Raw genomic sequence first — 243,793 nt, forward strand, 5'->3', positions numbered from 1 at the left:
TCCGTGTATGCTTAATTTCTAGTTGGTTCTTTATCATAACATCGAGGGTCTCATTAGATTTCTTGAGGAACTCAATAACTTTATCGGCGGCTTCTAGACAGTTCTTGAGAGACCCTAAAAGTGTGGTTCTGAACTCAATATCCTCCATTGACAGTTTTGTCTTGTTTCTTTGTCTCCGCATTTTTTATGTTTTCTTGGTGCACCCCCTAGTGGTCTTTGTGCGCAGTCTTGTTGTAGTTAAGCCTTGATTGTTGTAGTTAATACTAGGGGGATTTGACCTCCAGGCCAACTGGCTATGAGAATCAGCTGTGTCTGCAGTGGGAAAACTTCTGTCCTCTAGGGAGGTGCTAATCTAGCCTTTGCCTGAGGCTATCTGGAAAATGGCTCTGTGCAGGGCTTGGGTGGGGCGGGTCGCACGGGATCAACAGAGCAGGTGGAGGGAGCAGTTATGACTGCTCTCAGTCCCGTCCCCAGAGGCTCTGCCTCTCAGAGTCCCAGCAACCGCTGCAAACTTCGGAGAGAAAGCTGCCCTTGCGTTCCGACCGATGCCAGACAGTCCCACTTCTCCTGTTTGAGTCTGGGTCCCTAGAGACTCGCCCAGAACTGGAGCTCAGAATCTGAGACTCCCTCCCGATTGAAAACAACAACCACGCCCTCCGCCGCCAGCCCGCTCCGCGGAGGTACGCACCTTTGTATTTTCTGTCCTGCGCCTCCTCTGAGTCTCGTATGCTGTTCTCTTTCCTTCTAGTTGAAGAATTTCCCCTCAGCCAGTCTTCCTGTGGTTCTGGGCTATGTCTGTTCCATCTTTTAGTTGTATTTTTGAAGTGGTTGTTCGAGGCAGCTAACTCCGGTGTTTACCTATGCCGCCATCTTGGTTTCTCTCCATTAGTTAGTGTTTATCCCTAGCTTTACCTAGCCACTTAAACTCTGTTTCTTCTTTGATGTTTAGTCACAAAAATTTTTTAAAAGACCAAGTTTGGTGCTATGCCTTGCTGTTCTGGAATATAAGACGTAATTTGGGAGTAAAGAAAAACTATTGACCACTTGCAGAGTGAAGCCACCCTTATCTTTAATTATCTTTACTTATTCTTGTTAAAGTTCGCCTCTTTTTCAGTATTTAACTTTTACTTTTTAGGTACGGAGAGGGAGCCACAAACTAATTTCAAAATATCAAAATGCACAAGGGCTGTGTATATGAGTGCATGCTTGTGTATTTGAATTTGTCAGAGTTGCATTAATCATATTAAGACCTGTTTGTGTTTTGGTTATTACAGGTTTTTTCTTTTTCACATGGCGTACAAATGTGTTAATTGTAAATGTACTGAGTTATTTTATAGCAATAAAAGAATTAATGGAACTTATGCTTCCAAATAGGATAGAGCAACAGGGACAACATTTGCTTTTCTTCTTTTTTTGTTTTTTTCTTGTGGTTTTTTTTTTTTTTTTTGCTTTTCTTCTTAACCTAAAACTGGACAATATATATATGAAACGATGCCTTTCAACACTGGACAAAAACAATGTAGGACTGTCATTCCTGATAGAAGGAAATGAATAAGGTGAGCCTTATAATTGCCCCAGCTTAATGTCTGGAGGCATTTTCCAAGCCATGGCTCAGGGAAATGAAACCCAATAAGAGCTCAGAGTTGTCAGTGAATGAGGAGAGATCAATGTTCTGCGAGACCAAGGTAGTTAAATTTGTAAGGCAGGAGCCAGCTGCACAGAGAGAGCCCTAGAGATTCACAGAAGGCTCTCCTGAACGCTTTGGCTGAGAAGAAACTACTTACTCATGGCTTGGGAAAGGCCTATCAGAAAGCTGTAAACCAAATAATTCCTGTGGTTCAGACAGAGGTGGTAACAGTTTGTGTTCCCACCAGCCTGAATGGAACAACTTCTAATACACAGGCATTGGATAAACATCACCTTAATAGTGGAGATAACTTACACTTAGATGATAGACTGCTCTAAACACATGCTAACAAAGCTTTAAAAACAAGCTTGTGAGGATTAAGTGAATTCTAAGTAATTTAACTGTGTCTGAGAACAATTCCTATATTATTTCAAGGGATACAACAAAATATGGCACCCATCAGTGTAAAATCCACAGTGTTCATCAGTCAATCAAAAATTACTAGGCATGCAAAGAAGCAGGAAGATATGACCCATAGCAGAAGAAATTTTCAATCAATAGAAACAGACTCATAAATGACAGAGATGATTAAGGAGATAAGAACATCAAAGAGCTATTATAAATATTTCTTTATCTGCTCAAGAAGGTAAAGGAAAACATGAACATGGTGCAAAGAGAAATTAGAGATATTTTAAAAGATCTACATGAAACTTCTAGAGATTAGATATAGACTATCTGAAATAAAAATTATACTCCATGTGATTAAGAACAAATTAGACGCCACAGAGAAGATAAGTAAACATAAAGATGTAATAATACACAAAATGAGGATGAACAGAGGGAAAAACCAGAAAATAACGAGCAGACTGTCATATGACATAAAGGACAGTATCTATTGAGTGTTCTGAATACATGGAAACACTGTAAACATGAGTCTGAGAATATGGAGCGAAGCACAGAAAACTGAAGAATCAATGGCTGAGAGATTTCCAAAGTTCATTAAAATTATAAACCCATGGATCACAGAACATCAACAAACCCCAAGCAAAAGAAACACAAAGAAAACCACTCCACAGCATATCAAAATTGCCTTGCTTCAATGTCCTGATGAAGACAAAGATCTTGAAGGCTGCCTAAGAGAGAAATAAAAAGAAAACACAGGGAAACAAAGATAAGAAGGACAACAGAAATTTGCCAGAAACTATGCAAACCAAAAGACATGAAACAACATCTTTAAAGTACTGGAAGGAAAAAAAGGCAAACAAACAAAACTTACCAACCTAAGACTGATACTCAGTGAAAATTTTCAAAATGAAAGCGAGACGAAGACATTTGCAAGCAAATAAAAGCCAAGAAAATTCATTGCAAGCATGCCTAACACTACAAAAAAGGTCAAAATAAGAACAAAAGAAAAATAATACCAGATGGAAACTTGGATCGGGACAAAGAATAAAGATCCCCAGAAAGGGTTAAAAGATGAAAAATTACAGCAAGCATTTTTCTCCTATTTTAAATCTCTTTAAAAGAATATTTACTATTTAGAGCAAAAATAATGGTGTATTGTGAAGTGAAGATATAATATATGTAGAAATAAGAAATACGATAAATACAGCACAAAGGAAGAGACAAAATGGAAGAATACTATTGTAAGTTTATTATGTGGCAAGCAGTATAATATTATTTTCATAAATGCTGTGCTAAGTTTAAAAACATGTGTATAGTTGATCCTCTGAGAAACCATTAAAAAATAGCTGAAGCTAATAAACAAATATGAAGATAAAATGGAATGCTAAAAATAATTAATACAAAAGAATGCAGGAGAAGAGGGGGTGTGGGGGAAGAACAGGAAACAAATGGGACAAATAGAAAACAAATAGTAAAAGGGTAGATTAAAACCCAACTTGGCCATCCTACTTCTTGGTATTTCCTCAAATTAAATGAAACATATGTTTGCACAAAAACTTATAACCAAGTTTAGAAACTTTTATTTTTTAAAATCTTTTTGTTGAAAGTATTATATATGTCCCCTTTTTTCCCCATTGACCCCTTATAGCCCACCACTGCCTCCCACCCCATATAAACTTTTTATAAGTTTATGTAAGCTATAAATTACTGAAATATCTGTCAACTACTGAATGAGTAAGTAAAATCTGCTATCTATAATAATAAAAGCATAATATGCTAATTAGGCCAGATGACCGAACAGTGGAACGACCGTCCGGATGACCTTCTGGATGAAGCCAGGACTGCGAGGGCCGAGGCAGGTGGGGCTGCAAGTGCTGAGCACCATGCATGAATTTTGTGCATCAGGCCTCTAGTATTCATATAATAAAATACCTATACATCTGAAATGACATGGATGAATCTCAAAAGTATTATGCAAAGGGAATGAAGCCATCCAGGAAAAACTACATACTATATTATTCCATTTATAAAAATTTCTAGAAAAGACAAAACTACAGCAAAAGAAAGCAGGTCCATGGTCAAGGAGAGAATGGACTACAGAGGGGCAATGAAGGAACTTTCTATATCTTGATTGTGATTGTGGTTATACAACTGTATAGATTTGTAAGACTTGTTGAATTGTACATTTAAAATTACCCCCAATGAAGCTGACATTACATGAATTAATGATTTGACAATCACATTTTAAAAATAGCAAGTTGATCTTATAAATGAGCTAGTGAATGCCCTTGAAATAAGACCCCAGTGTGGAGAGAAGGATAACTCATTGGAAGAATGTGAAGGGAAAAGATCAGTAGAATGGCCCATGTTCCAAGAATCCTGGGACTGAGTGTATTAATAGAGATCCTAATCCCTTCTCCATAGGAGCCTATTAAAATATGCCTGGGAGCTTTAGCTACTCTCTTAAACAGAAAGAGTGACTTCATGACAGCTAGTATGCTAACTGATTTCATGTGGAAAGCATCAGGTAATATGGCAAGTCGGGATATACTTGTATTTGCTACCCAGTCCACAGAGCAAACAAACAGGGCTCGTTTAGCTAATTGAGGCCATTTGGTTTGGTCTTGAGCAGTCACTGGATTAGGACAAATGGCAAATGCTTTTGAGATAGATAGGCATAAACCATTTTAGAGCCGGAGGCAGGGCATATCATACTACAAATGCAGCAGCATAAGGCATCACTGGGGAAAGAAAGCAAACTTTAAACTAAGAAACAAGTTGATATTAGTGCCAAATGTAAAGCTAGAAGGGGGATCTGAAGATGCACCTGTTGGCTGCTAAACCTAATTAAAGGTTTTAGAGGTTGGATAGATTTATAGCAGGTAAATTCAGTTCACTTTTTCTTCTACCTGTTTACTATATAACCTCTAATTTAACGAATTACTTCTTATTAACTTATTGGTATATTAAAATTTTTTTACAATAAAAGTAATATACAAACAAGATTTTTTAAAAAGCTTTGAACAAGCACAGGAATGTATAAAAAAGAAAACTGAAAGCATCTCTTCCCAATACCCTTGTCTATTTTCTTTTAGAAACATGTTACATTAAAAAGTCTCCAGACTTTTGAATAAATGTGATCTTTATGATGTAGTGCCTAAGATTTGGAGAATTCTTATTTCTAATTCTTATACATATTTATATCGTCAAGCATCACTCTGATTTTCCTTTAAAAACTTTTGCTCTCCCATTTCCCTTGACCTCTCTTCACATCTCAGTAAATAGCACCCTCATTCATTCATATGCTCATGGCAAAATGTTGGAATAAGTCTTGTTTCCTCTTTTTTAAAAAAAAAAAGATATTAAACTCCATATCTAAGTTGCCAGCAAATATTTTCAGATCCACTCCCAAAGTATTTATAATATTCCACAACTTCTAAACATATCTACTCATATCTACTACTGTTGTGCCTAGATTCAAGCTATCCTCCCTCTCCTAATGATTTCCCTGATTCACTTTTACCTTTAAAAGTCTGTGTTTGTGGAATTATGTCCTCTTCTAATTACTTTCTGGAAACTGGAATGAAATCCAGACTTTTTCATGGGTTACAAAGCCTGACATCTGGCCTTTGGCTACTTCTCTGATCTCATATCAGGCATCTCTCCCTCAAGTTCTTTTTACTCCTGCAAAACTTGCCTCCTTGCTGTTCTGAAAGCAAAGTGAATGCATTTACTTCTCAAGATCTGTTTTTATTTTTTGCTTTTTATTCTACATGAAATGTTCTTTCTCAGTTATTGGTGTGGAACACAGTAGACTGCTTAAATGTTACCTCCTCAAAAAGCTCTTGCCCTAATATATCACCCAATCCATCACACCATTTCTCACAGTCCCTTTATCCTGCTTTGTCAGTCTTTACAGCATTTATCACCACTTGAAAATAATGTCTTTACCTATTTTATTGCCTATCAGACACGCTAAAACATTAACTCCGTGAGGGCACAAACTTAGTGTATTTATCTCAATAGTTACTGCCCTTAGAACACTGTCCTTAGAACAGTGCCTGTCATGGAGCATGCACTCAATAAATATTTTCTGAATGAACGAATGAACTTTCAGCATCGTTAGCTATCTAGATAGTTTAATGAAGTGCTTCCCACTTCATTTAACTGTGATCACCCAGCGCAGCCCAACTGGAAATATCTGTTATTTTTCTCCATCAGAGATATAAAGAAAGAGTTAACCAAAAATAACTGAAGTTCAGCACTGATTTTTAATATATTATCAATAATTTAACACATTAGACTGGGTGATTAATTATAAGTTAGACTCTTTGCCTCAAAGTAGATAAAGAAAAAATAAGGAAAATACTATTAATTTTTGTATATTTCAGAAACTATTGATGTATTCTTTTTAGATGCACAATCTCTCATTCCTCGGGAAATCTCAACAGATGTCTCCCAGGGGAAGGTTGGGTTCATAAGCGATAATCACATTCCTTTGCTCCAGACATTATGGCGGATTTCACAATTCTTCAGGGCTGCTGTGTTCTCTAGTCAGCTGGATCGCTCTGATGCAGCTGGCTCTGGAACACTGCCAAAGCCATGGACACCTTCAAAGGCCTTCGTAAAATTGCAGGGTGAAACCTTGTTCTCTGAGAGCTTGTGTTCTTCATGATAGAGATGATGATTTTTCTTAACTTTGAACAGCATTGTTAATAGATGGTTTTAATCTATTTATATGTACAGGAATAACTATATAATTAAAAAAGGAAAACTTTAAACACTTCTTATGTTCCCCAATTAAACCAATGAGATATGCGATTCAAAACTTATTAACAGCTTTCACAGAAAATAAAAGGTAAATTTACTCAAAGAGTAGTGGAGTGGTGGAGTTACCATGAAAAGTTCTTAGCAATGTTATTTTGAAGAACAGAAAAAAATTCCATTAGAAAAAACCGTCAATTTTGGCCAAATAAATAGTTATTTTCCACTATATAGAAGGTGACCTCTCTTTCAATAAGATTCTACTGTTCTTATGTCAAGGTATTTCATGGTTTATAGAGATCAAGTAGTGGGTACCACTTGGAACTCTTGGGCAGGCCTCAAAATAAGGAATTATTCTGAAGGAAAAAGAGTTTAGTTTAGTTGATCCATGATTGTATTTTTTATTGTTTATTTAAGGACCTATGGGCAAATATGAAAATGGCTTCCTCCTCTATGTGAGTAAATGCAATTACTCTCTCTACTAATTTTATAAACCAATCGTCACTGAGTTTTGAAAAAAATCATGACCTTAAATCATGATTCAATATAAAGATTTTTCAATTAAGTCAACATGTATTTATGGAGTACCCACCTACTTATATAGCAGATACCCTTTCAAGCCTTGTAGAGATTACATTTTGTGGGGAACAAGATTTATCTGAGCCCTGCTTAAAAGGGCTTAGTTGCATAACTACCTAAAGAATTTCTGTAAAAATACCATCAACTAGCTTATTTTCTAGCAGAGCCTCTGAAAAATAGCAGTGCGACTTCAATATAATGTGCAGATATAGCATAATAAAGTGATTCAATGATATCATCTCTTGCTTAATAGTCTTAACCCCCTACAACAGATTTCAGAAAATAAAGGCTGAATAATATGAACGTTGCAGATCTTACTGAAGACTGTGATAATAAAGAATCAAGAATATGAGATAAGCCTCTTCACAAAATGCATTATTAGTAAGAGAGTAACTTTAGAGACAAAGTTATAGCTTCTCAGCCTATAAAATATTTATGGGAGACCCCTGGGTTCCTAACCAAGATCATTTCAAATTAAACAGAAATAATATTTTCAAAACCATTTTTCAAAAATGATATAGGCACTATCTTCCTGAAGGGAATGCTGGTGTTCCAGAAATTACAGATTTTGACATACCTTGATATATTACTATTAAAAAATATACAGCACTTTCCTTGGTTGCATGGGGCCTTCTTGGCTCTTCCCTCTAACTTCTTGTGCTATTATTTCTGTTTTTCTTGGTACTCTTAGGAAAAAACAAAATAAATAAATAAATAAAAGCAAAAATATTATTTGTCTCTTTGAACCCATGGAAATTCGGATATCATTTTAAATAGCTATGTAGGTAACACATGGACATGGAAATAAAAAGTTTGAAATATTTTCATTTAACCCATAGACATAAAAGCCAAAACGTTATAATCAGGATCTGTTAAGCAGGAATCAAAGTGAAAGAATCTGACACTGAATTTTGACACTGAATTGTTTTTGTAAAAGTGGGGGTTTCCCTTTCCCACTTCTCCCAGTGTTGGTATAACATTAATTAATAAAAATCAGAAGAGATTACTCTTTAGGGAAAAAATGACATAAGATTTTCCTTGCGTTTTTTTTATTTCCTAAATTTCTGTAGCAACCAAATGTCAACCACTAACCAGGTAACCTTGGACAAGTTACTTAACCCTTCTAAACTTCAGTGTCCTCACTGCAGTGTGATTTAAAATTGTAGCCACCTCATAGGGTTGTTGTGAGAATATGCATGTAAATCACCTAACCTAGTACACTGTACGCAGTAGGCACACAATAAGGAGAGCCATTATTATTTGTGATTCTTCTTAAGCCAGATAAGCAAAAACTTACGCGGTCATCCTGAGAAATGTATCTATTTAACTATTAAATAAATAATTGTTGAACACCTAATATGGGCCAATCACTGTGGTAGGTGCTGGGGATATGTTAGTGAACACGGTAAACAAATTCTGCCCTTTTGGTGCTTCTGGTCTGGAAGGCAACAGTGACATTCAACAATACAGGGTGGGGCAACAGTAGGTTTGCAGTTGTGAGTACTCAAAATACAGTTTATTCTTGTATTATTATTTATTAATTATTGTATTATTTTCCATATGAGCAACTGTGAACGTACTGTTGCCCCACCCTGTAATTTACTCAAATTACTATATAATTACTATCATAACAAGGACTAGGAGGGAAAAGTGCAGGTGCTATGAAAGTATAAATACAGTGTGTGGGGGTGGATACCTTACTCTGAAGTCACAGAAGCCTGCCCTGGGGACATGACATTTAAACTGAGATCCAGAGTCAACAAGACACATTTGTAGAAGTGGCACTAAGGGAATATAGTGAAGTTAAGTCAAATGTATAAATAAAACCACAAAAATTCTCATTTCGAAGACTCTTTTTCTTAAAGATGATAGAAGAAAATGTTCTAAGGGATCATACCCTTTGAAATTGTTATTATAAATCATTACTAGATTATTAGAATAAATATGAAAATTAAGGAAATTTTGTTTAGCAAAATACATTTAAATGGATCAATTTGTTCCAAACTCAGGTGTTGTATATTTTAAAAGCTAGAATTTAAAAAAATTAATCTTACTTAACTTTGGGTTTCCAAGATGTGACTTACAACATGGAAATGGATAAGGTTTTACTTGCTTTAGGGAGTTTTTTATTTGTTTGTATTTTTAGGCATCGTGAAGTGGAAAGAACATTGAATCTGACGTCAGGAGGTCTGGGTTCTATTTCTGACTTTTATTCACTCACTGGGGAGCCATAGGCAAGGCATTTAGACTACAGCTTCCTCTGTTGTAAAAGGGGACATTGCTTATAAATCCCTGCATTACAGAAGCTTAGCAGAGGAGTGCTGTTAACTCAGGAGATGACGTGATGGGTCAAAGGGTTCCTGAAACTTCATTATTCTTTCACCTAAACATCTGCTTGCTCCTCTTTCTGCCTTTATGACAGTAAAGGAACAGGAGTCTCATTACTTTAAGATTGAAAGGGAAGGCAGAGAAAAAAAAAGAAAAAATGAACAGCTTTTGGTAACAGAAATAGAACAAATAACTAATAGGAGCCAAAGTTAACTTGAGCATAAAAAGTTCATGTTGAGCCGAAACCGGTTTGGCTCAGTGGATAGAGCGTCGGCCTGCGGACTGAAGGGTCCCAGGTTCGATTCCGGTCAAGGGCATGTACCTGGGTTGCGGGCACATCCCCAGTGGGGGATGTGCATGAGGCAGCTGATCGATGTTTCTCTCTCATCGATGTTTCCAACTCTTTATCTCTCTCCCTTCCTCTCTGTAAAAAATCAATAAAATATATTTAAAAAAAAAAAAAGTTCATGTTGAAAACTGAATATTTATCACTGCAGGACATGTGAGTCTTTTATCTGCAGAGTGCTGCTTGGGGTCCTGTTGCCATAAACAACCACACTACTATGAGAACCAACCCAACTGTTCTTCTCAGAATTTCTCCTTCTCGGTCTCCCTCCTCCCCCTCCCCCCCCCCTCCTCCTCCTCCTTCTCCTCTTCTTTCTTCTTCTGGAGACATATGTCTCCTTCTCACACCCAGAAACTGACAAGAGGACTAATTCACTCTTCTTTCTAAAGAACATTCTGCCTTCTCCTGTTCTATACTTTCTTTTTCAAATTCTTTGTCCTTTCTTCTTTGTGTTCCTTATCTTCTCTCTTGTATTCTTTCCCCCTACTTTTTACTTCCTTTCTATTGCTTCATCCCAAAATAACACAATAATTAGTTAGCCCTTAGTAACTGCACTAGCTGGTTTGGCTTAGTGGTTGGAGTGTCCACCTGTGGACTGAAAGCTCATGGTTTCAATTTTGGTCAAGGGCATGTACCTGGATTGCAGGTTCAATCCCTGGCCTGGGTTGGGGCTCAAGCAGGAGGCAACAAATTGATGTGTTTCTCTCACATTGATGTTTCTCTCTCTCTCTGTCTCTCTCACTCCTTTCAACTCTAAAAATCAATGGAAAAAATAACCTTGGGTGAGGGTTAACAAACAAATACACACACACACACACACACACACACACACACACACACACACACACACACTCTTAGTAATCAAAGCAGAGGTGCATATCAATAAAAGTCTGAAAAATTATTATCAGTTGTTATAATTCCATAGTATAATAAACTTGTCAACAAATTATATTTAAAGGTCATTCCTCATGTCACCCAGTTCTAATTGCAAGGTTCCATTTACAAGAAAGTCATATGTCACCACTCACAATGTGGCACTTACTGGTTTTCAAGGAAAAATGTGAAGAATGGAAAGCATTGTATTTATGCTCAATGAGTAGGCCATCTGAGCTAAAGCTATTATGTTCTTATGTTGTCAGATAATTTTATTGTAATTTTACAGCTGAGGTCTTCAAAGAAATCACTTGTCAATCCATAATTGTTGCAATTAATAGATGAGTAAATAAAAACAGGTAAATAAATCCGAAGGAAACAAATAAATTGTATTAGCTTTTGTGGAACTAATGAGGGAATTTAAAAAATATTTTTATTGAATTCAGAAAGGAAGGGAGAGGGAGAGAGAGACAGAAACATCAATGATGAGAGAGAATCATTGCCTGTCTCCTGCATGCCTCCCACTGGGGTCCAGCCCGAAACCTAGACAAGTGCCCTGACCAAGAACCAAACCTTGAACTCCTGGTTCACAGGTTGATGCTCAACCACTGAGCAACACCGGCCGGACATGGAATTTTTCAAAAACTTTGAAACTGAAAGTAAATTGTTTTGATAAAGTGATTTATACCCAACATTATATTTGCATATAAAATAACTAAGTATCATTATTTCAGAGATGTTACTAATACCTAAACGCTACAGCAAGGAAATTCCTTAGCATCCCACTATTTATCACTGTAAAGTCTACTGGTCAACTGTCTTGGAACAAACTAACAGAGGAGAAAACTGCTCTTTACAAACCCCAGAATCAGAATGTGTTGGCAATCTTCAAGGGTACAATGGGTTTTCCGTTAGTTTCTAGTAACTTTATTATTATCAAGAGTCAACTGCCCTCCAATATAACTCTTTTGGTTGAAAATAATTTTTAAGAATTCATATCAGTAGACAGGCAGTTTGATTAAGTCAACTTCTTAATGATTGGCTAGGGTTGGGTTAAAAAGGAAGCCACTTAGAACAAATGAAGGAAATCATGAAACGTCTGGCTCTGTTGACTAAAGCGTCTCATTTACTCCTCTGTTACTTAGTAAGAGAGTGAGCTAATGAAACAAATTTTAATTCTATAATCTGAGAACTCTTGAAATTGTTGCAATCCTTTGATAAAGAAAAGCTAACAGTAATAATATATTGGTAGCAGGTGCATGGTGCACAAAGAAGAAAGACTGTTTTATTAATCTTACAGAGAAACAAATTTTAAAAGAATCAACAAGCTTGTAAAAAGATGGAAAAAAGTATTCTGATATTCTAGTTGAAAATCTAAGTGAGAACTCTTACTTTTTAGAAGTCCTCCCACAGAGATTGGGTTATAGGCTAGTCTTTCTTAACAAACCCAGGAAAAAAAGTCAAAGTCCTTTCTCTGAAAGCTGTAAAAACAGGAAAAATCTGTACACAATTTGTTTTGCCAGTATTCAAGTCTACATGTCCTGTGGGGTGGTAGATAGCACATCCAGGAGTCAATAGTTTCTAAGTAGACTGCTTAGAAACTTCAGCAAGGGACTTAGGAGTTTTCCCCAAATGGAAGACAGTAATTTAAAATGGTACTCAGGTAGGTAAACTATAATCTTAGAAAGTATACATCTTCATGTGAAGTGTTTTAGAAATAGAAAAAAAAAGGAGTTAAGGAACTTTAACAAGAAAGAGTTTGAAAGTGAGTCCTTATTAGTGCTCTCCAACGCTGGTGTGGGGGAGGTGTGTTAGGAGCACCCTTAGTCACCTACTAAATAAAGTAAGCACCCAACAAAGGAAGGGCCACCTTAATATCCCAATAGGGTGAGGTTCTCCTTAACTTTATCCCCCTCTTTAGACTCTGGTTCTATTCTTAATAAGCAAACTTCTAACCTAAATTTTATTTTTCTATTAGACTTTTTCCAGAAATAAAATGAACTGAACATTCCAGATTGCTTTCTTTGTTATGAATTAACAATAACTTCTGGGTTTTCCATTAGCTTCTAGCAAGCTTTATTGTTAGCATGAATGCGTCTCCAAGAGTCTGTCTATTCTGTAGTTGAAATAATAAAAGTGGTTTTCTGAACATTCTCAGTTTTAATTGATGGAATCCTCATAAAAATGTATTTGCCCTGAGAGTTTCTATCTGAAAAATACACACACAAAACAGCAAAGTTCCCAACTGCTTTCTTTCTCTCTTACCATATCTTTTAAAAAATATACATTTTTATTGATTTCAGAGAGTAAGGGAGAGGGAGAGAGAGATAGAAACATCAATGATGAGAATCATTGATCCGCCGCCTCCTGCACGCCCCGCACTGGGGATGAGCCCCCAACCCAGGTATGTGCCCTGACCAGGAATTGAACCATGACTTCCTGGGTCATAGGTCAATGACCAACCACTGAGCCAAGCTGGCCAGGCTCTTACTATATCCCTAAAGGCAACATGGATGAACAAAAGCCCATACCCCATATAACCTGAAAAATAGTTTGTGAAGTCATGCCATATATAAAATTTATCTTTGTTTAAAACCAGCGGTTCTCAACCTGTGGGTCGCGACCCCTTTGGGGTGGAACAACCCTTTCACAGGGGTGACCTAAGACCATCGGAAAACACATATATAATTACATATTGTTTTTGTGATTAATCACTATGCTTTAATTATGTTCAATTTGTAACAATGAAATTGGGGGTCACCACAACATGAGAAACTGTATTAAAGGGTCGTGGCATTAGGAACGTTGAGAACCACTGGTTTAAAACTATGCATAAAACTTGAAAATTATATTAATGATGGTAATTGTTGAGACTGGGTGATGGATGCATTGGGAGTTCATTACATTATTCTTTCTCTTTTGCGAACGGTTGAAAATTCTACAATAAAAGGCAAAACAAAAAGCAAACAAAAAGACAAGTCAGGAGATTTAAAATCTATCTTCACGAACTTTCTAAAATTGAGGTAATGTGATGTCTTTGCTGCCTGGATTTTCAGTGTATTAGTCTCCACAACAAGCAAAACTCTAGCTCAGGTTACTTGGGCAATGCTATCAGGTGTCTCTCCACCAGCTCGCCTTTTGCTGTGTGCTCTTTCTTTGCCAGGAGGCACTATATTTGGATCTATGGGTAACAGTTGATACTTTGGCTCAAGTTGTAATGAATCAACTCATTTCTTTTTTAGGAGGGATTGATACTTGCTTATTTCAGTTGATCAAATTAAAATATACGTGAAATAGATAGGACCTTAGTTTTCCTAGGGGTGTTTCTGCTTTCTTGGTAAAAGCAGAAGTTCTCCTTGTTCTTCAAGGTCTCTGTCCCCTTATACAAGCAGGGTCTCTTGGTTAAAATTTATATACATTCCTGTTTGGGGACCAGAAACACTTTAGTGTTACAGAGGCTAAATTCTGAAATGATAATTCTTATATATAATTTATATATCTTATATTAAATTTAATAAATTTATCAAATGTTATATATTTAGTAAATAGTATAAGTAACTTATAAGTATTATAAAGTTATATTAAATATAACAAGACTATGGGAATTTTGTCAAGGAATCATACTGGATAGATATAAAGAAAACCAAGGATGCCCTCAGTTTTTCCCCTAAAGATTAAATCCTTCATAGAAAGATTTAGCCTAATGTATTTCCTTCAATGAGATGTTCAGGTGATTTTAGTTCGGAAAATGTGCCTCACTTACTTCACTGTAAGAAGTTGGTCTAATTTCATTTTTTGCTTGTATCTGTCTAATTTTTCCAAACCATTTATTTAATAGACTATTTTTATCCAATTGCCTCCTTTGTCATAAATTAATTGACTATATAGTGTGGGTTTATTTCTGAGCTCTCTATTCTGTTCTATTGAGCTATGTGTGTATTTTTATGCCAATACCATGCTGTTTTGATGACTATAACCTCATAGTATAGTTTGATACCAGATAGGGTGATATCACCAACTTTGTTCTTCTTTCTCAAGATTACTGTGTCTTATTGTGGTCTGTTGTTGTTCCATATAAATTTTTGGATTATTTGTTCTAGTTCTGTGAAATAAGCCATACGTATTTTTTTAGGTGTTGCACTGAATCTATATATTGCTTTGGGTAGTATGGACATTTTAATGATGTTAATTCTTCCTATCCAAGAGCCCAGTATATGTTTTTCATTTTTTTTTATCTTCTTCAATTTTTTTTAATGCCTAATAATTTTCTGTGTATAGGTTTTTTATCTCCTTGGTTAAATTTATCCTGGGTATTTTCTTTTCATATAATTGTAAGTGGAATTATGCCTTAGTTTCTCTTTCTGATATTTCATTATTGGATATTCATTTTGTATCCTGCTAATTTACTGAATTCACTTATCAGTTCTAATATCTTTTTTGTTTGATTTTTAATCCTCACCCGAGGATATTTTTTCCACTGATTTTTAAAAAATATATTTTATTGATTTTTTACAGAGAAGGGAGAGGGATAGAGAGTTAGAAACATTGATGAGAGAGAAACATCAATCAGCTGCCTCCTGCACACCCGCTACTGGGGATGTGCCTGCAACCAAGGTACATGCCCTTGACCAGAATCGAACCTGGGACTCTTCAGTCCCCAGGCCAACGCTCTATCCAGTGAGCCAAACAGGCTAGGGCTCCACTGATATTTTTTAGAGAGAATGGAAGGTAGGGGGAGAGGCAGAGAGAGAAACATCAATGTGAGAGAGACACATCGATTGGTTGCCTTCTGTACATTCCAACCATGGCTGGCAATCGAACCTACAAATAAGGTACATGCCTTTGACCAGAATTGATCCCAGGACCCTTCATTCAGTACATAGGCTGATGCTCTATCCACTGAGCAAAACTGGCTAGGGCTGTTTGATCTTTTTAATGTATTGTTGGATTCAGTTTGCTAATATTTTGTTGAGAATTTTTGGATCTATGTTCATCAGAGATATTGGCCTAGAATTTTCTTTCTTTGTAGTATCTTTTCTGGTTTTGAAATCAGGATAATGCTGTCCTCATAAAATAAACTTGGGAGTCTTCCCTTCTCTTGAATTTTTCGGGTTTGAGAAGAATAGGTTTCAATTCTTTGAATGTTTGGTAAAATTCACTTGTGAAGCCATCTATCCCAGGACTTTTGTTTCTTGGGAAATTTTTCATTATTCCTTCATTTTTATTGTTTGTAATCGGTCTGGTTTTCTGTGTCTTTGAGAGGGTTAACTTGAAATGCAGGCAGAAAAGGCAGGGGTCCGGTGGAAAACAAAGGCAGGTGGAACATAGGCAGAGGCAGACACCGAAGTCTGAGCCAGCCTGACCACAGGAACCAGCCAAGCAGAAATAATAAGATGTTTCTGGACTCAAAGCAGGAGGCATGTGAAAAAAAGGGAGAGCCTGCAGTCACAAGGTGTACGAACACATAGAAACAGAGAAAGTTCAGCACAGGAACGGAGAAAGAACGCATAGAAACAGGGAAAGTTCAGGTCCGTTACTGAGCAAAAACAATTGAGGGAATCAATCAGGTGATGACACAGATAGACATAGAGCAGGCTTGTAGCAAATATATAACCCTGGACTACAAGGCTTAAGAGGGGGCAGCCCGAATCTTGCCTGCTTTTCACACTACTTTCCATCATATTACTTTTTTTTCCTTTTCAGTTTTTCAGGGTTTTTTTTTTTTAAAGTTTTTCCATCATATTACTTTAACTGGTGTGTTAAATGTATTTGGTTAAAAAATAATCAAAATTTTCTCTTAACATTTAATATAGTTTTTATTAAGATTGCTATACTAAGATTGATTAAGGCATATCTATATCAAGTTCCTTGTGAAAATAAAAAAAATACAATACAATAAAATTAGATATTTATTACTGCTTATAATAAATTTCCACACTTTTGCTTAAATCTTCTGGTCCTTGGAGCTCATTCTTCGGTGTCGAGGAACAGGACCCAGGGGAAAAACCTCCACACACCACTCTGGTTATCAGCTTCTTGATTCAGTCTTATAAGGTTGTATGTTTCTATAAATGTATCAATTTCTTCCTGATTGCCCAACTTGTTGGCATATAATTGTTCACTATATTTTCTTATAACTCTTCTTTTGTATTCTGTGGTGTCAGTTGTCATTTATCCTCTTTCATTTTTTATTTTATTTATTTGGATCCTCTCTCTTTTTCTCTGGATGAGTCTGGTTAAGTTTATCAGGCTTGTTTATCTTTTCACAAAACCAGCTCTTTCATCTTCATTTATCTTTTTGTATTGTTTATTTTTAGACTCTATTTCATTTATTTCTCCTCTGATCTTTATTATTTCCTTCCTTCTATTTACATTAGGCTTTGTTTGTTGTTATTTTTCTAGTTCCTATAGGTATAAGGCTGGATTACTGAGATTTTTCTTGTCTCTTTAGGTTAGGCCTGTGTTGCTATGAATTTCCTTCTTAGCTTTTGCTATGACCCATAGAGAGTCTGTATTGTTGTGCGTTCATTTTCATTTGTCTCAAGGTAACTTTTGAGTTCTTCCTTGATCTCATTGTTAACCCACTCATTGTTTAGTAACATTTTAATTAGCCTCCATGTGTTTGTGTGTTTTTCATATTTCTAGTTTCATACCACTGTGATCATAGAAATTGCTTAATAGGATTTCAATCTTTTTAAATTTATTGAGACCTATTTTGTGTCCTAACATGTAGTCTATCCTAGAAAATGTTCCATGTGCACTTATAAAGAACATATATTCTTCTGCTTTGGGGCGAAATGCTCTGAAAACATCAATGAAATCCATCTGTCTAGTGTGTTCTTTAAGGCTGATCTATTCTTGTTGAATTTTTTGTCTGGAAGGCCTAGCCACTGATGTCAATGGGATGTTAAGCTTCCCTACTATGACTGCATTACTGTTGATCTCTTCCTTTATGGCCATCAAAATTTGCTTTATGTATTTAGGTGCTCCTACGTTGGGTGCACAATTGTTTACAAGGGTTATATCCTCTTGTTAGTTTGATCTCTTCATGGTATTATTATGTAATGTAGTTCTTTGTCTCTTATTATAACATGTTTTAAAGTCTATCTTGTCTGATATAAGTATTGCTACCTCAGCTTTTTTTTTTTTCATTTCCATGTGCATGAAATATCTTTTTTCATCTCTTTATTTTCAGTCTGTGTGTATCTTATTATGAGGTGGGTCTCTTGGAGACAGCATATGTGTGGGTCTTGTTTTCTTATTCACTTAGCTACCCTATGAATTTTGATTGGAGCATTTAACCACTTACATTTAAAGTGATTATTGATAGGTATGTATTTATTGCTCTTTTATTCTTTATAACTATATTTCTCTTTTTAATCTTTCTTCTCTTTAAGGAAGACCCTTTAACATTTCTTGCAATGTTGATTTGCTGGTAATGAACTCCTTTAGCCTTTCTTTGGTCTGGGAAGCTTTTTCTTTCACCTTCAATTAGCTTGGTGGATGAAGTAGTCTTGGTTTTAGGTCCTTGCTTCTCAATACTTTGAATACTTCAGGTCAATCCCTTCTGGCCTGAAGTGTTTCTATTGAAAAATTAGCTGACAGCTTTATGGTAATTCCATGTACGTAACTAACTGTTTCTTTCTCATGACCTTTAAGATTCTCCTTTTGTCTTTAACCTTTTGTTCTTGTTTTTTAATTAAAAATTTTTATTTTATTTTATTATTTTATTTTATTTTATTTTATTTATTTTATTTATTTTATTTATTTTATTTTATTTTATTTATTTTATTTTATTTTATTTTATTTATTTTATTTTATTTATTTTATTTTATTTTATTTATTTATTTTATTTTATTTTATTTTATTTTATTTTATTTTATTATTTTATTTTATTTTATTTTATTTTATTTTATTTATTTTATTTTATTTTATTTTTTTATTTTATTTTATTTTATTTATTTTATTTTATTTTATTATTTTATTTTATTTTATTTTATTTTATTTTATTATTTTATTTTATTTTATTTTATTTTATTTTATTTTATTTTATTTTATAGAATGTTTATTAAAGCTGGGGACAATGAAAGGGGAAGGGCTGGGGAAATTGGCCTAGGCTGGTCTGCTTTGGCTCAGTAAGAAGTCAGAAAAAATGGAGTCTTGGGACAGGTTCAGGGGTTTGCTTGGGATGAACAGCCACTGACCATTGCTGCTCTGGTTGCAGCCTTGTGGGTCCCTGAGAGTTTAGAAGATACATGCTTGTGGGAAAAGAAGGTTGGGGGGAAGATGCAGGCATGCTCCTGGGAGGAAGAGCGCACCATGCTGGGGCCTTTGTTTTGATAGCTTATTTTAAAAAATACTTTTTTATTTTTATTAAAAATAATTTCTTATTGATTTCAGAGAGGAAGGGAGAGGGAGAGAAAGATATAAACATCAATAATGAGAGAGCATTATATACTGGGGACTGAGACCTCCTCATTCATAGGTTGATGCTCAACCAGTGAACCATGACAGGTGGGTCGTTTTGAGGGCTTTTAAAGGAGGACCAATGAATATTTATCAGTTTATGCTGATGTTCCAAAATAAGATTTACTCTCTTAACTTCATCTGTCCTTGGGTGTGGTTAGTGAATGGCACTATTTGGATTTCTGCTATCTGTCTCCTTGAGTGGGGTGATTTAAGCTTTTTACCCTCTGGCTGGGGAGGAGAAGTGCAACCATTTACTCTCAAGTGTCCTTGGCATAGTGCTTCAGTTATATTAACTGTCCTTTCATTTCCTCATCTGAAAACAATAGTACCTGGAGCCTAAGATTGCTGAGGATAATATATATAAATACATATAAAGGAGTCAGAAGAGTATCTAGTTATTAGTGGTTAATAAGTAATGATTATTATTTATAATTTCAATTTGTTCCAAAAGTATTTGTTGTGTGTATATGCCAATATATATATATAATATTATGTGCATTAATATGTACTAAAAATGCTACTCCTGATTTTCAATTTATTATAAAAGTAAATTATAAAAATTCCACCAAGTTTCACTGCCCAGAAGCAACCATTAATAACATTTATACCTTAAAAAAATAATAACATTTATCCCTAGACTTTTTTTTAATGAATTTTAAAATGCAAATTTTAACATTTAAAGTACTAATATTTTAGTAAAAATAGAAGAATTTTGTTATTTATACATCACAAAACTGTAGTTATTTTGTTAAAGCTTTTAAATTCTGAGAGGATGCAGGCATAAAACATTGGCTAAAGTGTAGTATAAAAATATGCTGTTATGTGAAATAATCAGATTATGAAAATATTTAAAAATTCCAATTTCATATCTCATAGTTTTTTGGTTTTTTTTTTAAAGTCTTGCTTACTTTCTTCATTAGTTAACCTTCCACAGCTGGCAGAAAGTGAATTTGAGGAATTTCCCATAATTAATTTTATGAAACTAAATACCAATAGGTAGGTGCATATTACACACTGGCAGAATTGTATGTGGTGTGTAAGTATAGTTTTGGTTTATGTTATTCATCTATATTCATTCCTTTAAATCATTCCTTATCTTAAAAACAATTGTACACTTTAATCGGATATTTTATGAATTGATTCATCACTCTTTGTACTACATCCCTTACATTTTGGCTAGGAGTGACATGCCTTAATGCATTCCACTATGTCTACACATGTGGATAACTTCCAATGAAAATATTAGTTTCCTTGCTTTTCCCAGAGTACGTACAAAGATTTTATAAACACTTAGTAGAGGTACTGTCTTTTGGGTGGAGAGAGTTTATTGAAAATAAAGTATGTTAAGATTAGTTCCCCAAGGATCTTTCTAATCCAAAATACCACTTGTTTAAATGGCCTTATTTGTACACTTGTTTCATTAATAATTATGTCTTCATAGTCCCAGCACTGATGGGGAGATACATAAAAAAAATCATTAAAAATTCTAAACCCAGCCCAGCCAGTATGGCTCAGTAGTTGAGCATCAGCGTATGAAATAGGAGGTCACAGTTGACTCCTGGTCAGGGCACATGCCTGGATTGTGGCCTTCATCCTCAGTGTTTCTATCCCTCTCTCCCTCTCTGTTCTTCTCTGAAATCAATAAAAAAAATACATGTTTTAAAAATTCTAAACCCAGACAATGCAAAAGACCACCTAATGGATCAGTAGAGATTAATCAATCATTTGGGAGAAAACCATGCTTAAAGAAATTGAGATTTAAAACTCAATTAATTTAAAATTAATGTGAGACTAATATAAATTTATGTTACAATGATGAATGTAGTCAATTCATATAGTTGTGTTTTTGTTTTTGTTTTAATCCTTATCTGAGGATATATTTATTGACTTGAGAGAGAAAGAGGAAGGAAGAGAGAGAGAGAGAGAGAGAGAGAGAGAGAGAGAGAGAGAGAGAAACATCAATCATCTGCCTCCTGTGCATCCTGACTGGGAATCAAACCTTCAACCTTTTGGTGTACTGGAGGATGTTTCAACCAACTGAGTCACCCAGTCAGGGTTCATACAGGTTTTTTTTTTTAAAAAACACACACAAATGGTGTTGCTTTATTCTTATTATAGATATCATACATATTTTCTAAAAATTAGAAATATGGAAAACTATAAAGTGAAAAATTAACAGCTTCATAATCCATCTCCCAGAGATAACTGCTACTCATACTTTACTAAAAAATAATTAAAAATTCTCATCATTAATGTGTCTCTCTCTCCCTCTCCCTTCCTCTCTGAAATCAATGAAAATATATTTAAAAAAAGACTCTAATGATCTTTTAAAAAAATTTTGCTATATATACATAGACAAGGTCTTGATTTAAGACATTTTATTTGTGATTCAGAATAATCACAATTTTTACTAACTCCTTCATTGGTTATAAAGTAGGCAATATGAAAAGAAAACATTTGTTTCCAAGTTCTAAGAGATGGTGGTGATACTACAACACTTTAATCTAATGGAAATGCTTGTAAAAACCCTCAGATGCCTAGCTTAAAAAGTCATCAATTTTAGAAATTCAAAAAGCAAAAAATTCAATTTTTTTCCCCAGAAAATGAATTTGCTTTTAAAATCACTCATATCAACAGTGTTGAGGCATGGTAAGCACTCAAAAAAGAAGTGTGGCTAGCATCTTAATGATTTATGCTGAGGTATTGATGATTCTAAGTGACCATTTTCACAGTGAACATTCTAAATCATCTTTTGTCCCATTACCCTTAACTCATCCTATCTAATAAAAGAGAAACATGGTCATTAGCATATGTCCGCTACCCTTCCCATTGGCTAATCAAGATGATATGCAAATTAACTGCCAGCCAAGGTGGCGGCCAGCAGCCAGGCAGCTGGAAGCTAACATGAGGCTTGCTTGCTTCAGTGACGGAGGACTGCAACATTCCCCGCCTGCCTTGCCGGCCTCTGAGCTTGCAGTTTGAAACATTGTAACAAATATAGAAGCTAAACAAAACCCCAGAAACCAGCTTTCAGCCAGCTGGGATCTCAGAGCTGGAGTTGATACAGAGTTTCGATTATAGAACTGAAACAAACCAGATACCTGCTTTCAGCAGCTGAGGCCTCAGAGCTGGAGCCAAGCCTCAGAGCTAAAGCTGGCCCAGAATTAAAAAAAAAGAAAAGAAAAAAAGGAGCAGTTGGGAGCTTCAGTCCCAGCCTGAAAACAGCCCTCAGCCCCTCACCCAGACTGGCCAGGCACCCCAGTGGGGACCCCCACCCTGAAGGGTGTGTGACCAGCTGCAAACAGCCATCATCCCCTCATCCAGGCTGGCCAGGCACCCCAGTGGGGACCCCCACCCTGATCCAGGACACCCTTCAGGGCAAACCAGCCAGCCCCCACCCATGCACCAGGCCTCTATTCTATATAGTAAAAGGGTAATATGCCTCCCAGCACCGGAATCAGCGTGACAGGGGGCAGCGCCCAAACCTTCTGATCGCCCTGCGGCTCTGTGTGTGACGGGGGTGGGGCCACAACCCCCCCACCCCACGGGCCCTGCTCTGTGTGTGATGGGGTAGAGCCATAACCTCCCCATCGGCCCTGCCCTGAGTGTGAGAGTGGCGGCGCCCCAACCCCCTGATCGGCCCTGCTCTGTGCGTGACAGGGGGGAGCTCCCAACCCCCTGATGGGCCCTGCTCTGTGCGTGACAGGGGGGAGCTCCCCAACCCCCTAATGGGCCCTGCTCTGTGCGTGACGGGGGGAGCTCCCCAACCCCCTGATTGACCCTGCTCTGTGCATGACAGGGAGCAGCGCCTCAACCCCCTGATTGGCCCTGCTCTGTGCATGACAGGGGGTGGCGCCCCAATTCCCCAATCGGCCCTGCTCTGAGCCCGACCAGGGGCTGCACCTAGGGATTAAGCCTGCCCTCTGCCACCCGGGAGCAGGCCTAAGCCAGCAGGTCGTTATCTCCCGAGGGGTCCCAGACTGCGAGAGGGCACAGGCCGGGCTGAGGAACCCCCCCTACCCCCCCGAGTGCACACATTTTTGTGCACCGGGCCTCTAGTCCTATATAATAAAAGGCTAATATGCAAATTGATCAAATGGAGGAATGCCCAGTCGCTATGATGTGCACTGACCACCAGGGGGCAGATGCTCAATGCAGGAGCTGCCCCCTGGTGGTTAGTGCACTCCCACAGTGGGAGCGCCATTCAGCCAGAAGCCAGTCTCACAGCTGGAGAGCTCAGTAGCTTGGCAGGAGCCCCTCCAGCCTCCACTGCAGTTGACATCCCCCAAGGGTTCCCGGACTGGGAAAGGGCATAGGGTGCCCTAGCTGGTTTGGCTCAGTGTATAGAGTGTCAGCCTGTGGACTCAAGGGTCCCAGGTTCAATTCCGGTCAAGGGCACATGCCTGGGTTGTGGGCTCGGTCCCTAGTAGTGGGCGTGCAAGAGGTAGCCAATCAATGATTCCCTCTCATCATTGATGTTTCTCTCTCCCTCTCCCTTCCTCTCTGAAATCAATAAAAATATATTAAAAAAAGAAAGAAAGAAAGGGTGCAGGCTGGGCTGAGGGCCTCTAGTTTATTGTAAATGTGCAAGACATTATAATGAGTACATGAAAAGCTGACACTTTCTTACTTTATCTCTTTTTGGTTTCCTATCCCAGTGCTTCTCAACTCATTTTACATGAAGGCAAACTTGGAAACTGAAGAAAATGGAAAAAGCTTCTTTCCAGCCTGTCCTGAATCCCAGGCTGAGGAGATTAATTTCTTGGCTAAGTAATTGGGAAGCAGTGCCCAGGCCTATTTCTTAGTTTCTTCACTTTCTTCAAATAACATCTTTCTTCATATACTAAACTTTTGCAATGGCTGACCTACATATTTGTTTCTATCTCATCTCTAAATTCACACAGTCTCTGTCCTAATAACTACCCACAATGATTCAATATAAGTAAAACATAAGTCTGGCAAAACCTGGATCTTATTATGGGTAATAGTCCTCCCTTCTGAAATCTCAAACTTGGAGCTTCCCCGTACTCTTCTCAGTTACTATCTACCTTTCCTATTCATACCCCTCACTTACCAATCAGCTTTTTTTTTCTTACTAGAAACTGCCAGTGAAATGCATAGCCCAGCCGTGGGCAAACTATGGCCCGCGGGCCGGATCCGGCCCGTTCGGCTGTTCTATCCGGCCCGTGGAGCCGAAAGAGCAGAGGGTTCTCTTGCTCTCCCCTCTGCTCCTTCACCAGCAGCAGTGTTAACATGTATTAGTTCACACAAACACTCCATCCATGCTTTTGTTCCGGCCCTCCGGTCCAGTTTAAGAACCCATTGTGGCCCTCGAGTCAAAAAGTTTGCCCAACCCTGGCATAGCCCCTTCAAACATGCTCCTCTTCCTTCAGTGCCAGTCATTAATAGCACCCACAAAAACTGAAGTTGAAACTTTGAACCTGATTTTATTTTCTTAAAAAATATTTTTATTGATTTCAGAGAGGAAGGGAGAGGGAGAGACAGATAGAAACATGAATGATGGCAGAGAGTCATTGATTCATCGGCTGCCTCCTGCATGGCCCCGTCTGGGGATCAAGCCCGCAACCTGGGCTTATGCCCTGACTGGGAATTGAACCGTGACCTTCTGGTCCACAGGTCAACGTTCAACCACTGAGCCATGCTGGCTGGGCTTGAATTTAATTTTAAAAAGTTTAGACCTCTTCTTAACTTCTTCCTCAATCACACATTTGGCTAGGCTTCATGGGTCTGTTCTTAGAACCTTTCTCATCCATTTATTTCTTTTAGTCTATGCCTGCTTTAGTTCTGGCCTTCTCCCAGAATTCTGTACTAACTTTAAAATGACACCATGCCTTCAGTCTCTTTCTCCCCAGATTACCAAATGTTTCTTTAGGTGTTAGCATAGTTAATACTTCCTCTCCATTCTAGATTTGAAACATTAAATAATCATACCTATGAGTGGTTTATTTACTTTTTAGGATTAGGACTTAAAAGATAAATTGACTTAGAGTAATGTAGGGACTTTTTAAAGGCTGGTACTTTATAGTTTATTGGGTGAAACTGTAAAAACTTGTCACAGCATACCATTTTGCAATTAAAAGTTTCTGTTATTTTTGAAGTACTGCAAGAGGATTCTGAGTCATGCATTGGATAGTAAAATGTTAGACAAACATTTATACACTTAGGTAAATACTGTTTAGGTGGATTATTCTTTAAAAATATTCCTGCTAAATCAGTTAATATTTTGATGTATTTTTTCTTTTCTATTTTAGCTTTTTGTGCTCTGGTTATGATAAAGTGAAGACTTTAATATAATTTTCTTTATGGCAAGGCCTCATTGCCGAGCAGGCAGAGTTAACAAGGCTAAGGACATTGATCTGATTTCCCAATGGATCGGTTGTCTTCCTGTTAGTCTGTACTCACAGACTGTCCTTCAAAATATGGACAACCATTTCAAAGATGTGAGTCAAGAGTGAAACAGAGAAGGGGAGTCAGAATGGCTCAGTGGAGATTCATTCTAAACAAGTTAAGGCACATGCCCCTACCAGCAGTGGTTCAGCAGTCTCATCCTTGCTCTTATACAAACAACTCAGCATTTATTGTATTTCTATAGTCTGCTATAGAGTCTACCTCTTTGGCCTTCAACAGTGTTGCTATAGCTTTCTCTGGTCTTTAAAGCTGGGTGGCTTATTGAATTTACTGAGAGGCAGTGTCTTGAAATGAAAAGGATATGGTTTTTGGAGTCAGACCCTCTGGTCTACTTCTATCACTAATCAGTTGTGTGGCCTTGGTTAAATTTCTTAATCTCCAAGTCTCTCTTCTTCCTTTGAAAACATACCTACTTTATATTGTTGTAAGCATTAAATAATATAATGTACTTAAGTCACGAAGAACAAAGTGCATGCATAATGAATGTTAAAGTTGTGTACTTGTCTTTTGTGATACATGAATAAATCTAATCAATTGGTTAGTAAAGTTTCATTTGGATACCATTTATTTAACATCTACTCGGGGCCAAGTATGTTGTGTGGTACTTTACATATATTATCTCTACCCCTCATTTTAGCCTCAAAAGGTTATTTATAATTATCTTTTTTTTTTTTAAGATGAAGAAACTGAAATAAGTTACTGCTATCTGGGATGCATGGTTCTCACCTAAGCACAATACACAGTAAATTGGGGACATAGAAATATTTATAGGAAACTGGTTTTTAAATATTGTAGTTTAATAGTTACCTAGGGGTGGAGTTGTGGGAGTGGGGGGGGTGGGGGGAGGGGGGATGGAGTGTTTGTTACAAAGATCCTGGGTCTGGTTGGGGCCTGGAAAATGCAATTTTAACAAGCTGCCCATGTCCTTTTAATGCAGTTGGTTCTCTGGAGAATACTTGGGTAAATATTGGTCTATACATCACACCTTAATTTGATTCATTTATTCTATACCCCAAGCTTTAAACTGTAGTAGTAGGAGGAGTATTCAGAGGCAGGCTAGCATCTGTAGGTTAAAACTGAATTTGCCTAAGTAAGCAACACTTCCCTCACTCTTAACTCTTCTTCATCACCTCAAGATGCTTACCCTCTGGTAGTACCTTCACACCCCACCTGCGATTATTATTATTTTTTTAAAAAAATATTTTTATTGATTTCAGAGAGGAAGGAAGAGGGAGAGAGAGCTAGAAACATCAGTGATGAGAGAGCATCATTGATCAGCTGCCTCCTTGCACATCCCACACTGGGCTTTGAGCCCACAACCTGGACATGTGCTCTGACTGAGAATTGAACCATGACCTCCTGGTTCATAGGTCAAAGCTCAACCACTGAGCCACACTGGTCGGGCCCACCTGATTATTGATGTAATTAGTCAACTTTTGTTGATACAGGCTCAAATTGACTGTATCAGCAGCAAACAGAGAAGGAGCAGAGAAGTAACTGTGGCCATTGTCCTGCAAACATGGTAGGTATTTGTAAAAGGCAGCTACTGTTATTACTTATTTAATTTGGGTGAGATGTCAAACATGATGACATATATTAAAGCACTATGTAACCCCCCACTCTCACACTAGGAAATCCTTCCCTCCAACATAATCTTTTGGAGAATGTGATGAAAGCCATGGACCAGCACGGTCCAATGAAAATATAATGCTAGTCACAAGTAATTTTAAATTTTTTAGTATTCACATTAAAAAAGGTGAAATTAACTTAATAATACATTCAACCAAGTATATGAATCTTATAATTTTAACATGTAATTAATGTAAAATATTATTGAAGTATTTTACATTATATTTTTCATACCAAGTCTTCAAAATCTAGTGTGCATTTTTATACTTCCATCACATGTCAGTTTAGGCACTAAATTTCATTGGTAAAGTGAAATGTAGTCCTACCCAGGCAATAAAGTTGTGTTTAATGGAAATAGATTACTCTGCTTCTGTTTTTAAATTCAAATTAATGGAAGTTATATAAAACAAAACATTCAGTGTCTCAGTTGCAGTAGCAACATTTGAAATGTTCAGTAGCCACATGTGGCTCATGGGCTACCATTTTGGACAGAGCAGTTTTGGACCTTCTCTAGAATTTTATTTGTACTTCTAAGGAATACACGGACCCCCTTGAGGTTGACCCTTGCTTTATGTGTGCCTTGGTTAGGAATTGTCCTTTTTACATTTTATAAGCTAACTCAGAGTTCAAAAAAGTCAAGTGACTTTCCATCCTATATAATTAAAGGCTAATATGCAAATTGTCCTCTTGGGAGTGCCACAGGCCGTTCAATCCCTCGCTATGACCTATGCTGACCACAAGGGGGCAGCGCAGAACATGGGGGGTAGCCAACTGTGGGAGGTGCTGAGAGAGGAGGGATGGAGGAGGCAGGGAAGCAGAGAACCTGATGGCCCTGATCACTGGCCAGGCCTAGGGACCTTACCTGTGCACAAATTTCATGCACCAGGCGTCTAGTATGTTCAATAAATATTATTCAAGTTTATTTATGAATAACTTCCTTATGTTAACTCAAGCAACTTTATAGAAACTGGACTATTAAAACTGTATTGAAAGTGGACTATTATTGATTTGGATTTAGAAAAATAAGTTAAGGCTATGGTAATTGAACTTTGATCACTGCCTTCTGGTGTGATCACAGGGTTAAACTTCTAGAGATCAAAGTGACTAATTTTCACTTTCCTGTCAAGCAAACTTGAGGGTTTGCCTTTCTCAGGGCATATAAAGCTCTCTCTCAGAACAACAACAAACAGGCAGTAGCCACTGAACTTGCACAGATAGGGATTTATCCAAAGTCCCCTTCTATTTTTAGCCAGAGCAACTGCTTGCCAATTCAGTTTCTGCGGAGAGAAATGCATCCAATGCAAAATAAACTCGCGGAGCAGACCTTTGCTGGGCACTGCTCGAAACCCCCGAAGACTACTCTCACCAAAACTCGGTTCCCAGCGCAATTGTTTTCCGCGGAGGCTTCAGCTCGCCCCAGCAAGCCCGAGCGCTGGGCTCTGCGGGTCCTTCCCCGCCCGCGCGGCGCGGCCCGGCCCAACCCCAGGGCGAGGCCGGGGGCGAAGGGGGCGGGGCCTGAAGCGAAGGGGGCGTGCCCAGGAGCGGGGGCGGGGCCTGCAGCGCGAGGAGGCGGAAGTTCCCGCGGCTGGTGAGGGCGGCGCACGCACCGCGAATCATTTGTCAGCGCTCGTCTGAGGCGGAGGCAACGCCGCGCGGGACCCGAGGTGAGTGGCCACCCGCAGGGGATGCGCGGCTGTGATTCCCCGTCGGGAGGAGGGGAAGTTAGCGGCTGGCGGGCTCCGCCGGGCGCGAGGGAAGCCCAGCTGGGAAGGCAGAGGGGGCGCATCTCGCGCGGGGCGCTTTCTCAGGTGCTTTCTGGACGCGGAGCGGCGGAGGTGGCAGAGCGCCGGGGGGAGAGGAGCGCCCGGGAACGGGCGGCGCGGGAGTGGGCGCGGGGCCAGTGGACGAGCCTGGGGAGTCCCTGGAGTCCGGCCGGCCGGGACGAACGCGGCAAAGGCGCGGACGCGGGAGCGGAGCGCTCTGGACGGCGAGGGTGGGCGCGGAGAGGCCCCCGCGCGCCCTGCACCGGCCCGCCGGCTGCTCCGGGCGTTTCCAGGCACCCGCCTGGGCGTCCGCGTCCACCCGCGTCCTGCGCGAACCTCTCTCGGGGGTGCGGAGAGGAAGCGGGACTCCCTGGGAATGGCGTGTTACTTTTTGTTTCCTCGCCCGCGACTGAGGAGCATTGATTTCCCCCGCAGATAATGTAGGCTATTTTGTAACCTGTTGGGGGAAAACTTCCCGAAATAAAGCTCGTTTAAAAAAACAGATCTGCCGCGAACGCCAGACTTGTGAACACTGGTGTGCTTGTTGGGGCTTTTCTATGACGGTGCCTTCGGGGCGTTGGACAATCAGTGGGGAAAGGAGGGGCAGAGCTTGGGAAGAGAATTCGTGGTGGCGCTGGGCAGGGCCGGTCCAGGGTGTGAGCGCCGGATCCTCTCCCGAGTCCGCCCTCCCGACCGCGGGGACGTCGGGACGCGCCCGCCGCGGAAGCAGCCGGCGCGCAGCCTTATTTGGCAGCGGGGCAGGGCGAGAACATCTGCTGGGACCCTGGCTCGCTGGCCGCGCTCATCCCTGCCCGTGGCCTCGGTTTGCAGCTCTGCCTCCACTGTCGCTCAGCCTGGGGAACAAGAGGATCTCAGGATAATACTGCTCTTTCATTTCAGACCCAGGAATTCTTGATACCCTGAGCAGTTGGTCAGGCATTCTCTTTCCCCCCATCCCCACCCGTCGGAGAGACTAGGATAGGAGTGTGGGAAATAACCAAGCTTCCCTCCCAGGGACCAGGGCGAATACATGGTGTAGCCGTTCGTTCCCTAAGAGAAAATCCAGAGCTATACAGAAGTGCCAACATTTTCCGCGAGTTTGAAAGCAGAATAGGCTGCTATTTCCTGCCTGCTTGGTATTTTAGGAAGAGTTTGGGCACTCGGAGCCAGATGGAGGAGATCTGGAAAAGGCCAGAAATATTACCATTGCGTAGGGCAGCGGTTCTCAACCTGTGGGTCGCGACCCCTTTGGGAGTCGAAGGATCCTTTCACAGGGGTCACCTAAGACCATCGGAAAACACATAATTACATATTGTTTTTGTGATTAATCACTATGCTTTCATTATGTTCAGTTTGTAACAATGAAAATTCATCCTGCATATCAGATATTTACATTATGATTCATAACAGTAGCAACATTACAGTTATGAAGTAGCAACGAAAATAATTTTATGGTTGGGGGTCACCACAGCATGAGGAACTGTACAACATTAGGAAGGTTGAGAACCACTGGCTTAGGGGGTTAGACTATTTTAAGAAAAATGAAGGGAGCAGAGGGAGAATGCTGAAAACGACACTGACTAGAAACGTAGTGTGGTTATGACTTTGCCAGTGCTAGAAATTTTAATAACAAATGGGGTAAGTCGGGAAGGGAACTCCCAAATAAAAAAAAGGTTGCATGTACACGGGTGGATACATAAGTACATTTTCTTCTAGGGAACAGTGGGGCCAGGAGAAGTTGAGCCTGACTTAAACACTCTTCTCTTGACAAAGATTAAAGATTAAAAAAGAAGGAAGAACAGGCTGACCGTGAATACCTGTTGGCTTTATAAACCCATCATGATTTGCATGATGGGTGTCTGTATCAAAAGAGTCTTTTCTAGTTCTATGAAAATCTTCTTTATTATAGGGGGAAGGATTTAAATTACAGGTGGCTCTTTATTATCCCCCTACTATTTGTTTTCATGTGTATTTAACCGTTTTGCTTCAGGTTTGGCCTTTGGTCTTTTTAATGCCCTGTGCCTATACATTAGTATTGAAGTAATATATTTTCACTTAGTACTTCAGTGTACTACTCATTTAGTTTCTGGGTAGATGCCACATCGATTTTCACTAATTTAATTTTTCAAGAACCGGACTCATTTTAAAGTTTTGCCTCATTTTCTTCTTATGAAAAGATGGAATCTATTTGCTTTTAATATACCCAGTGGTTCTAATCTCTACATCTGCCACTGTCAATTTGGTGTGATGGCATAGAAATTTTGAATGGGTTAAAGAAATATTGTAAGACAGGTAATACAAGGTGATGATTTGGTTAAACAGCATAGATTTTCTAAGTGTGTCTTAAAAGCTTTTTTGAAAATGTAGTTTTAAAATTATTAAATTATACATGTGTTATATTATTAATATTTTTAAATAAAGAGGGAAATATTATGTTTCTTAGTATTACATCTTAGAAAATCTCCATTTTTCCCATTTTCTCCCACCCACACATAACCACCATAACAACCAACCCCAGACTCCAACTCATACTTTTTTACTTTAGTTTTTTGTTATGTAAAAGTGCTGCCATGCCTGGCCAGTGTGGTTCAGTAGTTGAGCATCGACCTATGATCCAGGAGGTCAGGGTTCGATTCCCGGTCAGGGCACATAACCAGGTTTCAGGCTGGATCCCAGTAGGGGATGTGCAGAAGGCAGGTGATCATGGATTCTCTCTCATCATTGATGTTTCTATCTCTCCCTCTCTTTTCCTCTCTCAAATCAATAAAAATATATTTTAAAACCAGAGGCCCGGTGCACGAAATTCGTGCACTGGAGGGGTTTCCCTCAGCCCAGTCAGCACCCTCTCACGATCCGGGACTGCTGGCACCTAACCATTTCTGCCTGCCAGCGCGATCGCCCCCAACTGGCCTCCCCAGCCGGCCCGATCACCCCCAACTGCCCTCCCCTGCCCGCCTGATCACCCCAAATTGCCCTCCCCAGCTGGCCAGATCACCCCAAACTGCCCTCCCCAGCCAGCCTGATTGCCCCCAACTGCCCTCCCCTGCTGGCCCAATCGCCCCCAACTGCCCTCCCCAGCCGGCCCCATCGCCCCAGCTGCCCTCCCCAGCCGGCCCCATCGCCCCCAACTGCCCTCCCCCGCCGGCCCGATCGCCCCCAACTGCCCTCCCCAGCCGGCCCGATCGCCCCCAACTGCCCTCCCCCGCCGGCCCGATCGCCCACAGCTGCCCTCTCCCCTGCCGGCCCGATCGCCCACAACTGCCCTCCCCAGCCGGCCCGATCGCCCACAACTTCCCTCCCCTGCCAGCCATCTTGTGGTGGCCATTTTGTTGTGGCCATCCTCCCATCTTGTGACGAGATGGGGGCCACCATCTTGTGATGAGGTGAGGGCGTGACGGTCACCTAGGCTTTTATTAGTATAGATCTGCTACCATGGGAGTCCTTACAAGCACACTTAGAGCAAAACACAAAAAAGAAGGCAATGAAGTTCTGTTTGTTTTCTAAAGCTCTTATTCCCTTTCATTCATTAAGATTATACTCCTACCACATTTTGTCAGTCTGACTGTGTGGTAAATGCTCACCCTCTACTTCGCCTGATGAGGTGTGTGTAGAAACAAAAAGGTTCTGATTGAAGTATCACTGTGCTAGAGTGTTGCCTATCATGGCCTGTCTGAAGAAAAAGTAAGTGTTACTCCAAGTGTGGAATATATCACATTCCTATAAGAGGAAATCCAAGTTATAGTTTATGATTGGGGAGAATAGTTTTGTACATGAAAAACACTAATTTTAAAGAATTTAGTAAGCATGAATGAGAGTCTGTGAATTAGCAGTCCTTTTCATATGTTAGAGTAATTTAGAATTTAAGTAAGTGAAATTGAAGATCTTTTGCCAAGTGCAGGCAAAAGAATGCATGAGGTAGAGGGAAGAGAAAATCATATTGAATTAAATATGAAATAAAATCTTGTTCTTTCTTCTATATATATAACAGTGTTGTAAAGTACTTGGAGTTAAAGTTTGTATGTAAGAAGCCACAGATTGTAGCAAGTTGTAAAACTGATCAAGTGTCTAGAAATATATTCTAATGTGGGATTTTTATACTATGGAAATTGGCGTGAGTTTAGAAATTGTATGTTAGGTCATATATTCCTTTTCTTAGACTGAAATGAGAACTTAATATAGACTTATGCTCTATAGTCCCTCAAACCCCCAAAACAAAATACTGAGCATAATTTAGTTGGGTTTATACATTAAATACATTTAAATATGTAATAGGGCTTCAAGTAAATATTTTTTTAACTATCTGATTTTCTTTTCACAGTTTCACACTCTGGGATTGGACTCTGAACCACTAAAACCATGAGCAACTACAGTGTGTCCTTGGTTGGCCCAGCTCCTTGGGGTTTCCGGCTGCAAGGTGGCAAGGATTTCAACATGCCTCTGACAATCTCTAGTGTAAGCAAACTTTACAGATTTTATTACAGATGTTTATTCAATGCTTAATCCTGGAAACCTCAGGACTAATTCTCTGGATGACCTGTTCTCTACTTACTACAATTGCGTATGGGATTTGATCTCAACAGACTTAGTTACCTGAAATAAAGGATGTAGTGGGAGGGAAGTTAACAAGGATAATTGATTTCAATTTTTGTTTATTTTCAATTTCCCTTCATCACCTTAAAGATAAAATGCAAAGCATTTATCTAGGGGGTAGACTTCAGATCTTTGAACTGTAACTAATTTGGGGAATTTTCTGGATCTTAGTTTCTTCAGATGTAATATTAGAAGGTTGTATTAATGGAATTTTTCATGTTCCTTTCAGTTCCAAAGCTATTTATTAAAAACTGTTGATCAGCATTAATGAAATGACTCTTTTTGGTGTTATTTCCTCAGCTTACTTTCTGGTGAAGGTGATGGCCAACAGTAAAATGGCCCAAAGCTACTTACCTTTGAAGAAGAAATGAAAGACTTGGATCTCCAACTAGATAGTCAATCTATGAATATTTGAGACTTGGCTGCTTACCTCAGTATGAATGAATTCTGTGTATACATTTTAAGGATACATTTCCTGATGATGGTGATGAGGGGAGTAATTATAGCTTTCATTTATTAGGGCTTGACTGTGGCAGGTACTATTTCAGTTACATCACATGTAGGTAATTATTGCTATTAATTACTTGTATAAATTTCCAGAGGTTTTTTTTTTTGTATATTCAAATAAATGTGAACATCTACTCCCCTTTTACTTATATGTTAGCGTATTCCATACCTTGCTTTTTTTCTAAACAGTTTACCTTGAAGAACTTTCTCTATTAATATAGGATTTCCCCCTATTAATAGGGTTTTTTGTTGTGTGTGTTTTAAACAACTGTATAGAATTCTCTTGTAGAGGAGTAACATTTATTTAACCATCACCTGTGGAAGGGTATTTATATTGTTTCCAATATTGCTATCACAAACAGTGCTGCAGCAGATACCATATATGCATAGTTTTGCATATATATGTATATAATTTTGATAGGTTGTTTAATTTACACTTGAAATAGTGGTATTATTTCCATTGTCCAGAACTGTCTATTAGTTCATATGACAAATAGACATGTGTGGAAGAGATGGCTTTCAAGCAATTATGTTATGCTTCTCCCTAATAATAAATTTTATATTAAACTTAAGTAGATTGTTTCTATAATCAGATATTTAGAAGGTTATTATTTTCTTTAATTACATATATAAGTATACATATATGTACATGCTGCTTCTTACAATATATATTCAACTTGACTTTGAAAGTTTTTTTCTCCTACTGAAGGAAGATCTATTATGAGGAAAGGAACAATATTTGAATACTGTGTGTTTTTATGTACTATTAACATTATATTAAGATTGAATATCCTCCTTTATGATAATGGACTAAAAAAACCCATTTTTTAGTTAGCAATACTTCCATTTGTGCTGAAAAAAAAAATCCAGAAATAATTGAAGCCTAAATGAAACAAACTTAATCATCACTTTGTTGTTTGGTAATGGAAATGCAAATAGGTATGTAAATATGTGGTACTGTGCCTTTTAAAAAGTTTTCTGTGCTTCAGTTCCCTGGCAGACAGTTTGAGGCGCTAGCTCCATTTGTGATGCTGATAAAACAGAACATGGTGTACATATATATGTGCCCTCCCCAGGCACAGAAGAAATGCTTTCCTTGTGTAGACAGAGTGCTAATTAAAGGATTTTGAACACACTGATTCAGAGAAAGCATGGTAACAAAGCTGCTGAGTTATTTCTGTTCTCTTACAAAAGTCTCTGCCATCTCCTGTGACCTTTTTGGGCCTTGTGCAGTGGGGCATGCAGTTCATTCTGGATTGGAGAGGATGGGGAGGGAGGGGGAGGAGAGAAGGGAATGTTGGCTCAACTGTGCTGCTAAGCTGTTGGCTTTTCATTGTAGTTATTTTTAACCCCTTGTGCGGTTCAAACATGCCTAGTAACATTGCCTAATAAAGATGTATGCATAGAAACTAATTTATATTGTAGTAAGACTATTAATGTTACACCTCATCTTAATTACTTCTCTGGTTATATTTATTCTGCCTTTATGTAATATATTTTAGTGGTCACCAGATTAATAGTTATCAAGAAGCAATTAAAACCTGAACGCATGCCTTAAAACATGTAATTTAGTGATTTTTTATTTTAATAGTGTGTATGAAATTCTTCGCAAGTTCTGGAACATAGTATTCTCTCAGTTATCTATTACCATAATATCATTATAAAATTAAAAAGAAAAAATTATTTAGAGACTTGAAATATCAAATCTCCAATAATTGTAGGAAACATAGCAGTTATGATTTTTTACCTTATAGTCTGTTGGAACTGAAAAAAAAAAATCACAAGTTTGCCCTTAGATAGGAAGCTGCATCTTTCGAGTTCAAAAGTATACAGCTTTTCCTTGGGTCAGGTATTATTATTTTGAACTACAAAGGGCTATTTATGTGCCCTTATAACATTTGAACTCTATGATATGGAATGTATTTGAGCTAAACAAGCCATTGGCTGGGACTTGAGCATTCTGTTTTCTTGAGATTTTGTTGTTACCAGCATATGAATATGCTGAACATGACTTGTATCTTAAAGCATATGAACTGTAAAAATTTTAATATTTCACCCAAATTTGTTCATCACCTATATTATATGAATTATGCATTCCCTTTTAGTATGTTGATTTCTAAGATAAGATTGGTAATTTCTGCAAACTCTTAAGAGAGTCTCAGATTGCCATTAACTGCATCATCATGAGAGCCATTGTCTTCAGTTTCCTGTTCTTGAAATGGAGTGCTGGCTACAGGAGTTTGCAGGCTCTTTTTATGACCCTGCATTTATGGAATTGCCTTGAAACCGTGGAATGTGGGGATGGGTTTTATTGTAACTGTGTGGGTTTGTTGGTCTTTGCCAGTATATTTTATAAGAAGAAATAGGAGACCTGTTTTACAATTCAAGACCATATTTTGGAAAATTGATGTTTCTCATGATGGAATTACAAGAAGAATAACATTTTTGTGAATAACATCTTTTTAATACTGTATCATAGACTTGAAGTACTCTGCTGCATGTTATTTTCTGATGTATGAAAATAACATGCAGTTATTTAAGTAAGAGTATTTTACTTAAATGCCAGTATTTGGATTTTCTGAGGATCTCCCATTTTTTCATAAAAACATCTACAATGTTTCTTTAGTAGATAAGAATGAGGTCATGCATTTTATTTATTTTTATTAATTATTTAAAAAATTTTTATTGTTGAAAGCATTACAGATGTCCCCTGTGGTGTTTTCCCCTCCCATGGATACCCGCCTCTCTGCAGCCACATCTCACAAGCCTTTGCCACACTATTGTCTGTGTCCTTGTGCTATGGGTATCCTATCTAATAAAGAGGGAATATGCTAATTGACCCCCATGCCATCACAAAAGATGGCGGTGCCCACAGCCAATAAGGAGGGAATATGCTAATTGACTGCCACGCCCTCAAAAATGGTGGCGCCCACAGCCAATAAGGAGGGAATATGCTAATTGACTGCCCCGTCCTCAAAAGATGGCAGTGCCCACAGCCAGTATGGAGGGAATATGCTAATTGACTGCCACACCCTCAAAAATGGTGGTGCCCACAGCCAATGGAGGGAATATGCAAATTGCCACACCCTCAAAGATGGCAGCACCCACAGCCACAAGATGGTGGCGCCCAGTCCCCTCAGCCCCGCTGGGGCGCCTGCCTCTGGAGTCCCCCAGTCCCCTCAGCTGCCTACCACCCAGGGCCGCCCGAGGCTCAGGTAACCAGGGCCGGCTGAGGTTTGCGGTACCGGCAGTGGAAGCAGCAGAGGTGTGATGGGGGCGTCGCCTTCCCCTGATCACCAGGTTGCCTCCCACCCCTGAGGGCTCCTGGACTGTGAGAGGGGGCAGGTCGGGCTGAGAGACACCTTCCATCCCCCTCACCCCCCGTGCATGAATTTCGTGCACCGGGCCTCTAGTATGCATATAATATTCCTGGGTAATTTCTCCCTCCTCCTCTGAAATTCATCTGTCTGTTCATGGTTCTGTGTCTCTGGATCTATTTTCTTCATCAGTTTATTTCATTAGATTCCACATATGAGTGAGATCATGTGATATTTATCTTTCTCTGACTGGCTTATTTTGCTTACCATAATACCCTCCAGTTCCATCCATGCTGTTGCAAATGGTAAGAATTCCTTCTTTTTTATAGCAGCGTAGTATTCCATTGTGTAGATGTACCACAATTTTTTTATCCACTCATCTGCTGATGGACACTTAGGCTGTTTCCAAATCTTAGCTATTGTAAATTGTGCTGCTATGAACACAGGGGTGCATATATCCTTTCTGATTGGTGTTTCTGTTTTCTTAGGATATATTCCTAGAAGTGGGATCGCTGGGTCAAATGGGAGTTCCATTTTTAATTTTTTGAGGAAACTTCATATTTTCCACAGTGGCTGCATTCCCACCAGCAGTGCATGAGGGTTCCTTTTTCTCCACATCCTCTCCAGCACTTGTCATGTTTTGTTGATGGTAGCCATTCTGACAGGTGTAAGGTGATACCCCATTGTCATTTTGATTTGCATCTCTTGGATGATTTGTGACTTTCAGCATTTTTTCACATGTCTCTTGGCCTCCTTCTTGTATGTCCACTTTGGAGAAGTGTTGGTTCATGTTCTTTTTCTCATTTTTTAATTGGATTGTTTGTCTTCCTTTTGTTAAGTTGTATGAATTCCTTATATATTTTGGAAATTTACCCCTTACTGGGTGTATCATTGGCAAATATGTTCTCCCATGCAATGGGCTCTCTTCACTTCGTTGATGGTTTCTTTTGCTGTACAGAGAGGTCAGGCATTTTAATACTCAAATAATAACTGATTCTCAAGAGTTAGGGGAGCATCAATTGTTACCAGCTTCGACTCGATTTTAGTTGGATTTGAACAGCAGGAGATATTTACTGTTTCCTGGAGTATGGATTCCTGTTTGGGAGTGTGACATAGAACAGAGAAAGACACACCCTGAAATATTTTGCTGGGAATTCATTTAACCAGCAGTTAAAGGAATACTTCCTAGAAGCCATTGAAGTAATGGAGCATACAAAGGTTGGAGAGAAAATAAATACGTACAGTACTAGACAGTGTCCTAAGACCTGTCACAAGACAGTGTTTGATGAAATGGCAAAGATACAGATAAGTGTTCCTCATTTTCTGTGGGCATAGATCTTTTGTATTTCTCCAGTTTACTACAGGAGAAATGAATTGAACTGGTCCTTGAAGAATGAAATTTGAACACTTCGAAGTCAACATTTCTCTGTGTTGGTTCAGTGCAAATTGAAGAAGACCTTTCTTGCTATTCCTTGACTGAGTGAAGCTGTGAATATAGTTGAGTGATTCTCCAGCCGGGCCAGCTGCAGAGTTTCCCTCCTAGAGGAGGATAGAAAGAGATTTTCAGTCCTCTCACGCTGAAATGGGAGAACCATCCTACCTTGAATAAATGAGCCCATTGTTAATTTTAAGCTGTTGAGTATTTTCCTTCACATTCCCTCCCAACTAGTCTGTAATTATGCCAAGTTGGAAACTTAATAATTTAGTTTGTGTAACTTCATAATATATATTTCACAAGTGTGCTCACTCTGCTTTTAAAATACCAATTACCTTTTGTGTGGCAGTTTTCTATCATTCTGATCAAAAGGGTCTGGAATGTCAAGATAATTCTGAAGATGTTTTTCTGGTCTGTTATTTGTAAAGAAATGAAAAATCTTCTCACTATGTTTTATTGTAAATTAATAGTTTCAGGGAAAAGAACTTTTATAGAGTTTGATGAATTTTGAGCATTTTTTATGTTATTTGTTAAAATGAGAGGAATTTTACTAGCATGGAGGACTTCTGAATCTGCTAAAGGAAACAATATTGTAGAGATTGGGTGAAGTAAGAATAGCACTTTAAAAAAGGGGACATATGCATTAGTTTCAACAATAAAGATAAAAAAAAATAATAGCATTTTAGACCTAAGCAAAGGAGATTTTATTTATTTCAATTGTTCTTTTTGTTTTTAGCAAAGGAGAGTTTCATATACCCTATTCATCTACTTATGAATATTATTTAGTTACTATAATATTGAGTTACTAAAACTGAGAATACTGAAGCCTATGGACTTACTTTCTTATCAGTTATTTTTCAGAACTTTCAAGGCAAAGAGTTTTTTAAAATAATGGTTGTTGGTCAGGCTGCAGTGTGAATATACAGTTAACGAGGTGACTGTCCAGAACATCATGTTTGCAGTAGGTCTTACCCAGATTCCCATTTCTACAGGATCAGTCATGACCTTTTCCCCCAGTTACAACTGCATGGAGGAGAAATCTGATATGAGTTAGTTAATCCAGAGGCAAATATTGCTCTGGACAAGGAAGAGATGAGAAATAATGAGTACATAATATAAAGTGACAAAACAAAACTCTAGCATATTCAATATATAGAGGTTGGCAAAAGTAGGTAAACAGTTGTGAGTACATGAAACAGTTTAAACTTGTATTATTATTTATTGTATTATTTGTATTATAACTGTAAACCTACTTTTGCCCATCTCCTGTATATACTTTGCAAACACGTGACATAATAATGGAAATGAAAAGAGAAAACATTGGTTTAAGCATCTAATGAGCTGTGACCATGATGACCCTTGATTTAGGTATTCTAGGTGCAGAGCCACTCTGTAGCCCTTCTGGGAGTGTAAGTTTAGATTTTAATTACAGAGTGGAAAAGTCACTTTTCATTAAGATTTTTTTAGGTAATATTTATGAGTGGACTTGATAATATTGAATGAGCGTTTAAAATTACTTTGGAAGAATTTTTTATAATGTTGTTAAAACTAAATCTCTTAGCCCTAGCTGGTTTGGCTCAGTGGATAGAGTGTCGGCCTGCAGACTAAAGGATCCCAGGTTCGATTCTGGCCAAGAGCACATGCCGGGGTTGCGGGCTTCATCCCCAGTAGGGGGCGGGCAGGAGGCAGCCAATCAAAGATTCTCTCTCATCATTGATGTTTCTATCTATCCTCCCTTTCTCTCTGAAATCAATAAAATATATATATATATATACATCTAAAAAAACTAAGTCTCTCAAATCTTAGTCACTTTCCCTTCTTCCCTCAGCTTATTTTTTTTCTTTCTGTTGCATAAGTGGAGTTATCTACTCTTCTGTAAATACTCAGATCTCTTTTACAGCTGATGTTGTTGCCTATTTTGTGTTAGAATTACTGGAACAAAGTTCATTAACCTTGTTGGCAAATAGTACTCCCAGCTGGGCTAAGCAGTGGCAGCAAATGTCCCTGATAGGTCTGAATGGAGAAGACTAAAATTACCTGGGACAGTTGACAGGAGGGAATGAAAAAGAACAAGTTAGAGGGAAGGAGAAGAGAAAGGGGCAATTTAAAAAAGGTCAAAAAGGGAACAGTTATTTGCTGGGTCAGATTTATCACTTAAGAAATCTTAACCCTTCTCCCTTTTCCCTTTTAAAGTTTGATTAATTTATGTTTTTCTTTAGGTAAGACATTCATATGGTTTGAAATTTAAAAGATACAATATGGTTTACAGGAACAGGTCTCCTGTTGCCCTGCCATTCACTTCTTCTTCCTGGAAGCAACCAGTGTTATGAGCTTCTTGTGTGTACTTCCAGAAATAATTTGTATAGATATATGTAAATGCATATATATTCTCACAATCCAGCTTTTCAACAAAAATATACTTACATTTTTGCATTTTGCTTTTTTCATTAACTCAGAATCAGTAAATATATCTTTTTTTCGTACAGCTACATTGTATTTGGCTTTATCATGATTTATTTAACCAGTTTTTATTGATGAGCAATTATATATATATGTGTGTAATTTTTGCACATATATATATTTTGCATGTACATGAGATATCTGTCAGATATATTCCTAGAAATGGAATTGCTTAAAGGGCTGTTTGCATTTGTAATTTTGATTGATATTGCCAAATATCTCTATAGAGACACGCCTACTCACAATATGAGAATGCTGGTTTCCTCATACCTGTGCTAGCACACATTTCAACAGACTTTGATCTTTTCCAATCAGATGGGCCTATTTCCATCTTTCTCCTTTTTGTAGGTCTTAGTTACAGGTAGTCTACCAAAGACTCTTATGTTTTTAAGTGGTTCATTGTTTTCCATTTTGCCTGAGAATACACAAAATAAAAGTGTAATGGCTTTTAAATGATTTTATTAATTTATAGGGTTGCTGTTATTTGAACTTTTTCACCCGGAGCTTTGGTTAATAAATACCTCTATAATTTGTTTCTATTTCAAAATGGATTTTTTCTTTCTGTTAATATATTACTTTCAATAACATGGCGAAAGACTTTTTTGTGTTTTTTTTTTTGTAGAACAGTTTTTGGCATACTGCCCTGTTGTAGACTTTATGAAAAAATTTAGCAAATTACATTTAATAAATTGATTTGTGTGTAACTTTGAATCCTACTCTTCTCTAGCTCCCTCTCAATGATGTAGCAAAGAGACTGGCTATGGTGAGGCATGGTCCTGAGACAGTGAAATTCACCCTTAGGAGCCTCACTGTGTTTTCATATCAACCTTTATTAGTCAGTGAAACTTAAATGAAATCACAAAGGTTTGTATAGTGTTCTGTAGCATAGTGAGTCACACATTGTGAAGGTGTGTACTAAAGTGTGGCACAGTATATTTCTTCATCTTACCTGGGTGTAAACAGCAGAGGTACGTGTTGTTAACTTTGATGACAAAAAGAGTGAGAATATCAGGATGTTTATATATTATGTGCTTAAAAATGAAGGAGGCCCTCGTCGTTTGGCTCAGTGGATAGAGCGTCAGCCTGTGGACTGAAGGGTCCCTGGTTCAATTCTGGTCAAGGGCACCATGCCTGGGTTGTGCGCTCGATTCCCAATGGGGGACATGCAGGAGGCAGCTGATCAATGATTCTCTCTTATTGATGTTTCTGTTTCTCTCCTTTCCTCTCTGGAATAAAAATACACACACACACGCACGCGCACGCACGCACGCACGCGCACGCACTAGAGGCCCAGTGCCCGAATTCGTGCATGGGGTGGTGAGGGGGGCGGACCGCAGGCGGTTGGCCGGCCAGCCCCAAGGAGGGAGCTGGCCCTCAGCCCCCCTGGGTAAGGGGCCGTGTCCACCACCACCCATCCCTGGTTCCTCGACCCAGCTGGGCCTGAGGGCCCCAGTTGGGTTGGGAGAGGAGGCAACAGTCGCCGGGCTGGGTGCGGGAGGAATGGACACTGTCGGTGCCCTGCCACTGCACGATTCCCCACTTCCCACCCTCCTCCTTCCCTCGCCGCCACTGTGGCGAATGGGTGGCCCCCAGGGAAGGGAGAGGACAGGAGTGAGACAAATCCTTGTGTTGAGGGCTGATTTTGAATAGATCTCAGTGAGGGAGCTGCTTTGCTACATATGAAACCCCGACCCAGAAGCAGGTCTCTACGAATGGTTTAGCACCAGGGGCCAATGGGGGCCGGCCAGCCGGGGGGAGGGGCCGTGAGAGGTTGGCTGTGGGAGCTCACTGACCACCAGGGGGCAGCTCCTGCGTTGAGCATCTGCCCCCTGGTGGTCATTGTGCATCATAGCAACTGGTTGACCAGTTGTTCTGGTCGTTTGGTCATAATGGTTGCTTAGGCTTTTTTATATGGAGAGGTGTGTGTGTGTGTGTGTGTGTGTGTGTGTGTGTGTGTGTGTATGTATATACTACAGGCCTGGTGTACAAAATTCGTGCACTGGGGGGGGAGTGTCCCTCAGCTCAGCCTACACCCTATCTAATCTGGGACCCCTCAGGGGACGTCCGACTGCTGGTTTAGGCCTGATCCTACAGGGGTCAGGCATCAGTCATCCCTCACAATCAGACGTCCCTCTCACAATCCAGGACTGCTGGCTCCTAACCACTCACCTGCCTGATTGCCTCTAACCACTTCTGCCTGTCAGCCTGATCACCCCCTAGCCCAGCTGTGGGCAAACTATGGCCCGCGGGCCAGATCCGGCCCGTTTGAAATGAATAAAACTAAAAAAAAAGAAAAAAGACCGTACCCTTTTATGTAATGATGTTTACTTTGAATTTATATTAGTTCACACAAACACTCCATCCATGCTTTTGTTCCAGCCCTCTGGTCCAGTTTAAGAACCCATTGTGGCCCTCGAGTCAAAAAGTTTGCCCACCCCTGCCCTAGCCGCTCCTCTGCCGGCCTGATTGACACTTAACTGTTCGCCTGCTGGCCCGATTGCCCCCAACTGCCCTCCCCTGCAGGCCTGGTCCCCCCCCAACTGCCCTCCCCTGCAGGTCTGGTCGCCCCCAACTGCCCTCCCCTGCTGGCCATCTTGTGACAATGTGGGGGCAGCCATCTAGTGATGACATGGGGCAGCCATCTTGTGATGATGTGGGGGTGGCCATCTTGTGATGATGTGGGGTGGCGATCTTTTTTTTTTTTTTTTTAAATATATTTTATTGATTTTTTACAGAGAGAAAGGGAGAGGGATAGAGAGTTAGAAACATTGATGAGAGAGAAACATCGATCAGCTGCCTCCTGCACACTCCCCACTGGGGATGTGCCCGCAACCCAGGTACATGCCCTTGACCGGAAATGAACCCGGGACCTCTCAGTCCGCAGGCCGACGCTCCATCCACTGAGCCAAACTGGTTTCGGCGTGGGGCAGCCATCTTGTAATGCAAGGGTGTGAGGGTCAATTTGCATATTACCTATTTATTATATAGGATATACTAGAGGTCCAGTGCACGAATTCATGCACAGGTGGGGTCTGGTTGGCCCGGCCCAATCAGCTGGGGGGAGGGGATGCGAGAAGTTGGCCAGCCAGCCCCACTCCCGGTTGGGGTGGGGGCCCCATTGGGGGTGGAGCCAGCTGAGGGGAGGGATCGAGGATGGTTGGCCGGCTCGCCCCCGCCCCCTGGTCAAACTCCTGGTTGAACTCCTGGTTGAGGGGGTAGTTTGCGTATTAAGCTTTTATTATACAGGATGAGCACATAATCTTAAAAAAAAAGATGGAGGAATTTTCCTGTAGTGTGTTGCTGTAAATTTTTAAATATGTGAAAAGAGTTTGGAACTAAATAAGAATTTTTACCTTGTTTTACCAGTAGTCACTGTTCATGATAATTGTCTTGGGGAAATTTTAATTTATCAAAAGAAGTGGTTATTTTAATGAATTAACAATTGAATGCCATTTTGATTCCATCAGGGATTTAGCTGTGATTTGGTTCCATTGAAAAGCCAATTATTAGCACAGTATTTCTAAAATGATTTTTGAGATTATTAACATTTAGAGATGGTAAAAATAAAAATAAAATTAGTAAGGTTGTATAATGGTAGCTGGAAGAAATTATAGATGAGTTCTGAAAGTATTTTTCTTTTTGAGAAAAGGTGCTGGAGGGCAAATGTTCTTTAGGAAAAAAAATGCTTTATCCGTTAACTACGAACGCTTAGGGATGTTCTGGAGAGAAAAATTTATAAATACAAGTATTGTTACATATGTCATTTTCATGATTTTGGACATTCTCCTGAAATATCTCTACGTTGCTAACTTCCAGGTAGTCTACAGATGGTTCTTTTGATCTTTTTGTACTACGAATTTCTGTTTATATGTACCTTTATCTATTCTGAAAGATTCTAGTATGTTGGCATCCAATTCTCTGTGTGATACTTTGATATTTTAATAAGCAAAGGTGTCTTTAAACTTCCTCAATGGCTTATCTCCTCCTTAGGCTAATTCCTCATCCTCAAGCTGGCACCTTGCCCAGGCAGGGGTTATAAAATCCTACATTTAATACATTACTGCCCTATTTAAGAATTATAAGGGCTTCCTGTTATCTGTTGAGTTATTGCTTAACTTCTCAGTCTGGCATTTGGGCTGCATATAAATAGGCCTACTTAATACAACTGAATTTATCATCTAAAATGCCCAATTTGAACCCTGAAGTTCTTGATCTCTTTATTCTTATGCATAGTACCTTTATTTCCTATCATCTCTACAGCCCTGTCCATCCTTCAAGGCACATTCATATACCAGGTGTTCTTTGTAATGTTTGACTGCTGTAGCTCACTTAGATGTCCTTTCTTTCCTATGTTAAATAATAAAAATGGAAATATGCTAACATTTATTGAGCCCTTATTATTGTCTAGGCTCTGCTCTAGGTATTTTCACATGTTTGAATCCTCATAACAACACTCTGAGGGAGTAAGATTTTAAATCTCCGATTTACAGATGAGAATTGAGAAACAGAGAAGTTAAAAAACATGTCTGAAGTTGTACACAACTAGTAGTTGGTTAGGCTTAGGGTTCGAAACCAGTCAAACTGAGTAATCCTCCTATATAATATAAGGCTAATATGCAAATAGACTGAACAACGGAACAACCGAACAACCACTCGCTATGACATACGCTGACCACCAGGGGACGTGCGTGAAACATGGTGTGTGTTGGCCATGGTGGGATGGTGGAGTAGGTGAACGGGGACGCCAGACCAAGGTGAGGCACCAGTTGCTGTCATTGGGGTGAGCCTCTGGGGTTACTGAAAATTCTTTGCTCCTGTGCGCTGAGGTCCCGCCTGGTGCTGCACCTGCTGCCAGCACCGGCCCTGCTCACACCTGCTGCTGGCGCCAGAGCCGCCACTCGCACCTACTGCCAGTGCTTGGCGCCGGCCCTGATTGCTCGGTGCTGTCAGCAGGTGCGAGTGGCGGCTGCCGGCCCCAATCGCCCCTCAGGGCTTCTCCACCTCCCACTGCTCCTGGGGAGAGATCGGGACCGGCAGCTGCCTCTTGCACCCGCCACCGGTGACGGCCCTGCTCGTACCTGCTGCCGGTGCTGGAGCTGCCGCTCACACCCACTGCCCGTGCTGGAGCCGCTGCCGGTGCCCGGTACCAGTCCCGATCACTTGGCGCCATCAGCGGATATGAGTGGTGGCTGCCAGCCTGACCACCCCTGAGGGCTTCCCAACCTCCCCCTGCTCCTGAGGGGCGATTGGGGCAGTAGCTACCGCTCACACCCGCTGCTGGCACCGGCCCCAGTTGCTTCGCACTTTCAGTGGGTACAAGCCGGGCTGCTGGCAGACAGGTGACTGGGGGGGTGTGGCAGGAGGGGCTGGGCAGGGGCATGGAGGATGGACTGAGACCCGCCCCTGTGCCTACTGCAGCCTCGTGGCCCACGATTTCTTTCAAGGTGCACGAATTCGTTCACTGGACCCCTAATAATAAATAATGCTCTTAACCAGTACACTCTGTTTTCTGGGAATAGATGGAAGTTTTCCCTACTGACAGTCAGGTTTGTGTGTATGTTTCTTAAAGAGAGAACACATGCTATGGAATCAAAGACTTGTATGTATGGAAATAATTGAGATTATTAAGAAAAAAATATGTCTGGGTTTCAAGCTAATCATCAGAATCATCAATGAGATTTTTAAAAATGTAGATTCCAGGCTCCAGACTTTGAATTCAGTATGTTTAGGGATTCTCACATGCTTTCTAGATGTTTCTTATGTACCATTTTAGTTCCATTTGTAAACTAAGGTTTGGGAACCATATGTAGCTTTGATTCAAAAAAATATTTTTATTATGGATCTTTGTTACTTAGATCATTTCAGCAAAAAGATTAAGGCTAAGTTACAATGGAACTGTCATTGACTAAATGTGACAAATCTGCTTGCTCCAACCACCAATCTTTTCCTATTTCTCATTGTGCAGTCACTGTAGGTAGAATTCTTTAAGGAAATAAATGTCAGTTTTAATAATATGTGATATCAGACTTTAGTCTATTTACAGTGCTGTTATTTTTGTGACAAAATTTAGAGGACTTTGAAGTTGGTGATACTATTATCATTTAATAATGAATGTTAAATTTACCAAAGACTTATGGAGAAATCTTTGACTATACTATGCTTTGTTTCACACCTCATTATTGTTGTTATTATTATTTAAAAAATATTTTTACTGATTTCGGAGATGAAGGGAGAGGGAGAGGGAGATAGAAACATCAATGATGATATTAAATCATTGATCGGCTGCCTCCTGCATGCCCCCCACTGGGGATCGAGCCCACAACCCGGGCATGTGCCCTTTACCGGAATCGAACTTGGGACCTATCAGTCCACAGACGGGCACTCTATCCATTGAGCTAAACCAGCTAGAGCTCACACCTCATTATTAGGCTAAATTGGTAACATTTAAGTTAAAAAGAACTAGTCAACAGTCTTTTTAAGTCCATGGACCAGGGATCAGTTAAAATTTTTGGTCTTCATTTTAGCTTTCACAGCAGTGCAGCTTAACTACACATAGATACATATAAATAGGTTGTATACTTTGTTAAATCATGAATGTCTCACCAGGAAAAATAGACCCTACACCAGTGATGGTGAACCTTTTGAGCTCGGCGTGTCAGCATCTTGAAAAACCCTAACTTAACTCTGGTGCCGTGTCACATATAGAAATTTTTTGATATTTGCAACCATAGTAAAACAAAGACTTAGATTTTTGATATTTATTTTATATATTTAAATGCCATTTAACAAAGAAAAATCAACCAAAAAAATGAGTTCGCGTGTCTCCTCTGACACGCATGTCATAGGTTCGCCATCACTGCCCTACACTGTGGGTCTTATTTACTCAAGATCATATTCGAATTCCCAGTAACTCTTCAGTAAGTGTTGACCGATTAACATAATAAAAACAGAGACTAAATGGTGGCAATTGCAGTCGAGTTTCTTCTACATTTGTTTTGTTAATTTACATGATTGATAGAATTAACTGATGAAACATTTTGGTTTTCTTTGTTTTTTAATTTCATTGAGAGTTTAAGTTTCTAGGAAAAATGCCCCAGAGGTTACATTGTGTGATAGCTCCCTGCTTCCAAGGTAGTCTTCCACAGGTCACCTAGAATTTGTTTTCTGTATATTTGACCCAAGGATCCTACTTCTGTCCTTTAGTGTCATGCACAACAAAGAATGACCCTGTCACATGATAGCTTTTCAAATAGGTGACTGAGCTATGTTTTCATTCGAGTCCTGTGGATATTCTGTTGGAAGCTATGTTTCAATCATGACACATTATATGAATGTGCCCCTTAGCATTTGCCTTTAAAAGTACCAAAGTCAGTTTTTAAATGTCTTTTTATAACTCCTAGAACTGAAATGTTAGACATATTAAGCCCAATGCAGAAATACAGTTTGTAGTAAGAAAACTAATTTTTTGTGTGACTGAAGTGCAGGATTTAGAATCTGCTCTGGGTGGTTCTCTATTTTCTGACACAGAGGCACATGGGAAATGATAGGATATATAGGAAGGAGCTTGGTAGTGGGAGAGGACATTTAAGTATTCAGATATAGGAAAAGACCATAAGGTAATGTGTACTTAGATTATTCAGCCCCCTTAAGGATAGCAGGGAAATTCCAGACTAGCTCTGTAGAATCCATGGAGGAGACACAAGTAGCAGTGGCAGACAGAATTTTCTGTACTTAAACTGGGCATGGACTTATTTATTTAGTGTCATTATTGAGCACCTACCATATGCTCAGTATTGATTTAGGCACTGATATCAATATTGAGCTTATGGTAGGTGCTCAATAATGACACTAAATAAATAACAAGCTCTTAGTGTTAGGGACCTCATATTCTAGTAAGAAGGACTGATGCCTTACAAATCTATAATAATAAAAGCATAATATGCTAATTAGACCAGACAGCCAAACGACCTTCCGGATGTCCTTCCAGACGTCCTTCCGGACAAAGCCGCGGGGTCGGTCAGGCAGGAAGGTGAGCAGTTAGGGGCGATGAGGCAGGCAATTGAGCGGTTGGGGGGGTGATCAGGCAGGCAGGTGAGCAGTTAAGGGTGATCCGACAGGCAGGCGAGCAGTTAGGGGCGATCAGGCAGACAGGCAGGCGAGTGGTTAGGAGCCAGCAGTCCAGGATTGCGAGAAGGCACAGGCTGGGCTGAGGGACCTTCCCTACTCCTCCGTGCACAAATTTTGTGCACTGGGCCTCTAGTTTTAAATAAATAAGCAATGCAGTTTTAATAAGGTAATGTGCAAGGAAATAATTGGAGTATCAGGATTAGTATATTGGGGATATAGAGGTTTTAGTTAGATTGGTTGGTCCAGACAGGCTGTTTTGACTGAGGAGGCAACATTGACTTAACAAGATTAAGAAACCTTGACTCCTTGGTCATGGAAAGAACAAGGAGAACAGCATTGCTGACATAGAGAACAGTAAGTGCAAAGGCCTTGAGGTAGGTAAGAGTTTAGTGTGTTCAAGGAATAGAAGGGAGGCCAGTGTGGCAGGAGTGCAGTGAGCAAGGAGGAAAACAGTGACGTTAGGGAAGGGAAGTATATCTGGTTCCAGATGAGAGAAGGAGGTTCGAGGTAGTGAGGAAGATAACATTGGGGTGATGGTGGGAAAACTCTTGGGATTTGAGAGAGCTTTTGATTCCTCTAGAGCAGGCGTGGGGAAACTTTCTTCTGCTAAGGGCTGTTTGGATATTTATAACATCATTCTTGGGCCATACAAAATTATCAACTGAAAAATTAGCCTGAGATATTTGGTCAAACATTTAATTAACTCACCTCTAATGGCTTGGCAGGGCCAGACCACATGATTGCAGGCCTGTAGGCCGGACGTTACCCATCACTGCTCTAGAGAGAGTGGGTTGCTATTGTGATTTTTACCATATCTGCAGACTGGTGTGTTTTTAAATTAGTTTTGGTAGGCATTTCAGTGGAAGAATTAAAAGAAATTAAAAAAATTTTTGAGCAAAAGAATAACCATATAGCCTTCCAATATGGCTACTTGGAAGTAATTTACCCATTTTAATATTGTTTGTTTGTTTTAAAAAGTTATATATAATTAAATCACACACATGATTATTTTTTATTGTTTATCCACTGATTACATTTTTTCTATTTTGTTCTCCTCAAGATTTTTTTATTATCGCTCTATGAAGCAGCTTGTGTCCCAGATGGCTTCTGTTTTCATTTCCTTGTGATGTTATGACCTTTTCTACTTTAATAAAGAAATGTTGCGTACACATTCAGGAGTTGTTTACAAATTATGCTGGTAGCACTTTCGTTCGAGTCTGCCTCAAAGATGATGTAAGTGTTAGGATGTTTATTCTAGGTCAGATAAGTTGAGCTGAAAAAGGTTTTAAAATGTGTCTATTCTTAAAATGAATGTTCTTGCCTATTGGTTGGTTAATGCACCCACTGCCAAAAGTTATGTTTTCGACCCTCTTATTATTTCAAGTGGAGGGAATTTATGAGATTTAATGTTTTTCATTTCTGAACTTTTCAGAGAGGTCATTTGAGCAGATTAACATCTAATAAGGGAAGGCTGACAATTGACTCTGTATTATCAGATTTTCATGCCTAAACCTATTGTTAATGGATAAAAGTGTCATCAATATCTTATACAGCTGCAGGTCTGCTGTAATAAATCATAATGCCATAGCAAATGATGTAACTTCAGATTTAAGGTCAGCTTTTATAAATTCAGGGGGGAAAAAGAGTTTGCCTATGATTTTGGGGATATAGTTGCAAAATAATGCTTTATAACCAATTTAAGAATTATCTATATTAAATATTATAAAATAATATACTAGTATAAAAGTAATATTACTTTAGCTATGGTTTATTTCTTTTTTTGGATTAATTTTCTTTTTAAATTATCTTTTTTTCATTTATAGTTTATGTATAATATTATATTGGTTTTAGGTGTACAACCTAGTGATTAGACATTTATATAACTTACGAAGTGATCATCTCGATAAATCTAGCCACTTATATGACACCATGAATAGTTATTACACAGATAGAGTTTTCTTAATGACTTTATCTTAAGATTTAAAGTATTCTAATGGCAATTAACATGTAGCCTTAAAAAAACTCTTCAGGCCCTTGTGATTATAAAATGATAAGTGGTCAAACATCTGTGAACACTGTATTATCAAAGCTAATATATTAGTATTCTTTTTTTTATTTTTTAGTTTTTTACAGTGATTCTTTTAGGGTTATTTTCTCCCAACATACTATTTTAAGATTATGATTTTAGTGGACACTATTCTATGTGCTGTTTTTGTAGTTATTACAAGTATAAGCTCTGGAGCTCAATATGTTGGTGTGAATCCTGGCTCTGTAATTTACTAGTTATTTGTATATTTACACAAATTACTCAAATGTGCCCGAGGTTCTTCAACTGCCAAATGAAGGTAAAAATAATATTTACATCATAGTATTGTTGGTTTAAATAAATTGATACATGTAAAGTATCTGGCACATAGAAGTACTCAGTGAAGTTTACCTAATAATAAAGGTTACCTTATAGTAATAAATATTGTAAAAATATATTTTAAGATCTATCCCTTGTTAGATAACTTCATCTTCAAAATCCATATCCTGGTTTTCATTTTGTAGGTTTTTATATAGGATTCTTTTGAAACATCCTTCAGTGTGTGCGTACACACATGCACGCACACGTAACATACACAGACCCTGTAGTTAGAATTATTTCACTAAGCATATTTTTTTTAATAGAAGATACATAATAAATATTTGTTGAATGAATGGGGCATTTTCTTCTTCCACCTGTCTTGACCTGGCATAAATTTGAAATGATTTGAAAGGAGGGTTGGTACCAGTAGTACCTCTAATTACTATTCACTATGTGTTTTTCTTTAAACTTTTTAAAAGTGACATGATAAACTGTATTGCTGGCGAGAGACACTTGCTCTAGGGAACAATTTTCTTCTCCGTTGAAGAGTTCATGTGATTATAAGAGAAAATTTATAAGTGGGATGTAGAGGAGACAAGCCAAGCACTGTGTCTGTCATTTGAACTGTCTCTTTCTAGGAATTATTATAACATCAATAGCCTTTATGTATAGGTCTGAGTGCTCCTTATCTTGCCCTCATGCTTCTCTGGCCATAGCCAACTAGACCTGGGATGGCTGCCTGACCCAAATGTAGTCATTTGCATACAAAGTTAGCAGCAGATCTGTATGTTATCATACTATTTACAAGCTCTATAATTTTTATGAAATATAAAATTTAACTACTCAGAACTTGAGTGATACAAATAAATGTAAATTGTTGTTCACTCATTGATTTATTTGCTTATTCCACAAACATTTATTGAACATCTTTTATATGCCAGGCACTGTGCTAGGCACTGTGGATATAATGGTGTGATGAAACAAAGTCTATTATCTCTCAGACCTGTATTTTAGGTGAGTGAAGAAGTAAACAAATAAAAATATCTAGTGATAAATAGTAAGGGGCAAAACAAAAAAGTACAGGGAAAGGGAGTGGTGGGTGAATAGGGGTTACCAATTTATAGAAGATGAGCAAACAAGGCATCACAGATAAGGTGACATTTGAGCAGAGACTTGGATGAAGTGGGGGAAGAACTTTAGGTGCAGTGGGTGAAAACCCTAAGATGAGTATTTGTGTGGCATGTTTGAGGAAGAGCAAGTTTCAAGTGCCTAAGGAAGACGGAGGGGGAGAGTGGTGGAAGATGTTTTTAGAGAGTTAAGGGTAGTTATTTCCCAGTATTGAAATTTACAGCAGATTAGTTGATAGGACAGAAACGTTTTGCCTTGAAATTAAAATAAGACCTTGTCAACTTAGATTTTTTTGTTGGTTTTTGGAACACAGTACCAGGGTACTGTGGTACAGGCCATTACTTTCTCTGAAGACTGAAAAGTCATTGCAGTGTTATTTTATTCAGGACCTTAGTAGTATTTAAGGTTTAACATGTAATAAATACTGGGTATTTTTATTCATACTATGGTTATTTTTGTAGGAAGAGTAACTGGTTATAATGAGAGGTGGGATCAGATTAAATATAATGTTCAGTGCTGATAACTTTTATGGAGTAGTGACTACTTATTTAATTTCATTGCCGTCACCCTTTCAATAATATTCACTTTCATGGTAAGGCGAAACAAAAATTATTTTTGTCCTTATTCTAAGATTTTGGCTTAACCCTTATTTTTCAGCTTTATAACAGAGATTGAAAAATTTTAGTATCTGCATAATCACTGAAGTAACGTGTACACTGTTGAGGCATATTAAAAGGTGAAATGATTAGTTATATTTAGGGATTTGTCAAATAATATTTGAAATAACCTTTTAAGGTTTGTTTTCAGAAACATTTTCTGGGAAGCTTTGGTCTCAATACAATGGATGATCATTAAAACATTTCATTTAAACTTGGCAGGAATGACCTTTTGAAGTCAGCTAACTTATCAGGTGATCTAGTAACCATGATCTAGTAACCATAGTCCAATCTTCTTGGCTTTTACAGTCGCTGGGATTGTGTTTCTGTTCAATTTTTAAATAAAAATAGCTAAATATTTTCTTGGGGAGGGGCAGTTTTTCAAAGTGTTTTTATTTTATCATCATCATTAATCTTCATTCTTTTTAAGGCTTAAGTTTTATTGTCACTAGACAGCTATCTAAATTATCCTAATTAAAAGTTTCATAATCAGCTGAATTACCTTTTGTGTCAACGAAGCCCTACCCTTTTTATTTGCCTGAAGGAGAGGTAAGAAATGTTATAAACAAATTTTCTCATCAAGGGAAATTGCTATGTAAAGGACAGACTTATTTAATGGAGAGCTTCTTTCTAAATTCAGTCTAATGGTAAAGCTCTGTATGTAATATAGATGATATGCCCCTCTAGAGTTGCTTACAGTTTTAAAACTTATTTTTCAGTGATTTTGTGAAACAAGTAGTTTCTTCAACAAAATTCGGAAGTTGATTTAGGCTGGTTAAATAAGGACTTGTGCTTGTTCAGTTTGTGATAATTCAGGTTTTTTTGCAAATGTATCTGGCTTGAGTTTCATGATCGAATTTGGCCTTCACTGGTAATGAGGATTATTTGCATTGGGGTTAATTTTTTTAACCTTAATAAAGTTAATAGTGTTTCTTTAAGAAGGAAAATAAAAATAACCAATAGGATAAAAGTAGAATGGTGGCAATGGGGCATTAGTGGGAGATGGATATGGGAAATTATTATTATTATATTTTTATATATATATATATTTTATTGATTAAGATATTACATATGTGTCCTTGTCCCCACGTTACCCTCTACCCCCCCCCCCCCCCCCCCCCCCCCCGCTCATGCCCTCACCCCCCCGTTGTCTGTGTCCATTGGTTAGGCCTATATGCTTGCATATAAGTCCTTTGGTTGATCTTTCCCCCTTACCCCTACCCTCCCCTACCTTCCCTCCAAGGCCCAACAGTCTAATCAATGCCTCTCCGTCTCTGGATCAGTCCTTGTTCATCAGTTTATGTTGTTCATTATATTCCACAAATGAGTGAGATCCTGTGGTATTTATCCGCTCTCCAGTTCCATCCATGCTGTGGCAAATGGTAAGAGTTCCTTTTTCTTCTTCCTCTTCTTAAAGAATACCTTTCAGCATTTCATATAATGCTGGTTTGGTGGTGATGAACTCCTTTAGCTTTTTCTTATCCATGAAGCTCTTTATCTGACCTTCTATTCTGAATGATAGCTTTGCTGGATAAAGTAATCTTGGTTGCAGGTTCTTGCTATTCATCACTTTGAATATTTCTTGCCACTCTCTTCTGGCCTGCATGGTTTCTGTTGAGAAATCAGCTGACAGTCGTATGGGTACTCCCTTGTAGGTAACTGACTGTCTTTCTCTTGCTGCTTTTAAGATTCTCTCTTTATCTTTTGCTCTTGGCATTTTAATTCTGATGTGTCTTGGTGTGGTCCTCTTTGGATTCCTTTTGTTTGGGGTTCTCTGCGCTTCCTGGACTTGTAAGTCCATTTCTTTCACCAGGTGGGGGAAGTTTTCTGTCATTATTTCTTCAAAACGGTTTTCAATATCTTGCCCTCTCTCTCCTTCTGGTACCCCTATAATTCTGATGTTGGTACGCTTGAAGTTGTCCCAGAGGTTCTTTACACTATCTTCATATTTTTGGAATCTCTTTTCTTTTTTCTTTTTCAGTTGGGTATTTTTTGTTTCTTTGTATTTCAAATCTTTGACTTGATTCTTGGGATCCTCTTGTCTGCTGCTGGATCTCTGTAAATTATTCTTTATTTCAGTCAGTGTATGCTTAATTTCTAGTTGGTCCTTTTTCATGTCCTCCATGGTCTCACTATACTTATTGAGGGATTCATTACATTTATCGGCGGTTTCCATAAAATTCTTGAAAAACCTTATAAACGTGGCCTTGAACTCTATATCCAATCGTTTGCTTTCCTCCATTTCTGCCATTTGTGACCTGTTTCTTTGTCTCCGCATTTTGGCTGCTTCCCTGTGTTGATAGAGTGGCCCTGCGCTCCAGGTGTCCTGTAGGGCCCAGTGGCTCAGCCTCCCCAGTTACCTGAGGTGGACACTCTTGGTGTATTCTTGGTGCCTTGGTTGTTGTAGGATCACTGGGAGGAATTGACCTCCAGGCCAATTGGCTGTGAGAATCAGCTGTGTCTGAAGTGGGAGAACTTCTGTGCTGAAGACACCCTTCTGGGGCAAGACTTGCTTCAGTGGGGCTTTGGTGCTCACTGAGTCTGCTCCCTGAGTGTGTCCCTTATGGATCTGAGGAGTTGCAATCTGGATGGTCCCCCTCTGACCACTGGGTACAGTGGCTCCTGGATCTAAGGAGGTGCTAATTCAGCCTCTGTCTGAGGCCACACAGCAGGAGCCACGAAGAGGCTCAGCTGTGAAGCAATGCAAGCCGCTGCGGGGCCTTGGGCCTTCTCTTGGAAGTTCCGGGTCTGTCTGGCTCGGCTGCAGTTAGGTACATTCACATGCAAAAGCCTCTGCCGCAGCCTGGGTGGGGCGGGGTCTCAGGGAGTCAAAGGACGGAGAAAGCAGCTATGGCTGATTCTCCTAAGGAGTCACGTGTCTCAGTGGCCCGGTAATTGCTGCAAGCACCTCTGAGGGGAAGCCGCACTCAAATTCGCCCGCTGCCCGACAGTCCAGCTTCTCCCCGTATGAGTCCTGGGTCCCCAGAGACTTCCTGGAACCGGAGTTCAGAGCAGTCGGGAGCTTGTGATTCAAAAAAAACAGCCGCGTCCTCAGGTGCCACCCCCTTTCCGCGCGCACACGAGCCGCCGTACCTCTGCACTTCACCTCCGCAGCTCCTCTGGCTCTCAGTGTGCTTTTCTTTCCTTCTAGTTGTAGAATTTACACTCAGCCAGGCTTCCTGTTGTTCTGGATGATGTCTGCTCTGTCCCTTGCGGTATTTTTCAATTGTTGTGGGAGGCAGCAATTTCCCGGTGTTTATCTATGCCGCCATCTTAGTTTCAGGAAATTATTTAATAGGATTGGGTTTCAGTCTTGCAAGATGAAAAAGTTCTGCAGCTCTGTTTCCCAACAATGTGAATATATTTTACCAGTACTGAACTGCAGACTTAAGAATGGTTAAGATGGCTTAAAAAATTGGAGAAAAAATAGTGGCATATTGAGCTGCTATGATGATTTAAAAAATCATCATAAATATCACATACAGGACTACACAAGTTATGTGACTTTATTTTGGTCAACAGAACATTATCAGCTTATAAACCTTTGTTATTTCTTATAGACATTACAAATACACATTCTAGAAAAATATTTTTTCTTCAATTTGCCAAAGATTTTGATAGCATTTAGATAAGAATGAACAGAGAGCAAATTATTATTGACTTTGCAAAATATATTTTTATTGATTTTAGAGAGAGGGGAAAGGAGAGGGACAGAGATAGAAACATTGATGAGAGGGAAACATCAATTGACTGCCTCCTGCACCACCCCCACTGGGGATGGAGTCTGCAATTCAGGCATGTGCACTGCTGGCCAGTAATGGAGCCTGTGACCTCCTGGCTCATGGGTTAACGCACAACCACTGCGCCACCCCAGCTAGGCTATTAATGACTTTTACTTGAAGTTGTAGGAACTAAAACTTAACTGCAGGGATTGGTGTAACTGTGGTAATGTAATTTCTTAACTAAGTTGAACATATTTACTAGGGAATAGCCTCTAAAGACAGTGGAAAGTTTGGCAGAATTGGCAAACTGCCTCCCAGTTTAGTAACTTTAAGGCAATTCAATTCTGCCTTCTCTTTAAACACACATATGTACCACAAATGTTGCATATATATTGCTCCCAGATCTTTTAAACTATTAGGTAGCTCTTGAAGTTGTATGATATGTAAACTAAAAAAAAAAGTCATAATTATGGCCACATATTTCATGAGTGTGAACTTGGATATACCTGACAATTTACTATTACTGGTGAACACACTGAAAACCTGGTTTTTCACATATTTATAGTTCTTCACATAACATACACATACATGAGGAAGCCAGTGTTGTGTTTTACTTATAACCATCTGGAGTCATTCCCTTTGTTTCTTTTATAGTTTTATAGTATTATTTCTGATTGGATATTTTTACAATTTCGATATTTTGAATGTTTTAGCTTAGGTGGATAAGATTTTTCACTTCATTTTTTACATAAGTCAATCTCTCTTTCCACCTAAAAGTACAGTCTGTAGAATTATGAAGAATTGCTGTATTTTAATTAAGCGTTGTTCTCTTTTTTTTGTAAGTAGTAATTGGTAACTATAAATTTCAAGGGGAAACAACTTACTTTGAGTATAAACATTTGAAAAATTTTATTAAAAAAATATATACACACATTCCATTTGAAACTGCGTAGGAACAATGACAATAAAAAGCTAAAACAAAACAAACCTGAAATCCAGTTACCCAGAAAACTACTGTGGACATTTTCATGAATATCTTTAAGAACAGCCATGTCACTGACTTTAGGTAGCAATGCATCTTGGATCTTCTTGCATCATTAGTATAAAAATACTTTTATCATCTTTTTGTTTGTGTGTTTTATATTTTTTTACTCTGTTGGTTTCATACTTAAAATTTTTTTAGTTTATGTATTGATGATTTAGAAGCAGTGTAAGGAGGCAGAGATTTAGAAGCAGAGGCAGGAGGATATCACAGTGCTTAGGAAGGAGTATGTACTTTGGAGCCAGCTGTCTGTCAGGTGTTCAAATCCTAATACCAACACTTTATTTCTCTGTGACCTTGAGCAAGTTATAAAACTCATCTGGGACTCTGCTTTCTCATCTGTGAAATGGAGTTACTAATAGTATACTTACATTATAGGATTGCTGTGAAGATTTAGTTTATATATTTTAAGTACTTGAAATACTTAAAAAAGAGTACATGCAACATCAGTATAAACCAGGGGTCCTCAAACTACGGCCCGTGGGCCACATGCAAATACAAATATTGTATTTGTTCCTGTTTTGTTTTTTTTTCTTCAAAATAAGATATGTGCAGTGTGCATAGGAATTTGTTCATAGTTTTTTTTAAACTATAGTCCGGCCCTCCAACGGTCTGAGGGACAGTGAACTGGCCCCCTCTTTAAAAAGTTTGAGGACCCCTGGTATAAACCATTTTTGTTGTTACTATGGAGTTGTGGTTGCTAATAATTTAGGATAGAGGTGTGTTTCAAATGATCAGGTTTTAGTCCAAGCATCCATGCATATTTCCTTGCAAGTTAGTTCCTTATCTGTTCAAAATTTTCTGCACCTTATTTTGTGTCTGTTGGATGGAGGTAGAGTGAGAGGAGGATGGTAGAAAGGAAGTTTTGGGTTTCAGAGCCCTGGATAGAGTTACTATTGGCAGTTATCCATGCTTTTCTGGCCATATCGCCTTTGGCATATCATGGGTGGCCTTTGACTAGAACTGTTCTAAGCAGAACCAGCCCTGCTATATCCTAGAATCTAGGGAATTGCTATAAAGGTTCTCAACCCAGGGCCAGTAAAAGGCAGTTTAATATGCGTTACTGAATTTTGGCGTGTAGTCTAGCCTGGAGATGCACTCTGCAACCTTCTTGAACTTTACTTGATTTGTGTGTTTAAGCATTCTTAAAGCATTAATAGTGGGCTGTGTTATTTGAGAGACACTTCCTTTTTTGGAAATGGCCTTTTCGACTTCTCCATTTTTATAGTTGTTGTTTTTTTTGTTGTTGTTTTTTTTTTTTAAGTTGAAATTTAGAGGAAAGGAGAGAAGCTGTGACTTTTAGTTTTAAACTCTAAGGTGTTTTTTTAAAAAAATGGATTGGAATAGAATACATGCAATGAAACAAAATATTTGAGAATATTTGGCCTGTGCTTACATATATTTGTAACATTTTATTTTGGTATAGTTTTCTGTGAACCTCCTTAAAGTCAGTGAAAAGTTATTAATCAAATGAACTTATTTTCTACTTGTCATGGCTTCATTTTCTTGTAAGTATACATGTAAAACAATGTTTGATTTCTGATTACTAATTTTTATGTATATTTCACTTTTGATAATTAAGTCAGGCACATGGGAAGTTAAAGACCAGTAGAAAATGGTTTAGTGTACTATTACAACTAAAGCAGGTCATAGTGAAGTTCAGTCTGGCTGGGAGCGTTAGGCCACTTGTTGAAATTTATAGTGTTGGTGATTTCTGGAGACATTGGTGTGTTTCATTTTATAAAACATACCAAACAAAAAGAAAGCATGCTTTTTTTTTTTTTTTTTAAATTTTTCTTAATTATTTCCCAAAATGACTCTTTAAAGGAGTTTGATGAGTAGATACACAAAGTATATTGGATTGTTTTCAAGGTAAACCATGATGAATAGCTAAATTATTATTAGATTATTCTATCTTATATTAAGATAAAATATAGATAAAATATTCTGTCTTATCTTGCGAAATCTTTCACATACATACTGTTTATTTCAATCCATGTTGTCATCATTTACGGTATTTGTCTTTGCTTTGGTTCTGATTTTTTAATCCTGGCAGAAATATATTGGCAAAGGTTGTTGTAAGTCTAAGTTTTAAGCTTCTGTTTAAAACTTTCCACTGCCTTTCACCAGCTTTTGAATTTTTCCAGTTCTTGGAGAAAATGTCACTGGAGCGAGGGGTGGGGAGGGGTAAGGGGGAAGAAGAAAAAAGTTGAGAGTTTTAGAGGAGGCTGGAGCTAGTTGGTCATTAAATCAGCAACCGTCCTTTAATTTAATTTATTCTTTAAACATTTTTTAAACACTACTTCTTTTACTCATCATGATGACTTTTTAGATAAACGTGGGCCACAAAGAGTCATTAGTGTTAAGTAATTCTGGATCATGGATAATTTATACATCATAATTTTCTGTTTTAATGCACATAAAAAGTAAGATACAATAAGTTTTATTTTGAATTACCTACCTCCTTTGTTGAAATATCCCATCCCATGAAGGCCTTGATTTTAGGAACAGAATGACTTTAGGAACTAAATGAAACACTTTAGGTGTTATAAACAGGAAATTTTAATACAAGGAATTGGTGAACAAATTTTGGTAGAGTAGAGAAGTCAAACCGGGTATGGCAGAGCAGTCTAGAGGTGAGCAACAGCAGGAAACCATTGTCATCCTTAGGACCAAGAGACTGTAGGAAGATGTGTTACTAGAGCCTGGACAGAGGGAGGGGCTCTCTGACAAGAGCTAAAACCATAGAGAGGGTCCTGGTCTAGAATTGGGACCTTGGAGCACAGGGCCAACTCACTAGGTGTGAAATCACAGAGAAGATGTAGAAAGGGGGGAAATACCAAGTCTTTTCTCTTCTTTCTACCCTCCAGGCCTCCGCCATTGTGTCCCTTACTGCTGGAACCTATCCAGATAGCCAGAGCAAGGGAGCATGGGGAATATAGTTCCTTGCCATACAGAGAGGACAATGAAGGGCAGGGACTTGAACTGAGAGCAAATAGATAAATTACCCCCATAAACAATACAAAACATGCTGATTTTTTTCCTTCTGGAAACAGATATGATTAGTGCTTTCATATTTTATTCTAAGACACTCCTCTTCCTCCAGATCTCTTGTAAAATAATGGAAATAATTATGATGTATATGATCTCAAGTTTTCAGGAACCATTTATGTTTAATGGAATTAAACTGTTACTACATTTGCCACATGCACTTTGCCAGTCTCTTTTCATTTTTGTTGTTTATTTTGGACAAAGTGTATCATTTTCATTTGTTCAAAAATTTTCCTTTATTTTTTAACATTTCCTCATAGATAAGTCAGTTCCCTTGAGATATTTAATAAGTATTCTATCCTGTCATCTGCTTTTTCTAGCATTTCAACATTTTAAACTCTTAATCCATCTGGAATTAATTTTGGTTTGGGTTGATATGTTATTTTAGAGACAGTTAATCAGTTTTTAATGATTACCGATGCTTTGAGAATCTTTATCTCTTCTTTTTCAATTGCCTTGTCTATGTTGGATTTCTTTAAATTTAGTAGATAGTGATACATAGTAATATTTCAAATTTTACTTGAAGTATCATTTTTGCTAATCCCTTAACTTATTGACTAAAATGTACTTCCATTTTTTTTTTTTTTTTTTTTGGTTTTGTTTTTTGTTAATCCTCACCTGAGGATATTTTTTCATTGACTTTTAGGGAGAGTGGAAGAGAGAGAGAAAGACAGAGAGAAACATTGATGTGAGACGAACACATCGATTGGTTGCCTCCTGCATGAGACCTGACCAGGGACTGGGCAGGGGAGGAGCTTGCAGCCAAGGTACATGCCCTTGACTGGAATCGAATCCAGGACCCTTTGGTCCACAGGCCAATGCTCTACCCACTGAGCCAAACTGGCTAGGGCTGTACTTCCATTTTTAAACATGTTCAAAGTGACAATCTAAAGGCATTTTACCTCCTTTTTTTCCCCATTTGCCATGATTCTAAGACAGCAAAACTATGCATTTTATTTTTTAATTTTTTAAAAATTTATTCTGTTAAGCACACTTAACATAAGATCTACCTTCTTAAAAATTTTTTAAGTGTACAATACTGAGAGTTGTGAGCTCCTAGTCACCATGCCTTCTTAGACCATGGCTGATATACCAGGCCACCATGCTCAAGAAAAAGAAAAGAGTATATTTATTTTTTCTTTATTGGTTAAGGTATTACATATGTGTCCTTATCCCCCCCATTGCCCTCCCATCCCCCCACTTGGGCCCTTACCCCCCTGGTGTCTGTGTCCATTGGTTAGGCTTATATGCATGCATACAAGTCCTTTGGTTGATCTCTCCCCCTTACCCCGACCCCCCCTACCTTCCCTCTGAGGTTTGACGGTCTGATCGATGCTTCTGTGTCTCTGGACCTGTTTTTGTTCATCAGTTTATGTTATTTGTTATATTCCACAAATGAGTGAGATGAAAACGTTTAGGATGTCATGTTGTGATTTGGGTTAATTTTAATACCTTTGGATATTAAGTAACAAATAGGTACAAATTCAGTATTGATGCATGCATCTCTGTTTATTGCTTTCTATGTGCAGGTCCAGAAAAGACTGCCGTGGCATCCTATTTTATGTTTTAAATTTACTTTAGTTGTGGGAGAGTAAGGTGACCATGTTGAGTAGTGATTGTCTAATGTATTTTGAACTTGGCCTTTTAAGATCAGTTGCTATAATCATATTAATTAGGTAATTGTGGTATGGAGCATTGTCTAACTTTAGTAGACAGGTAAAAGTAAGTGAGGCTAGATTACTTAATTCCTAACTCCTTACCTTTTTCCTTGGTGAATTTATTGACTTGTATTGAGGATATTGGAACGCTGAAAATCTCTAAATAGAGAGGTCATCACTTTTTATTTATTTTATTTGCTTCTGAAATGTAGTGCATCATTATAAAGTATTTGTACAATGATAGATGGTTATTTTATTTTATTTGCTTCTGAAATGTAGTGCATCATTATAAAGTATTTGTACAATGACAGAATGGTTATTTTATTTTATTGATTGGTTTGTAAGGGAGAGAGGGAAAGAGAAACAGTAATTTGTTTTCTCATCTATCCATGTACTTGGTTGCCTCCTGCATGTGCCCTGACCGGGGAACTGAACCTGCAATGCAACCTTGGAATGTTGGGACGATGCTCCAACCAACTGAGCTACCCGGCCAGGGTCTATAAATTTCTTAAATCTGTAACTTCCTCTTCCACAGGCCTGTATTTCTTAAAATTTTATGTTAAAGAAACTAGATCATTTTTGTTATAAAAAACATTTTACTTGAAGGAAAACTTTGCTAAGAAATATAGTTCAACATGTGTTTTCTAGATTTGTAATTTGTTTACTATGTTCATGATTTTTGCCATATCCTAGATTTGTTTTTTGCTTAGTATTTGCATGGTTATTGTCCTGCTTTAAAACCAAAATTCATACTTTATTATCATTCTAATTATTTACATTAATGAAATCATGGATTTGTGTCTTTTTATATTTTAAACTGCATGTTAAAATGAATTTAACTATTAGGACAAACCTCTTTATTCGTGTACCATTTAAAATTATCTTGAATACCACATACTAGGAAAACACTGCTTTAATGTTAATGCTTCTTCTTATTCCCTCCACTCATCTTCTGTGTTGAAATCTAATGTTACCCCAAGAGGGACCAATTTGAAACCTTAGATGTATTTCCTGCATGTCTCCACAAACATAGTACATTCTGTGCACAGTATGGTTTTACTAGTACACTGCTAGTGAGGTTTGTTACCAATCTGAGATCATGGTCTAGCCAGCTCAGCATTCTTAATCTTTCAGGTTCAGATTCCATTACGAGTGACATGTAATTTTATAGAGGAAGGAAAAAACACACACGCTAGGAACCTGGTTCTGAATTGTCATTGAAATCTTCAGTTTATTGTTGATAAATGGCTGAAGATATTTCTCTTTCTATTGAATACGAATGAACTTTTAGGGAAAGTTTAATTTGAAGATTATAGATTAAGAAAACAATGATTTTACTTAAGTGTCTAAAAATTTGTGGAGAAGGCATTTCAGTAAAATAATTTGTTTAAAAATATGAACGGAGAAAATGGGATTTGTTAATTTAGTTTGTGTAGATTAATATGTTTAACTAGGTTTTATATGTAAGGAATATTCTTGTTCCTATATCTAAATAAATTTGCTGTAAATAACTTACAAAGCTCTTTTATATGCATTCTTAATTGTATCTTGTTATTCCATAAAGGAGTTATGATTCTTATTTTATAAACTAGGAAGCTCAGGGAAGTTCAAAGAAATCTTGTGACTTGCCCATAGACACACAGCTAGTCAAAGTTGATAAGGAGAACTATGTAGAGATTTGTTTTATACCATAGTGAAGACACTGGGCTTGAAGTTAGATGTTCTGGATCCATTGCTATTTATTAGCTAAGCTGTGTAAGCTTGGATAACTTATTTCAAGTAACTAAGGAGCAATCATTCTCATTGTAAGTTAGAATAATTTGCTACAGAACTTTCTTGAGAATGAAATTAGATGTGTTAGTAAAAGCAATGTGAAATTTAAAAAAATTACAAAATAAGTTCATATTAATATCATTTTATTCATTTTAGTAACATAATCCTATATAATAATAGACAAACATGGTAATCAACCATACCTCCGCTATGCCTCCCATTGGCTAATCAGCGCAATATGCAAATTAACCCAACCAAGATGGCGGCCGGCAGCCATGCAGCTGAAGTGAGCAAGAGGCTTGCTTGCTCCAGTGATGGAGGAAGCCAAGGTTCCCCACCAGCTGTGGCCTGGCTCTGAGCTCCGAAAGCAACAACGTTTCAATTATAGAAGCTAAACAAACCCCAGATACCTGCTTTCAGCAGGCCATGGCCACAGAGCTGGAGCAAGCAGGAGCCTGGCTCTCAGCTCCAGTGACGGCAACAAAGTTTCAATTATAGAAGGTAAATAAATCCCAGAATAAAAAAGAAAAAAGAAAAAAAGGACAGGCTGGGAGCTTCAGTTGCCGGCCAGCCTGAAAACGGCCCTCAGCCCCTCGCCCAGACTGGCCAGGCACCCCAGTGGGGACCCCCACCCTAAAGGGGGTGTGGCCAGCCTGAAAAGAGCCATCATCCCCTCATCCAGGCTGTCCAGGCACCCCATTGGAGACCCCCACTCTGAAGGGGGTGTGACCAGCTGCAAACAGCCATCAGCCCCTTACCCAGGCTGGCCAGGCACCCCAGCGGGACCCCCACCCTGATCCGGGACACCCTTCGGGGCAAACCAGCCGGCCCCCACCCATGCAACAGGCCTCTATCCTATATAATAAAAGGGTAATATGCAAACTGACCCTAACAACAGAAAGACTGGGAATGACTGGTCACTATGACACACACTGACCACCAGGGGGCAGATGCTCAATGCAGGCGCTGCCCTCTGGTGGTCAGTGCGCTCCCACATGGGGGATCTCTGCTCAGCCACAAGCCAGGCTGATGGCTGCCAGTACAGCGGTGGTGGTGGCAGCCTCTCCTGCCTCCTCAGCAGCGCTAAGGATGTCCGACTGCAGCTTAGGTCTGCTCCCCCGCTGGCAAGTGGACATCCCCTGAGGGCTGCCGGGCTGCCAGAGGGATGTCTGATTGCCAACTTAGGCCCAATCCCCTGGGGAGTGGGCCTAAGCCAGTAGGTGGTCATCTCCCGAGGGGTCCCAGACTGTGAGAGGGCACAGGCTGGGCTGAGGGACCCCCCCCCCCCCCCGAGTGCACAAATTTTTGTGCACCGGGCCTCTAGTCTTTAATAAATACTTAGAAATAAAGATTCATTGCCTTTTAAAAAAAAGTTTTCATAGGAACCTAATAAAACTAACTGGAAGGCATTGCTCTATGTTTTCTATCACAATTTGCTTTCTGTGGAGCTCTTTTTCTATAATTGGAAAATTCAATGTGCATTTTATTCAGTTGGTGAATTTTGATAGGCTCTGGGAATGCAAAATGAATAAGATATATTTTATTTCCTTGAAGAGATCATAGTCATGTGGGAGATACAGACTTAAAGGAACAAGTGATTTTCAGCAGAGCATGCAAATGCTTTATTAGGGGATCGGAGTGTGCCATGAGAGTATTGGGGAGAGATCAGTTATGACTGTAGGATATTATGTATAGGAGAAGACTCATATGCCTAATGTGTACCTAGACCTGGAGTTTATGCCCATGTGGGGCTGTTGGACAATGTGTTATCATGGGTGGCTTTGTTGAAGATAAAAGGGATAGATACGAGGGAGTTCACTTGAGTGCCAGGGGTCTTCCCCTACCAGGTGTGTCTCAGCTATTAAGAGGAGGGTGCTTTGTGAAGTAAAGGAATGGAAGGGAAAGAAGCTAATGTTTTACGAGTGGAGTCACAGGTGAATACGTTAATGGACATCTGTGACTTGATAGCAGGACAGAAGAAAGTATAAATCTGTACTTTTGTCTGTTTGACTCTAGCCAAATCCTATTTCTCTCCTGTTATCCATCTTTGCTAGTTTTCAAAGTTATTTCTCTTAGGCTTATTCATTTAGTCATGTTAGCACTCTAGGATTCTAACAGTAATATATCTCCCTTTGGTTATGTGTTATTGTACCAGAGCTATGTCATTAAGTGATATGATAAAAATGTTCTATAAAAAAAAGCATTTGTTTTACATACTGCCTGGCCAGTGTACAGGGTGGGAGCAAAGTAGGTTAACAGTTGTGACTATGTGAAACACAAAATTTATTCTTATATTATTTATTAGTTACTGTCTTATTTTCCATATGAACAACTGTAAACTGACTTTTGCCCCACCTGTATAATGCAGTTGGGAAATTATGTGGTTGAAGTGAATTAGTATATTAGTATTATGCTTAAGAAATATTGTTATCTCCAATGGCTCTTCTACCTCTTAAAAAACAAATCATGTGACATCTGTGTGGTGAAAGGCCAAAAGGTTATTAATCTGGCCTAAGGATGTTTAGGAGGTCTCAAAGGTCCTCCTCAGGATCAGGAATGCAGAACTGGGGTGTCAGTGTGTTTCTGTGAGATCTCTTAGATTCACCTCTCAAATCCTATACAACTAAATTGTATCACCATTATATTAGTTATATTTTTTATGCTCTAGTCACTGATACAGATCTATAGATTACTGCCTATAAATATCTAGCTTAGTGCAAGCATTTCTTTCCTTAAAATGGTCTTAATTTTTATTTCTTTTGTATTTTGAAACACATAATCAAATAATAAAGGATTCTATTAGATAAGGATCCTTTATTTTTAAATATATTTTTATTGATTTTCAGAGAGGAAGGGAAAGGGAGAGAGAGACAGAAACATTAATGATGAGAGAGAATCATTGATTGGCTGCCTGCTGCACGCTCCACACAGGGGATCAAGCCCACAATCCAGGCATGTGCCCTTAACTGGAATTGAACCTGGGATCCTTCAGTCTACAGGCCGATGCTCTATCCACTGAGCCAAACTGGCTAGGGCAGTTCCTTCAGCTTTTGGTAAATTATGTAATGTTTCATATGTGGCCTGTAGATAAAAATGCTGTACTTATTTATAGGGTTGAGGCTCTAGGAGATAAAAGGAAGCTCTTGTGAGTAGGATATATTGAATGTTAGACTGTAAGCTCTCTAGACCAGTGGTTCTCAACCTTCCTAATGCCGCGACCCTTTAATACAGTTCCTCATGTTGTGGTGACCCCCAATTTCATTGTTACAAATTGAACATAATTAAAGCATAGTGATTAATCACAAAAACAATATGTAATTATATATGTGTTTTCGGATGGTCTTGGGCAACCCCTGTGAAAGGGCCATTCAACCCCCAAAGGGGTCGCGACCCATAGGTTGAGAACCGCTGCTCTAGACTAAAGTGCTGAGATGACTTTTCTTATGAGAAAGTTTTGGGTGACAAACACTGCAATTTTCCTATTCAGTACTTTTCATGCTCCTTTTCTATTACTACCAGTACCCTCTTTTTTGGAGGGGGAATAACAATGAGCCCAGCTAAGAGATTGCCTTTGTAGACTCATTGCAGTATAGTCTAAGTACATGCTTGCTAGGCTTTTTTATCTATCTATCTATCTGTCTAGAAGCTTAAGTGACTGTTGTTATCGAACGACTGGAATGACCAGTTGCTATGACACGCACTGACCACCAGGGGGCAGATGCTCCGTGCAGGAGCTGCCCCCTGGTATTCAGTGTGCTCCCACAGCCAGCTGCCTGCGGCCCCCTCCCCCCCTCCAGCTGGCCAACCTCCCTTGGCCCCTGCCTCCTTCCTGCCCCTGGCCCGCAGGCCCTGATCGGCCTGGACCCAATGGGCCCTGATTGCTGGTCAAGCCTAGGGACCCCACCCATACACGAATTTGTGCACTGGGCCTCTAGTATTTCTATATTTTCCCTGAGTCAGGAGCACCGCCCACCCTGCCCAACCCCATTCCCTATTAATTTCCTTTTTGTCCTTATCAGGAAAATAGATATGGTGCTTGGACTTTCTTGCTATCACTTGTGACAATTAAAAAGTAGAAGAAATCTATGTATATGGATGACTGAGGGTAAAGATTGAAGGAGCCTGGGGTAGTGATGTTACTGTGGAATGGCCTCAGACTGCCTGCCTATCTGTGCACTTCTCTTTATGAAGAAAATAATTTCTTTTTCATTAAAACTACTGTAGAAGGGTTTTTTGGTATGTGCAGCTGAATACAGTCCAAACTTTGCTGCATAAGAAACATTTCGTTTTATCTCATTCAGAGCCTTGGTTACTAAAAGCTTTTAGTACCCCACAGATACTTTGTTAGTGAACTTGGAGCAGTGTAGAACCTGATCAGTTTAGGTGAAGAAGTTGTAAGAAAAAACACACACATATTGGCATGTAATTTGCACATAATTTATCACCAAGAACCATGATTCAAGACTGTTCTCCTGAATAATAAATTGAAAACTTTGGATCCAGCTTAAGTTCTTGCAGTTTGGTTTCTGTGAGTTGCTTGCAACTTTCTTACCTCTTACAGCCTGACCATTTCTTAAAAGGCATAGCAACTAAGACGGATGGTGAATGGCACACTTCCAAGCTAAAGACACAAGTAAACAGACCTTTCTATGAAATTGAATTTAGACATCTTTAAAATAGAACAAGTGCACATTTTAAAGTGTTTGTTCATTTTGAGTCAGTTCTTTAGCAATGCCAATTTCAGTTTAGCTAGTAGCATTTTTGAGGCCTCCTGGTTAAGCATATGTTTTGCATTCTCCCTCTTTATTGGGCTGTTTCAGTCGTCATAAAATACCTTGCCTTTTACTAATCCAAATGCCATAAAGAATTTGCCTTAAGGGCAGTTATCTCTCCATGAGTTAAGTTGTAAGAGTATAAGGAAGTGAAATAAACAGAGAATACAGCTCATCTCCTTTTATGGAAAACAATTTTGCAGGAAGAATTACTTTGTACACCTCCCATTGAGAGTCAGGCATTTCAGAAGATGTCACTTTTGAAGTGGTCATAAAGGTGTGTTTTCACCTGTTGAGGAAGTAAAAGTAATCCTAGAAGATTTGGCAGTTCTTTAGTCTCAGATAGTATGTGGGCTCTTTTTAGTCATGGGGAAATAGGATAGATCAGAGGTCGGCAAACTCATTAGTCAACAGAGCCAAATATCAACAGTACAATGATTGAAATTTCTTTTGAGAGCCAAATTTTTTAAACTTAAACCATATAGGTAGGTACATTGTTATTAACTTAATTAGGGTACTCCTAAGCTGGTCTTTGCTAAAAACGTCCTCAATCTGATTGAGGTACGTTCGCTGAGATTGACCCCTTCCAACTTTCCCATCCACACTCGTCTTGTATACTTGTATACTTGTTTTGTCTGTCTCCTTTCTGCGCATGGGCCACAAAGTTCCAGTCGCACTGTACGTGTGCGCCCGCACGTGGTATTTTGTGGAAGAGCCACACTCAAGGGGCCAAAGAGCCACATGTGGCTTGCGAGCTGTGGTTTGCCGACCACTGGGATAGACAATTGAGACAAGTGGTGGTTCTAGCAGCTGTGAACCAGGCACAGATCAGTCTGGGACACCCTGTCCCAGGTTCTAGAACTTCCAGGCTGATTGGGAATGTTTGATCATCTTAGGTTATATAACATGCAGTTCCCATGAATGCATATACATGTATGTTATTTATACTCTGGACAGACATTTGTATATGAATGATAAATGTCATATAAATTATGAATTCATTCTTGAGTTTGGCTATCAAGTAGTTAAAATTTGTTGCTTTTATGGTTTTGGTCATAATATGAACCTTACTAGTTGTAGAATGCCAAAAATATTGACTAAGTATCTGTAACATCTTTTAAAACACCAATTTTTTAATCTAAAAATTAAAGTTTAATGATACTTGTCAAATATTCAAATAATATGAAAATGTACAAAAGATAAAATAAAATTCCCCAGCCCCTTCCAACCTCCTTTCTTTCCAGGTGTAATATTTTCAACTTTTACTCTTCCTTTCTGTGTTCTAAATAGGCATCAGTTTCCTCCCACAAATAAATGTTGTTCAGCAACTTTCCTTAAAAAAGAAAAAAACATATCATGAATATGTTTCCAGATTAATACATATAGACATTTATCATTGGTACATAATTTATGTATCAAAGTGTTTGATGTTGTAATTATTTTTTAGGTCCAGAAGTTTTTTTTAAAACAAACGTATGCTTATTTACTTCCCAATACATACGTTTATGTGGCTGTTAATAACAAAAAAGTAAAATACAGATTGTGGGTAATTTTATTAATGAGTGTTATGATGAGTTATATGCACATTTCAATTAAAGTTAATTAAGAATTTGAAAAATTACTTAAACATCTTTGTAAGTAATGATTAAAATATTATAAACTGTTTATGATATTTTTCTATGTACTTCATTCTGTGTAAAATAATATATGAATGATTTAGATTATACTTTAAATATTTTAAAACTTTGACATATATACCTTCTATTCAATTTTTTTCAAAATTAAAAATATGTAACTGATAGTGTTATGTCAATTATACCTCAATAAAAGTGTGTATTTAAAGATTAATAAGTATAATAGAGAGAATTGAAACCCCATATGCTCTATATTATTTATTTATTGTACTTAAAATTCCTGACCATGTCCTTCCATATAACAGTAGATAAAGAATTGGTGAGATGACCCGAAGGAGTAGATGATCAAAATTAATTTATTATGGACACATTATATTTTATCTTTCTAAAATTTCTCTTTATAATATTTTGATATTCATAATCCTGTTTTATGTAGGCTGATATTAAAATGTTAGTGTTTCTGGTAATTGTACAAATGGTAAATGGCAACCAAAGCCAATTTAGGATTAAAAAAAGTTGTGACTGGTCTGCTAATCATAATCCATATGTGAACGTTTGAAAGATGATTTTCAAGAAGTGATGATTCATGAAGGTAAATGATTCTTTTAGACTACCATTTTTATAAATTACAATGTTGTAGGGATAAGTAAGTGAGTAAATTAATTTAAATTCTACCCAGAAGAAGGTAGACCATTGGCATGGACCAATGTCTCTGTGGACATTTTGGACAGGACCAAATATCTGCTAATCATCCTGAGGTATACACATACATATTATAAAATGATCACCAGAATAAGGTTAGTTAACACCTCTATCACCTCACATAATTATTTATTTTTTTTGTGGTGAGAATATTTAATATCTCTCTTAGCAACTTTCAAGTGTATAATATAGTATTGTTAACTATAGTCACCATGCTGTATATTAGGTCGCCCGAATCTGTTCATCTTATAACTGGACTAGAGACCCCGTGCACAAATTCGTGCACCAGTGGGGGGGGGTGTCCCTTGGTCTGGCCTGTGGGATCAGGCTGAAACTGGCTGAAACGGGCTCTCTGACATCCCCCAAGGGGTCCTGGATTGCGAGAGGGTGCAGGCCAGGCCGAGGAACCCCAGTGGTGTACAATCGGGGCTGGGAAGGGACGCAGGAGGTTGGCCAGCCGGAGAGGGACCGTGGGAGGGCTCCAGGGCATATTAGGCCCATCTTGCTCAGTCCCAATTGCCCGAACCCCACCAGCAAGCTAACCTATCAGTCGGAGTGTCTGTCCCCTGGTGGTCAGTGCATATCATATCAACTGGTCAATCAGTCAACTGTCTTCCCCCTGGTGGTCATTGTATGTCATATCAAGCTGTTGAGCAGCCTCAGCGTATCATTAGCATGTTACACTTTGATTGGTTGAACGGATGACTGGATGACCAGACACTTAGCATATTAGGCTTTTATTATATAGGACTGAGTATCTTCATTTGCTTTTTTGCTATTTGTATATTTTCTTTAGTGATGTGTCTTCTACTTTTTTCACCTAACAGGATTCCATTAAGAATAAAGATCATATATTTATTGACATTGAAAGAGATATAATTCCATAATTATTTTAATTATGGAATAGTATTTAATTTCATGAGTGTATTATAATTTTTCAAAAATCCAAACCTTAAAGATGGCCATTTACCATTATAAAAGCTGCTGTTCTAAAATAAACATCTTGCACTCTTTTTTGAGTAAGTACTTACAGATCTTATTACTGTGGCCACAGTTTATGTAATTTTAAGGTTTTCAATAATTATTGTCAAATTTTCCTCAAGAAAACTTTTACTCCAACAGTGGAAGCATTTGAGAGGAACAGAAAAACCATTAGAAGCATGCATTGATCATAGAATATCGTAATCTACCTTCTCTTTCTACACAATAGATCTTGACTTTCTTGTCTCTAGGTCATTGAAACTTTTCTCCCTCTGATACATGTCTTTTTATATATTATTAAGACTTTTAGCCCTAACCAGTTTGGCTCAGTGGATAGAGCGTTGGCCTTCGGACTAAAGGGTCCCAGGTTCAATTCCGGTCAAGGGCATGTACCTTGGTTGCGGGCACATCCCCAGTAGCGGATGTGCAGGAGGCAGCTGATCCATGTTTCTCTCTCATGGATATTTCTAACTCTCTATTTCTCTCCCTTCCTCTCTGTAAAAAATCAATAAAATATATATATATATATTTTTAAAAAGACTTTTATAGCTACATCTCTGTGTGCTTTTCTGCTCTGTATGCCTAAATATTCCCACACATTTTTTAGAGGTAAAACTAATGTGGCCCTCCTCAGTGAATTCTTTCTCAATTTCAGTCCCATAGTGTAAGTTTATTTTAAGCATGCACTACATTTTAAATATTTGTTTTTGAATTCCAGAAGCTGCCATTATGCTTGGCGTATAGAAATGGTTTTCCTCAATACTGATTAGTTAAATTATGCCTGGATCAAATCGGGTTTATTATCTGTATTATATTCTACAGTTTGTATTAATGCTATAGTCAAAGATAATTGATGTGATTATATCCCTAACTACTAACATTATACTAAAGATCCCACTTTGGTTTGAGAATGTAGATGACATCAACACATATATTAAAGTATTTTATTATAATCTCAAGTGACCCAACTGTATAAACATAGTCTTATTTTACTATTTAGGATTTCAGAATAAAATATTTTGTTAAACTTTAAGCTTAAGATTTTCTGTTAAGTTATGGTAACCTATAATTATGGTTTAATTAAGGTTGTGTTATAAGTTGACCTTTTCACATCTTCTGTTAGGCAGCTTGGCAAAAATTAAAATAGAACTTAGTTTTTTTGTGTGTGTTTTTTTAAAAGATTCAGCATTGTAGTTATTTGTCTATCTCCTCTAGGCTTATAGATTTGTCCATCAAGCAGTGAAAACATAATTTTCATATAATGAACCATCTAGGATATTTTTAAAAAATTAAAATCTTTTGACTATTAAGTGGAAATTACTAAGTAGTTGTATTACTTGCTGTGTAGGTAAAAACAGGAACGACTATTCTGTTGCCAGTAATAGAATTTTTGTGGTAGTCTTACTAAATTGAGGAATATGTAAGAGGACATTTTTATGAAGATCAGTACAAGCTGTTTTCCAGTAAAGTCTGGGGCAATGTTTTATTTTTGCAACTTGAACAATACTAATGCAGCAGTTGAAGTATTGTGGGGCTTCTTTGGCCAACACAGTGATGCCCAGAAAATGTCTGGGCTGATGGCTTGCCAGATGCACATCTGACCTAATGAAGGCGAAACCAACCAACCACTCACTGCCAATTTCAGGTTCCATTTGACTTAATCCTAAACACTAGAGCAGCGTTTCTCAACCTGTGGGTCGCAACCCCTTTGGGGGTCGAACGACCCTTTCACAGGGGTCGCCTAAGACCATCGGAAAACACATATATAATTACATATTGTTTTTGTGATTAATCACTATGCTTTAATTATGTTCAATTTGTAACAATGAAATTGGGGGTCACCACAACATGAGGAACTGTATTAAAGGGTCGCGGCATTAGGAAGGTTGAGAACCACTGCACTAGAGCATAAATAGGTAACAGCCTACAGATTCAGTTAGTTTCAGAAAAGTCAGATTTATCTAAAATTATATCTCATTGTAGTTCCTCTGTAAATTTTCACTGATGGTTAAATAATAAGCATTTACATTTACTTTCTGATTTCAGAAGCCTAGCAGGTTTGATACTTTCAAGCTCATACTAAATTAGTGAATTGTGATTTAATATTTGCTTAAGAATATGCACTGATGCAGGTCCCCCCCCCCCCCCCAAAGACTAGTTTATGTATGATTCTTTGCCATAGGTATTATTTTTCCCAAAGGAAGGCATTGTCAATGGATTTAGTTGAATTAAATCCTGTGATGTTATTGTCTTTCTAGTGATATTGCTGAACATATGTAGGCATGACTTAACAACAACATATTTAGTGTCAATAAAATCTCTTTGTATTTTAAAGTTGAGAAGATAATTGATTTTTTATCAATTGCCTTTTATTTAAAGAAGTGAAAATAATCTAGACATATAACATCAATATCCTAATATTATAGGAAAAAAGGTAAAGGAACATCTGATACGAAGTGAACTGTATAGTTACCATTGTATGATACAAAATTCATTTTGGAAAGATAATGAATTTACCTACTGTGTTCATTTAAGGTGTGTGTGTGTGTGTGTGTGTGTGTGTGTGTGTGTGTGTGTGTTGGTTTTTTTTTTTTTTTTTTGCGATTACTTGGATGTTCCTCTCAAATAAAGTGGGAAAACACCTTTGTGAGTTATTTTGGAGTTCAGCTTAAAGCTTGCTAATAGTGTGGCTTCTCTGCTGCATATCACAAAGACATGAAACAACTTCATTTAATAAAATGGAAATCTGTTTTGTGTTAACTATATATGTTATTGCCACATAGAAGAATGTGAATCTAGAGTGCTGGCCTTAAGTTTTAAATCATAGATTTTGGACCACTGTTAGCACCAGCACTTTTCTCTTTGAAGCTGCCAGACTAAGTGTGTAGCTACATGCACTGAGGGAGTTTTAACTTGCTAGATAGCCTGAGAGGAAATTATTCAAGACTCCTTCTTGGAGAACTAAAATGGTTATTTTGCTACTGCTTAGCTAAACCTACATTCACAGCCAGTAATCCAAATGAAGAGTGACCTGGGCTTTGAGATCAGGGCTAAGCATTGGGAAACCAAATGTGTGTCCTTTAAAAAGTAGGCTCATTTGGATTGTACCTGCAGAGAAATATTACTTTCACATTTATTCTCCACTCAAATTCAGTGGCTAAATCAACAGATACTTTTGTGTTTTCATATATTTCATTGACTTTTTATATATTTTGCTATTGTAATGATGTATTCCCAACTCAGAATCTTCATACTACTGATCTTTTTTTTTTTTTTTTAAAAGAACAGTTTATTGATTTTTAGAGAGAGAGGAAGGGCCAAGGAGAGAGAGAGAGAGAGAGAGAGAGAGAGAGAGAGAGACATTGATGTGAGAGCAGAACATCAACTGACTGCCTCCTGAATGCCCCCCATACTCTCTGGGCATGTGCTCTGACCAGGAATCTGACTAGGAATCGGACCTGTAACCCTTGGTGCTCAGATGACGCCCAACCAACTGAACCACACTGGCCAGGGCCATATTGATCTTATTGAAATTCTCTCTGCCTGGCTAACACCTGGACTTTGTCACCTGGTTGACATCTACAGTGGATGAGATATCCATATTATTTATTCTCATGATTCCTTACATTTAAGAAGGTAGTACATTTATGAGAGTTGTATTGCAGTACCATAATTTTGCTAATTATTTATTCTACTTTCTGTGCTACACAAAGATAGAAACTATATTTTTGTTGTTGTTGTTCACGGCTGTATTGCCTATTTCTCATTGCCTACTTATGCTTAATGGATACATACAGGATGAATGAATACATGCATGTATCCATTGTAAGATGAGGAAGGGGAAACTGAATTAGGAGGGAAGATCTCTGAATAATATATGCCGGAAGCCGGTCCATCCTTGCTGCTTGACACAGTCGCTGCAGGAAAGAAACATCTGCACAGCATATGTTTCAAGGGACCTGGCGTATATAGCATACTGTTCTTAATATGTTTGCTCCCCTTAGCGCTGTGTGTTTTAACCAAGGTCACCTCTCCAAGAAAGGTTGTTTCCCCAGGTAGGGATTTTTCCCTGAAGTCAGGGAGGGGATAAAACTCCTTAACTAAGTGCCAGGCGGGTAGTTAATCACTTTAACTACAAACAATCATGCTTAAGCTACATAATCTTTACTCCCTGGAATGGAGATAAGAAACGCCCTAACCTTTGCAATAGAAATTGACAGGATTAAAATCAACTGGTATAAATACGGATGTAACAAGACAATAAACACCAGAACTTCGCTGGAGATCCAGACCAGAACTTGGCTGGAGATCCTGGCTAGAGATCCTGGCTAGGCTGCTGATCAACTGAACGCTGTCTCCGTGTCATTCCTTCTTCGCCGACTCCATCCACACCTTTGGGGACCCCTGGACCTGCTGGGGTTGGACCCCAGCAAATATATATATATAAAGTTTTGAGGTTCTTTTTTTGATTAAAGCTGTTTCTCTTCATTATGTGACTTCATAATTATAACTGTCTGATAGCTCAAACGATAGGTATAAAATCTGTTGGTGGTGTAAATACAGGGAGAAGAAACTTTACACAAAGGTTTTTTTTTTTTTAAAAAAAAAACTAAACAGTTTAGTTAAGCAAAGAAACAGTTCACTCATTTCTTCCACTCCACTCCCCACCCCCCTCCTCTGGCAAATATATATATATATATTTACATTGGGGACTGAAGGCTGGGTAAAGAAAGGAAGGAGAATATAAAAAAAGATACAAAATAAAAAATGTTTTGCTATTCATGCTTTAATATGCTATAAATAAAATAAGTTGTAGCAACTGAAATATTTTAAATTTTTTTTTTAAATATATTTTATTGATTTTTTACAGAGAGGAAGGGAGAGAGATAGAGAGTTAGAAACATCGATGAGAGAGAAACATCGATCAGCTGCCTCCTGCACATCTCCTACTGGGGATATGCCCGCAACCAAGGTACATGCCCTTGACGGGAATTGAACCTGGGACCTTTTAGTCCGCAGGCCGACACTCTATCCACTGAGCCAAACCGGTTTCGGCTATTTTAAAATTTTTATTTACTTCTACTAATTTTTAAAATATAGAGGATAAAGAATAAAAATTTTAAATTTGCTCATAACTATATTACCCTTCTGTTAATTCCTATTAACAATGAGAAAAAAACATTATTTTGAAGTTTCTAAAAACATTTTAGCTCTTACAAAATGTATTTAGGGCATGGAAAGTGGTCTTTGATTTTTTAAAAAAATATATTTTATTGATTTTTTACAGAGAGGAAAGGAGAGGGATAGAGTTAGAAACATCGATGAGAGAGAAACATCGATCAGCTGCCTCCTGCACACTCCCCACTGGGGATGTGCCCGCAACCAAGGAATCAAACCTGGCACCCTTGAGTCCGCAGGCCGATGCTCTATCCACTGAGCCAAACGGGTTAGGGCTGGTCTTCGATTTTTTTAATACAGTGTTAGTCAAAGTGTTGTCCATGGAGTTGTCAATTTGTGATAACATAAGTTCAGAAATTGAGAGTATTTACAAATTTTTATAGCAATTTGACCTAATAATTTCATGTCTCTGGAATCAGATAATAAAAATTGGGGCTTATATATATTTTTAAAATTAATTTTTTGAATAACATTTTTGTTGCTGTATGTTTACTAAAATATTGGTCTGAAACAGATTTGACATTTTGTTAAAAAAATTAGTTCTTCTTAGATACTTTGAGAAGCCATACTCTATATTATGTCATTGATAAATTATATTGAGCTCGTCTTATTCCTCCACTCGACTCCTCAGAGAGAGGCTTTCATCATTATTCAAGGACATGCTGCTCACCAACATAAAAATGCTAGGAGGTAATGCCCCATTCTGGGAGGTAGAACTCTGCAGGCTGACTTCTTCACCAGAGGAGCCTATCAATTAGATTTTGCAGTAAGGTTAATTCAGGGATTTTTAAATGAATAAAGATTTTGGGAGCTCCATTATTTTCTGCCACTTTTCCTCTCTTCCTTCACTTTCTCTTTTTTATTTCTTCTCCTTCTTCCTCCTCCCTTTTCTTCTTCTTCTACTTCCTCTATTTCTCTTTCTTTTTGGTTTGGGTGGTTAGAAATTTTGACTGAGGGACTCTTTTTTTTAAAACTTGTGATGTTAAATACCTGTGTTCCTACGGGAAGCTAGATGAAGCTTAGAGAGAGTTAACCAGGGGTAGCAATTTAGAGGTAAGCTTAAAGTGAGAGCTATTTCCCTCTTGCTTTATCCAGTCTAGTTTATCTAAGTGGGAGGAACAGATTACTGGGATTTAGGGAATAAACTGTTCAAGGATAAACAGTGCATTTGGCTGGATGTGTGATGTGTTATCTCAGGAGGGAGAGTGTCAGGTGATGTGCCGTGTGGGAGGGCAGCCCATCTGGTGGTCATGAGATGGACTTTGGAATCATGCTTCCTGGATTCCAACCCCAGCACTATGACTTCTAACTCTGGGGCCTTAGGCTTATAATATAAACTCTCTCTGCCTTAGTTTCCTCACTTGTAAATTGGGAATGCTGGTACTTTGCAGTGTTTTGTTGAGGTTAAATGACTTAATACATGCAAAATATCGATACACTGCAATGTTGTTTTCCCTTCCTTCCTCTACTTCCCTGTTATTGGCGTCAAGCCTGTCTGTACTAGCTATCATGTTGAAATAGATACCTTTGTGGGTGTTGCCACTGGTGTGGGTCCCAGCCAAATATATTACAGGATGGGCACATGGTGAGGTTTCTTCCTTTCTAGTTTGCCATTTTGGAAGTTAGGGCTGGGTCATGTCTACCAGTTTGGGGTTTTCTTTTTGTTCTTTTTATGTTTTACATTGCTTTAAGGGAAAAAGTTTTTGGTTTGCAAATCATTTTGGAAGGCAAAATGCCCAGTGTTCCTTCTTCCTTTCTTGTTTCTTCCAAATAAAATACATATAACAAAAGAAAAATAATACTTATTTGAAAAAAACCTTTACTCTTGAAACTAGCTATATAACTCTTTAGAGAATTCTCAGTAAAAAAATTTATGTTTCTATTCCATTGGTTTAGTGCCAGAACAATTTATAGTTCACAAAGTGTGCCTGTGATTCAAGGATCTGTTGCAAGGAGTGTATTTCTTACCTGTTGCAAGGAATGTGTTTCTGAGAGATTAGACATTACATGTGAGCACATTGTTCTCTAGTTTATGGATGGTGTAACTGGAGAACTCATAGACTAATTAGAAGATTTTTCTCCTGGATTCAGAATTTTCTAACTCAAATAATATTGTATACTATTTTCCACCTTGCTTGGAAGTTGAGGAAATGGTTTATAATAATTGGCAGCAGAGAGTAATAGCTAAGCTAACAAGGGCTTGCTAGATTTTGTTGGTAATATATTCTTAATGTTTAACTTTTTGAATACATGTTTGCATACATCAAAATATCAAGGTGAAATGTTAACCTGTGAGATAAAAGAACAAAAGCAGCATTTTTTTTTTAAATATATTTTATTGATTTTTTACAGAGAGGAAGGGAGAGAGATAGAGAGTTAGAAACATCGATGAAAGAGAAACATCGATCAGCTGCCTCCTGCACATCTCCTACTGGAGATATGCCCGCAACCCAGGTACATGCCCTTGACCGGAATCGAACCTGGGACCTTTCAGTCCGCAGGCCGACACTCTATCCACTGAGCCAAACCGGTTTCGGCCAAAAGCAGCATTTTTATCTGTTATTTGACCTTTGTCATTTTACATGTAGAAATGAAAGGTTTTGTGAAAAGAAAAAGTAGAAAAGTATGTCTAGCTTAGTGCCTAGTTTGTAGCAAGTACTCAATAAATTGTAGTTAGTCTTATAAATATTAGTGTTTTTTAAAAATATATATATTTATTGATTTTAGAGAGGAAGGGAGAGGGAGAGAGAGATGGAAGCACCAATGATGAGAGAGAATCATTGATTGGCTGCCTCCTGCATGCCCCACACTGGTGATTGAGTCTTAAACCCTGGCATGTGACCTGATTGGGAATCGAACCATGACCTCCTGGTTCATAGGATGACACTCAACCATTGAGCCATGCCAGCCGAGCTAAATATTAGTTTTTAATTACACATTTTTAACAATTAAAAAGTATAACACTATGTTACCTCCCCCTCCATGCCCCAAATCCCCAGAAGATACCTTATGTGCTAGTGTATACCATGTATTCATTAACCATTTTCTGAAAGACGGGATCTCATGTCAGCTACTCTAACATAATTCAAATACTTTAAGTAAAATTGAAGTATAGTTGTAACCTGATCAGTATTGATAGGTTTTGATTGACACAAGAAAAGCTCTTTATAGATCCTAGACTACCTTCTGCTAGTAAATTCTTGTTTTCTCTAACAATAGTGGATTTAGTCTTCTCTTTATATATAAGTGACTCTGGGCTCTTACTCTGATGAGAAGAGATGGTTTGATTAATCAAAGTGGTAATGTCATGAGTGGATACAGAGTGAAATGAAACAGCAGACAGTATGCATCAGGCATATTCTACCAGGCAAATCAAAATTTTAGCCCCCTCCGCTGCCTCACTTCCACCCCTGTGCTGACTGGACAACTGGGAGCAGGGACATTGCTTGATATTTCCCTAGCTGCCATCAGCACCCTGCCCCCTGTCATGTCCCTATTACCCTGAGTTCAGAAGCATATGGTGTACCAACTGCACCAGAACAAGGCTCATTAGTGTTGCTCCAGTCTCTTTTACTCTTAATTAAAAAAATGAAAAGGAACACCAAAACAGTGGCACTGATGTAAGAACATTTCCTTTCCATTTCTAGCTGCCTTTTGTGATTGTGCATTTGCTGTCTGTGGAGGAAGTGAAACATCTAGAATAAATCAGTGTTTTGTGACTAGAGACCAGAATGCTTGAAGTCATCTACTAGCATGTGGTGCTATCTTGATAAAAGCCAACTATGGCTAGAGCAGGGGTGGGGAACCTTTTTTCTGCTATGTTTCCAAGGGCCATTTGGATGTTTATAACATAATTCGTGGGCTATACAAAATTATCAACTTAAAAATTAGCCTGCTATATTTGATCAAACATTTAATTAACTCAGCCCTAATTCCTTGGCAGGGACAGACGTTCCCCACCCCTAGTTTAGAGTTTAAAGGGTCCCTAGAACATTTGATCTAACTTCCTTGTATAGCTGAGCAGAATGAGGCCAGAGATGTAAATAAGTTGCCCAGGGTCACAGGATTTATTAGTGGTAAAGCTAGAATTATCCTCAGGTTTTTTTTATAATACTAAGAGTTGCAAGGGTATGGATAACAGACACTTTCTTACACAGTTTGCAGAATTATTAATAGCCACAGATAGCCCTGTGGCAGTCTAGTGTCATGAATCAAAACTTAATGTGCATACCTTTTTAAAAACAACTTCCAAAAAAAAATCGGATAAGTGTGCCAAAATAAATTTCTAATATAATTAATCACGTTATGTTTAACATAAGAGTAAAACAAATTGGAAATGAGTTAAATTACTAAATAATAGCCTATGTATTAAATACCTTTCATTTCCAGTGTGGTAATTAATCAATTGTTTATATTTTGTATTATGTTTCAGTCCATGTATAATGGACCTAAAGAGAAATATAGTCATTGCCTAGAAGGAGCATCCTTGCTGGTCTAATGGTTATAGTTTGAGATGAAATAAGGACAGAAGAAATGAAGAATAAGTATCTAGAAACTTTTGTAGTGTGACAGTAATTTTATGTCTACTGAATCTGATAATAAAAAATTTGATCTTATATTTTATCTGATTAATTTAAATTTTGTTTTTCCAGTAATTTATCATTATTATAGGTTACAGAACAATTGATATGTGGCAGAGTTGGGGGGGGGGTGTGACTTTCACCACAGATAGTGTCTTCCACCACAGATGGTTTGAGGAACCCCACTTTATGGAGAGTTGCATGCACATGTGAAAGGTTAAATAGTATAAAACAGTAGATGAGGGAAAGGGCCATGCCCATTCTTTTAGCCTTTTCTATGACTCAGTATTGAATCTAGTGGCTTATTGAAATAGGTCAGTGATTTTCAAACTTTTTCATCTCATGGCACACACAAACTAATTACTAAACTTCTGCTGTACACCAAAACCTATATTTTTTGCCTGCTGACCAAAAATAGGTATAATTTTGATCATTCACACCAGAGGGCTTTTATTATGTTGACTGTTGTCATTTTTTTATTTGACAAAGAGGTCAGTGCCCCTGACTTAATAGTCAGGTATGGCATGCTTTAAAAATACTTGTGGCATACCAGTTGAAAATCTCTACAATAGGCCTTATTAAATGTTAATAAATTACACTGAATATTTTGAAAGTTTCTTAAAAGCAAGTAAATTTTTTAAGCTACACTTATCTTCCACTAACATGTGAAATCATGATTTTGCGCCATTTTGAATAAATATTAATTCTGCTTTGAGTTCTTAAATTTTCTTGATGTTAATGGATTTTTGTTTGTTTTGAAACATCTTACTCTTGTGGATATTGAAGGGTTTGTGATTTTATTTTTATTTTATTTTATATTTTTGCTAGAAGTATGCTGCAATAGTGGTCTAGAAACCACATTTTGAGAAGCACTGGTCTAAGGTTTCATTAAATCATTAGTTCTTAATATTTTTTGGTCACAGATGCCTTTGGGAATTTGGGGAAAGCTATGCATACTTACACACAATTTCAAGGAATTCATCTCATCACTGAACAGAACCAAGTGAACAGGGATGGTTGAAATGTGTGGATTTCAGTTTTAATCTCTTTACAGGTAAACTAGAGTTCACCAATTCATTTTTAACCATTGTAGCTATCTAATTTTTTTCTTTACTGTTTTCCTTTCAGAGAAACACTAATTTCTCTTTCATTAACAAGTTTGCTTGACTTTGAGATGTTTGTAGATATGTTTTTTGTTTTGTTTTTAACTAACCACCATACTTTTTACTTTTTACATTTCTGGTAAAATTATAGTCAAACATTAACTGAAAAGCACATTAAATCTTTGGGCTTAAACACATGGATTAGCTATAAAATGAATGTGTTATGTGGCATCTTAATAGTGAATTATAGTTTAAGAAGGCATGTGTCAATTTTGGTAGGATGTTGGTAGAGAAAAATAAAGATGTTATTTCAAAAAAGAAGGGCTCATCTTGGGTAATGCATTTAGACAACTGGGACAAACTATGAGCAGAAGCCCTGTGTTTAAACTAGGTAGCCCAGTGGCTACATAGGGAAAGAGGCATAATCATCGGCTTACTTCCTTTGGTTTTGTAAGGCACAATGACATATACTTTGAGGTATTTGCCCCATTGCTACCATATAAGGTATATGCTCAGACTTTTGGGTAAAACTGACTACAGTTTGACTCATAAGCCAAAAAATAAAGCCCTTAGTTAAAGTAACCAGTGCTTACATGAGTCAGGATTTTACAAATGCACTCACAAACAGACATCAGTAATTGCTTGTGCTATCTCACCATTCTAACCTACAAAACGCCAAAGCATTTTATTTCACAGAAAAGGGTATTAAAATGAATGCAGAATAGCCTCCAATTTTATTTTATTCATTTTTATCCTCACCCGAGGATATGTTTATTGATTTGAGAGAGAGAAACTGTGATGTGAGTGAGAAACATCTATCAGTTTCCTTCTGTATGCACCCTGAATGGGGATGTGCCCTGACCTGTAACTGAACCCATAACCTTTTGGGTGTACAGGACAGTGCTCCAACCAACTGAGCTACCGGCCAGGGCGTAGCCTCAAGTTTTTAAGAGGCATGTTCACATTAGAAATCCAAGCCAGAGATTGGCATTTTATATATAGTTGAGTAGCATTCACAGGCTGGTCAAGGCACCAACATTGTATAGCAATAAATAGCTCAAGAACAACTTTAAGAGCTAAATAATATTGTGGGGCTGATCAATAAGCACCAGAGTGATAGTAAATAAATTGGGATTTGAAGAAAGCTTTAAAGGGTATGTTTGGGGGCGGGGGGAATTCAGCACTTCTCAAATGTTTTTTACTTCTCTCTTTAGTGGCTAAAAACTTCACCACTTTTGTTCATTTGTGATACTTGGTAGTGAATGAATAGCACTCATCATTCAGCAGGAAAGCAAGAGTTGTGAGTTCTCTATTTTGGTGTAATGCTCCTAAGTTCTTGCGTGTTTTGGGGGTGGAGGGTGTGTGCAAAAGTCACACTCATGGTTTTCTGGGAAGTATGTGGGAGATAAACACCTAGAGACTTTCAACCATAGGCTCATATGTCTGAATTCAAATTTTTATTCTTAAGTAGGTACTAGAAAATAACATTCTAAAGCAAAATTAAAGATTGACCATTAATCAGGTGTTTTTTAAAATAAGACTTTTCTCAGTGCATCCTCTGTCTCAAGAAAATTCTGTTGGTCAGAGTGGTATAATTTTATTAGTATATTTCTCCAAATTTTAGTAACATCACTGTTAGAAAAACAATAGCTTTTATTTTCCCATGGTTTAGTTCCCATGGTTTTCAGACATGGGAAATTTCTGTTAGTGTTTCCTTCTGTAGATGTCATATTTATATATTCCTTTTTCACATTTACTAAGTCTGAGAGCATTCCTGACATGCCCATGTTGTTAGGGTCATACATTTCCAAGCAGTCCATATTTGTTGAAAACATGCAGAAGGTTGAAAACTTGTACACTGGTAGTGGCTCATTTTATAGGTATTTGTCTCCAACTTGCTACCCATAGTAAGTGATCAGATAAGTACTAAAGTCAATTTCTTTTCAACCAGCATAGATCATTCTTAGTGAACATCTAACTATTAAAATGGTGTTATCTACATTATAAAATGATCTCTGTAATATACTTGGGCATGTATATCTTCAATAAATCATTTCTATTGCTGATACCTACTTTTTGAAGTTTGTAACTGCTGGGTCATTTCCAAGGGAGGGAAAATAGAAGGTTTGGGGTGCATATTGAGAATTCTCTATGATTTGGAAGGATACAATTCATTAGAGAATTTTAAGACAGTGTTGGAATTGCTGCTATGGCTAAACATTTTGCCTTTTTTTGAAAAAGCTTAGGGCAATATAGCAGCTGTTTTAAATAATTATTTTAAAGAGAAATATTAGGCAGCTTGAGTTATTTAAAATAATATCTACCACACTGGGTTCTTTTAAAAATGAAAACTCCATAGTGCTTTCATTGATTTTATTGTTTGTTTGTTTTGCTATGAGTTCAGTGATTGGTTTGTTTTTGTGATGTGTTGTCAAGAGGTAATAGTTACAGGAAGGGTTAACCTAGTAGGTATATATCTAAGCCCTTACGAATCCAAATAGCATACTTTTTTGATGATAAGATACATTTTTTATTTAGTATAATTTTTAGATCTTTGTCTAAGAGGAATGCTATCTTGAGATACTAATATTTTATTTTCCGAGCAGTTTTATAAGTATGTAGTGCTACTTTCCTTTTCATTAAAAAGTTTTAAGAAGACCCCTAGCCGGATAGCTCAGTTGTTTGGAGCATCGCCCAGGTATGCCAAGATTGTGGGTTTGATCCCACAATCCAAGAATCCACCAATGAATGCATAAATAAGTAGAATAACAAACCGGAGTCTCTTTCTCTCATCAATAAATAACAACTAAAAAATATTTTTAACGGAATGCTGCTGGAACTACACATTTATATGCAGACTAAGCATTTGGGAAAAGTTTAATTATGAATTTTATTTAAGTACAAGGAAGTTACTGACCTTTTAATGATACACATAAGTAATACTGTGAGTTAATTGGCTCTAAATTGTAGTTATTAATTATAGTCATTTAGATTATTTTAGTTAATTCAAATCAAAATGCAACATCTTTCTTTTATAATGAGTTATTGTTTTGATGTTCTGTTCAATTTAAATATATATATATTTTTTAAACATATTTTATTGATTTTTTACAGAGAGGAAGGGAGAGGGATAGAGAGTTAGAAACATCGATGAGAGAGAAACATGGATCAGCTGCCTCCTGCACATCTCCCACTGGGGATGTGCCCGCAACCCAGGTACATGCCCTTGACCGGAATCGAACCTGGGACCCTTCAGTCCGCAGGCAGACGCTCTATCCACTGAGCCAAACCGGCTTCGGCTCAATTTAAATATTATTTTGTGTATATGCACACAGATGGATAACACACCTAGAGATAAGGCCAGAATCTAGCTTACCAAGCCTGGGATACTCCTGACCCTTTCTGCCCTCATGGTCTTGTTCCCTGTTCCACTCCCTCCCTATACCAGTACCCTCCTGTGTTCCCCTTGTTGTGTGTTCTCTTGTTTTCTTTCCTTCCTGTCCTTCTCTGACCACCAAATTCAAGTCTCTTCATGAACATCACCTTATTGATTCTTATCCTTTGGCTCTTAGTACAATGTCAACACCTAACTCCTGGGAAGTGGTGATATGAGGTCACCATTCTGTGGGAATGGAGTTTGGAAAATTCAGACTTGGATAGTGGTAGACAGAGGACACGGTCAGCTGGTTTCCTAATTCTGTGGCATATTGAACTCTATTGCTGAGTGAGGGGAAGGTGTTTAGGCTTAGAGAGGCAGAGAGAAGAGAATGAAGAGGAATATTTGGTCTTCATTTAAGGAGAGAAGGGAAAAGCCAGAAGCTCTGGCTGGTCATTTTGAAAAACTGTCTTCCTGTCCCTAAGGTCCTTGAAGCAGGTATCCAACCTGTGTGAATTGGTGGCATTCTATAATTAACTAGTGGCCCAGTGCACGAATTTGTTCACTGGTGGGGTCCAGCTGCCTGCCCCAATGAGAGCCGATCGGGGCTGGGGTGGAGGTGGGGGGAGGGGATGTGGGAGGTTGGCTGGCCGGCCCCACCCTCAATTGAAGTGTGGAGGGCCAATTGGGAGCAGGGCTGGCCGGGGGGAGGGGCTATGGGCAGTTGGCTGGCCGGCCCTTCCCCCTATCAGGGTGTGGGGGCCGGGGCTGCGGGAGGTTGCGGGGGTGGGGGGGGCAATCAGGGCCCCAATCAGGCTGATTGGCCGCTGCAGTGAGCATCATAGTGACTGGTCGTTCCGGTCGTTCTGTTGTTCCGGTCACTTGGCTTTTATATATATAGATAATAATAATAAAACAGTTACTGTGCATTGTATGATATGTGCTGTGCTGGTATTTTATTTAATCTGCTCAACAGCACTGCGAGGCAGGTGGGATTATAGTCCCCATTTTCAAGGAGAGATAGCTGAAATTTAGGCCTATTAAATTCACGTTAATAGATGGCAGAGCATGAATATGAACTCATGTTTGCCTAACTTCAAAGCCTCTGCTAAGTCCTGTGTTTTTACTTGCTATGTGGATGTAGGCAAGTCATTTAATCTCTTTGAAGCTCCCTTTCCCCATCTGTAAAAATTTTGATGGTGGTAGAAAGGATGATAAAGGGCCTCCAAAGTCCCTGACGCACTGTTGGTGCTCTGTAAATAGTCCGGTTTACTTTCTCTGGGTCATTTCTTTCTCAGGGCAGAAAAGACTATGTGAGAGGAGCTCCCCTCTAAAACGACTGAAGAAAATTTATCTTTGGGCATTTTCTAGTTAAAGTGGGAGAAGCCTAAGTCTATGATGTATTTTTTCCCTTATAGTCTCCCCTGCACCCCCCCCCCCCGGCCCCCCTCTCCCCCCCCCCCAGTCTACCCATCTGCATCAATAAACAGAAGCTCAGTGGTAGTTCCAACATGTGCCGCCATGTATGCCTGCAACTTAAGTGAGACCACAAAGCAGTGCTTTTAAAGAAGAATACAGCTATAGTTAAGTTTATGGAAAATTGGACAGCAGCACTGAAAAATGCATTTGAAGATCAAAAGAGAAGCATTTGCTTCTGATTAGTTTGATTTATACCGGGCTTGACCCAGGAGCTTCCCACAACTGTTTCCTTCCTACAAATTGTGCATTTATGAAATACACACACCCTTATGGCTGTCATATAACATGTACAAGATTTACTGATGACAGAAACTTGTTACTGCTTCAAACAAATGCAAGCTATTTAGACTTGTACAAACAAAGGAAAAATGAATTATGCAAATAATGAGTGACCTTGTCGTTTTTCCTTAGCCGCTCACAATTCATAAGAATGCTGCATAATACCCAATTAAGGGGGGGAATTTATCTTTGTAATGAGTGCATGGCTTGGGGAAATGGTTCTGAGGATACATGAAGCTTAGGAGTATTCAGTGATATGCGACCTATACAAGTCTTAAATTTGTCTCTAGGCATTGGTCCTTTCCCACTATACATACAGCATTAGTTCAGGCTCTTCATGATCTTTAGTTTTAATCCTGTGCTACAAAGCCTGAGCATTGAATAATTTAGAGATTAAAAAAAAAAATTAATGTAAAAAAACCAAGATAATATTACTTAGTTAAAAAAAACTGTAGGCAAAAATGAGTTTGACCGTTTAATAATAAAAGATGATACAGATGGTGATGGGTATTTGTTTCCATGTCGATAATTTATTGAGAAAGGGTTGAGATTAAATATAATTAAACTCTTTCTAATACTCAATAAAGTTACCAAGGGGTATTGTGATCCTAGGAAAAATATGTTACTAACTATCCAAACTGGATTTACTTTGTCCTATTGGAAATGTGGTTTGATTTTTTACCTTACTTAAGTCAGTTCAGCCTAATGATTAATTGAAGATAATCATTTTCAGATTAGAATATATTTTTCTCTCTTTGGTGAATTAAGTATATTCTTCTAGAATTGAGTATATTAAACTGATGTACTGATTTATTGATTTCTCCTTTATTATGATTTAATCAGATATTCTAATATCTGCAGTAATCAAGGCTCTTGGAGAAAAGCAAATTATTTTAAAACATGATTCCCGACCTTATGGTGCTTGTTTTAAAATTAGAAACCAGTGGTGACAAATTATAGATGGCATGTATTTCAGGGCTACAGCTTTATTCTGCATTGTAGGAAGAAGATATTTGGAGATTTTTCACCCTTATTTTAACATGATTGGAGTCCCAGTGTGAAATAGTAGTAGGGCCACCATTATGAAATGTGAAGATGGAGGAGTGGGGAGGAATATGGAGCTTCTTGCAGTAGGCTTTAGGCAAGATCAGGGTGACAGATGATCATGGTGTGGACTAGCATGGGAGGGGAATGAAATTTAGTAGCTTCCCTAGATGTGGTACTTGGAAGAGGCATAATTCACAGGAGTTATAGGATTTCTGTGCTCCGCTATCTGCAAATAAGAGGGTGGCAGAGTAAAAGCAGCCCTAAAAAGGTAACTTTTGAGAAGTTGGTTTTGAACATCTTGAGGTCATAGGATCTTAGAATCTAGTGAGGCAACTAGAACAAAGAGGTAAGAAACATTTTATCTAGTAATGACACTGGATTTGATAATTTTCTTTCTACATTGTTCATTATCTTTATATTATTACAAGACTGGGAGTATTTAAATTGCTTTTGTTGGGTACATTTAGAAAAATGTTCCATAGGTTTCAGTGTTTCTATATTAAGGCTACTTTATGTTAAAAATGGTCATGTAATTTAGCTATGTTCTGTTTTTTATTTTTATTCTTTTTATGCTTGCCTTTCTTGGCTAAAGTAAAATCTAGGATAAATTATATTTATACTTTTTCTTTATTCAGTATTCAAACTTTAATTCATTTGTTGATTTTCATAGGGAATAGATGTTCCTTTGTATTGTCATCAAAGTCTTTCAGATTTGACTCCTATTTTGGGATTAGATCTATACACCCTTTGTGCATGCAGATAGCTGACAAATATGTAAACTTTTAAAACTGGAAGGGATCCTAGGAGGGCCTTTGAGATCATCTAGTACAGCACCCATGTTTCTCAGATTAATAATCTGAGCTCAAGAGAATAGTAATAATGCCAACATTTATTGAGTTGTAATCACACATAGTCATTATAATAATCCTGTGAATAAGTCCCATAGAAAACTATTGACTTGAACTATTTTCTTTGTAAATGTCTTTTACAATTTAAACAATTTAGTTCTGTACATTAGAGAAGAGCAATTATTATTTCTGTGTTAAATTAAAATCGTATATCTGTTAGATTTTACATATTTTACATAATTTTAAGATATTTAAATTAATAAAAAGAAATGCTAATTATTAAATGATGGGCCACATCTATTATTTAATATAGGGGTTCTCAACCTGTGGGTCGCGACCCCTATGCTTTAATTATGTTCAATATGTAACAATGAAAATACATCCTGCATATCAAATATTTACATTACGATTCATAACAGTGGCAAAGTTACAGTTATGAAGTAGCAACGAAAATAATTTTATGGTTGGGGGTCACCACAACATGAGGAACTGTATTAAAGGGTCGCGGCATTAGGAAGGTTGAGAACCACTGATTTAATATATAGCCATGCGCTGTTTAACAACTGGGATCCGTTTTAAAAAATGCTTTGTTAGGTGATTACATTGTTGGGGAGAATGCCATAGAGTGCACAAACCCATATGGTATAGCCTACCACACACCTAGGCTGTGTGGTGTAACCTATTGCTCCCAGGCTACAAGCCTTTACAGCAGCAAGCATGTCAAACTCAAAGGCTAACCCGGGCCAAATAAACAAGGTTTAAGTTTATGTGGACCACACACACAAAAAAAAAGCTTCAGTTTTCATAGAAATGTAGGTTTACTTCGATAGAGACATGCTGAATACAAAGGGCTGAAATAAATGAGTAATCGTTAAAATAATAGAACATTTTAATAAAAATTAATATTTTTCTTGCACATTAACTTACGAGACACTGAATAACTGCACAAATTAATAAGCGTAATGCAAATAAGCCTATTTTTCTTGTTCTCTGAAAGTGAAATATTTCCTGTTGTGCACATCAAACAAGTCAGCACAAGACTAATTACTTGGCAATCGGCTGCTAAAATATTCACTGCTAGTATTTGTGGAGAGAAATGGTGCACCTTCACGTAAGGCGCATAAGGGAAATGAATACAACACAATTATAGTAATCAGTCATTAGCGAACATTGTAGCTCGTTATTAATAATTATGCATAACAGGATATTGTAAAAATTAAGTTATGAAATTTTTATTGAAACGTTTCTTACATACCATTATTTTGGCTGGGCCACAAAAATATTCGTTGTGGGCCACATGCGGCTGTGGGCTGTGAGTTTGACATGCTTGCTTTACAGCATGTTACTGTACAAAACGACACAAGGTTAAGTTAACCCTTTGAGTGCCAACCAATATCCTAGGAACTATGCTAAAATTGCCAAGGCATTTTTGCTGATTTTACGGCAGTTTAGGGAAAAAATTATGAATCGCAAGTAAATGAAGTTACATATTCAAAAACTTATGGAAACCTTTACTACATTGACATATTTAGCAATATCATCATCACTAATAAAAGCAGACTTAGAACTGGACGCCATTTCGAAGCTTTGATAGCGCTCCCCGCACTTTTGGCGAAAGACAGGAGGAGCGTGATTGCGCTCCCCGGCATTCTAGGGGTTAAATCAAGCACAAAAGAAAGAGATACATGCAGTCAAGACACTGGTAAACATGAGATACATGAAGCTGCTACCACCCTAATCTGGCATAATATTTTACAACAAACTCTTTAGTATAAATAAAAAGAATAGAATCAAACAAAAAGTGTAGTATAGTAACTACATATGATTATCAAGTATTAGATACAGTACATAATTGTATGTGCTGTACTTTTATAAGACTGGCTGCACAGTAGGTTTGTTTTCACCAGCATCACCGCCAACACATGAATAATGGGTTGGGCTACAGTGTTACCACAGCAATGATGTTACTAGGCGATAGGAATTTTTTAGTTTCATTATAATCTTATAGGACCACTGCTGTATATACAGTCGTTGTTGACAGAAATATTCTTACGCAGTGCACGACTGTAGTAAAACCATGTCACTTAATGTACTTGTTAATAAAAGACTTTTTCCTAAATCCAAAATAGACATGCACATATTCCTTTTATATTTTAAAAATACTGCTGAAAAGGTATTTTTAAAAATATATAATAAAGTTCTATCTTAATTCTTTTATTCTTGATCCTGTGATCCTGAAATTCAATTCATTTAATTTTTATTAAATTTCAAAACTACTTCGACAGCCATACAATGTATGTAATAAATGGTGTGTATATGTATATATACATACATATATTATACATATAATATAGTTATGTTGGTAAGTTGTATGTGAGTTAAATTTTGATCTGTTTTGTTAGTCTGGAAATTTTATTTCTCTAGTGTCAACATTTTATTAATTTTTCTTTACCTTCAAATATCTGGGCAACTGAAATGAATTGTTTTTTTCTATTAGTACTAAAAGGAAAACAAAATCACTATACTATGTATATGAAAGAATGTTTCATTTGAGAGGTTTGAAATATTTTTTGTATCTTATAGCTGTTAGATTTTACATATCCTTGCTCAAATAGATATTTTTTCTAGTAGAAAATTTTACAGAAAAGGGCAGAAAGATTGGAGATTAAAGTCTGTAGTACACACAAAAAAGTCTGACAGTCTCAGACACAATGGTTTCCTTCCCCGCCTAAGTGCCTGGAGCAGGAAACACATCAGTAGAAAAGATATTTGGGCCTGTGATCTAAAAGAATTCAACCCCCCTCAGCACTGGATGTGATTTGGACTCAACAGGAAGGATTGTTCAGTAGATCCTCCACTTGTATTACTTTTTGTGCTCAAAAATGCAGCTGTTTAAAGAATTTTAAAATTACTTTTAAAAGCTAATATTAAATACCCTATTAAGCTTACGGTCTTTTTCTTTCGCTAATATGTAGTTTTCTTCACTACTTCTCTTCTTCATTTGTAACAGTCACACTCTACTGTTACACAATAAAGAAATGAAGAAATTATCGGGGAACCTTTCTCATAAAATGATTTTAGTTATATAGAGCAGATAAGAATTTAAGAACATAAACATGAGTGTTATTTAATTTTTAACTTTACCTGTTAAATAAGATAATTTTTACTTTATCTAATAGTTTATTAATATATATTTCTTTTGATGTAAGCAAAAGTATAATTTTCATCTGTGTTTATTATTTATTTCTTAACAAGTGACACTCCTAATTAAATTTATTTATTACAGTTAAAAGATGGTGGCAAAGCATCTCAGGCAAATGTGAGAATAGGCGACGTGCTTCTTAGCATTGATGGAATAAGTGCCCATGGAATGACTCACCTTGAAGCCCAGAACAAGATTAAGGGTTGTACAGGCTCTTTGAATATGACTCTGCAAAGGTAAGTTGCTTTTTGTTTGGTTCTGAGACAGAAAGCAACTCAGGAATGTGCATTCGTGTATCTGACTCATAGTGTTAATTAAAAAGCACTTTTTACTAGCCTTTTTTCAAGTAAATAAAAAATACGATGGCTCAAATTGAGTTATCGAGCAGTATAAGAATTGGTAAAAGCTTTGGATTATTTCTCCATAAGAAGGCATGTATTCTTATAGTGACAAAAATTGTGTATAGCTCAGTAAGTTTAAGAAGTCCTGACATTTCTCAATGGAGTGCAGGCTAAGAATCCTTATTATATTTGAGAGTATTCTTTTAAGGTATGATTTGACTTTTCTTAGTATGTCTTTTTTCTTTGTTTCCTGGGCGCAAAGTAAATTTTTAATATACTCTTATGAAGTTCAGATTTTCTGAACTTCCTTTTGTTTTTTAAAGTTACCTGTCCTTAAGTATAAAATAGCTAATCACTCTTTGATGATGATGTGTGAGGCATTTGAATATCTCAACATTTGACCTACATTGAAATCACCTGGATTGCTTGTTAAAAATACTGATAGGATTCAGAATATCAGCAAGAAAGAACCAAGAATTTTATATATATTTATTAAATTTTATCAATCAACCCTCACCCGAGAGTGAAAGAGAAAGAGAAACATTGATGTGAGAGAGAACATCGATTGGTTGCCTTCCGTATGCTCCCCAACTGGGACCAAACGCACAACCTAGGTATGTGCCCTCCCTGGGAATCGAACCTGCAACCTTTCAGTATACAGGATGTTGCCCCAACCAACTAAGCCACACCATCCAGAGCCAAGAACTATCTATCCTATCTAATAAAAGAGAAACATGGTAATTAGCGTACGACCGCTACCCTTCCCATTGGCTAATCAGGGCGATATGAAAATTAACTGCCAGCCAAGATGGCGGCCAGCAGCCAGGCAGCTTGAAACTAACATGAGGCTTGCTTGCTTCAGTGACGGAGGAAACCAACGTTCCCCGCCTGCCTTGCCGGCCTCTGAGCTTGCAGTTTGAAACATAGTTACAAATATAGAAGCTAAACAAAACCCCAGAAACCTGCTTTCAGCGAGCCGGGATCTCAGAGCTGGAGTTGATACAGTGTTTCGATTATAGAACACAAACAAACCAGATACCTGCTTTCAGCAGCAGAGGCCTCAGAGCTGGAGTCAGAGCTAAAGTAGGCCCAGAATCAAAAAAGAAAAGAAAAAAAGGAGCAGTTGGGAGCTTCAGTCACCCGCCAGCCTGAAAACAGCTCTTAGCCCCTCACCCAGACTGGCCAAGCACCCCAGTGGGGACCCACACCCTGAACCAGGACACCCTTCAGGGCAAACCAGCAGGCCCCCACCCATGCACCAGGCCTCTATCCTATATAGTAAAAGGGTAATATGTCTCCCAGCACCAGGATCAGCGGAGTGCGAGGCCTCCTGGCACCGGGATCAGCGTGACAGGGGGCAGCGCCCAAACCCCCTAATCGCCCTGCAGCTCTGTGTGTGACAGCGTGCGGCGCCCCAACCCCCCCCCCACCCCCACAGGACCTGCTCTGTATGTGACAAGGTAGAGCCATAACCTCCCCATTGGCCCTGCCTGAGTGTGAGAGTGGCGGCGCCCCAACCCCCTGATCTGCCCTGCTCTGTGTGTGACGGGGCAGTGCCCCAACTCCCCTATCGGCCCTACTCTGTGAGTGACAGGGGGGAGCTCCCCAACCCTCTGATTGACCCTGCTCAGTGCGTGACAGGGTACGGAGCCCCAACCCCCCTGATGGGCCCTGCTCTGTACGTGACAGGGGGTGGCGCTGCAACCTCCCCATCGACCCTGCCTTGAGTGTGACGGGGGGGGTGCCCCAACCCCCCAGTTGGCCCTACCCTGAGCGTGACTGAGGGTGGCATCACAACCTCCCAATCCACCCTGCTCTGTGCATGACAGGGGTGGTGCCCCAACTCCCAAATCGGCCCTGCTCTGAGCCCGACCAGGGGCTGCACCTAGGGATTGGGCCTGCCCTCTGCCACCCAGGAGCAGGCCTAAGCCAGCAGGTCGTTATCTCCCGAGGGGTCCCAGACTGCAAGAGGGCACAGGCCGGGCTGAGGGACCCCCCCTCCCCGCCGAGTGCACAAATTTTTGTGCACCAGGCTTCTAGTCCTATCTAATAAAAGAGAAACATGGTAATTGGCGTACGACCGCTACCCTTCCCATTGGCTAATCAGGGCAATATGCAAATTAACTGCCAGCCAAGATGGCAGCCGGCAGCCAGGCAGCTTGAAACTAACATGAGGCTTGCTTGCTTCAGTGACGGAGGACTCCAACGTTCCCCGTCTGCCACAGCAGGCCTCTAAGCTGCAACTCTAAGCAACTGTGTAACAAACATAGAAGCTAAACAAAACCCCAGAAACCTGCCTGGCTTCAGCCAGCAGGATCGCAACATTGTAAGCAAAGGCCAGAAACCTACTTTCACCAGCGGAGGCCTAAGAGCTGGAGCCAAGCCTCAAAGCTAAAGCTGGCCAGAATTAAAAAAAAAAATGAAAAAAAGGAGTGGTTGGGAGCTTCAGTCACCCCCAGCCTGAAAACAGCCCTCAGCTCCTCACCCAGACTGGCCAGGCACCCCAGTGGAGACCCCCACCCTGAAGGGTGTGTGACCAGCTGCTAACAGCCATCATCCCCTCACCCAGGCTGGCCAGGCACCCCAGTGGGGACCCCCACCCTGATCCAGGACACCCTTCAGGGCAAACCAGCCAGCACCCACCCGTGCACCAGGCCTCTACCCTATATAGAAAAAGGGTAATATGCCTCCCAGCACTGGGATCAGCGGAGCCGAGAGGCCTCCTGGCACCGGGATCAGCGTGACAGGGGCAGCGCCCAAACCCCCTGATTGCCCTGCGGCTCTGTGTGTGACAGGGGGCGGGGCCACAACCTCCCTATCCGCCCTGCTCTGTTTGTGACAGGGGAAGGCGCCCCAACCTCCTGATCAGCCCTGCTCTGTGCCTGATACGGGGGAGCTCCCCAACCTCTAATCGCCCTGTGGCTCTGTGTGTGACAGGGTGCAGCGCCCCAACCCCCTGATCGGCCCTGCTCTGTGTGTGACAGGGTGCGGGACCCCAACCTGCCCCCCCACCCCCACGGGCCCTGCTCTGTGTGTGACAGGGTAGAGCCATAACCTTCCATCGGCCCTGCCCTGAGTGTGACAGTGGCGGCGTCCCAACCCCCTGATCCACCCTGCTCTGTGCGTGACAGTGGGCGGCGCCCCAACTCCCCTATCGGCCCTACTCTCTGAGTGACAGGGAGGAGCTCCTCAACCCCCTGATGGGCCCTGCTCTGTGCGTGACAGGGGGGAGCTCCCCAACCCCCCTGATGGGCCCTGCTCTGTGCGTGACAGGGGGTGGCGCCGCAACCTCCCCATCGACCCTGCCTTGAGTGTGACGGGGCGGTGCCCCAACCCCCCAATCGGCCCTACTCTGAGCGTGACTGAGGGTGGCATCGCAACCTCCTGATCCGCCCTGCTCTGTGCATGACGGGTTGGTGCCCCAGCACCCCAGTCGGCCCTGCTCTGAGCCCGACCAGGGGCTGCACCTAGGGATTGGGCCTGCCCTCTGCCACCCGGGAGCAGGCCTAAGCCAGCAGGTCGTTATCTCCCGAGGGGGGTCCCAGACTGCGAGAGGGCACAGGCCAGGCTGAGGGAACCCCCCTCCCCCCCCGAGTGCACAAATTTTTGTTCACCGGGCCTCTAGTACATATATAAAAGCCTAAGCGACCGCCTGGCCATTCGACTGTTCGCTATGACGTGCAATGACCACCAGGGGGCAGACACTCAATGCACAGGCATGGAAACTTGGAACAGATTGATGAATCTCAGAGGCAAGGGGGTCAGGGAGAAGGCCAGAAAAGATTAACCAAAATTTTTATATGCATACTAGAGGCCCTGTTGTACGGATTCGTGCACAGGTGGGGTCCCTCAGCCTGGCCTGCGGGGATTGGGCTGAGACTGGCAGTCTGAATCCCCTGAGGGGTCCCGGATTCCGAGAGGGTGCAGGCCAGGCCGAGGGACCCCACCAGTACACGAATCCGTGCACCAGGCCTCCTCTAGTACTTTAATAAATTCCTTTTGATTATTATGAATTGTAAAGTTAGAAGCACTGCAGTATCTTGGCTATGGGAAGGAGAAAGAAGGAATGAAGAGAGGGTGATTGAGTGTAGCTTTGAACCTTTAGGTTTATAAGGAAGGTGGCTGTCATTTACCATGTGGCTATGGAAAGTTTTAAACAAGTCTTGTTTTTAATGATTGCAAAAGTGTTTCTATTCTATAAAATTTGGAAAACATCTTTACTCCCCCTAACATCTCAAAGACTCCCATAAATTATCTTGTGTATTGTAAATCTTTTAAGAGGGGAATAACGTATTTAGCTGTGGCCGCTTTTTTGAGTCTCTCCTGGGACTATTTAAAGGATATATACAGGGTAAATTATATGTACTTGTCTGGAGTATCGATTTGGTCTTAAAACTAAATAGTAAAATTTTTTATGAACTTAGACTTACAGATTTACTTTGATGTATCATGATTTTCTAACCAGTTTCTTTTTCCCCCCCTTGAGATAAATTCCTTTCAGTAGGACTGTTGAGTCAAAGGTTGTGTGAATTTAAATTTTGATAACTATTAGTTATACATTTCAGTGCGTATAAAAGTAGTCAATGTGAAGTACAACCTTGCTAAAAAGTTCTGTTTTGATAGTATCCTTTCTGCCCATAAATGAAAGTACTCATTTTTATTTATGGGCATTTTTACTAAGTATGATTTTGAAAGGGAATCAAGAAGTCAAGAAGCTTAAGTTGTGTGAGATACTAACAAAGCAAAACAAATACAGATGAAGATGGTCTGTTTCTCAAATTCTAAAGTTGAAAGTTTATGTAGAATATAAGCTCTTTTCTTGGGCTGTGTATCATTTCTTTCAAACCAGCCTACTTGTTTTCATATTGTGCTCCCTATTTTATGACTCAGGACCCAGTATTTATTTTCTACTAGAGGCCTGGTGCACGAAATTCGTGCACTTGGCGGAGGGCGGGTAGGTCCCCTCAGCCTTCCCTGTACCCTCTCGCTGTCCGGGAGCCCTTGGGGGATGTTAGACTGCTGGCAGTCGGACAGTCAGACATCCTTAGTGCTGCCGTGGAGGCAGGAGAGGCTTACACCACTGCCACTGTGCTCTTCAGCCATGAGCCCGGCTTCTGACTGAGTGGTGCTCCCCCTGTGGGAGAACACTGACCACCAGGGAGCAGCTCCTGCATTGAGCGTCTGCCTCCTGGTGGTCAGTGCGCATCATAGCGACCGGTTGTTCAGCCGTTCGGTCGATTTGCATATTAGCCTTTTATTATATAGGATTGAAATCATTTCTAGGTCCCATAAGAACAGATGAAAACCAGAGGTTATCCTGTTTGGATACGTTTCCAGTTTGAGTAGTAATCTGCTGTTGCCTCTAATAAAGATTCTTTTAAGCTACTTAAATACATTAATTTTGTCTTCATATTTCTGAATATCCCGGGACCCAAAATACGAGAGAGAATTTTAGAGTGCTGTTGTAACTCATTGTAATTCTTCTCAAGTTTTTGAATGCTTCTTGTGTTAGGTAATGTCAGCTTCAGTTATTTTTTTGCCTCTGAACTCCTATGACAAGTTTATACCATTTCATTCAGTATTTAAATATGCACTAGGCATAACAAGTCAGATTCCATGATCTATATACAAATAAACCTAATTAGTTAATAGTCATACCTAATATTGCCTATGTAATTAACTAATTACTCCCAGTGTATTAGTTCTATTTCTCCAGCCAGGCTTCTTGAAAGCAAAGACCATGCTTTTTGCAATATTTGTATTTGTTTAGTTTTGTATTTTTAATGTCTAATAAATATTTGATGGGTTTCCCCCCAAAATTGGAATCATTTATTTATTCCACAAATATTTTTTGAGCTCTTGCTTAGTGCCAGGCATTGTTACAGATGCTGGGGACCACCATTGGACAGAACAGATAAAAATTTCTGCCTTCTTGGTGCTGACTTTTATTGAGCAGAGGCATACAAGAAGTAGAAATGTGTAGTAAATCACGTGGAGATAAGTGCCAGGGGGAAAACTGAAGCCCATAATGGAGATAGGAAATACAAGGGTAGGGAATTGCAATGGAAAACAGAGTGGTCAGGAAAGCCTCAGTGAGAAGGTGATTGGATATCTGGGTCCTGAGTGTCCCAGGCAGATGGAAGAGCCTGTGCAGCAGTGGCCCTGCCAGGGAGGCTGGTGTGCCTGGAGCCAAGCAAGTGAAGGCAGACTGGTAAGAAGTGAGGCCAGAGAGGTAGCAGGAAATGGGTGGGACATTGTGTAGGGCCTCTGGGTTATTGTAATATTTATAATCAAATTTCAGTGTTCCTGGGCTTATAAAACAATTGTGAGAAAGACTTGGAGAGCTCCAGCTGCTTGGACAGGGTTTGGAAGAGAAATGACTTCATTATTGGAAAGAGGGGCTCAAAGAAGGAGCAGACTAAGCCTGTCCCAGTCTGTTTTTTTTTTTGTTTGTTTGGTTTTTTTTTGTCCCAGTCTTAATAGTGGCAGCTCTGCCTTTTCCTGTAGAAACACTGGCTGCTTACCACTTCTGTGGCATTCCTGCTCACCTCCACCAAAGAATTCCAAGGGGAGAATATAAGAGAGAAAACCCATTTTTGTTTTTCAAAATGAACACTGCTGGCAATTTTGTTTTGTGAATTTTTTGCATAAATATTGTTATGTATCTATTAATTTACAAAAATCATGGTGATTACCAGAGGGAAAAGGGGTGGACTGCGGTAGAAAAGGGTAAAGGGGTGATAAATGGTGATGGAAGGAGACTTGACTTGGGGTGGTAAACACACAACGTAAAAACAGGTAATGTATTATAGAATTGTACACCTGAAATCTATATTATTTTATGAACCAACTAGAGGCCCGGTGCACGAAATTTGTGCACTGGGGGGGGGGGAGGTCCCTCAGCTTGGCCTGTGCCCTCTTGCAGTCCGGGAGTCCTCAGGGGTTGTCTGACCTAAGCTGGCAGTCAGACATCCTTAGCGCTGCCACGGAGGCAGGAGAGGCTCCTGCCACCACCTCTGCACTCACCAGCCGTGAAGGCTTTTGGCTGAGTGGCCACCAGTGGGCAGCTCCTGCATTGAGCATCTACTCCCTGGTGGTCAGTGCCTATCATAGCAACTGGTCGTTCTGCCGTTCAGTTGATTTGCATATTAGCCTTTTATTATATAGGATGTCACCCCAATAAATTCAATAAAAATTAAAAATCTATCTCTGCTTTAGGTCCAATCTCAGTATCCTAAATAGAATTTAAGAGGGAAAAAGTAAAATGAAGATACTTGATTAAGGTTATTTATAACATTTTTTTCTATCTAGGGATATGTAATAAACCAAACATTATCTCTCTTTGATATCCTAAAACAATAAGACTTGACTCACTACACTCTGGATAGCTAATGAATGCAGAGGTTTAGAAGTTTTCATTTTGATTTGTCTTTTATCCTTGAAAAGGATTTGGGGAAAAAAATTTCTGCAACTGGTACTGATTCTTTTTATTTTTTTTTAGTCCTCACCTGAGGACATGCTAGGGGAGAGAGAGATAGGGAGGGAAAGGGATAGAGAGAGAGGGGAACACTGAACAGTTGCCTTCTGTATGTGCCCTGACCCAGGGTTGGACCTGCAACCCAGGTATGTGCTCCTGATCAGGGACGATGCTTCAACCAACTGAGCCACTCCGGCCACGCTGGAACTGATTCTTAAGAGTACTATAGTTTACAATGAAAAATTCTATTTGGAATTATTTGTCCTCTTGTGCAAATTAGGCAAATAGCAATGTGCTTATTTTTAAATATCAAAACTCATTTTACCTATGCTTTTGATCTGAGTCAAGGTGGATCATTTAAAAAACTATATTATTTTAGCTAATAAAAGAAGAAAATACCTTTTTAAAGCTTTTCTTTCTTTCCCCCTCTTTCTCTGTTTCTCTGTCTCTCTCTCCTTCCTTCCTTCTTTCATTTGTTTGTTTTAATCCTCACCCAGGGATATTTTTCCATTGCTTTTTAGAGAGAATGGAAGGTAGGAGGAGAGACAGAGAGAGAGAGAGAAATCTATACGAGAGAGACATATGATTGGTTGCCTCCCCCACACCCTGACCAGGGCTGGGGATCAAGCCTGCAACTGAGGTATGTGCCCTTGACTAGAATCAAACCCAGGACCCTTCAGTCCACAGGCGGACATTCTATCCTCTGAGCCAAACCAGCTAGGGCACCTTTTTAAAACTTTGATGTCCAACAACTCTGTTAACTATATATTAGAGTTTGAGTCTATGAGTAAGATTTTTTACTATTTCAATCTATTTCCATAATTCTCCACATGACAGATAAACTTGCTAGTAGCTTACTGTATGAATTGGGGCAAGTTGCTAAACTTCAGGGCCTTAATTTTCTTGACCATAAAATGAGGTCATGGGTGATTTCTAACTTCCTTTAAATTCGGATTCTTGTTCTGGTTTTTTAGCTGTAAAATGATAAGTTCCCTAGAGCTTGGTATTAGATCAAACTAACTTAAGTTTGCTTATTTTGGCTGAGAGAATCAGGAAATTGGACTTTCTTCATTGTAGTTATCTTAAACTGTGCCAGGTTAGCAAAGTGACTTGTACTATTCTGCTGACTTTAAGATGAAAGCTTGGTCATATGGATATTCAAAAAGCATGAAATCATTTAAAAATACTTTATGTATTTGTTCTTATTTTATATTTTTAAATTAATTCTGTTAGAATCACAGAGAATGAATATAGCTTTACTAATCTTCCTTGTTTTTTACATTATTGGTATTGGCATATCCGTATTTTGTTTTGTTTTTGTTCCTTAGAATTCATTTAGTGTGTACCTTGTTATGATTGGAAATGAAAGATGTAGAAGGATTGAGTTTTGCAAAATATTGATGTACTCCCCCTTCTCCCTTATCCTTCAAACAACAACAGAGAAAATTGTCAGAGGTCCAGTAACTACTACTAATGAATGACAGCTTGGAATAATTTAATAGGTACATTTTGTTACGATAAAAAAGAAAAAGTAGCCCTTGTACAGTCTGAGGCTCTTAGCCATCTTTTGTTTCATTTTAATGATTGCTTAACATTCTATTGCTGATAGCTTTATGAGTTCAACTGTGCTCTTTCACTAATAGCATAGAGGCCAGACTTCAGAAAGTATTCTTTTTTAAAATCAAAATTTTCAGTTATATCTGGGATATTTCAATTCATGCAAATTAAAAGATGTTTAGTTCAGTTTTCTTTTCATTGGAGTTGGATGTTATTCCATTTCAGGTTACTTTTTCCCCTGGGTATTTTACATGGTTTTCTAAATGTCTGCTCTACAGTTTAGGTTTTACTGTTTTTTGTTTGCTTGTTTTTTGTTTTTTGTTTTTGGTCTTAGTTTTAGTTTTGGTTTTTAATTCTTCGGTTGGAGGATGACTATTTTTCAGTAGGATTGAGTTTGATTGCATCCTCCCCCATTATTAAAATTAGAAGTGCTGCTTAGGAAAGGAGAAGACAAGCACACACTGACATCTCTTTTGTGCAAGACTTTTCACATATATCATGTAATTCTTATATCAGTTCATTGAGGAAGGAGTTTACATGCCCATTTTTCAGATGAGTACATTATGGCTTTGAGAATTTATGTTACTTGCCTAACAAACCCAGAACAGTTCAAAGCCTATGCCCTTCCTACTTTCTCTGTGTAGCAAGGGGCTTAGTGACTGTAGTTTCTTAATAAAATTTGGTAAGATAGACTCTTTGACTCTTGTACTTGTAAATAACAGCATGCCTGTCCAAAATGTACTTTACATTTTCAGTCTTACCTGTCAGTATTCTATAATAAATATTATACCTAAATTATTTTCTATGTGCTTCATAGACCCTATATATTAGAATGAAAGTAAGAGAAAAAAAGGAGGCTTAATAGGCTTGTGGGCCACCAGATAGGAACATTCATTTGGATACTGACTTATGTATATGGCTGCTGACCTTTATCATAATGTACTTTTTTATTTTTCCCTCCCAAATTTATAAGCCTATTGACTATATTTGCTAATTTATTTTCAAATTTAAAGTTTAAAGACTTAGTTTTTCAGTAGGCTTCTATCATTGGGTTCCATGAGTAATTAAGGATTGAGGCAGGAATTTTTGCTCAATAATGACACTCTAGAAAAGAGACTGTAGATCAACAAATCAATCAGCATGTGTAGAAGTATTTATCTGATATCTCTTTTTCTTTTATTCAGTATGGATAAAAAATTTTAAAAAGAACTTAAAGGCTCATGCTAGTTCATCTTTTTTGATAATCTGTAGTAATTTGAACATAGCAGATTTGGCAAACATAGGTTTGTCAAGGTGGACTTTACATTTTGAAATTTTTCCTTTTGAACTTTGCATCTTGAAAGTATTTGGTTATTTTTTAACATAAAAGTCTTATCCTCTGAAGGAAAAATTATTTCAATGTGTAATCTTTGGGGAAACAATCCTAGGAAGCATTAAAAAATCTGTTTAATTTTAAAGCTTTATTGTAAAATTTTAACCTGCACAATTTTTTTCGTATGTGAAGAATTTTTAAGTGAGTTCCCAAAATGGAAATAAAGGAAGGAGAATGGTAATAACACTGGCTTTGAAATAAGGCAAACTTGGTGCAAACCTTGGTTCCACCACTGTTTAGCTGTGTGACTTAGGCAAGTTATGTAGCTGACCTTCAGTTAGCCATTTGTATAGTAATAACTACCTTAAAGGGCTATTATAAAGATAAAGTGAAATAGCACATGTAAAGAACCTAGGACATAATAAAGATAAGTTTTCTCTCTTTTCCTCCTACTTCTCTCCTCAATTGACATGTGAGTTTTAATAAGAATATGCATCGTAAAGTTACTTCCGGAAAACCATATTTATTTTATTTCTTAGCAACAAAATGGGTGTGACTAGAGAAAATGAGAGGGCAGTGTGGTAAGTAGTTATCTGAGAAAGTCAGATGATGATCAAGTGTTAGAAGAAAGGCGTGTTTAGTCGAGTGAGTGATTTTGATCATACAATTGTAATTAAAGCTTTTTAAAAGAGTGATTACAAACATTATGTTTACTTTCGTTTAAAATTACTGTCTTATTCTGTGATTTATGGCAGCAAAGAGAAACCAGGACACACCTAGTCTTGTTTGTTCTGCTGATTCCTCTTGTTCTCAGAGGAACCAGGCAGATGCAATTCTCTTAAACTGAGATTAGTTAAGTCAGAATGCCCCCGCCCCCCCCCCCCAAAAAAAGTTTTCTCTCTTACTCTCTCATCCAAATTCATGTCTATTCCCTTTAATTCCCAGAGTAACATTAAAATCAAGTTAAAATATTGACTTCTGGACTGTGTTTTTAATACTTATAGAAATTTTTCTTTACGTTTCATCAGTACTTTCAGTAATTCCAAAATTTTTAAAATTGGACTTTTCCTCTAGATTTACCTTATGACTAGCAGTCATAAGGGGTAGATATAATGAGTATGATTTATGATTTTTGCCTTTTAGGAATTTATATCTTTTCATTGGGATTAGCACAGACAGAAAGCACTACAGGCTGTCCAGGAGGGCAACACTCCATTCCAATGGAAAGGTTTCCTGGGGGTGCTGAAACTTGGGCTCATCTTTGGAAGATGAGGAGGACATCTCAGGTGGAGAATACCCCTGAGGGAGTGTGGAGGTGGCCATTCCCCAGCATATGTTGGATTGAGCATGTTGATATTGACCAGTTGGGAATAGAGACAAGAATAAAAGTAAAGTTAGATTAGAATAGTGCTTTGCAGGATCTTGGACACTGAGTAATAAAAGTTTTGATCAGAAAAGTGGCATTTTAAGGATGATATTTAGAGAGACTTTGGAAGAAGGTAGAGAGACCCTAGAGACAGCGAGGCTGGTGAGGCAAGTATTCCAGTGACTTGGCTTAGTGTGGGCTTGAAATGGAAAACAGGAGAAATGAGAAAAATTAGAACGTGTGAACAGTATTCTAAAAGCCACAGTAATGGTGTGGATATGAGGAAAGAGGGAAGAGCCAAAGATCGTTCAGGTTTTAGCTGCTAGACTCAGGGCTCTGTTCTTTCACTCTCTCCCTGCTCTTCTACTTACTAGTGTCTGGCTTCTCCTCCTGTCTTGTCACTGGAACTACTTTACACTTGCATGTCTCACAAATTCTTCAAACTCAACAAGGTCAAAACTGAGCTCAACACCTTGAATCACCAATTTGCACCTCCTGCTGAATTTGTCTTGGTGAATGGCCCACCAGCCACCCCATTAACCAAGATCAGAAACACCCATTCCTTGCCTGAACCTCCCACATTCATCTCTAACCACCTGTTAGGTAGCTTGTATATGTCTTAAAACAGACAGTGAATAGAATAGAATAAATTAGCATGGCTTCGGGCTGTGGTGGTGGGGAGAGACACAGCTCCTAGTCATAATGCCTATATCTTAAACAGAAATGTTTAAGATTCATTTGTTAGCATCTACTAATTGAATACTTGCTGAACTGATTGATCCCTGGGGATAGAAAGGAAGTCCTCACTCCTGCCCTCAAAGAGCTCACAGGGTGGACCCCTCATTTCTAACCTTCAATAAGGGCCTTAAGAAAAAATCAAATATTTCTTGGGCAAGCCTTCCCCCACCACATTAATAATTGCAATTTTAGTAACTGCAGATTTTACAAATATTATATTGCCATTTTAAATGAAGAGGAAGATTTTTTTACATCTGTGTACAGGAATCTGCTTTTATTTAAAAATCCAAATTAAATGCATGATTTAAGCAGATTTTAAACAGAGTTTGCTACACAGATGAATTTGTGGATCACTTGTGAAAACTTAAAACTATGTTACCTGCTTCAGGTGTGGTTCACAGATTGGGAACCACTGGCCAAAAACATTTTAGGCCATCTGAAAGTAGACAGGGAAGCAGAGACATCCACAGGGAAGGTGAGACTGAGGAGAGACCGCCTGAGGGTGTGGAGGGAACTGGAGCAGACATAGACAGCAGGACAGCTGGAGGAGTAGAGTAACATGAGAAGATTCTCCTGGTCATGTCTGTTTAATAGATTTAAAAGGACCATGATTCCACAGTATTGAATTATACCAAATTAACCTTCATTATCATTTTAAGAAAGAAAAAAAAATTCAGAGATTTAAAATGAGAAGCATGCAGTGTGTCCTTGTATGAAAAGGAATAGCTGAGTAAGATGTAATGTGAACACTGATTAAATGGCAAGAAGGTCATGCCTGACTCCTGAAGGGTAGAAATAACGTTCTATTTATTACATTCTCCAGTGCCTACCACCATGTTTTGGACATAGAAGATAATAAATATTCAGTACCTTGAGTTGTAGAGCATTTAAAAACAAAGTATTTCTGCTACTTTTGCCTGAGAAATTTAGAAATAATTCACAAGCAGTTTATTAGTGAGATAGAGTGACAAACTGGTCATTCTTGTGTATTTAATGACAGCAGTCTCCTTGGAGTTCCAAATAAAAAATTTTGTTCAGAGCTTTTGAAAGGATTGAAATTCAAGTCACTCCCAACTGTTCCCAGTGGCTGTTGTTGCTATTAAGGGTTTCAGAGACTGAAATAGCTTAGGCTTTATATGAGTTTAAAAGTAAATGGGAGTGGTTGACTGTGTAAAGCACATATGTGGCAGAGTATTTACACTGTCAAACTTTGCAGCTTACTTTTTCTTTAATGTATTTTAAAGCCTGCATTTTCATAGTAAGCCAGCTTTATAAACAGTTTTCTCAGTGTCTCTAGTCCCAATAATTTCTTTTACCAGCCATGAACAGTTTTTCTTTGAATTTAAATGGATAAGAAAAACAGTCTTTTGTTCATCTGTTTTTTGGGTGTGTATGAATTTTAGTTTCTTGGGTAGTACAGCAAGGCTTCATTTCTGCATTACAACAAAAATCCATGATAATCCTGAATTCAGTGACCTCCCTTACAGTTGAGTCTACCTTTGTCTTGATTGTTTTGGCTGAAGTGTATAGTACTGTTTTCCCATGTAATTCATCCTGTTACAATGAACATGAGGGACTTTCCAGATTCTTTTGTTTTACTGGAATTATGTTATATAGATTGTGCTTGGAAACAATGGATTATTCATTAGTTCAGAATATTTTTATTATCCTGAAAATATGTTTGGTTACCAAATTATCCTTAAAAGTAAGAAAATATTTTTGTATTTGAAAAATAAGCAAGTTAACTGCTTTTTTCAAAGTAGCATTTTAAGCTCTTGACACCTTGGATTATAGAGCAATATCTCTTTTCCAGATTCATAAATTCTCTAATGTTCATTTAGATTTCATTTTCTAATGAGAAGCCTATTCACTCTAGTGAGGCAAAGAATTATCTCCAAGGGGTCAAAGTGAATTGTTCCTTTATTGAAATTTGCTGTGATGTTTTTAATTTTTGCTGTTGTTATATATTTACAGTGAGATTATTTTAGTAATTGCAGAAAAGAGGTCCTTTTTATTTATTCAAAGAAGCTTATATTGGTTATAAAAATACTGATGTTTCCAAGAAATTTAGATAATAGTTTTTCTTCTGAGATATCTGATGGAAAAAGTGTTACAGTTACTAGGGAAGCAATTTTTGTCTTGTTTCTTCGTACACACAGTAGGAATTCAGTAAATAAAACATATTAAAAATAAATTAGCATTTTAAATTCTTACTCTAACAAGTTACTGAGCTAGGAACTTTATATTCTTTAGTCATTTAATCTTCATAGCAATTATTGTGGCAGAAATTATCACCCCACTTTACAGAGAGGTCAAGTAAGTACTTCAGAGTCATACAACTTGTAAGTAAGCGAGCCAGAATTCAAGCTCAGGTCTGCTTCCCTCCTAACATAATGGTTTTTCTACAATATCACATTGTCTCTTTAAATAAAGGAATTAAAAATATTTTTATTGTGTAGTCATTGTAATGCCTTGGTCTAAAAGTTCATTTTGCTCTTCCTAATACACCACAAAAGAATTTTTACCATTAAATTTGTTCCATAGGAGGCAGAGCAAGAGGCAATTATGCAGACATTTGTTTGCTATTCCAGTAATTTCAAATGCCATGGAAAACACTAGCAAGAAGGCAATGAATGCTCTTTGAAAAATTTGATATTTTCAAAGCTCACAAAATATTCCAGGAGTAATATTACCTCATTCATTCCTTTAGCAGCGCCAATGTATGCATTCTCTGGATAAATTAAAGCAGCTTTAAAAGTAACTTCATCTGTAAAACTGTTTTGCAGTTGAATTAAAATGCATGGCCAAATTCAAATATAGAGAACAGACTTCATATTTTCATAGCATTTTAGAGTTTGAAGCAACTCCAACTATCAACCAGTAGAGCTCTTAGTCCATCCATCTATGCCATTTGTCTGTATTTATACTTGGAAATTTCTTCTTGACCTGTGTAAAAATATACTGACAGTGACAACTCTGTGACAGTAGTGACACTGGGACTGGAGTTGTGCAGCAGAGGAGAAAAGGAAGAACAGACAGGTGTTAGCCTACAAGTTTATTAACCTTCTCACCTGACATGCCTGTTTCCTGCTGTATTCTCTCTCTCTCTCTCTGTCTCTCTCTCTCTCTCTCTCTCTCTCTCTCTTAGAAGGAAATATTTTTTTTGGATATATATTTTTTATTGATTTCAGAGAGGGAGAGAGAGAAAGAAACATCAGTGATGAGAGAGAATCATTGATCGGCTGTCTCCTGCACTCCCTACACTGGGGATCGAGCCCACAACCCGGGCATGTGCCCTGACTGAGAATCAAACCAATACCTCCTGGTCCATAGATGGACGCTCAACCACTGAGCCATGCCAGCCTACTCCTGCATGCGGGCTGTACTCTTCTCCATCTATTAGTGGCCTAATTACAATGTTCTTTTAGGTATCTTATGCTGAGAGTGGGAAATATGCTGGATTTAGTGGTAAATTGGTTCTAGCAAATACTGTGAATGTTAAACCAATATGTTTTCTCTTACCTTCTACTTTCTTTAAGTTGCTCATTTTCCTGTATTCCTTCCTTCCTTCCTTCCTTCCTTCCTTCCTTCCTTCCTTCCTTCCTTCCTTCCTTCCTTCCTTCCTCTCTCTCTCTCTCTCTCTCTCTCTCTCTCCCTCCCTCCCTCCCTCCCTCCCTTCTTTCTTTTCTTGCAGTGGTTCTCAACCTTCCTAATGCCGCGACCCTTTAATGCAGTTCCTCATGTTGTGGTGACCCCCAACCATAAAATTATTTTCGTTGCTACTTCATAACTGTAATTTGCTACTGTTATGAATCGTAATGTAAATATTTGATATGCAGGATGTATTTTCATTGTTACAAATTGAACATATAAAGCATAGTGATTAATCACAAAAACAATATGTAATTATGTGTTTTCCAACGGTCTTAGGCGACCCCTGTGAAAGAGTCGTTCGACCCCCAAAGGGGTCGTGACCCACTGGTTGAGAACCGCTGCTTTAGAGCATTGAAACCCTTCCACTTTAAAGTATCAAAAATGTCTTCTCCAAATGATACATGTCTAGAGCTTGAATAAACCATATGTAATTGAATTACATATAATAGAAAAATATTTGTTAATTTCAGTGGACAGAGAGACCTAGAGACCTTAAAAATATGAAATACAGCCACCTCTCCTCTCACTTCCCCCAAACATACACAGGTGGGATGAATGTGATGGCAGGAAGGAGTAGAGTAGCATTGTTCAGTCACCTGAAGTTTGAAGTTCTAAAAAGGAAGACTTGTTTAGACTAAGGACAATGAGAAAGTTTGCCAGGATCTGAGAGAAGAGAGGGCCTAGTTCAGAGTGATCCCATGCTTACATCCATAGCAAGTTAAAAGTTAGTACAGAAAGTACTCAGTTTTTCCAAGAATCAAAAGAGATGAGCTGGGCTGGAGGTTGGGATAAAGCACAAATTAAGAAGCTTGAAAGTATTGTAAAAACCTTGGCAATATATAAATGAGTCACAAGAGGTACTAAGTTTTCTGTGAAAATATATATATTTTCACAAGTGACCGCTTGACCAATCACTATGAGGTGCACTGACCACCTCTTGGTCCCTTTCCCCAGCCAGCAGGCTCCTATTGCCTGATGGCGAACAGGGACCCAGGGGTGGGGCCGGCAAGTGGGCGGGACTGGCCAACCTCTTGGTCTCTCCCCTCAGCCGTCAGGCTCTGATCGCCCAATGGTGCATGGGGAACCGGGGTGGGTGGCGGCGGGGCGGGTTGGGGGGGAGCTGGACTGGCGAGTGGGCAGAACAGCCGACCTCTCAGTCCCTCCCTCTGGCGGGCAGGCTCCGATCTCCTGATGGTGCACAGGGACCCGGGGTGGGTCACAGGGGATGCAGGTGGTGCCAGGCCAAGGCCCCTGCCCCACCGGTCGCCCCCCACACAGAGGGTGATCCGCGATGGGGGCGGGACCCCTCTTGGTCCCCCCCCACCCTCGGCCATCAGGCTCCAATTGCCTGATGGCAAGGTGGGAACCCGGGTGGGTGGCAGTGGGGGGTGGAACCAGCAGCTGGGAAAGATGACCCTGATCGCAGGCTAGGCCTAGGGATCGTACCTGTGCATGAATTTTGTGTGCTGGGCCTCTAGTTTAACTATAATGGGGTGCCAGTAACTATGCTAGGACCAGGGAATAAGCATCTAATGGGAAGAAACAGACATTTTCATTTATTTATTTATATTTACTTTTTTTTTTTTTTAATCCTCACCTGAGGATAGTTTTTCCATTGATTTTTAGAGAGAGTAGAAGGGAGGGAGGAAAAGAGAGAGAGAGAGAAACATTGATGTGAGAGAGACACATCTATTGGTTGCTTCCTGCACTTGTCCCAAATGAGGCTGGGGATAAAACCTGCAACCCAGTTTTGTTCCTTTGACTGAGAATCAAACCCAAGAACCTTTGGTGCGCAGGTTGATGCTCTGTCCACTGAGCCACACCGGCCAGGACAGAAACATACATTTTTATAATACAGGTTGATGATTATTAGAATATGGGTATGCATCTAGAGCAGGGGTGGGCAAACTTTTTGACTCGAGGGCCACAATGGGTTCTTAAACTGGATCGGAGGGCCGGAACAAAAGCATGGATGGAGTGTTTGTGTGAACTAATATAAATTCAAAGTAAACATCATTACATAAAAGGGTACGGTCTTTTTTATTTTTAGTTTTATTCATTTCAAATGGGCCGGATCCGGCCCGCGGGCCGTAGTTTGCCCACGGCTGGTGTAGACGAAGGAGGCAAAAAAGATGTCCCACAAGGGGAAGCTTGAATATTGAATGGGAGTTTGCCAGGTGCTCAAAAGTATGAGTTAAGAGGGTATTCTAGGCAGAGGGACAGATTAGCGAAAGCACAAATCTGTTCTGAGAACCTGTCAGTAGTTCACTGTGGCTGAACTGTAGTTTTTGAGAGAACAGGACAGTGAGAGATGATTCAGATTATTATAAAGCATCTCAGCTACTGTAAATAGAAATTTGAATTTTGGTTCTTAGTTGATGGGAAAGTACTGAAGAGCTGTTTTATAATAACACTAGTGACCTGGTACAAGGATTCATGCACATTGAAAGGAAATTAATTAGAAGGTGGCCGGCTGGGCAGGACTGGACACACCCTTGAGCCAACCTTCCTCATCCCTCCAGCAGGTGGGGTGTCCCCGCCTGGACTGCAGGGATCGGGCTGAAACCGGCTCTCTGACATCCCCAAGTGGTCCCGGAGTGCGAGAGGGCACTCTGCAAAGTTGCTGTCGTACAGGATGTGGAACACAAGTGTGCAGTAAACCAGATTCAGGGCCGACAGTGCCCCAGCCACAACATAACCCACGGCCGAAGGTGGAATCCCACAACATAACCCACGGCCGAAGGTGGAATCGTGTGGGCTCACAAGAATCATGCTCCTTCCTCTCTGGTTTCGGGGTGCATCACTCAAAAACCGCTGCTGCCAAGTCACTGCAGCTCGGCAGCTCCTGTATTGAGTCTGCCCCTTAGTGGTCAGTGTGTGTCATAGCGACCGGTCCAATGGTCAGACACTTAGCATATAGTATATATATATATATATATATATATATATATATATATATATATATATATATATGTATGTATGTATATACACACACACACATACATATACACACACATATACAGATATAATAATAGTTAATATGTATTGAACAGGTAGTATGTGTCACACATTCTTTTAAATGCTTTATATACGACTCATGTAATCCTTTCAAGAACTCTGTGAAGTATGGATGCTTTTACGAGTCTCCTATGAAAGATAAAGATAAGGAAGTGAAGGGAAACAATACCTAAGGTCAACCACCTGGATGACAAGCTCAGGTATTCTGGCTGAGCTACTGTGTGTAGGGCGGAGACAGGAGACCAGGTAGGAGACTATTTCACAACTCTATGTGGGAACTGATGTAGCCCTGGGCTAGGACAGAGTTGGGGTGGAGTAGTGAGAGTTCTGATGAAGGCTGAAGGTTCCAAAACTGGTTGAGTAACTTTCTGTTGAGCAGCTGTGCTGATCCATGTCTTACTGCCTCCTTTCTATTGCTTATCTCCATTGAAAACTCTGTCCTTTCCTTTCATTTAGTTTTTCTCTCTCCCATTAGTAACACTTATTTACTCATTCTCTTAACAAATGTTTATCTGGTTTTTAGTTGGTGTGAGTCTGCATTAGTGTAATTACAGAAAAGACATAGTTCTTGCCTTAAAGGAGAGATTTGATGTAGTATGACTAGTAAGATTAAATATAGAACCTGTAATTCAAGTCAGCGTGAGAGAGGTCAGAGAAATGATACAAGCTTCTGGGAGAGCTGTGTTCCTTTGACCATATACTTCATCTTCCATTTGTATTTCTAAAGCTTTTTGAGGTATTCAGCTGGGCCGGTGAGGTTTACCGCTCCTAAAGGTGGGAGCTGGGTCCCTCAGTGTTCTCTACACACACACCACATACCCCTTCCATATTCCCCAACATGGTGGCCTTAAGAGAAAAAAATCTCATTAATGTAAAGTGTCACATTTGCTGCTGGACTGTAAATTCCTAAGGGCAAAGGCCTTACCTATCCATGTACCAGTAGTATGTCCTGACCTTTTTTATAGCCTTGCCTCAGGGTGTGTGCAAAACTATTTGTTGAGAACTGCATCTGAGAGTGAAAGTTTACTTAAATATTTTACCAATAATTAGCACATGAAAGCACACAAAAGTTCAGAAATGAGTTAGGCTTTGAACACAAGTTTGTGATGCCAAATAATAAATACTGCACTAAGTTGCAGCTGCTGATTGGTAAGAACAGCTTTGTGGGGCAGCCCCACATGCCATGTCCCTCTCTGGGGAGCCGTACTTTAATGTCTACCTTTTTAGATCTTGATTATATATTCAGTCCCTCTTTAGTCCATTACTAGCTGTGGAGTGAGGTAATTTATTCTCCTTCCTACTGCCTCTGTGTATTGTGAGAACAGAACTTCCATTCACATCTTATCTGCCCACCTGAGAGGGGCTGATGTACAATGCAACTTCTGCCCATCCAGATCAGCTCCTCTCCTGGGAGTTGGAGTCTGTGCTTCATTGGTCCTAATATGATAGTCAGTTGGCCACATTTACCAACAAGGGAATAAACTGTCCCATAGGAGGGTTATAGCTCTGAGTTCCACTTCTTCACCTTCTCGCCTCAGGTGTGGCAGGTGCCTGGACAGGGGAGAGGCCTGCTGTTCTCTCTCACTTCCTGTTTCTTTTTTTATCTATTGTTTTGATAATGGAGTCAAGGAGATGGAATTTAAAATAAGAGAGTCCCCTCTTTGCTCCAACACCAAACAGAAGCCCTGCATTTTGGGCCTTAAAGGGGGCTTGCACTTATAAAGGTCTTACCTTTACTTCCCACTTACCAGCCAGTCTTTGGTAGGTCGTAGCCCTTCAGAGGAGATTGCAGTGACACACCTACTTTCTAGGTGAGAGGAGGTTTGGGGCTGGTGTGTCTCTTTGGGTCAGGAGAAGAAAGCGTTGTGCTTCAGTAGTTATACACACACTGACTAAAGCAATATTTCACTTGTTGGGTAATGAGTCTTTTTCCTTTCTTTTGTTAAATCATTCAGCCTAATTTTATAATTCCAGCTATTTCCAATGGTATAAAATAACTTTATTTCGTCTACTTAATAGGTTAAGAGTAATGGTACTTTTTCTAAGGCTACTGTAATTTTAACTTTAGCCTAAATTAGTGAAATAAATGAGAAAAATCATTAAAGGAGGAAAAACTATTTGTCTTTCCTAGAAACAAAGCTTAATGGTGTCAAGTTCTAATTTTTAAAATGTATTTACTGGGGCACAAGGTACATTTTGGCAGTTCATTTCACTATGAAGAAAGAAATAGGTGATATTTTCCACATTGGGAAAATGCAAAAACAGATATTTGCTTGTAGAATGGCCGCCCCACATATATTCATTAATAGTAATTGCTAATACAGACAGTCCTCGGGTTACGTCAGACTCCACATGTGTCGTTTCGTGTTTGCGTCGCCATCTCCTATTTATTTATAAAGAAAAAAAAAAGTTCCGTCATTTTGACGTATGTACATATGTGGTTTATGTTTTTTATTATTTACCACAAGTAAAGGTCAGGAATTGTTATCTTCCTTTCAATTTTTTTACTGCTTCACTTCATTACTGCTGTGTATGTGCTCCATGTGAGTGACGTAGGTGCTTATGTAAGTGGATTCCAACTTATGGCGAAAATTGCATTACTTCGCACCGTAGGAACGGATCTCCGAGGACATCTGCCTCTATACTAGAGGCCCGATGCACAAAATTCATGCAAGAGGCTCGGTCCTCGCAACTGCGGCTTCATCCAGAAGGTCGTCCGGAAGGTTGTTCGGCTGTCTGGTCTAATTAGCATATTATGCTTTTATTATTATAGGTAGATATCAAAGTGCTTTGCATACACTCCTGAAATCCTTTCAACACTGTTTTGGTACTTAAGCATTTCCTGTGGCAGATGTAACAAACTACTGGCAAACTGTGTTACTTAAAACAATGGAAATTTATTCTCTCTCAGTTTGGGAGACCAGAAGTCTGAACTCAAGGTGGCAGAAAGGCTGCACTCCTTTGGAAGCTCTAAGGAATAATCCTTCCTTTCCCCTTCCAGCTTCCGGTGGCTGTGGGCATTCCTCACTCCAGGATTAGTCTTCATAGTCACTTAATCTCCTCCTCTTCATGCATGTCTGTGTCTTCTCCACTTCTGTCTCTTTTCAGGAGATTAGTCCTTGGCTTTAGGGTCTACTCTACGTCCAGGATGATCTCATCTCAAGATTTTTAATTAATAGATAATATTCACAGGATTTGGGTATTGGGTCATGAACATATCTTTTTGGGGACCACTATCCAGCCCCCTACAAGTACATACTCTTGTTATCCCCATTTTCCAGGGAGACATTAAGTGGTGAATCTTAAGTACAGGAGCTGTGCCTCTCTACTACCGCACTAGTAGTATAGATGCCATGCTGATTTATTCAGCTCTATTTGTAAATGATCTGTTTTGAGGAATTACTTGTATATTTAGTCCTTTTAACTAGGAATGGACTCATACCTGCTAAGTTTTTTCTACTTACTGCATAGTGTGTGTTTTGGAAAGGATATGCATAAGATTCGTTGATGAATTTTCTTGGTGCACACACAGGCGTTACTTGGCTGTGGTTAACTCCAGCAGAAGAAAAGGCAGCCCACTACTTTGACAGCAGGGTGATCTTGTTTTCTGGTACAGGGAAAACAACCAGAAATATCAAGAGTTCTAATCCTCACTTCATCACTTACTGACTCTAGGCGTATGAGCAAGTTATTTCAATTCTTAGAACTTCAGTTTACTTACTGATAAATTAGGGATCCCTATTTTGTAGAGCAGTTAGATTACTTGAAAATGTTAAATCTGAGCATTTAATAAGTAAGTTGCTTAAATTATGCATATAAATGCTTTTAAAAATAATTCCAATGTCTATGAATTTCTTCAGGCTTATTTTGGCATCTTTAACTAGTAATAAAGTTATACCTTTAAAACAATTCTCTATATCACAAATGATGAAGCTTGTTCCTTTAAAAAATTTATCGGTCAGCATCTTGCATTATCCATGTACATATATGGTATCTTTTTTAAAGCCCAAATAATATTTACTTTGTCTGTCTGTGTTATCTCCTTCAACACACGTTGCTTTTATTGTTTGTGTATGTTTAAGAAAAAAGAAAAAAAAGGATCACTCCTTTTACCAAGTGCCAGACACATATACCAAACAAGGAAAAATTATCAGAAAGAATGTTATATCTCATCATCATAGTTTCAGAATTTGTCAGTGACAGCTCCTTTCTAAAGAGACATTCTAATTAAGGTTGGTCACTGTTTCTTTTTAAGAGCACTGTGTTCCATTTCTGAATAATATTTTCTAGACAGGAAACATGACCATCCTTTATTTTATTGTCCTTTATAGCAGATGTTTGTAGAGAGAACTGGATGTTGATAAAACAAATTGCCCCAGTCTAGTTGTTCTTACTTGTTCTTGTTTGTCTTTCATGGTTGCATACGCCTATTGGATAAGGTAATGGTAGTTGGATATAGTTTCACTTTTTTTTTTTTGACATTTGAATATATTTTTATTAGGAAGTGAATTTGACATTATTGAGAAATCTTCCATCTTTTAAAATTTTTATCTTTATTGTTGAAAGCATTACATACATCCCCCCACTCTTGCCACCTTCCCTTTGTGATTCAATAGTCTGTTGCATGCTTCTATGTCTCTGGATCTGTTTTGTTCATAAGTTTATTTTGTTAATTGGATTCCACACATGTGTGAGATCATGTGATACCTGTCTTTCTCTGACTGGCTTATTTTGCAAGACTCATCTTAATGTAATTTATTTTATTTTGAGTACATGGAACATAGAATTCATTCTTGTATTATTATTCATTGTACTAGAGGCCTGGTGCGTGGATTCGTGCACTGGTGGGGTCCCTCGGCCTGGCCTGTGGGGGTCGGGCAAAAACCGGCTCTCTGACATCCCTTGAGGAATCCCGGATTGTGAGAGGGCACAGGCCAGGCCGTGGGACCCCACCGGTGCATGATCTGGGCCAGGGAGGGACTGTGGGAGGGCTCCAGGGCGTGTCTGGCTCATCTCGTCCCTCCCGATCAGCCGGACCCCAGCAGCAAGCTAACCTAACAGTTGGAGCATCTGCTCCCTGGTGGTCAGTGCGCGTCATAGCGACTGGTCAAATGGTCGAATGAATGTTGGACACTTAGCATATTTGGCTTTTATTAATTAGGATTAGAAGCCCGATGCACGAAATTCATGCAGGAGTAGGCCTTTCTTCCCCTGGCTGCCGGCACCTGCTGAAGGCAGGCACCTGGGACCTGGGCTTTCCTTGCATCCCCGGCTTTTATTATTATAGATTATTTCCTTTTTTTGTCTCACTTTTTTTAAAATTTAAATTCTTTATTGTTTAAAGTATTACATATGTCTCCTTTTTACCCCATTGACCTTTCCTTGGCCACTTCCACCCCCCAGCACATGCCCTCACCTCCCTACTGTCTGTGTCCATTGGTTATGCTTATATGCATGCATATAAGTCTCTTTGTTGATCTCTTACCCTCCCTCCCCCCCACCTTCCCTCAGGTTTGATGGTCTGTTTGATGCTTCTATGTCTCTGGATCTATTTTTGTCCATCAGTTTATGTTGTTCATTATATTCCACAAATGAGTGAGATCATGTGATATTTTTCTTTCTCCGACTGGCTTTTTTTGCTTAGCATTATGCTCTCTGGGTCCATCCATGCTGTTGTGAATGGTAAGAATTCTTTTTTACAGCAGCATAGTATTCCATTGTATAGATGTACTACTGTTTTTTAATCCACTCATCTGCTGATGGGCACTTAGGCTGTTTCCAAATCTTAGCTATGATGAATTGTGCTGCTATGAACATAGGGGTTCATATATCTTTTGTGACTGGTGTTTCTTGTTTCTTGGTATATAGTCCTAGAAGTGGGATTACTGGGTCAAATGGAAGTTCCATTTTTAATTTTCTGAGGAAATTCTATACTGTTTTCCACAGTGGCTGCACCAGTCTGCATTCCCACCAGTAGTGCACAAGGGTTCCTTTTCCTCTGCATCCTTGCCAACACTGTCGTTTGTTGATTTGCATTCTGACAGGTGTGAAATGGTACCTCATTGTTGTTTTGATTTGCATCTCTCAGATGATTAGTGACTTTGAGCATGTTTTCATATGTCTCTTGGCCTTCTGTATGTCCACTTCAAAAAGTGTCTATTTAGGTCCTTTGCCCATGTTTTTGATTGGGTTGTTTATTTTCCTTTTTATAAGTTGTATGAGTTCTCTGTAAATTTTGGAGTTAATGTAATTTATTTTAAACTAGAGGCCCGATGCACACATTCTTGCATGGGTGGGGTCCCTCTGAGTGGCCTGCAGGGATTGGGGCGAAATCCACAGTCCAATGCCACCTGCAGCTCCTACCTGCCACTCTACTATTTACTTCCTCCTGGAGTAGAAAATGATTTATTCCTACAACAACCCATTTAAACATCAGGACCTCCACATCCATGTGCATATACTCACATTTCTATTCAAAGCAGGATAGTTTCAAATTGAAAATAATAATGTAGAAAAAAGAAGATAAACTTTACCTAGAGAAGTATACATAAGTGGTATTTTTCCTCTTTGTATTTACTTTTTTTGAATATCAAACCAAAGCTATTTGGAAATCTTTGGAAGGCTCTGTGAAAAGGTCTGTTCTGTTTCCTGATACTCTTACTCTTTAGGGAAATACTGTGTTTGTTTATATTATACTAAATATAAACAATTAATAGATAATTGATGGATGCTTTGAGACATATGTATATGTAGGTGTTCTTGATTTTTATAATATCTCAGGTAAAATGTGAAGTCACTTTTAAAATATAAAGCTAATTTTAATCTATAGTAAAAGGTATGAAAACATCAGCCATGTCAAATTTTTAAACTTTAATATGTTAGTGTACATATTATAATTTTTACTTAATATATTCAACTCTAATATTCCTTTTGGCAACAGGCCATTGTTTTAAAAAATTTTTAATGGATTTAAGTTATTAGAAATCACATCTGGGTTATGCTGTTGTTATCTCAATTAGCATAATACCATCTAGGTATATAGTAAACTGTTAGCGATTTTAGGCTTAAGAAGTAAAAGCATTTATCTAAAGTCGGTGGTAAAGCTTGTTATCCCGAAAACTTCAGGGCATGGCTAATTCTGAATACCTGAAATTTCTAGTTAAATAATCATTGAATACCTCAATTCTTTAAAATTATTACTATAACATTTTCATAAAAGTCTTTCAAAAATTATTTTTTTGTATTAGTTTCCCATTGCTGCTATAACAAATTACTGCACATGTAGTAGCAGAAAACCCCTCACAAATGTATTATCCTATAATTCTGGAGGTCAGAAGTCCAAAATGGGTCTCAGTGGGCTGAACTTAAGGTGTCTGCAGGGTTGTCTTCCTTTCTGGAGGCTCCCTGGGAGAATCTGTTCTGCCTTTTTCACCTTCCAGAGACTGTCTGCCTTCTTTGGCTCCCCTTCTTTTCACCTTCAAAGGTGGCAAATGCTATTGAGTCTGTTACATCACATCATTCTAACATTTTAGGACCCTTGTCATTACATTGGGCCCACTGGATAACCCAGGATAACCTCTGTATTTTAAGGTCATCTGATTAGTAGTTTAAATTCCATTTTAAAGTACCTTAATTTCGAGCTGCCATGTAATGTAGCATTATTTACAAATCTGGAGATTAGGACAGGGACATCTTTGGGAGGCCATTGTTCTTACCACACTTTGCCTTTATAAAAGGGTTGAATTATGTATTCTGAACTGACTGAAGCTATGTAGATTGCATGAGATAGTAGGACTTATTTTATCACCATCTATTACCCAGGAGTGAAATTAAATATCCCTTTAGGGTTTCCCCTCAGCTGTGTTTGGTGGGCTTCTTTGTGGTTCTCTGGTATTTTTTGTAGGTTACTATACTTCGACAAACACAGTAGAGATTTTCTAAACCAGAATCATTAAGGGCTATTGTTGGGATGAAGATCAGTGTTTAAGACCCCTTCTCCCTCCTGAGAAGTAATCTTTTATTTGTTTACTCTCTTTATTACCTAAAAAAAGTCTCTTCCCATCTTACATCTCTCACTATTACCACAGTTGATATGTCTGCCTCCTGGTCACTTAGGGTGACAGTTTTTTGAAACATCTGATCTTGATTAGATTCTAGTCTTGCCCTAGTCTTTTTAATGTCTGCTGCCCCACCCTTTGTTCTTTCACACTTTTTTCTTTATACAAGAGTACTTTTTTTTTTTTTTTTTTTTTAAGATGAAGAAATGGAAGTTTGAGTAACTACACAAGGTTATTCATCAATGGCTGTTTCAGGAGTTGAACCCAGGTTACTTAATCCAGGAGAGCCCATGCTTATCACACGACTGAATTGCTATCCAACATTCATTCCAGGCCCTGAGCCTTTTCTTTTGAAATCCATTTATCTTAACATTTTATTTTATTTATTTATTTATTTTTCTAAATATATTTTATTGATTTTTTACAGAGAGGAAGGGAGAGAGATAGAGAGTTAGAAACATCGATGCCGAAACCGGTTTGGCTCAGTGGATAGAGCGTCGGCCTGCGGACTGAAGGGTCCCGGGTTCGATTCCGGTCAAGGGCATGTACCTGGGTTGCGGGCACATCCCCAGTAGGAGATGTGCAGGAGGCGGCTGATCGATGTTTCTCTCTCATCGATGTTTCTAACTCTCTATCTCTCTCCCTTCCTCTCTGTAAAAAATCAATAAAATATATTAAAAAAAAAAAAAAAAAAAAAAAAAAAAAAAAAGAAACATCGATGAGAGAGAAACATCGATCAGCTGCCTCCTGCACATCTCCTACTGGGGATATGCCCGCAACCCAGGCACATGCCCTTGACCGGAATCGAACCTGGGACCTTTCAGTCCGCAGGCCGACGCTCTATCCACTGAGCCAAACCAGTTTCGGCTATCTTAACATTTTAATAAAGAGGCCTTTGCAACTAGAAGGGAGACCCTTACATTGAATGTAAATTACATTAATGCCAGGAAGATAGTAAAATGGAATACTTTTCACTCTGCAGGACCCCTGTAGAGGGAGTCCAAGGTATAATGCCTATGTTTTAGTAGATGCAGTAGAAACAGTTCATATACTGGTACACCCAATTTTCATTTTAGGAGGAGATAAGGAATTGGGCTGTTTTCATGACCTTTTAAAGGGAAGATAAGAGAGGAAATGGAAGGGAGAACCAAAGACATCAGGATTTAAAGTGCCTGTTTACTCCCTGTGAGTCACTCACATTATTCTGCTTTAAAAACATGTTAGGAATTCATCTAATCTTCCTCATGGCACACCCACTTCCCTGTAAGCCTAGTATAGTTCATGGATAAAGTGGTCTTACTCCTCTCGCCACTTTTGCTATGCAGTCACCTTGCCAGCGGTGATTTGATGTCTTGCTACTGGCCAAATTCTTCCTGTTCTCAGTTTCTTCCTTACACAGATGAGTGCCTGACTAACAAATATTTCACCAAATCCTAAACTTTCCATTGGCTTGGCAATGTTTCTCTGAGCTGGAAAAAAAAATCTAAGGTTCTAAGTACATAATGATGCTCATTTTTTCCTTTAATTCATGTTTTGCTTTAATTGGCTACTCTTCTTAGTTTTCTACATTCTTGGTTTTCACTAATAATTATTTGCAGAAAACATACCTTTTATACATATTTGTTCTGTCCTAAAGTTTAGGACACTTCATTTATACCAGTATGACAGTACTCTGGGGCATTGTGCCTGCAAGCTTCATATTCTTATGTACATACAGTGCAGGGATTTTTTACTGAGTAATATATGGTTAGTTGCTAAATCATTTCTATACTCTTTTATCTCTATCTGACTACTAGAGGCCCCATGTAAGAAATTCGTGCACTGGGTGGGGGGTGTCCCTCAGCCCAGCCTGCACCCTCTCCAATCTGGGACCCCTTGGGCAGTCGGACATCCCTTTTACAATCCAGGACTGCTGTCTCCCAACTGCTTGCCTGCCTGCCTGCCTGCCTGATTGCCCCTAACTGCTTCTGCCTGCCTGCCTGATCACCCCCTAAGCACTCCTCTGCCAGCCTGATCGATGCCTAACTGTTCCCCTGCCGGCCCGATCACCTCTACCTGCCCTCCCCTGCGGGCCCGATCGCCCCCAACTGCCCTCCCCTGCTGGCCTGATCCCCCCAAACTGCCCTCCTCTGCCTGCCTGATTGCCCCTAACTGCCCTCTCCTGCACACCCAGTCGCCCCCAACTGCCCTCCCCTGCTGGCCTGATCCCCCCAAACTGCCCTCCTCTGCCTGCCTGATTGCCCCTAACTGCCCTCTCCTGCACACCCAGTCGCCCCCAACTGCCCTCCCCTGCAGGCCTGGTTGCCCCCAACTGCCCTCCCCTGCAGGCCATCTTGTGGCCACATTGGTGCAGCCATCTTGTGTGTTGGAGTGATGGTTAATTTGCACACTGGTTGTGACTAATTAGCATATCAGGGCTAATTAGCATATCCCTCTCATTTTGTGTTGGAGTGGTGGTCAATTTGCATACTGATAGTGACTAATTAGCATATTTGGTCATGACTAATTAGCATATCTGGTCGTGACTGAGGGCATCGTGACCAATTTGCATATTACCCTTTTATTAGTATAGATATGCATTTTCATTCTTCTATTTGTATATATTCTCAGAAAAGGCACTTGATGGATATGAGCTTAGACAATGGGAATTTATATTTTAACATATTTACATTACTTTAGAATTTTTCTTTTTGTAGAAGAGAATATGTAAAAAAATATTCTCGCCCAGCTGGTGTGGTGAGGTTATAGTTCAGTTCCTGGTCAGGGCACACTCCGGGTTGTGGGCTTGATCCCCAGTAGGAGTGTGCAGGAGGCAGCCAATCAGTGATTCTCTCTCATCATTGATGTTTCTCTCTCTCTCCTTCTCTCTTCTTTGAAATCAATAAAAAAAAAAATCTTAAATTAGAAAATCCTGTATTAGAAATCAGGATTCTTGTTCTTTGCTTTTTTGTCAACTCTTTCAGAGAGATCTAGAAATTTTTTATGCCTCATTGGTTAAACCACAGCAGTGACTGAAGTTACAGAGGTTTGGCATCTATCTGACTGGTCTGAACTGTTCAAATCAATATCCTACAAGCAGCTACTGCCTCTATCAAAAGTGTTTTGAAAAAATATATATGCTAATTTGGGGCTTAGAAAATTCAATTAAAATCTAAGAAAATTTCTTGGCTATAGCAAATTATTACTATCAGAGTCTCCTGGATAAATGAATTATTCTTTTTAGCTGAAGGAGAACACATGATACAATAGAAAGAACATGGGCTTCAGTGTCAGGCAGAGCTGTAAGTATATTCTGGTAACATTGACTTGGTTTCTATATTAGAACGTGCATGGTTTAACATTTCTGACAGAAGATTATATAAGTAACATTTATTATAAGGTGCCAGAGATATAGTTGTAGATGGCAGCATCGTGTAATGAAAAATTTTCATCTGGCTGTAAGTCCAAGATTTAGTTCTCTGTTCTGCCCTTTACTAGCTGTGGGACAGTGGTTCTCAACCTTCCTAATGCCGCGACACTTTAATACAGTTCCTCATGTTGTGGTGACCCCATTTCATTGTTACAAATTGAACATAATTAAAGCATAGTGATTAATCACAAAACATGTAATTATATTTGTGTTTTACTATGGTCTTAGGCGACCCCTGTGAAAGGGTCATTCAACCCCCAAAGGGGTCGCGACCCACAGGTTGAGAACCGCTGCTGTGGGACCTTAGGAAAAATTTTTTTCTTCTTTTTTTAAAAGGCAAAATTTTGTTAATTAATTTTTGAATGAGTAATATGTTCATACTCTTCAAAACCCAAAAGATACAAAGCTTCTTAAATGAAAATTCTTCTCCCTCTTGTCCCATAGTCATTCATTTCTTATCTTTAGAGCATCCAATAGGAGACAGTTAAGTATATTTTGATACAACCATATATTGAAACACTATGCAGCTATCTCTTCACAAATATTTTATGCATATAAGAATAATACATATGTATATTTCCTTTTTCTACAAATGGTAGATTCTGTGCATACTGTCTCATCTTTTTAAAAAAATATATATTTTATTGATTTTTTACAGAGAGGAAGGGAGAGGGATAGAGAGTTAGAAACATCGATGAGCGAGAAACATTGATCAGCTGCCTCCTGCACACTCCCCACTGGGGATGTGCCTGCAACCAAGGCACATGCCCTTGACCAGAATCAAACCTGGGACCCTTCAGTCCGAAGACCGACGCTCTATCCACTGAGCCAAACCGGTTAGGGCTGTCTCATATCTTTTTAAACTTTTTAAACATAGCTTATCTTGGGGCTCTTTCTATATCAATAATAAAAACTTGCTCACTTAAAAAATAGGTACATAATGTTCTGTTATATGGATCTACCAACATACATTGAACTGGTTTCCTATTATAAACATTCATTTTGCTTTGAATATTTGAATTCATTTGCTTTAATGGTTTACTTTATGCGTCATTTCATACATGTGCAAGTATATCAGTGGGGTAAATATCTAGAAATGGAATTGGTAGGTCAGAGGGTATGTCCATCCTTCATCTTTAGAAGGGAACAGACCTTGCAGACATCAGAGTGCTGTCTGGATAGTGTTTTTTTGTTCTCAAATAACGCTGCTTCTCTGTTGTCCCTCCTGTAGCAAGCACAGGATATTGTGGGGCATGGGTCAGCCGAATGCAAGTTGTGTCTAGCTTTTTGAGATGTCATGAATGTCAGCATTGTTGTTGCTTTTAATATGCCTCTACTCATAGAATGAGCCCTTTGGATTTTGTTATGTGGTTGCCCTCCTCTAGAAGTAGTTGGTGTTTCAGAGACAGAAGCAAACATTTCCAAAATATCTTTCTCCTTAAAAATAATTAATTCTTTAAAGTTACATTATGTTCTTTGACATGTCATCATATCATGCCAAGACTGAAAACACTATCTTTGATGTTTTTAAAATCTCACTATCACAGTGGAAAACAGGCACTTTCTTATAAGCTTTACTTGCAATGTGAGTTTTGTTGGAGTGCATTTTTGATGAGCATAAGAATTTAGGCTCACCTTTATTTATTCAAGTGCTTGCAAATTTTCCTCAGGCTTCAGAAGATGCACTTCTTCTGCTTTTGACATATTACCATATCACAAAAACCTTGAGCATTTGCAAAAATTTTATTTTCTTGTTTGAATTGAATTCTTGATATTAGGCCCATTAACATTTTATAATAGTCTGAGAGTTTTGCACTTCACCTGTATGAATGACCTTTCCTGATAACATTCATTGTCTGAGGCACACCTTGCTGCTGGGTTTAGAGGAAGATGGTAAAAATGAAAACAAGAACCATGTCCTGGAATGCCTGTCACATAATTAATAATAGCTAAATGATTGTTCTAACTAATTTATATAGAGAAATTCATATAATACAGCATCTTCCCTCTCCCCTTAATATATGAGCATAGTAGAGTGCAGAAAGATTAGGTAACTTGGCTGAGGTTACCCCTTTAGTAGATGGCAGCAACCTACCTTGAACCCAGGCAGCCTGGCTACAGAGTCCATAGTCCCTATAGTATACTACCTTTATTTAGCAGATGCATCCGTAATGTGGTAGTTTGGTGCTCTTAAGGACTCCTGAAATCTAAATGGCTATCAGCTTCCTCCTATTGCCTATCTCTACCTGCGTGCTCTCCCCTCCCGCTGTCTTGCGCAAACACAGGCGCTGCACAAATGCCCTATGGCCAAAGTGCTATTGAGGTACTAAATTTAGATTTGTACTTTCACTCACATTTTTATTCTCTGTTATTTTTTCTGAAGTGAATGCCTGGTGGTGGTGGTGTTTTTGCCACCCTGTCTCTTGTCACTGTTAATGTGGCTTATTACCCTCCAGTATTGTTCTTCTTTTTGAATTCTTTCTTAAATCTTTAACACCTGTTACTAACCAGTTTTGTGCAGAAGCTGTAAATCCATTAGAGCACTTCTCTCTTTTGGCTCAGTCACTTTTCTCAGCTATATTTAATAGCTCTGGTTATCAGAGGAGGAGTTTTATTATTAAAACTTGGAGGAGGAGTTTTTGCTAGTTACTTTACACATTAACTCTTAAATACTTATTAAGTATCTCTTGGGCCACTTTCTTTACAATTGCTAGGAAAATTGAGTTTGGTAAAAATTGTACCATGAACAGAAGGTTTGGAGTCTTGAGAGGTCTTATACATACCTTGATTCTAAATTTTTCAGTAAACCTTCAGGAGTATAAATCGCCAGTGAAATGATAATGATACCATTAGCTCCTATTTGCATGATAATGTGTAGATAAAGCTTCTTTTTATGTGTTTCCTTGTTGAAGTCAGTGGTACAATATCCAACATACATAAAATATATACACACATATTAATTATATGGGAATTATATTATCATGTAGTATACTTAATTATATAATGATTCAATAGAATTGTAAACTGATACATTTTCTTTGTATGCTTTTTTTTTATAAAGTTTGATTTAAGATATCTCTGTGGTGTTAAATTTATCATTCTTGTCCTAATCAATGATTGCATATGAATTATTTTTCTATATAAAAATCCATTTTATTCTCACTTTTTGTATTCAAAATTAAGTTGTTTCAAAAAAATATCTGCATTATTTAGTAGAAACCTTTCAATTACTTTCTAATATGTAAAAACTAAATGAATCACTGAAGATGAGGAATTTAAGACTTGTTAGCAAGTGTTTAACATGTGCTATTGTCCTTGTAAAGCTATTTTAAGCTCTATCTGTTGTCACACACTGGAAGATGCAGGAAACAATGTGACTTTGGCTAGAGCTTATCACTTCTCAGAATAACTTTCGTGTATTATCTTCAGTGGTGTTTTAGCTTAGTTGGCCCACTTCAAAATATCCATCAGACACACAGCAGATTGACTTAAGCTTTGACTTGCAGTTCCATAAATGTCCACTTCTGGAAAAAAGTTTGAATGCTAAAGTTCTACTTTTGATATTTTTAAGTGTTTGATAGCAGTTCTCTCATTTAAGAAGAAAAGGGAATAGTTCTGATATTTATAATTAATGCTTTTATTGTTTCTCTTATTAAAAATTATCCATCTTATTTGCACATGTATTACTAGCAAGAAATCTATGAAAATAGTGTGTAACCTTTCTTAGAAGTACACACTACCTGAGCTATGAGGTTGAAGTCCTTGTTGGAATAAAATTAGATACAGAAAGAAGAGAATGAGAAATACCAAAGGAAAAGAAAAAAAAAAGAATAAAAGCTTGAACTTAACACACAAATTTAAAAATCCAAGTGGAAGAGCAGATACTCAAGAAGAGTTTAGAAAATTTTGAAGAACAAGGTGAGAGGATTACTGTACCATGTATCACAATGTAAAGCTAAGGGCAGTGCAGACTTGGTGATATGAAACTGTAAAATCATTTTAATACTTCCACTAGAAAAGATCATTCCCATCTCAGAGCTTTCTAGCTAGTCTGTTTCCAGCTTAGGTAAGCCCACAAGTCTTTTTAAAATTACAATTATTTAATTTATTAACCAGCATTTATTTAGTAAACTGTTGTGCACCTGTTTTATGCCAACAATTCTGCCAAATGCTAAGGATAGAAAAATTAGTGATCTGACTGGAGAGTGTTGGATTTACTGTTTGCAAGGGGTTCCGTAAACTACTTGTGTTAAAGCTGGATCCTAATGAACTTAGGAGTGTTCAGTAAATCCAAGGGTTTCCCTTAGATTCTCTAAAATCAAGGCCTTGAAACTTTATTGAATTTAAAAATGCTTGAAGCAGATTACTGGGTACCATCCGCAGAGATTTTGATTCTAAGACTCAAGTCTTTCTCATTCCACAGCCCAAATATTTAACCATTGGCCCTTACTGTTTGTTTCTATTTCATCTCCCCAAATAAATGTTAAGATCTTTGAAGGAAAGATTAATTTTTTATTCAGCTATGTGATATCTCCTACAATACCCATAATGTTCTTACCACACTGAAATATGCATAAACAAGAATTAAATCCAGGCAACATAGTGATTTACCTTTGTAGCCACTATATCCAGTATCTGACCCATAAAGGAAAAAATGATAACAATTGAGGTTAGCTCAGAAAGGGAAGTCTTCCTGGACAGCTGAGTGAGTATAAATTGTTCTCCAACAGGAAATGGAGTTGTGGAAGAAGTGTCCTTTCTTTTCACTTTAGAAAATAATGTTATTCCTTCTCTACAGAAGGACTGGTTGACTTTTTCCTTACATAAGGACTGATTATTTTTTATACATTAAATAGGCAAAGATATTGTATAGTAAAGTTTGCTTAATTAAGGTAAGACTTTTAACCCTGCCCAACAATTTGAAAGCTGGCTTAATCACTGTTCTGGTAGCTATTTAATGCCTAGCGAGAGTGTGCTTCTCTAGCTGAGATGACCTGTAGATAATATGTCCATGTGTTTTCCTGCAGTTGTAAAACAAACACTTTGATGATTTATTTTTATGCATCATTAAAGTTAGCTATTTTCAGAATCTGAGGTGTTTAATCTCCATTACAAGTCATTTATTCCATTTAGCACCAACTGTTCCTTGACAGTGTAATATATACTGTAGTATAATTTTAAAATATATCCACAAGTTGTCAGGTTGAGTGGCTGAGAGATTTGTTTAAAGAATAGTGGGCAACATTCTTGTGGTTGGGAAAAATTGGGAGAAAATGAAAGTATTGTTTAAAAGATTTTTTAAAAGCTTGTATTATGAAATGGCTTATAGCTAAGATTTAGAGTCTGTTTTTAAAAATGAAAACAGTCTAAATTCTAATTCTGTAAATATTGTTTAAATGGAAGTCTCTTAAAGAGACAGTATTAAAATTAATTTCTGATAATGCTTTCTGTGCTCAGTAGACTGTTGACTGAATAAAAAATAGATATAAAAATCTCTTAAGGATATCAAAGTTTACTCTAGATAAAATTTTGTCTTAGTATATACTACTAATATTATACAAATATGTCAGAATATGACATTTTCCATAAGAAAAAATTTAAGAAAGAATAGAATCACAGAGGAGGAAAAGATAAAACAAAACAAAATAAAATCTAAGGGAAAAATATTTTAGAGGTCTTATTTTTAAAAATATATATTTTTATTGATTTCAAAGAAGGAGAGGGAGAGGGAGATAGAAAGAATACAGAGGTGAACCAGCTAGTCATGTGTATAGACGTAGATATGAACAAGACCAACTCCATTTCTGTCCTGGATTTAAGTTTCATGCTGTGACCTTTGGCCAACTTCACTGTTCTTAGCAAGCATATCAAAGATTTCTAGTTCATAATTATCTGTGTTCCTTAAAATGTAGCCATAAATATTTTTGTTAGTAGCAGCCAGAATGGCATGACAACCCAGGTAAATATCAAACTAGTGATAGTATTTATTACAAATAATTGTCTATCATAAAACCATCAGGAGGTATGGCCCCTGGCACTATTGCATTCTTTGTTCCTTTGCTCTGTCGGTCATTGGTCATTAGTATCTAGGTATACTATTTAAAACGTTCTATAACAGGGGTGGGCAACCTTTTTGTGAGTGCGTGCCAAAACCAGCAAAATCTCTGACTCAAAATTCTTCTGTGTGCCAATCCTAATTTTTTGAGAACATGTTATGCCTACTTGATATCTCTTAAGGTGTATGTATGTGAAGAACCTGAAGAAATAATAAAATTCATTTGAGTGACAAAAACACAGTATATGATGATGAAAAATACATTTATTTTTTAATGTATACATGTACACTGATAGTCCAACAGAAAACTTTATGACTCCGTTTGATATTATCAGTGGGACTTTTGCTGCTGCATCACTGATGACAGAGATTTTACATCAGGTTGATATTTCGTGACCTTCAGAGATATGCACGAGCTACTACTTCCATCTGTCAGGCTACTCCTATTACGAGACTTAACAAAATTCATCACTGAGAACAAAGATTCACAAGTGTATGTGGATGAAACCAAAACACTGTTCGGATCTAGGACGGCATGGAGAGTTAAGGCTGAGGCATAGAAATTGCTCTTCCCCTCTCTCGTCAATCCATGTCTATGGTCTTTAAGATAACTTGTTATGTAAAATTATTTATTTATCTAAGATGCACCTACACTGAATTTATCTGAAAAATAAAAAAGTCGATATTGAGAAAAAATTGTAAATGGAAGATTATAAGAGAGGGTTTCGCGTGCCAGCAAAAGTTACTGGTGTGCCATGTTTGGCATGTGTGCCAGGGGTTGCCCACCCCTGTTCTATAACAAGGGTCTGTTAGCAGATAATAATTTGCACCAAAACTGCTGGGCCATCTGTCCACTTAGCCAAATCTTCTAAAACCAATCAGTTTAGCTGCCACAATGAAAGCCAGACTTGTGAAACAGGTGCTGGTGCTAAAGAAAAGAGGTTTATTTAGGTGAGGTGACTTGGGAGAATGGTGGACTCCCTTCTCAAAGACCATCTCCCCTTCCTGCTCAAGCCCATGGCTCTTACAGGAATAGGGAGAGAGCGGCTTTCTTTTTTCTTCCCTCTCCCCTCCCCTCTCCTCCCCTCCCCTCCCCTCCCCTCCCCTCCCCTCCCCTCCCCTCCCCTCCCCTCCCCTCCCCTCCCCTCCTCTCCCCTCCCCTCTCCTCTCCTCTTACAGATGAGAAAACTAATTCAGAGAAGTTAATTAACTTAGACGAACTGACTGTTGTGAAGATAGTATGAAATGGTTTTTTGTTTTTTTCGCGGGGAGGGGGCTGGCTCCAAATAAAATTCATGCTTTTAATTTTTTTGATATTATACTTCCTTCTTGTAATGATGAGATAGATGATGGGAATTATTTCACCCATTTACCAAATGAGAAAAATGAGGCATAGAAAAGACAAAGGTTTCATGTAGTAGAAAAGACAGTGAAATAGTAGTCAACCTATTCTTTCGGAACTTCAGTTTTCCTGTCTATCAAACTCTCTCCTGAAGTGTCCTAGAGCGGTGAGACAGGAGACCAGTGGAGTGCGTTCTGAGTTTCTGCCTATATTTGTACTTCAACTAGAGAAGCTGCATTTTATTTGGTTTTATATATTGGACTTTGAAATATATTCAAGTGTAACCAGTAATCTTAATACTAACCTAGTTTGGGAATAAAAATCTCGATGAGTGTTTTTAATAGAACCATGTGTTGGGTTTCCTCTGCAAGTAGTTATAATGAATTTTTTTTGGTCTAGAGCAATGATATTTGAGCTATGTATAGATAGATTTTCATGCTCACTATTTTTGATAAATTAAATAAAATAAATTTATATTATAGAAAGGGATTTTGGTTAGACTAGTAGGAAATTGTGATAGTCTGACATAGACTAAGTTATTATTATTTGCCTGTCAGGAAACCTGAAAAACTAAAAAAAAAATTTGTTATGATTTTGATGTTGATATTGTGTAAAATTAGATGATCTGTGAAGATCTATGTGACTGTTTGATTCCTCAAGCCTTTAATGAGAATTATGTCAATTTTCAGAAACTGTTCTAATTTTCTTAGTATTCAACTTTATTGAGCATAGGCTACAGCAGATATCTAGGTTACAGCAAATATTTTGGGTGACTCTGAAAACGAGAGCTGTAATTATCTGAACCACACCTTCTATCTAGTGCTATTTTTACAAGGCTGCTCTATCTCTACAAATGTTCCTTTTAAATAACTGGTTTCTCATAGCCACGCTCATCAATATTTCAGCATATTTAATTGCCGGTCTTTTTCTCAGAACTCACATAAACACAATTCAACAGGAAGAGCAGTGAGTTGTGCCACATCTTGCTTTTATAGGAGCACCAAAGCAGAAGCATATGCCAGTGTTTGCTTTGGGGTAGGCTTCCCTAGGAAACAGGAGATCAGTGAGATGCTAAATTGCAATTTTATGTGACAGACAGCCGAAAATAAGGCCATGTGTGAAATCAGCCAAACTCTTAAATCTTGTGCATGTCAAAATGGGAACAAAAGTTCTAATGCAAGTTTAATTTCCTCAAATATGGATCCCAACATTAATTGAAGTATGCTGCTCCCCCACAGCCTTGGGTGTGGCCCGTGAACACAGCTGCTAACTCTGATTTGTAATTATTATATTTTATTGCCGTGTATAACTGGGCCTTTGGTTTATAACCATTGATGCAAAATGAGAGAGAAGGAAACATGTTGGATTATGGTAACATACATGTTTTTAGCTTTGACTATTTGTGCCATCATACCCCTTTTCTTTTCCCCCCATAATACTTAGAAGTACTTTTGGAGAAAGTTTTAATATGCTGGATTTTTGCCTAGGGATTAGGAACAGAGCTAGTTCTCTGGCCAGTTTCTGATAGTTTCTTATCCTTGTAGACTGTCATCGATCACTGGGATGGTTTCAGAGGCATCCAAGACTCACACTGTTCTTTAATTGTTACCTCTGAGTGAAAGTGCCCATAATTGCATGCCATGGTGAGCCTAGGTATTGTCCTTGTAACTTAGATTCAGTGAAGTGCTTGAGGGAAATTCAGAAGAAGAGAGTCATTGACTTTACCTTGTGATTCAATACATACTGCTTTTTCCTCCATCTCAGTTTTCAGAAATGAACGTAGCCATCACGAAGCCCCAGACTGCTATTTGAAAGCCTGTTTAAAACAAAGTCAAGTCAAGTTTAGTTTCACTCTGGGGACTTAGGGGTGATTTTGTATATTATGGATGATTTGGAACTGGGTTATCTCTCCCATTTCCCATCTTCCCCATTTCTCCCCTATTTATTATGGTACCTAAGAACTGCATTTTCTGAAATGAGACTGCTGAGGTGGCTTTCACAAAACTACATCTTGTTTAATGCTAGAGCCTGGAAGATTACAACTGCCATTTATGTTCGTTTTTTATGTCATGGAAGATGACAGACAGTAGATACTGTTTATTTATATGGCAAGCACCCAAGGATTTTTTTTCATCTAGTTTCACAGTAACCCAATAAGATAGATAAGTATTGTTATTCTTACCTTACAGGTTAAGAAACTAAGGGAGAGAGCTTAAGTCACTTGCCCTAGGTCACTTGCCCTACATTGAATAACTAATAGAGGAGCTAGGATAGAATCTGGACAATCTGCTCTTAACTCTGTAGGACACTGAACATTCCAGTGGCTGCACTGCTTATCAGAGTGACCAGACTAAGACTTAGGTGAATTTTTAAAATTTACTATGTGTTCCTTGTCCCTGTGGCCAATGTTAGTACCTGGCTTATTTGCCAGTCTGTTCTGACTCTCTTCTACCTTGCTATAGGTAATACAGTCCTAAGAGAAATGAAAGAATTCACTAATATAGACAGATTTTGAGAATGAGAAAGAATACTGCATGATATGATATAAAATGTTATAGAGGTGTATATGTTCCCCTGAGCTTGAAGGGACCTTATGAGCCAATTAGTCTAGCCTTCTCCTTTGAAAAAAAATCCCTGAAACACTGATATAGCTCCTGTGTGAACATTTTCCTGGACCACCCATTCCAAGGAGCCAACTCTAATTAAGAGAAAGTCCTTTTAATTAAGATGTCACTGTTGGTATTCAGCAAGAACATTTTAGAAAAGCAGCTGAAAGCGCTAAATATCAGAATAGTTACGAAAGAAACAAATTGCAGTTATCTTGAAAGGAATCAGGAACTTTGATATCAAAGTTACATAAATACTTTTTCATTTAAATAGTTGGTATTTCTGTTTTTGTTTGTTGGTTTTTTAAGATCACAGTTTAGAGCACATTGTGTGTTTTTCTATGAAATAGTTCTAATTCTTTGTGAGTTCTCAGATCCTTCTTTGAATCCAATAAAAAAGAAAATAAATGTGATAAGAATCTTCTATTCCCATTCTCTAGAGATCTCTTAGGGGATGCTTAGCACTAACATAAGGGAGCCATCAGATCAAAGGATGTGTTTTTCTCCCACTAAAAAATCTAATACCTTTCAGATTATTTGTCTTAAGAGTTAGTAATTAGTGCAGGGGTCCTCAAACTTTATTTAAACAGAGGGCCAGTTCACTGTCCCTCAGACCGTTGGAGGACTGGACTATAGTTTAAAAAAAAACTATGAACAAATTCCTATGCACACCGCACATATCTTATTTTGAAGTAAAAAAACAAAACGGGAACAAATGCAATATTTGTATTTGCATGTGGCCCGCAGGCCGTAGTTTGAGGACCCCTGAACTAGTGTTTGGCTTCTCTAATTTTTACACATTATCAAATAGGGAAAATCTCTGTCAGTTTGTAAGTATTTGCCTAGAGGATATCATGGTTAGAATCATGCTAATAGTAACCTATGATGAGCACTTTTGTTCTTGTCAGTGATGATAATTCTGTCAAAAGCAAATTTGGTGAGGTTGAGCTTTACTAATGTGTCCTAGACAAAACACCATGTTAACTGTTATTGTTGCTAGGTCTCTTTATTTTGTGACTTTGAGAATGTTATCGAATGCAATACTTTTCAAAAGTTAAAGCTAGTTTATATTTTATGAGTGGGCTGTTTCAGTTTAATGAGCATTTATTATAGGACCACTCTTAGCCAGCCATCATGTTTATTATGGACCTATTAGGCTTCCAGACCCTTCTTATCTCTGCCTTTAAGTCAAGGTCAGTGTGTATCAAACTGAGGCTTATTGTACATTCAGTTTGAGTCAGGAGATCATCCCCCTCTTTTTTGTTTTGTAAATGAAGTGGGCTAGAACAGAATATATTTTAATAGATTGTGCATGAAAAGAATGGTTTATTAGTTCATATTTGTACTACATAGGCCATGATATCCTATATAATAAAAGGCTAGTATGCCAGGCTCACGGCTGGCAAGCGAAGCAGCAGGGGTGGGAGCCTCTTCTGCCTTTGCAGCAGCGCTAAGGATGTCCAACTGACAGCTCAGTGGTTCTCAACCTTCCTAATTCTGCGACCCTTTAATACAGTTCCTCATGTTGTGGTGACCCCCAACCATAAAATTAATTTCGTTGCTACTTCATAACTGTAATTTTGCTACTGTTATGAATTGTAATGTAAATATCTGATATGCTGCTATATGTGTTTTCCGATGGTCGCGACCCACAGGTTGAGAACCGCTGGCTTAGGCCCTGTGGGGAGTGGGCCTAAGCTATCAGTTGGACATCTCCCAAGGGCTCCTGGACTGCGGGAGGGTGCAGGCCGGGCTGAGGGAACCACCACCCCTTCCCCCGCCCCACCTCGAGTGCACGAATTTCACGCACCAGGCCTGTAGTAAAATATATTTCTGACTATATATTGTGATAAAAAGTTTGAAAACAGGGATCTATGTCAGTGTTACACAATTTGTTGTCCCTGGACACTGATGCCAGTTTGAACTGTTTGTTCCTGAGATAAGTGCTAAAATTGAGAATAAGCATTTCGAAATTTTTGTAGCAACTTGACATAGCCACAATTTTCAAGCATCTAATCAGTGTGTTTGTCCCATTGAGAGGTGTTGTAGACCAGTTTGGGTGGTGTGAACTTGTGTGATGAGTCACATATGTTGTGAGTTGTGTACTGTTAAGAAGCACTATTCCAAGGTCGTTTTCTAATATATTAGATTCAAACAGTGGTGGAGAGAATTAGTTCTCTTAGGATAATAAGCTTACCTTTTGGTAAAATAGCTGGAATGTGTTGCTAATTTGCTGCAGTTCAGATTTTCTTCCTGAGATGACAGAGGTATTAGAGGACATAATTTATTTTTTAAAAAGCCATACTTTTTAAACATCGAAACACTATGGAATTCTAATGTAGCTTAAATTTTACAACAGAATCCATGAAATTAGCAATCAGAAATATAAACAATACTGTTTTAGAAACAAAATTTAGTTTCTATAAACAGAAATAAAGATTCTTAATGAATAAAAGAAACAATTGAATGTGTTTCAGTCCTTTCTCTGTGATAGTATAAATGTGAAGTTAATCACAAATAATGAAAACTTTTAAAAATGAATAAATATTTGAACATTTGCTGACTTTAAATTTTCCTTCCTTGATTTAGATACTACTATCATACTGAATACTTTGAACAGATTAGTTCAAATTAGTTCTCATTAAATTAAATGAGATTCAGAATTGAGGATGATTCTCAGGATTATACTTCTAAACGTTAAATGTGAATTCAGGGGCTCATTAAGCAAAGGTAGATCTGGCTTTATCTATGGCTAATATAGCCATATTTGATTATTAATTTTTACATCCTTGACTCTGAGTGTCCAAATTTTAAGAAAAACATAAACCCACCCAAAAGTTAAATAAGTGGAAAGACCTAAGTTGAGACTATGAATAATGAAAAGTTTTTCATTTCTGTGCTCTCCTTAAGACAACAGACTGACTTGAGTTTCCTAATAAGGCTGTGCTAAATGCTGGAATGCCTGACTTGAAATACCTAAAAATACCCACTTTACAAAAAATGTTTCCAATTTAATGTGTTTAGCCTAGGCTAGAATAGAAAAAGAGATGTATTTGGAAACAGTAGCAAAGTTTGCCTACAACATTAGCAAGAGAGCATTTATAATGTGAAACTCAAAAGAGCACTATCTTACACTTTGGATATATGAAGAACAAACTAGACAGACATTTTGCTTTTTTCATACATAGTTGTCTGTCTTTATACATATTTAAGGTTTGGGGCCAGTTTTCATCCTTCTCTTCCCCTTCTTAATTATTAAATAGGCTTATACAGTTCAAACAGTATACAGGCCAGTTTATTGCTCAACACTGCATTTAGATTTTATCTTCTTTAATTTGATATTTGGATTTAACTTTCTTTCAAAATGAAATACTGTGTTTAGGAATACTTTTCCATCTCACTTAGGAGTAAAAGACGAGGTCTTTCTGTGGCATAATGTAGCTTATGTGTTCTGGCTCCATTTATCTCTCTGGCTTCATCTCTCAGTGTGCCCCCAGCTTTTACTCCCATTCTAGCCCAATTGGCACATTCCTGTCTTGGAGATTTTACACTTGCTGTGGTCGGCCTGAAATTCTCTACTTCAGATCTCTGCTCCGATTTCATCTTACTATGGAGGCTTCTCTGATTCCTTTATATAAAATAACATATTCCTGCCTGTGTCCTGCTTTATTATACTCATTGTATTTATTACCATGTGACATACTTTGAGTGCCCTTGAACTTGAAGTGACCTTGGGTATAACAGATATTGGTCAGAGCCCTGGCAAGGTAACTCAGTTGGTTACAGCATCGTCCTTGATATGCCAAGGTTATAGGTTTGGTCCCCACTCAGGGCACATACAAGAATCAACCAAAGAATGCATAAAGTGGGATTACAAAGTGATGTTTCTCTCTCCCTTCCTCTCTCTCTCTCTAAAGAACACACCAATCAATAAAAAAAAATACATATTGGTCAGAATGAGAAGGTACTTGGATAAAATAATTTATGGTAATAGAGAAAGCCAAGTCATAACAAATTTGGTGATAGCTAGATTCTGACCATAACTTAAAAGTGTATGATTGTTTATAAAGTACAGAGTGATTAAAAATGAATTGAATATTATAAAAATGTATTATTCAATGACCAGGTATATATGTATGTATATTTATGTATGTAGATATATATTCAGTGACTAGGTGTATGTGAATATATAGCCAAAACCAAATAGAAAAGGTGCCATCACAGATACTTCTGTAATCTTACATGCTCAGTATAACCCCTGTATCACAGGGCATTCATCAGACCTGCAGTCTGATTTGGTCTGGCCTATTGGTAGCACATCCCATCAGTAGTTGTAATAGGGGACTATGATTACAGTTTCTTTATTTTCCTCAAGACCTCAAGGAAGAGGAAATATAAATATGAGGTTCTTGACATATACCCACAGTAATATCCTGTGACATGGTATCTTGGGATCTGCATTGCCACTAATATCAGAAGCTGGTTGTTATTTTGTACAGAACATCCAGTTTCACACACAGATGATGTTCATTAAGGAACCACAAGCCCCATTCTGCTGGGAAGTGAAGTTATTAGAGAATTCCTATTGCTATGGGGGAAAATCCTCCTCTTTGGAAAAACAAGGATGGATTGAAGGTTCTTGTTTTTGTGTGATTTTTCATGTGTATTAAGCTTTAATTGGGAATTTTCTGAAGAGCTTAAACTTATTTATGTATATATCACTCAAGCAGTAAAATATGCCTTTCTATGGCTAAAGAAACAGGTAGACAGATATCTACATATGTTATCTAACTCTATATATCTGTATTAACTACATACATACCTGTATGTATGAATTACACTAACATGTGTTTACAGGAATTAAATCTAAGATGGCATTCTATAAATAATGTGATAGAAAACAAATAATTATTAGTTAATAGACAGTTAATTAGTTATTAACTGTTTGAAACCATTTCTCTCTGAAGTTTCTTACCAAAGTTACTTTTGTGACTCTCAGTTTGATATTATTCATAGAAGGCAGAGTGCATGTAAAGTATCTGAGGGGCTTGTGTTTAAATCCTGGTTCTGCCATTTTCAGATTCTAAGTTGTGGTCAAATTATTTGACCTATTTTAGCTTTCCTTTCCTATATATAACATGACAACAATACTACATTCTCAGGAAGAATAAATGAGATAATTTATGTGATGGGCAAATGAAATTATTGGCAGTTGCTAGGTACTCAGGTATATTTTCTCATCGATTTCGAGTTTGTTGTTATTTTCTCTTGAAACTTAGCTTGATGGATAATTTGGTTTGAATATAACAGTATATAATCAGAAACAGAATAATTTCCAGAACTCCAGGGCCAAATCTACATAAGGGGTCGGAAGATAATGTCTGCCATTGCTTACTTTGTGCCTGTCACTCTGCTACGTGTATTGCATCCAAGACCTCATTGCATCCTCAAAACAATTCTGCAAGAGAGGGAATACTATTGTCATTGTAACAACAAAGAAAACTTTAGAGTAGCTAAGTTATTTTGTTGTTAACCTAGACTTGCAACCTCCAAATAGCTATTTCTCCTATTTCTTAAGAATTACTCTATCAACAAAAGGCAGGATAAGAAAAAGCCTGAATATGAAAGGTAGGCTCTGTTCTTTAAGACTCTATGCTTTTCCTAACATGAAGAAGAAAAAAGTAGACAGACATCAGGTTATGAATTGTGCCTGCATATACTACTATTTTGCATATACTACTTTTATCCTATTCTCTAGCATCTGACCCTTATCAAGGTTTTCCTGAAGCAGTTAGTTTTAATATGCATTGCTAGAAGTCTGTGAAAATCCAGTTATGGATTTGGTTTGTTATTGATGCCTGCTCTCCTAATATGCATCTATACCATATTTGTTGCTCAATGGCATTTTAATAGTGTCATGAAAGAGCCAGAAAAAAAGTATATCTATAAATGGAACTCTTAATTTTTCACAGGCAGATTATTTGCTTTGCAAGCTATTATTTTCATATTAGTAATGAAGTACTATTCAGAAAATGCAATTCAAGTATTATAATCCATGTCTAATGTGAACTAAAGTATATAGTTTTGGTCAAAAAGAATGGGAAAGTCATTATTATACTTTACAGCTTCTTTTACAGAATGTATGTACATCCCTTTTAGTTGTTATTTTAGAATTTAAAAAAAAACCAGTTACATAACTAATAGTTCCATTTCTAATACATAAAAGCAGAAGATGTGAAGGTTTTGAGTAGACTTTATCATTATTAGGAAATGAAGTGAGGTATTGAGTAAAAGAGTTAAAAAATAGTGCTTAAATGTCATCCTTAATCCAATAATATTAAGTCTCTCCCTTCACCAAGTTTTGGTATCAGTGCTGGGTAGTTTGGAAGTTTAGATGGATCATTCAGTTGCAAGTAGTAGGAAAGTCTGAGGTAGAGGAGTTAAGAGGAATTGAAAGGTTCTGTCATGCAACCACAGAAAGAATAATGGGAAGCTAAACTCATTTCTGAACAAATTATAATTAGGGGTTTTTCATTATGCAGAATGATTATGAGGTATAGAGTTCAAAAGAGCTATGGTCATGTTGGACTATTTCCCAGAAAGTTTGTTATAATCAACACTATAAAATGACCTACACCAGGGGTTGGCAAATTAGGACCTACAGGACAAACCTAGCCTCCCGACTATTTTTATAAATAAGGTTTATAACCACGCTCTCCTATTTAGAGTTTGTCTGTTATTTTTCTAGTTAGAATGGCAGAGCTGAGTAGTTGAATCAAGATTCTGAGACCCACAAAGCCTAAAATAATGACTATCTGGACCTCTACAGTAAAGTTAGCCATTTTTTAATAATGTGGCATATAAAATAGATTTCTTATAAAACCCTTTATTAAAATAGTATTTTCATTGTAGAGGAACTTTACCCATGATAAGAATGAATTATTTAGAACTTTGAATTTCCTTTTACTTAATCTTGAACACATCTAAAATATTATCTAATTGCTTCAACATTTTTTATAGAAATTATTTTATAAATACTAGTTCTAAAAATGCTTTCCCCACCCTCTTAAATGATTCTGAGCTTATTTTGAATGTGGACATGAGACGTAATGGACAGATGAAACTTTCTTCCCTGATAAAAATGTTCTTGTGGACATAAATGTTGAGTAAAAATAAAGTTCTCAAATCAAGTAGAATAATGTGAAATTTTGCATTTATCACTATTGAAACTATTTTACTTATTGGTTTATTATCTGTCTCCTCCATTAGAATACAGTTTCAGGCAGGGACCTTCTTTGACTTGTCTACCACTGTATTCCTAAACCCTGGAACAGTGCCCATGGATCAACAAATACTGATGACTGTACAGATGGAAGGAAGGATGATCTCAAGTGAAGGATGCCAAGTAATATATAAAACTGTCACCAAAACTAGTTATTTAAGTTGACAAGTATTCAGTGTACATTTCTAAAGATCTTAATAGCATTGAATTGGTGAATTTCAACCATAGAAAAGAAAACAGTATATCATGAGAGGAAGAAATGTTTTTTAATGTGTTGGCTCTGGTTGGGTGGGATGGATGTGTTAGACCTGTGCGTCACGACCCCTTTTGGGGTCGAACGACACTTTCACAGGCGTCGCCTAAGACCATCGGAAAACACATATATAATTACATATTGTTTTGTGATTAATCACTATGCTTTAATTATGTTCAATTTGTAACAATGAAAATACATCCTGAATATCAGATTCATAACAGTAGCAAAATTACAGTTATGAAGTAGCAACAAAAATAATTTTATGGTTGGGGGTCACCACAACATGAGGAACTGTATTAAAGGGTCGCGGCATTAGGAAGGTTGAGAACCACTGTGTTAGAGGGAGGATTATATAGACATTAGTGTTAAACTTTTTAGTGATCAAGTTGTTTAACACTTCTAGCCTTTATTTCTGAAACGTGATATATTATGCATAAGGCCTTTAATTCAATATTGAGCCTCTAGTAAGACCACAGTAAATGGTAGCTGTAATGCTGAGTCTCTCATTATTTGTATAATGGGAAATGCTTTATTTTAAATTTAGTCTAATGTTTCCTTATCTACTCCCCCTTCCTCCCCTCTGCTTTTTTTTTTTTTTTTTTTCCTCCTTGAAAATAGTGTAACCATGTGGATTAGGGAAGCTCATAGATGTCTTTCTTCTTTCTTCCCTCTCACCCTCTCTGGCTTTTAGAATTGGTTGATGAAAATTTCTCCTCAAACCCCATTAACCTGAAAAGGATCTTTATAACAGAAGCCCTTGCCCTTAACAAGGGAAGTGATTATCAAGTAGCAACTGCCTGCTCTGGACATAGCAGATCCACACGCAGTTTCCAGCCAAGCCCAAGAAGAGAATGTCCCAGATAGTAATTCCCTTGCTCTGTTCTCTTACAGTCTTTATATCCCATTCTTCAAAGTCTGTCCAGTTTGGCTTATTTCTTTCTCTCTGTAGGGAAAAATGTACTTCATTAGTTCCCATTGTAAGACAGGAAAGATGCAAACAGTGAAAGAGAAAGAGAGATTCTGTCTATGAGTGCATGTGTATGTGATGAGTACAATTTTTTATAAGCTGAAAGGTGCTGATACATAGCTATTTTGTACTTTTGTTTATAGAAAATATAATCTTCACATATTCTCAAGTTATATAGGAAAAAAACCCACTGATACTTTGCCATGTGATTTAAATGTTTAAGGTTTGAGTTTTTAGGAAAGTAGACTGACTGGAAGTACAATAAAATATGGGAAAATTGTATAAAGAGACATCCTTCTGCACACTTGAGTGCTCACTTTTTTCCCCTCTGGAGTTGCTTTGTTATTGCAAATTGACAACTTTGCAATTAAAGTGATGAATGATGTACCCTAGTGTTTATGGGTCCTGAGGTCACCGAGCCCAAAGATGGCCGTACTGTGGGAAACTTAGATAGAGCTCATCTCACAGAAGATGAACAAAAATCCTCCTCTTTTCTGTACAATTGTTTAGGAGTTAAGTATATTAGATATGGTTGAAGGGAGTTACGAAGACATAATGAGCAATGTGAATAACCTTTATCAGTCTACTTCTGTTGCTTAATTCCTCATTCTGAAAGACTAATGTGACCATCCATTGGCTACTTTATTAACTAAAACATGTTACTTTTTAAAGCAGTATTAAAATGCACTTATTAATGAAAAATATAACTTAAATATAACACCATTCATTGGGTGTTCATATGATGTTTGGTTCCTTTGAATCTTGTCCTTGATAAAACTATTGCTTATTTATGGCATCATTTTTCCTATACATTATTCTAACCAGGGCATCACAATTCTAGTTTTTAATATGATCTTTTATAACTTAGAACTCCTTTCAAATGTTCAGCCTGAAGTTCTGGAACTGGTTGTAATGTATCAGGGATTTTTATTTTGGATACCATTCTTATAAAAATCAATCAACTTTCAAAATAGATTGTTCTAGCCACAGTGACGTCTTTGTTCTTTGAATTCCATGAGCTGAGGATAGTCCTGAGCCAAGGCAGTAGGCTCTCACCATTATGGCTTACTCCTGTACAGTGGCTTCACACTAAGGAAGAGAGAACAATGAGCAAATTGTTGAGTCCATGGCACTAAGCCATGGCCAGGATCTCTGCTGGTTTGAAACACACGTTACACAAAAGTGACTTGTGATGATCACTGTGGTTGAAAGGAAGATATATTATCCCATTACATATTTCCCAGGATTTGAAAAGAAAAATGTAGGAAAAATTTTTAACAATTATACTTTAATTTTTAAACTTTATTTATTTCAAAGTCTTTATTAAATGTGGACCCTAAGAAAGAAGACAACTACTAAGAAGGGCTCCTGGTGGCTAACGGGGCTCAAATGAAAAAGAAAACCCAGAGCTTAGCAGCCATTTCTGCACAGTGGCCTCTCACACAAACTGCACTTCAGAGAGAAGTCTGCATTGAACTGCTTGCCTCTGCACTGCACTGCCTGCCTGCACTGTGTTTCTGCCATCTGAGCCAGTCCTTACAAAGGAGTTCCTAGGATCCTATTTCAACCAATAGGACTGAGGCTTTCCGCATCCAGTCGGAGCTGCTTAGCTATGTCCCCCATCAGCATCTTCGCTGGCCAGCGAGAGTGGCTCTATTATGACCAATCAGGACAGTGCCTTTTGGACCAATCAAATGGCAAGGATTTGAAGCCCTCATTTTTCCTATACATTATGGCATCATTTAGCCACACACAATGACAGACCAAGCAGGGACCAGGGGTGGGGACTTCTGTCTATGTTAAGTCAGTGCCCCTCTGGGTTTGAGAGTGCACTTTCTCTTTCCACTGAAGACTGTGTTTCCCAGGCTGGAGCTGAAACACCCAACATGTCTCGCTGGAACAGAGCAGAGCAGACCAGTACAAGCCAGAGTAGACTGGCACAGAATGGAGCAGAACAGAGCAAAGTGGTGCAGACCAGTGCACAACCAGGCAGACCTGTGAGGAGCAGAGCAGAGTTGTCTAGCCAGAGAGGGGCATCAGAGCTACAACCGTGCTATACCACAATTGAGCTGTTTTGCACTGAATAAAATTTCATTCTTCACCACACCCCAAATTGGAGATTCCTGTTGGTGTTGAATTGGCAAAATTATCATAAAATCAAGTGACAAAAATTGTTTGCTTTTAAGTAATCTATGACATTTCTAAAGTAAAGGAGCAGATGCTCAATATATTTTTCTAAAAATAAAGACAACTATAAAAATTTTAATTTTGAGAAATAGTTTTCTTTATTCATACATTAGGATTTTCTCAGGGACTATAGAAAGTATGTATTTTAGTTTGATGAAGGAAGTGGGATTTTCCTCCTTAAACATTGATTAAATTATGCACATAGTCTTTGGGTATCTTATTAAAGTTCATGAAAGTACTAGTTGGATAAGAATGATATTCTAGGATTTTATGAGTTGTAATATTTCTTTCCTTTAATTTTAGCCCCTGATAGAAGACCTGAGTAAACATATCAGACTTACATAGATTTATTTTCTTTTCACTAACATTTCCTAGAGAGTTTTTTTACTTCCTAACTTCATTCTTGTAAAGAGTTTCTTAAATGAGTATTCTAAATAAATAAGCATTCCATACTTCAAATGGGTATGCACAACAATCCACAGTATTTTCTTCTGTAGGCATTTAAAGGCTCTGAGAAGTCATGTTGCTTGGATGCTTTTCTAACTTTAACTTCAACTTTTCCAGACATCTTTGAAAACAGAACCTTTTTGTTTATTTCGTGTTTTGGAAAGTAGTTTTCTGCTAAGCATGCTTAGAGAAATAGTCTTACTTATAAAAAGTAGCACATGTGTATTGTATAAAATATGGAAAACATACACAAAAGAGAAAAAACAAATATTATTCATAGGGAGCCTCAATTAAAATGTTGTTGTGCTTCCATCCCCTTTTTCCCATGCACTGTTCATGCTGTATGTGTTCTATCTTCCTTTTTCACTTGACATTATAAAGAAAGCATGTTATCATCATTCAGAATTCTTTCTTAGAATGACTCTAGTCATTGCATACTGATTCATCATGTGTTTTTATTAAGTTAACCATTTTCTCATTGTGTATTTAATCAGTTGTTTTCAATTTTTCACTCTTAAAAGTTACACTGTAGGGATCAAATATCTTTATACATAAGTATTTTCCATATTTCATATTATTTCCTTATGATAGATTCCAAGAAGTTGATTATTATATCAAAAGTCATGAGCTTCCTTCAAGGCTTTTTGTAAATAAATGCCAAATTATTTTCCAAAAGAACCATAAGATACATAGTTCTTCTAGCAACTTACAGTGTTATTCACACAAGCATTGTGCATTAACACTAAAGCCAATCTATAATAATAAAAGCATAATGTGCTAATTAGACCGGACATCCTTCCGGATGACCTGGACGAAACCGGGGCTGCGAGGGAAGCCCGGGTCCTGGGTGCCTGCTGTTGGCCAGAAGGAAGCCTGGGTCTCAGGTGCCAGAGGGAAGCCGGTGCTGGCAGTTGGGGGAAGGAAGGCCTACACTTGCACGAATTTCGTGCATCGGGCTTCTAGTCTTTACATATTTGAAAGTAAAAATCTTTTTATTTTTTTATTCTGTGATAATTAGTAACTTTTTTTTTTAAAAAAAAATACTACTGTTGTTACTATTTATTAATTTTGCAGATTTCACTTGTCCTATAATCTTAATTTCCTTAACCACAATAGTTTGTGTCATAAGAGTATGTAAATACATTTATAAGATTTTTGTAGCCTACTGATATTTTAAAATATAATTAATGTACGTTATAGATTTTATGTACATATGCTGTGTGTAAAAAATGTTTTTCCAAATATTTTTAATGTGGACAGATTGACTTATTCTGTTTACTCCAAGAAGCAAAATAACACACAAAAATGAAGGCCAGTTTAAACAGAAGTGTTGAGAAAGTACATGGCTTAAATTGTGAACTCCTGTAAACATTCAAGCTGAGGTCAGATGAGTACCTGATTGGCATGTGATAAAGTAGCACTAAAGAACCTTCCAGGTTTCAATGATTCTATGACTAATTTGGTGGTTATTTAAATATTTGAACCAACAGAACTAATTTTTATTGCATCTGATGTCAACCATTTTATTTGACATTTAATTATAAGTCAGTTTATGTTTTTTTCTATTAAGTGATTGTGTTTTTATTGTGTGATGGACTCAATCCTTTCCAGGGCATGTTGCCCTTCTTATCTCTGATGACTTGTCTTAGTTCATGTCACTACACTAGTAAAACCTTATTAGAAGGCAAGAAGGGAAAACAGATTTAAGCATCTGATTTATAAATTTTTTTGTGAATTTAAAATTTCAAACAGTATTTTTGTAGAACTTTCAATGCATAAAGTATATCAGGACTTACTATATGCTTTTTCAAAAAAATTAATTGAAAACTAACCATTATGTGGCTTTTGCTGTTGTTGCTAACACTGTTTAAACATGGCTCAGTGGTTGAGCGTGGACCTATGAACCCCGGAAAACAGTTCAATTTCTGGTCAGGGCAGATGCCTGGGTTGTGGGCTTGATCCCCAGTACGGGGCATACAGGAGGCAGCCAATCAATGAGTCTTTCCCATCATTGATGTTTCTATCTCTTCCTCTCACTTCCTCTCTGAAATCAAACATATATATTTTAAAGAAACATCTGGAAAAAACTAAGGTTTTGGTTTTCATATATATAATTTTTTTCTGTGCATTTTATTCTATTTGTGAACATGTTCTTTTTCATAAATAGTTTTTATGTTGCTAGAAGAGTTTAAGGGTCCAGATGTAAAAATGGGATACCATCTTGTCTATTATAGCAAACTGTTGGAAATGCCTTGGGTGTTTTTAATATAGATCCTTTGTGATTTGCAGCCTATTGTGAAATTTCAATGAAAGGAAGATTCCACTGTTCTGTTCTGAACTTGTTTCCTTTGCTTGTTATAATAACCCTATGAGCTAAAAGAGAAACTTGAGAGTACGAATGGAAAGTCTGTCAGAGAGTACACATGGAAAGTTATGCAACTGTATAATTCTATATAGCAGTAACCAAGTGTTAGCATCTATTCTGGCCTCTCATTAGGTTAGCCAGTTATTCAGTCAGTGCTTGCCCTAGCTAACCAAATTAGATATTGGAAAAGTCAGTTGCTGCTAAAAATGTTTGGAGTTCGTTACTAGGTTATACTCACAGAGACCAAATATCCTTTGCTGGCATCTTCTTTCTCTATAAGTAAAGCAATCTCATAGTTTGTAGTTTAAAATGATCACTCATTTACTTACTATGGTTACTTTTCTTGAATTTTGCACTTCATGACTTGTCCTCAGGCTTGTGTGGTATAGAGGAGCCCAAGTGCTTCTGGCATTATTAAACATAACATGTACCTTTATACTGGGTAAATAGCTTTAAATCATTAAGACCCCCAATCATTGAGTTACTGTCCTTGACTACAGCCAGTGTATTGTAATATATAAGAACTGGTGGCCTCAGCTCCATCCTAGTAAGTAATGTATTCACTCTAACTTTGAAGTCCCTCATCTAAAATATCAGGATAATAACTTTGGTTATTTTTTATGATTGTATGAGATAACTCCTATAAATCAATTATTGCTACTATTAATCCACACTAACCAAAGGAACGGTAATAATACAAAAAGCATATATTAAAAATAAACTAATTTGGATTTAGAAATAGTCAAGTCTATAGTGTACATGGGTTTTTGTCCTGCTTTCTTGCTCTCTCTTTTTAACACTCATTCATGGCAGGCACAATACTGATAGAAACAAATGGTACATGGTCATCACCTTCATTGAAATTATAGCTTAAAGGAAGAACTTACAGTTTAGTTTCAGCATAACAAGTAAACTTGCATAAGCAGATAAGAATCTGAATACAAAATAAATATTCATTTGGTGACTCAGTTCAACCTGAGTTTATTCAGTATCTTCACAAAGAGGCCAATATCCTGTGGATGGTTCATGGATGTGAGGGGAAAAGGCAGATACTATTGGAGATTATTCAGATGAGATGTTTTAGAAGCCACTCAAGGATCAAAAAGTTACATTTATTATCCTTGCCCTTTAAAGATAAAACATAAGTGCAGTAGTAAACATGATTGGTGTTTGTCTTTCCTCATTTGAGTGTGTAGAGAACTAATAAGTGTAGGGATATTATTGGATCTTGCAGCATTTGAGTTCCGTAAACTAATTAGTAGACTGTGAATAGTCAAAAATAATAAGTTTTAAAACTGTAAATTCTGATGATTTAGTATATTAAGGTATATAATATGAATCCCATTAATAAGTTTGCAAGTTTGTAAAAGTTCATGTTTTTTATTTTTTCTCTCCTTTTCTCTCCCAGAGCATCTGCTACATCCAGGCCGGAACCAGTACCTGTTCAAAAGGTGTGTTTCTAACCTACTATCACTAGGGTACCATTTTGATAGTCCCTCCTGAACTACTATAATTTCCATTCCTTTCTCAGGCTATACTGACAATGTACAGTTTCAGTACAGTTTTCCTTACAGTTCTTTTCCTTTAAGGATGACGGGAAAATGGAAATCAACACATACAGATTTACCATCTTTCTAATTATACTTATATTTTAAAACATTTTCCAGTATTAGATATTATTAATAACTTATATACAAAATTTTTACATTACTTTTAACTTGCCTGTTTTTATTCACATATTCTAAAGATAATAAATGTTTACTAAAAATGAATATTATAAGTCCTTAATCTTATTTTATTCATACTATTAATAAGTTTTAAATTACATTTGCTGAGTATTCTTGAATTAGGTTGTTGGCAAATGCCTTTTTTCTCTCATCTATATCCTCAAATTGTCCCAAACCATTATTCACATACATCTGCTTTATGCTGTTTGGGGATTTCGCTTAATTTTACTTGTTCCTTTCTATCAAATTACCTACTATATTGATTTCTATCAAATTTACCTACTGATTATTTGAGGTAATAAGCTACTTTTTCCCATCAGTTAGATTTATAATTTTTATAAGATTTATTTAGATTACCTTTGCTTTCTTAAAATTAAGTATAATAGACTTGCCTTTGTATGCTTTTAAAAATTTTTATTGTTTTTGTTTCAGGATGGTAGGATGAGTAGGGATTTCTTTAATTTTTTTTAACTTTATACTTGCTTTGGAGTAGGGATTTGTAAGCACAAATTCTGTTAATTTTAGGGAGAATTGATCTTTCTTACTAGTTATTTTTTTTTCTTTGGCTGATAGCAGTGAAGAAACATCTAAGATCATTTTTTCCCTCATATAACTATTAAATATTTATTTTGGAAAAGGGAAAGAATTTTATTCCTTTTTATTTCCTGAATGATGTCTCAAACATTCCAGAGAGAGAAACTGGTGGGTTACAGGTCAAGAAAAGGATTGGTTTTGTTTATTTACTTGTTTGTTTTATGTTGATTTTTAAAAAGCAATTTCTTGATTCAAAATAATTAATTAGAATGTGCACATTTCTGAGTTAGTTGAAAACAGTCTTATTCCTTTTTTGTACATGAAGAGTTAGAAATGTGCTGCTGCTTCTGCATGAATCAAATGATTGTACTCTGGAGAGTAATTAAACATGTTTGAAAGATGGAATTATAATTGAGACTCTGGATATTTTAAAATAAACATTTCGGTTAGCAATGTATTATTTATTGTGAGGAATTTGAAATTTTTTCCTTTGGACTATGTCTAAATTGACATTTATGATGGCCTTTAGGCTTTTTGATAGCTTTCCTGCTCCATTTTCTAAATATTTTGAAACTCCTTTCATTTTTATTTTAAAAAATGTACTCAATGTGTGCATCTGTGTTATGCATGTTGGGAACAGTTAGCATGCATGTTATGCTATATCAGCTTAATTGGTTTTATCTGGAAACCTATAAAGTTTGAGCTGCTAACCTATTGTGTTTGTCTTTTTAAAAACAAGCTGTGTTCTTTTAAGAGAATCTGGTTTGCATGTATCTGGTGTGTTTTTGTATATGTTTATTTTTATTTCACATAGGGAGAGCCTAAAGAAGTAGTTAAACCTGTGCCCATTGCATCTCCTGCTGTGTCCAAAGTCACTTCCACAACCAACATGGCCTACAATAAGGCACCACGGCCCTTTGGTTCCGTGTCTTCACCAAAAGTCACGTCCATCCCATCACCATCGTCCGCCTTCACCCCAGCCCACGCCACCACTTCATCACATGCTTCCCCTCCACCTGTGGCTGCTGTCACTTCTCCCCCATTCGCTGCATCTGGACTGCATGCTAATGCCAATCTTAGTGCTGACCAGCGTTCACCTGCATTGAGCGCTGGTAAACCTGCAGTTAATGTCCCACGGCAGCCCACAGTCACCAGCGTGTGTTCCGAGACTGCTCAGGAGCTAGCAGAGGGACAGAGAAGAGGATCCCAGGGTGACAGTAAACAGCAAAATGGGTAGGTGGCCAAGGGTGCTTTCTGCTCTTATCAAAACTCTTCTTTCAGGCAATTTCCAGGAAACAATCTAACCAACCCCCCCCCCCCCCCCAAATCAGCTGTTCTTTGAAAGAAGGGAGATGAGGTTTTATTTGCTTCATTAGCATGTAGCTTTATATTGCATACATACTGCATTTTCTGCAAAGCAATGATAGGTTAATCAAAACCTAATTATGCATTTTGACATGTTATGAACCACGTAACATATGCTGTAACTCTTTTTGTCCAAGTCCTGGCACAGCATTGAGCAGCTGGCACTTATAATGCAAGGCAAATCTTATATCTTTCTTCCTCAAAATTTCCATCCCTTTATTAGTCACCAAAAGTTTAAAGAGAGTGGTTGCAGTTCTGTCAGCTTATCAGCTTATGTATCATACCCTAAGTAGAAAGGAAATGAGGAGTTTGTAAGAAGCTTTTTTCCTAGGAATTAAGTCTTACAAAGACAGAAATCAAAGTTTTGACTCATGTCTGTGCCTGATGCATTAGCTTAGGTTAAAATGCAAGCAATGTTCTTTTCAGGTAAGTTCATGCTAGAATTTAGTCTTTAAAAGCAAACAGTAATGACAAAACAGTAATGTCCAGGGATGCATGTAAAGCTTTAGAAGCAAATTAGAAGGTATTTTCATTGTAAAGGTTTTTCTAAAATGAATGGATTTAAATGAATGGGCACTAAATATATGTTAGATGTTTTTGAAAATCTATTCCTTATAATATTTCCCTTTTGAAGTTTGTTTTCAACAGTCTTTATTTATAGATGGTCATTTTATTCTTTGAATTCAATGATCATACTTTAAGCCAATAATTTGTTTGATCAGATTTATTGTGGCAAAAATTTACTTTAAAACAAAGGGAAATAATCTGCATGCCTGTTCCCAGGAAAATATAATTAAAATAATTGAGTGGATAGGTTCTTTCTGAGATAATCCCTTCCGAATGGTAATTCATGTAATGAAGGGACTGTGCTTTGGGTAGCACTGCCACCATGGCAACCGTGGGGCTTTGAGAAAGAGGTGGCAGGTTTCCAGGCTGCTGCTGAGAGAAAGAGCAGGAGGAGGTCTGGAGGAACAGCTACCGGGCCCTACATGCAGTTCTGTGGTTGTGGGTGGCTTTTTAAAGTTTTGATGTATATTTTGCGGAAAATTAGTGTTCTTCAAAGAATGTTATTCTTTCATGTGAGGAAGAAAAATAGTATGTAGTGTTGAGGTGTGTTTGGTTGTCTTTTTTTTTTCTGTTTGTTTTAAGACTATAGATTTTAGAGTCATCAAAGTACATATTCTGAAAAGACAGATGCTGCCTTTCAAATGCTGGCCCCTCAGAAAACGAAAAGCAGAAATTTACTACGTTTATTAAATTCCAGGTTCACTAGGAAAAAGTCTACTGAAGGAAATGTTTGAGCTAAAATCTTTTCTCCTTATTAACACATCTTGAAATTTTATATGAAAGTCTTCCTCATGGAAGATTGTAGAGGTAAAAGCAAATTGAAGTTATGGAAAAATACTAACTTTAAAGTATATGAAAATACCAAGGTTTAAATTTTGTGGTTTATAAGTATAGCTTTGATGATTAAACTTGAAATGATTGAAAGCGTATTATTTTCAAACTGAAGCTGTAGGCAGTGGTATAGTTCTAGGACCTTTATGGTGGCTTCTTAGTCAATCGCCATGTGATTACTGAGCACAGGCCTGGTGTCCAGCACTGTGCAAGATTCTGGAGAAAAGAGATCATTATGCATTTTGCATCTTTAACAAGCATCATTTGCAAATGGGTGTATTTAAAAATAGCTTGATTTCACATGTTGTCCAGATGTTAGGGCAATGAAAAGTTGATTATTCTGAACACAAAGTGTGGTGTTTGAAATTCTAAGACAAATTTGTAGTGCCCTTTCTCTTACTACATTTCGATTAAAGAAATAAAAAATAAATCACACACTTGTCAGTGATGTGTCATTTTGAAGGGTAGATTTTTGTGATATTGATCAATGCATTTCTACATCAGGTGCCAAACTGTTTGTTTTTTAAATTACTGTCAGACATTTTACTAATTATGTGATTATTAAACTTTCCACATTTTTATAACGTTACAAGAGATTTGCAACAAAACATTTTCAAAGTTGAGAATTGTTACTTTCTTTTTATTTAAAAGATACTATAGACCAATAATAAAAAATTTAAGAGTTTATAAGGATGTAAAGCTCAATTCATGTTATCTTTTTCCTCAAAGCAAGAGGTCTTAATTCTTAAGTGATTTGAAAAAACTAGCTAATTTGACAGTTTGATAGACATCTCATCCAAATTTATATAGGATTAGTAAACATCAGGTACTAACAAGCTCTTATTAATTATGTACCACTACTGAGAAATAGTTACTCATCCGATCTAATAATATGAAATCTATGATTATGTTGATAGTTTCAGGGCATTTCTTAATAATATGATGTAAACATTCCTGTTTCTTATAAATAATAGTGAACAAGGCACTTGAAGAAATGTTTAATCTTTCTTTAACATATAAGAATTATTGGACTTGGCTTGCTGCATTTTTTTTTTTTTTTTAGCACTCTCTGTACTCTACTTAGAGCAAAATGAGACTTATCTTCCAAACTGGAAGATAAGCTGTTTTGCATCAAGTAGTTTAAGTGATTTACTTTTTCCCCTTCCATATGCCCTTGCATTATAATGGCCGCTGCTTTCAAGGTAAGTCTTTCATGTATCCTTATTAATTTCAATTTCTTTGGGCTGTAATTTTTCCTAACAGTTCCTATGTGGTATTTTGAAGAACCTGGCCTTGAGAGACACAACATATAATGATATGGTAGTAATATTTTAAAATTCTTTTCTCTTTGCAGAAAACACAAGTGACAAAGTTAGTATCTACATTACTGGAGAGGAAATATGGTGATTTATATATGAGTAAACAGCATGAATGCCCAATTCTTGCAAAATTAAGTTAAATTTTGCAAAAGAGCTATACTTTAGAATAACCACATTTGGTCTTTTCAATGAGTATGGTTTGCATTGCTATGTGGTGGTGACTTGTTTTATAGTAATAAATATTAGTGTTTGACTTTTGTTTTAAAATATATGTGGGGTTTGCTGTGTAATGGCTAAAAAAAAATGCTTTGAGGGATGGAATGTATATATATCAGTCTAGACCAGGGGTCCTCAAACTACGGCCCGCGGGCCACATGCAAATACAAATGTTATTGTATTTGTTCCCGTTTTGTTTTTTTACTTCAAAATAAGATATGTGCGGTGTGCATAGGAATTTGTTCATAGTTTTTTTTTAAACTATAGTCCAGCCCTCTAATGGTCTGAGGGACAGTGAACTGGCCCCCTGTTTAAAAAGTTTGAGGACCCCTGGTCTAGACTGCTAGAGGACAAAGTAAAGGTAGGAGAGAAAGCAGAAAACATATAACACTAGTATTGGCATATGTAATACTGAGTTGATTTCCAGATTCATATAACAAAACAAGTGTTTTCCAGGTAAAGTCTCTTAAGAACATTTTGATTTTTCAAACAATGATGCTGGGAGGTTTAAATCTCTCTCTGTGCAGTTATGTGTCCCTGGATGATAGAAAGTCTATACACCTTTTAAATTAGTTAATAGAGATAATTATCAACTTATTAAATGTCATGGGTAGTGGGCATAGACATTGGAAATCACTGTAGTATAACTTAAAAACCTTGCTATTGTTTGTTGGTATTGACAGTAAACTGGCTGTGATTACTAACTTTAAAATAGATTAAAATCACATTAGATTAGAATTTAAAATATTTTCTTGTTAAGTTATAACTATTCTGAGTTGTGCTGAAATTTCTTTATCATTACTCTAAGAGAGTAGAATTGGAAATATGGGATATCTTAGCCACACTCGAGAATTAACTATTGAATTATTAGAGCAACTATATTCCAGTGTAGCTTTGGTCTCACTAACTGAATAGTTTCACATTATATACACAAGAAATAAAAATCCCCAAACCCTGGTTTATTTTTTGTCGATTTAAAGTTAAATTCTTATGCACAAAGACTTTGATTAGTTACTAGATTCCAATGGAACAATTTTACTTTAAAGGGTAAAATGGGACTTGGAAAAAGAAATTTAAGCATTTAGGTTAAATATGTATTTAAGATTCAGATTTAGATGAATTAATTTATTAGGTATTATTGTGCATTGTGCTAGGTGTTTCTAAATGCATATGTGATTTAATTCTCATTTAAACTGAATGCTGAGAAGTTACTCAAGTTTCTCAAATCTGGCAGCTTGTAAGTGATAGAGCAAAGATTGGAGCCTACTTCTTTTGAAGTCAAATTTTGGTGTAACTTCCTCTATATCACCTGTTTGTGAACTGGGCTTATTTCTGTTACTTTGAATTCATATTTGTTTTTAATGATTATAGACTTGAGGATAAGTTGACTGAATTGAGGCTGTATGAGTACCTAATGTGCATAAACTACAGTTGGGTATGATATCACTTTTTTTAAAATAATGAGCATTTGAGGGCTCTATCCTAAGAACACACTTGTATTTGTATAGTTTCAGAGTGCCTTCAAATAAATATGTTAACCATATGTCCTTACAACGAGACTAAGATAGAGAGAACTTGCAGTCCATTTCACTGTTAAGGAAAAAGGCTTCTATCTGTAGTTTGCAGCTTGCCCAGGGCAGAGGGGAAGTGGGCAGCACAGCCAAGGTAAAAAGCCAAGTCATCTGACTGCCACATTGGCACTGTGGTGTATGATGGGCTGTTCTACTTGGGCAACTTTTCTAAAATGCATGAAAATACTTGGCATATTCAAGTTGGCATCTTTATGTTGAAAGCAATCAACCCTCCATTTGCTGCTCCTCACCACACAGAACATCCTCCCCAACTTCATGTTGGCATACAACTGTTTCCCGGAACTTTATAATGTTTAGTTATATATCTAAAATTCTACTCTGTTGAGGGGAGGTTATTTTGAAAAACTATTTCCCTACTACTTAATACAGTAAGGCAGAGGAGGGAATGCTTTGCATTGGGGCTAGAGAAGAATAAATATTAATAAACTATTGAGATCGACTTACTCCTGCATCCCACCCCATTCAGTGAAACTCAACCTCTTTTGAATTTATAAAACTGACTTTGATGTTTGGAAATATAGCCACATTCACAGTCTTAGTATTAAAACTGTTAGGAAGTTATTCTCACTATGTTTATAATGGATTATTAGTTACTCTGACCAAAACTCTATTGTGGAACGATTGATTAAACAGTGTGTTGAAAAGCTAGAGTTTAGACTTTATCTTCTCTGTCCTTAATGGAATATATGAATATACAGTTCACCCTTGAACAACATGGGTGTGAACTGCACAGATCCACCTATGTGCAAAATTTTTTCAATAAATTTATTCAGTTGACTCTCCTTATCCTTGATCCACGGTTGGGAACCACGGATGCGGAAGGATGACTGCATGTATCGTTCCACACATTTTATATTAGGAACTTGAACACCTGTGGGTTTGGGTACCCAAAGGGGTCCTGGAACCAATCCCTGGAGGATACCAGGGAACAACACAATTCTGGGGACTCAAAACTTATACTCATATTTTTGACTGCAGCAGGGGGGGCAGGGGAGATGGTCAGCACACCTAACCCTCACATTGTTCAAGGGTTATATTTTTTAAATGATTCTGTTACTTAATAGGCTATGTGAGTGAATTATGTTTTGAGGTTTTCCCTCTTTAGATGTTATTAATCTAGGTCAGTGGTCAGCAAACCGTGGCTCACGAGCCACATGTGTCTCTTTGGCCCCTTGAGTGTGGCTCTTCCACAAAATACCACGTGCGGGCTCGCAGGTACAGTGCGATTGAAACTTCGTGGCCCATGAGCAGAAGTCGTTTTTCGGCCTGGGCGAGTCTATTTTGAAGAAGTGGCGTTAGAAGAAGCTGGGGTGGGGTGGGTGGGTGGTGTCGGTTGTTCGGGCAACGGAGTCGCAGAGCAGGCGGGCCTCCGGGAAGTACGTTGTTTTGAGGTACATTCGCTGAAGTTGACCCCTTCCAACTCTCCCATCCACACTCGTCTATCTGAAACAAGTATACAAGACGAGTGTGGATGGGAGAGTTGGAAGGTGTCGACCTCAGCGAACGTACCTCAATCAGATTGAAGATGTTTTTAGCAAAGGCCAGCTTAGGAGTACCCTAATTAAGTTAATAACAATGTACCTATCTATATAGTTTAAGTTTAAAAAATTTGGCTCTCAAAAGAAATTTCAAACGTCGTACTGTTGATATTTGGCTCTGAGTTTGCCAACCACTGATCTAGGTCCTTTACTATATAATATCAGACATACTTTTCTGGGTAAATTAGGTTGTTGGTAAAACAGAATTATGGAGTTCCTGAAATTCAGTTCTAAACTTACTGGGATTTGCTTGTGAGTGAGGGTAGTAGTAGTGATGGATAGGGGAGAGTATGAAGATTGAATAATAGCCCATTTTTTATGCCCTTCTGCGCTTTCTGTATTTTTCATCATAATTACCACATTAAAAAAGTTAAGAAAATGTTCAAATAGTGCATAATTCCTAATTCAGGATAATTTATGTGTGATTACACTTGCTATTACTATATACTACTTATATTATGTAAAAGTGATCTTTCTCCTAATCTCTTTGATTTAAAAAATGATTCTAAAACAATTTGTTTTCACATCTTACATCTAGTAATTGTTTTATTCTGTGCCTTTTGTTAGGAATATAATAGGAATTTGGATTCATAATGAAATGAAATTTATAAAAACCTAGACATTTAAAAAAAATAATGTATCTTTCTCTCTTGGTATTAGTAACTTGAGACTTAAATTAGCAATGATATATAAAGTATTTTTCAGTATTTTGGGAAACAAACAAAAACGCAGATAAGACTGTTGTCCCAATAATAACAGTGTAACAAAAAGTCAGTTTTTACTAACATTTGTTTGTGCTTACATGGTTATTTTGAAGCATGATGCTTGTGTAACATCTTTATGTAAATTCATTGTTTTGAATTTTGTTATTTCATTTTTCCCTTTTCTTCTTTTTCTGGCCTCATCTTTGTCGATTTTACATCATCCTGGGAACATCAATGTCTTCTGTATCACATTTGTATGTGTGTGTGCATTATTTCTCTTTCAGTAACCCTGGCACCGTGTAAGTACCTAATCAGTGGTTCCTTTTGTCATTTTCATCATTGTCTCTCTGTGACTTTCCATCTTGCTTTCACCTTAACACCACCAGCACATTTTGATAATATCTTTTCATTGCAAGAATTTTCAAATATGTTAAGGAGCTCAGGAACATGTTTTTCATGCTAGAGAACTTCATATGAATCAGTGGGTATGTTTACAGCACCCACACTTCAGTTAACCCTTAGGGAGATAGATAAGTATTATACACCATGTATATTGTTGTGAGAGTTGTATTTCCAGCCTCTGCCATTTAGTATTTTTAAAAAAGATTTGAATAAACTTGCTGATTTTTAATGTTTGTATTTTGAAATAGTTTGCTCTTGCTAGTTAAGTTTATATTCTATCCCAAATACTTAAAAAAAATAAAATCATTGAGATTATTCTCTTTTTTAATCATAGTGATCAGAGTTCTAGAGCAGGGATCCTCAAACTACGGCCCGCGGGCCACATGCAAATACAAATATTGTATTTGTTCCCATTTTGTTTTTTTACTTCAAAATAAGATATGTGCAGTGTGCATAGGAATTTGTTCATAGTTTTTTTGTTTTTTTTAAACTATAGTCCGGCCCTCCGACGGTCTAAGGGACAGTGAACTGGCCCCCTGTTTAAAAAGTTTGAGGACCCCTGTTCTAGAGTTTCAAAGTTTGAAAAAAACTAAATGAATGTTTAGAAACTTCATATCATTTTAACACAAGATCTTTTCTGTGGTGAATGTCACAAAGTATCCAGTTGAGTCACAGCTAAAAAAATATTCTTAAGTGGTGTTGTTTACTATTCTCGTCTTAATTTTACACTCTTGTTTTATATTTTTATAGAACAAACCTTTTATAGATTATATAATAATCTTATACCTGAAATTGGTGCCATTTAAGCATAAACTGCAATCACTAATTATAGAGAAATTTAAAGCTATAAGTTTAATACTAAAATAAAGTTATTCAGGTAATTGCATAAGATGAAGTATTGTTTGCTTAGGAATTTATATCTGCCAAAGACTGTGGTTATGAAGTAATCTATGCCTATTATTTTTTAAATTTTGTTTGTTTTAAAAAATTAGGTTTTGTTCAATATTAGTAAAAGGTGTTTTAGAGATTTCACTTCTGGTATCTTAAAAATTTACCATAAATTTTAGTAGGTATTACTAGTTTTGTATATAAATGCTTTTGATGCTGTTCTTTGTATATGCGGATGACCCATAGTTTTAGAGCATGCATAACAAACAATTATTTCGGTAATAATAAAAGAAAATAGTATGAGATAATTACTATTAGGCACTGTGGAAAACACTTTACATACATTATTTATTCCTCAAAACAACCCATTAAGATAGGTATAGTCCCCATTTCTCAGATGGGAAAAATCTAGACTTGGGGAAATTAAATGGCTTGCATTAAACACACACTGAGTGGAGGATGTAGTACCTGCACTTTTATCTTCCTGATTCTAAAGCCAGTGTTAACATTACTTCTATCATGTTCTTCACTGGACAGAAACACTTCTAGTGTACTGAGACAGTTTTGATAAGGTTCCTTAGGGTAAAGTGGTAAAGTGTACTTTGTAAATTCCCCAATATTTATGCTTTATTACAAGGAAAATTAATGTTCTTAGCAAATTCTGTAGTTTACAGATCCCTTTCACATATATTATTTCATGTAAGCCTCCGAACAATGTGACTTTGTATGTGATGTTCTTATTTATAAATGAAAACAGTGAGTCCTAGTGAGATTGACTTGTCCAAAATCCCACCTCTGAAAAATCATAGAGCCAAGATTTACATGAGGGTCCTTTGATAAATATTTTGTTGGTTTATCATATACCATAGCTCTTTTTCACTATGCTGATTCTGCACACAGTCCTATTAGGGATGAGGGGTATCTATCTGTACACAAGAATGAGAAAATAACACTTCTGTCCCTTTCCAAAATTGTGTTTGGAATTGCTGGTTTAGCCTGTACTAAACCATTCTTGTTTCGTAGGCCTATTGAAGACACGATCATTTAATTTTGTGAAAGCTAATACATTTTAGCAGCATATCAGTGTTTATGTGAATGTAGTGCATATCTGTGTGTTTTTAGGCATTACATGAACAATATAAGTACATAATTTTAAATTGTTTTATTTTTACTTCTGTGGATATTTAAATTTCTCTTTGTTTCCTTCTTTTCTTAATCTTCTCTTTTCCTTTTCATGTTGGAACTCTCTCTTCTGCTGCCTTCTTCTATCACTTAAAAAGGAAAACCCCACCTAAACGGTAACCTTCCTGTTGAATAGTTACTTATACTATTATTTTATATTAGCATATACGTACCTTTTTTTTCTATTTAAAAAACAATTCCATCTACTTTATTTTAGAAGGGTACTCTTTAAAAAAATTGAAGCTGTGTAGGCTTGCAAAAGCAAAATATGTAAGAGGAACACTAAGGATTAAATGTATGCATTATAAATAATTTGGCAGAGAATATTTATCCTTGATATAATTATAAATTTTTCATTCATTTTTTCCTTCCTAATCCTAGCCCACCGAGAAAACACATTGTGGAGCGTAATACGGAGTTTTATCATATACCCACTCACAGTGATGCCAGCAAGAAGAGACTGATTGAGGATACTGAAGACTGGCACCCAAGGACGGGCACGACTCAGTCTCGCTCTTTCCGAATCCTGGCCCAGATCACTGGGACTGAACATAGTAAGTGAATGCCTAGATGAATTTTCTTTTCTACAGAGAAGTAGCATTTAGACAGATAAACAGTTATTAGAAAACAGTAATTTTCCTGAGGCAGTTTGCTTTTAAATTATGCCATACATAATATGGCTATTGTAAATAAGAAATAAGCCCAGGAGAGTTTCATTGAAAAGTGTAGAAGCAGCAATAATAGTAGTACTGATTGTAGTATATGACCAGTGACAAGATGATACAGAAATTTTTTTTTAGTGGCTCTGTGCAACTTGACCATTTGGTATTGATTGGTGCATGTAATTGCTTAAATCAGCAATTTCAACCCTTTTCATCTGATGACACCCATAAACTAATTACTAAAATTCTGTGGCACACCAAAAAGTATGTTTTTTGCTGACCTGACAAAAATAATAGGTATAATTTTGATTCATTTACACCTGATGGCTATTTATTGTGTTGGCTGTCATCATTTTTTTATTTGACAATCTAGGTCAGTGCCCCTGACTAAATAGTCAGGTATTTCATGTATTAAAAATTCTGTGGCACACGGGTTGAAGATCACTGGCTTAAGAGATTTTAAAGTTTAAAAGACAAACTAATATTGCATATTGCTTATTATATTTCAGTGAAAGAAGCTGAAACTGATAATACAAAGAAGGCAAAGTAAGTTGTCCATTTTTTTGGTAAATTGAATGAATGCTTTCCTTTCATGAATGGTCTCAGTTTGTCATTTGCATTTGCAAGTGTAATGGTATGGCATTTTGTTTTTGCAACCAAAAGCTAAGCATTTCACTGTGGTGCCTTTGTGGAACTTAAATATACAACTTACAGATTTCATAATTAGTAGATATTATCTGGATTGTATGTCTAAAGTTTATTTAGTATTGAAATAAGTAGGCGGAAGGGTGTGTTTGGAGTGCTTTTTTAACACTGTAGTCTGTGAATGAATTCATGTGATCTTGCAGTCACTTTATTTTGGGCATAAAAATGGATGTTTCCAAGAGAGGGCTCTAATAGTTAATGCTCTCTACCCTTAAAATATTTTGCTCTTAAATAACACAGCTTTGTGAAATTAAGCTTTAGAAGGCATGTTTTCTGCATGATGAACGAAGTGTAGAAACTTTTTCTTGCTCTTTCTTACGACTCTTCTATCACTTTTCTTTTTTTCTTTCTTCTTTTTTTCTATTTCCACAGGGAAAAGATACCCCTTCACGTGTTTAGTCCCAAATACACAAAATTACGTGACTGGCACCATGAAGTTTCAGCACGTGCTCTTAATGTACAGTGATTTATGAGCTTTGCCCCCTCAAGCAGCCAGCACATACCTTTTCATTCACTTTTTCTTTTCTCCAACTTCAGAACAAAATCTGTATTAAATTTGCCATAAGAAAACAATAGGACCTTTCCTATACTTTTCTAACCATTTCCTGCTGTTGTGAAAATAAGGAGGATGAACATGTACTGTGCTAGTCGGTAGCTCACAGATGTTAAACCAACAGAGTCTATTAAAGGACTAGAGCCGTTTAGTGGATTTACCTGTTTCCATTGTTATCAGAGTAGTAACCTTGGAAAAAGAGTTATTTTCGTAAGTTGAATTGGGTCAGTCATTTGAAGCAGAGGTGGGTGAGCAAATAATGTCCTTGTCTAATTTGGAAAATAGTTCCTTATGGTACTACCTTTCCTCAGATTACTTTTAAGTTAATTCTTACATAATGTTCAGAGTGGGTTGTGAGTTAAAACTAGAATTTATTAGAATAGATTTCATTATAGATTTAGGTATCTTTTAAAGCAGGTAATTATAATATAGGATGGCTACATGAAGAGGAGGAAGCCCAGATTTGGCTCCCCAAAAAAGGAAAGAAGAGATTTCTGCCCCTCTTTGCAATGGGGAAATATACACTGTTTGTTTGGTTTGGTTAATTTAAAAAAATCGTATTTTCTACCAAAGGAAATATTTCTAAGCTGATGGATATAATTAGGATATAGACAACTTCTAGGCATTATCTAGTAAGTGATAGAAAATATAGCTTTGCTTTGTTTCTAAATCAGAGGAGTAAACATAAAATGAATTGAAATATGAATGATTCTTTCTGAGATATCTGAGAAACATTTTACTTAGTGATATGAACTATTGTGTATTGCTGCCATTCCTAGTAAGCTCTGTTTTGCAGTACATTCAAGCTAAATATCTGACCAGAAATGCTTTCTGTCTTGTAATATAATGTATAATATTAGTAGGTCTAAATGCAATACTAAATGCATTTTGGAGTTTGGAAAAGTATTGTAATAAAGTTGCTTTTAACTTAGCTTTGTACCTTGTTTTCTGTTTCCTTGAAGCTGATAACAATGCCAACCAATATTTGTTATAATGTTACTTGGGTAAAATAAAAAATTATCATGACGTTTCATTTGGGAAACCTTTTTAATTCTGTGAGGTTAATAAAAGGTGAGTGTGGAATATGATAAAGGCCTCTATTTAAACACCCCCCCCCCCCCTCAGAATTGTTACATTATTTAGCATATCTTAAGTATCATAGACTATGGCACAACCTAGATTTACTCTTTGTGTGAAAATGATTACTGAAGGATCTTGCCTGAATTCAAGGTTCTATTTTAATTTTTTCATTTACTTTAATGTTACCACTGACTAGGACAACTGTCTGATAATTTAGAGAAACTAACATTAATTTCAGTTAGTGATTGATTACTATCTAAAATTTGGCCTGCTCAATGCATTTAAAAAATAATTCTAGGATTTATCTATGCTCATTTCCGCTCTACTTCATAAGATATTAAAATGTCTTTCTTTTACTGATTCAGTTCTTCTTCATATACTTCGGTGATTTTATCATCCTGACATCAATCCCATTTATGACTGCGTGTCTGGCCTCTATAAGAAATTAGGTGTAGGTTTTCCTATACCTAATAATGCCTTATTGATCTCAAAAGATGACGTTTGAGAAAAGATAGAATCAAATTCTCATGAAAATTAATTGTGTGGGTAGAGTGAACATAGTATTTTTCAGTAAGAACCAAACTTCTAGAATAACTACAGAATTGAGAGAAAGAACTATTAGGAGAGTTTTTAGGTAAATAAAAAGAAAGTTTCCCTAATCAAGAGAAGAGAATTGTGTATAGAACTTTATAACTTGGAATAGGTGCAGATGAAAATAAGAATGTAATACCTTGTCTAGCTAAAAACTAAGTATGTTTAATGTCGCACTGAAAGTATAAACTTAGATAAATGGAATGGTCTGTATTGGAGTGTTAGGATACATGTTTAGCCAAGATCACAAAGGACATTCCACTTGACCCTGTCAGAGGTTGAATTCTGAAACTCAGTTAATCTTCTGGGACATCTTATATTCCTAGCTTAGAAACTAGCCAACAATTATAAAAGCTTCTTGCAAAAATATTATTGTAAGACTAGTGGACTAATTTATAGCTTGTTTACTTTCTTTATCATAGGCTTGTTTTTTAATGTAAAATTGGGAAGTTACTCTTAAGAATTTTCAACATATTTTTCTTAAAAATTTTTAACAGTCAGAAGATGGAATGTCTCCCATACAGTAGTTTTATTACCTCAAAAAATACGTTATTTGTGGAAACAGAAACATATTCATTTTGTGCAACATTATGTCCTTTAAGAAGATTCAGATTAAAAATAACTAAGCTTGTTTAAGGAAATACTATTATAATACTAGCAGTCCCTGTTTTTATTCAAATTTATTCAGAAATATAGAATGAATTGATTTCCTCCAGACAAATAATTTTGCAGTTGTTGTGTTTCTAATGTGTATTTAAAATTCTGTAAATCATAAACATTCATTTATGAGGTGTCTGCATTCATTTTTCCACATGAGTAATTATTAAATATTTAAATACCAAGCACTGATATGTGCCTGGGATTCAGTAGTGAATAATAGATACATATATGAACAAGATAATATGAGATAATTGTGCTACCAAGATAATAAAATAACATAAGAGAAATTTGGTTTAGGCAGGGAGGGAGTACTTAGATTGTAGGGCCTCTGAGGAGATCACCTTAGTGCCATCACCTGAGACAGAAAAAGGGGTCAGTCATGTGATGTCTTGGGGGTCAATGTATAAAACATAAAGAACAGTGTGCCCCAAATGTGGCATATGAGAGGAAGCATGATATGAAAACATGATATTTATGCACATAAAAAAAGAATTTGTATTCTCATTCCTAACCATGGCATTTTATTTTTACTTATTTTTAAATTGGAAGTTGTCTTATTATCATATCCAGGCACTTTCAAGTAAAATTAGAAAATGAAGAATCAAGCAGATCAACCAATTTGCCAAATAAACTACATATACTCACCTTGGTAGTGTCAGCCCTGAACATAGTAATCATTTTAATGCTTTTCCCATTGAGATCCATTGAAGACCTAGAAAAAGCAGGCATTTAATACAGTATATGTTGGTAACATGTATGTAGGGAACAGAAGTGTACAAAAAGCCATTTGAAAACAAAACATTTATATATAGAAATTTGATGTATAATGCTATATTCATAAATAAATGATGAACTTGACAATTAGTACTCTCTTTTTTTATTTTATGCTCACCTGAGGATATTTTTCCATTGATTTTTAGAGAGATTGGAAGAGAGAGAGAGAGACAGAGAGAAATATCGATGTGAGAGAAACCCATCAATTGGTTGCCTCCTGCATAAGCCCCAACCAGGGCCTGGGCTGGGGAGGAGCCAGCAACTGAGGTATGTGCCCTTGACTGGAATCAAAACTGGGACCCTTGGGTCTACAGGCCAACACTCTATCCACCAAGCCAAACCGGTTAGGGCATACAATTAATAGATTTTATAAACTTTCCTACAATTATTTGGACTCATACATTTTGTTTGTGCCATTAAAGAATATTCCTTAAACCAAATAAATACTTCCTTTCCAAAATAGACAGTCACATTTTATTTTATATTTTTCTGGTTAGAATAGTGGGAAAAAAAAACCCCAAAACACAGGGAGTGATAAGTTCAGGGTTTTAGACTCAGATTTGTAACTGACTGACTCCTTTCTGCCCCTGAGTTTCCACTTTAAAATATGAGGTTAGAATCAGTGGTGGACACTGTGATGCAGATACTGCTTCAGTTGAGGATTTGACACCACTCCTGCTGGGTGAGTAAGGGGCATGATAGTCTTCCAGGGTCAGCACCTTCACATAGCACCTCCTGCAATACTGGAGCCTTCATGGAGCTGTCCAACAGCAGTGACCTGATTGGAGAGAGAAGGAGGTTAAAAGCCTGGTCATTTCCACCCAGGTAGGGACAAATTAGAAGGGTCATTCTATCAGTGGTTCTTAACCTTCCTAATGCCACGACCCTTTAATACAGTTCCTCATGTTGTGGTGACCCTCAATTTCATTGTTACAAATTGAACATAATTAAAGCATAGTGATTAATCACAAAAACAATATGTAATTATATATGTGTTTTCTGATGGTCTTAGGCGACCCCTGTGAAAGGGTCGTTTGACCCCCAAAGGGGTCGCGACCCACAGGGTGAGAACCGCTGTATCCAACGTTTTCTCTTTTCCATTCCCTACGGGCATTTAATAAGCACCCTCCATGCTGAACTCTGTCCTGATTTTGCTTTCTGGAGAACCTGATCTGCAACAGAATCATAACCTTTTAGATCCCCATGGGGACCTGGATTGCGTGGGTTCTCTTCAGTGTGGTTCTTGTCTTCATCTTCTCATCATTCACTCTGTCTTGGTTACCTGTTCCTTCTCCTTAAATCTTCAACTCAGATCGCAAACACCATTTAGGGAAATAAGTGAAAGAGATGATACCAGGTAAGTCAGCCTAAAAGTTATATGAAGTCAAAAGGAAAACATATTTGTTGATTGCATCAGAAGTATCCTGGAGTAATGAGTATGTAAAGGTATTTAGAAATCAAATAGAGTCAGGGCTATATGAATGAGTCAGTAAAATGGGAAGCTTTAAAATAGAACATTAGGATTTACTCTGAGTAAATGTAATGATCACTTGTAACTGGACGGCAGCACCTAATAAATTATTTTAATTTTGTATGTTATAATTTTCCATATGCAGCATTTTAGAATCAAGTGTATTAGTCATTTAATCCTCACTTAATATATTTTATTTGAGCATCTCTGCTGTTTTCTTCACATCCTTTAAAGTTTACCTCTAGTTGTCTGGGAAGAGATGCTGATGCTGAGTAGCCGTTGAGAACGTGTAGATAACACAGATATGATGAGGCCAGGAGAGTGCTCCTGAGGGACTAGGGATGCTAAATATAATGCTCTGAATCAAATGCCAGTGGTGTGCCACTGAGAACGGCACTGAGAGTGAGTGCTCCCTCTTCCAAAGGTTTCCTTGTTCCTTCCTAAAATGCCAACCACACACTGTCACCCACAGTGCACCACCCTCAACAGTAGAAATCTTTTCACTTCTGAAGTTACATACTATATTATTTTCACCCTTTTTTGGCACCTCCTTTTCTAATTTGTTTATGGATATTTGTCCAATAGTATAAACTGGGAAGAAAAGGCATTCTAATATGCATGGTATTTCTTCCTGGATGGAACTATAGTTATGCAAGTAAAGCTCTGTACATTGAATATATAATTCCATGTATATAAATGAAAATATATTAGAAATGTATATATAAATACTAGAGGCCCAGTGCATGAAATTCGTGCACGTGGGGGGGGGTGTCCCTCAGCCTAGCCTGTGCCTTCTCACAGTCCGGGAGCCCTCAGGGGATGTCCAACCGATGGCTTAGGCTGTGGGGAGCCTAAGCCGTCAGTCAAACATCCTTAGCGCTACTGCGGAGGTGGGAGAGGCTCCTGCCATCGCTGCTATGCTCACTAGCCATGATCCCAGCTTCTGGCTGAGCGGTGCTCCCCCTGTGGGAGCACACTGACCACCAGCGGGCAGCTCCTGCGTTGAATGTCTGCCCCCTGGAGGTCAGTGCACATCATAGCAACCGGTCATTCTGCCGGTTGGTCAATTTGCATATTAGCCTTTTATTATATAGGATAATATATGAATATATAAAAATACAAATTCAGTTTGAAAGTGGGTGTTAGGATTGTAAGAGTCATCTCTGGTGAACTACTTAAATTAGAAATGTACTGTATAAGCTCAGGCTGCCATAACAAGACACCACAGATTTGGTGGCTTACACAACAGAAATTCATTTACTCACAGTTCTAGAAGGTAGAAGTCCAAGATTAAGATGTTAGCAGAGGTGCTGTGTGAGGCCTGTCTGGCTTGCAGATGGCCACCTTCCCTCTCCGTGTCCTCACGTGGCCTTTCCTCTGTGCACACAGAAGAGCTCTGGTGTCTGTGTTTTTGTACAAGGACAGCAGCCTTACTGGATTAGAGGCCTACTGCTATGACCTCAGTTACCTTTAATTACCTCCTTTGAGGCCCTCTCTCAACATACTGTCACATTGGGGTTAGGCTTTCAGCATATGAATTGGGAGGTGGGGCATTGCACACAATTTAGTTCATAACTCCAGCTGCCTTTCCATACTAATACTCCGTTTGGTGGATTAGCATGTAAAACAAGTTTTCCTTAAGTAGAATCACTGACTTGGACTTAGTTGGAAGCATTGTTCCTCTGCTCTGGTGCCTCTTTTCTTACTTTGGGGGCAGGTATTTGTCTCCCTAACCTGAGTATATAAGCTCTTTGAACACAAGGATTTTAGTTATCCCACCATATTGGGCACTAGCTAGCACTAAAAAAAGGCTCTACTGGTGCATAATTGCATATTTCTCCAATCCCTTAATTGTTGAATTTTAAGGAACTTGTTTACAGCACAGTATACACAACTTTTAGTTGAATATAAATTCCGTATAAAGTCAAATTTTCATTAAAATGCCAACACATTATTATCTACACTGAAAGTAAAGTGGAATAATACCTACGTTGTTTAAAAGGAGAATTGTTGTGCTTTGTGCAACCTAATTGCCAAACGTTGACACATTTCCCCTGATGGTATCTGTTTGTTAAATAGTCATGGAAGACTTTTTAAAAAATTAAATGAAATTTTGTTTTTGGATTCATCTTTCTTTGTGTTTTTTGTCTCTTTCAACATGAATAGCCCAGTGACTCCTGAGAGGAGACAATACATGACTCATTTTAGAAATAAGTATATGAGAAGTTTAGTGCTCTGATTGGATAAACCAATACAAATAATTTTATCATTTCAAGGAAATGTTTGAAATTGAGTCTATTTTACAACAGCCGTATTATTAGTAACCTACTAATAATGGAAAGCTAATTAATAATATATGGCACACCAGCATAGAGAATTATGGGAGGCCTTAAAAAAATTCATTGAAAGATAATTCTTTTAAAAACATATACTTCGGCCCTGTTCAGTCTCCAGTCAGGGTGTGTAAAGGAGGCAACTGATGGATATTTCTGTCTCATATCGATGTTTTCCTTTCTCCCTCTGTCTTTAAAAAAATCAATAAAATAAAAAATAAAACATATTCTCAGGTGAGGGTTAAAAAAACATGTTTGTAAAATACATTATGCCGTAGCCAGTGGGTAGAGCGTCAGCCTGGGGACTGAAGGGTCCCGGGTTTGATTCCGGTCAAGGGCACATGCCCGGGTTGCAGGTTCGATCCTGAATAGGGGGTGTGTAGGAGGCAGACGATTAATGATTCACTCTCATCATTGATGTTTCTCTCCCTCTTTCTTCCTCTCTGAAATAAATAAAAATATATTTAAAATAAAATAAAATACATCATTGTCAAGCATCATACAATTTATTTTAAATTAAATGGTGATTTTTTTTAATCTCACCCTTTTAAGAGTTTTTACTACATAGGAAAATATTTATCTAATAAGCAGATTAGATTAAATTTTTTCATGCTTAGATAGGTCTATATAAATAAGTATATGGTAGAATTTTTATTTAGCAAAAATGTATATTATCATGATGAAAACATACTTTTTATGTCTTTTAAATCTTGTTTAAGAAATGATAGGTTCTACATATATTGTGAAAGAAAAAATGATAGTTTCTGATTTTTTATATGATACGGATTTGCAATTTTCAAAGATTTAAAATACTCATCAAGGGAGAAGTGACTGCCTATTCTTTCAGTAGAAAAATGGTTCTAATCCAGTCACCAGTTACATTACACAAAACTGAAACAGTTATGGGGAAAAAATATCCTCTTACAGGCTGTCCCATAGCACTAAATAATGCCCGCATGATTTCTAACTGAAGGCTATCAGAACAGATCTTACGTGACTTCTTGAACAGAAACTACATAAATATTTCTAAACATCCTCTTTTTACAGTAAGTTTTTAAAAATTTGTGGCTGTTCACAAATAACATATAACCCACATAAGTGAATGAAGACACAGTTTGCTGACCTGTGCCATGTCTTTGTTATTGCTGTGTTTTACAAATGTATTGCGCTCTTGTTGCATACCCTAATTAAGACTCATACCATTTGAGTAAGTTACCTAAAATTACTATCCTTTATAAGCTATGCAAAGAAATCACAAATCATTCCCTAGTCTCATATTCTTACATATTTTCATGAGGTAAGAATTTAACAATTGAATTTGTCCCAAAACAAAGAACACCAGTCCTTTCACAGAATAGTCTAATTTTATTTTATTTATTTTTGTTAATCCTCACCTGAGGATATTTTCCCATTGATTTTTAGACAGCGTGGAAGGGAGGGGGAGAGACAGAGAGAAACATTAATGTAAGAGAGAGACATGGTTGCCTTCCCCACGTGCTCCCACCAGAGCTGGGGATCAAGTCTGCAGCCGAGGTATGTGCCTTTGACTGGAATCGAACTCGGAACCCTTTAGTCCATGGGCCGATGTTCTATCCACTGAGCCAAACTGTCCAGGGTGCATAGTCTAATTTTTAAAAATAAAACAATATCAGCCAAATAGAATCTCTTAGCGTATATTATATAGCACATTCCTGCATAGTATGTTCACAAACCTGGAAAAAAACCCACAAGCCAAAATAAAAATGGGTATATAACCAAGTCATAATTTTGTCTATTGTAAAATATGGAATATTTGTAATTTACCTCCTTTCATTTTTTTTTCTGGTAGATTATACTATGCAAAAGCTGGTTTTGTGACTATAATGTAGAGGTCGCCATCTACTGAACATAAATAATTACTACACTTTACTTCCTTATGAGAGTAGTACTTTAAAATTATTGAAGCAAGAAACATAGTTCCTATTTACCATATATATTTTCACACAGCAGTTGTTTAATTCTCTGCTTAATTATGTATATACTCATGTACGTTTCTCAAATTAAACTGGGAATACTATCACGTAAAGATTATTTCACAAAGATCTGTGTTTGTAATATGCAAAAATTGACTTTCATAGTCCAGAATAGGCACTAAATTTCCTAGAAGTTTTTCTTATCAGATCAGTAACACTTCTTTTATAATGCTGTTTCGATAAATTCTGTCCACTTTACCTCTAGAGAGAGAAATAACACAACAAAATTATTTTATTGAATTAAACCAGAAAATAAAAGGAACTCTCCTTCTTGACTAGAACTCAATATTGAAGGCACCTCCTGCAGTTTACTTTTTTTAAATTCAAAAGAAAATCACAACTTAAGATGAATTAGGAACACTGATATTAGGCAATTTTTACTGTGATGGAAGGCTTAATTTTCTACTTTTTGCCACTATTCAATTTTACTACTTCAACCACATTGAAAGTTTCAGAAACTCAAGTTTTTCTACCTTTATATTTGTGAAAATGTGTTCTAATAATGTTAAGATTTTTATAAAAAAGTTGAAATTATATTGCATAATATAGTATAAAACCTATGACAGGTATGTATATTTTGGCATCTTCATTTTTCTTAGTCAAATTAAAGAACTACTTCAAATTACATTAATCTTAAAAGCATTCTCAGCTGTCCATGTCTCCTCTTTTGTATTTCTCTCTTTTTATATCTATTAACAACTGTATGCTGGGTGCCTCTTCTATGTCCAACTTTATTGATGGGTGTTCATTTCCCAGATGCACCTAATTAATTACTCCTGAAATGTCTGTATTTATTTCTTTAACCAGAAGACTGTGTTAAAGCTAGGATGATACTTCAGCAATTTTTGAGTTAGTGGCACACATTTATTTTGTCTTGACATACTTTAATTTTTTATCTCAATATCCTAAGTAGTTCATAAGAAAAAAAAGTGTTTGAGAATATTTCTGAAAGATTTTAATGGCTTCAAGTAGTTGTATATCACTGCTTAGATAATGGATAAATTTGAGGGTTTTTTAAAAATATATATATAGTATTGATTTTTTTACAGAGAGGAAGGGAGAGTTAGAAACATCAATCAGCCTCCCCCTGCACACCCCCTACTACGGATGTGCCTGTGACCAAGGTATATATATGCCCTTGACCGGAATCGAACCTGGGACTCTTCAGTCTGCAGGCTGACGCTCTATCCACTGAGCCAAACCGGTTAGGGCTGAATTTGAGGTTTTAATACAAAGAAGCAACACTTTTAGAATCAAACTGAGCATTTGCCTAGAGCACTGTAGTCAAACATCTCATTAAAATCAGCAAATCTCTTAGCAGGGATATTGAAGTAATACCCATGAATGTTAGAAAATGTACATCCACACATGCAAAAAAGCCCAAAAAACAAAACATTTAAATGTGAAAAATAAAACAACCAGATAACATTAATTTAAGAGATAAAAAGTAATATGCTAAAGTGATGTCCAGGGTTGTTATGAAATTGATAAATGTTCATTGTTGAAAGCTCTAACTAAGCAAATAAAAACCACCCCAAACTGAAAAGACTTTGCTTTATTTACATTCTGGAGGGAATTGAAGCCCCAGATAGAAAGTTTTTTGAAATTAACTCTCCATAGTCTGTTTTTCTCAATGATTTAGAGAAGTTACAAGTGAGATTTGCTAAGTAACATTATGTGCATTTAAAAAGAGAGAAAGAGAGAGAGAGAGAGAGAGAGAGAGAGAGAGAGAGAGAGAGAGAGAGAAGAAGAAGAAGAAGAAGAGAAGAGAAGAGAAGAGAGAGAAACAATCCCAGAGAGAGAGAGAGAGAGAGAGAGAGAGAGAGAGAGAGAGAGAGAGAGAGAGGAGAGGGAGAAACAATCCCGGAGAATGGGAAAGAAAATAGAAGACTGGGAACAGGTAAATATAATACTGGTTTTCAAAGAAAGAAAAAGTTTAACTTGAATTTGAGGTCACCTGGAAAAAAGTTTAGAAGGCATTCTTAGAAGCACGGCTAGGGAGCACTAAGAACAGATGGCAGAATGACCAAGACCTAGAAACAGAAACAAATCACATCCAACTTTATTAACACATTTTGGATAGATTGGGGGAAGTGCTAATTTTAGCAAGTTACCAAAGAAAGGCTCTTAAGTCTAATCGAATTTATAAATGAAATGAGGCTAATGACGGCAGGTGTAGATTCATATCAGGTTGAGGAAATGTAGCCAAAGGATATTGTTTAAAGGTTCAGTCAGTGACTTGGATGAGGAGCCCTGGCGCTTACTGCCTACATTTGTGGGTATCCTGAAGCAGGAAGGAATAGCATACATATTCCATTACCAGTATATTGGAAGTCTAGGACAGTGGACCAGATCTAGTTTTTAAAAACAGAGAAAGTGAAAGAAAAAGAAAAGTTTGATATGGTTATATGTAGTTTGTATCAAATCATTCTAACTTTTGTGGGACATAAGGGGAGGGGGAGATAAAGTTAGCAAAAATAATTTTTTTAAGAAATTATGGATTTTAGAAGAAAATAAACCCAATATGAGTTAGTTGTATAATATGGCTCCTAAAATTATAAGGCAAGCCATAGTTCTATTCCACACTAGCTCTAGGAAAATCTCATCTGGCATATATTATGTTTAATCCTTGGCATTAATCTCTGACAATTACATAAATAATCCTAATAAAATCAACTGAAAAACCATGGAATAATTAAGCTATTTCTGGTCAGAGAAGTTATATGAATAATTGATTTTAGCTGTTAATATTAATATGGGCTAGTTCCTGGACCTAAATTCATAGCCATGTCTTCTTCTTCCCCAAACATTCTCCTTTTGTCTCAGGCCTCATAGATTAGCAGTGGTCTCTCTTCATGTTTATTACATATTGACATATTATACATAATACATAAAAATAAATCCAATAATTGCCTTGTAGGTTGTTTTAAGGGATTCAGATTCTTGTCCCAATTAAATAGGAAGCCAAATATAGGATTTTAATAATGGGAATAACATCTGGTGTATGTTTTTAAAACATCACTCTGAATACTATGGAAAATTGATGTATGGGAGAAATAATGAAAGCAGGAGAGTAGTTCTATGTATTCCCTTAGTTCAGGCAAGAAAAAATAGTGGGTTAGGCGGGGGAGGTACTAATGGAGATGTAGAGATTTGGATGGGTTTGTATTTTGCAGGAGTGTGGAAATACCGGGCGTTGTGAGGTAGATAATGGAATATTGCTGAGTTGGCGAATTTGGTAAGACTTAATCCAGTCCATAAAATTGGTAAAATTCAATTCATTATAGTAAAAAAACTAAGATTCAAGAGGTAGAGGAATTAGAAATAAAAAGAAGGTTCTTAAAATCCAGATCTTAGACATGTTATACTTGTTGATAAGAAAGTAAAGGTTATGAATTCAGGAGTTTGTGGCTGAGGAATTGCAGAATTAAGATAACCTAGGAATTATGGCTGAGGTGAAGAAGTCAAATAATTTAGTAGTCGGGCTATTCAGTGATTCAACGTGATAACATCAAAGTCATCAAGATAGATGATTGGAATTGAGTAAAGAGAAAGGCAGTGAGCCGGGAGCTAAAGCAAATAGGTGAGGTAGAGGCAAGAAAATGCATGCATATGTAGCTAGTGAGTGGGATAGTCTGATGACAGAAGCCTCAATGGACTTGGGATTTTAAAGAGTCAAAGATGACTCGTAACGTTAGAAACCTCCGGGTTTATAAATGTGTGTGATGTGGGAGAAAAGGAATCCTTGAAGGAACTGCAAGGAAGATGTAGAATGATAGAGAGTTTTTGAGGGCTAAGAGGAATGGGAAATTGATCAGATTAGGAGATGCACAAAACAGTGAAGAAATTAGAGTCCAGGAATGATGGGTCACTCAAGGGGATTGCATTTCTGGTTGTGATGGGTAAGCAGGATGGAAACTATGATGGGCTCATGGTCTGTTCGAAGAAAGCGGGCACTAGGCTGTAAGCTCCATGAGGGCAGGGAGTTAAAGTGGGCATAGAGTATGTGAGAATGCCTGGTATGAAGGGGCAGTTCAACTAATATTGTTGAATGAATCAGTGAATGCAGGGTGTGACTGAACGGCAGAACTCAGGATACATGACCCAAAATATTCAGTTAAAGAGTATGTATGTAGCCCTTGGGTTTTCTTCTTTAACATTGGCAGGACACTCTTGCTATTTGCATGAGGTGCTATGGTGGCTTTAAGACACTTGGACTCACAGTGGCATTCAGACAGATTCATTTATATTTTCAAATAGGTAACAGATTGACTCAATATTGTTTATTGAATAATACATCCTTTTATTCTGAATCTGAAAATCTACCTTTATCATACATAAATTCTTTGGATAACATTAGGCTTATGGTAATACTATAAAATGGCAGATTTTTGCCCATAGTAGAAGCTCTTCCTAATTGCTAGAAATTGCTGAAATCACTTACAGGAATGATCCAGGGAAAAAATTGGTGATGCAAAGTGAGGGCCACTAGGGTTAGTGGGAAGTACCCTGCGAAGTTACTGAGGGTGTCAGGCTATTATCAAGGCATTGTTCCATGTGATTTTTAAGTTGATATACCTTAAAATCTTTACATTAGATAGGTATTTTAGATAGGCATAGTATAATATATGCTTATTTTTTTATCTTTAGAACCCATATTACATTTTTCCTGAAGAGATCAAGGAATAGTATAGATGACTTAAGAGTTCACATAATGTTAAGACTGGACATTTAATAATGGTGAAATAATTAGGGAAAGCAGCATCCGAAAAGCATGTCAGAGTTAAGGCAGCATTTGATAGTGAAGAAAATGGGATATATCAACCAGGAACAAACTCTTACTCCAGCACAAATACTAAGTTCCACTTCCTTCAGAAATCTCACTTTTGTTTCCCTCTTTTCCTTGCTTCAGTAAAGTGGAAAACTCCAAGAAAAAGAATCCCTTTGAGTCAGTCCTTTTTCTTTAATCTCACAAAAGATAAACCTCATTTTGGGTGGTATTTTCATGTTTGATAATTTACTTCATGAACTTTAACCTCTGCCAGTCAGCGTTCTCTGTTCCCATCTGTACAGAACAAGGATGCCCCTTCTTGCTGATTTTTAAATTGTCTTCAAGATGCCATGCATAATAAATGTAGAACTAGCAGGTTCAAATAATTTTAGACTGCTAAAGAAACAAAAGCTATTGAAATCAATCAATTAGCTTGTGATTAAGAGTGCCATAAATTTACAGCTACGGTTTCATTCAGTTTATTTTCTAAAAGGGAAATTATAGTTGCAGGTGAACACACTCACTGTATTTATTGTCAGGAAGCCAGTGGAAGATACTCATTTTTCCAGATGATTAGAGGTTTCCTTGGCTGAAATAAATAGCTTTGCTGTGCCAATGACTCCCAAAAGTTTAGAATGCAGCTATGACCCTGCTATATTCCACTCTCTGTTGAGCAGGGTTACTGTATGAATGTTTGCTTTGTGGAAGAGTGAAAACACCAAGGACAGTTTTATTGTTTTTCTGCTTTACCTACTATAAAAGACATTTTTTAAGGTTTCTGAATTTCTCCTCTAATGGAAAATTTGCCATGTGGGGATGTAATAAGTCACACTGTTTGATTGTTTTATGATGTTTACTAGAGGCCCGATGCATGAAATTCATGCAAGTGGGGGGGGGTCCCCCTCAGCCCAGCCTGCACCCTCTCCAATCCGGGACCCCTCGGGGGATGTCCGACTGCCGGAGATGAAGCCTAAACTGGCAGTCAGACATCTCTCTCACAATCTGGGACTGCTGACTCCTAACTGCTCGCCTGCCAGCCTGATCACCCCCAACTGCCCCCCCTCCCCCCACCAGCCTGGTCACCCCCAACTGCCCCCATTCCCCCCCTCCCCCCCATCAGCCTGGTCGTTTAATGGGTATAGAGTTTTAGATTTGCAAGATGAAAAAGTTCTGGAGATTTGTTGTACAACAATGTGAATACTACTAATAATAATGGTTAAGATGGAAAATTTTTGTTGTATGTATTTTTTTACCACAATAAAAAGAAAATGCCATTGAATTTAGCCACAAAGAAGCCATTAGTGACCTCAGCAAGAATATGGTTTTTTAGAGGTTGGGGAATGAAGTTGAAGAGTGGCACACAGGTGAGGAAATGGAGACTACATGAGTAAACTACTCTTTAATGGAGTTTGGATGTTAGGCAGAATAGGGAAGTAGAAGGCAATGGCAGTTTTGCTCTTTTCGTTTTTAGGAGAAACTAGAGCATTTTTGAATAGAGAGGCAAAGCATGCAATGGAGAAAGAGAGATGGAAAATGCAAGGGAAATGGAGATAGACTAATTGAGGCCTCTGAGAAAAAGGGAGGAGATGGAGTACACAGCATAAGGATGTTGCTATCTGACTGTTGTTGGGACTGTGGAGCTGAAGGGAAGGACAGTTCCTCTCGCTGGCCCTGCAGAATGGTCAGGACAGTAAGGTGGTGAGATGGGCAACTTCATGCTGCTTTTAACCTGGACAGATTGCTCACATGGTTCTCCACTGAAAAGCAAAGAAAGACACAGTTGTAGTGAAAGATAATGCAAAAATAGTTCTTTGTTCATTTTTCCTGAGAAACACAGGCCAAAAGGCTGCAAGCCCAAATCTCCAGACGTATCTGAGAAGGAGAAAGCCTTCATACTTCTCTGGTGAGAAATGAAAACTCACTTATATAATAGACAAAGCAAAAAGTCTGCCTGCTGCAGAGGTGCTACTTATCAGAGCTCCCTCCAACCCTAAAAAGAATAAATGTTAGGGAATGAGAGTCGATATTAATGTCTGTTCCATATTAAATAAGGTAAGATTTTCTTAAGCCTAGGATTTTTAAAGATTGGCTAAGCAAAGGAATAGGTGATAAGTGTGTCACATGTGGGAAATCTCCCAAGTGCATTTGTTTAGAAATTGGAAATCTGGCTTTTGAAGGAGTTTCATGAGTTACATGAGCTTTATTCTCAAGTAGCTCTCATTTTTTCAGTCAACATAGTTTCTGGAGGAGTTAGCAGACTCAACTTCAACTCCCTTTTCTTACCTGTTCTCATCTATCTATCTATATAAAAGCCTAAGTGACTGTCGCAACTGAATGGATGACCGAACAGGCTGCGTGGGATGACCAGGCTGGCAGAGGAGTTAGTGAGGGATGACCAAACAACAGAGCAGCAGGCTGTGTGGGGCAGTGAGGGGCGACCAAATGATCGAGCAGAAGGCTGCTTGGGGCGACCAGGCTGGCAGGGGGTGCAGTTGGGGGCAATTTGGCTGGCAGGCAGAGGCAGTTAGGGGTGATCAGGCTGGCAGGGGGGAAGTTAGGGGCGGCCAGGACAGCAGGCAGGTGAGTAGTTAGGCGTCAGTGGTCCAGGATTGTGAGAGGGATGTCCGACTGCCGGTTTAGGATTGAACCTAAACTGGCAGTCAGAATTCCCTCGAGGGGTCCTGCATTGGAGAGGGTGCAGGCTGGGCTGAGGGGACCCTCCCCCCCATCCCGTGCACAAATTTCGTGCATCAGGCCTCTAGTCCTATATAATAAAAGAGCAATATGCAAATTAGCCATCACTCTGCGACAAAGATGGTGACGCCCACAGCCAATAAGGAGGGCATATGCAAATTGATTGTCAGTCCTTGACAAAGATGGCGGCGGCTGGGCTGGGATGCTTGTGTTGTTGCCATGGCAATGACACAGGTGTTCCGCCCATCCTGCCCACGGAGGGCCTCTGGGCCTGCTTCATTGCTGCTGCTGTCAGCTGGAGGAGCAGAGACACAAGCCCGCAGTGGGGCCTGGCACCCAGCAGCCCCAAGCCCCACGGTCACGGCAGCGCTGGGTCCACCAGGGCCACAGCAGAGACACAAACCCACAGGAAACCTGTGGAAAGGGAGATAAACTATCATAACTTTATCTCCCTTTCCACAAGATGAGAAAACTGACCCTGATTTATTTAGTGGTATGGCCCACACCTTTATACAAGCACAGGGTATGTTATGACCACTCCCAGGAAGGTCTGGTCAGAATACTGTCTCCAGAATAATGCTACTGTGGCAAATCATCTAAGAGAGGAAACACGCTTTTGTTGGTTTATTCTGAAGGTCAGAGAACATGCCACCCCAACATATGCTGTGTTATTATATTGATGATCTTCAGCTGCAGATGCTTGAAAAACAGCAAATGCAAGGAGAGGTTTTCACTGAAGTCTCCTGATCTGCCTAAAATTGGACCCCCAAAGAGGAGCTTAAATGTCATAGGTTCCCTCGATGGGAAAAGTTTCATCAGCCAGTGAAGACTGACTCCTGTCACAGGACAGGAGACTAGAAGTTGACATCACCGCCCCCCCCCCCCGTGCACAAATTTCATGCACCGGGCCTCTAATATACATATACATGTACATGTACATGTGTACATGTACATGTATATGTATATATATAAGCCTAAGTGACAGTTATGACCGAACGACAGCAACAACCGGAAACCCAGTCAACAAGTCGCTGTTATGAGCACTGACCACCAGGGGGCAGACGCTCAACACAGGAGTTGCCCCCTGGTGATCAGTGCGCCCCCACAGCCAACCTCCCATGGCCAGCCAGCCTCCCATGGTCCCTCTCCCCGTCTGGTAGGCCCCATCTGGCAGGCCCCATCCAGCAGGCCCCAATCAGGACTGGGCGAGGTAGCCTTGATAGGGCCTGATGATAGGCCCTGATTGTCAGCCAGGCCTAGAGACCCCACCCGTGCATGAATTTCATGCACCAGGCCTCTAGTTGTGTAATAATAATGTAGACATTGATAATTCTTTATAACTGCATTTCCTTTTTCCTAGATTATTGATAATTCTTTATATCATACAGGACATTTTAGTGGTGTTTTTGGAATTCTGGTTGTTTCCTTGAGGTCGACGACGTGTCCCTTCTTAGGCAGCAAACCATTTAACCTGAATTGCGATACAGTCTCTAGAACAGTGGTTCTCAACCTGTGGGTTGCGACCCTTTTGGGGGTCGAACAAGCCTTTCACAGGGGTCGCCTAAGACCATCGGAAAAACCATATATATTTACATACTGTTTTTGTGATTAATCACTATGCTTTAATTATGTTCAATTTGTAATAATGAAAATACATCCTGCATATCAGATATTTACATTACGATTCATAACAGTAGCAAAATTACAGTTATGAAGTAGCAACGAAAATAATTTTATGGTTGGGGGTCACCACAACATGAGGAACTCTATTAAAGGGTCTTAGCATTAGGAAGGTTGAGAGCCACTGCTCTAGAAGGTACAAATAGGTGAAAGGATTAAGCAAAACAAAATCCTATCTAATGAAAGAGTAATATCCAAATTAACCATTACTCCATCACTCGGTCACAAAGATGGCAGCGGCCACGGAGCTGGAGCGAGCAGGAGGTTTGGGTTGCCCCTGGCAATGGAGGAAGCCAAGCTTCCTGCCTGCCCTGGCCGGCACTGGGCTCTGCTCAAGGCTACAAAGTTTCAATTATAGAAGATAAATAAATCCCAAAAAAAGAAAAAAAGGAGAGGCTGGGAGCTTGGGTCGCCGGAGGGCATGGCCAGCCTGAAAACGGCCCTCAGCACCTAACCCAGGCTGGCCAGGCACCCCAGCAGGGACCCCCACTCTGAAGGCGGGTGACTAGCCTGAAAACAGCCCTCAGCCCCTCACCCAGGCTGGCCACACCCCCATGGGTGAGGGTCCCCACTGGGGGGCTTGACCAGCCCTAAAACAGCCATCAACCCCTCACCTATGCTGGCCATCACCCCAATGGGGACCCCCACCCTTGTTGGGGGCCAGATGTAAGCTGGCAAGGTCCTTGCACCTGCAGGGGCTAGCAAGGCTGGGACCCTTACCCACACAGTTTTCCCAGACTTGTTTGGATGGCGATTATCAGTAGAATGGAAGTAACATTTGTAGAATGAGAATAGCTTTTCATAGCTTGCCAAGAAGTCTGTACCTATTTACTGAGATATGCTGTACTGAGAACTTGTCCTTCTGCTATGTCCCTCCCTTAGAGATTAAGAGGAACAAAGAATACATTCCTCTTGACAGACCTCCTATTCAGTGTGTTATGTATAAATAGTATTGTGTGGCTAATAAAGTTACTTCAGTTCATCAAGAGAACTGGGGTCCTCCCGACCCCGCTTTCCTGTCTTTCTTTCTTTTCTCAATTCCCACCTCCCTGCCTCAGCCCGGCTCAACCCTGTCAGGCTGGCCCTGACACACCCTGATGGGGGTGTGGCCAGCCTGAAAATGGCCATCAGCCCCTCACTCAGGCTGGCCAGGAACCCCAGCGGTACCCCCCCAACCTGAAGGGGCTGTGGTCAGCCTGAAAACAGCCATCAGCCCCTCACTCAAGCTGGCCAGGCACCCCAGTGGAGTCCTCCACCCTGAAGGAGGTGGAGCAAGCCTGAAAATAGCTCTCAGCCCGTCACCCAGGCTGGCCAGGCACTGACCCCCACCCTGATCCAGGACACCCTTCAGGGCAAACCAGCCGGTCCCCACCCATGCACCAGGCCTCTATCCTATATAGTAAAAAGGTAATATGCAAATTGACCCTAACAGCAGAATGACTGGGAATGACTGGTCACTATGATGCACACTTACCACCAGGGGGCAGACGCTCAATGCAGGAGCTGCCCCTTGGTGGTCAGTGCGCTCCCACAGGGGGAGCTCTGCTCAGCCACAAGCCAGGCTGACGACTGCCATCACAGCGGTGGTGGCGGGAGCCTCTTCCGCCTCCTCAGCAGCACTAAGGACGTCCGACTGCAGCTTAGGCCTGCTCCCCGCTGGCAAGTGGACATCCCTCAAGGGCTCCCGGGCTGCCAGAGGGATGTCTGACTGCCAGCTTAGGCCCAATCCCCCAGGGAGCGGGCCTAAGCCAGCAGGTGGACATCCCCCGAGGGGTCCCTTACTGCAAGAGGGCATAGGCCGGGCTGAGGGACCCCCCCGAGTGCACAAATTTTTGTTCTCCGCACTCTAGCATATATATAAAACACATAGACACAGACAACAGTGTGGTGATATGAGAGGGTAGAGGGTTGGAGTAAGTGGAGGTGGGCAAAGTGGGAGGGGGGGAAATGGGGATGTAAAAAGACTTTGCTGGGGGCATTGGATGCACGATGCAGTGTGCAGATGATGTTTCACTGAGTTGCCTGTATAGTTTCGGGAACTAATGTCACCCCAGTAAGTTTAAATAAATAAATACGTAAGTAAGTAAGTAAGCAAGCAAATCCACCTAAAAAAAAAAAGGAAAAAGAGATATATGTATATGCTAAGTTCTGTACTTAAAAATAATAAATTTCATTCATGCATTGATTCAAAAGACACTTCTTTATCGTTTGCTTTGTGGTAAGCACTTTGTAACACTTAGTTTATACTGTAGACATGGTGGTCCCTGACCTCAGAGAGCTTCTGGTCTAGTGAGGGAGTCCAGATTGAAACAGATAACCACACAAATTGTATAATTACAAGCATAACATTTGGGGGTGGGGGGGGGAGAATGTACAGGGTTGTCTGAAAGTGTATGACATGGGCAACCTATGGGGATTTGGGGAAATGGGGAGGCCTTTCTGAGGTGACATTTAAACTGAGGCCAGAAGGACACTTGGGAATTAGCCCAGTGAAGGTGTGGTAGAGAGATGGGTGTAGAAAGCGAGATGTAGTAGACTGTGCAGAGGCTTCACGTGGGAAGAGGCTTGGCCTATTTAAGAAGAAATGGAGACCAGGTGGAAGAAGCAGGCCAGAGGGAGGGGCAGAGCTCTGTAAGATGTGGCTGGAGACAAGAACAGGTAACCCACAATCACAGTTGTCCTCGGAACTGTGCTGGAAGGTCTAAGCAACAGACAAGATCAGATTTGTATTGTTAAAAGTGTACTCTGCTAGCTGTGTGGAGATGTTATTCCCTAGGGCAGAGGTCAGCACACTTTTTCTGTGACGATCCAGATAGTAAATTTATTAGGTTTTGGGAACCATAAATTCTATCGCAATTCCTCAGCTCTGCGCATGGCATGAAAGTAGCTATAGACGTAGGGGCATGAATGAACTTGACTGTGTTCCATAAAACTTTACTTATGGATGCTCACATTTGAATTTCATATATTTTCATGTGCCATGAAATCTTTTTATTTAAACCATCTTAAAATATGAAAATCACTCCTAGATCCCAGGACATGCAAAGCCAGGTGGCGGCTGAATTTGGCCTGAGAGCCAGGTTTTCTGATCCCTTTTAACTTTTTCTGCTGTGCCTCTTAAGTGATATTTTAGTTCTACCACAACATTTTACTTAAGTTGTCTACATTTTTTTCAACACTGGTAAAGGTCTGATCGTTGCCAAATAAAAATGGGAACATAACCTCTCCTTTTTTATTTCTTTATATTATTGTCACATTTTTCATTTGACATGACTGACCCATTCTATTTTTTATCCACAGGTTTTTTATTTGTTAATAATGGGTAATATTGTATATTTCCAGTTCATTTTTTTCTTCCCAAAGTGCTTTCTTCTTTCAAACCTCACACTGAATTTTCATATTTTTCATACTTGGTAGTAGTTCTCCTAAAATTTAATTCTGGCATTCAAAAGAAAAACAAAGTGAAAAATACTAAGAGTAACACAATTGCAGGCAAACAATTTGTGTGACTTGATAAAATACTTTATTTACAGCAAAACAAACAACATCCATATAATTCCAATTCTACAAACACAACATTCTGACTTGGAAGGAAATCTGTAGTTGCTTTTAGTGGTGCACTATTCAGGCAGCTGCCCCCACAATGCTGGCGAGTTTTTTTTGGGTATAAATGGTACAGACAGGTCGGGTATAAATTCCATCTGACTCAAATTCCATCTGACCCTATTAAGTATATGATATTGGACAACCTAATTTCTTAGAGTCGAAGTTTCCCTGATGGATGGAAAATACATAGTGTATGGGAATTCCCATCCACCTTTCTTCCCTTGTAGTCATAATCTTTTATCAGATGGAAGTCACCATGTTAAAAAATTGTGGGGGAAAACAGTTTGTATTTGGTAGTGGTGAGGGTGTTAGTTTTGGTTTTAACATTATACAGATATGAAGTTAAAAAAGGAAAACTAGCAGTTTCCAAAAACAAAGGCAATGTACATTTAAAAGGTAGTATAGATGATAAATACCTGCACTGTTCATTAATATTTCCTTTGCCTTGTTTATTTTACTTCTGAAAACTTAGGTTTGACAGTTCTCTGGAAGAACCATCTAAGAGTGGACCTCACCCACCTGCAACCCCTCAGGTTTTACTAGTACATAGTGGTAGCCATGTAGCCACACTTTCTAAAGTGACTACGTATTCTAGGTAGAGTTCTTTTCTTCCTGGTGTGTCTAAATTTTAATCCTGGTGGTGAAAGAAAACGCTAAAACTCTTTGACTAAAAAGCAAAAGAGATCGTAGATTACAGAACTGGCATCATTCTTATGTGGACAAGGAAGCTTGGCGCTCAGCCCTGGAACACCGCTTTACACCGCATTTATATTTTTCACTTTTTGTTTAGATTTAAATTCTAATGTGGAGTCAGGAAAGCTGTGCCTTTTATTTATTCACTGTGATTTAGAAAGTCAACTTTATTGAGTTTGTCATAAGTCTACTTTAACTCATGAATGCATTCACCTCTAAAAAAGGAATGAGAGAGTTCCAGATACCCAGACATATTCTAAAGGTATTCACGTTAATTCTTCTTATGAGATTTTGTTGGACTCTGGGGATACTAAGTCCTTTTATATTATTATTGTGATACAGTATGACGAAAGAAATTCCTTTTCTTCTTAACGGAGAAGGATAATTTAGTTGATTTGTGTTTTAGCTGATTTTTAAAAATAGATTTGTGTTTCTGGTTATTATTCACCATTACCTCCCCCAAATAGTAAGCATTGCTTCAAAGATGCAGTGTAATTGAGAAACTCAAAGTTGAATCACTTGGTAACTTTATTCTTCCACTTTACGTGACATGCATGCTACCCTTCTCTGCCTCTCATAGCCTCTTTCTTTCCTCTTTCCAGCCCCCGTTCCTCCTTTCCTCACCATGCATAGCAGTTATTAAAACATGGCCATACACTTCAATTAAAGTACAGACTTGCCAAAAAGCTTATACCTACACTTTTCTTTGTAACTTTAAAAAATACGACTTACCACCATTTCTTTAATTTGGCTTCTAATGGCTTATAAAGTTACTACAGACCCGGTGCACAGAATTCGTGCAGGGGTTGGGGGTCGTCCCTCAGCCTGGTCTGTGTCCTCTGACAATCTGGGACCCCTCAGGAGATGTCGGGCATAAACCAGCAGCAGTTGGACATCTCTCTCGCAATCCGAGACTCTGCATGCACCAGTAATCATGCTTTTCATACAGGTGAAAGGCATCTTGCTGTTGTATGGGCTGCTGGGGTCCAACCCCAGCAGGTCCAGGGATCCCCAAAGGCGTAGACGGAGTCGGTGAAGAAGGAAGGACACGGAGACAGTGTTCAGTTGATCAGCAGCCTAGCCAGGATCTCCAGCCAGGATCTCCAGCCAAGTTCTGGTCTGGATTTCCAGAGAGGTTCTGCTTAGGATCTCCAGCCAGGTTCTGTATCCATGTTGTCTTGCTAGGTTCTCCAGCCAGGTTCAGTTACCAGGTTCTAGTCAGGTTCTCTTGCCAATTTCTGTAGTCAGGTTCAGTCCAGGATCTTTTGCCATGTTCTCTCCAGCGAAGTTCTTCTGTCTCTAGAGAACGTTCTGTGTAGGTTCTGTGCCTAGGTTCCGTCTCTCCTGGTTCCGTATTCTAAGTTCTGTCTCTTGCTGTCTTATTACATCTGTATTTATACCAGTTGATTCAATCCTATCAATCTCTATTACAAAGGTTAGGGCGTTTCTTATCTCCATTCCAGGGAGTAAAGATTATGTAGCTTAAGCATGGTTGTTCATAGTTAAAGTGATTAATTACCCACCTGGCACTAGTTAAGAGGTTTTATTCCCTCCCTAACTTCAGGGGAAAATCCCTACCTGGGGAAACACCCTTTCTCAGAGACCTTGGTTAAAACACATAGTGCCAAGAAGGTGAGCAAACATTAAGAACAGTATGCCATATATGCCGGTCCCTTGAAACAGCAAGGATGGACCGGCTCCCAGCATGGGCAGCTACATTTTTTTTGCCCTGATTATAAAAAGTAGTACATAACATGATCCTCTGAGGCGGTAGTACCATTTTCCCCATCTTATGGGCCGAAAAACTGAAGCAGAGAGAAGTTAAGTAATTGGCTTTGTCACACAGTTATAAGTGTCAGAATCAGGTCTGACCACAAAATATGCAAGCCAGAGTCCATGCATATCATCGCTGCATCATCCTGTTTTTTCACTGTTAGAGTAGCCTTGCCAGGTTTTAATTTTTAAATCTAAGAGACTGTTCCCAGTATATAGGGGATAGAGTCCCTAGGCCTAGCCGGCGATCAGGGTCGATCTTTGGGGTGACCTGCAGGCAAGAACAGCAAGAAAAGCAGACACATGAGCGGCTGTGCTGCTCAGAACCGTGGGGTGAATGCCACCCCCCCCCCCCCCCCCGCGCTGGCGGCCTGGCGCCATCCCCAGGCCAGCCCCCTGCCCCCACCCCCATCGCAGCCACCAGTTGTCTCTTGCTGCAGGAGGTGACAGGCAGGGTGCTCGCTGGCCAGCCCCGCCCCCTGAGTGCGCTGCCACCACCACTGGTCGCCTCCCTCTGGAAAGGGGGGGCAGGCGCTCAACGCTCAACCAGTCGTTCCACTGGTCATTCCACCGTTCTGTCAGTTTGCATATTAGGGTTTTATTATACAGGATAGCCAATGGAACAAGGAATAATGGATTATCAATCCTTCCAACAGGGAGAAGAGACTTATGTCAACCTCACAGTTTTCTACATCTGAGCTCTCATTAACCTGGAATGAGTTTGGCACATAATTACTTGGTGTTGGAAGTGGCCACTGTCATGAATTTTGACAAAAATAGTCATAGTGTAGTGAGGATATTCATTAATAACTTGTAGACATAAATGAAGAAGAAAAGAGGTTACAGGTTTTACACTATGCACTTTAGATTTTCTTAATAAAAAAGAAATTCTCAATTCCAATTGGATAATCAGATTTGGAAATCATTACAGTCCTAACGATGGAATGTTAACTCCTGTCCAGGTGTTTGACCTTTTTTCAAAGACCAAAGGAAAATAATTACTATTTTAAGTAATAAATGTTCTGAAGATAAAATTTCATACCAGCATTTTAATCTTTGCAGAGCAAATTGAAAATAAAGTATAGAACATCAACACAGACAGTGCTGCTTTAGTCATCACTACTTTTTATTTTACAAAGGTGCTTGCCCTTCCCAAACAGCTTTACTCTCAACATTTTAAACAGCTATTTCTTGTTCATATTCATATGCATTACTGCTTCTGAGTAGGAGCTGTGGTACCTCTTCTCCTGAAAACACACCTCTCATTAAAATGTCAGGCTTTGGGAGTGTATCATCTCTGAGGTTAAACCCTTTCTGTAGAGACAGTTTGGAATAGTCGACATAGCCTTTTTTCTTTCTCTGCTTATAGAAATTCACACTTGATATTTAGGTTTATTTTCTGTTTAGTTGTTGACAACTCAGTCTTCAAATGTTTGTTGTTTTGTGATATTGATTTAATTTTAAGTAGGATTAGAGACAGTGAAAAATCCTATCTAATAAAAGAGAAACATGGTAATTGGCGTATAACCGCTACCCTTCCCATTGGCTAATCAGGGAGATATGCAAATTAACTGCCAGCCAAGATGGCGGCCGGCAGCCAGGCAACTGACGCGAACAGGGAGGCTTGCTTGCTTCAGTGACTGAGGGAGCCAAGCTTCCCCGCCTGCCTTGCCGGCCTCTCAGCTGCACTCTAAGCAACATTGTAACAAATATAGAAGCTAAACAAACCCCCGGGCTTCAGCCAGCAGGACCGCAACATTGTTTCAAATACAGAAGGGTAAACAAAGTCCAGAAACCTGCTTTCAGCAGCGGAGGTCTCATAGCTGGAGCTGAGCCTCAGAGCTGAAGGTGGCCCAGAATAAAAAAAAAGGAAAAGAGGACAGGTTGGGAGCTTCAGTCACCTGCCAGCCTGAAAATGGCCCTCAGCCCCTCACCCAGGCTGGCCAGGCACCCCAGTGGGGACCCCCACCCTAAAGGGTGTGTGACCAGCTGTAAACAGCCATCATCCCCTCACCTAAGCTGGCCAGGCACCCCAGTGGGGACCCCCACCCTGAAGGGTGTGTGACCGGCTGCAAACAGCCCTCATTCCCTCACCTAAGCTGGCCAGGCACCCAAGCGGGACCCCCACCCTGATCCAGGATACCCTTCAGGGCAAACCAGTCGGTCCCCACCCATGCGTGCACCAGGCCTCTATCCTATATAGTAAAAGGGTAATATGCCTCCCAGCACCGGGATCAGCGGAGCCACGAGGCCTCCCAGCACTGGTATCAGCGGAGCCACGAGGCCTCCCAGAACCGGGATCAGCATGACAGGGGGCAGCGACCAAACCCCCTGATTGCCCTGCGGCTCTGTGTGTGACAGGGGACGGGGCCACAACCTCCCTATCCACCCTGCTCTGTTCCTGACAGGGGGGAGCTCCTCAACTCCCTGGTCGGCCCTGCTCTGTGCGTGACAGGAGGGAGCATCCCAACCCCCTGATTGGCCCTGCTCTGTGCGTAAAGGGGATGGTGCTGCAACCTCCCCATTGACCCTACGTTGAGTGTGACAGGGGGCAGTGCCCAACCCCCCAATCGGCCCTACCCTGAGCGTGACTGAGGGTGGCATCACAACCTCCTGATCACCCTGCTCTGTGCATGACAGGGGGCGGTGCCCCAACTCCCCAATCGGCCCTGCTCTGAGCCTGACCAGGGGCTGCACCTAGGGATTGGGCCTGCCCTCTGCCACCCGGGAGCAGGCCTAAGCCAGCAGGTCGTTATCTCCCGAGGGGTCCCAGACTGCGAGAGGGCACAGGCCGGGCTGAGGGACCCCCTCTCCCCCCCCCGAGTGCACAAATTTTTGTGCACCGGGCCTCTAGTACATTCATAAATGCTTGTACCTCAAAAACAAGTTTTATGGAGGATTACAGTATATAAAATTTTAATTTCTGAAAAAAAAAAAAATCAGCAACAATAAATGACCTGAACTCCTATTACCTTCCTGACATGTCACACTTGTGTATGTCTAATTATTAATATAGTATGGTTGCTCTCTTATCTTCATTATGCTACCTCTTCTCACTTTCCTTTTTGTGCCTCTTCTCTGTTTTTCTTTCCCTACCTATCAATTTAAGCAGCTCTACAAGAAATGTGGTGACAAGTTCCTTGGAAGCTTTTCAAAACTTTTCTCCCTCATCCTCTCCTGCTAGATACAGTACGGCGGTTCTGAGCAGCACAGCGCTCATGTGTCTGCTGTTCCTGCTGCAAACGCCAGGTAGAGCTACATGCACAGTGTGTGTCTGTTGCAATGCCAACACTTTTCACTGCCTTACACGTCACATCAAAGAAAACACTCCCTTTGTTATGAGATCACCATCATATTGTCTAGGTTGTAGATACCTTCTACAATGTGTATTACCGATTTTGCTTTAAATCATCCTTGTATCTTTTTACTGCCATCTGTCTATGATACTTCTCAGTTATGTAGGTTATTGCATGTTGTGTGCCTGTCGACTTTGGGGATTTTATAATTTGTAGTTTGTATATCTTAAGCAGAATCAGGTATAAATAGGTATTTGAAGTTTTTACTGGTTTTATCTTGTCCCACAAACTGATTATATTTGAGAGTGATCACTATTCTTTGTAATACCCCTTCCTCCCAGTAAAAGAATAAAAGCTTTTTATTTTTGTGGGGTTTTGTTTATACATAATTTCTAGTGTCTTTTTATAGCATCAAATGCTTTTAAGATTGCATTGATAAATGGTGAAAATTTAATCAACTCTATATTAATGAGTAAAATAATATAATACACTACTAGCCCTCTTTCCACCTCTTTCTACTGTTTAGTTCTGTCTGTCTGTCTGTCTCTATCTCTCACTGCTTTCTGCTATTGGTAGTGTGATTTTCCAACTTAAAACTCTTTCTAACTGCTCACCAAGCTCTCCAGTCCTGAAAAGTATCACTCACTCCTGGATGCACTTTGCATCAGCCCTGTTTCCAAGCCTTTACCTTTTTCGTATCTCCAACCCTCGAGGAAATTGACTGACTCTATCCAGGTTAAGAAAACAAGATACTGTGGGAGCAGATGTCACAGTGGTGGTTTGCTGTAAAAGACACTTTCTGTAACACTTAACCACCATATTAACAGACCAGATGTGAAATTCCTAGAACTGATTCATGTCCAGTTTTCACTTAACTACTTCCAATGCACTGCTAATGCACAGCATGCTGTTTTGTATGATTATTAACTTGCCTTTTAACCCTTTGTGACATCTTTTGTTAGCACAGTTGGTGTTTGGTATGAAGTTACGAGTCATTGTGCAAGTATTTAAATTACAGTACAACCCTGTCTCTTATTTCATGGATACAGCTATACTAGACTATTTAAATGTTTAGTAAAACATACCTTTACACCTTCTGAAAAAATGGTAAAGAATAATAGAATAATTGGTTTTGTTTGTCTATTGTCTTGCAGTTCTCAAATATGAAGGTTGTACTTGGGCCATATCTGGGAAATACTGAAACAAAAAAATTAATTTTCTCCTAAACTTAACAAATATGGCAAAAAAATATTGTGTATAATCAAAAATAAATATATCCCAAGTATTCATTACAAATGGTATAATTTTAGTGAAATAACGATTTCTGACAGAACATAAATTAATGTCAGTGTATACAACTGTGACTATAGTTAGTAAAAGCCTGATATCACACAGGATCATGTGTGTATATCCTGTCCACTGTTATGGAGATTTTCGATATACTTAATTATAATCCTGGGTAACTTTAACGGAGGTATTTAAACAAGGAGAGAGATCATTGTCCATATGCTCTAAGAAGAAACATCTGAAGTTATGTTATATTTGTGGAGTTGTGAGTAATAAAGGAGCAGTCCTCTTTCATTATCAGGGTTAAGTCTGCACAGTGACAGGTTACTGACCACATTTGGAATAGTCTTTCCAGAAAAGCACCTGATGCATTAAAAAAAAGACACACAAACACACACACTAAATGGCCAGTGGTATGTTTTGATTAACAACAAATGGAGATGGGATAGGGAAAAATACTGGTTCTGTGAAAATATTCCCTTTGTCGACTTCTGGCATTCCAGTGAGTTATTTTGCTCTCACTGTTTAACAAAAAAAGAACAACATAAAAATTCTTGCATACCTTGTTCAATTGGAGAATTTTAATGCTTTTCACTTATTATTGTAAAACTAAGAACAGTTTTATAACTTTTTTGTATATAGCTACTACACACAGGGCAATCTTTCTTTAAGCAGCAATGAATTACTCTAAAAGAAATAAATCCTAGATACTTTCCCTTCAAGTCAAGCATCTTGTTGCTTAAATAAACTTTTTGTTTAAAAAAAAAATTGTGTTATGGACTGATTGAGCTAGTGTTTGTAGTCATTATCACCACTTTTTACTAACAGCAATTGGCACAAACTTAAATGTATTTTGATATTTGGGAAAGGAAAGTGGTCCCGTACCAGGTTAGCCAGTTGGCATTCTGAAAAACAGGAGCACAGGATACCCTGAGGAGACCTTGCTACCGCAGTGAGAAGGGACTGAAAAGCAGCTGGGAGGGACATGTCAGAGATGTTTTATCTTGGATGTTTACTTTTGTGTTACAGTAATCTTTAAAATTATAATAAAGTATCATAGAATACCAAACTTGTTTCTTCCCACTATAGTGTGTTTAACACTTTGAATTTTGGTACAAAAGTCTAAGTCAATGATGGCGAACCTATGACACGCGTGTCAGAGGTGACACGTGAATTCATTTTTTTGATTGATTTTTCTTTGTTAAATGGCATTTAAATATATAAAATAAATATCAAAAATATAAGTCTTTGTTTTACTATAGTTGCAAATATCAAAAAATGTCTATATGTGACACAGCACCAGAGTTAAGTTAGGGTTTTTCAAAATGCTGACACGCCGAGCTCAAAAGGTTCGCCATCTAAGTTAAAGAATTTTGCTTAGAAAAATACAAACAAAATTTGTAAACAGAATTCTGGAAGGAAGGAGACTCATGACTCCTATATATGTCCAGGTTCATTTACAGAATTCTGATGGAGAAAACTATAAAATAAAAAGTTGCTTATAATTATGACTCTTTTAGAAATATTCCTTTCCTACCACTTCAGAGTCTGTGTATTAGTATATAAATTTTATAAGCTTTAGTAAAAACTGTTTAATCTAAACATTGATAATTAAACCCATGCTATACAATTGGCCCTTTAAAAAAATTTAAATATGTAATTAGAGTAAAGTCACCTCAAGAGTATTCTTCAGAGTTTTTCTTTGAAAATAGACTTAAAATTTCCAACTGTTCTCAATCTGCAGCTGAAATTTATTTGTTTTAATAGTTAAACAAATGTGGGAAAGGAATGTAAACTCAAGATAAATCAGGTTGCTGACACTGAAAGTAAACTTTTCTCCCTTTTTCTGTTTTTCCTCATTAGCTCAGTTTTAAAAAGAAATCTTTGCTTTATTAGTATACTAGAGGCCCGGTGCACAAAAATTCGTGCACTTGGGGGTGTCCCTCAGCCCAGCCTGTGCCCTCTCGCAGTCTGGGACCCCTCGGGGATCAGGCCTAAGCTGGCAGTCAGACATCCCTCTGGCAGCCTGGGATCCCTCAGGGGGTATCTGACTGACAGCTTAGGCCCACTTCCTGCTGCACTTGCAGCCGTCAACCCAGCTTGTGGCTGAGTGAGCTCCCCCTGTGGGAGCGCACTGACCACCAGGGGGAAGCTCCTGCGTTGAGCGTGTTCCCTCTAGTGGTCAGTGTGCATCATAGCAACTGGTCATTCCACCGTTAGGGTCAATTTGCATATTACCCTTTTATTATAAAGGATTTTTTTCTCCATTTTCAGTTTTTGAAATATGAAACATAAATTTTGGTATTCTTGAGATAGAAATAATATTAATTTAACATTTCATTTCAATGTTTGTTTATCTGTCAAACTAGTGAACATGACCATATTTGATTCTTACCTTCTGTGGCATGAATCAAGGGTGTTCGTGGATTTTCTTTGGTTTCCTCATTAGAATCTTTTAGAAGCATTTTAATTTTTTTAGAATTTAGGTATACCTTAAAACAATTTAAATTTCGAAAAAAATATGAGTCTTTACTTTAGAAATAAGATACCAATCTAATTTAGGTAATTATGACATACCATATTAATAAATTAGTCATTAATTTTAAAGTATTTTGCTGTTTCCCTCACCAGTGTGGCTCAGTTGGTTGAGCATTGTCTCCTGCACCGAAAGGTCACCAGTTTGATTTCTGGTCAGGGCACGTGCCCAGGTTGCGGGTTCTGTCCCATCAGGGTGTGTATGGGAGGTAACCGATCAAATTTTATCCCCACTTAAAGTTTAGTAACTGAGGCGTAGAGATGTAAAATAATTTGTCCATCACACAGCTTTTAAAAGCTGCTCATAGCATTTATAATAATAAATTAGACCGGATATCCCTCTGGACGACTTTCCGGACGAAGCCAGGGCTGCAAGGGAAGCCCGGGTCTGGGTGCCTGCCAGCAGCTGGAGGGAAGTCCAGGTCCTGGGTGCCAGAGGGAAGCCAGTGCCGGCAGCCGGGGGAAGGAAGGCCTACTCTTGCATGAATTTCGTGCATCAGGCCTCTAGTTATACTATACTGCTTAAGCTGTTTCTGTTAATATTATTTATTCTTTCATCTTTATTGGTTATTATGTCCAGCATTGCCATTAAGTAAGCAGTCTTTCACTTTTTATTTATTATGAAAATTATCAGAGTGCTTAAAATTTTCATTGTATAGTATGCTCTAACATCAAGCAGGTTTGAGTTTTTCATTAAACTGATTAGATGCCCCGCCAGTGTGGCTCAGTGGTTGAGCATGGACCTATGAATCAGGAGGTCACAGTTCAATTCCCAGTCGGGGCGCATGCCTGGGTTGCAGGCTCAATCCTCAGTAGGGGTCATGCAGGAGGCAGCCGATCGAGGATTCTCTCTCATAATTGATGTTTCTCTCCCTCTCCCTTCCTCTCTGAAATCAATAAAAAATATATTTTAAAAACTGATTAGAACTTATAACAGAAGGTAGTGGCTCTATTATACCTGAATTTAGGGAACACTATTTCAAGAAAGTTAAAATAGCATTAGTATGATTTTTCAAAACTGTTCAGGTGCCCCAAGACCACCCCCAGATTTGACAATTCACTAGAGGGATTACAGAACTCTTGTACTCATGACTAAGATTTATAACAGTGAAAAAATACAAAGCAAAATCAGCAATTGGAAAAGTTGTGAGATCAAGTCTGGAAGAAATGAGACTCAAGTTTTCAAAAGCCCTCTCCCAGTGAAGCCACACAGGATGTGCTTGATTCCTCAGCCATGAGTTACAACAAAACGTGCAAAGTGTTGTCAACCAGAAGCTCATTAGAAACTACCTAAGACAAGGATTTTATAATGAGGCTCGTTATGTAGGCACGCTGTGCCTAATTCATACTGAAATTCCAGACTCTCAGAAGGAAAGCAGGTATTCAGCATAAGCAATATTGTTTATATAGTTTGGGCACAGTGAGCAGCTCTTATCTTTTAGAGAAAGTTTTATATGACTGTGGGGAACCATTTACGAGCCAACTCCCAAATGCCAGTCAAAGGCCAGCCTTGCAAGTGGGCCTTCCTAAGGGAAGGCAGCCTCGAGCCTACTTAGTTAGGTGTTATCCAAGTTTCAAGAGGCATTGGGGAAATCAGGCATTCCTGTTCATTTGTAAGCATAGTGGACATGACTGAATTTGAAATTTACTTCCCTTGAAATAATCTCAACCAAACTAAATAATTAAACAGTATTTATTTTATTGAAGTCATTAATATAGTATCCTATCTTTGTCCATGTGTTGCTCTAGCTCAGATGGCGAACCTTTTGAGCTCGGCGTTCTGAGCTCAGCATTTTGAAAAACCCTAACTTAACTCTGGTGCCGTGTCACATGTAGACATTTTTTGATATTTGCAACTATAGTAAAACAAAGACTTATATTTTTGATATTTATTTTATATATTTAAATGCCATTTAACAAAGAAAAATCAACCAAAAAAATGAGTTCGCATGTCACCTCTGACACGCGTGTCATAGGTTCGCCATCACTGCAGCTGTTGCTTTCAGGTAGTGAAGAAATTGAGTTTCTATGCATGAAGTTATCTGAGTAACCAGAACTTTATTGAATTTTTATTGAAAAGTTAGGATTTATTGTTATAACAACTCTTATTATTTCAATTGAGAAAAACTGTTATTGTATTGTGTCATTCCAAAGTGCATATTTTATCATCTGAGCTAAATTTTTTTTGGAAATGACATATGATCATAAATAATAAAGAACTGAATGGTGAAAGCCACATGATCCTCTGAATCAAGCACAGGTAAGGCCTCCTGTTAAGCAAATAACTCTGAGAGCGGACAGTGGCGGTCTTGCCTCTTGTTTTCCTGTGCTATGAACATAGGACAGTGGATGTTCTATTAGATGGGAGATGTTCTCTCTGTTTACCACTGTGTGAACAGTGTGAAGCACAATGTCTGGCAGATCGCAAGTGCTTAAATATTTATTGAATGAAAGAGTGACCGAGTCTGTGAGCAAAAGAGTGACTCGTGAGATGTCAGAGAAACTTAGTTCATAAAGTACCAGAAGAATGTGGGAAACGGTAAAGAAACATCTGTGCTATTTCATAGAGATTTTTCAGGGATTCTTTAATAATTGCTTATTTTATTCTAGATGATTGAATGTTGAGATAGAGAGGAATAGGAAATCAAAGGATTGGCTGTGTGAGTTTTTTAATAGCCTCGTTTCTCAAGGTAGACCCTTTTCTTTTCTTTTTTTAGAGAGGCAATCCCTGAGTCATGGTTTTAGAGTATTTTATTTTTAAATACCAATTAAGTGATGATTATTTTTGTTTTCCTTAGAGATTTAATAGGCTGAGAAAATCAAACTATCAGTGCCAGGTTAGCTTGCTACCACTTCACCAAAAATGTTTTCTTATTTTCCTTCCAGCAGCACCCAGGAGCCTTCTCCGCACTTGGCGCCATCAGCAGCATCCGCACAGAGTATGCCTGAGAGGCCAGAGAGCCCAGCCTTCGCCAGACCAGGGGTGGCCGGGCTCACAACTGCTGCTGCCTTCAAGCCTCTGGGGTCCACCAGCGTTATCAAGTCACCCAGCTGGCAGCGGCCAAGCCAAGCAGGTACGCCAAGGGAATCACCAGCTTTTTGCTTTCCTTAAGTATAATTATGAAAATGTGTTCTGGGATATATGATAGATTCCGTTGGTGAAACCCATTCTCGACTATCTAAAGGGACTGCAGAGAACAGCTACAGCTGTTTTCCTCTCTGAAGTGTTCCATAAACATTTTCTCTGTGTGTTCGGTATTATTGCCATTTGCTATGCATAACTGCAGAATTGGGCAACTACTTGTTTCCCATTTTACTCAGGAAGCTTTTGTAGAGTTGGAAATTTGGGGTCTTATTAACAAACTATATTGTTGGGAGGTTACCTTGAAAATGTAACATTTTAGTTTCGATGATAAGTGAAACATAACAACAGAAGCATTTGTTGCCATCAGACAATATTGAAGGAAGGCGCATTGACTTCTTGTCCTCTGAAGATTCACAAGGCAGAGTGGAAGGAGGACCCCGTACTAGAAAGGGAGCATTTGAGCAGCCTAGGGCCAGTCTGGAAACCTGAGCTTTCAGTCTCTTCTGTAGATAAGTAGCTTTACATAAAGTCACTTAACCCCTTTGATCCTGTTTTCCAACCTGCGGGATGTAGGAAGACTAAATGATCTCTTGTTCCAACGTGAACAAAGTTTCTGACTGTCGGACTAAAGTAACTGTTTCAACAGGAAGATGGGACTGTACTTAAAGGTTGCCAGTCCCACACTTAGCTTTCATCTCTTTCCATTCTTTGCACTCTCCCTGGACGATTTTCCATCCAGATTTCTATTAGTCGCTGATGATTTATACAGTCCTCTCTCCTGGACTTCATTTCCTCAAACCATGTTGACCTACTTGCTGTTTCCAGGTAGCCCCTCAAATGCAGCATGGCCGAAAATGTCACTACCTATCTCTTACTGGTACACCCACCCAGTCACCAAAGCTGGGATGTGAACTTACCACCTCCCACTCCCTACCCCTGTCCTCAAAGAAATTAACACCTAATGATTCCACTTCTTAGTATTTCTCAAATTTATTTTCTTCTCTCCACTCTGTTGGTTCAGGCCTTGTCCTTCAAACAGCTAACTTGTAACTAATTTCCCTGCCCCCTTCTGTCTGTCTGTAGCCAGTGATCTTTCTGCAGCTCTGACTTACCCGTCACTGTCCTGCTACAGGTGCTTTGCTTAACCTGCCATTTAAGACCTTGTTTACTCTGGCCTAGCTATCTCCTCAAGCTCGTCTCCTGCTGCTCCCAATTGGGTATGATCTAAACTATTTGAAAGAAAACACAATTTTATTACTTTTTAAAACTTAAATATTTAAACTAAAATCATCAGCCTCTGAAATTTCTGGACTATTAATTAACTTAGCAAGACCTTTACCCTTGGCGAAAAATGCTGACAGCTCAGCCCATGCATTTTTAATTATTTCCATTTACTTAAAGCTTATCCATGACCATGGAGATTTGCTGTAAATATTTCGCATGTGCATTAAAATACAGAAAATACCTCAAAGATTTATTTGGTATGGTAATTGGAAGGGGACAGAGAATATTTCCTAAAAGAGCAAGGACAAGACCAAATTTCTGAGATAGAAACTGAAGTAGGGCACAAAGTATATGAACCATGGAGGGCAGAAAATATATGTAATCTGGAAATTCAGAAATTGTGGTCAAAATAACACTTCACCTATTAAAGTGAAAAGGAAAAATTTCACTTGATGTGGAAATTTTGGAGAATACACTACAGCAAAATTACCACAAGAGGGCGACAGAATCCTTTCTTTGAATAATCAAGGCAGGCAGTATAATTACAGTCATGATTCAAATGGTCAGTATTTAAAGTGTTACACATTTTTAGGAACATATAAGTGAATTTAATTTGAACAAAACTATAATAATATAAAACATTAAACATTCTATCACATTATAAAGTATTAATATTATAAAAAGAAAATGTTTTGCCATTGTGAAGTTTGTTGAATTTCATCATGATGCTTACTTAGCTCAAATCAGAAAATATTCGCAGAACACCTGCTGTTTTTCTTGCTCTAGGTGCTTCATACTGACCTTTAATGAGTTATTATGTTATATGTAAACTAGAGGCCCTATGCACAAAATTTGTGCAAGGGGCTCGGCCCTCACAGCTGAGTCAGCCATGGCTTGGTCCGGAAGGTCGTCCAGAAGGACATCCAGAAGGTCGTTCAGCTGTGTGGTCTAATTAGCATATTAGGCTTTTATTATTATAGATGTTACTTATTTTACACTATTTTGTAAAAGTTGTGAAATAAGTAAAAAATTCCCAGCTCCTCAGATTCTTTTATTCTATTCTGCCTAACAGAGCACCATATTTTAAAACAAAACAAAACACCTCAGAATCTACACTGAGTCTTATAAACAGTTTCAAGAGCTTCCTAATGCAAATGAAAAGTTCTTTTGATTTAGAAGGTGATAGGTGCCTCATGGGTTCTTGGGTTCCTCACAATTCACCTATGAAAACTGCACTGTCATCCAAAGGGAAGCAAGAACTACAAAGGCAGGTTGCTAGGGTAGGAGGACTTAGGTAAAGCATCAAGGCAGGTGGCCTTACTCCTCTCACATGGGAATTTCAGGCTCTTTCTCTTGATAATTCACAGCTGTGCACTAGTGTGAGCAAATAAAGGGAAAGTAAATTTTTTTATCCTCCTCTCCCCCCATCACCAAAGAGTGACTGTTACCAGTGATGTCATTTACAAATAATTCCTACAGAAGGATGGTATCAAAATCACGGAATTGCAGCCTGTGACCACTTAGTTGATCCTGAAATCAGTTTAATGGATCATAGATAGTATTTTCATTAAAAAATGAAATAGAAAATATAAGAATATTTTAATATATTAAGGGAGGTATCAAGTTGTGAAGATGTGGTTTTAGTTAACATGGGTATATAGTAGGTCCTCGGCTTACATTGGAGATCCGTTCCTACGGCGCCACGTAACGCGATTTTCGCCGTAAATAGGAACCCACCTACATAAGCACCTACGTCACTCACATGGAGCACATACACAGCAGTAATGAAGTGAAATAGTAAAAGAAATTTAAAAGAAAGATAACAATTTCTGACCTTTACTTGTGGTAAATAAATAATATAAAACATAAAGCACATATGTACATATGTCGAAATGATGGAACTTTTTTTTATCCTATATAATAAAAGGCTAATATGCAAATAGCCTGAACAGCGGAACAACTGAACAACCTGTTGCTATGACATGCGCTGACCACCAGGGGGCATGTGCAGAACATGGCGGGATGGTGGAGCAGGTGATTGGGGGCGCCAGACCAAGGTGGGGCGCTGGTCACTTTGATCAGGGCGAGCCTCTGGTGGTTACTGAAAATTATTTGCTCCTGCACACCATGGTCCTGCTTGGTGCTCACACCTGCAGCCGGTGCCAGAGCCACCACTGGTACCCACTGCCAGTGCCCGGTGCCAGTCCCTCTCACTCGGCGCCATCAGTGGGTGCAAGTGGCGGCTGCCAGCCCTGATTGCCCCTGAGGGCTTCTCCACATCCCCCTGCTCCTAAAAGGTGATCGGGGCAGCAGCTGCTGATTGCACCTGCTGACGATGCTGGCCCCGCTCGCACCCGCTGCTGCCACCCCAATCGCTCCACGCCACCATCAGCAGGTGCAAGTGGGGCCGGCACCGTCAGCACATGGGAGCAGCAGCGGAAGCGGGGCTGCTGGCAGACGGGACTGGGGGCCACAGCAGGAGGAGCTGGGAGGGGGCACAGAGGATGGGCCGAGACCCTCCCTTGTGCCTACTGCAGCCTTGTGGCCCATAGTTCCTTTCAAGGTGCACGAATCCGTTCACTGGGCCCCTAGTTATAAATAAATGGGAGATGGCAACGTAACCACAAAACGACGTACGTCGAGTCCGATGTAACCCAAAGACCGCCTGTATAAGTAACTGTATATATATACATACAAACATATATTTTAGGTCAGCAGATAAAGTATACTTAAATACTGTGTTTTATAGTTTAAAAGTTTGGGAGTCATTTATTTAAATATTATTTTAGTCATACTCTGTTGAGTGATGACTAATGTAATTGTGAAATGATAGCTTGAAAAAAAAAAAAAAGACTGCATTGAAAGGGCTAATTGGAATTTGAAGACCTACTAGTATATTCTGAACCTGTCATGGGTTTACCTCCTCTGAAGTTCTGACTTTAAATCTTCGATCATTTCACTTGTGGTGTTACATAGCCTGTGTACCAGAAGTCTTTCAGAACACAGCATTGCTATACTAGCTGATAACTAGGAACCAAGTTTGTGTATACCAGTAACAGCATTATAACTCAGATTGGACCTTCTTTTCCTCAGGCATGTAGTTCAGTATACACCACCGCACATACACAAGCTTGCCAGTGACTGACAAAAAGCTAAATATTTTTCCTGGCCAGTGTGGCTCAGTGGTTGAGTGTTGACCCCATGAACCAGGAGGTTGTTATTCAATCCCTGGTCAAGGCACATGCCCAGGTTGCAGTTGCTCGATCCCAGTAGGAAGTGTGCAGGAGGCAGCCCATCAATGATTCTTTCTCATCATTGATGTTCCTATCTCTCCCTCTCCCTTCCTCTCTCTGAAATCAATTATATATAAAAAAAAAAAAAGCGCTAAATATTTTAGGATGCAAAATGTTCAAAAGTTCATAGTATGCACAAAAGAATTAAGATACAAAAGAAGTTAGAATCCAAGCTTGAATTTTACATAAGCGAGCAAAACTACTTTTGACTCACCTGTATCTTTGGTTAGACGTCCATAATTCAGAAGCAATAGTCCCTTTAGAAATTTGACTTGATCTAGAAAAATAGGCGAGATTCTTCTTGTCATTTTTCAGAATTGGGGATATATACTTTTTTAAACTTACATTTTAATTCACTATGTTTGTATGTCTAATAGATTTTGTAATGTTTGAAAACTTCTTCTTATATATAATTTTAAGTGGTTAGATAGATATTTTCAAGACCTTTGTAAATGTAGTGGTATAAGTTTAAAAATATGTTCTTGTATTTATGTAGGTGACCTAATCTGCTATGTAATGTTTTTCCTAGATTCTGTTTAGGTTATGGGTACCAGATTAGTTCATTCAATGCAAGTATATGTATAAAATATTACTGTCTTACCCAATCTAGTCAGGTGTTTTTCCCAAACCCAGTATTAGAGCCATAAAGAGCCATTATATATTGGAAGCACATCAGTTTTCCAACTTTAGTTTAATTGTATACAAAATGAGGATGCCTGATTTGTTAGAATATAAGTGCTTTGCTAGCTCAGGCCTATTGTCCATTGAGCCCATCTAGGTTGTCCCCTGCTAGGTTCTGAAGAATAGGAATGCCCACCCCCTGGAGTTTAATTGCAGAAGGCCAGGGATGTTACCCAAGTGGAGCATTTTAAGCCTTCAATTTGTTTATCTGTTAAAATAAAGGTAACAAAGTCCCTTAGAGCTTTCTTGTGAAGTTCACGTGGTAGAACAAAGTGCTTGATACATAGAGAATACTTAAAAAAGGTTAAGTTTTCACCCCTTTATTCTTTTTCAGAATAGCATCAATAATCTATACTGTTACCACCCAACAAAACAGTTCTCATGTGACTTCCTGCTTGAAAATGTTTGGGGTCCATGCTGCCCGCACATTAAATGTTTGGCTTCTTAACAAGGCATACGGTCCCTTTACAACCTGTGCCAGCCTTCTTCAGCTTCATCAGGTCTTACCATTCCTTGGGCACATACCTCTATTCTTTGCACAAGCGGCTCCTTTTCTTTGGCATGCTTTTGCATTTTATACCCTTCTCCTCCTGAACATTTCTGTTAACTCTTTATGACCAGACTAGAGGCCCGGTGCACAAAAATTTGTGCACTCGGGGGCGGGGGGGGGGGGGTCCCTTCAGCCCGGCCTGTGCCCTCTCGCAGTCTGGGACCCCTTGGGGGATGTTCACCCGCTTCCCGGGGGGGGGGGGGGGAACTGGGCCTAAGCTGGCAGTCAGACATCCCTCTGGCAGCCCGGGAGCCCTCGGGGGATGTCCACTTGCCAGCAGGGAGCAGGCCTAAGCTGCAATCGGACATCCTTAGCGCTGCTGAGGAGGCAGAAGAGGCTCCCACCACCACCGCTGTGCTGGCAGCTAGCAGCCTGGCTGTGGGTGAGCAGAGCTCCCCCTGGTGGTCAGTGTGTGTCATAGTGACCAGTCATTCCCAGTTGTTCTACTGTTGGGGTCAATTTGCATATTACCCTTTTATTATATAGGATAGAGGCCTGTTGCATGGGTGGGGGCTGGCTGGTTTGCCCTGAAGGGTGTCCTGGATCAGGCTGGGGGTCCCCACTGGGGTGCCTGGCTAGCCTGGGTGAGGGGCTGATGCCCGTTTTCAGGCTGGCCATGCCCATGGGCTGGAAGCAGGTATCTGGGATTTATTTAACTTCTATAATTGAAGCTTTGTAGCCTTGGCCCCGCTCGAAGCCTGGGTTGCCCCTGGCAACGGAGGCTCCCAGCACTTCCTTGAGCAGAGGCCACGGCGGTTGGAAGCAGGTATCTGGGGTTTATTTATCTTCTATAATTGAAACTTTGTAGCCTTGAGTGGAGCTCAGGGCTGGCCAGGGCAGGCGGGAAGCTTGGCTTCCTCCATTGCCGGGGGCAACCCAAGCCTCTTTCTCGCTCCAGCTCTGTGGCCACTGCCATCTTTGTGACAGAGTGAGGGTTAATTTGCATATTACTCTTTTATTATATAGGATGTTATCTCCTTTGTAAACCTTTCTTGAGCCCTATAAATAGTTGCTGGTCCTTTCTGTTTGATGATGGCCTTATTATGGCATTCATCATGATGACTTTAATTATTTACAAATGTGTCTTCTACTGCTGTGTTTAGACTCCCTTAAGGACAGGGACCATAGTCTTACTAGTCTTTGTTATACTGCATCAAAACAATACCTGGCTCAGTTTGTAGGCCCTAAGTAAGTGTCAAAGAGGGAATAAATGAATGGGTGGGCAGGTCAGTTTGTCTTGTTTTGTACATCTTCATATAATTTGAGGGATTCCCAAAATACTGTTCTTTTTTTCCTACCAGACTTGAAATTGCCACAACAGTCATTGAACGAAGGTGGACGTGCTGTCTGCCAAAAGCTGCCATTAAAAATACACAGATTGCTTAAGGGCAAGGGGACCTCACTCTCCTTGAAGCACTAAACTCCTGTAAGACTTCATAGTTGTGACTATAGGCAGTACTAGAACTCTATTAATTTTCACTAATTAAAAAAATTAATAATAGATCTGAAGCTCTATGGTAGCATCTTTCCCCCCTCAAAAATGTGGAAATTTATGGCATATAAGGAACCAAGCAGTGGAGTGCAGAGGAAATATTAAGGAATGTTCACCCATTTTGTCGCTGTGGGAAAATTAACTTGAATACAAAGCATCAGTAAATAACAGAAATCCACAAAAAGGATGCAATGAGTTAAATCAGATTATAAGGCCCAGGTCAGAAGGCGTGGAGGTCTGGATCAATCTAAAGGACCAGTAATATTAAGTGATACAATCTTGAGGTAGAATATGTCCCTCAAATTTTATGCAGGAATAAAGTGTTAATGGTTGTGTCTGAAGTAAAATCACATGTAGTCAATGCTCCATGAATATATTTAGGAAGATGCCAAGGTGGAAGAGGGAACAGCATATGCAAAAGCTCACAGAGAACCTGACTTCTGAAAAAGGGCAAGTAGTTTGGTATGTTCAGTAGTGCCTGGTAGCCAAAAGGAAGGTTGGACGGGTTACTGGGAGCCTGGTCAGAAAGGGCTTTGAAAGTCAGCAGTATGGATTAATGTGGAAAGGAAGCTATTAAAAGATTTGTAAACTGGAAAGTGGCACAATCAGATTTTCATTGTTAAAAGATCATTATGATCTCTGTGTAAAAGATTAAGATTGGTGCCCTTGAGACTCTCTAAGACAAGCATATCAAACTCAAAGGCTAACACGGGCCAAATAAACAAGGTTTAAGTTTATGTGGGCTGCAAAAAAACCAAAAGCTTCAATTTTCATAGAAACGTAGGTTTATTTCGATGGAGACATGCTGAATACAAAAGGCTGAAATAAATGAGTAATCATTAAACATAAAATAATAGAACACTTTAATAAAAATTAATATTTTTCTTGAACAATCTGGGACCCCTCGGGGGATGTCCGACTGCCGATTTAGGCCTGTTCCCTGTGGGACATCCAAGCAGTGAGACATCCCTCTCACAGTCCAGGACTGCTGGCTCCCAACTGCTTGCCTGCCTGCCTGATTGCCCCTAACCCAGGGGTGGGCAAACTTTTTGACTCAAGGGCTACAATGTGTTCTTAAACTGGACCGGAGGGCCAGAAAAAAAGCATGGATGGAGTGTTTGTGTGAACTAATATAAATTCAAAGTAAACATCATTACATAAAAGGGTACAGTCTTTTTTTTCAATAGTTTTTTTCATTTCAAACGGGCCGGATCTGGCCCGCAGGCCGTAGTTTGCCCACAGCTGCCCTAACTGCTTCTGCCTGCCAGCCTAATCACCCCCTAACCACTCCCCTGCCATCCTTATTGACGCCTAACTGCTCCCCTGCTGGCCAATTGCCCCCAACTTCCCTCCCCTGCTGACCTGGTCACTCCCAACTGCCCTCCCCTGCCGGTCACCCCTAACTGCCCTCCCTGCTGGCCCGGTTGCCCCCAACTGCCCTCCCCTGCCAGCCATCTTGTGATGACATGGGGGCGGCCATGTTGTGACCACATGGGGTGGCCATGTTGTGAGGGTGTGACGGTCAGTTTGCTTATTACCTCTTATTATATAGGATAATGTATAACAGGATATTATAAAAATTAAGTTACGAAATTTTTATTAAAACGTTTCTTACATACTGTTATATTGGCTGGGCCACAAAAATGTTCGTTGTGGGCCACATGCGGCCCAAGTTTGACGTGCTTGCTCTAAGAGGTGCTGAGGTAATCCAGCATAGATAGGATAATAAGGAGTATTACCCTGGGCAATGACAATGGCAGTGAAGTGCATTCTAGGGGCAAGAGTATGCCAAGTGCTTACACTCTCACCTGACTGGGATGCACGTTCTAGCCATTGCTCTTCCAGGGAGCCTTATTCCCTATAGAGCAGCCGTGGGCAAACTACGGCCCGCAGGCCGGATCCGGCCCATTTGAAATGAATAAAACTAAAAAAAAAAAAGACCGTACCCTTTTATGTAATGATGTTTACTTTGAATTTATATTAGTTCACACAAACACTCCATCCATGCTTTTGTTCCAGCCCTCCGGTCCAGTTTAAGAACCCATTGTGGCCCTCGAGTCAAAAAGTTTGCCCACCCCTGCTGTAGAGTATAATGTATCTTCTATTAAAACAGTAGAGAATATATTCAGTTTGAAGAAACTATACTTCATTCTAAGTAAGTCTGATTATGGCAGGAAAACTGGTTGAATGTATCTTTAGTTTTTTAAATGTAATGTGTCTAGTTACAAAATATAAGTCTGAGTGGATTGCATCTTGTACTGGAGAAATAAGTTAAAGTTTACTTTTATAACATAACTATTTTTATAGCATTTCCTAAGGGGAGTGCATTTATTTTCTTGAAATTAGCGTTTTCTAAATATTGACTCTTTTCATTCTTTATATCTGCAAATATGAGATTGGTAACTTTGGCATGATCCTCCTTGTACTGCTTGTCTTTGCACGAAGCACTTATACTACATGTTGTACATGTTGCCATGGAAACAAAGATGAAATAGAAAAAGGATTGATTCTTCCAAGAAAAAAGAAGAAAAATTCTGTAGAACCCTGTTGGTCAAAAATTAAATGCTTATCATTTGTATGTAGTACAGAAAGTTTTATCTGTAGATAGGCCTTACATTTTTTTTCATTAATTACAGGTTTTTTCTTCTTTTCCACTTTCAAAATATGTTGATTTTGAGAGCATTTGTAATAATACTTAAATGTATTGCCATTATAAATGTTTAGTATACAACATATGATTTTTTACTCAAAAACTCATTGAGCAATCTTTACAATATTAGCTAATACTTTAATCTCAGTTTTCTGTAAAGAAATGTGACTATTTCATAGAGCCATTGGAAAAAACACACACAACTTCGTTATGTTTTCTTTCACTGTAGTTAGTGTTACCTAGCTGTGCTGAAATATTTTCTTTTTTAGCTGTTTTCATTAGCTGTACTTATAGCATGATAAAATAATGCTACCTTCATGTTTTCTTTAACCATATATACACATAACTCCCTGTTTATTCTTATGTCCTGCGATGTTGGCAAGAAAGTAGTGGATTTATTTTATTTTATTTTACTTTTATTGTTAAATGTGTCCATGGAGGCAGACATTCCACTGAGAAAATTATAGGCGCATTTAGCTGATATGGTGACATACTCAGTACACTCATAGTATTTTAACATTTATTAGTAGTCATGCTTAACCTCTGATACTCCATATTGAACAAATATTAATTTCCCTATATTCTACGTAGGGCATTATTCCCTTTATATGTATCATGTAATAGGTATATAAACTTTTTATTAGTGAATTGGCTTTTTTCTGTATGAAATAGTTTTAATATATGTAGTAAAGGCAGGAGCTCTTAATTGACAGATTTGTAAAAATCGGTGATTCTTTTGTAAAATATAAATTGTGATTTGAAGAAGCACAGTACAAGTAATTTGTCAACAGAAAAGTTGAGATCATTTGTAGGTATTTTAGGGACACAACTTTTTTGGGGTGAAATAAAAAATGGCAAAAGACGCAAAATTACTTTTCAAAATGAATAGTTAACTTTACTTACCATCCTTATTTGGGCATTTGGAACTCAGGAATATAATGGGTAGCCTTGAAGGGGGCAACCAACCTCATTTAACAGTAAAATGGTAGGTAGTAATAATTGGTTTTATAATTCTTTCAATATTTTTTATGTTTTTATTGATTTTTAGAGAGAGAGGGATAGAGAGATAGAAACATTGATGAGAAAGAAACATCATTATTTGACTGCCTCCTACACCCCCCCCCACTGGGGATGGAGTCTGCAACTCAGGCATGTGCCCTGACCAGGAATCGAACTGGTGACCTCTTGATTCCTGGGTTGACACTCAATCACTGAGCCATACCGGCTGGCCATATAATTCTTTCGCTATTTAAAAGTATCTTTTTTATTTGGAGTGTACAATCAGATAAGACTATGAAAAATTTAAAAGGACATCATTATACCAATGAGGCTAACAGAGTCTAAGAGAAGTCAAAGAGTTGTCCAGGGTCCTTTAGTGATTTGAACCCAGTTATTCTGACTAAGTAGAGCATTCTCCTGTGTCAGAAGATAACATCAATGAATATATTTAAGGGGAACTGAATCTCTTAGTGGTAGTGTAGAAAGGATTATTGCCTTACATAGGGAGGATAAACTAGTGACTAACAACTATTAAGATGTTTCAATTAACATTTTCTTTGCATCTAAAGTCAATTCTTTAAATTTAGCTAAGATTCTAGTTAGCAGGTCCCTTTATTATACTCTGCCTCTGCTGTGTGCTACATTTTAGAAATAAAGGAAAGCTTATTTATTCATTACGGAAAGAGCTTTGGAGAGATCTTATATTCTTTGTAGGGATTTTTTTTCAAGGAAGACTCAGATATATTTGTGAGATCTGATTAGATCAAAAACTGAATGATGTGCATCTCAGTTGTAAGTGGATATAAATTCTATCTTTTATTTGAAGTCTAAAGGAGATAGGGGTGAGAAAGGAAATTACTGTTTCTCCAACCATCCCAAATTTCATTGTAGGCTTTACACTGCAGTAATAAATCGAGATAACTAGATTTGCTTAGCTAAGATGGATAGATTTATTGGTTCCATTTTTAAATTTTTATATGAATAAGTAAACTGCTACCAGTTGCTTATGTTTCATCTCTTCTAATAATGTTTTATTGCCATCTGCTCCCCTGCTTTTTGACATCATTAAACTAAACAGTCCACTGGCCACAAAGGCCTGGCTGGAGCTGTCCATTGTCAAAACCTTGGTGTGAAGCATGCAGATATGCTGTATCTCTTTATATAGCAAGTAGATTTTTGTTTAGAATCATGACTCTCAGGAGAAAAAAGTAACAGCCATGAGCTGCCTCCTTTCTTTTCTTCTAAATGTTGTCTTATTGGAATTTATTTCCATGTTGGAAGCTTTCCAGTGCACATTGTAAAAGCTCGTCTTTCTCCCCATTTTCTTTTCAACCTGAGATTAAAATGTTACATCTTTTGTAAGGAAAAATACCTGGATTTACTCATATATGCTTTTAACAAAGAATTAATACTTTTTATTAATTGATGCATCTGGTTTATACCAGAGGTTAGCAAACTCGCCCTTCGTCACATCTGGGCCACCACCTGGTTTTGTAAATAAAGCTTTATTGAAGCACAGCCATACTCATTTGTTTGCATGTTGTATAAGGCTCCTTTGTGCTACAATAACAGAGCTGAGTAGTTTCAACATAAATCATATGGCCCACAAAATCTAAAATATTTATTTTCTGGTCATTTTCAGAAAAAACATTGCCAACCATACGTTTAAACTATAGGAATAAGAAAAATTATGCTTGACAATTCTGCACAGTAGACGCAAACTGTATTGGCTGTCATGGGCACTCTGGATAATACTAATGAGCAGTAAGGCACTTTGTTGTCTCTTTAAACTCTTCTGGGACAGGCATCTTATTCTTGGGTGTATCATTCAGACCAGATGGGTTCCTATATCTAAATTACTGTTTGTAACCTCTGAGTAGTTGTTGAATGAGTGCATGGACACTTTACTTTTTTTACCCAGGTAAGAGAGTATAGTAATAATAGACATTTATGCAGCAAATCTTACACATTCAAGGAACTGTAAGTCCTTCCTTTACTCCTTTATATTACCTCATTTAACTCTCTAACACTTGGAGGGAGTTGTTATGATTGCTGTTTTATAGTTGGGGAAACTAAGACCCAGGATGATGACATTTCTAAGTTCACACAGCCAGAAATGATCAGAACAAGGTATCTTAACATCAATGTTTCACTATATATACTGCTTCCTCCAGTGAAAAATAGCTCAGCAATGTTCTCTGCTTTCTTAAAAGATGTGAAATTCAAACATAACTTTGGATAATGATAATAAAATTGTATTTATTTCAGGGATCTAATGACTTTAATTAAGAGAGATAGATATCTTAGAGAATTAGTAGTGGTAATAGAAATGTAAAAAGTAACCCAGGTTTTAAATTTTACAGTTATTGATATTGCTTGACATGAGGAAATCTTAAGTATTCTTCCCTTTTCTGCTTCAGTTTCTTGTTGTTGCTCAAATTAAAAGAATTTTATGTATGAGCAGTTCAAACCTGAGGGACTTTTCTCCTTTATTTATGAGGTTAGGCTACTTTCTCACTTATGTAGATGAACATCAGTAGGACAATGGTAAAAGCCAAGCCCAATTTGGGTTTCATACTCTTTTGGAAATAAGATATATCAGAACTCCAAATACAAGCAAAATTCTAGAAATGTTATATCCTATATAATAAAAGCCTAATGTGCAAATTGTCCCCTCGACTGGGAGTTTGACCAAGAGTTCGACCAGGGAGCGGAGGCGGCCAGCCGGCCAACCATGGGAAGGGAGGACCCCGGCCGGCAGCCGCCAGGGACCATATCCATGCACGAATTTCATGCACTGGGCCTCTAGTGTTAAATAACTTCTTAGATTACACAGTCTTCATGCAGTCACCAGTGATTCTCTTCAGCATTCCTGAGGTCATGAACCATGCCTCATATTTGTTTTAGTTTTTAAAATATTTTATCTGAGTTTTTTTTTTCTGTTTTTTTTTTTTGAAATTTTTTTCCCCTTCTTACCCATTACTGAGATCTCTCCCTGCTCTTTCATAGGAGCATATTGTCTGCTGCTGGTTAGAGCACGGATTTGTCTTTCTATTACAAAAATTGAAGTTGGGACAGTGATATTGAGATTATTTAGAAACTACTACAAGTGATAAATAATTTGTTGATTTTTAAATGAACAGTGGTAAACCAGATATTTTATTACCAGTATTTCATCTCTTTTCAACAGGGGTCCTCAAACTACGGACCGCGGGCCACATGCAAATACAAATATTGTATTTGTTCCCGTTTTGTTTTTTTACTTCAAAATAAGATATGTGCAGTGTGCATAGGAATTTGTTCATAGTTTTTTTTTTTAAACTATCGTCCGGCCCTCCAACAGCCTGAGGGACAGTGAACTGGCCCCCTGTTTAAAAAGTTTGAGGACCCCTGCTTTACAAGATACAGACTGGGCTTCATTTAGTTGTAACTAACCGCATGAAAGTTTTATTGCTCAGGTCAGTTAAGAAGAGAAAAAGGCAAGTCTGTATTTCCCAAATGTTGATGATGTGTAATGCAACAAATTAAAAAAGAAGAGAATGGAACCTTATCCAAGTCCCCACACTCACTTTAATTAAGACATTCTAGATCCAATTTAATCTGAGTTCTTAGAGTTGAAAGGCTGGTTGCTAATGGAAGAAACTAACCTCCTGAAGTTGCGGAAATATTTGATACTTAGTCTTGGGCGCACCTGTTCCAATTCTTTATGGCATACATACCAGCATTCTCCACTGCTTAGAGAAATGATAATAGTTTAATCTGTCCAGTTTTGCTTTTAATCATTGAATTAAAAACTCCTTGATTCCATTTAATAAAATTTGCAGAAACCTCTCCAGAATGTACTTCCCTCTGATCCTAGATCTTGGCTTAACTTTAAACCTTTTCTATTTGTACTGGATACAGTTTCATGCCTGGGTTATGGAGAGTAGACTGTTGTTTATACTTTCAACATAAGGAGCTTGACAGAAAAAATGTGCAGATTCTATGCCTCCCTGGCCACCATCTGTTGGAGCTGGCTGGGCATGGGAGGAAGAAGAAAGCACTGGCTGAGCACGGTGGTGTGCAAGTGTGTTGCCATCGCTGCTACCCAATTTAGTATGTGTAAAATTTCTACCGTGCCTTTGTGCACATACTCTCTGAGATGCTGATTTACAGCACTTTATCTCCCCAAGAGTGCCAGAATGTCACTTTGATGTAGCCCAGTTATTGCTCTGAGGACAGCATTAGCTTCCGTTTATAACAGGAGCGCCCCTTGCAATTGAACAGTTGTTTTTCACACCATAAAACTTCACAGGTGACCTCTGTCTTGTCAGGGCTGTCAGTATTTGTCTCTCTTCTTTTTGGGGGTGGAGGGGCATTAATATTCTTGATAGCCTCATTTCAGACTTAATAAGAATGAAATATAGGATTTTTAAAAGTATATAGTATGGTTATCCCTAAATTTACATTTTCTGCTGCTGAATCTTAATTCAAATGTAGTAGTTGAAATATTTAGACCAATATAGAGTGTGCAACAAAATGGATACAGAATTCTAATGTTTCAAGTCCGTTTGTCCTCAGTAAAAGTAGTATTAGATCTATAATTATATTATCATTTCTGAAGCAGTTTATATAAAGCCTCTTAAATGTTCTCAAAATGTGAAATATCTAGCTTTATATTTTTTATGTTTTAGTTCAAGAACTTTGCAGCCATTGATTATAACGGCTGAAAAATATCAGCAGCCAGGTTTAAGGAAAGAAAGAAAGATCTCTTTCAGAAATTAATATCTTACCAAATACAGGAAAGTTTTAAAAGTGATAATCTAAGCATGTTAGGCATCAGGGCAAATGAAAAACAATTTTTTCATCTATTATTCCTTAATCTATCCTACCAAGTTCATTAAAGAAATTCAAATAGGAGAAATTAATCATCTCAATTACCATTATCCCCTCCTTCTAAACTGGTCCAGAAGTTAGTACTTCCTGGGTTAGATCACATTTATGGCGATCTGCCTTCATATTTCGATTGACTCACAATAGGCACATGATAAGTATTTGATGGATGATTGCATAGGGACATAGGCTTAGGAGTCAGGCAGATGTGGTCCTGGATCCCAAACCGTCCAATTGTCCACTCTCCTCCTTTGCCTTCCATGATGCTCTCTGCTGGTTTTTCTCAAACTGCCTCTCTCTTTGTATTTGTTACTTGCCTTATGCCTTGGAAGCTCTTCTATTTTCATGTTACTCTTTCCTAGAGCAATTTCATTAACTCCCACAGCCTCAAATGTTAGCAATATGCTGACGACTCTGGAATCAGTTCTTTTAGCTAAATCCAGTAGAAAACTAATACAGAGGGCAATCTGAAAAAAGTTGAAAATTGATTGGTTATTTGAGGTTGTTATTTTAGGTGCAATAATGGTATTATGGTTGGGTTTTTTAAAAAGAGTTCTCATAGAGATCATACAGAAATAGTCTGTATTAGATGATAAATCTTGAATTTGCTTCAAAATAGTTCAGAGATGCAAGGTAGTGTGATTGATATAGATGACACATGATCAATGATGAGGCAATACTTTGTTAAAGGTTGGTTCTTTCCCTGTATTACATTTTGCTGGTTTTTAAAATTAAGATTTGGTTCCTTAGCATCCTCTAAAGCTGATCAATGCAATTTAAAGAAAATCCAGAATTGTGAGCTCCTGGGTTTGAACATATTGGAAGCATTTAGATCTTTTGGAGTTGTTATTCTTATTAATGCAGAAACTGTCTTATCTGCTTTGCCAAGTCCATTTGATGCAACTGTAGTACTCCCTGATAGCTTTCTAATTTGACAAGATATTCTAGACATTCCTTGTTCATTTTTTGTCCCAGTCCTCAAGTCAACACTTTCTCTAAAAAGTCTAGTTTCTTTTAGTGGGAAGACAATTATTTTGGGCTAGAGTCATTCATTCTCTAAACAAAGATTTATTAAGCAATATGCCAAAGACTGCTATGCAACAAATAAAATACAGTGTCCTTGGCCTCAAAGTGTGAAGAGATAGATAGTAAAAAGCCTGTAAAATAGGTTAGATAAATGCTAAGGAGGAAGGTAATCCAGTTAAGGAGTATAGGGAATGTGGTTTGTGGGGAGGGGATGCTGTTTATATAGGATGGTCAGAGAAAGCCATATTGATAAAATGGCCTTTGAGCAGAGACCTGAAGGTAGTGTGGGAACAAGCCATGCAAAAGTTTGGGAAATATTTCCAGACAGAGGAATGGAAAGGACAAAAGCCCTGAGCCAGGAGTATGCTGGCCATTGAGAGGAATAGTAGGGAAGCCAGTGTGGATCATATGTAGTAGGCAGAGAGGAGAGGGGCAGATCAGGGCAGGGAGATAGCAGGAGTCATATTCTATAGGAGCTTTGGTTTTATTTCTAACTTGGGAGGGAAAAATTGGAGGGTTTTGAGCAGAGTAGCTGCGTAATCTGACTTAGTTTTTACTGGCCTCTGTGTTATTGGCAAGTGTGGAAGTAAAAATCTAGAGGCAGTAACTGTAATAAGTCAAACAAGAGATGATAATGGCTTGGACCAGGATGTACTGTGGAGCTGGTAAGAAGTCATCAAGTTATGCATTTTTTGCATTGTGAGCAGTTCACGTTCCAGCACCAAACTTGTTCTACTAAATGATATGTTCAGCAATTAAAAAGCACTGCATCTAGTAAGAGCAATATCTGTTGTTGTGTAAGTTTTTTTTTTTTTTTAGGGGTATATTTTACCAATTAATTTGACAACTTTACATCTTACTGTATACACTAAGAAAGTAGTCTGTTATGCTTCTGGGTATTCCCACTAATCTATGTTTACTTATTTAATGATAATCTTTGTAATTTTAGGTTTGACTGTCATTGCTAAAAAACAAAGGCATAGAATAATTAGGAATGCATGTCATTGAAAACTTTAGACTCACATACCATTCTAAAGTGAATAGAAGGTATTCTTACCAGTACTGGGTTTGGAAAGTAGTTAGTAACTCTCAATTTCTAGATGAGCTTTATGGTGCTGAAATGTATCTGATACAAGAGGAAAAAAATATTTTTAAAACAAGAACCTAATGGGGTAGAGATTAGCCATAAAAGAAGGCAGATTTAATAAAAGTATCTCAAGGGTAAGGTTAAAAAGGAAAACTTGAGTCAAGAACTTCCCAAGGTTCCCATTGTGACCCTTTATGGACTCATTCATTATTCAGTTAGCATAAGTCACTTAAATTTTTTGTGACTAAGAACCTTAGCTTATGAAATGGGCTAATTCCATGTTCTTATTTAATAGTTCTACTAGTATTTAAGAGGGGAAAAAAAACCCTTTTATTACAAATACATAGATTGTCATTTTTAAGCTGCTATCTCTAAAGAAATGTATTTTTTTTTCTACCTTAAAGTGGTTGATTTTTAAAACAGGTTCAATAAATTTGAAATAGTTTTATCACTGTTACCCATGGAAGACTGTTTGCTCTATATGGTAGCTCAGTGCTCTACAAATTCTAAAGGAAGCAGGGCTCCTTTTGTGCTGTTTGCCCACGCCCAAGACCTCACCTTTTTACACCTCCCTGTCCCCAGGAAGCCAAGCGAGCAGAGGCCGGGCTGGCACTGGATGGCTCAAAAGTTGCCCATTCCTGTGCTAGGGTAGTGAGAAATTCAATCTGAAGAAATGAAACATCATCACTTTATTCATATGGGAAATAACTGGGGCTTGGACGTGTTCAGGGCCTGGCAATTAACAGGTTTGGGTAGCTTTGTGTGCGGGCCAGTGTGCTAGCAACACGGCAACAAAACGGAGGTGTGAGAACTTCAGTCTTATCCAACATGGCGAAAATGGGGCAGTCACAGAAAGCAAAGCTTTCTTCACAAGCAGGGAACAGCAGTGAGCTTAGAGCCTTTTTATATGTGTTTAAGATGGTTTCAAGTTTAAAAACGGCTTCCCATGTTAAATAAGTTTGTTCCCCATGTACCTTCTCCTTGAGGCATGGGCCAGATGGGTTATGTCCCATTTTACAATGACTGATGCAGAATTACTACACGCTTTCATTGCTAAAACTGTCTCAGTGACTCGGGACTTTAGGGCTTATGCATAGATAATGTGATAAAATAAAGTCATATGGTAGATGAAAGGATTGGACTCTCTTTGAGGTCTCATTTTCAGATTTTTCAATTGGTAGCTTTCCCACTGTTTGAAATCCTGAACCCAATACACATTTTAAAAGCCTCTATCTTTATAGTTTCTTTTTAAAAAGGCAAAATGAAAGTGATTCAGAACCTTCCCTTTTTCATTTACTTGATTAAGCAGTAATTTTTTGACTTCTGTTTTTAAGGCAGTTTTCTGGTAGTGGCTAGAAAGGAATATATAGTTTGTCCTCATAATTTTAAGAGTTTGTAATTGACTTAATAAAGAAAAGGCATTATAGGACCTACTGGTTAATAACAAATAAATTATACAGGCGGGGGTGTTAATAGATATTAAGGGGAGCAAGAGAGCACTTCTAGCTGGAATGTTCAGGGAATACTAGGACAAAAATGGAACATCCGTGGCCTCACAGAATGGAAAAACTGAGTATCAGAGGAGAAAGGGCCCTTTCATTGGCTGAGGATCATAGAGGCAGGGGATGACATGGCAAGTTCAAGGGACAGTGTCTAGACTACAGCACAGTGGTTAAGAGCACAAACCACCTGGATTCAGGACTGCCTTTTATTCTGTGTTTGAACTCAGTAAAAGAGTGGTGCTGATCGTGCCCAAATCGTAGGGCTGTTGTAAGGATTTGAGAACAGTGCCAGCACAAGTTAAATATTGAATAAATAAAATCAAGTATGATGATGATGGCAAGGATGCAGGTGATCATAAAAGACCAGGTTGTTAGAAAGATTGGAGCTCGCTCACTAAGGGGCTGGACTGTTAGGACAGCAAATAGTTCATAGCAGGGAATTACCGAAAGCTTTCTAAAAAAGAATATATGGCCCGACTAGTGTATTTGGGAAAAGAACTTAGCAGAAGAGGTTGAAGAAGAGAGTGCAGCAGAGAGACTGCTTAGGAGACTTGTAACGGTCCAGGCTGCCGGGATTCAAACCAGGACTCAAGGGATACAGGATGGGTTCGGATTAGCAAGAAAGGACAGACCTTGCAGACTGTTATAATGAAACCCTTGTTAGCATGTGGGGACCGTGTCAGGGAGGCAGAGGGCCATGTCTGAGTAAGTGGGAAAATTCAGCCGTCGGAGTTCTTAGGGAAGAGCTGGCAATGTGTGCAAGAAGGTGAAATACACTGTATGTCCTGAACGTACAGGCAGGATCAGTCATTGAAGTGCTTATCTGGTGCTCCAAGAGAAATCAGACCTGATACAGAAATGGAGGACCCCCAGTTGCACTGTGTGAGTAAATGAGGTGACAAGAGAGTGTTCACAGTGAATGTTATAGTAATTTTCTTTCCCATTTCTAGAAGAGAAAGTGTGAGTTTAAGAGAATGAACACATATTCCTAGTCCAGTGGACTCATTTAAAACATGGGCAAGAGTCGAGTTCCCTGGCCTGTAAAGTGCCATTTCACAGCTCGAGTGCCAGGCGGAGCTCCGAAGGAGACGTGCGAAGTGTTTATAAATGCATGGTTTCCGGCTCTGTACTTGCATGTCATTGCTGACAGGCTCTATTCTAGGAGGGAGAATTGTCCTTTCCATTATCCTAATTAGTCTCATCCAGTTTTGACCACACCTTTAATATAGATCCTGTCAATAGACACACTTGTATATATACATACACTACTTTGTTAATTTGTATTGTACGTGCTTCTTTTTTTCTTATTTTTTGTTAATCCTTACCTGAGGATATTTTTCCATTGATTTTTAGAGAGAGTGGAAGGGAGGGGGAGAGACAAAGAGAGAAACATTGATGTGAGAGAGACACATAGATTGGTTGACTTCTGTACATGCCCTGACTGGGACCGGGATTGAGCCTGCAGCTGAGGTACATGCCCTTGACCAGAATTGAATCCCAGACCCTTCAGTCTCGGCTGACACTCCAACCACTGAGGCAAACCAGCTAGGGCTCTGCATGCTTTTCTTAAAAGTTGTTCCTTTTAAACCTTTTTAATATGTTTTTTTTCTCTTCCATTACATTTTAATTGCCTGTGGGTAAGGAGCTATAGCCTTCTGTTGGTTTCAGTCTTTACAGTTTTGCATTCATTCACTTATGTATTGGTTCCAGTTTATTCATTCATTCATTCATTTGTTTATTTATTTATTCCAGGCACTGTGTTAGATGTGAGGGTAATGAATAAGACAGTCACTGCCCTCAGGGAGCTTATTAGCTGGTTGGAGAACAAAAGACACAGATATGTGTAGTAGAAGCAATAATAAAATCATTCACAGAAAACTATGCGAACATGGAAGGGGCAGCAGGGAGAGGTAATTCAAGGAGACTTTTTGGAGCAATTGGCTTTTGGGCTGAATCTTAATAAGTAGTTGTTACTAGGTAAAGAGGAAGAAGCATAGAGAAATGACAGTGAAGACCTGTTCACAAGAAAAAGTGAGGCAGTTAGGTGTTTGCTGTAGCACAAAGTGAAAGGCAGTAGTGAAAGATGACGTGGCGGACCCGGCGGAGACCGCTGGTGAACCTGCATGCGGTGATTAGAAGTTTATACTACATTCAGTGCTCAAAGAGCGGGGAAATCCTACAAGTGGGTCTGTGATCAGGCCAGACTGCAGTCTTCGGTGGCAATTGGGAGGATGCATTTGTGGAGGACGACAGTTTGGTATAGTTAGTCCTGGTGGCAGACATTGAGGATCTAAACCAGGACAGTGTTGTAGGAATGGAGATGAGAGGGCAAAACTAAGAATTATTGTGAAATAAAATTAACAGAACCCATTACAACCACAGATGAGGGAGAAGAAGGTCCTAGGATGATTTTTTCATAGCTACCTTATATGACTGGGTGACTGACTGCACAGTCTCCTTAGAGAATATAGGAGGAGAATATAGATAACAATATAAAATTGTTATTTTCAACCCACTGAGAGTTTTAATGTACCTGTGATATAGTTCAAGTGAAATCTAATTAACACTTAGCAGAGATGTCTATATGACTAGAAATACCTCGTTGTCAATACTTTAACTATCTCCCCCTGGATGCAGAAGTATTTATGTTTCCTGCAACATGCTATGCATGCATCTGTCATAACTCTTTGTGTTGTAACCCTTGATTTTCATTTCTATTAACCTCTGTAATCACAGTCCAGTGTTTGGTACATAACCTCTCCTTAAATGTAAGTGAGTGTGTGAGTGAATAAGACAGTGAGTAGATTATTTTTTAAAGTACTATTATTATTTATTAGAGAAAGTTTATATTTGGCTTATTCTCGTTCTGATTTTTCTGTGTTTTAATCCCTAGCACCTTCCACTGGAAGAATCTCAAATAGTTCCACTTCCTCAGGAGCAGTGGCCTCAGCCAACTCCGCTGGGGGGCAGCCCCAGCCAAGCGACCAGGACACCTTCGTGCAAAGGGCAGAGCACATCCCAGCAGGGAAACGGACTCCCATGTGCGCTCACTGCAACCAGGTCATCAGGTTGGTTGGCTTTGGAATTTCTCGGGAGTACTTAATAAGAATGTTGATTTTTATTTATATTTTATTTTCTGATTCACAATATTATTCTTGCCACATTTCTATGTAAATGTTATTATTGAAGTAGATAAATATGAATATATTTGTTAGAATTTATTATAGTGAAAAGTAATTCTGGACCCTTGAAATTAAAACTAAAAATACCTTTTTTTTTCAGTTATTTATTCCTAAGGAAAAATAATGACTAATGTGGCCTTTCAAAGAATAATAAAATGTTAAGACTCAAAGGGACCCTGAAGATCATTTAGCTGAACTTCATTACTTTGCAAATTACAAAAGTGAGGACTTCCATTTAGATGAAAAATAACTGGTGACATAAAATAAAGAACTTTGAGTCCTATAGGAAAAAAGATTGGGTTTTTGAAGACCTAAGCACTGAAAGATATAATTACCTCCAGGTCTATATATGCATATAAATGCTTTAAATTTTAGATTACATCGCAACTTGCTTCTTTATAATATTTTTATCCAAATCTTACTTTATTGTCTTTTAAATTCCACATAGGAAAAGGCCCAGAGATCTTAAGTGAGTGCACTGCACTGGCACTTATTAACCCTCAGGGCATTTCTTAATAAGTGGCTTTTAAAATGTGCTGAGGTTTAGGTGTGTTGACTGCAGGGATCCCACCAGCAGGACCTGTTTGTTGCCTTCGTGAGCTGCCTTGTTGGCAGTAGCAAATGATCAGTTGAAATGACTGCTCATGCTCTCCCCTTGTTTTTAATTTATCCTGTTTAGACATAGTGCAAACAATGGTTTCTCTAAGGTTGAGACTTAACTTGTATTTTCCCTTCTTCTATTACATAATTATTGCTTAGGATAATGTGTCTAGTTACAATGGAGCCCAAGAAGCCTCAATACTTTATTTAAGAATCAAATATAAATAAGCTTCTCCTGAACCCACTATTAAATAATAAGTGATTAAAAATAAAATAGCTTTTATATTTTAAAGGTAGTCCATGTTCATTGTGACATATCAAAAATATAGAAAAACTGAAAGCAAAAATTCACCCATAATTCCACTTCCTAAGCTAGCCACTGTTAGTATTTTAATTCACACTTTTAAAACAAACACAGGACCGATGTTGTTTACAGAAATGGAATCATAATACGATATTTTGTAAGCTGTTTGTATTTTCCATGGAGAGTAGTGCCTGCTACTAGGAATTTGCCAGGAGCAGTGGTAGCAGTGGCAGTGGTTATGGGAAGAGGAGAAATCAGAGGTTCCCACAGTCCTGCGCAGTATCAGGCACTCGGTGAATGTTTGACTGGAATAGGGCACGCAGGACTCCAGACCCACTCATCGTTCAGGCTGCAGTATTAATTTGGATAGAGTCATTTTTCTGAAAGTACTACTTATAGGGTTATTGCCTTGCAGAAATATTTAAACTATTACAAAATCTAGTTTGGTACTGCTTTACTCCAGTAAATGAAACACTGTTTTTAGTTATATTAGGTTTAATATGAATGAAATGAAAATTCCAACTTGGCACATTGCTTTGTTAAGTATGGTGCTTTGGTTATGGAGACTGGTATTTAGGGATACTACATGGTGGGCAGAAACACACCCTCTGTGGAGACAGGAGTTGGTGCGATTTGTGTGTTGCTGTAAGCATGTCATTGGATGGGTTAACGAAAAGTCACACTAGATCAGTTGCTGATTCATGCTGTCTGATTATCAGATTCTGTGACAGCCTGTAATCACCACCATCAGCACATCTGAAAAACTTAGTTCGGAGAGAAATTACATTCCCCACCCTTCCTACCTTGGTTTCAGTTTTAATGCTCGATCAGGATGTGATTTTAATGCACAATCTTATTGTCATGTGAAATAAATATATATTATGTTAATAACATGAATAGCCATTGCTTATTGCTCCCCCATCTGTTAAATTTTATATGGCTCTGAATTATCCCAGCACTTGTTATTAGTTCAACTTTAAAGCTTCATTTATAGGGAAGTTAATAGGACCCGGGATTAGTTCATGTCAAGATCTTCTAACAGTAATTAACATAGCACATTTGCTTGGTGCTCAAATGCTGAAGCAGCTTGAATGGACTGTGTCAGTTCATAGGCCCAGTCAAAGCATAATTCTAGTTCTTGGCCTCAATGCCAGTATCACTTACCAAAGCAAGGAGGCATTGGATCAAGTGACATTCTCTTGTACACCTGTTGTAAAAATAAGCTGCAGTTACAGGCCTGATACTTTCAATACAGGATATTGCAACCTGGCAAACTCTAAGAAGTTTAAAATTTCAGAATTTATATTGTTTGTTTACAATATGTAATTTTGTTCACCACAGTGTAATTTATTTTGTTTTAAATTTATATTGTTTATTTTATATTTCTTTTCTAAATATTTGACATTTTGAAAAACTTTTTTTAATGAAGCCAGATTGAGGCAAATTTTGTGTTCTATTTTTTTATTTATATATTGATTTCAGAGAGGAAGGGAGAAAGAGAGAGAGGTAGAAACATCAATGATGAGAGAGAATCATTGATTGGCTGCCTCCTGCATGCCCCCTACTGGGGATCAAGCCCGAAACCTGGGCATGTGCCCCTGACTGGAATCAAACCCAGGACCCTTCGGTCTGCAGGCTGGTGCTCTAGCCACTGACCCAAACCAGCTAGGGCTGTTTTGTTTTATTTTTAACAAAGTTAATTGTTTTTAAAAACTCAGAAACCTGAATCACTAAATGTTAATGCTGAATTGGTTATCTTTTTGTTAATCTTTTTCCATTGAGTTTTAGATAGAGGGGAATGGGGGTGGGTGGGTGGGGGGGGGAGGGAGAGAGAGAGAGAGAGAGAGAGAGAGAGAGAGAGAGAGAGAGAGAGAGAGAAACACTTTGATGTGAGAGAGGCACATTGATTGGTTGCCTTTCACACTTGCCCTGACCAGGCCAAGATTGAACCTGCAGTATGTTCTAACCACTGAGAACAGTGGCCAGGGCTGAACTGTTATCTCTTATAGTCCATATTTAGCTTAAAATTCCATAAATAATTTTATTTGTATCTAATATTTAAAATTTTGTTTTATTTGAATCTTGAAAAGATTATGAATCTTTTGCCTAAATTGTATTATTTCAGCATTACTTTAATTAGTTAGTTGCTTTTTACAGATGGATAGGGTGTTACATTTTAGGAAATTCTATTGAAACTTTGAGTTTGCTATGGAACAGTTCTAATCCATTTGTGATAGGAGTACCATTTCTTCCACTCTTACCTCATGAATAGATTGACTGTTGGAGTGCTGGTGTAATAGGGAAACAGAAAATCAGACTAATGTAGCCAAAACCGCATTTTAGTTTCCCTGGTCGAAAGGGCTTATGAAAACTCTAGCTTATTCCTTGCCTGTCACATCTAGTGGCATTAAAATCTGTTGACCACTTTCATGCATTACATAGAGTTCATATTAGCCTCTTAGCATCTTTCTGAAAGAAGTAAGGGATTTATGGTGCTTGATTTTTTTTCTTAAATATGGAATGCTTAAAAAAAATAGCTCCAATATTATCGTTCTGTGTTTACCTGCACCAGAACAATCACATTCAGTCAACCCATTGTTGATTAAAATGAGAAAAGAGAATTTTAAATTACTGAATTGTTTCTCGCTCGGTAATTTTCATAAGGAGAGCCATCCCAGTTATCCAAGGAGAGGCCACCAGAGTGTTTTGGCTGCCTCACCATCCATTCCGATCTCTGGGCACTCCTTTATTAGTAGGCTTTGTTTATTTTCTCTTCCGGTTAAGATTTTACTTGAAGATAAAAGGTTTTTGGCTTAATGTGTTCGTCCCTGAATTTAAGGAAACAACCAAAGACACAGACCAAGATTTATGAGCAAAACATAGACCAAAATTTCAGAGTTACTATAGTGAAAAATTGCTGTTTCCTTTGCCTAAATTCTCACCCCGGGGATATTTGCATAGCTCACTTTCTCCTTCAGGTCTTTACTCAGTTATCAGAGTATTCCTGGCCTACCCCTCCCCTCACACACGCATGCACAGTCTCCCTATCACCCCTCCCTCTTCATTTGTATCTTCAGCATTTAAAATCTAACAACCGTATATTTATCCTTTTCGTTGTCTCTCTCCCTCATACTAGAATGTAAGTCCATGCAAGTAGGGCTTTTTCTGGCTTTGTCTCTTGAAATACTCTCTGCTCCCAGAACAGGGCCTGGCACATATCACTGCATTTAGTAAATACTTGTTCAGTTGATGAATGAACTTTTTAAAAATATTTGGAGGGATGAATGATATTAGTGTTGCCAAATTGAAATTATATCCACTTGTCTTATATAGAATCACACATTTCTCCTGCTTTTCTGATTTTATAATAACCTCAATATAAAGAATTGACTTTAATTTGCCTCCAGTAAACTTGTTTTTAACTTATTAATTGATATTACCATTTTTTAGAAATTGTTCTTTTTATTCATTATTATATTTGGGCTCATTTTACCTATGCATTTATTCTCAACAAGCATGTCTTTCAAAATAAAAAGGCCTTACAACCTTTTAAATGCAGTATTTTAAAGGACTATTAAGTTAAAGATGGTACTCGATGAAAGAAGAACTATATATTTTTTGTGTTCCAAATTGGAAAGTTTGGGCATACCCCACTGAGAATGAAGAATTAAGGGTGTAAAATACAATGTTTCTAAATTTTTGGAAGGATTGTTAGAATTTCTACTTTGAAGTATTATAAATCTTGAAAGATAATCTCTGTGTTTCATTTTCTTTTACTCTTTTCTCTTCCTGCATGTGCGTGTGTGTGTATTTATGACTTTGTATGTATGTGCTATGCATTTTCTCCCAATAATCTTTTTTATTTCATTCTGTTTTTCTAGATTTGTTTTTTCTTAGATTGTTTGCTCATGGTAGGCCCTCCCTAAAAGTTGAACATAATAAATACTGGCTTATACATTTTTATTATTTATTGTATCTAGTTAAGTAGAACATCAGATTCCATATTTAGTGTGGAGCATGTGAGTTCTTTTTTATGTGCTTTGTTTTAAACTTTTGTTGATTAACTTTTCATTTTTTTAAAACTTTTTTTGTTTTTAACATTTATTGATGCAGAAAGTTTTAGTCAAATAAAATGTTTAATCTATGGTGGCTGGGCCTTGGAGGGTCCAGCTTTACGGTATCATCCACCGGGATCTTAGGAAAGTTAGCTAACTTCTAAGATGTTAGCTTCATCTCTTCACAGAGTTAATGTCTATCACTGGGAGTTATTGTGAAAGTTAAATAACAAAGGGAAGCATGAAGTAAGCATTTGATTTCACAGTTAAATCCCTGTTAGATTGTGCCTATTTGGTGTGTCTCGGTTGGGTGTCATCCTGTGCAACGAAAGGTTGCCGGTTTGATTCCTGGTCAAGGTGGCTGATCTATGTTTGTCTCTTTCTCTAAAAATTAATTTTAAAAAATCTTTTTAAAAAATGAATTTACAATTCTTTTCACCTATTTGTAATCTTTTCCTTTCCTCTGACCTCTTCTCTTAGCTTTCTTCCCTAGCTCTTTATTTTTTTCTTTTTGGTGTCTCACAGAAGAGAAACGGGGAAAATAGTTTCATGCCATAGTTCTTCTCTGTCAGCCAATCAGTGCTTTAACTCGTTCCCCTCCCTCCCTTCGTCTGTCAACAAGTATTTAGTAAGGGCTCAAGAGGTGCGGAGTATCATAAGAGGTAGCTGAACGCTTAATTCCACTTTGCGGTTATCCAAGCCTGTCATTCCAGTTTACAGATGGAAACCCAGTTCTACCCGGAACTAGAAGAACTGCTAGAGTGCTAATCCTGTGTTAATAATGAATTTGTTAAATTAGTCTCTGCTGACACAGAGAAGAGAGTACTATGTTACAAGCAGAAGATGTTATTGTTTAATCTCTACATAACTTTAAGGGCATTGATGGAAGATACTCTCAGTGCAGCCAAGGAGTATTAGGTTAGGTCAGTATCTGCACAGAGCGTGTTTGTTTAAGAAAGGAGATTTGGCAGGAGGAAGGGTCATTTTCAACTCACTTTTTAAAGGTGCAGAGGGAGTTTCTTTATTGTTAAGATCATTCACTATTCAAATATGATAAAGAAACTAAGGAAATACCTTAAAATTACCCTTTCAATGGACAATATTATTTATCTACTAGAAGCCTGGTGCAAGAAATTCGTGTACTTATGGGGAGGCGGGGGGGGGCGTCCCTCAGCCCAGCCTGCACCATCTCACAGTCTGGGAGCCCGCTCCTGTGGGGAGCAGGCCTAAGTCATCAGTCGGACATCCTTAGCGCTGTGCGGAGGCCGGAGAGACTCCTGCTGCTGCTGCGCTTGCTAGCTATGAGCCCGGCTTCTGGCTGAGCGGCGCTCCCCCTGTGGGAGCACACTGACCACCAGGGGGCAGCTCCTGCATTGAGCATCTGCCCCCTGGTGGTCAGTGAGCATTATAGTGACCGGTCATTCTGCTGTTTGGTCAATTTGCATATTAGCCTTTTATTATATAGGATTTTTTGTAGTGGACTCTAGTCCAGAAAGCTTTTAAAAAATGCATGTAATAAAGAAAACCTTCTAAATCGCAAAAGGGATCAAGAGAAGAATAAAAATCTTGAATGGGACTATTAAAAATGAACACTGGATAGTAATTTGACATTGAGATTGGATAAGACCTACAACAATGACACACAGACTTGCTATGGTTAGACTAAATTTGGCTTCAAGCCTTCTAGCAGTCAACAAAAAAGGAGTTAATTTTGCAAATTACTGTACTAGTACAGTGGGATAAATACTTCTTTTACTCAGAAGAAGCAAAACTGTTCTTATTGCAAAAATCTGAAAGGAATTTCTTCAAGGAAGCCTGTGAATATGGCCTGTGTGGCCTAACAAAGAACACTTTGAACAGTAGGAAGAGCAGAGGTGGATTCCATGGAGCTGTATTCTGTAGCAGGTGTCAGTGCAGACGGATGGCATCACACTGAACACTGGCCGTTAAAGGAATAATTCTGTGGAATGGTCTCTCTGATTTGCAGGACCCGTTTCTCTGATGGACTTGAGTAATCTCAACACATATTTTAGAAAATGGATTTTATTGTTCTTAATCAATTGTTCTTAAATATCTTTTTTTTTTTCTAAGATGAACGTTGTTAACTGTTTGGTAACACTGATAGATGTGTTCCAGAAGTAGAACTCTTTATTCCAAGTGCATACCAACCCTTTGCTTTAACAGAACTCAGAGTTTGAGGTTGGTTGACTTCTTTTACAAACTGAGGAGCCTAAGGATACTGGCCTCATGGGGCCATCCAGTCTTGTGGATGAGCTGAAGATGTACTCTTATATTAAAAAAAAAAAAATCACCCTGGTAAATTGTTTTGAATTACTTTAATTAATATCCAAACCAATGGCGGCATAAAACCCTGAAGTTCTACCATATCTTATGTTACAGTCAGAGTAAATTAAGCCTGGCAGATTTTTCAGGCATATATAACCAGATACCCACCTGGTGGAAAAGCTTAGGCTTCTTATAAAACTATGTCTAACTTTGAGCACTATGACTTCTTGGTTTATCTTTGAAGGAAAACTACTTGCCAAATATATACTGAAAAAAATGAAAGAAGGAAGTTGTTGAGCAGGACTGTTACTTATACACTGGTTCAAAATTGAGAGGCAACCTACCAAAAGTAACATAGTTGGTTACATAGTAGGTGATCTGTGGCCCTTTCCCCCCACTCACCCTCCCCCCCACCCCCCCTACCCCCGCCAGGAATTAGTTAACAAAGGCATTCCTTGTTAGTGCTAACAAAACGATAGTACCCTAAAGTTTTTTTAAAAAAACAATAAACGACTAGTCTCAAGTGCTAAGAGAGCTGCATGCACTAGTTTATACAAAATTGCACATTAATAAGAAAAAGGTGAGGGGATTAAGAAGTACAAATTGGTAGCTACAATATAGTCACAGGGATGTAAAGTACAGCCTAGGGAATATAGTCAATAATAATATTTTAATAATTATGTATGGTCCCAGGTGCATACTAGAAATATTCAGAGGGGGGATGCTTTGTAAAGTATATGATTGTCCTAATCACTATGTTGTGCACCTGAAACTAATACAAAAAATATTGAATGTAAACTGTAATTGAAAAATAAAAATTTAAGTTCTTTTTTAAAAAAGATACAAGGCAACAAAAAGTGGGGCGAGAAAACAGCCTCTTATTTCCCACAGAACACATTTTAATCATTATCAAGAGCCCTTCTACTTTCTTGACTCTTGCAGAATTAAGTGCTGGTTCTTAGTAAAAACAGTGTATTTGCAAAGAATTCCTAATGGGAGACAGTTACTGTATATCCAGGTTTATATTATTGCCTAACTCAGTGATGGCGAACCTATGACACGCATGTCAGAGGTGACACGCGAACTCAATTTTTTGGTTGATTTTTCTTTGTTAAATGGCATTTAAATATACAAAATAAATATCAAAAATATAAATCTTTGTTTTACTATGGTTGCAAATATCAAGAAATTGCTATATGTGACACTGCACCAGAGTTAAGTTAGGGTTTTTCAAAATGCTGACACGCCGAGCGCAAAAGGTTCGCCATCACTGGCCTAACTAATAAGGCTAAAACTAAAAACAACAACAGCAACAACAACAACGTGACTTTATGATGCTTATTTCTGTGACTTTCCTATTAATCTTCCCAGAAGGCAGGTATTTGACCTTAATAACAACTGCCCCATGGTGGCTCAGTGACGGTAACCGGCGGTGAGGATATCAGAGGCAGAGTCTCAGTTGACTAGAGCAGTATACTCGGAATCAGGAAATTCAGCTTCTGGCCTTCACTCAATCAGCGATTTTACGGAATTTGTCATATATTTTGAACATTCTGTGTCTCAGCTTTTCCATCTGTTAAACTGAGTTCGTAATAACCGCCCTGGACTATCTCACAGGAATGCTGTGCGGACAAATTAGATAAATGTGAAAGTGCCTTGGAGGTAAAGCTGCTCTGTGAATAAAAATTAGTGTGATGTAGCTCCTGAAAAGAATGTTGCAGAGGCTGGAATGGTTCATCTCTGTAGGCTTTGTGACTAGATAAGGCTTCATAACGGATTCCTGTCAAGCAAACGAAATCCATCTTATCAGTTCATGACTGTATGGCATTTTGTAGGGGAAAAATCTCTTTACAAATGTTTGTTACCTTGATATACATGTGCATTGTAAATAAGTCATGTTTCAATTAAGTAAAATCTTTCCAAGTAGCTTCAAACCATCTCCGATACAAGTTTACAATTTCTGCAGTCATTTTGGAGAGTGAGGATTTGATGCGTTTAATAAAGTTGAGAAATAATATGAAATATGTGTGGGGAAGAGAAATTGACTGGGATGTCTTATCGGGTAGTATTATTCTTAAGACCCTAACATTACCAAATTGAGAATTTTATTTTGTTTATTTTGTAGAAATGCCAAACTCTCATCTCTGCCTAAATCACATTTTTTTCTAGTTACTTTATTTTCTATCACAGTTAACATCCTCCTCCTTAATCATAATCATGACACAGACAGACTCACTCATTATAAACAACCTAACTACCAGATCTCTTGAAGATAGAATAAAGGGGCAGGAGTATGGCCTTTCAGTGTTCTTACTCCTTCCCTCTTTTCACATAAATGCACAGAGTTCCTATGTAACTTTACAGCACCCATGCGTTGGGTCCTTGAGAAGGAGAGGTGAGCAAGTATTTCATTGTTTAGACATTTGTATAGAAGAGGTCCGATCCAGGCAAACTTGAGAAACTTTGATTTTCTGAGCCAACTTGATCTCTGTACTTCTGGCAGGGGTCCATTCCTAGTGGCCCTGGGGAAATCTTGGCACCCAGAAGAATTTAACTGTGCTCACTGCAAAAATACAATGGCCTACATCGGATTTGTGGAGGAAAAGGGAGCCCTGTATTGTGAGCTGTGCTATGAGAAATTCTTTGCTCCGGAATGTGGTCGATGCCAAAGGAAGATCCTTGGTGTAAGTATTGGAAATCTTTTCATTCTGAGTGAATTTTAAAACAGAATAATTTTTGTTATGAACCCTTTCTATCATTTCGACATTTTTTTTCTTCTTGCTGGATACCCTCTCTATTTTCATCACTATTTATTATTGTAAAGCAACACTAGACAGACCTCTGTAGATAGGACTTATGGGGGGTAAGTTGTCTTTGGTTTTGTCTTACTGAGTGCTGGCTTGCCTGGTGAAAGGCTAGCCATTGTGAGGAAAAGTCATTTACTGTGGGTGTGCTACCTCAACGGGACCCTGTTTGCTCAGGAATGAAGAGGTCGTACAGGACCACACACGTATCAGAGTTCTCAGAGCTGACACCTTCACTGTTTTAAATTAAATTCCATGGCTTTTATAAGAGCAGCATTTCCCTATTTGTCAGGTTCAAGCACAGGGCACAGATTTCATGAAGTATATAAAACAGGCTTATAAATGATATATTTTTCTTGAATGCATATAATGTTTAAAAATATAACCTCAGTTTTATGAGAGTATAGAAAAATAATAAAACCACACCTTTTTAATTTTTTGAGGGAAAAAAAAGGAGTAATTTAGGTGTCAGGTACATAATGAATAATAATGAATGAATGAATTTCCTACCCTGGAATACCCAGTTTCCAATTACAAAGTAAGAGTCAGGCATTTCCTCTAGGCAACCATGAGTTGGAATGTTACTTTAGAAGCAGCCAAGTTGCCTGGTCTCATACGAAACTCATACCAGCAACACAAAATTTGTAAATGGAATTGCTGAATTTTGCTATTCTCAATATGAAAGTATAATAATGAAACTCTAAATTCATATCAAGAGAAAAGCGAGCATGAATTATAGAGTAGTATTAGTGTTAGAATATATCTTTAAGTATGCATAAAACTTTGAGGACACTTAGAAATCAATATGCCACATGAAATATTTCTATATTATTAGTTTATACAATATTTTTGGAACAAAAGGATAGAATGATTCAGGCTATACCTTCCCAAATGAAAATTAATTAGTAGAATACATTAATACTGTATTAGCATATAAATCTATTCTAAGGATTCTAGAATAATTAATAAAACAAAGTCAAGTAACGGTCTTAGAACCAAATGATGTTTTAGGAAATGGAAGCTTTACACTCATTTCTTCAGAGGTGGGCCAGCCCTTCACTAAAAGGACAGAGCCTCTGGATTGCGTTTTACTTGTTGGTATGTCACCGAAACCAAAATTCAACTGCCTGCCACTCGAAAGCCAATCTTGCAAGACAAATGCTGGTAAAAAGGAAAGAAGTTTATTCAAGTGCCAATCACCTGAGAAGACGGGGGACTCCTGTTGCAAATCCCATTTCCCCACCTCAGTGAAAGCAGAGGTTTTTATGAGGAGGGAGAGGGCAAGCAGAACAAAGAAATCAAGGGGATTGGGTTGAAAAGTTCTCTACGTGCAGACCAGCACAGTCCATTTCAATGAGGATCTTGAGCTGGTCGAGTGATGGTCTGGTGTCATCCAGTTCTGCGTTATCCTGGTTGTGTGGTTGAAGGCCATCAAATCTCCCAGAACTGGGATGACCGAGTCTGTATTTTCTGAAGTTAGTTCCTAGGATTCTTATACAAACATGTTGTTTATCTATAAGCTACATATTAATCAGAGTCAGCATTGACAGAAACAATGTCAAAAGAATGGTGGGGCGGGTTACAATCTCCACTGTTAGATGAATAGCTACTAAAGAAGGAGTAGTAACCTGTCTCAAGTATACTAGTATAAAGGGAAGGATATACTTGAAGCCTTGGGAAATGATTTGGTTGATTGCACATTTGTTGTACAAGTTCATGGCAATCTTTTGAGATCTAAATAACTCATTTCTTTCCATTGTCCTTCAATAGTGAACTATGGCATTTTCTATGGCTAATGTATTCTATGTCATTTTCTTTTATTTTCATAATATTTTTATTAAAAGAGAAACTATTTCACTCTATAACAATTAAAAAATACTAACAAATGTAAAGAATGAAATTAAAATGACATATATTTACCAATCACAGAATTCCTGTTAACCTTAGGCTGGATTTTCTTCCAGTTTACTCCTTACAAATACGTCACTTACAAAATAATAACCATACTTTATGTATAGCATCCTCTTTTTGTGATAAATATTATGGAAAGAGTAAATTCCCATGTTATTAACTATTCTTCAAAAATGATTTTTTTAATGGCTCCATCTCTCTCTCAGTCAAAAAACATGATTCCTTGCAAAACCAACTGCCCAAGACTTTTACTAATTAAAAATGTTGATACTTGGTATATTTAATCATAGGGCCATTGTTGGCTAGAATCCATGCTTTATGGTTCAAAGTTTAGATACTCTTTTGAGTATGCTTCGTACAGTCACAGCTGATTCTCAAAATACTAAACAGGTGTTAAACTGATTGGATTACACTGATTAGGTTATTGTTTTCATAATGCACCAAAGTATAGGTTTGTTTTAGTTTTTAAACGTTTGCCCTTCATCCATGAGATTTTCAAGATCATCTTATGAAACCTTTATAAGTTAATGTTTCCTGACACCCTTTGAGAGAAAGCAGAATGTATTGTAGCAAGTGTTTATGAAATGCTTACTTTATTTACCACTTGTATAATGTTTAACACACCAATCATTCTTTAAATAAGTTTATTGGCAGTATTTGTGAAAAATGCACAAAAAGTGCATCAGTTGAGATTATTTTCAAGTCTGTGCTTAGGTATCTCCTGTTAGGAGGAAAGCTCAAGACAAAGATGACACATACATGTCTACTTCGGGTCAGTTTAGAATGGCTATTGGTTTAGCTAGTAGAATAAGTATTTGTATATTGTCATCTTTTTTTCACATCCAGTTATTTTTCTGTAACAGGAAGTCATCAATGCTTTGAAACAAACTTGGCATGTCTCCTGCTTTGTGTGTGTGGCCTGTGGAAAGCCCATTCGTAATAATGTTTTCCACCTGGAGGATGGTGAGCCTTACTGTGAGACGGGTAAGCTTCTGAAGCCGTTAGTTCCTTAAGTTTTGAATGAAGGTAAAACATTAACTCTTATATTGCTATAAAGTTGAAAGGAAATATTAGGCAAAATAATTTTCCTAATTATTGTAGGAACATTTAATGTTACCCTAAATATATAGCAAAAATCTATATATAATTTTATCCGACTCTATCAAAACAGATATTCCCAACCTAACTAAGAGATGTGAGCATATAAGCATTACTTAGGAGAAAACTATTTTGCTTGAATCTTCAATAACTTATGGTTATAAATTCTAACAAATCATGTAGCTTACAGCCACATCTTCAACTTCAGTAAGTAAATTTTCAATGGTTGTAAGCATGACAAATGTTCAACTTTTGAATATGATACTGATTTCCTCTTTAAGACAATTACCTTGACAATAAGTTGGAAGTCCTTTGTTACTTTTACTGAATGGGAGGGTAATCCTGGCTTGGATTATTCCCTTAATAAAGTTATTTTTAATAAACTAGGCTCTAAGGACCAGCCTACTAACTCTGGACACTTCCTTTTCCTTCCCAAAGGCTGTAAGTGGGCGTTCATAATGCTCATTTATTAGCATTACCCTTACCTAGATATTACTACTACACAGACATTTTTTTCAAAAATAAAATATTTTTCCTTTATCATGCCTTCACTCACTATACTGCATTCCCACTATGGAGTTTTATTGTTGTTCTACCTTGAATATCAAGGTGTGGTGCTAGTGGAACTTAACTCCACAGAGGCAAGTTAAGGGAGCGGTCAGCTTCTCATTTGAGGCTGGCCAACACCACTGCCCCCATTTCTGCTCACTCAGTGTCCTCTTGTTTTCACCTTTCCCTAAGTTTTCTAGTGAGGACCAATCCCGATCTATGCCAGACCAGAAGCCCTGGGAAATTCCAGTGAACTACCTACCTCACGAGCTTTTGGGGGACAGGTTTGGCTGTAAGCTGTCTGCCCCTGCTTCAACCAGAATATTTCACATTTTGTAATGCCACTTAATTCTTCTGAAGAAAGAGCTGTTTATTTGTTTGTTTTAAAAGCTTTGCAAGACATTTTGACTGTCAGGTAATTCCTATCTAGTCAAAACATATATAAACCTAGCCTTAATATAATATTTAATGTAATCTAAGAAGTCATATTTTTAAAACCTTGAAATTGCTTGCAGGAAGGGAAAAACATTATTAAAGTCTTATTTAAATGTCACTTCTAATCACCTTGCTCTATTTTTTTTCTTTTTCTTTAACCTCCCAGACTTAACGTCCACTATTCCAACACCTAGGAGCCATCTGGGATTCAGCTCTTCCCCATCTTCTCCCTATGTCCAATTTAATTAGCAAATTCTAACATATACCCCCAGTCTGTATACTGAATTCATTCCTTTCTCTTCATCTCAGCCATCACATTAAATCCAACTCACGTTCACCCTTTGCCTGGGCATTGGAATTGCCAACTAAATGGTATATCTTCTGTTCCCCAGTCCTCAAATAGCAGTTACGGTAACATTTGTTTAAATGTGAATCCGATAGTGCTTAATACCTTCGTGGCTTCCATTAGAGTAAAAACTATATTCCTTCCCAGGGCTGGCTTTGCCAGCCTTACTCCTGCCACCTTCTTTCCAGTCACTGGCTTCTAGCCTCCAGCCATACCTGCCCTTGTGTTGCTTCTGAGCATGTTAAGGTTCTTCCCACCTTAGAGCTTTTGTATTGCTCTTTCTTCTAACTGGATGTTCTTCCCCAGCTTTTCTCTGGTGGTGCCTCCTTCCCTTTTCAAGTTTCAACATAACTATTACCTCCTCAGAGAGCCTTCTCTAACCTACCTATAATGTTATATTATATCACAGTTATTTTATATCCCTCAGTTATTTTATATCACATCACCATTTTCTTTTCCTAGGTGGTACTTTTTAGAATCTGAAATTATTTGTTATTTATTTTAAAAATACAGTAAGTTAGGACATTCTGCTCCCAAGGAGAATATAAGCCCCATGCGGAAAGCAATCACACCTGTCTTCTTCACCACCATACCCCTGACCAGAGCCTAGAACAGTGCCTGGCACACAGTAGAACTCTGTGACTGTGTTGAACAAATAGTGCTAAGGAATATTGAAGATTGCTAAGAAAGGTGAATCAAGTTGTACAAGATAGCCTACATCCTCTTCCAACCCAGATTGGATTAAGAACATCAAAGACCAAAAAGTGAACCACGAGTAAACACGCGTATAAAAGAAAATTAAAATGCTAATAAATGCTAATCCTATATAATAAAAGCCTAAATGCAAGTTGTCCCCTTGACTGGGAGTTCAACCAGGGGGTGGGGCTGGCTGGCCAACCACAGGAAGGGAGGCCCTGGGGGTTGGAAGGCAGCTGTGGGAAGGGAGGTCCCGGCTGGCAGCCACTAGGGATCCTACCCGTGCATGAATTTCATGCACTGAGCCTCTAGTTTGGTAATAATGAAGAAACATCTTGTCAAAACTGCTTTCTTCAGGAGGAAGTCCTCTTAATATTTTATAACTAACCTCTGTCAAGTAAATGGTGTTCTCTAGCTAATGAATTTAAGCATGATGTCATAAAATTGAAAGGAAAATATAGCAAAAAAACCCAAACTTTAGTGGCTAATATTGTAATGTAGTCCAGCTAGAAACTCAGTTGTGGCATTTATTCATGGAAGTCTCCTGTGACTTTTTTTCCTTCCTTACCAAGTCAGATATACTATAAAATTTGTTAATACCAGATATTTCTTCTTGATTTAAGTTCATTAGTCTTATTATTGCTAGTTATTAGAAGTTCTGTTGTATTATCTTGAGATAGCCATGTCTATTGATAACTTATGTGTTCCTTTTTATACATATTTGGGCATTGAAATAGTTGGAGAGAAATGAAAGATATTACATGGAAAAATAGAATAAAGGATGTTAAGTTGTATAAATAATGTTTACCAAGTGTATCTCAAGCAAATATGCCATCTGAAAGTTTTCCAGTTACTAGTGACTTTATCTTCATCATCTCATTCAATTTAAATTTTGCTGCTTTCTAGGAACTGTCATTCTACAGCTGTCATATTAAATTATGTCTCCTCCTCCCCCATACAGATTATTATGCCCTCTTTGGTACTATCTGCCGTGGATGTGAATTTCCCATAGAAGCTGGCGACATGTTCCTGGAAGCCCTGGGCTATACCTGGCATGACACTTGCTTTGTGTGCTCAGTAAGTGACCTCATTTCCACAATAAAGGAGGACAGTATGGCCAATTAAGCATAAACACTAACTGGAAATAACAGTGATTGTATCTTTCAATCCTTCAAACCTAAAAATATTTTTACAGTGATTTTGAAAGTTGTTTATTAAAATTTTTTGGCACTTTTAAAAATTATTTGGCATAGAATAAGATGCTTACCTATTAAAGAAAATTCTATTTTTAATACATTTTTGTTTATAAGGAGAAGCTATATGTTTTTTGAAACAGTTACAAGTTCTTTACTTAAAAAACCAACCTCTTAATGGAATGTTTTTAGTAATTTTTGGAAACACAGGTACTTCTTAAAATAGAAATAAATAATTATAAAAAATGTATTGAATTAACATTGGCAGTAAAGTATATGGTGATTTTTTTTCCTTAGCAATAGTCCATGAATATTTTTTGAGACTACAATAAACATGTAGTAATATGTTTACCTATTGCATTTGATATTTTAATATTTTTTATTTTATTTTTTGAGCACAGTTCAGAGATTAACATTAACGTAAGATATATTTTTGAAATTTAGCAAGTAAATATCAATACTTTATTCAGATGTTTGATTTTTTAAAATTAGTTTTAATATATCTAATAGCTTTTATTACCAGTTGTGAAGGGAGAAAAGTCATGTTAATTGAAGTCAAATGATTATTTCAAATGTTACCATTGAACTCTCTAGTTTACCTCATTTGTCTCTTAGATATTATAAAATTTATTTAAAGAACAACTTTTAGCCTGGCAGATGTGGTTCAGTGGTTGAGCATCAACCCATGAACCAGGAAGTCATGCTCGTCCTGGTCAGGGCACATGCCCAGGTTATGGGCTTGATCACCAGTAGGGGACGTACAGGAGGCTGCAAATCAATGATTCTCTCCCACTCCCTCTTTCTGAAATCAGTAAAAACATATTTTTAAAAAAATTAATGAAAACTTTTAGCAGATTTGTCTTCATGAGCATTATAATTAACAAAGGCATTAGGAAAGACAAGAAGACATAAGTGGATAGTTAACTGACTGCATAATCATCCAGCAGTGAGACGTTGACCAGGGTTTTCACTATAAAAAAACAAAGGAATGTGTTAAAAAGAACTCTCAAGTATTCTATGCCTGTGTGTTTGGGGCTTGGGAATGTTTGGTAAAACAATTGTGTTTTCTGTTTGAATGCTTTGGTTCTCTACAACAGGAGGCAGATTAAAAGCATTGATTAGAATTTGGGAAGAGGAATTATATTTAGTGTGACCTCTTTAGGTGTTAGTTTTTCTTTAGGACCAATTGCTTCACCCCCAATAAAGAGAAATAATGATAAATAAATAAATTAGAACGCATTTTAGAAAAAGTCATTCTTCATTATTCTTGAAAGATTACATGAAATATAGTCATTGTGAATGTCAGGATGTCTAACAACCAACTAAAGTGCTTTTACTAACTATTGGGTGAAAAATCACTTTCTTCTTCATGTACACTTGATAAAATATTGATATTCTCTTATATAATGCTTTCCTCCCCAGGTATGCTGTGAAAGTTTGGAAGGTCAGACCTTTTTCTCCAAGAAGGACAAGCCACTTTGCAAGAAACATGCTCATTCTGTGAATTTTTGAAAGTCGACAGTTCAGGAGAAGAGAAAGAAATTTGAAGAGAAAGAGAAGAATTAAAATTACCAATTAATTTTTAGATTTAATATTTATATGTGTTTTTGAAAAATAATAGTAACCCTGAAGGGATAAATTCCAGCTTTAAAAACCAAATCTATGAGGAAATATTTGGCTTCGTAATGTAAGGAGACAGTTTGACATTTGTTATTACTTTTTCCTTGTATTTTCGGCCCATAAAGTAACTTTTATAAAAACCAATTTCCTGGTTGACTATTAAATTCATCTTAGAATAAATTAGCGAAGAATTGAATTTTAGAATAAAAACTACAACTTCTATGCCGAAATAATTATGCTTTCTTTTCGTCTTAGGTAGTTAAAAGTAAATCTGTAAAAGGCAATGAAAATGCCTTATACTTTATCAATAAGCAAAACATTATATTTTTTAAAAACTAGTGTTCATCTTTATAACAGTAAATAGGAGTTTAAACAGAATTTTATCAGTAGTAGTAGATGTCCCTTTTTAAAAACTATGTGCATTTTTTAATTTTACATTTGATCATTCTGGTAGGAAAGGTCAATGAGATTTTGATCAAATGTGTCATGCCAATAAGAGATGCCACCATACAACGTATAAGTCTCAAATTTTTGCCTTTTATTAAAAATATGACCATTTTTATTCATTGTTTTATTACTTATAGTAGTCAAACTCTTTTTTTCTCTCTTCCTTCAGGCTCTGGTAAAGAGCTAATTGAGTAACTTAGTGGACTATGAGAGTTTTCTCTCTCAAAGAGAATGAATAGAAAGAATGCAATTGGGAATTATGGTATACTCCCCTCCCAAAATTACCCCTTTTTTGACAATGAATTAGTTTTAGAGTTGTACTACTGACTGATGAAGGTTTGAGAACTCTCTTTGCAGAATAATTTTTTTCTTGAATTCTCTATTAGAAAAATAAAAGATTGGTTTGAGCATGTGATAAAATCTAGATTGTTTTTTTATTTTGATGGTTCTCTTTCAATAATAAATGAACCACTTCCAGATGTGATCACAAAGTTTGAAAACTTTTATGCACAGAGATTTGGTGGTAGAGAGGAACATGGGTAATTATTCAGACTGGCCCATTATTTGTTTTCTTCATTTGGGGAAAAAACATATGTAGATACCATATGAAGACAGAGAAACAACCGTGGAAAAATAAGAAAAGAAATTACAGCGTTTGATAGTTTTTCTCTTTGTTTCCAGAATGGATGAAAGCTCACTAAGTTATAATTTAATTTGTTTGGAGCAAGGTGATTTTAAATTTGAGATTGAGCCTCAAGTCCTTCCTCCCCTATCACTTACTAATGACTTCACTTCCATTTTGTGCATGTTTGTTTTAGAGGGGAGTTTTAGGCTACAATATTTGTTTAACCTCCCTAAGAACTTTTTAAGGCATCTGTCCTGAAAGCTGTTAATTTATGGTTTAGCAGATTTAAATTATATGCAGATAATTATTAACTGGGGATAAAAGAATGAGAAGAGTGACACAAAATGGCAAACAGAACGCTTCACCAGTAGCAACCCCAAATCATCTCCTCACCTTGCATCTCGTAGGGAAGCAGGAAGTTTGTGTGTGTGTTTTTTAAGCGCTGGAACTGAATTGTGTATTATTTCTTGTTGCTGCTGAAACAACCTATAGAAGACATACTGGCTAATATGCGTTGTCATATCTTAATGCCAGTCTTTTGCTTTACACACTATAAAGTAGTTGGTGGTTTTGTTGTGTGGTAGAAGTTTCTTTTTGTTATTTAGTTTTGCCTTTATAGATTCTATGCCAAGATAGTATTTGATAAGTTAATGGCATTTGGATATCTCCTTCAAAAAATTTTATTTGACCTGGATTGCTTATAAAATGACCTTACATTAATATATCATTTTTATTATACTTTTCTTTCTGCATGTTATTCATAGAGCATAATGTTGCATTTCTCTAAATTTTATTCCTAAGAGTATATAACAGTACTTCCTAATTTATCATCATCATTGTGCTTTGTCCTTCTCTTCTGTCAGTTCCTAAAACAGTTAACCCTATGAAATAAATACTGATTGTAATCCAGAAGGATCTCTGTTTTCCAGTGGGGAATGCCATATTTAACACCCCAGCGTTAATCTCTTAATAACTCAGGCAGAGCACTTTATTATTCTGGTGAGCTCCCTGAATATTTATTTTTCTGATTATAAATGTTCCATGTCAGTAGCATTTTTAAATTATTACCTCTTTATTGTAGAGCATTTACTTTTAATCTCTCTAGATGTATATTTTGGAAATCTGTACTTAGGACAATACAGATTAAATTCATACTACCTGTCTTTAAAACATCCCCTATTTGGACTTCCCAGTTTGAATAACAAGGACAGAACGTTGCCCCTGAAGGAGCAGCCTAGAAAGAATCCCTTGTGCTTCATGCTTATAGCAGCTCACATACTTCCTAGTGATTCAGGTTACATTTAGAGTCTAAAGCTAAAACCTAACTTGATCAGGATTAAGACAGAAAAAACTGTTTAAATCTGCAAAATACCAGTCCAGCATTATGTCTAAAAAATACCTACAACAAAAATGTCTTTGTAGTACCATTTTCAAGGGGCACTATATTTGGGTCACTTTCATAGAAAATCCTGCCTTCCTGTCCCTGTTCAAGTGTGAACATGGTAGTGGCACGTTAACCTGCCGGTGATGTTTGCAGTCTAGCTGTCAGGCAGGGCGGGGGACACGCTGAGTAATTATACGCACATCCAACGTGGCTTCCATTTGTCACTCTTCATCCCCCAGATATTTTAAGGTTTTGGGTTTGGATTCTCAATGTATCATTTGCCTTATCTATTAATCTCTATTTTCTGTTTCTTTACATTTTTAAGTTTATATACTAGTATATGTCTGTGCTGTTTTGCTTTTGGATGTATTTTCTAATGAAAAATCACGAGAAATTAATCAGTATATTAATACCTTAATGAGCACATAACAAATAAATGGCTGCAATGATGTAGACAAGCTCTCCTGGTCTTTCTTTTGGGGTGGCAAGTAGTTTCTATTACGTTGTTATGAGGAAAAATCATGTTCAAAGGACAGGAAAAGATGTAAAAATTCTCAGGAGAATCCCCTTATGACATTTGCTTATCAAATTTCCCAGAAACAAACATTTGAAAATATTGTCACATTTATTTTACTTTAACCCTTTTTTAAAAAAAAATATTTTTATTGATTTCAGAGAGGAAAGAAGAGGGAGAGAGAAAGAGAAACATCAATGATGAGAATCATTGATCAGCTGCCCCCTACTGGGGATCAAGCCTGAAACCCAGCATGTGCCCTGATTGGGAATTGAGCTGTGACCTCCTGGTTTATAGGTCTATGCTCAATCACTGAGCAACAGTGGCCGGACACTTCAACCTTTTTTACGCTCTGCATGTAACACATATACACAAATATTTGTGAACTTATTGTTAAATAAGCTCTTTGTCCTTTAAAAATGTTTATTACTGAAATTATTTATTGGAGCAACATGTCCTATCAAGCATTCTGTTGTATCATATATCACATTCAAACAACATAAGTCCACATTTTCACATTTTTCATTGACTAGGGTCCTTTATTTCATGCTTAACTCATCCCGCTCTCACTAGCTAACTTTTCTATCACTAGATAGGCTCACCTACTCCTCATTTGTTTATTGGTTTGAGTAAGAATTTTTCCCCCAACTGTGTAAATTTAAGAGGAATGTTTCTGTCGCAGGCTGTATATTGGGAATAAAAGACAAATTCAAGTCTATTTGCTCACAGTATATTAAACTCCAGAAGCCAAACTTATAAGGGCATCAAGTCTGCATCTGACATTTTAATAGCTGCTGTTTGGTTTCTATCAATCACGTCATTGCACATTAAAATGCACCGACAAAATAAGAGATCTGTCATTCCTTCGTTAAGAAACAGTAATCCAGTACAAGATTTATAGGCTTAAGACTCAACAGTGTGTGTTCACAATAAATCCCCATTCAGTGCTCAAACCAGAACAAGCCTGCCTGTCGTTCAATGTTTGCTGGTCAAATGTCCCCAATATAAGATTATCAAAGGCTTTCTTACAGAACTACATATAAAATCCTTTTTGCCTGCAAAAGCTTAATTTAGGTTGGCGGTTTCCCTTTTTGAGTAGTCTCAGACAAGATCTTGGTTATATCAGAAACACATAGGTACTGATGTATTATTAGCGGGCCTGGTGTTAATTAGGGAGAATTACCAGAAATAGTTTGCTTTGTGGGAATTTATTACAGAATCACACTTGACTGATGGCAGAATAGGAGTTGCTGAGAGAGAGCAGCTCCCACTCATAACCGCTAATTAATAGGGTGCCAAAATTCCGCAGAGGAGGTTTCATCCCGAGTGTGGGAGCCTCGCGGGGAAAATGGTTCCTTTGCACTATTTAAAATTTAAAAGAGGAAAGGGGCTAGGACACATGGCTACCCAAAAGGACTCCCAGACTGATACCGTTCTGTGGTGTTCTTATGAATGAGAGCATTGAACTCAGGAAGCACCAAGCCCAGAAGTTTGTGAAAGCACCCGTTTCCCCCCAAAAGTCAGTAGTGGGCTGTGTAGTGATCATACCCGGGAGATAATGCGTAGTATTTTGAATGTGGCAAGTGTCTGATTCGCTCAACTCTTTGTTTTGTGAAGAGAATTCAAAACACACCATTTGCGTGTTGTATTTCTGAAGTTTGACTCTTTAGTCCATGAGTTACTAGTAGACGCTGTAGGTGGCAAGGTCACAGCAATGCTTAAAGGGAAAGGTGTGGCTTCCACACCCTGAATGCCACACTGGTGTGCCAGGGGGGGGGGGGGGGGGGGGCAAGGCGTGTTTAGTGATTGGCACCAATGGCAGAGCACTGGGGGGAGCCCTAGTAAATGAGTTTGCCAAGAAGGCGATTTCCCCCCTGTGTGTGTAACTGTGTGTGATCACATACAATAAAGCTGGGAGCTGGTGCTTAGCATAGAAGAATAAGAATAAAACATTTCCTTGTCAGAAGACCCCTGATCGCTGACCGCAGGGAGAAAAGTAAAACAACTTAGCGGTCACGGAGAGTATGGTTTTTCAATTTCTCTTCAGGCCAATATAGTTCCCAAGGAAAATGACTTCTGTGCCAGGTCCCTGAACCGATTGACATGGTCTCTAATGCATCCAGTGTTTCAAGGGACAAGGTTTCTGTTGAATAACTGGGTTCCCAATGAGTTTTTCATCATCAGGCTCTCAATTGTCACATCTGCTCTCTCGTTCAAATACACTTAGGTTTGTTTTTTCTCCTTTTTTTCTCTTGCTTGTAAAGCACACACAGCTGGTGCTGTTCTAAGCACTTACTCAAAAATGCCATTGTTTAAAGTGCTTCAATAGACGATAATGTCCTCAGAGGCGTCTTGATTTTTTTTCCTAGTGTATCACTGATGTGGCAGACTGTTCCCTTGGTAAATAAGATGGTAAACTGAACTCCAGTGGCGTACCACACAAGTATGAATTTCTGTGTAAATAAAAGTCTTTGCTTCGGTGACGCGACATTGATGTCATGCCACCCTGGAAGCCTGCTCTGTCCCCGTGTGCTTGCGAATCCTGAAGCTCTCGGGCCTCCTTCGTTGAATGAAATGGAGAGCAGAAGAAAGCATGGAGC

The 243,793-nt window shown here is 38.2% G+C and overlaps 1 protein-coding gene across 14 annotated transcripts; it reads left to right on the forward strand.

Moving 5' to 3' along the window:
- Nucleotides 1-29,001: 29,001 nt before the first annotated feature.
- On the forward strand, nucleotides 29,002-241,134 carry PDLIM5 (PDZ and LIM domain 5). 14 transcript variants are annotated; one of them, XM_036339916.1, is made up of 16 exons: nucleotides 29,025-29,113; nucleotides 32,744-32,893; nucleotides 33,531-33,664; nucleotides 94,291-94,442; nucleotides 150,051-150,093; nucleotides 151,718-152,136; nucleotides 159,320-159,334; nucleotides 161,606-161,623; nucleotides 161,889-162,061; nucleotides 162,679-162,715; nucleotides 197,570-197,757; nucleotides 220,038-220,212; nucleotides 230,075-230,255; nucleotides 233,150-233,270; nucleotides 236,372-236,487; nucleotides 238,026-241,134. In XM_036339916.1, exons 3-16 carry the CDS (start codon nucleotides 33,569-33,571, stop codon nucleotides 238,113-238,115), a joined length of 1,824 nt encoding a protein of 607 aa, XP_036195809.1. In that variant the 5' UTR covers nucleotides 29,025-29,113; nucleotides 32,744-32,893; nucleotides 33,531-33,568; the 3' UTR covers nucleotides 238,116-241,134. The 14 variants fall into 14 exon arrangements, with proteins under 14 accessions (XP_036195799.1, XP_036195820.1, XP_036195860.1 ...); XM_036339906.1 differs by lacking the exon at nucleotides 32,744-32,893 and having other exon boundaries at nucleotides 29,002-29,113; XM_036339927.1 differs by lacking the exon at nucleotides 32,744-32,893 and having other exon boundaries at nucleotides 29,002-29,113; nucleotides 197,573-197,757.
- Nucleotides 241,135-243,793: the final 2,659 nt, after the last annotated feature.

Source organism: Myotis myotis, unplaced genomic scaffold (genome assembly GCF_014108235.1).
Source record: "Myotis myotis isolate mMyoMyo1 unplaced genomic scaffold, mMyoMyo1.p scaffold_m19_p_1, whole genome shotgun sequence".
Classification (NCBI taxonomy): Eukaryota; Metazoa; Chordata; class Mammalia; order Chiroptera; family Vespertilionidae; genus Myotis; species Myotis myotis.

Excerpts from the sequence above, each read along its gene's own strand:
- PDLIM5 (XM_036339906.1), top strand. The coding sequence starts at position 33,569 with ATGAGCAACTACAGTGTGTCCTTGGTTGGCCCAGCTCCTTGGGGTTTC. Across the intron at positions 150,094-151,717 it reads AACCAGTACCTGTTCAAAAG|GGAGAGCCTAAAGAAGTAGT; the intron begins GTGTGTTTCTAA and ends TATTTCACATAG. Across the intron at positions 236,488-238,025 it reads ACACTTGCTTTGTGTGCTCA|GTATGCTGTGAAAGTTTGGA; the intron begins GTAAGTGACCTC and ends TTTCCTCCCCAG.